At 45.2% G+C, this 288,358-nt stretch overlaps 4 protein-coding genes and 2 pseudogenes across 7 annotated transcripts in view; 3 read left to right on the plus strand and 3 right to left on the minus strand.

Annotated features, from left to right (window-relative positions):
- The first annotated feature begins 460 nt into the window (after positions 1 to 460).
- On the plus strand, positions 461 to 54,837 carry DAP (death associated protein). Its single transcript, XM_037165436.2, has 4 exons — positions 461 to 658; positions 10,403 to 10,499; positions 51,573 to 51,615; positions 52,955 to 54,837. Exons 1-4 carry the CDS (start codon positions 604 to 606, stop codon positions 53,066 to 53,068), a joined length of 309 nt encoding a protein of 102 aa, XP_037021331.1. The 5' UTR covers positions 461 to 603; the 3' UTR covers positions 53,069 to 54,837.
- A 12,910-nt stretch (positions 54,838 to 67,747) lies between these two features.
- Positions 67,748 to 132,847, minus strand: ANKRD33B (ankyrin repeat domain 33B). Of its 3 annotated transcripts, none has more exons than XM_037165427.2 (4): positions 132,300 to 132,847; positions 96,921 to 97,050; positions 82,576 to 82,716; positions 67,748 to 74,488 (listed from the first exon to the last, which is right to left on the minus strand). In XM_037165427.2, exons 1-4 carry the CDS (start codon positions 132,663 to 132,665, stop codon positions 73,656 to 73,658), a joined length of 1,470 nt encoding a protein of 489 aa, XP_037021322.2. In that variant the 5' UTR covers positions 132,666 to 132,847; the 3' UTR covers positions 67,748 to 73,655. The 3 variants fall into 3 exon arrangements, with proteins under 3 accessions (XP_037021322.2, XP_037021324.2, XP_037021323.2); XM_037165429.2 differs by lacking the exon at positions 132,300 to 132,847 and adding an exon at positions 129,913 to 130,282; XM_037165428.2 differs by lacking the exon at positions 82,576 to 82,716.
- LOC128626169 (proteasome subunit beta type-5-like) lies at positions 116,592 to 118,180 on the plus strand (annotated as a pseudogene).
- Positions 132,848 to 202,719: 69,872 nt separating the features above from the next.
- LOC119063867 (40S ribosomal protein S15a-like) lies at positions 202,720 to 203,191 on the plus strand (annotated as a pseudogene).
- Positions 203,192 to 206,998: 3,807 nt separating this feature from the next.
- Positions 206,999 to 227,065, minus strand: ROPN1L (rhophilin associated tail protein 1 like). 2 transcript variants are annotated; one of them, XM_037165439.2, is made up of 6 exons: positions 226,980 to 227,065; positions 226,631 to 226,804; positions 223,337 to 223,460; positions 221,960 to 222,121; positions 213,532 to 213,707; positions 206,999 to 207,158 (listed from the first exon to the last, which is right to left on the minus strand). In XM_037165439.2, the coding sequence occupies exons 2-6, from the start codon at positions 226,759 to 226,761 to the stop codon at positions 207,098 to 207,100; spliced, it is 654 nt and encodes a 217-aa protein (XP_037021334.2). In that variant the 5' UTR covers positions 226,762 to 226,804; positions 226,980 to 227,065; the 3' UTR covers positions 206,999 to 207,097. The 2 variants fall into 2 exon arrangements, with proteins under 2 accessions (XP_037021334.2, XP_037021335.2); XM_037165440.2 differs by having other exon boundaries at positions 226,631 to 226,785; positions 226,980 to 227,058.
- A 5,816-nt stretch (positions 227,066 to 232,881) lies between these two features.
- MARCHF6 (membrane associated ring-CH-type finger 6) overlaps positions 232,882 to 288,358 on the minus strand; it is a 66,000-nt gene continuing 10,523 nt past the window's right edge. Inside the window, exons 2-26 of the mRNA XM_037165438.2 lie at positions 285,422 to 285,518; positions 284,363 to 284,436; positions 281,768 to 281,911; positions 274,269 to 274,341; positions 269,996 to 270,164; positions 268,105 to 268,294; positions 266,406 to 266,467; positions 265,586 to 265,618; positions 263,407 to 263,458; positions 259,696 to 259,754; positions 258,363 to 258,443; positions 258,052 to 258,120; positions 257,898 to 257,972; positions 256,910 to 257,044; positions 254,740 to 254,859; positions 253,160 to 253,260; positions 251,990 to 252,127; positions 250,800 to 251,004; positions 250,171 to 250,240; positions 247,285 to 247,466; positions 245,519 to 245,653; positions 241,898 to 241,987; positions 239,378 to 239,510; positions 238,183 to 238,318; positions 232,882 to 235,765 (exon numbers count right to left, since the gene is read on the minus strand). Of these exons, the coding sequence (XP_037021333.2) occupies positions 235,675 to 235,765; positions 238,183 to 238,318; positions 239,378 to 239,510; positions 241,898 to 241,987; positions 245,519 to 245,653; positions 247,285 to 247,466; positions 250,171 to 250,240; positions 250,800 to 251,004; positions 251,990 to 252,127; positions 253,160 to 253,260; positions 254,740 to 254,859; positions 256,910 to 257,044; positions 257,898 to 257,972; positions 258,052 to 258,120; positions 258,363 to 258,443; positions 259,696 to 259,754; positions 263,407 to 263,458; positions 265,586 to 265,618; positions 266,406 to 266,467; positions 268,105 to 268,294; positions 269,996 to 270,164; positions 274,269 to 274,341; positions 281,768 to 281,911; positions 284,363 to 284,436; positions 285,422 to 285,518 (2,714 nt within the window). The 3' untranslated portion in view covers positions 232,882 to 235,674. The remainder of the gene's footprint in view (positions 235,766 to 238,182; positions 238,319 to 239,377; positions 239,511 to 241,897; positions 241,988 to 245,518; positions 245,654 to 247,284; positions 247,467 to 250,170; positions 250,241 to 250,799; positions 251,005 to 251,989; positions 252,128 to 253,159; positions 253,261 to 254,739; positions 254,860 to 256,909; positions 257,045 to 257,897; positions 257,973 to 258,051; positions 258,121 to 258,362; positions 258,444 to 259,695; positions 259,755 to 263,406; positions 263,459 to 265,585; positions 265,619 to 266,405; positions 266,468 to 268,104; positions 268,295 to 269,995; positions 270,165 to 274,268; positions 274,342 to 281,767; positions 281,912 to 284,362; positions 284,437 to 285,421; positions 285,519 to 288,358) is intronic.

Consider the following 288,358-nt stretch of genomic DNA (forward strand, 5'->3'; position numbering starts at 1 on the left):
CTCAACTCTAACAAATCCCCGCCATCCTCAGGCCCCTGGTCGGTCCCACCTAGGGTTGGGTCTTATTTCCGCATTTAATTAGTCACTCCAAGTGCGAGCTGGGCGAGGACAACTGGCAGACGGTTCCCTGACCCCATTCATCAGCCCCCTGGGGGGCCCTCTACAGCGGCTCAGCTTCCCAACCGCTGTCACCACCTAACTGGCAGGGTTGGAGGAGCGCGGCCCACAGAGCAGCCAGCCTCCCGCTGGGTGTTTTTCCACTTCCTGCCCCTGCGCTTGCCAGCCTGGACACCCACCGATTCTAACCGCAAACGCCCCACCCTCGCCAAGGTTTCCGACGTGGCGCTGCTGAATGCGCAGGCTCAGTACCAGTGGCTGGTGGAGACCTGACAAACGGGCGAGGGCGGTGACGTCAACGCGCAGGCGCGCGCGGGCAGGGCCGCGCCACGTAGGTGCGCAGCGGCCGCGCCCCCTCCCGGTGGCCGCGGCCCCAACTGGCTGCTTGACTTTGTGGCGCTCGCACTCGCGCGCACAGCTCTCCGGGCCCGCGAGTCCGCCGCCACCGCCGCTGCCGTCCGGTCCCCTGCGAAACGTGGTTGCATCATGTCTTCGCCTCCCGAGGGGAAACAAGAGACGAAAGCTGGACACCCGCCCGCTGGTACTGACTCGTTTCCACTTTCTCTCCTCTAGCGGGTCCCGAGGGCGGGCTCGAACTGGTGGGCGCGGGGCGCCGGGCGGGGAGGCCCGGGCTCATCGCCCGGGCGCAAGGCGCTGGAGCTCGCCAACCAGCCCGAGACCTGTCCACGCGTCGGGTTTTCAGTTAAACTGACGTCCGCGTTAGGCGAAACCCATTTCTTTAAAGTATGTGAAACATCCGAAGCCTGTGGCAGTTGCATGCAAATTAGGATGACTTGAATAAGAAAAGTTGCAAAACTTCCAAAAAAAGAAATGGGGGCGGTGAACACTTTCTTAGAATGTACAGATGTTTTGGAAAAACGAGTAGCCACCACAATTAAACGACAGGGTGCTGATTACATGTACGTTGACGGCATAATGGAAAAAGAACCAAAAGAGTGGAAATAATTTTTATCATTAATCTATATGACTTTTTCCCGTTTCTTTCACATCCAGCTTTTTCTCAAAAGTGGAGTTTTTGTGTGTGTGTTTTGGGTTGTGTTTTTTTTCCTCCCAAATTCTAATTTCTGAGCCAAGGAAGTTTAAATCCAGGAAAGAGTTGCCTTTCTTAGAAAATCTGTGAGTAGCCCTCTGTCCATTCCACCTCTTCCCCTTTCTGAGAACAGTCCCTTCAAGGCAGCTCCTTTGCTCCGTTCCAGCCGCCGACTTCCATTCTGCTCACCTTTGGAAAGACAGTGATACCCGGGGAAAGGACACTGGGTGAGAACAGAAGATACCTGGGTCCCAGAAGCCAGGTCACTTCAACGTGGGGGGCTCCTTAGGGTCTTCATTGCACACATTAGTATTATAAACTCAGTCTTCTAGTGACAGAAACCTTTGAATGACACAACCTGGCTGCTTTGTGTGGCATGGTCGTGCCCCCTTCTAGTTACAGGAAAGATTCCCATAATCTCCATCTGCTGTCTTGTCCCCCCACAATAGGGCACTCATGCTCTGCTCCAATGGGATGAACAGAGCTGCTCTTTGTGGTGCATTCCAAAGTAGTACCTTTCACTGGTAAAAGAATCTCTGAGCAAGAAAACTAGCCCGGACTAGGGAAGGAAAATGGCTGATGCCCGAGGACTTAGGAGGCATGGGATTTTAGAAAATAGTTCCGCTGTGGTAGAAAATAGGCTTTGGGGGCCTGTGTATTGCATTAGTTTAAAAAAAAAAAAAAAAGTACCTCAAAGAGATTGTCTGTAAAGATAACCTGACCTTTTTAGTTCCTACCTCAACGGGGTAGTAGTGCTCTCCTCCAGCTGTCCGGAGCACCTTCCTTTACACTTCCTCCTCCCCAGGGCATTGAGTGGCAGGCAGTAAAGCGTATATGTAGGGGTCATGCCAGATCAAAGTAGTAGTAGTAAGTAAATTGCATATGGAGACATATCCTTATGGAGATTGTTAAGATCACAGACATGCATTTTACTTCCCTGGGAGAAAGTCCATGGAGGACTTTGGTTTTCTTTGAATTGTAAACAGCTGGGGTGTGTGAATTACAAATTAAATAGCTTACTGATGCCAGAGGAGAAAGGAATAAACTTATTTGTGCTGATTGTAGCAGTGAATTTGGGTTCTAAGTTTTGAGACCCAGCGCTTCTCCAGGGCTTAGTTTTCCTGATCTGCGAAATGGGAGTTTGGGGCCAGATGATCTGGGAGAGTCGCAGAGCAGGACTGCCTTTGCCACTGTGACCTTCACTGGAGCTCTGTCCCTTCCACCTATCAGGATCTGAGTCCAAGGGCAGTGAATCCCATGGACACACTCTAAAGTGACTTCAAGGCAGGTCCATTAGCCCATGAATCCCAATCTGCTTAAGAAGCTGTCACCGTCGTCCCCCCTTTTCCAAGGCCGGTCATGTTTGGCTGGAGTTGGAGGTGGAACCTGGCACACTGGCCCAGAGGTACAGGTTAGAGAAGACCTTTGGTCAGCTGCAGTATTTTGCCTCAGATCCACTTTCCCCTGTGGAACAGAGGCCCATGTGGGAAAGCTTTTTTTGGCAAAAAGCAGAGTGTATTAGGGTATTCCTATTTATTCTGGCGTGGCTGGAGAGTAGGCAGTGCTGCAGAGTTGATGTCTAAAAAATAATAAAGGCAACCCACTATAATAAAGGATGATCATCAAGGATAGCCAAGAACACAGTTCATAAATCAAAATTACAGCCTTGAAAACTTTGGGTACACCTTCATTAAGTGCTTAAATTGGATGACACAGACTTGTGCTTAAATCCTCAATCGGAAACAATAAAATTCTCTTTCACGACTATCTTCAGCTCTTTTGTGTTTTCTCGTTACTGCTGTCTGAACCAGGTAGCCTCCTGTGCGTTCATTCCCACAACGTCACGTTTCCCTCCACCTGTCTCTCTTCTAGCTTCTGATGGTGGGTCATACCACTGTCTTCATCCCCGGGCACAAAGTGTTTGATATGTAGCTCCTGAATGAGTTTTCTTAGAGCCTCTCAGCAGCTCTCACTTCCCGGTAGCTGGTGGGGCCTGCAGTGTTCTCTACTGGGCTGACTCCAGTGTACAGTTTAGGCAGCATTATAATAGTGCAAATAGTAACTAACGTTTGCTGAGGGTTAGATACAGTGTCCCTGGTATAGGAGAGGAAAAATAATTTTCCCTTTACCCTTATAGGTTCTTGGCTGAAACAACCCTCTCCAAACTGCAAAGACAGAATAATAAGAGAAAAACAAAAAAGTTTAGTAACAGGGATACTTCCTCCATACAAGAGAGAGACCAGGAAAACAGTAACTCCCTGAAATGGCCACCACCTTAAATACTTCAATTGAAGACAAGAGAAAAACACGGGGTTGGGGGGGGGGGGCGGCAGTTATGGGAGGTTTCCAGGAAAACCAGGGCAAGGTGGTTGTGCAGATTTAAGGTTCTCTTGTGATCTAGTCCTCCTTCCGGTTCTAGTACAGAGAAGGAGACGCTGACAAGATTTCCATTACAAATGTAAATGTTCTTTACAAAAGGGTAGCTCTTCAGTTTTCTGAGCTTTTCCTTCTTTGCTGTTGTTAATCAGCTCACAATAACCTTTATACCAAAAAGGCATGTTTAAGGGTTGGCATATTCTGCTTCCTTTCACTGGCCCTGTCCTAAGCCCTTTCACTCACTTAATTAGCAGTCACCTTGCAGTTGGCGTAAAGAGAACAAGTCTGTTTTAAAAACTGACCAAACCAGAGTGTCTCCTTTCTGAGCCAGTAAGTTCAAGGGCAGCAGCCTGTAGGTCCTTTGCCTCTTGGAACCTCAGCAGCCCTTCTCGACAACGTTCTCCATCCCTTGCCATGTGTCTCCCCCGTTGTGTGAGATTAATGAGGCTGTTCGCAGAGGCTTCTGCAGAGTGTGGAGGAAGAGTGCTGTGCAGATACAGAGCACGTTACTGATGAGCGGGGGCAGCATGCCGCACCACATCCTGGCCCTGTGCTCCCTCAGCCAGTCCAGTGCTCTGTGAAAGTAATTAAGTCTGAATGATTGCAGACTTCCCCACTGCCCTGGACTACAAAATATCTGCGGAGAAATGGCGTGAGGCTGCTTGTTCTATGAGACTCACTGCAAGTGCAGATCAGCAAAGGCAGAATCGGCGAGGCTCTGTCCCATCTAATCGTGCTAGGATGCCTCGGAAGAAGGAGGACGCAACTATAAGCCACGCGATCACTCATTTCTGCCACTCTTCTTCAGTTGGTGGCAGCCATGTGGCCAACCTGTCTTTGTTAAATACATTTCGCTGGCCCTGGTCTCCCCCACTTCCCAGGGAAGCCAAAGCCCTATGTCAGTAAAGTTCTCATCAACCTAATAAGTGATATTGCTGCGCATTAGTAGTTTTATGTATGGTTATGAACCGTATGCACAAACCATCTCTCCTCGAACTGAGTCAAATGGAAATATAAAACTATTTATTGAAAGTTAAAGGAGAAATAGACCGCTTCACCTTTTTTAGTAATTTCAAAATCAGTTTTTTTGCTATATGAAGCAGTCAGACTCAAGGATGCATTTGACAGGTTGTGGGTGATAAATCTCCCCAAATTATCTTCTGCAGGAAGGTTTTTATATTCTCTAGGCCACTCTATTGCTAGAAATGGAAGACTAATTAGTTTTTATTGCAGCAACCCTATAGTCGAGGCTTGCTCAGCACGCCCTGCTGCCCTCAGCCCTCCGGGATCAGTGCCTGCAGATACAGGAAGGAGGTCCGTCTGCCTTCGCCCCGGCCACGCCAAGAAGAGAGGCCCTTTTAGTCACTGCCTTTTTTTCAGAAGCTTCCCGTCAGAGTGGACGGCAGCATTTCTAAGGCTGTCTGAGACCCCCTCTGTCCTCCAGCGCCCATCCTTCTGCGCATGTCCTTTTCAGACAGTGCCTGGTGCACTCTTACTCGGTCTTGTGAACCTTTCCCCTTCCCCACTTCAGAAATCTTTCTGAGTGCAAAGGGAATATCCATTTTTTTATAAAATACTGTACATTACTTACAGTTACATTGTACTCGCTCTTCTCACAAACAACCCAGAATGGCAGTGGCTGAACAAGCCAAGGTGTATTTCTCAGGCGGCACCTTCCGTAAGACCGTGGGCAGAGGCGCAGGCCCCTGCTGGCGCTCGGCTCTGCCGTCTCAATGCCTGGCCTCTGCGGAGGGGACAGCAGGTGTCGAACGCAGTGCAGGGGCCTCACCAGGGTGGTGTGCTGATGCCGCCCTGGTGAGGGTCAGCTGCCCACGTCCGAGGAGAGCCACGCGGGGAGCAGTCTGTGGGGAGCACTCTGTGGGGTGTCACTTATTCTTCCACAACCCCAGGAGTCTGCAGTGCCACCCACATTTCACATGTGAGAAAACAAGTGAGGAGCCTTCCATGCAGCAAGGACTCGAAGACTGAAGGTCTCCCTGAGCACTGGGTGCCAGTCGTCAAAGCCCGTGCAATGAGTGGATGCAGGTGGAGCCTTTGCCGTGGGCCAGGTCCCACTGGAGGTGCTGCACGCGTGCCGTCTCTTAGTCCTCCGAGAACCTCCGAGGGGCGGGGGGCATTGTCGCCTAGAGGCAGTTAGCACCTCACCCAGACACACACACACACATGCATGTGAGCACACAGGCAGAGCTGGGATTTGAACCCAGGAGTCTGGCTCAACCGGGGAGATCATTGAACCCGGGAGATCATTGCCTTTAACCTCCGAGTGGCACTTCTGCTTGAAGGAAGCTTGAAATTCTTTAAATCTGAAGCTCTTGTTTGAATAACAACTACAACAAAAGTCCAAGATTTTTTTTCTAATGTCTCTCATAAAATACTTACATTTTCAGATATTCCACAAAGATTTCTGCAAAGTAATTCTGCCTTCACATTTCCACAAATGGAGAGTTCTAGTGACAATGACGAAAACCCAATCAATACTGGCTGTCATATTTTTTGGCAGGACTGGCATTTAAAATAAATCTGTCTCAGCCTTGAGTTATTATTATTATTGCCACTTTTCATTGCTGTATTAATCCCTGTGCATACTGTGCGGGTGAATGAAGGGAATGGGTTCCGTCCACTGAGTTAAGGAAGCACTAGGCAGAGCGGCCGAGCTCCGCCCTGTGCACGCGCGTCAGCAGAGGCGCGGACAGGCCTCCGCGAGCCTCAGATGACAGTAACTTCACACGTCACCTCGAGTGGTTTTCTTTGCAGTTACTTGCACGGTGCTTATTACTTTTAGTTTTAGGAAATACCTGTGAGTTGTAGTTTTAAAGATTTATGTCTGCCAAGTTGAAATGATTCAGAGATTACTTTTAAATGGGCAGCTGTATTAGTTTTTTCAGGCTACTATAACAAAATACCACAGACTGGGTAAGTTAAGCAACAGAAATTTATTTTTTCAGCAGTTCTGGAGGCTGGAAGTCCAAGATCAAGGTGCTGGCAGGTCTGGTTTCTCCTGAGGCCTCTCCTTGGCTTGCAGACGGCTACCTCCTCACTGTGTCCTCATGTGGCCTTTCCTCTGTGCACCTGCATCCCTGTCTTTTCTCCTTGTTATAAGGATGCCAGTCCATTGGATTAGGGCCCCACCTGGCAGCCTCTTTTTAAGCTGCTCACCTCTTTCTGAAGCCCTATCTCCAAATACATTGACATTCTGGGGTTATTGGGATTAGAACCTCAACATAAGACTTTGGAGAGACCACAGTTCAGCCCATAATAGCACTCCTAATCAACTTCTAATGGACATGCGATGGGGGTGGGATACCTGGGGGAGGAAAATGAATGGGGAAAAAAATTCAGTGGGACAATTCTTCCTGCCTCATTTGTCAAAGAAAAATCATTTCAATAGAGTGGTAAATTATCTTAAACCTGCTACGGAATTTTATTTAGTCTCTATTTCTTAAGGCTTGGCATACTGCATAACTGGGAAATTTTGATGAGCCACCTGCAGATTTTTTGTTCGTTTTTTTTTTTTAAATCTGAGCCCGAAGTGAGGGACATCCTGGAAGTGAGGGAGCCAAACTAGAGAGGAAACTGAAATCTGTAACAGTATGATCTTTGAGCCCACACAAGGCAGAGAGTGACCTGATATCCCTGCCTTTTCTTATAAAGACACTGGTCATACTGTTGTGCCTTAGAGCCCACCCGAACAGCCTCACTTAACCCAAGACCACTGCAGGAAGTGGGGTGCTCAGAGGGCAAGTCCATGAAGAAAGGGCGGAGGAAAGAACTGGCCGGTGGGATGGTGGGAAAGCTGTTCTGGCTCAGCCGGTGTTCCTTGAGGATTTGTGAACGCAGGCCTGCCTTGGGCTGCGGGTTCAAGTTCACACTGTCTAGCAGTTCCTGAGAAATCTGACTAGAAAGGGCTCCCAGGCGCCTGTACTCCTGGTCTCACAGAGCACCTCTAGCGTCTCTCCAAAAGGACGCCACCCACGTGCCAAGCCCCGGAGCATCTCCACAGACAAAGCCCCACTGAGAACAAACCCCCACCCCACAGTCACTGCAACAACAGCAAGAGGCAGCAGACAGACAGCTCATGGGACTCCCGAGGACCTCAGATAATAAAACAAGTGGATAGAGACCTGTAAGACAAGTATGTCTACAGTGATTAAACGTTTAAAAGAAGTAAAAGTATGAGGAATGAATGAAACCCTGCTTTGCCTTTTTCCAGTGGACACCACCAGGTACTACTGGCCATGAAGTGGGCATTGTGGGCTCCCTGAAGCCACAGGCCGGCACACGCTCCCAGGGACATTGAAAACAAAGAACCTCGAAGTGTGGGAGCCCAGGAGGCATTTCACATTTTTTTTCCTGTTCTTCGGGATCATAAAGACTTGTTCTGGACTTCCCTGATTCAGCAGGGTCCAAGCAAATCTGAAATGCCAGAGGCCATGGCCTGATAAGTTGTCTGTGTTGTGTGAGGGGCACTGAGCTGTGGCAGAACGCTGGGAGTGGCCGTCCTGAGGAGGGAGGGCGAGGCGTGGTGAGCCTGGGGCCCCCTGAGTGCTTTCTGCAGGTACTCCCCTGTGCGAGACTACCAGCACCTCTGACTTCACCCATCTCGGCTGCTGTAACAGACTGCCGCAGACTGGTGGCTTATAAACACAGTTGTTAGGCTGGGAGTCCGAGGTCAGGGTGCCAGCAGATTCAGTGTCTGATGAGGGGCCATTTCCTAGTTCTTAGACAACTGTCTTTTCTGGGTCCTTATGTGGTGGAAGGGGAAAGGAAGCTCTCTGGAGTCTCCGTATAGGGGCTCTAATCCATTTTGGAGGGCTCTCCCCTCATGACCTAAACACTTCCCAAAGGCCCCACCTCTAAACACCATTACACTGGGGGCTTAGGATATCAACAGCCTCTTCTCATTTAAACTTCTAGATCTTACAGTGCTGCTTCTGTCCCCTTCTTGCAGATGAAACAGTGAGGCTTTGAGGGGCTGAGTCAGCAACCATATAGCTGAGGGCATGGAGGAGCTTGCCAATCCCAAAGCATGTGCTAGTGACCACATAAGGCTGGCTTTTGGGTATAGGGCCAGCGTTTTCAAACTCCATTCTATGGAATACTCTAGTCCTGCGGATGATAGCCTGAATTACTGGGACGGGAGGGGGGCTAAAAGTTTGGTGGTATGTTTAGGGAAGGTAGCATACTCTGCCCTTACAAGGCTTCCTAACACACACTAAAGGGTGAGAAAATCTGGCTTGAAGAAGCCCCTTTCATTTTGTTCACCTAGCATTTCCCACACTTAATAGACCCCAGAATTGGCTTTTTTCCTTGCAAAACAATCTTAATATATTAGCCAGTAAGGAAAAAGAAATCTAACTACAGTAAGATAGCACTTTAGACCCTCTAGGTTGGTTATGATTTAAAAGATAGATAACAAGTGTTGGTGAGCATGTGAAGAACTGGAACCCCCAGACTGGTTGGAACAGAAAATGGTGCTGTGACTTGGGAATTCCTCAAAATGGCAAATAGAGAGTAACTGTGTGACCCAGCTATTCTACTGCTAGGTGTGTACCCAAGAAAATGAAGGTTTGTGTTCACCTATCCACACAGAAACTCGTACACAAGTTGTCCATGGCTGCATTATTGAGTGAAGTACTGACACATGCTACAACAAGGATAAACCTTGAAAGCATTATGTGACGTGAACGGAGCCAGGCACCACGGCCACATGTTCTATGATTTCATTTATGTCCAGAACAGGCAAATCCAGGTGACTGGTTGCTGGGAAGGAGGGACTGGGGAGTGACCATTCGTGATTTGGGGATTCCACGCAGGACGATGAAAATGCCCTCGAGTTGATTGTGGTGGTTGCACAGCTCCACAGACACGCAGAAACCACTGAATTGTACACTCTCAGTGGGTGAACTGCACTGTCTGTGAAGTATGTGGCCCAGGGATTTTAAAAACTAAAATGACATCTGCCAAGACTCACATTCACAACACAGTTTGGGGTCTTAGCTGCCACCTGAGTAGCCCCTGTGACTGGCACAGCAGCATCACCAGGGACTGTGTCACCCCATCAGAAGCAGCGCTGGAGGTAAATACCATATGAGTTCACTTCCATGTGGAATCTCAAAAACAAACAAAATGAAGACAGACAAACTCAGAGAACAAAATGATGGTTGCCAAAGGGGAGAGGGTGGGGGTGGGCAGAAAAGGGCAAAGGGATTAGAAGTACGAACTTCCAGTTATGAAATAAATCACAGGGGTGTAAAGTATAGCATAGGGAATAGAGGCAATAATAGTGTAATAACTGTACAGTGACAGACGTAACTAGATTTATCGTGGTGATCACTTTGTCTCAGGCATATTGAGTCACTATGTTGTACACCTGAAAATAATATAATACTGTGTGTCGACACTAATTGAGAAATAGAAAATAATGCAGAACTATTCAGATTTTAAAAATCGTCAGTGTTTGAGAACATATCACAGGCAGGGATTCCGTGGGACCTCGTTGCACTGAGGAGATGTACAGAACCTAAAGCAAGCAGCCACTTCACCCACGTGGTTGGTACTCCAGCTACACTGCTGCTTCTATGAAATGCTGTGAGACCAAAAATTAACAAGAGCCCTGCGGAATTTCTAAGTGCGTCCGGAGGGAAAAGAGCTCTGAGTGCCACATCACACTGACTCTTCTGCAGCAACACTAACCTATCAGTCCTTGTCGGCGCCAGGTCATCTGGACTAACTATGGCCACAGGGCAACCCAGAACTTTCGAGCCAGCTCCCTGGGTCCTCTGGTAGTTCCATTTCCACGCTGATCACACCTCCCCCGTTGTTGTTGTTTTTTTCTAGTGAAAGCTGGCGGAATGCGAATTGTGCAGAAACACCCACATTCTGGAGACACCAGAGAAGAGAGGGACAAGGACGACCAGGAATGGGAGAGCCCCAGGTGGGAGAGCGTGGCTCAGTCTCGAGCACGTGTCACGAATAATCGTTTTGAGTTAAACATTAATGTTTGTTCTCTGCTGTGTACTCTGCTCCTGATAACTTCTGGGCAGTTTGGGCCCCTCCTGTGTACTTTCCATTTCCTAATCAGTGAGGTGCGGGTCCTGTCCTCAGACTGGAGACAAGTGGGGAACCGAGAACGCACCCTCTTTCCTGCCTGTATCTGAGCACATGCTGTCAGTCTGTGGGCAGCACCCGGAGACCTTTGAAAAGGCCAGACTAGTTGAATCTTTGGGGTGTGTCTGGCCTTCTGCACAGTCAGGGTAGAGAATTGATGAGGGGTTTTTTTTTATTATTATTTTATTGTTGTTCAATTATAGTTGTCTGCATTTTCTCCCACATTTGGGCTTTCCCAGTTCTTCAACCAAATTGAGAATCGGCGTAGCCACTCCCTGGTGTCCTTAAATGACATCTCTGTCCCCAGCCCTCTGGGTCCCAGACACCTCATCTCCCTGCATTCCCCATCTCTGTTTATTGTTTTCCTTAGAGGTTCTAATGTCAGGTTTGGTTCAGGGACCTCGGTACCGATCCATTTCCTCCCAGCTTGTAATACACAAACATGCACCACTGATGCATCGCCTCTCTGAGCTTGTGCACATGGGAGAAAGTGGACACCAAGCTTTCTGCCTTACAGCTTGTCCTGGAGGATGTCTCCATAAAAGGAAGAAGCAAAGTGTGAAAGGGTGTGGAGAGCAGCCAGCCTATATTTCTGTAGATCAGACACATTATTTAATTTCAGTCCAGTGGTCCCGAATGGGAGGTGATATTCTCCTGACTTACATGTAGGAAACTCAAGTCCAGAGAGGTGCACCTTGCAAGTTAACAAGGCAAGAGTTTAAACCCTACCCGGGTCCAGAGCAGGCCAGGTTTCCAACTGACTTGCTTCCATAAGCTCATGCCCCCTGAAAACGGTGCACAGGTTCCCGGTGGCCCCGTGTAGGCACCATGTGTCTGTTTGTATGTGTGCCGAACACTCTGTGGGTCTTCAGATAGCATGAGTTACCCTGCAGGCACCCGAGGGGCGGGCAAAATTCGGGGTGAAGTTTCTGAGTGATTCTGGCCCATTTTCATGAGATCAGCAACATAAAGGTTCAGGCTAAGTTCTGGTTTTAAAAGAAGTGGTATAAAGAAAATTCTTTCTCACTGACCACTTTCTCAAAGCTGTGTTCAGAATATAATATCACCAGTAACTCTTAAAGGGCCATGGTCCTCTATCTGAAGACCTTGGGCCCTGCTTTATTTCAGAACTGAGAAATTCTGCTTTTCTGTGTGTGTTTCAGCGGTAAGGTGCAAAGAGCTTTTTCCTGCGTAACACAGTGTCAATACAGTGAGAGATAATAATTTACTAGCATTTTTAGAAATAAAGACAGAACAGCCCATTCATTTTCTTCCTATTGATTTTTTTCATGAGGGAAAATACAGCTTTTATGACAGATGCGCCATTTAAATAAATTTGCCAGGGAATGAACAACTGCAAGAGAAAGGAGCAGGTGCCCACGACTCTAGAGTTCAGCATCTCTTTGTTAAGGTTCGAGTTCTCTACAGAACTGAGTACTGTGGAGCAGACTGACCGCGGAGCAGGGTCTGCATAAGACATGAGCAAGGGTCTTTTGTCCCCTGCAACCAAAAGGCTATAATGTTCCCTGCGGGTGTGTTAGCGCTTATCCTCCGGACTTCAGCTTCACTCCTGACCACTGAGGTGAAGCCACTTGACACACCATGGACGGATGGGTCAGCTCTGTGGAGTCAGGCTGCTGACCTCTGCTGCCAGCACAGCTCCTTCCCACCCTGCACCGGGCCTGCTGCTCTGCGTGATGGTTTACCTCCACCGCTAGGCTCTCCTCACCTTCTCGTGAGCCGACTGAATAACTGTAGTCAGTCGTCATCCCTGTATTTTCGAGTGCAGTGAGTCTGGCCCTGTTCCAAATGCTCTGCGAGTATTAATCTCCTGGGTCTTTGTAAGGACTCTACTGTCATCCCTATTCCAAAGTTGGTTATTGATTATTGTCCCCATCCCAGATTACTACTCCCACTTCAGCAGCTCAGGGAGGTCAAGTGACTTGTCCAAGGTCACACAACGAATGAGTGGCAGAGCCAGCATCAGCGCTGGCAGCTGCATTTGGAGGCCTCGCTGTTGGCTGCTAAGCTGTGCTGACCAGCGGTGTGCCTGTTTTGTGCAGGGCACTACTAAGTGCTTTACATCAAGTTCAAAGTGCAGCCCACCTGTGTGTTGATGTGATCATGAGAGAGGTGAAGAAGCCAAGGCTTAGGGAGGCCATCCGGCCCAGTGATACGTAGCTAGTCAGCAGCTCAGCCAGGAGTCAACCCTGAGTCTGTCTTGACTTGGACTCCTGTGCTTCTAATATGCTGCACAATTCCCTGGATTTGCCAGAATATTTCTACAATCAGCATAGACTGTCAATCTGGATCCCCTTAGAAAACCAGGCAGTTGATTCTGGCATTGCCCAAACCTTTTCCACATCTCTTGAGCCTATATTCCTACCCATGCAACCTCACCATCAGGAGATGGTCTAATCATCAGTTTAAAACAAGGTTCAGGTGACTGGAAATACTTCACGTGTGGAAAGGCCTTTTTTTTTGTTTTTTTTGCAGAATTTGTCAAACATTTAGTTGTTCTCTTGGAAATGTCCTGGCATGTGACTTCAACATCCCCATTACCCTAATCCTGAAGCTTCATGTTTTCATGTTTGGGTTCAAAGTGTTCTCTGCAAATGAAAATAAGCAAATAGTCTCAGGTGCCAGTTTCCTTCTTTGCAAAACATTTTACTTTCTTTTCCGAAGTTTTTTAAACTGGCTCTGTGTTTACCATCTCTCCTGTGGTGGCTTCCTTCCTCATTAATCTGATCATCAAACAATGATTACAGGCAGGAAAAACTGGAGCATTAAAGAGGTTATTATGTGACCAAACGTACCAAAACCACAGCTCTTCCTCATCATTATTGTTATTGCAAATATTTATACTATTCTTAATCCCTTTAATCTTATCACTTTCCAGCAATTTACGAATAATTTCCTGTTGTCAAATTGTTTTTGAGGTGCTACATTTTTTAAAAGGGCAAGGGGAGGGCACAGCAGAAATTTGAAAAGATGGCCCAAGTATTAATGTCCAGCTGACATGGCTGCCTGTGGCTCTTCATGTCCAAGAAGAGTGATAGCATTTCCTGTTATTAGCTAATGCTCTCCTGAATGGCTGCCAGTTTCTACCTGAGAAGCTACCCAGTTAAGGAAAGCCGTGATTCTCCTCAAAGCCCTTTGTTGAACGAGTTGTGTTGTGTAAAGAAGTTGCGGGCATAGAATGGGCATCAGGAGTCAGTAGGAGCCGCTAAAGAAAGCAGTTTCATGTCGAATGTGCACTGAGGTCCTACCACAAGTCTGGCTTGGTACAAGATAACAAGCAGGGTGGATAGGTGGCAGGAAGCATACGCTAGAAGTGCAAGAGGTCAGGTGTGGACTGGAGATGGGCAGGGATGTGGTGAAAGTCAGGGGACATCCGGACAGGTAATAAGGCTGAGGAGGGGGCAGCCCTTCTCTCTGAGCTCAGCTCTTTATAGGTCTAATTAGGACCATGGCCCTCTCTCACATACCCAAAAAATAAGCATACGGTTAAACCACCCAGCATGTGGGACAGACCTATTGTGGAATGCAAATAGTAACAGATGAATCTAACTGTAATACAAATGGTTACTATAACCAATTGAAAGGAGTGGAAGAAAAGACCTAACTAACCTAAGTAACTTTGGAAAACAGTATTTTGGCTGGATGCTGTAAGGCTAAGAATAAAAACCCTCAAACAAAAAATACACGAAAATTGTATACTCCAATAAGGAAATGTGTTTCTTACAGGAGTTATGTATGTATGGGCTTAGGAATTCTGAAATTGCTTTATGTGTGTACTAAGACTGAACAAATAAGTAAATAGGCTGTGGGTACTGCGAGCCAACTTGCTTACTCTCAGAGTAAGGTTCCTACAAATAGGAAAGAAAAAGACTAAAATGAGCTTCAGGGTGTGGACTCGGAATTGGAAGGAATAGTTGAACTCATAGATTTGGATGGATGGGTAGGTGGGCAGGTGGATAGTAGATACCTACAGGTACACACCTACATGCAGAAGTAGCTCGAGATGGGGTACATGTACATGTACATGTCTAGATTTGTACATGTCTGCATTTCCTAGCTGTATTCACTGAGAAGACCTAAAAAAAACTGATCCCCATGTAGCCATGAGCATCCTAAGGGCCCAGATCTGGGTTTCTAAACCCATTCCCCAGTCAAGGGAACCAGGGTTTCCTGGAGAAGTGGTTAGTCCAGGGTCAGAGGAGGAAGAGTAGCACACGAGCCTGGGACAATTTGTGGTGCCGGAGCATGAGGAATCACACCAAACAGGACAGGGCTTGTCAGAAGCACTCGGGCGCCAGCCTGCAAGAGCTCCTGATGGCCCAAACTGGGACGATCTAACACAACAAAATTAATAATGGCAGTATTGGGCTCTAACCCACAGAGTAAAGATAAACATCCATCAGTCAACCCTGAGATAAATAAGAAGGGACAGCTCTTTGTAGAAGAATTTTCAGTTAATAAATGTAAAAGGAAGGAGGGAACCAGACCATCACCAACAGGCAAACAGCACAGTAATGGTGTCCCTAATGGTGTCCCACAGTAGACAAGGTCCACCGATGGGTGCTGTGATTAGTAGGTGAAAGTTTGAGAAAAGATGGGCTAGTTGCAGAGTCTCATAGAATCTCTCCCAATGCATTTATTAATTATACAACGGAGAGTGTTGTTTCTATGGAAACTACCAAACGAATGCCTGTTTCACTGGCAAAGCTGAAATAAGAAGGCAGAGCATCATGTTCGACCTCCTGGGGAAACCAGGCTGCTTGTCGGCTGCCTTTTAAAGGAGCGGTATCCTTTTCCCCATGGTGCACGCAGAGGCCAGTGCACTGGGGATGCTGAATGCCACCAGCTACCAAGCCCTGTGCTATTTTGGGTGCCCTCTGTCGGCAGACAGGCCCATGGCAAGGCAGCAACAGCCGACCCATTGCTGTAGCACAGCAAGCCACGCACCCCTGCCCCGGGCCCAAAGCACAGCCTCAGTGGGCAGGGCACCGAGTGACACGGAATGTCCTTGGGAAGGGGATAACTAGCTGCCACTTGCCTGTGGACTGAGATGCCTGTTCCGGGGAGAGGCTGTCCTGATGACACAGCAAGATCCTCAGAACAGATGCCACTGAGGCATGCTTTCCTGGCAGCAGCTTCCACTGCCTTGGTAAGAGGACTGACTGGAGGACTCCAGCCGCCGTGCGGCAGCTCTTCCTGTTGGGTTTGCCAAGCTGAGACACAGATCACTGTTCCAAGTCTGCAGGCAGCATGGGCACTGATGAAGTGTTACAGCTGTATACCAGCAAGGGAGTGGTGAAAGTCCTTGTTTTGCCCAGGGCACCTCGGGCAGCAGAAAGCAGATAGCTGGCTCCGGCCCTCATGTTCTCTGTGGCAGCCGGAGTCAGCTGGGAGCGTGTAAGATGGCACCGGGAGAGGCTACTGGGGCAGGCAGGGATGGGGGCAAGTGTCCGTCTGCACTTACAGAGCCTGCAGTCCTTCCTAAGGGCAGCACTGTGGTCTCCTGCTGTGGTCACCCGCCGCACCCCGTTGTCATGGGCAGGACTTCCTACTAGGCTGGCTGCCCTCCCTCTAGAATCACTGTGTCCGTTTCCTAGGGCTGCCATGACAAGGGACCAAAAACTGGGTGGTTCAAACTACAGAAATGTATCCTCTTCCAGTCCGGAGGCCTGAAGTTCGAGATCAAGGTGTCTGCAGAGCCATGCGCCCTCTGAAGCAAGAGGGAGGGGTGTGTTCGAGGCCTGTCCTGTAGCTTCCAGTAGCTCCCTGGCTGTAATCTTCACACTGTGTTCTCCTGTGCACGTGTCTGTGTCCAGTGTCCCTTCTGAAAACAACCGCATCTTAACTAGTTACATCTGCTACAACTGAATTATTTCCAAACAGGGCTACATTTTGAGGGGCTGGGGTTTGGATGTTGCCATAGGAATCGGGGACAAGCAGGCAGCTCCTTGTGCCAGCAGGCATCGGTCGGCAGTGCCAACAGCAGTGGCTGTATAACAATTTACGTACGGCGAGGCTCACGTGGGGAGTGGCTCTTACCCCCGTGCCCGCTGACAGCGGCCCAAGGGGAGCTCTGCGGCAGCCTGCCTTCCCAGCCAGGTGGCTGCCCCGTGCCCGGGGGTGTGGCCCAGACTTGGTCATGCAACCCATCGACTTAAAAACTGTTTTGTGCCTGCACCCCCAATGTAGGCATATTCATTTTTTAATTATACATGCATACTGTCCTACCATTACATAAATTATAAAATGGATACAAAGTAGATGTTAATGTATAAAATAAAGTTGAAATAAGCAATATTTCAGTGCCTTGCTGATCATTATGACTTTGTACTCTCAGTAACTAGTATCTCAAGGTCCCTTGAGGTGAGGGTTCTCATGAATGATTTAGCTTTAAATCTAAATTTCTAATGACCTGCTTGGTGATTTCAGGGTTTGTAGGAGAGGTAGCTTCTTGTCAAATGTGATTAGGTGTGTAATGTAGCTCATGAAGTGCTTAGACTAGGAGAAGTACAACTTTTCTCTTTCATCGTTGTTCACTGGGGCTCATACTCGTGTTCACTTCAGCCTCCGCAGTTCATTGTGCAGGGGCATTTTTTAAGTCACTTGTCCATTTTGTAAAAGTTAGTTAAATTCATTCATAATACATTAGAGTACAGTTCTAGGTGCTTGGGGTAGATCTAGGTGCAAGGACAGAACTAGACAGTTTAATCCACTGCTCCATTAGTCAGTCAGTGTCATAGGTATGTTGCAAGACACTGGAAGACACTGAAGGGGCGCAGGGACCTGTAGGTGGCGACCCCACTCCTTCCTCCGGATTGTTCCTCCCCTGAGGACCGTGAGGGCAGTGATGTTCTTGTCTGTCTGCAGATGAGTGCAACAGTCCACATAGTAGGTAGTGGGGAGACTTAATTCATTTTCTTTTGTTTTGTTTTGTTTTGTTAGGTAAAAAAATGCAAAAAGAATAGATTTGCATGTATATCCCCTTTGCCCTCTCCAGCACAAAGAACTACCAGTGGTGGCTCCAGTGGCAGTTTTCCTGTTGTGTGTGGTGTTGCATGTCCTCTGAAACCTGTGGCCATGTGTCTGTTAGGATGACCAGTAAGAACACAGCCACACAGTTCCCATTGGCCCAGAACCGCCCGATGCGCACAGAGCATGATGTGTGGGACCCACACACTTTGTGGCCCAGAGGTTGAGGGCGTGGACGTTGTCAGGAACTCAGTCTCCGAGTTTCCTTTATAAAGACGGGCACCAGAAGAAGGCACAAGTCTGGCAGGTTGCGAAGCAAAGGCTCGCCGCTCCACCAAGGGAGGGAGCATATGGGCATCCATATGTCACAGGATCCAGGCTGGACTCCTTCAGCTGGGGACAAGAAGGGGGTGAGAAGGAAGGTGCTGAGGGCCCGGCTTTTCTCCAGTGGGCACAACATCTGGTTCCAGAATGGACGTGGAAACCAGGTGTGATTGATGAGCTGAACACCCTGGTCCTGCCCCTCCCCCTTCCCTGGCCTCCAGCCTCCTAACAAGACCTCACGCTCCCCGCACGTGGGGAGAGCTCCTGTTATCAGATGGAAGGAGGGGAGGAAGGGAATGGAGCTAACAGTTTTCCCCTCCCGACACTGCTGTGCGTCTGCTCCGGAGGAAGCCTCTTGGAACGGATGACTCTTTTGTTTTTATGGTGTTACTCAAAGCGTTGCACTGTTTATCAGCAGTGTTTTCTTATTACATAAACGTGTGAACTGAATTTAAATCGACTCTCCAGTGGTTAGATTTTATACAATGAGATATGTAATAATAACTTCATAGAATAATGCTACATATAAGAATAACTACATAGAAACAAGAGCCCTTTATTGAGTTTATTGCATTACAGTTACTCTGCCTGAAATTTTTTAACTCTCTATTTAAATAAACTCCACTGACTGCAGCTGTCTCAGAGTGTGGAACACTCAGAAAATACAGTGCTAATCCTGCCTTATCCATAAGGGGTGCGTTTCAAGACCCCTAGTAGATGCCTAAAACTGAAGATAGTACTGAACCCTATAGATACTATGTTTTTTTGTCTATATACGGACTTAGTTTATAAATTGGGTACAGTAAAGGATTAGCAATAATAACTAATAAGCTAATAATAAAATAGAACAATTGTAATGTAATCAAATTTATCTGAGCAGCTTTGGGGCCATCATTAAGAAAATAAGGGTCACTTGCTCTGACCTGTGTGGCTTAGGGGGTTGGGTGTTTTCTCACAAAGTGAAAGGTTACCAGTTCCGTTCCTGGTCAGGGCACAAGCCTGGGTTGCGGGCTCAGTCCCCCGTAGGGGCTTGTACAAGAGGCAGCCAATCAATGTTTCTCTCTCACATCCATGTTTCTCACCTTCTCTTTCTCCTTCCCTTCCTCTGTCTCTAAAATAAATAAAAATAAAATCTTAAAACAGTAAGGGTCACTTGCACACCAGCACTGTGGCACCACGGCAGTCAGTCTGATATCCAGGGTGGCCCCTGAGTGACGGACAGGTGGGACACGCACACAGCTTGGAGACGCTGGATGTAGGGATAATTCGTGACCCAGAGGCACACGGATGGGGCAGAATGTTTAGTCAGTAGAGATCCACCAAGTTTTTTTGTGTTAAAAAGAAGTCTTTGTCCCCTTCTGGGTATATCTCCAAAGGAAGTGAAAGAGAGGTCTCAAAGAGATATTTGCATACCCATGTTCACAGCAGCACCCTTCACCATATCCGAGAGGCGGAAACTACCCACGTGTCTATTGCGGATGCTTGGATAAACAAAACATGGTACATCCATACAGCAGAATACTGTGTGACCTCAAAAAGGAGAGAACTCCTGTCCCATGCTACGAGGTGGATGCCAAGTGAAATAAGCCAGTCACAAAGGGACAAAACCACGTGGTTCCACTTACATGCAGTATCTCAAGTAGTTGAATTCACAGAGACAGGAAGTACAATGACAGTTGCCAGAGGCACTGGGGAGGGGCAAGAGGGAGCTATTGTTTGATAGGCCTGGAGTTTCAGTTCTGCAAGATGAAAAGGCTCTGGAGATCTGTTTCACAGCAGTGTGAATGTACTTGACACTCCACGAAACTATATGCTTAAAAATGGTTCAGATGGCAAATTTGATGTTATATGGTTTTTTTAACACATTAAACAATTATTTTTGAAGAAGCAAAAAAAGAAGCCCATACTGTTGTGGATGGCAGTTTGGTGGTTCCTTAGAAAGTTAGGCGTGGCTTCACCATATGACCCAATATTCCACTCCTGGGTGTACATCCAGGCGAACTGAAACAGGTGTTTAAACAAAAACTTATACAGGAGTGTTTATCACATCATCATTCACAATAGTAAAAAAGTGGGAACAGCCCAGACATCCACCAAATGATGACTGGATAAACAAAAGATGGTCTCCCCCTATAGTGGAATATTATTCAGCCGTGAAAAAGAATAAAGTACTAATACATGTTACGGCATTGGATGAACCTGGAAAGCATTATGCTAAGTGAGAAGCCAGACACAAAAGGTCACATATTATATAATTCCACTTATATAAAATGTCCAGAATAAGCAAATCCAAAGAGAGAGAAGCAGATTCCTTGCAGGAGAGGGAAGGGGGCATGACTGCTTAACGCTTTCTTTCAGGGATGATGAAAATGTGCTGAAATTAGATAGGGGTGACAGTGGCATGACAGCCAATGTATTAAAAGAGCCACTGAATTGTTCTTTTAAATTATTTAAATGGTAAATTATATGACATGGGAATATTACTTCACTTAAAGAAAGAAGTCTCCGTGCATGAAAAGTTGGGAACCAGGGCTGTAATCCAACCCCCACATTTTCTTAGCTGGGAGAGTGAGAGTGAACATTTATGAAATGACTCTGGAAGACCATGGTTACAATACTCAAGGGACACCAGGACCCTCACCCAGAAGTGGGGAAAGGCACACTCTCCAAATCCCCGATTTGCTGGGTCAGGCAGCGAGGACACATGCTTCCTCCTGTGGAAGAGGCCCAGGGTAGCATGGTTACAGGTGAGTGGGTCCCTCAGGCCAGTCTGGGCCCGCGTCTGCACCGCTGGGAGCTCCGCCCTGCTCCGGAGCAGCCTCCTCCCCAGGTGGGTGGTGGGTCAGCCGCAGCAGGTCCAGCATTCACATCCAAGCCTGTGGTACCCAGAGGAAGATATGAGCATCTCTTCCTCAGTCTTTTCTGGAACAAGAAAAGCTTTGCCAGAAGCCATCTAACAAACTCACTGGGCAGAATTGGGTCATGGGACTCTAACGCAGACATTGCTGAGAGGGTCTCAGACCTATGGTTTGCAGTGGTGTGGATGTGGAGAAATCAGGCTCCAGTACTGTAGGCCATGTGGGCCATGTGGAGGCCAGTCCAGAGAAGTTGTCTGGAGCTGGGGGAAGAGCAGGTGCCCAGGCCTACACAGAAAAGGAGTGGAGACCAGGGAGGGCAGCAGAGCCAGAGGTCAGAACCTCAGCCTAGGGCCTGGAGAGCAGGGTCTGTGAACTGTCACGGCACAGGGCTCAGGATCCCAGACCAATGAGGCCGACAACAAGAGGTTGGAGCCGAGGCCCAGGGTCTGAGTAAGGACTGGTACCCAGCCACGGTCGCAGAACGATTCCCTCTCCCCAAGGGCTGTCATAGAGAACCCGCTTAAAGCCATACTTGGTCTCCAGACCATGCATGTTTGTGCCCAGATATGGACATGGTAGTGGCCATACATGTTCTGCATGAAAAACTGAAGACTTTTTAAGACCAGATCTTAAAGGTTAGTCACTATAGGCACCATCAGAACTAACCAAAGAGCACTGGTTATGTTACTAGAATTGCATTGCCCCCATTCTTCTAGCAGATTTTTTTTAAAGACTTTATTTATTTATTTTTAGAAAGGAGAAGGGAGGGAGAGAAACATCAACATAGTAGACGTTTATAGAACAGGGAGTGTTTGTGCCCCAGTAATTGTTGGAATGGCAGCGTTTAGCTGATTTCCCAGGGCCCACACATCCAAGGGTTCCACTTCCTTGTTCATTGCCATTTATTTATTCATCCCATACCTGAAAGCACCTACTATGTTCCCAGCACCCTGCACCCCAGTTGGGACACAGTGAACAAACGAAATCCCCCTTCCCACAGAACTTACTGTCAAGTGAGGGCACCGGATGACGCACGTATTGACAACTGTGTGTATGGGCTGCCCATGTAGAGATCGCAGTGCTGTGAGGAAAAACAGAACAGGAAAAGGGCCTCGCGTGTTCCTCGTCTTCCAGGAACACCACCTGGGAGCACAGCCCGACAGTGTTCTTACCCACCGGGGGTGGTCTCCAAGGCCCTCTGCAGACTGAGTTGGCCTGAGGCATCCACAGCGGGGCAGAGAGGAAATGAAGAAGCATGCCAGGGCTGCTGCCGTGGGGCACGCCTGTCAGGCAGTGTCCTCACGAGCCCATGAGTCTGTTCAAGCTCGTGCAGTCACACTCGTGCTTGATCGCCAGGATAACCGAGCCCTTTTGCTCCCCTGTTGACGTGGGGTCACTGGAAAGATGAGTTTTCTGCTGAGAGCAAGTCAGAATCAGATCTGTGCGGCAACAGCTTCAAGAACCGTGGTCACGCCTGAAACTAAGGCTTTGCAGATCAGGCACAGTCATTACGGGCTGTCTGCTGTGCTGGTCGGAAGGTGGTGGGCTGTGGCCTCCCTGGCGTCCCACCAAGCAGGACCTCTGTGGGGGGGACCGTGGGCACTAGGGAAAAGTGTTTCGTGGGTCTTACAAGAATTTGGTCTAAAGGTCGACTGCCACCACTAACTTCTTATTCTGGAGAATTTTGGATTTATATCTCAGGACTAAAGATTAAAAGTGGCAGAGAGAAGATTATAAATGACATCTGTTAGTTCCTTTGTAGTAGGTTCTCTCAACATAATGATGAAATGCAGAGCCTCTTGGCCAGTCTAACGGAATGTAGAGAAATAATGGCTGTTAACTCCTTTTGCGGGGGGGGTGGGGGGGCATCGTGGGAGGTGGGAGATGCAGGGAGGGAGTGCTCAAATGATAGAATAGAAATACACAAGTTTGGATGTGGGCACCTAGTTTCGAAAACAGCAGTTGTGTGTAGTTTGTTTATCATAGGAGTTCCCCTCGGTTCCATTTGTTTAACCACATGCCTCCCCACAGAGTAGCTTGGCCTCCTCAGCAAAGGGTAACTTTTGCTACATATGGAACCAGTACAGCAGACACTGTTAGGGAAAGTGCTGTCAATGGCCTGCACTATTGGTAAGTTCTGTGAGTTGGGGGTGGGAGGAGTTGTACAATTAACAACATGACGTTGTTAATTAACATGGGAAAGTTGAGACCGCCCTGTAGGCAGACACATAAGGAGACTGGACTGGTTGGGGAATGATGTAAATGCACATTTTGGAAAAGACAGAGCAAGTCACATGCTGATGCTGGAGGGAGGGAGGGTTGGCTGTGCCCCTCCCCCTGCTCTCCCTGTCTCCCCCTCTCCTCACTCAGTGTGACATGAGGGCTCCACATGCAGGGAGAGCTGTCCATGTGGGTCCTGGCCAAAAACTCCTGTCTTCAGGCAACATATGTTCCTCCCGGTTTGCAATTAATTTGAGCCTAGGAGTTTGATGAGTATATCCATTTACCTGGACTTACCTGCAGGTCAGGTTTCTAAATAACATGCACGGGCCAATCAGATTATAAATCAGTAAGACTGCTTTAACTTCTTGAACCCAGAATCTACCACTCTATACATCAATTTATATCTCATTTCCCTGAAACTCTAAAAAAATAAGGCAAAGAAATTGAGTGTTGATCCATCAAAGGTCTCCACTGTAGGTCTTTTTTTGCCTATCCCTTGTTCTAAGATTGAATCTTTTCTCCAACATTTCAGATGATTCTATATATATGTTTTAAAAAACATCAGTGACAATTAAAAACCTAATACAGACTGTGGACATCAATGAAGAGCATACAAATGATAAAAATGTCGGATTCCTGGAAAGCACAGCATAAAGTATATAGTCGATAGCAATGTACTGACTCTGTGTGGTGCCAGGTGGGTCCTGCAAATGTCAGGGGGACTACTGTGTGAAGTACACAGTTGTTCAGCCCCTGTGCCGTGCACCTGAAACCAATACAAAGTACTATGGAATGTAAACTGCAATCAAAAAAAGAAACTTGAGAAACAAATAAGAACAAATAACTGAAAGAAAAGAAAAATGTCAAATTCCCAATAAAAAGAACATGAACAAACAATTCACAAAAGAGTGAATATTTATAAACAATATTGTTAGTAAACAAATACAAAATAAAAGTTTACTTTCTGGTGTCCAAAATAAAGTAAACTAAAATTGCCTCAATGTTTTGTTTATTGCCTATTAATTATATATAAACATCTCAATTTATGTTTTTTAAAATGTTTCAAATTGCCTATAAATTTGAACATATTTTCCTCCCAAACTTCAATCTCCTGATTTTCCAAATTTATTATTTTCTCCCAGCTTTATTGAGCTATTATTGAAATTAAAACATATGTAAGCTTAAGGTGTACAGCATGATTCGATACACATACATACTGAGAAACGGTCACCACCTTTGATGACTCTGATGAGGTGTTAACTGATTTAACAAGGTCAGTTAACATCTCCATCCCCCCACGTAATTACTGGTAACATTTTTTAATGATGGTAGCATAGAAGGTTCGCTCTCTTGACAGCTTCCAAGTATCTAAAACAGTCATGTTGATAGTAGTCACTGTGCTGTACATTGGATCTCTAGAACTGACTCCTCTTACAGCAGGAAGTTTCTACCCATTGGCCAACCTCTCCCCATTTTCCCCACCCTCCAGCCACAGTCAACCACTGTTCCACAGAGTTTCTGTGAGTTCAGCATTTTTAGATTCCACACATTGTATGTGAGAATTTACAGTATTCGTCTTTCACTGTTTGACTGACTTCGTTTAGCATCACTCCCTCAAGGTCCATTGCTGTGGTCACAAAGTCAAATTTTCTATCTTCATGGCTGAACGGTGTCCCACTGTGTATAAGCACCACGTTTTCTCTATCCATTCATCCCCGATAGACACTTCAGTTGTTTCTATGCCCTGCCAATGGTGGGTGATGCTGCAGTGACGTGGGGGTGCAGATAGCTCTTCAGGACAGTGATTTCGTTTCTTCTGATATGATGCAGAAGGGGGATGGCTAGAAACGTGCTAGTTCCGTTTTATTTGAGGACCCTCCTACTGTTTTCCACAGTGGCTGAACCAGGTCACATCCCCACCAACAGTGTGCAAGGAATCCCTTTTTCCACATCCTTGCCAACACATAGCTTGTCTTTTTGATAGTAGCCGTTCTAACAAGTATGAGGTCATATCTCATTGTGATTTTGATTTGTATTTCCCTCATGATGTTGCTGAGCACCTTTCCATGTACCTGTTGGTTATTTGTATTGGTTTTGTTGTTGTTGTTTAGTTGTATGAGTCCTTTATATTTGGATACTAACCTCTTACCAACCACATGATTTACAAATATTTTCTCCCATAAGTTGCTTTTCCACTTCGTTGTTGTTTGTTTTGCTGTACAGAAGCTTTTTAGTTTGATGTGGTTCCACTTGTTTTATTTTTGTTTTGCTTGCTTTTGCTTTTGGTGTCGTATCCAAAAAAATTGTTGCCAAGACCAATGTCAAGGAGCTTTTTTTCCCCTGTGTTTTCTTCTAGGGGTTTTACAGTTTGGGTCTTACATTTAAGTCTTTGATCCATTTTGAATTAATTTTTGTGAGTGGTATAAGATAGGGGTACAAGTCCATTCTTTTGCATGCAAATATCCAATTTTTCCAGCACCCTCTATTGAAGAGACTGTTTTTTCCCTATTGAGTGTTCTTGGCTCCTTGTCAAAGAACACTTGACCACATATGCGGGAATTTATTTCTGGGCTGTCTGTTCTGTTCCATTGGTCTATGTTTTTACGTCAGTGCTGTGCTCTTTTGATTATAACAGCTTTATGCCATAGCTTGAGATCAGGACGTGTGATGCCTCCGGCTTTGTTTTTGTTCCTCAGAACTGCTGTGGCTATTTGGGGTCTTTTGTGGTTCTATTCCAATTTTAGGAATTTTTTTCTATTTCTGTAAAAAAATGTCATTGTAATTTTGATGAGGATGTCTTTGAATCTGTGGATTGCTTTGGGTAGTATGAACATTTTAGCAGTATTAATTCTTCTGATCCATGAACTTGAGGCATCTTTTTAACTGTCTGTGCCGCTCTCTTCAGTTTCATTCATCAGTGTTTTATTGTTTTCATTGTACAGATCTTTCACCTCCCAAACTGATTTCTAAATATTTTATTATTTCTGATGCTGTTGTAAATGCAATTTTTAAATTTTCTTTTTCATATACTTTGTTGTTATTGTATAGAAATGTAACTGACGTCCGTATGTTGATTTTATATCCTCCATTTTTCCTGAATCCATTTATCAGTTCTGCTTTTTGGTGGAGCCTTTAGGATTTTCTAAGATCATATCATCTACACACAGAGACAGTTTTTCTTTTTCCTTTCCCAGTTAGATCCCTATTGTTTCTCTTTCTTGCCTGATTGTTCCAGCTAGGACTTGCAGTGCTACGTTGAATAGGAGTTTTGAGAAGAACATCCTTGTCTTGTTCCTGATCTTACTGGAAAAGCTTTCAACTTTTCGCCAAGTATTACATTAGCTATGGGTTTGTCCCAGAGGTCTTGTGTCTTCTGCACACACACACGCACTACACAGTGACAAGCTCCCTGGTTAGCTGCCAAGTAAGGTAAAGCCTCAGATCCTTCGCAGTTTCCACTTTTACAGGGGGCACGAAGGGAAGAAGGTGGACAGTGATGTGCTCGGCTAAGCAGAAGTAGCTGGGCAGCCACCAGGAGAATCTTGGTCTCCTGAGTCCTGGGACACCACCCTTACCATCCCATGGCCCCTCTCAGCTCAGTGACTGGGGAGAATACAGAGCCTCTCAAGTTTCAGTCCTTTTGCAAACTGCCCCAGGGAAAATTGTCAAAATGCAGGTTTGCGTCATTAGATCTGGGGTGGGGGCTGAGACTGCATTTCTCAAGGCACCAAAGGGGTGTGGTACTGCTCGTTCCTACCCCACTTTGAGTAGCAAGACTCCACCCCAGTCTCTGCAATGTTAATAAAGTCTATCTGCTTTTCCAAAATGGGTCAACACCATGCAAAAGGTAGAAAACATTGCATAGATAATTTAGGCTTTAGCTGTTGGTAAGTAATTAAAACTTCTTATAGTCAATTTTATACACACACACACACACACACACACACTCCAGAGGAAAGAGGAGGGACAGTGTAAGTGAGAACTGACCACAGGGCAGGTGTGAACATGGCACTTTTCTCCTGGGCACTTTAGTCTGCTTTGAAAGTGTCTGTTATTCAGTCTGTTGAGTTTATGATCTGTCTCATCTTGATTGAGCTGTGGGAGTGAGAAGTTTGGAAAATTGTCCCTGCTATCAAACAAGCAATTCAGCACCATTCAGAAAGTCTAGCAGCCAAATAATAACAAACACAAGCCACCATTAGACCAGCTGCTTTATATATAGTCTAATTTTGCCTTCACAGCCTACAGGGAGGCTAAGGATTCCATGGATGAGGAAATCTGCTGAGAAAGGCTATTGACATGCCCAAGGTCATTCTGCGAGGAACTGACAGAGACAGGCTTTGGACCTTAATCTGATTCTGAAGACTCTTGCCTCTCTGCTGCCCGCTGCTTGTATTCTGGCAACCAGCTCCTTTTTCGAAGGAGCTGGGAAGAAATTATTGGAAAGAGAGCCTTACATTCTATTTTGAATTTTAAAGTTCAGAGGCATATTTTCTGCACTAGGGTTTTATTACCTCTCATAGACACTGGTTTCCCTCCAAGCTCATTTAAAACGCAAAAGTTTCTGTGAGTATCTTTCTACTCCAACTGTCGACTGGAGCCTTGTGGTCTTACACGGCCTGGTGTTGGAGTAGCCCTGCCGTGGCACAGGCCTCCCCCCACCACCACTACCCCCAGCATCCTAAATCATGGCAGCCACTGCTCCAGCAAGTCCTCAATCTCTATGTCAGGAGCCACAGAGCCAAGAACATGACTGTCCACTTGGGAACCTCCAAGCCCAGTGAGTGGGAGACGTGAAGGGCAAAGACAGGGTCCAGTTCAATTTCAGAAGCCATAGATTCGAGAGTCCCAAAATCAGCTGCGAAGGAAGGAAATCAGCCCAGAAAAGTATAATAAGAGGAAGTTGGCATCAGTATAAAACCAGTGACTCATGGCTACTAAATTCATTATGACTTTAAGTGGAAAAAAGAACTAATAAGTCTTAAATAGGAAGGGTGGTGCCTCATGGGTGCAAAACAAATAAGTGTTAAAGAATGGAAGAGTCCGCTGCCATTTTGTGGTAGCGGTTCCACACCAGAGGTTCCAGGTGTGACTACAGACAGAGAAATAAAAGCAACCCCTTCCGGCTCTGGCAAGGTTGGACCTACAGGGTGGATTTTTATGAGAAATGCTTTTGTTGCCTTTGTTGGGTCAGAGGGGTCCTGAGGGGAAAGAGGCTCAGGTCAGCAAGTGTCCACTGAACACCCCCTCCTGGGAGGATGAGAGAATTCCACCCGAACATCTTCCAGGCCTGCAGAGCTCGAGGCTCTGTGCCCAGATGGCTGTCATCCCGACGAGAGGCTTCAGGAGTCCAGGCCCAGGGGTGAGCATGAGGGCTCCTTTCTCTGAGCCACTGAGTCAATGTCCCTTAGGGGACTAGAAACCAAAAAAGAGAAGTGTTTTCCCTTAAAGCTTGAGTGCACGTCCACTCAATCCAGGCCTTTTGTCTGTTAGTTTTTCTGTTAATCTTCTTAGCTTTCTTCTTCATCCCAGACCACGTGTGTGACAACAAAATTAAGCAATTTAGGTAGCATCGTCCCCAGGGAACAGCCTTCCACTGTCTGCCTGAAGTGTGGGTAAAGCAGCTGCGCGTGGGAGAGCCGCACACTGTAGAGCAGAGCGGGTCCTCCCCGGGTCCGGGCCCTGAGCTCCTGGGGGTCCCAGGTGAGGGACCAACCAGCCTGCAGGCCTGTCTCCTCATCTGTAACATGACATTTGTAGACAAGGCTGTTTCTCTGCAGGGACTTTCATGGTAAATACAGAAGGAGGAAAAATGAACACCTACGGGCTTTGAAGAGATGTAAAATCACACTTGAGTTCGTAACAGTCACACGTTTACAGAGTTCCTGTTATGTGGCTGGAACATTGCTGGACTCCAGAGGCGCTGATGAAACTGGGCTGAGTCCCGGGGCGGTGGCCCCCCTCACTGAGGCCGCCTGCATTCCGTGGTGGTAGCACGGTGACAAGTCATCTCGGGCGTAAATGGGATCGAAGATGCTTTCCTTTTAAATCTTTTTAAGGTTTTTACTAGAAATTATTGTGTGGTATTTTAGGATAGCACAAGGCAGTTCACTGCTCTGCTCTGTGATGTGTATTTCCTCGTCTTTCAAATCCCTTTGAAATTTTTTCTTTATATTTTCCCGATTTTACTTTTGTGGACTCATATTACAGATTTCTCGCCATAGGGAGTATGAAATCCAGTTATCAAAATGTTAAGTTATGAGATATTTACTTCTCTAACGATGTAATAACAAGACTCCATGATCGGTCTAGTCACTGCTGTCACTTTGAAGCAGTGACGAGTGTAAACAGTGTTCCCAGATACCTGCAGTGACGGCCACGTGCTGTGGCAGTCACGGCGACGCGCTGTGGCAGTCACAGGCACCGCTGCTGGGGCCTGGGGCCTGAATCCCTGCGCAAAGACCATGCTGAACACCAGTTAGACGTGAATGAAAACAAAGTCGCAGGCTTGGTTTGCTTGTTTTTCCTTTGCCTCACTCACGGATGCCCTGATTTCTGTTTCAGCGTCCCTTGGGTTGAGAATCCTCGTCTTGTTCCTCTTAAAGCCACGTGATATCAAACATACAAGGGGAGGACCCCCAAAGTGGAATTGATTTGTAAAACTTTGTGTATTAGTTCTTACATGTTTGAACTTCAGTCACCTTCAAAGCACTCTCCATACAATGCAATACACCTGTCCCGACGTTTTTCCACTGCTCAGAACAGTTTTTGAACTCGTCAGATTTGGTGCCTTTCAGTGCTTTGCCCTTTTTTGTTTCACCTCTTCCACATCAGCAAAACATTTCCTTTTGAGGCCCTTTCTCATCCAGGGAAACAACAAAAAGTCACTCAGGGTGAGACGGCAAAAAGGGACGGTGAGGCACAGGGGTCATGCCATTTCCGGTCCAGAATTGCTGACCACTCAGCACGGTGTGGACAGGCGCACGCATATAAATCACCCGTCATGAAACGGACAAACATGTTGAAAGAGTCTCCAGAAGAAACTCCCTGGAGCCAAAGGCAGCCTCTCACACGCCAGCCGGTGCACTGATACAGCCGTGTTCCTAGAGCACTCAGCTAGCTGGGAAAGCCTGTGCTCCAAAGGACCTGCCCTCCAGAAGATAGTTCTGGTTTTGGGGGGTCCCCCCATACATGTCTAACTGTGTATGTCAGTTTTACTCTGGTTTTCCATTAATCCAGTTTCGTCTTGAGAGTCTGGGTTCCATTGTGACTGTCATGCTTCCGCACGCCACATGTACCTCCATGCATGGGGAGAGAACACACAGGTTATTGGGAGTGATTGGACCGCACGTCTGTGTGGTTGCCAGTCCTGATTCCCCTTCTCATTTGTCAAATGTAACAGAGAACGTGCACGGGCAGAGGAGCCGATTTCCCTCCCAGGACGACTGTTCCCTGATGCTGGGCCCTCGGTGGCCCTCCCTGTGCTTTTGCACCCTCCCTCCAGCAGAGGCTCCGCACACCCTCCTCCGCAGTCCTCGGCCCAGGGGGGCTCTGCAGCTCGCCAGAGCCCAGCACAGCGGCCTGCTGGCTTCGCCCCACCTCAGTCCCAGCCTTGTGACCTGCTGCCTGTGTGATCAGGGGAAAAACATTCTTAGAGCCCAGGCTCCTCGCCATAAAATGGGGGTAAAAATATCCCTCACAGGGTGAAAAGACACTGACTGTTCACAAGGTTAGGCCCAGAGCCACTCTGGATTTGGCCACATACCTGCAACACCGTGAGCCGCAGTCTCCCATCTGGGCGATGGGGCAGGAATCCCTGGTCCAGAGGGTCCAGTGTGCTAAAGGCTGGTCGAGGCTCCTGCGTGGTGCTTTTCCAGTAGCAGGCTCTCGGGGATACCCACTCACTCTGCCCGCCTGGGGCCTCAGGACTCGGTCGGTTCAGGTGGGCACGGGGAGAGGAAGGAAGACGGTCTCTACGGTGAGTGAGAGAGAGAGTGTGTGTGTGTGTGAGAGGCGACTGGACCCCAGGTTCGGGGGCTGCCCTGCTCCCCGAGAACACTGTGACCTTAGAGCACAGCCTGTTCTCAGTCGTGATCATCACATCAGCATCTCCCCGGGAATTGGGTGAAACACAGGCGGCAGCCGGGCCCCAGGGTTTCTGGTTGAATTGGTCTGGGTGGGCCCAAGAATGTGCATTTCCAGCCAGTTCCCAGGTGAGCTGCCATGTGGGGACCACACATGGAGCCGGTGTCTACCGGAGACATTGATAAATCCTGCTGGGCACAGACAACCACCTTCCCCTTTGAGGGCCTCCCCTGAGACATGTTACAAGTAGCTAAATGTCAGCTTATTTTACATTGGCCGCATTTTCAGTGCCACTGTGAGATGTGGGAGCACTTTTTAAAGCCTGCCTCCTTAGCATGCAGGTCCTATGAAGTACTCTCTAATTTTTAAAAAAGTTCCCTGGTCAGAGAAGTCAGGTAAGGGTCCTTCTGCTGTCCTCTTTGGGGAGTTCCCAGTGCAGCCTGTCACCTGGCCAGGGAGGCTGTGCCTCAGAGAAAGCCACACAACCCCTGGTCACCCAGCATCTGCCAAACCCACGTCTGCACAGTGCAGCGGGACATTCACGAGCACACTGGGCGAGGAGGGGCATTTGACACCTCCGGTGGTGGGACACCTTTGGCACATGACCTTCCCACGTCAGTCCTCTCCGGGAGTGCGTTCTCTCTGGGCCTTGTACGCTGGGCAGCAGTGACACCGTCTGAACCAGACTGTCGTGGAACCCTGTGAAATTGGACTTGTCCTGTTACCTGCTACCCCAAGTTAAGGATTGGCCCAGCTTGTTAATAGGAATGTGTGTATATATTATGAATAGCAATCCTAAAAGCACTTACAAAGTATAAACTCGTGCAGTAAAACTTCAACTTGTCTTCATTCTAGTGAATGGTGGTGTGTTATACTTTTTGAAATTCCAAGTCATAGAACATTTATAAAGAAATGTGGGATTGTTGCTTTCGTGACCACACTGCAACCCAGACTTGTCTAATTACAGTGTTGCCAGTAAAACTCCTCAAAGAGAAGACCCAATTTAATGCATACGTTAAAATTATCTGTAATAAACATATCAATTATTTGTGTAATATTTTCATTGTAGGGGGTTTTGGGTTTCTTCCCAAAAGTTTGTCTTCTTAAGGAATTTTTAAATATATCTCCTACTATATTTATATTGCTTATTTTCTCCTTTCTCCTAATGAACATAAACTTTAAATTAGTGGAATCTTCCTAAAAAAGGTCTTAGTCCTTTGGAAAAAATTATTCACTCAATAACAGACACAGGCCACCCTCCAGGGCACCGCCATGCCTGCCCAGAGGACATTTCATCAGGTCAGGGCTTAGCTGTTTGTCTCCAAGCTCCTCCTGTGACTGACCTGCAGGGGAGGAGGGTCACTTTTGTGCCTTATTTACGAGTTTGAAGAGAAATGGAGCCTCAGGAAAGTTTCTTGTTCAGTGTGGTTCCTCGGAATGAGCTGTTCTCCAAACTGTACATCGTGGCCCATTGGCTGGTCATAAAGCAGGTTCATTGGGTGGAGACCAGTTGTTTTCTTAATGGAATAGGATCAAGCAGAAAACAATAGTGTGTCCCCCAAGTGTGAGATTCCGAACTGTTTGTTCTAGGAGTGTCCGTGCATGTCCGTGCATGGGCACTGAGTCACTGTGCTAAATGACCCAAGTTTTTATTGTGAATCATGATCAAAATGTGGGAAAGCCATTGGGCAGGAAAAGTTTTAAGCCATTTTAGAGTACAGAGGAATTAATGAGTTAAGATTAAACTTTTCCTTTTTGAAGTTGTAACTTGTCTTACCCGCCCCTGCGGCACTTCTGTGCTCTGGCAGCGGCCTGTGTAATCTGCCTGCTGCCTGTAGTGAGGGGCAGTGACGCTGCAGCTGGCATCGCCGTGGGATTCCCTCGCCTTGTTCCAGGACTGCTCGGCTCCTCGGGCAGTGTCCCGCTCTAGGACCTGACAAGTGTTGGCAGTCTCTTGGAGGTAGTGATGCTCAAGATGGCAGCAGTGCCAGACCAGTGCCATTCGTGGAGAATTTACTCCAAGAGAGAATGGACTATGAGTGGGGCTGGGGCCACCAGCTGGCACCGTGTTAGCTATTTTGAACAGTACACTTGAAGTTGTTCAGGTGCAACCCAGTGCGCCTTACTGAGAGGAGACTGCCCCAGTCCCTTCTCTGCTGTGTGTCTGGTGCACGTCTGCTTCTGAAACTCCCTGCTCACATGCCCGTCTACGCTCAGCTAACTGCTCATCTCCTAGAGCTCAGCCAGAGCCTCACTGGTCCTGCCAGTGTCCCTGCTGAACATCCTCCTGCAGCGCCCTGTCCTTCCTGGGAACAGCTCTTTGCCTAAACGTAGGTCTTCGGTGAATTTCTCATCACTTGCTTCACATTGGGCCCTGCTGCCTCAGACACGCGCAGACTGGCCAGCTGCCTCAGAGACAGACCGTTGGCTTCTCCTTAAAGCCAATGCCTGCTGACTTTTCCATGTGGGTTTTGGACTTAGCCTGCCCTCGCTGCATCTTAGAGTTGTAGGGATCCAGATCGGGACAGGAGAACTCACTTGGCCAAGGTTATGTGGTTAGGGGAAGAGGGGTGGTTTGCATCATCCCCGAAGAAGAACCAGAAGACTCCGTGCGCATCAGGGTTCCCTGGTGCTCCGACCTCTCCGCAGTCTGGGCCTTGCCTGCTCTCCCCACTTACCTGTCCTGTGACCTACAGCACAGGTTTATGTTCACACTCCCGTCAGCCTCTTAGGTGTAACTTATTGTATTAAATTCAGGGAAGCATTTCATGGCCCCAGGTACTGTTTTTAAGTTAGTGAAAGTGTGTCTTTGATAAAAATCCCCTCATAATTTTGTCTCACACATTGTTATGAGAAATTCGTCCTAGTAAAATGTTTCACAACTACCTTGTCATTGATGAGTAAAGTGAGTTCATCTTAACAAGTCTGCCTCTTTGTGCCTGCTTTTCTTATAAATCAAATATTTGGTAAATTCACAAAATTGTGCCTTAGCCACAAAAGATTGAATTTGAAAAGCATCAGCTATTGTTAGGGGCCCGGGCATGGGAGTTTGGATCCTGGCTCTCCCCTTACTTGCTGTGTAGCCTTGGGCAGCTCACTAAACCTCTCTGTGCCTGAGTGTCCTCATCTGTATGTTGTGATTGTTGGCGGTACTTACCTGATCGGGCTGCCATGAAAGTTACATGAATTAATGTGTCTACAGCCACATTAGTGGCTGAATAGTTCCTGGCACAGAATAAAAGAAAAATACTAGCTCTTATTAGCACATGTTTTTTATTACTTTATTTGTAAAGATTTTATTTATTTACTTTTAGAAAGAGAGGAAGGGAGAGAGAAAGAGGGGAGGAGAAACATCAGTGTGAGAGAGAAACATCGATTGGCTGCATCCCGTCCACACCCCAGCTGGGGACCAAACCTGCAACCCAGACATGCGCCCTGACCAGAAATTGAACCAGTGACCTTTCACTTTGCAGGACAATCGCAACCAACTCGGCCATGCCAGTCAGTGCTGTTGTCACCCTTTATCACCACTGTTTTACAGTCACAATCTAGAACTGAAAGGAACCTAAAACTCTCTAAGTGGATATCCCTGGTTGTCATTGAATAGTGCAGAGTCTGGAGGTTACTGTGGTGACTTTCCCATCCCACCTAATAACGCATGCTTGAGAAATGCTTCATTTCTAGGACTCTCACAGGACTTCAAGGGCAGTAATTGCCCAGGTGAATGTCACTGTATTACGGCTCGTGGAACTAATGTTCCATCAAGGACACTTGGTTCAGCTCTCCCACCTAACCGAGGATTTCATGATTTCTAGAACTTCCTGTGGAATTATTTCCCATCAGGTAATTCCACAGGAAATCAGAGCCCAAAGGCATGAGTTCACTTGACTTGTAAAGCCACTGCTGTCTTGTCATGACCTTCCTCTCGAAAGGTTATCCTGAGTTGGTGTTGGAGACTTGGACTGAAGTTGAGTTCCTCTTCCTCTGTCAGAAATGCCCATGGCCCACCAGGCTTTGCACAGGTAGTACATGCAGATGAGGGCATTCAGCCCTTGGTGGGTGGTCCCTCCTTACTATCAGTGACAAGGCAGCTAAAGGTGTGAGCCTGGTACACAGCCTTGCTCAGGAGCAGCAGTGAGGTGAGTGCAGGCTGCAGGATGACTGGTGGAGGTAGAGGAGAAGGATGAGGATGCAAACGGATTACCTAGACCTAGCTCTCCTGATAGTTCATTGGGACTTCTCCGTCAGCCTTTGAGGTACAATGCTGTCCAAATGGATAAGCTGCCTTCAACTCCACATAAAATCTGGAGCACAGTTGAAACTGCTTTTAATCAGTGTCCCAGAATGTGTCGATGCCAACGGAATTCTAGCCAAAAGGGTTCCATATGCAAATGCATCTAGGGAACATGCGTTAAATGAAGTTAACCTGGTTTCCTTAAGACATCTCAGGGCCCTAATGCACTAAGGGGCAGTGAAATCTCCAGGCAGAGGATATAGGAAGCAGTGTTTCCAAAACTCAGTTGACAGAGGTTACCCAAATGATGCTGCATGGCCTTCTCTACCACTGAGGTGCTGCCTCAGCTGTGTAAGAGGAGGCCAGAGCGACCAGTGGACTGCCCGCCCCACACGCCTCATGGAGAAGGTCGCCGGGCCCTGGACAGACGAGCTCTGAGATCAGGGAAACGTCTGTCTGCAAATACAAGACACACCATTGGTGCACAGTTCTCTCAACCCAGAAAAGGTTGGGGGGGGGCCAGCCGGTGGGAAGAAATCCCCTCTTTGCCTGTGTTTTATTTTGTCTTGCCAGAGGTTTTGCCTAAATGCATGAATGAAATTCTGTGTATAGATAAATGTATAGAGCTGATCGTAGCTTCTCCATGTAATCCCGTAGTAATGCCCAGGATTTTTTTTTTTTTTTTGCCCCTTGACAGCTATACCCGCCTGTTTAGTCTAAATCCACATCTCTTTTGGTGGCAGATGAAGCATTATTCAAAGCCTCAGAGGAGGCAGGAGGCACAAAGTGTCCAAGTGTCCCCAGGGCAAGCCAAGCCCAGCCCAGAGGGCTCAGAAAACTGCAAAGGTTTTCATATTTTCACACTAACTCCTATATGCTGGCAAAAACTGAACTGATGTGAGGCTATTTATAGTCTCTATTTATCCTGCTTAGTGTAATCTCCATACACTTTTCTGTAGAAAATATTAATGGGTTCGAATATGGACTGCTGCCCCACAACCCACCCCCCCAATCCAGGGTGTCAGTTAGACACGATTTACGCAATGTGGTGCCTTTGTAAAATTTGAGAAAATCTGAATTCAGAAACCTTTCTGACCCCAAGGGATCTGAGTAAGAGATCGGGGGCTCTCATGGAAACTCTGAGGCACAGAGGCGCATGTGAGGCTGGCTTCAGGTGAGAGGTTCTGCACCCCCGGGGCTGCTAATCACTGTCCTGGCACCTGCGGAGGAGCCTCACAGGTGCCGCCGCACCCCCGTCCCGTCTCCTCCCTCCCACAGGCAAGCCGGTGCCTGGCCCGTCACAGCACAGGGCCCTCCTCTCTCTTCCACCGGGGCTCCCAGAGGCTCCTAGTACCGCCACACCTGGCTGCTTGAGAAAGAAGTAGTCAGCATCTGCCCTGACTGGCGTAGCTCAGTGGATTGGGCCTTGTCCTGCAGACCAAAAGGTTGCCAGTTCAATTCCCAGTCAGGGCACATGCCTGGGCTACAGGCCAGGTCCCCAGGGCCTACGAGAAGCAACCAATCTATGTTTCTCTGACATGTCAATGTTTCCCTCCCTCTCCTTCTCCTTCTCTTCCCTTCTCTCTAAAAATAAGCAAATAAAATCTCTAAATATATACATAAATAAATAAATAAGAAGCAGTTGGCATGCACCCCAGAAGCTAACTACCTCCAAAAGCCAGCTGTATTTTATGAGCCTTAGAAATTTTGTTGTACCAGTCCATTATAAATTATTGAATTAACACTGTATATTTATAGCAACATCTTAACAGTTTAATAATTTACTCATTCCTTAGGGATCCTTTGGGATATTTCTTTTAATTGTTAGGGGAAAGAGTCCTTTTAGAGCCAAGTTCACTGGGCTGCTCCCTCCACGATGCTCCCTGAATTCTAAGACGGAATCCCACACAACTGTTCCTAGGGGTGAAGTGCCTGACACACTGCAGACTGACCACGCCCCCAGGAAGCCAGTGCCTGTTCCCTGCCTGTGCCCCAGGGCCACCAAGGCTGTGGGAACCAGCCAGCCCCGGGACTCAGGACACTGGCAGTTGGTGTCCTGCACTGGGTTGCATGGGTTATGAGATGGTACAGGGACCTAAGCACCATTAATACTGTTTCTAAGGGGAAATAACTTCGAAGGCCAGACAAGTGACCGCCCTGCTTTAGGAGCACTCTTCTCTGCGAGTCGCGGTGGTGGCCCGCTGCCCTAGGTGCGTCATCTCCACCCAGCCCTGTTCTTCACTCGTGCTCTTGTGCACGTGTGTTGAAGGGAAGTGAATGGAAGCAGCCGCTGCTTCCGAATACTCAATAGCAAATGACTAAGCCCAGGAATCAGGGACGGCCTCAGGTGAGGAGGAGAAAGGTTTTAAGTGAAGACCCGGATCCTTCAGGTATTTGAGAATCCAAATGGTGAAAAGGCCAAGTCTGGTAAAGTCGTGTTGGGGTTAGGCACAGCAGCTGCATGATCTTCACCATCTCTCAGCTCCAGAGGAAATGCCTTGGACATTAAGGTCCCTTTTGCTTGGAGTTGATTGTCCTGTCATGAGTGAAGTCACACTGCATAAAAAGAGGACACTAGCTTCTTCACCAGTTTGGCTGTCTTGGAGCCTGGGTTTCCATCTGGTCACCTTTACTTTTGAACCATTCCAGATTTTTAAGGAAATATGGCCAGAGTTCTGCAAAGAAATTCAGCTCTTACCAGTAGCTTCCAGGAATTGCCAGGAATTAAAGAAGATTGATGGGTTTTTCTGTTAAATTTAATTCAGACTCTCAAAAGTAGTTTTAATAGGGCACGCCTCCCTTTCTTCTTTATCATTTAGAATTCAATGCATGGTTTCATCACCACTCTCAAGTTTGACTTGAGAGGAGCTGAAGCAGTACCTCTTAGCCTGACCTCTCTCTTAATTGGGAGAAAAACAGTTCACTAGTCTTCAAGGTCAGTCTGGCTAACCCTGGAGGAAGAGCCCCTGTGCTGGGGAACTCCAGGTTGTCTCCGTATCGCCCGCAGATCCACCCCAGCCAGATGGGTAGGTAACAAAAATGAAGCCACACGGCTCTGATCTCTTTTGCAAGCCTTTGGGGCTCTCCGTGCCCAAGGAGATCGGTGCCTTTCAAAGATGTGAGCACTAGTTCATCACCCAGCTAATTCACTTTCTGTACAGACCGTGCTAGTGACACTCATTCGGTGCCGATGGCATTTGTTGAGCCTTTCTGTGCACCTGACACTATGCCAGGTGCTAGGGACGCAACAAACCCAACCCTTGTCCTTAACCTTGAAGGCGTGCAAGAGCCTGCACTGTAGTGCCATTAAGTGGGAAGTTCTTGTGAAAACGCAGCTGGGAAAAGGGTCACAGTGTCAGGGAAAGCAATGGAAAGATAACACATGAGCTCTCTCTGAGCTAGTGTTTGCCGACTGGCTAAGTTTAAGGCCATACAGGCTTAGAGAGCACCAGCATTTCTTCTGTGCGAGAGATGCAATTCCCTAGAGCCCTACAGTGACAGTCAGGACCATCCCAGAGTTCTGTGTCTCAGCTTGGAGTGGCTGTGTGGTGCCTTGAGGCTGGTGTGGTTTGGGGAATGAAAGGAGGCACTATTAGTGATTACAGAGGCCGGGACCTAAACTCGGTCCCCAAGGAGTCAGGGACACATGGCCATCCCAGGGTAACTGGGCAGAGAAGGGGCAGCAGGGGCAGCGTCCCAGGTAAGGATAGGAAGTCAAATACAATGCCATCTGCTGTCACAGTGAATTTTGGGGACTGCAGTGCAGAAATGGCATGGTTACATCACCGATCCTCATTTCAGGCCCCTCACTGACCTATCACCAAACTGCGAAGAGGCTGGTTTTTCTTTATGTTCAAATCAGCATGGTTTTGAGTCAGATGCCAAGAAAAACCAACAAATTGCATCTTGATTTTAAGCAGAGCTCCTCTCTGGGGTTCTTCGTACTTGATCGAACTTCATTTAAGGCAGTGTTCTGAGTCAGTACTCCCATCCCCTCTCCGCCTGCCTTGCTGAAACAAGCAGCACAGCTGCAAAGGAAGTTTTTAAAGATTTTATTTATTTATTTTTAGAGAAAGGGGAAGGGAGGGAGAAAGAGAGGGAGAGAAACAATGTGTGAAAGAAGTATCAGTTGGTTGCCTCCCGCTCACCCCCAACTGGGGACTTTGCCCGCAACCCAGGCATGTGCCCTAACTGGGAATTGAACCTGCAGTCTTTTGGTTCACAGGCTGGCACCCAGTCCCCTGAGCCGCACCAGCCAAGGTGCAAACGATTTTTGTCTGGGTGCCTCATACACAATCTCACTGGGGACGCTGCAGCGTTCGGTCCCTTGCGAAAGCCTCCTTGCAGAGGGAGACCGTGCAACTACTTGCCCCAGGCAGACTCCGTGCCCCACACCTTCACAGCTTTCCTCCTGGTGTCACTGTCCCCGAGGGCCCTTTCCTCTGGTCCCCAAGGTGGTAGCTCAGTCATCAGATGGTTTAACCCAGGTGATGGAACAGTGCAAGCACAGGCCATGGGCACCTGCTCCTCCACAGCCGGGGCCACATGCTGCGGATTTTCTGGAATAGTTCTGGTTTCAACTATTCTGTCCCCTTGTCCACCCAAGGACTTCTGTTTGTCAGGCAGTATGTTCTGGTTCTTGATAACAAAGAGCAAAACAATAGGATCGTCTTACCTATAGCATGTGACCTGGAGAAACAAGGGCCCTGGATCCATTAGCAAGGATGTCAAGCCTGTCTTGTGTCCCAGTCCACCCTGCAGAGCCCAGCCCCTCGTGCCCTTAGGCTCCAGGGGGGCATATCCTTCTGTGCTGGTCACACCGTGTCTCAAGGACCCAGCCCAGTTGGTGGCTGGCACCCGTGGCTGCTCAGTGAGTATTTATCTGAGGCACAGGCACGGGCACGGTGTTGACGTGCCGAGATCCACACCTGCAGACCCGCCAGGCCGCAGGCACTCCTGCTGCCCCGGTCTCAGCTGCGCCAGGATGAGCTGCCCAACCCGAATAAGCTCTTCAACTGAGATGTTTTCCTCTTGCAATCTAACAGAGCTCCACTCCCTGCAGGGCCAGCCGGGAAAGGCCCCCAGTTCCTCTTTCCCCAGCCTTGGCTGACCTTCTAAATACTTACACCCGTTGTGGTGCTTCACCACTGCCACCAACCCTGGAGGTTTTGATGCTCCTCCGAAATGTGGCCGTGCTGTTCTTACACACTCTCCATCACCCTCTCGGCCTTAGGTGTGGATGTATTCTCCCACCCGGGGGGGAAGAAGGGAGGCTCTGGGGTGGGGGGTTGTTCATGCGTGCCATCGCAAACTGAGCATTATAAAATATCGGTTGTGCCTTGATTTCTTAAACACTAAGTTTATGTTTACCCCTAACATTCCTCAAAACATGACATGTCCAGCCAGCTGAGAGGTCAGCCCAGATGTCTCAACCTGGTCACCCTCTTTGGGACCGTCTCTCCAGGAACACCTTGGCTTGGTAGGGAAAGCCCAGGTGGCTGCTTGTCACTCCTTTCCTGCAGCACTGGCAAGGTCCCCGTGGTCCACGGGTGTTGCCCCCGGTTACGGACTGAAGCCGTCCTCCAGACACAGGGATGTGCCTCTCTGCTCTCATTTTTACAAGCACAGTAACGACCATCCAGTGAATGTGGGTGTGGCTTGGATCAGTTTGCTTCAGTTTACATGCTAACCTCCGGGGAGTTCTCTCCTGGAATCACACCTCGCATGTGCTGTGTGCCTAACACACGGAGCTCACCTGATCCTCCTCCGGTTCCTGTGAGCTCTGGAGCGGTAACTAGCTCCTCGTCTCGGATGAGGACACTGAGGTTCAGAGCCCAACTCCAGTGCCCAGGGCCAGCTGGCTCTCAGAAGGCGTGTTCTTTCTGTTCTCTTATGGCCCCACGAAACTGCCTTGCTGCCATTGATTTATCTGTCTAGCTTTTTAATAACATTAGTTGTTATTAAAGGCAGATTATCTGGCTGTCCCCATGGCCAGCAAAGGAAAGGGCCCTAAGGAAGCAGACCTCCAAAGGAAACGTTTGGCAGCAGGGAGTGGCCGTGAGAGCATTGGGCGTGAGGTGCAGGGCAGCCGGTGTGGGGTGTGCGCTTTATCTCTGCTCCTGCTCTGCTGTTCTTCACTTGAAAACTGTATTTGCCAAGTTCAGAGAGAGTCTCAGGTTCTCCGCATGGTGTCAGGGGAAGACCTGGGAGAATTCACACCACTCAAGGAAGGTCGGCCCATGGAATTTCTTCCTGTCCATAAGGACACACTTGGTTTTTTATCAGTTGCCGCAAACGCCGGCCACATTGAAACTGTGATGGCTTCTCTTTTTTCCATGTTAGCTTCTGGTAAAGCCGGTTGGCCTCTGGGACCAGCTCTCCGACACCTTTTGTCTTCACCCAGCCCCTAACCCAGAGCCCTGTTCAGGGGAAGAATGCTGAGTGCTTGTTTGTTGGCAGGAAGGAGAGGATGACCGTGATGAGGAGTGGGGACAGGTGTCCCGGCAGCCGCTGGACAGGCAGAAAACAGGAGGCCCTCCGGACGTAATGCTTTCTAATGTTGAGACAAGCTTGGCATTTAAAGCTATTGACTGATGGTGAATACAGAAATGAAACCGACTAATAAACAAGTAAACCCTAAGGCCCTGCATACTAATATATCGGGAAGTGGGCTGGTCCCTGGAGACGATCAGAGCATCTGGATATTCAGTAGTCAGTGGATGAAGGCCTTCCCCAGTGCGCAGAGTGCGCTTCTCACCACCTCCAGTGACAGACATTCTCTGCAGCCCAGTCCATCCTGATTGTTCCTGTGCTATTGCAATATCCTGGAGTGCTGGCTCTAAATGGGGGGGGGGGGGGGGGGGGGCTCTTGGGCTGAATGGAAGTCAGCATCCTAACTCACTCTCAGGTTTAAAAAGTAAGCAGAATTGGCAGTGGGTTTAGTTTTCTACATACTCGACTTGGCTTCTCTTTTCCTATTAATTCCTGAAAAGGCTTGAGGGCATGGTGTGGTCTGAGGGGAGTCTGCAGAGCCAGGCAGCAGCCAAGTGTAGATCTGGAGACCCCTGAAGAGGACAGCTTGGGGACAGCCTGGCAGGTCCGGCTGGCTGTCAGGGGAGGGGCCGGCTATCAGCTCACCAGACCCCTCACTGCCGTGGGTTTGGAGGGTGGATTAAGAATATAATTACTGGTGACTCCAGCAACAGAGAAACCAGGTGCTCTTATCAGTCATTCCAGGTACTTGACTTTCACCTAAGCTGGGTTTAGTCCTCCCAGGACTTTTGACTTTTGCTCCCTAAGAGACCTCACTGAGCATCCTCAAGAGCCAGTTAGTTCTGGCATCTCTCCTCTTTTGTTGCTGGATTCTCCACAAAGCCATCCCAGTGACAGCTGGTCCCACTTGAGGCCAGCCACCGGGACTTCCAGAGAGAGGAATAGAGCCAGACCAGATAAGTGTTGGGTGTCTGTAATTTGATTTAACATCACTATGTACTTCTTTGTAATAAGAATTCTTCTGTTAGCACTTGTCTTGTCAGGTTTTTTCCACTTACACAATCATTTTCCATTTTGTAAAGCTGTACTGCATGTCCTCTAGAAAATACGTCCTTTGTACGCTGAGCCGTGGGCACGTTTCTCCCAAATCACCCCACTGCAAGACAGGATTCTTAGCCCTTGGGACAGCCGGCCAGCTCTGGCTTCACCATGTAGATAACAGCACTCTGATGTTTTGACCTGTCGGATCAGCACTGGCACTTTCATCTGGTTGGAATTCGAAAGGAAGACACTGGCGCAAATGTGTTCGGAGACAAAGATGTGTTACTTACGGAAGTGAAATAACATTTAGAGTTTCTAGTACATATATGATAGTTACACGGGCTCCACAGGAAAACAGAGGGTTTCTCTGCGTAAGGAGCTGACCGAAGAAGCAGGCGCTTCCTCGGCAGGACCGAGGTGCCTCTCCAGATGCCCCCAGCATCATCTGATGGAGCGTATTCAGAGCCGGTCCACCCAGAGCCAGTGTCTCCCACAGCACAGCTTTGGACCTAACTGGCAGGCAGGGTTTCTTGTTCTTTTTCCAGCCTCTTGGACAACCCATGTGGTGAAACACATATATATATATTTTTTTTAAGGCTTAGTCCTTCCCTGTGATGATAATCTACATTCCTCCTAGGAGGTATCTTTTCATTTAGCAACATAAAGGAAGCGGTCCATTTTCTTGCCCTGCACAGTTTTCTGGGAGTGAGGTGGGCATGGGTTCAGATGCTTTGGTGCTGGGACGACCTTTTCTCTCGGGAGCACCCTTGAATTCTGCCCATGGCACCATATGGAGTTAGAACAGGAATGAGGAAACTTAAAGTGGACACCCTTGTCATTCCTCCAAGATGCTCTATGAAGCCCTAGAATTCTCTAGTCTTTAAAAAAAAAGAAAGAATTCTTAAACTATACTTTAGAAGACAAAATAGCAGCTTCTGCACTGTCCTTATACAGGCAATTAATTCAGTACTTATCACAATTAAACGTGACCATGTCTATGGAGGCCGTATTCTAAGCACAGTGCCTGCCGTTTAGTCTCACTAAGCTCCCAACTCTTCTGCAAACTAGGGATTGTTCCCATTTTACAGACGGACGGTAAGGTTCAGAGAAGCTACTCAGTCAAACTGAGATGTGAGCTCAGAGCCATTTGTCTCCAAAGCCAGTCCTCAGTTGCTTGGTTGCATGGCTTCTCTCTGTGCTGCAGAATGAGGTGAATTTTCTAAACCATGCAGGTGCCCAGCCCACCCACACACTGTCAGGAAGGGTGGCCTGGGTCTCTCTCATCACGGACTGTGACACTCTCTATTGTGATGAATAGGGGCACTCCCCCACCCAGCCCAGAACAACCTCTGTGTATTAAATCCGTAAGACACAAGCTAAGTAATTAGAACACTTAACTGTGTTTACCATCTTTGCATCCAGGGAAAGAGGGAGAACACAGTAAGGACAGAAGGAGAAGGAGCAGGCAAAAGCCACAAGTCGCATGATGAAATCTTCCTGCGGATAGAGTACTAAGGATAGTCTTCCAGAAATGGGTCTAGAGGGAAGGTGCAGATGCCCGGGCCTTGCCGGAACAGGCCATAGATTTTGTTATACATTCCCAGTGTCTATGGGACTCACCGTTCATGCGCAGGCCATACTCACCCTTCCTGCACACTCAGGACTTGGTGTCAGTCCTCTCTGCCTACATAAGTGGGTGAGTGAAGTGTTCACATCTGGAGCAACAGTAGTCAGATGTCTGTGGGTAGAATGTCATCTAGAGAAAAGTGTTTTTAGAAAATAAGAACATCCTCCCACACGAAGACCCGGAGCCCCACTCATCTCTGGAAAAGTCTCAGAGCAGTGTGGACTAAGGTCTGGTCCTGGAGTCACGGTCCCCTCAGGTCATCAGGGCTGAGTAAGGGAGCAGAAACAGTTCCCTGGCCCAGAATGACTGAGGTCCATTCCTCTTGTTCCAAGGTCAATCTGAACACAAGCTAATCTGCTCTCCCTTGGAAGAGTGCCTTTGCCTTTAAAAAAATACAAACTCCATGCATCAACTCTAGAAGGAATTGGGGTCCGGATTATTTTCTCTAAGACTTACAGTGTAAAGCACTTGGGTTGTGTTTTATTTACCTTAAGTTAGACTCACTAGACAGCCGCATATTACTCAGGGAATGGGGGACACATGTGTCCTGTCTGTGGGGGACCTCTGCTCTCAGTGTTCCTCGGCATGGCCCAGCTGGCCAAAGCTTCGCCAGCCCGAGAGCTACAAGGACCAGCAGTGCCATCTTGTGGGAGAGCTCTCAGCTTCTGGAGTCAGCTGCAGAAGAGACACAACCTTGACTGTCTAACTTTGAAGAATGACATTGCAAAGAAATGTCTGGACGCAGTCAAGTGCGATGTTCCCCTCTAGTCACCAACTATGCTAATTATTACTTTGGTGTCTAGAAAATTAATAACCCAAATAAATGAACAGCAACCCAGACAGCTATTCCTACTATAACAGCTAGAAAGGATTTGGGGTGTTTTTTTTATCTATTTACTAGAAAATGTATTTAAAATCACCCCAGGTAGGAATATATTTTTTTGTGAATTCTGTGAAAATACAAAGCCACCGGTTTAGGACAAAGTCAAAAAATCAGTAGCAGAATCTGTTTTTAGTTGCCGTCCTAATGGCAGCGTCTCTCTAAGAGACCCCACTCTGTCCTTTAAAAGCAAATTACATCACACGGCTTCCTTTTGTGCACTGTGCCCTAGCATTGGGTCCCTCTTCCTGTCACACTTGTGTGTACACAAGTGTGCCCATGCACACATAGATCTCAGCTAATATCATCTTTCCAAGATCTATGTTGACCCCCTCTATGTTTTAGTTTCTCCAAGTATGTGTTAGCAAAGCACTCTGCTCATTTCATTCCTGGCTCCAATCCCCATTCAAAACTTTACACGTCAGCACCCGACTCCTGCGCTGGCGTGAGCTGCTGAGGACAGTGGCTGTGCTGCTCCTCCCACTCTCTCTGGCTACGGGAGGGGTTCCGTCAGCACTGGCAAGCCCTGTAGGTGACACTGTAGCTCCTCCGGGCACAGGGGAGCCCTTCACCAGCAGCCCATCAGCAGGCGGGTGGATTTGGGGAACCAGCGTGCCCCCCGACCCCCTGGTGGCCACACAGACCCCCTGAAGGCCGTGAGGCCCCGGGAGCAGGCTGCAGGTTCAGTGCAGTGCCTCTGTCACTGGGCTTCAAAAAACCAGGCGCCTTCTCACAGAAATGGGAGCTGCCCATTGAAAAATGACATAGAGACTCTGACTCAGCTCTCTGGGCCTGTGTATGAGAGAGCTGCTCCATGACTCATGGGCAACTTGGACTTTCAGGGAGATTTTTAGGGGAAAATCCCTTTCTGAGCACTCACATGCCTTCTTACCAGAAGTGGAGGGGGTATTACATGACAACCAGCTCCCAGGTCCTATTTTCTGGATGACTAAGTGCTACTGATGACCACGTGGGAGGGGCCTGGGCTAGCCAAGGTCAGTTAGACTGCTCAGGGCTGGGCAGGAAACGCCTCACTTCTGCTCTCTGACAGTCCGGGTCGTGAAGTCTAGGACACACACAAGTGTCAATTACTGTGTCCTCAGTCACTTTCCCGTTGATTACATGTTGAACTGGTAGTAGTTTAGATGTATTGAGTTGAATAAAATCCATCGACATATATTTCAATAACTGCTGTTTTAGAGTTCAGGGGAGTTTTATAGATATGAATTCCTTTTCTCAACCTTGAGGACTTCCACTGAAAAACGAGATCGTCACACTGGTCCTGGGGGCATCTGCATTCCCCAGGGTCACGCGTTCATGAAGCATTTACTGTCATTTCGATCCTGCCTGGCTAGAATGCCGATAAGGCATAAATGCCACTTATCAAGGAAACATAAATAACAGGAAACTTTTGTCCAGGACAGATGACCCTGGTGAGACTCTGATGAGGAGGTCTTTACCAGGTGAACGCCGGAAACCTATGTGCTTCAGCCACTCAGGGCCGCGTACACCACGTGTGACAAAGCTGCAGTTTCTGCTGACATGCAGGAGGGGTTACCCAGGTTCTGAGCCCTACTCATTATGCCTCACTTGCAGATCCTCTCATTTTAAATAAGTGTGGTTTTTAAAAACTGGAGAGGCCTAAGGGTATGGGGCAGGCAGGAGTGATATTTTTCACTGTCTCTGTTTCCTGAGAAAAAGGAATGTTGCATCTTCAAAACAACAGCTGTCAGAATGATTTTCATCAGATTAAATAAATCCTCAAAGCCGCGATTACAGTTTCTAGAATCTTGGAAATGTAGGTTATGCTTTGCATGGAACCCTAATGGAATTTAAAATACACATGTTTTTGCAAACACAGCTTCACGAGCAGACTCTTTACCTGGTTTTCTCATTTGTGAACTTTGGTTTAAGCTCAAGGAAGTCAGAAAGAGTTTTTACTGTATGAATGGACTAAAAAAACATTGACCGATTTGAGATGCTGTTTGCCGCAGATGGAAAAGGGCGGTGACCCGGGGCCCCATTGGCCGCGCCCGAAGGGAACCCGCCCTGCAGCTCACACCCGCCCAGGCACGGGCCGTGTGAAACTGTCCATCAGACATCACGCCAGAGGCCAGCCTCTTGTCGTCTTCTCACGGGGGCCACCTTTGTCCTCACTAGGGGTTACATCCTTACCAGTGACTATGGCCTTTTCAGTTTTAGAAAAGAGAAGAAGACTTTGGGCAGGGTTGGGGAGAGTCTGTCATAAAGACCTTGAAGGAATAATCAACACAGGTTGATATTGTTTCTTGATGCAAAGAAGCATATTCTTAAAATCATTTGCCGAATCTAAACCACAGTGAGATGCCACTGCACGCTCACTAGATAGTAACAAGCATCAGTGAGAATGTGAGGCGCTGAAACCCTGTGCGTTGCTGGTGGGGATCGGAAATGGCAGGACTTATGTGGGCGTCAGTATGGCGGCTCCTCGGGTTAAAGACAGAATCAACACACGGCCCAACAAGTCCACCTCTGAGTGTCCACACAGACAAATTGAAGGCAGGGTCTCAAACAGAATGGGGTACTCCCACGTTCATAGCATCATTAATCACCACAGTCCAAAAGGCGGAAACAACTCAAGCGTCCATCAGCAGAGGAGTGGATAAGCCAAATGTGCTGTAGCCACACAGTGCTGTATCACTCAGCCTTTAAAAAGCAGGGAAATTCTGACACCTGCTACCACATGGATGAACCTTGAAGACATTATGCTCAGTGAAATAAGCCAGACACAAGAGGAAAACCTCCATGAGGTACTAGACCATTGAACTGTCAGGACAGATAATGGAACGGCATCACTAGGGCTCAAGGGAAGGGAGAATAGGGGTCTTCATCTGTTAGGGTTCCTGTTGAGGTGATGAGAACTCCTGCTGGTGGTGGCTGTATAACTGTGCGTGCACTTAATGGCACTGGACTGTACAATTAAAAATGGCTTAAAGGCACATGTTTAAAAGTGTTCATTTGTCACTGAACTAGCTGGGGCTTTGAAGCAAACCTGGACTCTGGAGGAGGGCTGCTTACCAAAACTGACACAGGCTGGAGTCCCCCCTCCAGCCGTGGTAGGACTTGGCGGGCACAGCACAATTCTTTGATGTTTTAAAAACAGAACAAACAAAAAAAGTGCACTCTCGCAGCAAGAGCCTCTTCTCTGGATCCACGGGGTATTTTCCTTTGCTCTGAGCCCAGCGGGCTTTCCTCGGGTGCACTACTCCTTGATGAGCAGAATCCAAAACACCCTCACAACTCAACAGCCTAAGTACTGGTGAGGCAGAGCGTGGGCGCCTCTATAAGAATGGGGTTAGTGAGGAGAATCATCTTCATAGGGCATGTGGACCCTTAGGTCTGCACCCCCAGCCTCTGACCCCCCTTTGGGGATGAGCTGCGATGGGAGGGGGGTGTCTCCTGTAGCCCCAGAATCCAGAGTGCCCAGAGCTGTTTAGCAGTCATGCTGTGACAGTCTCCTTGAGAGGCTTGTTTGAGGGGAGACGCTAAAATAGGTGCCAGGAAAATAAAAAAGACACCCACCACTGGACATCAGACAGCAGAAGTGAGGCTGCAGCCTCCACCCATACTTTCTGATGTCCAGGCCAGAGCAGGGTCCCTATGACCTCTTATCATAACCATCCACCCATGCACTTCCCAAGACACACTCAAGTCAAGGCCTAGAACCCACCCTCAAGTTGTTGAATGTAGCAGACACCCAGGGCCAGAGTGCAAAGGGTCCCCTGTGAGGCCAGGGAGGCCATCGAGGGAAGTGTGGGACCCATGACAGGGCTCTGAGGTCTGGAGACCCTTCCTCCACACACACAGAGGGGAACAGGTGCAGGAAACAGACCAATGGGGTGGCCGCTGCAGGCTGTCATTCTGCCTGTGACGGAGCCACCTCCACGGCCACCTCCTCGGAGCAGTATCTGCTGATTCGGTTACAATTTTTTACAGTTCTGTTCGGTGCATAAATGTGTGTGTGTGTTATACACATAATAATATAGAAGTGATTTTAACTTCTTTTTGCTTGTCTGCTTGTCAGCAATACATTGGTGTATATGTAGAGACAGAAAGGATTATATATATACACGTATACATGTATATATAAAGTGTGTGTGTGTGTGTGTGTGTGTGTGTGTGTGTGTAAAACGACCCAAGCTTCCTCGGCTGCCCTTTGGGGCTCCCTGGGCAGAGGAGCTCATCTCCCTGACCGTGTAGCTCTGTCTTCTGACCAGAGTCACTCCCCATGGTGACTTCCTCATCAGGTTCTTGCAGGGAGGACCTTCTGCTTTTACCTTCAGAGCCTGGACTCGGGTCACAGACCAGTAAAAAGAGTGGAGACGAGGGCAGCTGTCACGCACTGCACTCCTGGTACTTGCAAGTGGCCAGGCCCTCCTGGACGGCGGCGCTGCAAAATTAGTTATCAGAACAAACCATCCCCATCTCAAGCACCTCCTCGATTTTTAAAGGAACACTCAACGGTTAAGAAACTTCTGTGCTGCCATTTCCATATCTCTTTCCAAAAAAGTGAGAATCCAGAGCACGATTTCCAAGCTTTGCACGCAGACCCCTCAGCCGTGAGTCCTGGGCGGACCCCCCAGGGCGGAGTGAGCGGTCACTGCAGCTGTGTTTGAATTCACACAGACCCAAACACACCACAGACGGGCTTACGCTTGAGCTGAGCTTACTCATCTCTGCCTAGCTATTGATCCTGTGGCCAATCTACCTTTGTGATAAAAGGGGAACAAATCCAGGCCAGTAAACCACACAACTAAAGCTAAGTAAAGCCACGGTCATGAGGGGGCATTTCCGTACTGATTAGTAAGACTTGAAGTTTCTTAATCTCTTGGAGTAACAGAAATTAGTTGGGGGAATTTTGGGTGTTTGCGCTAAACTCTTTGGGATTTGAACAGTGAACTTTCTGAACACGGGGACTTTTGCCTGAAGCAACACAAAGCTAAGACAAGGGGTTTCCTCCAAAGGACCCAGCAGCAGAGCTGGTGGGGGGCAAGCCGGGCAGCTCACGATGGATTCTGCTGTCTGCCCAGCAAGACTGGCCTGGAGCGAATCTGTCCACCTCCTCGAGCTGCCCCCGCCACACTCGCCGCATCGTCACATATTGTTCCCGGGTCTCTCTGTCCCTGCTCAAGCCATTTTGGAGGTGTGTGCACCTGTGTGCTGCCTGGAACTGTGTTCTGATATGTTAAAACTGTGACACGTGCAGCCATTTGAAAATGTGTAGAAGAGCAAATAATAACATGCACATCTGCTCACTGTCTCCTAAGTAGAGAAAGCAGATTACTAAACAATAGGACTCTTTTTGTAAGAAAAGCAAAAGAAAATAAGGACACAAGAGTGTCTGCTTATCCATAGAAAGACTAGAAGGGTGCCCACTGTGTTAACAGTGATTGTCTCCAGGTGGTAGAATTATAAGTGATTCTAACATGTCTTAGTTTGTCTGCTTCTCAACGATAAATGTGTATTACTTTGGTCCTATAATCCATCCCCTCAGTTTTGGTGATAGTGGGTGAGCTCAGTATGATAAAAGACATTAAAAATGACAATAGCTTTTCAGAAGGACCTTTCATTTCTACCACTTGGGGTTGCATAGGGGCCAGGAGCTTTGCATTGGCTCTGAATCGCACCCACTAGAAGCTGCTGAAAGTCACAGGCTCCATAGGACTGTGGAAGGGGACCCTCGGCCTACAGGACAGGGAGCTCCTTAGAGTCTCTGAGTTCGTCTAGTGTGACTTTGTTCTCCTGCTTCAACAAGCAACTATGCCTATAATCCCCTGAAACCCAAACCACTGGGCTTGCCCATAGTTACACACTGAGGGTGAACCAAAGAACAAGAATAAAAAGGAAGTGTGTTCAGGCAGCTCATCTGCTATTTGCTACAATCCATTGCCTGAGCTCACCTTGAGAGGAGGACTCCAAGGTGTCCTGAGCCCAGGTGGTGGTTGTGACGGAAAAATACAGAGGAAGAGGTTTGTTTCCTGCTTCTGCCTCCCTCTTCATTTCCCTCCCTTAAAAGTAGCCTCGTTCACCTTCTTGTCACCTGCCACAGTCCAGTCCCCTTTTGTGAGTTGTTCTGCTAAATTGCCTTTTCCCTTCTTGTCTTGCAGTCCTCCTAAACCCACTGTGTTCATCTCCGGCGTGATCGCCCGGGTAAGCACCTTCCTCAACCCTGGCCTCAGCATGGGCTCTTTCAGTTCCGTCCGTCTTGGTTAAACGCTGCTCTTCTGTCTGGTCCAGTGGTGCTTTGTCATCTCCCGTCCCTGGAAGCACAGTGAGGAATGGCACAAGTGACAACATGGAGCTCCCACGGGGAAGGGGCGCAGCTGCCTCCCCCTCCCCCACCTGTCTCCCTTCCCTTCAGTCACAGCTACCCCCAGCCAAGTGCTGCCGGGAGACCTGTGAGCTGAGAATGCTTTTACAGTGTCAAATGGTTGAAAAAATCGAAATAAGAATTCTACGTAGTGGTGCTTGAAAATGGTATGCAATTCAGGTTTCCATGTCCATGGATAAAGTTTTCATGGCACACAGCTGTACCCGTCACACATGCACTGTCCATGGCTCAGCCGAATACCTGAGGCAGGAAATACGACTCAAAGAACGTAAAATATTTACTACCTGACATGGTACAGAAAATGTTCGCCAACCCCAGGACTGAACTCACAGCTTTTGGTCACACCCATGACGTTTCAAGAGCACCCTCTTCGGGTGGACCCAGCAATTTGTGACTGCGGGCCTCCCGCCAGCCAGCTCCCACTTTGAGGAGGATGCGGTAACCCCATCCGCAGTTCTGTGGCTCACAGTGCATCTGGGCACTTAGCGTATGACATGTAACGAAAATCCGTTGCCAGGGACAGCTCACCATAGCCATCCAGAGACTCTGGGACAGACAAGTGACACATCCACTACATGTGAAAAAATTAAATGCAGACACCAGTTCAAGGTCAAACATGGTCCATTGTCTCAGCCAGAGCAGCCGCTGCTCCGCCTGCCCCGGCCACACAGGCACTGCTGGGCAGGAGAGGGGGAGTCCTCCCTTAAAAGCAGCCGGGCACCTTCTCCAGGATTCGGCAGATTCGCTGAGAGTCAGGAGCCACCGCACACTTTTCAGCCCTGCCCTGTGTGTTTCCTTCTTGACTTGCAGTTATGGTGGCAAATCTGCATTTAAGACCCTGAATTCAGTTCTATCTGGCCCCCAGTTGAAAAGATTACAAGAACAGTTCTAGCAGAAGCAAGACATCTGAACAGAGTTCCTCATGAGAGACAGCGAGCATTCTCACATTCCAGGTGCTGTGTGGGCCTCAGTGACCCTTCAGCTCACCCGAGAGTCTCAGGACCCCTGCAGCCCAGGAGGCAGGCTTCTGCCTGCCACAGGTCCCCCTTCCATCACCTGTGCTGCAGGGACACAGTGGGCACAGGGTTGGGACTTCGCTCCTGCACAAGCCTGCTATTTGGTGTTGATGAACCCATGCGTTTGTTCTTTCTCCTACAGGGCGACAAAGACTTCCCCCCAGCGGCTGCCCAGGTGGCTCACCAGAAGCCCCACGCCTCCATAGACAAGCACGTGTCCCCGAGAACCCAGAACATCCAGCAGCCCCGCAAGTGACCTGCAGGGATGCAGCGCCCTCTGCAGCCATGCCTGGTTTCCCGACATTTGGTATTTCCCCGGCAAAGAGAACTGCATCTTCGAAACGCGGCTCCACTGGGAAATCTAAGGCAAAGCAAAGCGCCCTTTCTTTGCCTTACATTTCTATATCAAAAACGAGAAACAGACCCAAACCTCATTTCCAGGGAGTCCTGGTTGCTATCTGAGGACCACAGTGCCATTAGCAGAACTTGCCAAGTCCTGAGCAAAATGAAGTTGTTCAGAGTTTAGCTTCAGTTCTATTTCAGCAATTGACTAGAATTTTTGTGGGTGTTCTCAAAAACAAAAAGAGACAAATATGGGAGGATTGCATTAGGATTAAGGGAAAAGCTCAATTATTTCATCATTTTCAGTATTAGGACAATTCAGTCTTAGCATTAAGAGAGTATAAGAAATGCAGGTGTTGATTATGGAGGTGGGATTCAAAAGGCAAAGCTAGGAAAATTGAAAACAGCAACCCTGAATACCCCTCCCCGTGTGACAAGGGATCCCTGTGCAGGGCAGCGCCAGGCAGTCCCAGGAGAACCAAAGAAAAGCTTGAATCATTGAAATGGCCCATTTATCCCACAAGTCATCTGGCTGAAAAATTGGAATGGAGGTAGTTTGCCCAAAGGCAGCACTCTTAGGGTGAGGTCTCAGCACAGGTCCCCCACTGCCTCTTCGGCAGAAGAGGCTTCACCAGGGTAACGAGGCAAACCTGTGCTTTTCAGTGTGTGCCTCTAGAGCTGTTTTGAGTTCTGGAAGTGATTACTGACCAGGTGGGGGAACAGACGCATAGCTAATTCTGGAACACTACAGCAAGAGCATAGAATGCATAGAAAGAGAATTGAATGCATAGACAAGCAGACAAAAACCTGCCCTTTGTCTCTAAAGGGAGAAATAGCAACCGTGCATTCCATTTGAGCTAGAAAAACCTGTTTGTCAGTCAGTCCAACTGCCCAGAATTCCTTTGGCCTGAGTGCATGTTTGCCTGGACCCACATTCACCGGGGCACGTCAGAGGGCCCGGCTTTTCTGAAAAGCCAAAGGGCTCCTTTACTCAGATGTTCAAATCTTCCAAGCATATGCTTCTGGAGAGGGTGTGGCCCAACTGCCCACAGTGGCATCTGCTGCAAGCCAGCAGCGTGTGGTGAGCAGGTTGCCCACCAGCCTCTCTGATACCATTATCAAATCCACGGCTGCCAGCTGGTAAAAGCAATGCAGACCTAATCAGATACCCTTCCCCTCCTTGAGAATGCACTTGGCATTCTAAAAGCAACGTTTGGTTTCCTACCCCATTGACTTGCAGAAGCTGGAGTCTAACCTTAAAGGTATCGAATCATCGCGTCTGGTATTTCTGCATCTCTGAAATTCTGGCATACACTGAGTCTGCTTTGGAAATTGCAGATTCAATGGATAGCCCTGTGGTGAAGCACACCAAGTAAAGAGCTCTCCCCTCCCCCGCCAGCTCCTAGAGCCGCGTCTCAGAAGGCTGCTGAGAGAAGGCAGCTCTAGGTCTGGCCTATTAGACCATTGCACCCTTCACTGCAGAAATTCAGACGCGTCACTGACACTTCCTGATTTTGCAGCCAGGGGTGCTGTGCTGTTTCTGGGGTGCGTCCTTCATGTACTTCAGCTGCCATGCATCTGAGGCTCCGGATCTTTGAAGGCAAAATGTTTTCCTCAATGAGTTTATCAATTGTTAACTTCAAGCATCATACTGATTATAATAAAGCCCCTGCATTTCTTCTCCTGGTTTGATTTTCCTTATTTTTAGGGGATTTTTCTTTTACATTTTACTGGAGTTGTTAGGTGGTTTCTATAGAAATAAGAACATTCGTGTGTGATGAGTATTTTCACAAATTGTTTCCCAGATACAGAGTCGAAGTTGGACATGTGGCACTTCAAGTCCAATCACCCACTTTCAAATGTCCTAAAATGGAAAAGCTTCAGGCAGTTGATTAAAATGTCTTACTTGGGCCTAGCAGCTGGCCCTGTGCTAGTCGTCCTTTGGGAACAGACTTACGAAGGAATTATAAGCAGGAATCCCAGGGGTGGCTGTGAGCAGCTTTTGACAAACAAGGCATCTGCCTTTCTTCAAAGGTCTCCTGTAACCTGTATGAATAGGATACAAAAATAATCACAACTATTCAGCCTCAAGATCCAGAATCAGGTCACAGATCTGCACTGGGTTGGGGAGAGGCGGGAGAGGGAACTCCTGGCATTTTCTCACCCAGTACCCTATTTTCTCACCCAGCGAGGACCTGGGGTGACTTCCAACCTGGAGTGCTGGCTCACATGCACACAAGCACACGCCTGAAGCAGAGGAAAACTGTTGCCCATCCTCAGTCCAGGTTCTTTCACAAGCTAGGTGTGGACGCATGTGAGCCTGCGTGTGCTTTGGGGAGCAGAACTTCAGGGTGTGACAAGCCCCCAACTTGAACAAGAACCAGCCAGCTGTAGAAACGCCACACCTAGGCACCTTGAGAGGGGGCAGGGCTGCAGGGAGGGGCGGGAGTGGAGAGGCAGTGCCAGCCCCAGCAGGTTTTTAATTGATAAATTATTTTTGAAACATCTGCCGCCTGCCTCAGTGGCTCGGGTGCTCTCCTACAGTTCTGCAGCGTTTCCTAACTTCACAGTTGCTATGCTGCTTACACGCTTCTTACAAACCAGAGTGAACCTTTTTCTCCAAGACCTGGCATCCTGCTGGCCTTTGCAGTATGAAAAAAACAACCACCAAGGCATTGCATAACCCTCCCAGGAGGCAGCTACAGCCATGTGCTCCTGAAAGACAGAGGCGGGTGTGGGTGGTGACAGTTAACCAGGAGACTCTGAGTACTTGCAATTTCCTCCACAGTTGTATGAGCCCGGATTCTCTGGAGAAACAACCGGCAGGATGTGAATAGTAGGTAGGTAGGTAGGTAATTAGTTCTAAGGCATTGGCTCAAATGATTTAGGAGGCCAGCAGGCAAGTCCCAAATCTACAGGATGGGCCCGCAGCCTGGAGACCCAGAGAAGAGCCAGTGTTGCAGTTCAAGTCCAAAGGCATCTGCTGGCAGCATTTTCTTCTTACTCAGGAACTGGGGCAGGGAGAGGTCAGTCTCTGTTCTATTAAAGGCCACCAACTGGTTTGATGGGGTCCACCCACATTATGGAGGGCATTGTATTTCACTCAGAGTTCATTAATTTAAATATAAATGTCAACCAAAAACACCCTCACAGAAACACTTAGAATAATATTGGACCACCTGTCCGGGAACAATGGCCTAGCCGAGCTGACATGTGACATGAACCCTCATCACACGAGTTGCCTGCAGCTTGTGTTCTTCAGACCCTCGGGGCACCTGGAATCTTTTTTTACTTTGACCACATTGAAGCATCTATACATCTCACCACATTTTGTCCAACGTTTAAGTTCCTCTTCCCCAAACAGACTTTCTATAATTCGATTAAGGGCACTTAGAACAAGAAAATTAATTTTTTAAATATTTTTCATCCTCCCCTACAACCCTAGATATTATTATAAATTCAACTGCCATGCCTTCAAAAACATCCAATTTGTCAGCTGGAAAAGTCCCAATGTGATATAATCTGGAAGATTTGGAACTCTACCCAGAAGCCCTGAATGAGCTTTTTGATTACATTTCAGCATTGGCATTCTGTGCTGTTGAGGGTCACCTAAAAGAGCCCAACATTTTGTAACACAAAAGCTCAGTTTTTGCCCAATTTGCCAGAAACCCACTTGTGTCGTTCTTCATGTAGCGATAGTTAGAGAATAAGGAATGTGCTTGGAGTTCTAATAACAGTCATTATCTCTAGGGCAGTGCCTTCCACCTGGGGGCGATGTGACCCCCAGGGAACATCTAGCAATGTCTGGAGACAGCTGAGGACTGGGGACAGATGCTAGTGGGCAGCGTCTACTGAGCAGAGGCCAGGGTTGCTGCTAAAAATCTTACAATCCACAGGACAGCCGCCACCACGAAGAATTATCCACACCAAAATGTTGACAGTGTCAAGGCTCAAAAACCTTAATGGTCCTGTTCTAGAAGTCCATGACATGCAATGATACACTAAACAATTAAAAGGCCAATTCCCCTCATCCTGGAATCTTGTGGGGGAAATAATATGTGTGTTCAGTGGCAAGGACACTGAAGTGGAAGCAGCTAAAGAAACTCAAGCTGTGTCTGCATTTCAGTCCCTGGAGCAGAAAATAGCAAATTGCTATGATGCAGATTTGGTCCCCAATGCAATGGAAATTTTTAGACAAAGCGAATCTTTTCCTTCAGGGAGGCATGCAGCAGTTCTACGGCATCAGGGCCGTTTTCCCAGCCACCAACACAAAGAAAAACAGAGATACATGTGCCTCGGTGGCCTCCCCAGCACACTTACCTCAACAGCCACCACAGACACACGGGCTTTTGTCTCAGCGCCCTAACTGTTCTCAAAAGAAGGTCTAGAAATCTCGGTCCAAAAGATACAGCCTATTTTCCAAGATGGACCGCGAGTGTCTCAAGCCAATTAACCTCAGGATTATCAGTAGATAATTCTGTTTTCAGTATTACTTTGTAATTAGTTTTGGTTTGGTTTTTTTGTTTGTTGTTAACAGATCAGTTATTTAATTAGTTTTTTCCAAAGAAATTTAGAACTACATCTTGTGAGGCTAAAGCCCATTTGTAAGAGCAAACACAGAGCGGAGGTAGCCCTGGGGCTGAGGAGCAGCTTTGGGTTTTGGCAGAATTTCCGCATCCCCGGTTTTCTGATCGACATTGCGTTGCTCTGTAATCTCATATTTCTCTTTCCCGGTGTCGAAGATTCTCCCCCTCCTGTTGTCTGGGCTTGCAAAGCTTCTTCGTCTTGAAATAAGTGTCAGTGAGATGCTTGTAATTAGTTTTGTAAGTGAAGAACAAAGGAGAAAAATTGGTGTCTCTCTGCAGCTAAGCATGGGGTGAAGGGCAATGAAACAGGTATAGCTAAAGTTTTTCAGACCAGAGAGTCAGCTCACCTTGCATCCACGTCCCCCCCCACCCCCCAGCACCCCTCCACAAATCCTTGACTCCACCACAGAAGGAGGAATAAAAGGCTAGCTGTGAACTCTTGAAGAATGGGGTCATTTCCTAAACTCCTGGCACTTCCCCATCACCCGACTACCTAGACTGTAGACTTGGGACACTAACATCCTTTCTATCCCTTGGACACTGAAGATGTTCAGTGCAGCTTTTAGCTGCAACATGTACAACAAAGATGACATCATACGGGACCAGAAACGAACAAACAAATACATTTCACAGCATGAGATGAAACAAAAGTTTGCGGAAGCCACATGCTTTATCATAAAAATCTCTGCCTTGGGTGCCAATGATGCCTGTGCCTCAGTACGTCAGTTGCCTAGAAACTTTCAGGTTCAGTCACTTCCGAAAAGCACTATTTCAGGGTGCCGTCGCTAACTGGAGAAGCCGTGTGACTACAGAAGTCACTCGGTGTAAATGAGCCCCACTTTCAATAGGTTCAGACTCATCCTAATTCTGATCACCAAAAATAAAGAGTATGAGATGCCGTATCATAGCAGAACCGGAAAGCAAAGTAGAAGCCAGAGCACTGTGAGTGAGCCTCCATCCTCACCCAATGGGACCAGTGCGAGAAACCCACATCCTGACACGTGCCTCTTCTCAGACAAGTAAATGTAAAACGGGGCTTAAGAAGACAGATGTAGGAGTAGAAAGGCTCTCTGAACAAAAATAACAGTAACCGCCTCCGTCCAAAAAAAGCTTAAAAAACAAACCCCAAGAAACAGAGTTTGGAGTAGCCACAGTCAGTTTTACATAAAGACAAAAAGAAACTCCCTCAGATGATGTGTGAGGCCAAGTCACAGACGGTTAACCGCCCTGGGATGATGCTAAGCCCATCGCGACAGTTAAAACAACTAATGAAATCCCTCATACATTTACTGTTTGGGCTTCACAGCTAAAGCTTTTCTCATGCCTTGATGCTATTTTTCTTTCAACTTAGTAGGTTACGTTATTTAACGACCCTTATAGAGGCTCTGGGCATGTCAAAAGGATCCCCAAGGGAAAGTTGCCCTGGGAAACACCAAAGCCAGGAGGTCCTGACTTGGAGGCACAAAGCTGTGCAGTGTCTAAAGAGAGTGGGCATGGATTTGATAAGCAGGTATTTTCCTCAGGAACAATTAGATAACCTCAATGTAAGACGATGGTAAAGAGGCATCCATTAATTAATACTGTGTTTAAACTATATAAATTTCACCAGAGTTACACAATTTTTCATGAATTGCAAAGGCATCGAAGTATACAGATTACCCTCAGGAGTAGATTCTGGACCTGAGTCACCATGACCACCACCACCACCACCACCACCACCATCACTATCCTCAGTCACCATCACCACTACCACTTGTAGGAGACCAGCCCCCCTCAATGGCAAACATTTACTGCAAAATAACTTCCTAAAATCCATGCTAAACCTTCCAAGGATGAGTGTAAACAGTTCAAACACGTTTGCCTTTTCACTTGTAAATATCTCTCTTCTGTGATGTGATTAGCAGCATTGGCTCCTTTGTTTTCTGTAAAAAGTAACACCTGAAGCAACCTGTGCATAGTAAATGAGGACCATCAGTTAATGTGCCGAGAAACCCAATAAAGGCCGCAGCTTTTGCCCCCCCTTGAGAGAAAAGCCATGCTGTCCCTTTTCCTCCACAGGACTCGGTAGTCTGCGTGAATGTCTCATTTCCTCCATAATGACACAGACACTGCGGGCTAGTGTCCACATCAATCACTTTAACCACCACCACCATCACCACCATCATCATTTTCCACCTTATATTTAATAAGCAATTACTATATGCCAGTCACTCACAGCCATTCTACCTGGTAGACATTGTTATGGCTGTTATACAGATGAAGAAAGAGGATTAATGTGGTAAAATAATTTACACAGCCAGTAGGTGGCCCTTTATTGTCATTTCCACACTCAATTCATTACCATCCATCTAATTCCCATCCCTACTCGGACCAATCAGGCCATCTCTGGTGTCCTCCGTCTTTCAGAGCTCAGATATTCTTCAGCCTACATGGCTCTCATCAACCAGCAGAAGTTATCCCAGGTGGCGGTAGGGCCCTGGAGGTAAAGAAGAGAAGAGTCCTCAGGTTGCCAATTAGATTTGGAGACGGTTGGGTCCTGCTTATGTAATGGAGCCCAGTGAACTCTGAACAGTGATGCTCAAGTGAGCTATCCCGATTGGCAGCACTCCACAGACATCGTCACATACGGATGGCAGGGGACAACGCATCCTCAGGACAATGGGAGTTCCACATTGGGGACCCTCCTAGACTGCCCCCATACATCTTCTCCTTTGGCTGATCTTAGTGTGAATCCCTTCCCTGTAATAAATGAGTAAAGTAGCCTTCCATGAGTTCTGTGAATCCTTTTAGGAAATAATTAAACCTAGGTGTAGTTTTGGAAATCCAGTCCCCCCAACCTTGAGGTTGGTGTCAGAAGTGAGAAGTCTTGGGACCTGTGCCACCATACCTCACAGTTCAGCCCTGGGTACCAGTTGTACCCATAAACCTCTTGGGAGACAGAGATGAGGACCCAAGCACCAAATGACCACCCTGGACCATCTTGATCCCCAATTTGTTACGGAGCTGCCTATGACCAAAGCCCCTTTCACAGGGGAACAGATGAGCCCTGAGGATCAACAGGCCATTACTCTCTAGATGCTTGGTCTAGAAAGAGACCCAGATAAGACTCTCTTGTGCACTCCTTAGTTGGGAAGGAAGCAGGGAAAGAAACCATGGCCATGGGCTGGGCCTGGGGAGCAGGCCATGTGCATTTCTCGCCCCAATTTCCTGAACCACCCTCTGTCCACGCCTTCTTAAGAAAGCAGCCTGATTTCTATGCATTAATAGTAGAGAGAAGAGAAAGTCAAAGTAATTGAATGCTTTGTTGCTTCTATTCCTCGATTTCTCAAGGTAGTGCCATGCTCCACCTTCCTGACCTCTCACCCTGAGAGCACCGGCATGGACCAGGGGTCAGGACTACCAGGTTACTGTGCTAAGTAACACTTTCAGCATCACAGGCTGACACTCAAGGCTCTCACTGCTTCATGGAAGGTCTACTTTCCCTCTTTGCCTGCTCTTGTAAGTGTTTGATGTCCAGAGAACAAGCTAGCAGCTACCATCCACCTCACTAGTGCTCCCCCCCCCCCACTTCCCGCTTAGAAGGTCAGGGAACAGGCCTTTTAGGTAGGCTTCATACTCAACTCTGGGAAGAAATGATGGGCTTCTCCTAGGGGCTGTTCTTCTTCCTTCCCATTGTAGTTAGAAAGACCTTGACCCAGTCAGTCTGGGTGCTGCTCCTGGCACTGAGGCCACCCCAGCATCTAAGCCACACACAGATGACGCAGTCCATAAACCGTGACTGCAGTACAGCCCTGGGCAAGGAGCAGGGACACCCCTATACCTGCTGCAAGACCATGTGTGGGCCGAGGCAAATCACTAGAAATGGGGCTCCCACAGGGCCTGGGGCTAACAGGCTCTGCCTGACTCTCCTGGGGGAAGACTTCTAATGGAGGCTGTTAGAACCCAGAAGGCCGCTGAAACACGTCTGTCCTCATCCCCACTGCAAGCCGTATTGTGCTGACCCATCTCCCCTGAGGATCACTGGGGTTCCTGAGGGGCATTCCCAGCCCCTTGGAGGGTATGGAGGAAAGAAGAGCTGGAGAACCCCTGAGGACTGTCAGTCAAGGGAGTGAGCACGGAGTCTGTGCTCACCGTGGCCCCCAGCGTCTCTCTGGCCGGGACTGGCACCAGGCACCAGTACAGCTTTCATTCAGAGATTGATTCTTCAAGAAAATGTGTAACGTTGCCAGGATCACAAAGAAAGCATGCAGCAAAGCCAGGACTGGACACCGTCTGTCTGTCCCCAAACACCTTTCCCCACACAGCTCAGAATATGTGTATTGTCGTTTGGTTTAATTAAGCCAGCCAAGCATCTTCTTCCCCGTATGCTTTTCTGGGAGAACAGCCAGGCTGAGTCTAATAAAGCAGAGTATCTTCCACATTTCTACCAAGCTGCTTTAGCTGGCTTCCATTGTCATTTAACGTCCTCCTAGCCAAACACCTTCATCAACATGGCCTAGTAAGCCATGTCCCAAGAGGCATCTGGTAGCAGGACAGCCACTACTGTCTCAGCCAGTGGGAGCAGCTGATGGCGGCTCAGTTTTCTGACTCCTAGGCAGACGGACTGAGGAGGTTGGTGGCAGCCCAGGTGTGCTTTGGACCTCTCCGCCAACTCCTGTTTGTCTCCAGGAACAGAGTGGGCCCCTGGGAATGACCTCTAGACATCTTGATTGTCCAGTGTGGGACGTTCAGCCACTCCCCTAACCTTAGGGCAAGAATCCTCCCTCCCCAATGAAGTAAGAGGCTATCAAAACAATGCAATCAGATTGCAGTAGATGGGGTGGTGGGGGTAAGAACAGGAAGGAGGAAGTGTCATAAAAGCCGGTTTTGGCTTCAGCACCTGAATAGTGTTGGAGCCACGCACTCGATGAAGAAGCTGAAAAAGAAACAGTTGAGGAGGAAATCATGGGCTGCCTGGAAAACAGTATGGCGGCGCCTCAAGAAATGAAAAATAGAACTACCGTATGATCCAGCAATTCCACTTCTGGGTGTTTAACCAAAGAAAATGAAAACACTAACTCAGAAAGGTATATGCACTCCCATGCACATTGCAGTGTTATTTACAACTTCCACGACATGAAAACAATCGAAGTGTCCATCGATAGACGAATGGATAGGGAAGACGTGGTGTGTGCATATACAATGAAGTGTTATTCCGCCATAAAAAGGAAATATTACTGTTTGTAACAACATGGATGGCTCTTGAGGGCATTATGCTAAGTGAAATAAGTCAGACCGAGAAAAGACAAGCACAGTATGACCTCACTGATATGTGGAATCTTAAAATAAAACTCACAGATACAGAGAACAGATTGCTGGGGGATAGAGGTAGGGGGTGGATGGCGAGAGAAATGAGGTCAGAGGGTACAAAGTTCGAGTAATAAAATAATAAGTCATGGGGATGTAATGTGCAGCATGGTGACCACAGCTAATAATACTGTCGTGTGCATTTGAAAGTTGCTAAGAGAGTAAATCTCAGAAGTTCTCATCACACGAAAAATTGTAGCTCTGTGTGGTGATGGATGTTAAATGAACTTATTGGGGTGATCATTTCACTATATATACAATATCTAGTCATTATGTTGTTCCCATGAAACCAATATTATGTTTTATGCAATTAAAACGAAAAGAGCTGCCTTTGGCTCGTGCTAGCTTTGCAATACCCACTCCACACCCTGATGGGAATATTCACCACCTGTGTGAGCGGCCTAGCAGGGTCAGCAAGCTTTCTCTGTAAAGGGCCAGAGAGCAAATATTTCAGGTTCTGTGGGCATACAGCCTCTGTCACAACTACTGAACTGTGACCTCGGAGAGTAGAAACCGCCATAAACAATATGTCGACCAGTCATTCCCAATATAACTGCATTTATAGAAAGGGAGTAGCTGGATTTGAACTAGTGGGCTGTAGGCACCTGGCCTAGAGGAGCACGTGGGCACAGTCACAGCTGAATACCCAAACTGGTTCAACAACCTCTAGCTGGTATTTAAAGCCAAAGGCTATTGAGATGGCCCAGGCGAGGATACAAAAAGAAGATAAAACTGGCTTCTAGCCGTCAGGGGTCAGGTAGAGGAGGGACTAGTAACCGCCGGGTGGCCAGCAAGTGGGAGAGCACTAGAGAGTGAGGGTGAGGAAGAGGGCCTGGGGGGGCACAGAGTTTAGGAAGCACGCAGTCCCGGGCTCCCAGTGTTTCCAACGGGGTTGGCGGGGGCGGCGTTGCAGGTTGAGTGTGTTCCCAAAGAGATATGTTGAAGTCCCTTGTGATTGTGACTTCTTTTGGAAATAGGTTCTTTGCACATGTAATTAAGTTAAGACAAGTTCATACTGGATTAGAGTGAGCACTAATTCTTAGACAAAGAGGAAAAGGTGGGCACAAACACACACGCAGAGGGAAGATGGCCACGTGGTGACGAACGCAGACAGAAGCTGCCACGAGCCAAGGGATGCTGGCAACTACCAGGAGCCTGGGAGAGGCGAGGAGAGGTCCTCCCTGGGGCCTTCACGGGGAGCATGGCTCTGCCCACCCCTGATTCGGACTTCCGGCCTCCAGAACCACGAGGGGGTACTTCTGTTTCTGTGGTTTGAAGCCATCTGAGTTTGAAGGAATTTGTTGTAGCAATCACAGGAAACCAACACAGGTGAGTGTATTTCTGACATTTTCCAGGTTGCTCATGCAGGGAAAACACTGGCGCTTAGAAAACCAGCGGTTTCTGTACCTGCAGAGGTGAATCTGTCGGCTCGAGGAGATTATGGAAGTTGTCACATTATCTCAGGGCCTGAGACCAGGACTAAAATCAGTGTGTAGAATTAGAGAAACACAGGCTGGCACGGGCGGGGGGGGGGGGACGGTGGGCCCAGCACCTGCACAGCAGTGGGAGGGAAAGGAGGGTTGCTTTTGCCAACCCAACCTATGACCTCTCACCCCTCAAAGAGCATCATGCACTTCAACAAGGGAGGAGGAGGAGGAAGCAGGAGGTCCATTCCAGTGAGGTTTGGCCAGGAAGGAGGTCAAGTCCGCACCTTTCAGTGAGCCCTCGGGACAGTTGGCAGGTGAAGCTGGTCCCTTCTGGGGCAGCCCAGGCACAGGGGGTGAAAAGGCAGTGGAATGACTCTAGGCCCCAGTCCAAGGGACTCCTTTGCCCAGGTGATATGGGAAGCTTTGAAGAACCTTTGTTTACCCAAACCCCAAACACCCCAGAAAGAGCAATAGGGCCATTTGGGAAAGCCAACGGCAAGATATTCACAAGGGCTAGGACTAGCACCCCCGCAGTTAGAACTAATTTCCGCATTTAGCCTTTGTCCTCTGCTTCTGCCACGTAGGTATAGGGAGCCTTATAGCTAGAACTAACTTCCGCATTCCGCTTCTGTATCCCGCTTTGCCACATAGACAGGAAGACCCCGTAGACTATATAAACCCCAAGAATCCTTTGTTCAGGGCTCAGAATTTGGAGACTGACTCCTCTGCGCCCATGCATGTTCATAAACCTCGTACTCCAGAATCCCTCAGTGTCTGGTTGCTTCATTTTCCTGTAACACAGGAATGAGGACATTTTGCAACCTCTTGCACTGCCGGGTGACAACCTCCCCACCACAATCCAGGTGCCTTGAAACTTCTTGTTTCTGGTGGCCCAGAGTGTGGCCCTGACTGTGGCCCTATACAGCTTCCCAGCTAGGCTCTTGGCACTGATAAAGCCTCTCCTTTCAATAAGAGTTAATGAAAAGTTGGAATCATATCCTTACAGCTGACTTCTTGATTTTCTCCTTTTTTAAATGTTTTTGAAGTACCAAGACAGATTTGAGTTTGAGGGTTTTGTTTTATTTTATTTTATTTTAGCCAGGAAAACATAAGGGAGAGCAGTGATCTGTGGGACCTGTGATCTGGTGACTTTGCTGCAGGGGCAGTGTGACCGGGGTGGGAAGGGACGCTGCAGGCAGCTGACAATTTACCTGAACAATTTGCATATCAATGTGTTTTGTCAGCAAGACTGGAGGTTGCCAGGCCACTTTTAATGTCCCCACTGCTGGAAGCCAGCCCAGTCACCATCAAGGGAGATAGCAGGAATGGCCTGCTAGGGGCAGTGACCATGTGAGGAGCCTCAGTGAGGGGCAAGGGCTACTGCAGAAGCTCTTGCAAGGGTGACGTTCTTGGTCACGTGACTGTCCGAGAAGGGCAGACGTTGCTCTAGAGTGGGGGTGCCACCAGGGGCACAATTTAGGCCTCCCCCACGGCACTCCTAGCTTCCATGATAGGGAACTTTGAGTTTCAGGGTTGTGCGGTATCAGTAGGGAAAATGAAGGAGACGGACCACCTTTGCCTCCCCCACTCACTTTTCCGGTCCCAGTTCTCAGACGTTTTGGACACATCTGTCCCTTGTACGTTACCTTCCTATTTACCAGTGTTTCCACCATAACGCACACACATCCTCTGCTCTTTACAAACAACAGATACAAATAATCTCCAGTAGCAACTGTGACCTAGAACAAAGTTTTATTTAAAATTGTACTTTTTATTTAGGGCCTTCTTTAAAGGTAATTATAATGTTTGATAAGTAGGATTAAGATTTTTAATGCCTCAGACATTTCAGATGCAGAAGTAGAATTTTCCAAGTAATAGGAGCTGTTTCTGTTTTCAGTCCCATCAAACAAAACTTAAGTGATGAATTGTGTGTGAACATAATTTTTAGGGATAGAAAGAGAAAAACAAAGTTCCTATAAATCAGAAGAAAAATATAAAAGAAAAATAGCTAATTTGGGGGTAGGAAAAGTCTTAAAAAACACAAACTGCAAACATTTCTTAAAAATACTTTGACAAGTTTGACTAAATCATAATTTTAAACTTTCATATGAGATACCTGAAAGAGAAGTGGTAAGATGGGAGAAAATAAACACAATATGTCATAGAATGATGATCCAAAATTTGTAGCAAACTCTACAGATCGGTAAAAATAACACCAAAAAACAAAAGAAAAATTGAAAAACAAATATAACTTAGAAATTTTTATAGCAGGACACATGAAAAGATGCTCAACTTTGCCAATAATTGGGAAAATAAAAATTGAAATGAGATAGTTATGTAACTCTCAGATTGGCAAACATCAGGAAGTCTGATGAACAGCATGTTGCTGCAGGTGCCAAACAACCTCTTTTGTCCGTGGCCTTCGGGCAAGTACTCAGCAGCCTTTGAAAAGGTCGACAGAGCAGTGACTATTGAAATTAAACTGTCTTCCCTTCTACCTGGCAAACCCCTTTTACACTCCGGTCTTAGAAAAAGAGTCAATTGTGTATACCAATAGGAAAGTTTGAGGCTCTTCATTACTTGTAAGAGGTAAGAACTAAAAATGCTGTAACAATCCAACATGAGGCAACGGTCAATGAACCATGGTGCACCGCTACTGAGGGATACCATGCAGCGACCAGCAAGATCCAAGGGCCTAACTCACGCTCTCCCCAGCACGAGTGAAAGCAACTGTACTTACAACAGGGTCTGGTTGGTATGATACCTGAAGGGAAGAAAACACTAAAAATGTATTTCTAGGAGGATGCACAAGTAATTGGCCCCAGGGTCTGTGTCCGGGGAGGATAAGTCACTTTTGAGACCTTATTGTAGTGGTTGGTTGATTTATCCTGTGTTTGAGCATTACTATTTTAGCTGTTAAGAGAAATATAATATTAATTTTTAAATTCTTTAAAACGCTTTCCAGAGACAAGTTTTAAGTAAAGAAAATAAACTAAACAACATTTGCATTATACCATTTTGGTAAAAGAATACTCATAAAAAACTGAACTACATTTTTGTTTCGACTTATGTGTGTAAACACTTGGAACCATGACGGGAAGCTGCCTGTCACCAGTGTGGACATCTGAGAAGAGCTGGGAGGCAAAAAGATTACAATACTGTGTGAGAAAGTATTCATCAGTAACTGGAAAACATTTTTAAAATGCTACCTTTGAAAAATAAAGTGAAACTGAGTCAGAAGAAAGTGCACATTTATTTGAATCAAAATAAGTGACATTAAAAAGATTGGTTTTTTCATTCTTTCATTTTCTAATTTATACATACTTAGGCTTATCTGAATAAAATATTATTTGAATAACATATCACATTATTGTAGCATGAGAATGTTTATTTCACAAATGATTTTTAACTTTGTGGCCACAATTTCCCCATATGTTTATATGATCATGTCTTTTTCTCTATACTTTCTAAACATTAAGTACAGAATTCGTTAGAAGTTAAAAAAAGACTTTTTTCTGCTGAATAATATATCATATTTAACTTAAAATTATTAAGCTTTTGGATATCAAAAACTGAAGCCATCGGGGTCACCTTGATTTGTTGGCCCCAAAATAGCCCTGAGGTCTAAATAGGAAAATACCTTTTAGAAACTAACAAAAAACTCTCCCTTCAAAATAAAGCACTACGATATTTACAGAATTGTATCTGGACTAAATGTTTTTACAATTTCCAGAAACCTGCCAGATTTTCAGAAATGACAATGAAAATCACTTTGCACTCAGAAAACAGAGCTTATATCAAGATCAAACACCCCTGGAAACCAGGCGCCCCGAGCAGAAGTCTGCACACACACCCTCGGACACCAGACAACACCAGGCAGGATGATGTGAGTGAAGAGAATTTTAATGGGATTAGCTTTTCCTGTTTACTTGAATGGGGTGTATTATTCAAATTCCTTAGGATGTTCCAAAGCTTCAAGGGGCTGCTGGGAGCATTTATGGGTATACAGCTTCCTTGTATGGTTTTCATCAAACTTAACAGAGCCGTGCAGCTCCAAACCAGCTTCCAGAACTTCTGCTCCCCCTGCTGTTAAAGTGCTTCCACGTGACTCCCCAGAACTTGACCAACAGCAGGTCAACACCTGCCAGGCTCCACCTGGGAGGGCGGTTCCAGTTTGGTTTCCCTTCTACATTGTCCTTAAAAACAATAGAAAGGGGTCACGTGGTGATGAAACAATGTCTCCCCAAACTCAAACAATGTTATTACCTTTGACTAGAGTATCTAACACTCAGGCAGACTTGGGGAAATCTTAGCACTTCTTAAGGGTGGTTTCTATGGTTAACCTGGTGCCAGTCTTCAGAGCAGTCGGTCCCCACCCATTGGCCACGGCTGAATGCCTAGCAGGGCTCTCCAGGCAGAGTCCTCTCCCGCCTGGGGCCTCTCCATGTCAAGGATGTATCTCAAGGGCAGAGAGACCCAGACCTGGTGAGAGGACCTCACCAAAAAGCTCCAGTATTAGTCACCTGGACAAACACCACCTCTCAAATAAGAGACCTGCATTATGGCATGCTGTGTCGCGTCACATTGGCCAGAGCCCTCACAGTGGCCTTGGGCTTGCAGTCCTCCTGAATACACACCACCCTAGCAGGTCACACCTGACATTCCCTGGGGGCCACAGTGAAGCCACAGCAGCAGTCACCTTTGTGAGCAGAAAGTCAGGTCTCGTTTCAGGTCTTGTGTGGGTGCGTGCGTGCACACTGACCCCTCACCACGCACTGTCCACTCTGACACAGCTCGCCGCTGAGGGCTGTCAGGAAGCTGCAGGGGCCACGCCTTTCACACAAGTCTTACTTCGGACTGGGACAGAGCCAGGGAGTTGCAGCTCGGCATTCACCTGAGCCACTCAAAAGTCAGTTAGCCAATCCAGGTAGTGGTCAGGCTTTCTACTTCTTTCAAAAATCCTCCAGAGGTAGATCTTTAGCCACTTGTTTTAAATGTTAATGAAGGAATGTGAATTCAAGGGCACAGACGGGAGCAGCTGGCTCAAGAGTCACGCACAGGAGCCCAAAACAAGTTCTAGGTGCATCAGGGTGCGTTTCAGGAAGAACCGTTCTCGTTGATAGAGCCTTGTGGCCAGCAGCAGCTTGGCTGTGATGATGTTCTATCCAACTCCAGTCGTTGTCACAAATGTGACTTTGTTGGTTAATAAGGAGTGATTGTGCTCCACCGTCATCCTTTCTTTCCCCAGAAGACCCTGGCCCTCCCAGCAGCTGCCCAATGTGACGGCTAAGTCAAGCCAGCTGCGGGGAAAACCGAGGTCCGGGCCCAGGGGAACAGGCCCTGAGGGTTTCGGTGCAGAATCTAGCACCGAACAGCTAGCTCCCCGCCACGGAACAGAAAGGGTCCCGAGCACTTGCCCAATATTGTAAACAAGAAAAAGTGCTAGCATTTTATCACCTAAAGGACTGGTTGTGACTTGGCGCTTCCAATAGTTTGTAATAAATCTTAATTCTGTCAGCAACAACCATATTGTAATAGAATGGAAAAATGAGCAAGCGTGAATCTCCAGGTGAACCCAGAGGAAAAAATAACACCTAACAGCAGGGCTGTAACTCATTTCACAGAGCAAACTTAGCAAAATTATGAAAAGATGGTCTTCTCTCTTCATGTAGTGTGGACAGGGGGGAAATACAGTGCTCCTGCCAGAGGCTGCAAGAGACAAATCATAGCTCCTTATTAGTCTTGGCTCATTTATTCACCTCTCAGGGATGCTTTTCTTCATAACTTGGTGCCCATGCTTCTTCCCTGGGGACAGCAGGCTTCACATCCACCGGAGGACTAGGGTCGGGCCCCACCTCATGGGATTCAGTTTCACAGATAAGGGCCTTGTCTCCACTCATACTGGACTTCCAGAGACCTGGTCACTCATGACAGCAGGAGGAAGTGGACAGGGGCAGCCTGGAAGGGTCCTTCTGCACCCTTCCCACAGGACTTCCCACGAGTCCCATTTTCCGCCTGACATCATGAAATCTATCCTCTTAGGCAGAATGATTGCGGTTTCCCATCTTCGTGTTCCTGAGGTGGCTCACGCAGCCTGTTGGGAGGAGTGTCAGAAAAGCAGAAGTCCATACTGTCACGTGCTGCATTTCCCTAGCGTAGCTCAAGACAGGACACCCACGTCACTCCAGACGGGCTCTCCCAGTCCTCGCCTCCTCCTTCCCGGCGCTGAGCTCGGTCCTGGTCTGGCCGTGGCACACTTGATCCGCACGAGCAAGTAGAAAACAGTCATTTATTTCACCACACACTCCAGTATCAGATGGGAGGGCGGTATAAGCAGCGAATAGCCCACCTGTGTGATCACAAAGACCACTAGTCCCAGAGGGGGTGAACTTTTTAAAAATAAATACAAGGGTTCCCACCCACAAGAGGCAACTGAGAGGCACTGGAGTGACTCTGCATCCACCCCAGAGCCATTTCAGCTGCCAGGGTCGCTGGTGTCCAAGAACCAGGAAGCCTCAACTGAGGGCGGTCCCCGAATGTCACCCTCAGTGACAGCAGCACTGGTGAGGCCAGAGACATTTCTTTTGTCTAGTTTAATTCTAATTCACACAAACACTAAAAAATATTAAAATATACTTCAACTTTGCTCCTAACTACGTTTATGTATAAATCCCTGAGAAGGTACCTGTCAACTTGAAATTTACTATTTATAGTTAATCAACATCAGAGTACATGCAGACACCATACTCTGCTCTCTGTACATGGGGTAGGGAGTGTCGTCATCTGTCGGGAGAGAAACCTAGGACTCCCTGCCTAGAACAGGGTGGGGACTAAATTCTAAAGCAAGTGCACAGACGCTGGAGAATCTGCTCCTCATTTACTGTTGGGTGTTTGGAGGTCACGACATGATTATTTAACAGGGACGCCATGTGCCTCTCATTACGGCCTTGCTTTTCTGGCCTATTTAGACCTCAGAGTAGTGGGGCTAGGGATGAGCTAGGCACTTAGCCAAATCTGAGGAGAATGGGCAGAGGAAGAAAAGACAAGTGAGGCAACAAAGAGGAGGCAGAGTGGGTGGCAAAGAAAAAAAATGTGACAAAGCCACAAAGACATGAAAATCTGAGGGGGCCCATCAGCGCCCCTGCCCCTGACGCTGGAGGGCAGGGGCAGGGAATGACCCTGAGAGAGACAAGGCAGCCAGCCATTCAAAGCAACAAAAATACATAAACACAAAAAAGTGGTCTTAAACAAAACGCCAGATAGGACCAGCAGGGAGACTGCAGATGCTTTCACCTTGAGAACCAGCCCTCATCTCATCCAAGGGGACTTGGCCAATCCAACTATTGGCCACCAGGGTCACCTGCAGCCAACTACTACCAGTGATGCTTAAGGGGGTCCAGACCTCTGAGCCATTCTTCTCGTGCCTTTCTGGGATGAGGGAGAACTCACTACAATCTGGATTTAAAAGCTGAATTATCACTACAACTATTCCCCATCAGTTCAGGTGCACTGTGCAATATTGAGGGTTTGGGGGAGGTAAGTATGAGATCCCTGATGGCTCATTGCCTGATGGTGCTGATTGGGAAGGGACAGAGAGAGGCCAGTACCACTCCCACTCACAGCACGAGACAGCTGGGCATTGGCCCCAAAGTAGCAGGGAGCACAGTTTGACCTGCGAATCCAGGAATATTATAAAGGCCTTCTAAATCCACCAGTAATACTTTAAATCTAGAGCTTCTCAGCAGGATACTATTTAAATAAAGTGCTGTCAGTAGTGCATATGTGACATTCTCTACAACCTACATGGCCAGTAGAATTTTTCAGTGCTTTATAGATTTAGGGGAAAAAAAAAAGTGTGGACAGGAAGCTCCCACCGAGAGCTTGGGGCCGGGGGCAAATCCTATCCGTGCTCTGCCCAAGTCCCCACAGCCTGGAAACCCTACAAAGTCAGCGTGAGGAATAACTGAGCCTCGGGACAGTTACCAAAGGAAAAAGGAAAGTTCGCACCGGGAAATCTTTGGAACTGCGTCTGGAGTGGCGAGCCACCCAGCCCACTCAAGGAGAGTTCGCCTAAATCAAGTCTGCTCAGAGTCAGCTCTCATCCCTGTTCCTCTAGAAGGTACTGCCCCCCAACTCAGTAGTTTTCACTCTGGGTCCCTTCTTCTTTTTGCATTGTTTCATATTTTAAGAACATCTGAATTCAATTTATCAAAGAGCACATGACTTGATTTTGTATTTCTAGTAATAATTTATTAGATTTGCCCCTGTTTTGTTAAGAAGGTTTTCCTCTTTTATCTGTTTTTGAATATGGTAAAGATTTAGTATCCAGCTTATCTAAAATCCCTTGCTTAAAATGAGCTTAGTTCTAGCAATAAATACGTTTCTCTATGCACCATTTCATGCTTTGGCAATAGGTTTTTCTTCATTATTATTAGTGTATAAATAAGAGCTCGAAAAATAAGATACAAGGCAATCTGATTCCTGTCTCACTAGATCATTTTGCTGTAAAAATGCCTCCACCAACAAATATTTGGTGTCACGTAATGAAATTAACAAGAACTGACAGGGCTATGTGCACCCAGAATGAACAGAAAAGGCAAGGTCGAAAACAAAGAGCAAAATGGGGGAGAACACCACAAGTTCTGTATGAAATCATAGTGATATCACAAATGATTATTGCTAGAAACAGTATTTTAAACAAACGCTCTTCAGAAAAATGCATTAAAACTGTCTTAAATACGAACAGTCCCACCATCGGTAAAATGTTGCAAATTTTATCACGATTTAAAATACAAAATTATACAGAAAATGCCCTTTGATAAATTGCTTTTAAAATTTTTTTCTTGAGGTTCTAAATGTAGACTCTTAGGCAAACTGCCCACTAGGTGTACTGATTGCTAGGGGAACTGGTTTTAGGCAAAGCGATTTTTGCTATGCCCACCTCACTCTCGGATGCAGCCTGAACAAACGGACAGCTCTCTGGCCTCGCAGAGGATACTGTCCCGGAGGGCCCTGAGCAGCGAGGGTGGGCGGGAGGTGCACCCTTGCTGGTGCTGAGCCACGCAGCCTCCCCACGGCCCCCTCAGCCCCCTCGGCCCCCTCTTGGGGCTCCGGGTAGCACAGCATCCAGACCCAGCTCCCCTCACGTCCTTTTCCTCCAGGGCGCCACCCTCCGCTCCTTCTCTGCTGCCGCCACCCGCTGCTTCTCCGCTTCTTCCGCCTTCCTCCTTTCCTCTTTGGCCTCCTTGTACCTCCACTTGGGGAGCTGCAGGTGGGAGCTGTCCTTGGTGCTGCCCTTCACGGGCACCCGCTCGGGCTGGAAGGTGGGCGCAGGCGCCTTGGTGATGCGCACCCTGGGGATGACCATGCCCGACCGCATGCTGTTCCTCCTCGGCAGATGTAGGGGCAGGAGACTGGCCTTCCGTGGGGCACCTGGCTGCTGCAGAGACCGGGGGCTGGCTCTCTGGGCCCCCTCTCTGGAGACGCCCCCAGAGTGGGAGGTCCGGATTGGCTCCCCGGTGGCCTCCGCTTTGTCCCTCTCCTGGGTGTATGTGTCCAGGGCCCCAGGAGCCCCCAGGATTTCCTGCACTGCTAGCCGCCTTTTTCCCACACAGGGGGGGTTCTCAGGGCACACGGTCTGGCAGGCAATGGCCACAGCAGGACTGTAGAGACTCGTGGTCATCCTGACCATGTGGTCCAGGACCCCTCCATCCTCCAGGCCCTGGCGTGAGCGGGGAGTCAGCGTGGACCGCACAAACTTGGTGAACTTCTGCAAGCAGTTTTTGGAGTCTGCAGACTTCGAAGGCCCCTCGAGGGGCAGCGGCAGCTCTGGTTTGTAGCTTTCCCCAAACTGCTCCGGGAAGGGTCGCTCCAGCAGCCTCTGGATGAGGTGCACCGCCTCCACCCGCCCCGTGTACATGGCCCACTCCCGCGGCGACATCCCGCGGCGGGGGTCCCTAGCGTGGACATCTGCCCCTGAAAAACACAAAACACAAACTGTTATGAGTGGAGGCAACAAGGGCTTTTCCCTTCCACAGACAAGAAAAAAATCACTGGAATGAAAACAAAGGTCAAACTTCCAAATAACAGAATCTACTCTAGCCAGGTGGATGAACCTGCCTCTGACCGGTACCTGCTGCATTTACCATTATAATACAAGGGCACCATTACGTGCACCATTTAATGGCTTGTCTTTCCTAAATGAAACTACCTGAAGTCAGCACCTCGGTCTTGGAATTTTTTTAAAAATGAGATTTCATGGCTTTCCATCAATGGCGAGATGACGACAACAAAGGTGCTGTGTGAACATGGGGCGGATGCTGCTAGAAGGTTCTGAAACGTCTAACAGTCACAGTCACCGGCATTCATTTACCACCTCGCCTTTCCCTCCCAGACCCTGTGAGGGTGGCTGTGGTCATTGTCACAGAACTGTGAGGCCGTTCACGTCTCTGGTGCGGAGGCACCTCTCACTTGTTTTTGTTTCCTCAACACACAACGTCCCGGCTAGTAGGCAGCATACATTTAGTAAAGGGTTGTTACGGAACAGATGGTGGTCGCAGTGGGCGGGGGGCCAGCTTGAGGCCTCGGAGCTGGTGAGAGAGCAGGTCTCCTGACCCTCCGCCCCATGCTCTTCCCCCACCGCACAGGGGGCGGTCCCTTCCTGGGGGACGGTGTTCTGAGTCAGCCTGGCCATGCTCTAGTTCAGGGATTTAATCAAACAGAAATCTAGGTGTGTTGTGAGGGTAGTTGGTAGATGTGGTTAATGTCCACGCGCAGTTGACTTGTAGTCAGGCAGACTACATGAAATAATGTGGGCGGGCCTTGTCCAATCCATTAAAGGCCTTAAAAACAAAAGCTGAGTTTTCTGGAGAAGAGGGACTTTGGCTTCAAGACTTCAGCGGCAGCTCCTAAACCCGTGTCTAGTCCCCTGGCCTGCCTATGGACGTCGAGCTTGTCAGCTTTCCAAACCACATAAGCCAATTCCTTAAAACAAACCTCTTAATAAAAGAAACCTCTTAAAATATATCCCCCATCAGTTCCGTTGTCCTGGAGAATGCTGACTCCTCCGTCTCCATAGCCTCACTTACACCGGGCACTTCCTTAATAAATCTCCCCCATACCACTCACTGCCCCTTCTAATATTTTATAAACTTCAGCTTGGTAGTAAAATAAGAATTAATAAGGAGTCGCTGTTCAATTCATCATGGTCCAATCTCAGCCCCATATACAGTTAAAAATCATTCAGGATTTCAAGCCCCATTAGTCATGTTTCCACTGGCAGCAATGTGGAGAAGTGGGGCAATGATCCAGCCTGCGAGGTCCCTGGGACCAGGCCAGGCAGAGGCTTCTACCCCACGCAGACCCAGGCGTCTGCCCTGTGGGGACTGCTCGGTAGGTGCTGAACTGAGAACAGCAGGGGACCCCGGCACCCCCTAGTGGCCCCGCGCCCCAGGCAGATCCAGCTCACCTGATTGCACCGGGTGATGCCTTAACTCTGCGACACATTAAGGAATGGCCGTATTAGAAGAGTGGTAATTATTTAGAACTGGAAATCAGGATGGAACTCATTAGCTAGAGTACAATTTATAAACGGACTGAAATGAAAGGGGGCAGTAAAAATGTCATTGCAAAAAATAGATGACACATTAAACTTTAATTAATTGCATGTCACTTAAAAAAGGAACAAACTGCAAAATTAAAATCTTAATGAACACTGCTTGAAAGAGACATTTTTCAAATGCTAATGGAGAACTGAAGGAGCAGCTGTCCCGAGCTGATCACACCTCTTCCTGTTCCTCCTGCCCCTTTCCAAGATGATCTTGGAAATCATAAACATTCTAAAGAACAAAGGCCATTCGAACTGTAACACAGCCCAGGAACCTTATTCATGTAATAAGTCAGGGATTCACTTCCTTAAGAAACAAGTAGGAAGGGTAATACTAACGGCCTGATTGTAGTGATCAAGTCGTGAGAGACAAGTACTGATGATTAATGCTGTCCGTACAGGATGGGGCAAAAGCAGGTTTACAGTTGTGAGTATGCAAAACACAGTTTATTCTTGTGTTATTATTTATTAATTATCGTATTATTTTTCCATACACACAAATGTAAACCTATTTTTGCCCCACCCTGTATAGCTTTTAGAGACTATGGAAAACTTCCAAAACACTACTGCATCCGTCTTCTCCCTGTGAGACTATCACACGGCCTCCTCCCCTCCGACCCAACACTGTTTCACCAAGGGCGTCAGCCGTACGGACGAGAGTTGGGCTCCTGCCAGTGGGTCCATTTGCTGCTGTGCTGAGTGCCGCAAGTCGTCTACACAAAATCCTGTATTATATTCAAGGGAGCTATGTACTCAGTTCTAGGCAATGCACCATGAACGGTCTAGCCCAGGGTTTCACAACCTTGGCATTATCAACTGACATTTCCGGGCACATGGTTTTGTTGTGAGGGTGGTCCTGTGCATTGCAGGGCCTTTAACAGAATCTCTGGTCTCTACCCACTAGATGCCAGCAGCACTCCACCAGTTGTGAAAACCAAAAATGTCCCAGACCTTGCCAAACGCAATTCTGTTCCCCACTGGAGCCCCACAGAGAAGGCCGTTGCATCCTGCTGAGAGGGACAAATAGGACAGGGGCTGCTGCTTCCTGTCTGAAGCATGAATCTGCAGCCTGGAGCTATGAGGACCATCTTGCAATCACCAGGTGAGCAGCAACCAAACTGAGGTGGGGTGGGGCACGAAGTGGACAAGAGGAAGGAACCTCGGTCTATGATGTCCTCATGGCCCAGGACAAGCTCTGCATAGTGACTGCCTACCTCAAAATTTCTAGTGAGGTCTGAAAAACACATGCCTATCTTCCTTAAAGCACCATCAAGTCAGACTGTTGGGAACCTTACATCTGGCTTCTAGCTAAAAACATTGCATTGATTACAGGAACCTGTGCGCTCCACAAGCCAATCGGCTACAGGCACATGAGGTGTCCACGAGTACCAGTTGCACCCAAGTAATCAATAAGTGGGCCCTTCTTTGTCTCGAGCTAGCCAATAGCAAGCAACCTAATCTCCTTCCTCTCCCTCCCCCCCCATATATATACCCAGTTTGGAAAAATAAAGTTTGCAGCTTGATCAGAATCTTTTGTCTTGCTGCCATTCTTCACGCCTCTTGTCCCCCCAACTCATTTGTTCTAGGTAGGTGGTCGAGCCCCAGTTGATTGCTCCGCGGGCCGGAGCATCAGACTGCTGTTCCTCACAGCAGAAAGCACTTTAAACAGGTCCTAAAGGAAAACAAGCTACCCCCCCCCACTCGTTCTCAGGCTGCTTCTCCCAGAGAGTCTTGGCCAGATCCATGGAAACAGCTAGAGACAAGCAGAGACTGAGACGCATCACTTCCTTCCCAGTTTCTCCACCAGCAACCATCCCGCATTATCTGTCCTCCCAAGCCCGGTTGTGTCTCCCTCCCGCACAGAAGCCTTTCCAGTCACATGGGATCACTGTGGACCAGTCTCTGAAAGCCTCTCCCTGTGACACCTCTGGCCTGTATCTTGGGTACTTGGGATATAGTAGGTATGACAAGTCAGGACACAGGGTCGCAGGGTTACCCCAGATGGGCATCAGGCCATCTACACTCCAGCCCACTGCACAGAGGGGAACTGCCACACGTGCCCAGGAGTCCCCAGCCCCAAAGGACCCGAGTTGGAGGACAAAGACCCCAGCTGCCCGGTGGACCCCCACAAGTCATTCCTGAGATGTCCTGTAGTGGTCTTTTCCAGGTTCCAGGAAAGGCTGACTGCTGGCTGCCCACAGGGGTCACCAGCTCATCAGCACGATTTATTGGCTTTCCTGTCATCCTGGTCTCACTCCCCTATCCTTCGCACCACTTTCCAAGGTCACCTTCCAGAAGAACTGCTTGCCCTCAAGTCCTTGCCCGGGATTTGCTTTCATGGGTACCCAAGCTAACACACGGTCCTACATGATACAGAATGCCTAGTTTTTAGACCTTGTTCTGCTTAACAACTTAAAACTATTCCAGCTGGGCAAATTCTTCATTCATAGGAAATTCATGTTTTTCTTATAAACAGAGAGAGACCTTTGGGTGGCATCATACCCTTTGGCTTTCCAGGAGCCCACAGTCAGGGCTAGCCCAGGACAGAATGGCCACCCGGTCAATGCCATTCGTGGTGCTCCCAGTTCCTCAGCAAACAAGCGTCCCACACCTGCTGCTTTTTTCCACGGAACCACAAATGACTTTGCAGTTTTTTGTTTGCTTGGTTTTGCTTCCCAGGTGCTGCAGCAATTATACCGCCCCCCGGGGGGCGGGGGGTGGCGAGCCACTCTCTCAAACAAGCCTGGAACCTGCCAGCCTCCACCGAGTTCCGTCTGCCTTCAGAGACGACCTACTGCATCCGCCCAGAGCCACTTATTTAAATAGACCTGTCACTTTGGGGCATTAATATTCATTCCATCGAATTAACAAGGTCCCACAGCCTTCCTTGTGATTCTCATCAGCAGAGCCGACAGGATTCCTTGGGAAGCCAAAAGCCAAAGAGCCAATAAACCAGCTTTTCAGAACCCGGTTATATTTTTAGTAAAATCCAAAGTCCTGATAATTCTGACATTATTTTGTTCTGCCTGACAAGGTAAAATAAGAGCTGTTATGTGCCTGTAGGTTCTCGACTATTGGAGAAGGCAAACAGTTTAGGGGAGCATCCAGTTCAATGACTCACCACTTCTTAAACGAAATGGTTCTTATTGAATACAATGAAACTGCAGCTTGGAATTCAAACTCAGGAGCAGAAACACACTCGGTTACAGAAGAATTCTGCACTGGACAAAATGAGAAGGAGAGACACACTCGTACCCCGACCATTAATATGTGGTAATGTTAACAAACACCTTTTGCTTTTGAAGTAACCACCCGGTCACCATCCTGTGCTGGCCCCCAAGGTCCCTTTCACAGCTGCACAGAAATGCCAATCCAGAAGAAATACTCAGGTATCCGTACCTTTAAAAGCTTTAACTTTTCTTAATATGGATAAGACAAAAATACTTGTGCAAGTTTTTAAAAATATCTTCACAAGTGTCTGACTGTTGCCCACCAAACCCTGGGAAGACATTCAAGCACATTTTTTTCCTTTTAAAACACATACACGTCTACTATCAAAGGAAAATGAAACTCGCTTTCCTGGGAGAAAGAACCATAAACTAACATAGTAGTAACAGTAGAAAATGAAATCATTCTAGAAGTTTAGACTCTATAACCAAAGCCTTAGAGGGTGGGGCAAAAGCTCCCTGAAAAAGACGTCAGGTTTTTATTTTAAGAAGGAATATAGGGCAAGTTGAAAAGAAGAAAGAAAAGTGTACAAGAGGGGAAAAATTCTCTTTCCATGTTTTCCCTCTTTTCACAGGTACACCAGTGACATCAGTGGCTCTCGTTAGGGATCAACTATACCCCCCAGGGACGTCCAACCAAGTCTGGAGACGATTTTGGTCGCCAAACCTGGAGGATGCTGTAGTCACCTGCTGTCAGAGGCCAGGGATGCTGCTGTGCACCCATCTATTCCCAGGACAGCCCCAACCAGAGAGAATTACATGGGCCCAAAGGCCAACAGTGCCAAGATGGAGAAAGCCTCAGTTAATGCTTGTTGCCCTCAAAAAAGAAGTCTCAAGTATAGCAGCACAAGGATATTTTTCAAAGGGAAAAATAGACCATATTTTTTCATTCATTTTAACAGAAATTATTGAACACAAAAATTCACCAAAAACAAGAACAACAACAATAATAACCAAAGCTGACTGAAGGCTTCCTTCATTCCAAGTCCAAGTCCAAGGGCTTTCCACATGTGGACCCATTCAGTCCCCATCACATCTTCCTGCAGTAGCCCCTGTCATTTGCCCCATTTTACAGAAGGGGAAACTGAGGCTCAGAACATACGGTTCGGGGATGAACACAGTCAAGGCCTGTACTCAGGCAGAGTCTAGACTTTAATGGGACTGGGCTCACAGTGGAGGAGACAGGAAAAAGAGAGCATGTTAATGCCCAGTTTGTTATCCAAATAGCTGTGTAGGCAAAAAAAAAAAAAAAAAAAAAAATTTAGCAAGAACACGCTGCCTGTAGGCAGACCCACCTCTCGAGAGACCAAAAAGGTGTTTCTGGAATCCTGTGAATGCATAGCCAGTGCCTGCGACCTCCACCAGACCCGGAGGAAAGTGGAAAAGCAGCAGAACCTGGGCCTTTGCCAGAGTGACTAGAAGACAATCAACGTAAGACAAAAGGGTTTGTGGTTCAAATTAATTCACTGGGGGAACCGCACAGATGTGACCAACACCGTGCGTTTTTGGTTGAAAGAGTAAGTTACTAAGGATCTACACTCAGCTGTAACTAGATCCAGAGTAAAAGCAGATGAAGCTTCCTCCCAACACATGGCAGCCACCGTTTAATCGGGACTAGCATCTCCCCCCAACACAGAGCAGGCAAAGTGTAAACTGTTGAAACCAATGTCTCACTTCTGAAACTGTCAGTGAATCCAAAGCATAGTCAGTGGGATTAATTTTAAGTATGATCTTTTTTATTTCCAAGAAAGTTTTCATCTTCGAAGCCTCTGTCTTCATTCACTGAATTTATTTTCCTTACAGCGTCCCCTGAAACACTCAGGTTAGAGCAGGAGGAAAAGAAAAAAAAACTAAAGCAAGTTGTGAATCGTCTAACCCATCTTGTCACAAGGAAGCAAGAGGCAGGCGTAGCCTGGAGGACACTGTGGCAGCCAGCATGGAGACGGTCGAGTCACAGACAAGGAGGTGAGACTGGGAAACTGTCTCGGACCCCAGGAGACTGGGGACAGGACAACTAAGTGTGGGAGGCCTGGGTGGGCCCTGAGACAGTCAATAGAAGACTGGTAAAAGCTGATAAAGTCTGGAGTTTACTGAATAAAAATGCACCCATGTCAGTAAGATGTTAACAGGGGCGACAAGGGAGCGCTGTGTGGGGACTCTCTGTCCTATCTTGGTCACTTTAGCATACATCTGAAATGGTTCCAAAATAAATGTTGTCTAATCAGTGCTACTAGCCTGGGGTGATGACTGGGAGGACTTTGTCACTGTCCTCAGGACACTACAATGGGAGGGGAGACGCCACCTCTCTGGGAACTCATGGCACCACTCGGGGTTGTCTGAACCCAGGGCCAAAACAAAGTAAGAACAAAACAGGAAGTTAAAATAATGAAATTAAATAATGTCGACAGCAGCACCTCGCAGTGATTGAGATGTTAGAGGCTCACCCTGTGCTGGATCCTGGGTTCATACTTTACACACATTTTCTTATTTAATTCTCAAAATAACCCAGTGAGGTTATTTTGATCAAGACTCCATTTTAGTCAGGGAAAGAGCTAGAGATTAGTCACATGGAATTTAGCACAGCAGTTCATGAAATCTGTGTAGCTCTTGAGAATTTACAAAGTACTGTCATACCTCATCCTCAGGGGGGTGAAAAAAGCCACCCCCCCCATTTCAAAGACAGAGATGGGGACTCAGAGACAGAAGTGCTTCCTCCAAGACGATGATGTCATAAAGGGCAAGGGGTTGATCCAAGGCTACAGACAGACCTTTTCATTCTGTGACACATCATAGAAAAGGAAGCTGCCACACACATCACATGACTCCGCCCACAGCAGGCGGGGACTTATAGGATGACAACTTGGCTGACGCTGCCGTCCCTGTGCCCACCGTCAACAGGACAGATGAGCAGCTCAGAGCCAAGACCAGAACACACATTCCAGAAAAAGAACATGGGCAGGACTAGGCTAAGGGGCGAGGGAAGAGCTCATCGGGGAGCAACGAGGGGCAACCAGTGCCATGACCTTCGACTCCACCCTGAAGTTGGCTGCCTGCATTGTTTGTTTCACCTCGAATGATGACAGCCACATACTTCAAAGAAACTGTTCTTTGTTGCAACCTCTAGTCTTAGTTTCCACAAGACTGATTCATCCCTTCAACACATACTCCTCAAGGAAGCAAAATCCACCTTCCCCAGGTCCCCAGGACCGCACAGGATGGGGCAGACATACCTGCTAGCATCAGGGCTCGGATGCACTCCGTCCGGCCCTGCATGGCAGCTTTCATCAGGGCTGTGAACCCAAATGCGTTCCTCTTTTCAAGGTCAAGACCAGGGAAGTAGTTCAACAAGTAGTTGGTGATGGTGGCGTGCCCTGCAAAAAGATTTGCACATGTGAACAGACCACACTCCACAGAGTGCTCTTTCCAGGGAGGTCTTCCTAGAGGGAGGGAGACACAGTGGCGTTGACCTCCTGGGCCAGCCCGTCTGCAAGATGTGAGTTTGCCACTGAGACCACGAGAAAGAATTCTCAGAGTCCAGGAAACGGGACAACACTGGATGCCACCCTGACCACAGCGGTGCTGTCTCTGTGAGTTCTTTCTTGTTCCCTTTGCCCACCCACCTGGGAGCTCAGCTGTCCTGTCACGCTGTTAAGGAGGGGACGTGAGCAGCCAGATGCTGGGGGTGGCCTGTGGAAGTGCTGAGCCAGCCTCAGCAGACACGGCTGGTCAGGGGAAGGTCCTGGATGCTGTCAGCTCCCAGCAGGAGACACCAGTGCACAGACGCAAGACCGAAAACAAGCCTCTGGGCCATTTCCCAGGGCTCCCGGGCTCCAGGCGGGAGGAAGTCATCATCACAGCAAGAGGATACGCCAGTGCACACTGCCACCCTCTGTCACTGCTCAAAAGTGTCTGCCTCTGTCTCTCTTTGCACACACATGCGTGCAAGCACACACAGAGACACACAGAAACATACATACACACATGGTAACACAGGCCACGTTGCTACCAAGATCCTTAGCCAGAAACCTCAGCAGGTAAAAATACTCATTTGAGAATATAGATTTCTCTCCTTTATCATCTTCCTCTTCCAAAAGAAACCTGGTTTTCTGCTGTTCTTACCCTCCTTAACTGGGGTGAAAAAGGAGAGTATCATATAAAAAGCAGTATTCCCAGGGTTCTCCAGCCTCCACCCCCGGCCCTCCCAGAAAACCGAAAGGCAGTGGGAGCATCCCGCAAATGGTGCCACCTGTGCCACAAAGACAGGCTTTAGGTCAAATGTCCATGGAGCCTAATGCCCACCAGCCATACTTCTGACGCCAGTGTGTGAAACAAAACGCCACCGACCCCTACTTCTGTGTCCTCAAGCAGAGCACCGGCCTGGCACTAGTGATACTCGGGGCTGGATTATCCTCAGTGGCAGGGTTGTCTGCGCACAGTAGGCCCCTTGTCTCCACCTCTGGGGTGTGACAACCTCCTCCCCTCTGGGGTGTGACAACCAAAAATGTTTGCAGACATTGCCAAATGCCCCTGTGGAAGCAAATTTGCCCCATTGGGAAGCACTGTCCTAAAGGCTCAGCCTGCATTGTTTCAGGACCCACCACACCCAGGTGGAACACGGCTTCCTCTGCTCCTCGCCTTCACCCTGCACCCTGCCCCCCACCCCCCAGACCCCCTTGCAGCTGCCATCTCCATTCTGGCCCTGCTGGTGATGGCCCACATACTCTGGGGAGTATGGGCAGAAAGCAGAAACCCTCTCCTGGGCCTGGGGGGCCTTGCTGGTGCCCAGTCTGCATTCGTACACACTGAGGAGGGTCCAGCTCCCCAAATACCCCCGCTTGTCCCCACCACACTCACATGCCTTTGGAACTGCCACAGTCAGATTGCCAGTAAGCGGGTTCGTGGGCATTTTGGCGCATCTCCATCCTTAATGGGGCACCACTCCTGCCTTCCAGGGAAGCCTCTGCACCAGGGCCAAGCCAGGACCCGTGAAACTCCTCCCCAGCTGACTTAGGAAAGGGCACTGGGTGAGATCTGGGACGTGGCAGGAGGGAAGGCCTCCTCCCAGGGATGGGCAGCCTGGGGACACGGGCTCCCCCAACTGCCCTGCAGGCGAGAAGGCCACACCCCGCGCTACTCAACATTGTCTCAGCCACAGCAGCACACAGGTGCTGCTCTCCCATCCTACACCACCACCCGCCACCACCTCGGACAGAGGCTGGGACCCAGTTTTCTTCCTTGAGGCTGCTGCCCAAACTGTATCAAATCCTCATCAACTTCCAAGTTAAAAACAACAAAGCAACAAAAATTATAGTGCAGACTCTTCTAGAAACATTGCTGTCTGCTTATTGTTGAACTCAGCCCATTTTCTGAACTCAATGCAAAAATTAAAAGATGAAACATACAGCTTTTCTGGGAGGGAAACACTAATACAACTGCATTGTGGGTTAGCAAGCCAGGAACAGATGTGTGCCACCCTCCAGCTCTGTGACTCCCAGGTCCCCACCAGCATCTGACGCTTTTGACTCATTTCAGCCACTGGCCCTCCAGCATCAGTTACAGGGGAGGGGTGATGCTCAGAGTCAGGTGCCCAAACCAACTGAATTGCTATAAACTGGAACGGGGCGGGGGGGTGGGGTCCTTCAGTCTCAGTTAGGTTGGCCATCCAGTTACACGCTCTGTGGCACCTGTCAGTTACATTTAGCCAGTTCGTCGTAGCGAGACGAACTGCAATTGGTTTAAAGCCATTTCTTTGAAGACGGGAAAGGGTGTATCTGTTGCAGTTTTCAGCAGGATGTCTTCTGCACTGATATATTCTAAACACTTTGAACAAGCGAGGAGAGGAAAAATTGAAAATTCACAAAGCAAATAGCCCATTATACAGGTCTGTTCTCAGTATTATGTTGTGCTCAGAAAAGCCAACACATGGCCAACTTATGCTGACCACAGGTGTGAACTTTCAACCACCCATGAAATCCCCTCTCTTTCCCAGAATAGCAGAACAGTACCTCCTACCACACAGATGACCTCATTCAAAGAAATCAGGGTAGACCTGATGCTTTCAAGAATGTGTTGATATTATTAACCTTTCTTCTTAAAAACCATGATAATTAACCAAAGGGAGCTTTCCTCTTCTTTCGTAAGAAAGGAAAGTAGACAGACAAATAGATAGAACACAGCCTTCCTTGCATAACAAAACCCAACCTTGTACCATACTGACATTTAGTCTGAGCCCAGTCCAACTTCGGCCTTACAGAACAGGATTTCCTAAAGTCCTCAGAGGAAGCCCTTTTAAAAGGTGGGCTTCACCTACAGACCCCGAGAACACTTGCCCCCATCGCCCTTACCCTGCCAAAAAGCAAGACACAAGTGATCCAAGAAATAAGTCCATGTGAAAAGCTTCAGTGGGTGAGTACACAACAGTGCAGACAGAGGGAGTTAGCTGAGAACACCCAAGTTCAAGTCCCTAGTCTGTCACTTCAAATCTGGGTGGCCCTGGGGAGGTGCGTCAACTTCACCCAGTCCCTGTTCTGGAAAATGGGAGATAACATCAACCTCACAACTGTGAAAATTACAGAGGTGATGTGTTGTACAAAAACTGCTTGATACAACAGACAAATTTCCAGGCAGAAAAACTTTCCAGGCAGAAAAACTCCTATAACTGATGCAGGGACCCCACCTGGAGGAGGGAGCGCACAATGACACGCTCCCTCACTGGTGGATTCTTTCCAGAGAGCAGAATGGGAAAGGGAGGGAGGGGTGAGAACCTCTCAACAGAGAAACCTGACAGACACAGCCTCAGCCGGGTGATCAAGGTCAACACCAACAGTGACAAGTCACACTGACAGCATGTACTGACTAACAGTTTTTGTTTGACCAAACTTTAGTCAGGCTCCTGAACCTTTTCCTAGGCCCATCTGTGCATCTCCTTGTAATATCTATTGATAGTTTTAGCAAAAAAAAAAAAACCCCACGTTTAATACCGAATCAAACTCCTCTGTCCCCACCGTCCCCAGGTGACGACCGGTCACCATGGTCTGTGTTAGGCAACAGCCCCTGTCCGATTGGTTTAGCTCCAATCTCTCACACTCCTGATGCTTCCTCTAAATTTTTTCTCCACCGACTTTCACCCTGCTCCTTGGCTGTAAGTCCCCGCTTTGCCTTGTTGTGCTTGAATTTGAACCCAATCTCTCTTTTCCCATTGCAAAATCCCAGTGCAGTGGACCCTACACCGATCAGGACGATCTTGAAAAGGGTCTGCCTTGCCATTTGTAACAAAAGGCATCTGATATTTTACGGAACTTTCCTCTGTGGTCCTTCTCCCCAAAATCCCTAACTCTGGTCTCATCATGAGAAAACCACCAGACAAATCCCAATCAAGAGACATTCTACTAACTACCAACAAGAACTCCCCAAACTATCAAAGTCATAAAGTCTGAGTTACTTCAGAGCCAAGAAAAACCTCAGGGGACATGACAATTAAATGTAGTATGTAATACTACATGGGATCCTGAAACAAACAAACAAAAACATTAGGAAAACACAAAGGAAATTAGAATAAAGAATGAACTCGAGTTAATAATAAAAATGCATCAATATTGATTCATTCACTGTGTCAAGTATACCATACTAATTAATGTCAGATCCTAATAGTAGGGGAAACCAGGTACAGGGTACACAAGAATTCTCCGTACAATCTATGTAGTTTTTCTGTAAGTCTAAACCATTCTAAAATCAAAGCATATTTTACAGAAGGGAGATCCTAGCATGAGGCTCCTTGACAAGAGTACAAGGTAGGGGCAATGACTCTTGGCCACCTACCAAACACGGCTCCCCCCTCCACGCCTCCTCCAAGCCTTACTGATAATGGGCGGAACTCAGTGGGAGGCTGTGATGAGCATGCAATGGACTAAAGCTAGAAGCTGGGTCCCTGGGAGGTCAGGAAGATGGGGAGAAGTGGTTGACTCAGAACGCTCCTCTAGTAGTGAATAGAGAGACCTTGGTTGTCCTTTGGCAGAGCCACTAAACAGAAAGAGAAAAGCCAAAGACGACACCTGGTCTACCACAGCCCTGGTCCCTGGCTCCACTCTGAATGGCCAATGGCGTCTCTGCTAAGAGCATTTGGGGTAGAAGCCCATGGTACCCAAACTTGACTGGATTCTCAAACAGGCTCAACAACACCGCTGGGTTTTCCCTTGACTCTACCCCCACGTGGGAAATTTTAAACTTCCCCACTCTTAAGTCACCGCCCTCAGAGCAAACCCCTTTCCCAGGGGATGACACACCTTCTCCTTCAAAGAGGGAACAGAAACCGTGTAAGAAGGGAACTCCCTCCATCGCCCCCATCACACCGCCAACACCACACATCCACAAGCAGTCTCTCCTTCCCTCCCACTGAAAAGGGAGGGCGACGCTTCCCCTAAAGATGCCGATGTCCTCTTCCCTCCAGGCCTTGTGCTAGCAATTACCTCCTCTTCCTCTTCAACCTCTCCTTCCTTGCAAATCCATTAAATTGCATTCATGGCCCAAATTCTTCACCTTGCTCTTTTACATGTGACTTCAAAATTTCTCTGTCAAGAACTGGTACATTCGCCAGTGTGACAGAAGCAGAACCTTGAGGCACACTTACTTGTTGGACTCCCTGACACGCTTGTGCCTCAGCCATCTCCCTAAGAAGAACATGCTGAAGCTAACTTGATGGTGTCCAGAAAAGGATGAGAACTGCTTGGGGCAAAGCTGCCCAGATAAAGTCCCCAAGCACACCCCAGACCAGGGAGCATCTCACAGCAGACACACAGCAAAGGCAGTCAAGATCCGCAGGTCCCCAGCCCATACACAGGTGCATGAACAATAAGTTGTTATGCAGCATATGCCAACAGACAAGCTCAAGCGTCTGCCATCATATATACGTATATGACTGTCTTAGTCCATTCAGGCTGCTATTACAAACTACCATAGACTGAGTGGCGTGAACAACGAACATTTCTCACAGCTCTGGAGGCTGGGAAGTCTATGCCAGCAGATTCAGCGAGGGTCCGCCTCCTGGTTCATAAATAGCCATCTTCTTGCTTGTCTTCACATGGCAAAAAAGATGCTCTTATAAGTGAATTAATTCTATTTAGCAGGGCTCCAGCCTCATGACACAATCGCTGCCTGATACCCTCACTTAAGGATTTGGATAGAGCAGGCGAATTTGGAGGGAGGCACAAACATCCAGTCTGTTACGACGACCAACCACAATCCCTGCAGACCTGTCTCTGCCTTCAGCCACCCACCATCAATCATCTGACTCCTTTTCAGGGTAAATCCCAGAGTCTTCTCTCTCATTCTCACCACTGACACTCCCCCACTTCTCCTGAAACGCCTTCAGGGACTGGAACTTCCCTGTCCCCAGGGACTGCCTTGTAGCAAAATCTAGTGGTTACTAGTCAGCCCTCATCTTACTTGACATCTTCACAGCTTCCATCCTTTTTAAACTCTCTTTCCGTGGAATCCTGAAAGCTGATGGGTCCAGTTTTCCTCCTGTCTCCCTGGCCTCCCCTCCTCAATATTCTTCCTGAGCAGCCTGTCCTCTCCTTCCTGAAATGCTGCTGTTTCTCAGCCTCATGACCCGGCTGATCACCCCCCGTACCTCTCCTGGTGGTCCTGTCCACTCCCATGGATCCGGACCACTCACCTCTAGCTCAGTCTCTCTTCCTGGCTTTCCTGCCTATGTATCTGTCTGCTGGATATTTGATCTTAGGCAGCCCATGAACTCAACACATGCTTCTTCCAAACCCTCTCCCTTCTCCCATGTTCCTTACTCAGTGATGAACACCACCCACCACCTAGGTGCTCCAGCCAGAAATCTGGGCTCCGTCTTCAGCCCTCCTTTCACACTTTCCCCATCCAAGCCATCATGGAGTTTTGCCAAACCCACCTGCTAAATGTCTTCCAAACCTGTCTCGTTTCTCCACTTCTACCCTTGATCTGGGCCACCACAGCCCACCTGGGATGCAACCCAACTGTTCCCCCTGGTCCCCTTGCTGCCCCTCCATGCCACCTGCATGACAACTTACAGAAGAAATGCTTGACCAGACACAACTACCACTTAACACCCTCAATGGTTTCCAGTCTTTAGGTGACATCTTAACACTTGCACGAGCTAGCGCCTTTTTACCTGGCCCTGCTTTCTGAAGGGTAGCAGGGCATGCCACCCCAACAGGTGCCACTTTGGCAGAAGGATAGCTTTGACCCAAAGGCAACTGAGAAAAGCAGACACAAGAAAAGCTCCCTGCCCTCCCCCATCTGTCTAAAAGCAGGACAGAAATTTTTACTTTCCCCAGTTTTAATGAGATACAATTAACATATAGGTCTGTATATAAGTGTAGAGTGTACAGCACAGTGATCTGACTTACACGTGATATGAAATGATCCCCACAATAAGTCAGCATCCGTCATGTCACAGGGGCACAAAAAGCGGAGGAAAAGGGATGCTCGTTTTCAGACGCCATCAGCCTGGACACGCACCAGAGCGAACTCCATGACAAACTCTGCTCAGCAGCCCTTGTCTCCCACGAGTTTCCCTTACCATGGTTTGCTGCCCTCGGAAACCTCATACTGCTTTCCTTTATCCTGGGATTGCTCCACAAATTTATTGTTCTTTGGTGAAAATGCCACATAAGCTGGAGCTCTGAGCCACCTCCTCAAGCGACTCACTCTCCCTGGGGATTTCCCCTGTATACAAGTCTACGAAGGTCCGCTTCTCTCTTGTCAATCTGTCTTTCATTACAGGGGTCTGAGTCGAGAACTCAGAGGGGAGAGGAAAATTTTGTTCTCCCTTAAATTCCTTCTTCGCCCTCAGCTCTTGCACTGGCACCCTCCGCAGTCACTCAGCCCTCCTTCTAACTCACCCGTGTGCCATCTTTCTCCAATCTGGTGGTCTTCGCACACGCTAGCCTCTCGGCCTGGAATATCCTTCCTTCCCTGTTACCCAGCTACCCGATAAGCCACGTCTTCTGATACAAATTCTCGCCTGGTCTCCCAGGCACACATCAGGTAACTGAACCGTGATGTCACATGTTTCACATTCCCATGTGGCCACCACGGCCCTCGTGTCCCTGCTAATGAGCCCAAACCTTCCAATTCACTGCGAGTTTACTAAATATTTAGCAAATAAAAAGGCTGGAGGATTCCTACTTCTCCCGTGGAAGAAGTACACGTATCATAAAGGTTGCTCATTTTCAATCCATAACCCACATTATCTGAGCTTAAATGGCCATTGAAATGATTAATTATTGATTTATCACATATTTTATTGAGAACCAATTATAGGCTAAGAATCTCATTTACTGCTTTATTCAAGAAAAGGAAATGCCCTGGCTGGTGTAGCTCAGTGGATTGAGTGCAGGCCTGCAAACCAAAGAACTGCAGTTCAATTTGGGAATTGAAGGGCACATGCCTGGGTTGCAGGCCAGTTCCCAGAAGGGGATGCACGAGAGGCAACCATGCATTGATATTTCTTTCCCTCTCTCCTTCCCTTCCCCTCTAAAGATAAATAAATAAAATTTAAAAGAAAAAGAAAAGAGGAAATAGACAATAAACCTGCATGGCTTTAAAAATGAAAAAAAAATTGTTCCAGAATCTGCGTTGTCTGAAGACTTCACTGGTTTGATGCCAGGTACTCAAATCATTGGTCTGATGCCAGGTACTCAAAGTGTAGTTTTCCAAACCAGGCCAGCAGAGGGAAGTGTCGACTTTGGAAATGTCGCATCCCATCAGCACTGGAAGAAAACAGCCCGCCCGGCCCAGAGGAGGGAGGAAGCGGAAGGGCCTCTCGGAGAGGCCTCCCCGCTGCTCTGTGGGGCAGACGGGTGGGAAGTGGGGTGAGCTTCCAAGCCCCAAGCTCCACTGATTCCTGCCTGGCCGGTGGGCAGTGGGTGGCATTGCCGGGGTCAGTCAGAAAGGTTCCAAAAACTAGAGTTTACAGGGAAAGGCAAGGAAAAGCTAGGGACTTACCAAGTTCTAATTTCTTAAGTGACAGCATAGGAACCAAAGAAAACATTTCAAAAAACCATAAAAACCACAGTGAAGTCAGGCTGCGATCATGATCACGGGTGGTGATGACAAACAGGACAGGTAGAACGGGGCAGCAATCGGTCCTGCCTTCTGGCCATCTCGTCCATGCTGCTCTGACGTGAAACCCTCCCCAATCCAGGCGGTCTGAGCCCACCCCTGGCCACCCCTGAGAGCCTCGCCGTCCCTGTGTCCCCAGCAGCTGGACCTGAATGATGCCAACCGGGCTGGCTCTCAGTGCATTTCCTTCCGAATTTTGAAAATAAGTTCCTGAAGAATAATACAGTAAGTCCAAGAAGTGACAAGTGTCAAGGATGCACCAATGATTACTTACACCCAACCACCTGGATGTCACTGCCAGTTCCAAAGGAGCCGCCTGCTCTCTCCCGGCACCACACCCCTGCCATTTGTCAGGAAGGAGCAGGAAACACAGGAGGGAGACACGTCACCCCACCCCTGGGACCTAATGTCCGTTTCTTCGGTTATCTTAGTTTGTACTTTATTTGTGTCAGGGGAGGTATGGAAGAAATGGAAATCACTGGCTAAATGAGATTTAGGAATTATTGGAGGATTTATTGTCATACATTCTCTCCCTTATAAGGCCTGATACAGATTTGGCTGTATCTGTATTGTGCATTAAGTAGCCAAGGAGTTTTAGACTTTGTAGCGAACAGGAGACAGGTGGATCACAGCATTTGCATCCTAATTTATTCTTACAAATGCTAAGTCCTGCAGAAAGCCAGGGCTGCCAACTGTCAGACAGGCAACACAGTTGCAATAGCAAATAACAGTAACATGTGATTGGCTTTAAAGTTGTCGTTAACCACACAGATTCTGCTGGGGCCGGTGTTGACCAGAACCAGTCAGATGAGGTCATTCCACCTCCTTTGCCAGACACTCGTTTGGGCTCAGGCCATGTGATGTGACCTGGCCATGAGAAGAAACTGAAACTGCTGGAGGCTTCTGGAAATGTTTTCCCATCTTTGAGAACGAAACATGACAAGGATTAGCTCTTCCTTCTCCAGGCCTTTGTTGTGTGGCCACGGGAAGCCAAGGTGCTTGCAGCTGCCAGGGCTTTCTTGGGATCATGAGGGAAAGAAAAAAAGGTCAAGAGCATTTCTGAGAAGCTGGCCCCAGGTCCTGACGTCAAGGAGCCGCCCAATGACGCAACCCTCCAACCATCACCTTCAGAAATGTCATGGTACAAGACAAGGCAGTTTCCTCATTGTTGAGGGTACTCGGTACACTGCACCCAAAATGTCATACAGATCCTAGGCTCCGGGAGAATCAGGCAAACAACTACAAACAGTAAGAAAGTCTGTTTGGGACCAGCAAACACTGAAAAGTGATCAAGTCCACAGACGGCAGGACACCCTTAGGGACTCAGTGGAAAGTATGAATTGGTACAGCTTTTTCTAAAGGCCACTTGGCAACGGCCACATAAATGTGCACATTTTAAGATATGAATCCCTATGATGAAGCAATTGAGTTCTAAGAATCTATTGCGCAACTTTTGCTCTGCCTTGCTTTTGCAGGGAGGATGACCTCCAAAATCTGCCTGGTCCCTTAGCCCTGAAGTCTCCAGTGTGGCTCAGCAGGGGACCCAGTAGCAGGGAACAGAGCAGGATCCTTACCCCAGGGACTCTCCACCCACCTCCCACCCAAGGGGCCTGCTCACTCGGATGTCTCAGGTTATGGCTTCTGAGAGGCAGCCCTATTCCAGGGTCCCTATTCCAGGACTCATTCCAGGGTCCTGCCCCTTAACTCTGTGCCCCCCTCCACTAATAGTCCCCGATCATCTCCTCATTTTAGCCATCTGAGCCCCACCTGTTCCCAGGCAGGATCCTGTCAGATACACCTGTTGTGGACCACTCTGCCTGGTTTCAGGAATTGTAACTCTACTTCCCGTGGCCAAGAATGAGCGAGTGACCTCTGGAATACGAGTCACAGGAGACGAAGCTTGTCTCTGGTAGCAAATGCTGCCTCAGTTTCCTCCCTGCCCCCAAAGCATGGTTGGAAGTCCATGATCGGTAAGACCCCTCACAGTGGGGGGCAACCTAAGCCAGACTCGACCACTTGGGAGGCCTTCATGGAAGGACTGGGGGGAGGGGGGGCTGCAACAAAGAGCAAGCAGTAGACCCATGCCCCCCGGCTATGTGACATAGCCCAAGTTCCCAAGTTCTCTGGGAAAGGCACTTCCTGGCTCTAACCCACTTAAGCCTGAATACCTGATAAGCAGGAGTACAGCTCCTTGACTTACCAGAGTGAATCCCGGGGAAAATCTGGCATCACAAAGAATTCCTGATAAACCTTTGAAATCTGCTCTGCTAAGAGTACTTTCATTCATATGTTAAGGGTCCGAGCAGGAAACCCTAAAAGTTTCTGCAAAACTCTCTTCCTGACAGACTCTGACTCAGACTAAGCCCTCAGATTTTTTTGAAATGTTATCTATTGTTTGATCCTTGTCACCCTGTATTCCTGTGTATTACAACCCAATAAAAGCTCCTGGAGGAAGGGGCTCAAGGCCTTTTTCCCCTGAGAAACTGGCCACTGCTCACAGCCCTTCCCTTTTAAGTGACTGGCCACCTCTCCACAAGAAGACCATGTCATGTCTTGTTTACTTTCATCCATGGCAGACGGGGGGACTTGCAGGAAAAGTCACCCCACGTACATCCTCCTCCGAAACGCATCCCCAGACACAAAGGACTTCTCCTTCCCCACCTGCACGAGACATAAGCTGGGGAGGCAGGAATAGGTGTGTTTTTGTTCACCATGGCAGACCCAGCACTTAACATGAAACTGCTAAGTAAACATTTGTTTTCTAGAGGGATCTGGTATAGAATGGACGAGCCATGGTTTGCTGACTGTCTCAGAGTTATTGGACACAGGGACACAGCTGTGAACACACAGTCACGTTCAAGAATGTGTCCTGTAAAAACGAGGTAAATATTGTGTGTGTTGGTCAATGTACAAAGACATAGACCTTAGGTAAAAAAAAATTTAAATCACAGTCTACAGTATGAACCTCTTTGTATAAACAGAAGTGGAAGGACACCCTCGTGGTTGAAAAGACACAAGACTCCTGAAAGGGTGAGGAGCTGGGCCTTGGTCAGTTTGGGAGAGGGAGAATTTGGGAGAATGAAAAGGGGTCTTTTTTAAAAAAATAGCATTTCCACAATGATTTTTTTACTGTAAGCGTATATCACTAGACTTATTTGGGAATTAAGATATCACCAAATAAGTAAAACTGGGCACAGAATTGGATGAAATCACCTGATTCTCACTCTTCAGTAGAACAGCACATGAAAGCCAGGAACAGGGCCTCCAGCTGCTTTCCTCACTCTCACTTTGCTTTAGCGATGGCCCGGGGTCCCTCTGACATCTCATGTGGGTCTGCGACTCCCCCGGCCTTAGTGCCCACAAACAGGCTCCCCCGGAGACCATTTAAAGTGAGAACCCCTAAGGACAGGTCTCCAGACCAGTGGCATCAGTGCCACCTGAGAACTCGATGAAATGCCCCACAGTCCCACACGCCACTCAGCAAGACCACCTGCTGCTTTGCTGCCTGAGCGTTACAATGGCCTGAGCGAAATGGAGCCCATCCTTCGGCTCCGCTGCCCCTTTGCAGTCAGTGCCACGCCCCGTCCCAAGGGCTGAAAGCTGGGCTAGACCCAGGTGCCCGGCACTGCCCATGTCACAACATGAGCTTTCGGTCTCACTCCTCTCGTGCCTTCGGTGCCTCTGACAGGGCCCCTGGGCCCACCGGGATCATCTGGCACCAGCGCCTCACACCACGCCTCATGCCACTCAAGTGCACGCAGGCCCTCATATTCGATCTACACCCTTGATGAGCCGGCCCCTGCGTCTTCAAGGGCCCCTTCTCATCTGTCCTAGATACAAGTAGTCCTACAGCCACACTAACCTGAGCCAGTCCTAGGACTCACCAGCCTCCCCCCTGACCCTATGGCTTTGGGATGCACTGGCTGGGCCAGCCTGCCTCTGACTTCCTCGCCACCCAGCTCAAGTGCCCACCCTTTTTTACAGCCCCGGTCCTAAACCCCCAGGCTAGATGGGGCATTCTCACCCCATAGCACCAAGGGCAGCCTCCACCAGAGCACCTTCAGATGCCTATTTAACTGGAGAATTGCTCAAGGGCAGAAGGGCCCACAACTCCCACACCACTGTCCAGCCCAGTTCCTGGCATCACAGTGGGAGGCAATGATGACAGGCTGATGGTCACTGACCGCCTCTCAAAACCATTTACATTTCTGCAGCTCAGGGCGTTGTGCTCGCAGGCTTTTCAAGCCTGGTGAGCAGCACCTCTGTGGAGGTAAAGCTTCACACCCTGAACTTGATGAAGTCGTGTGTTAACACAGCCCCACCCCTGTACGTTGGGGCCTTTCTCCACCTTGTGCGTCCAGATTGAAAGGCAGGATGTGCACAGGCTGCTTCTTGCTACGGGCACTGAAATTGCTAGACGCTGGCCTTCCCACCCTCCCTGGGTTCCCTGCTCCGTCACCCACGCTGGCTTTGACATAGGAGCTGGTGATGCAAGATGGGACAGGCAGGTCTCTCTGGGGGATGCAGCAGATGTTTACTTCCCATAATCAGCGTGCAGCGTGGTTTGCCGCATTTTCTCCAGCTTCTCGGCCCTGACCGAGTCAGATTCCCAACAACTCCCCATGGTGAGTGTTCATTGTTCATACCTGTTCTGAGCTCAGCCAGCAACAGCTTCTTTGCAACAGAGAACCTGTGTGGTGCAATGGATGTCATCTTGGAAACCAAGAATTTTGAAAGTGGTCAGTTACCAAACTGGTTAATACCACAGTTACATATGAAGTGTCGCCCTGGAGTGGCAAGCATAGCTGCCCCGTCTCAAAAACTGTCTGCACATAGTTCTGGAAGAGGAGAGCCACGGCGCACTCAGCAATGTTGGCGTAAGTACGCCTCTTGACACAACACCTGGGTGGAAGGACACCTACTCCAATGCACATTCACCTGGGTATCTCACAAATAGTCCCACCTTGTTATACTGACACACTCCAGCAAGTAGCTTCTGGCAAAATGCAAGGTGACCTTGTAAACATGCCTACTTTTATACGTTAACTATCACTAACATGATTATGTCTCTTCTGCTAGTGAGCTCACCAGCATCTTCCTGTTCCCACGTCTCCAACTAGGGTGAGTGCAATGCTGTAGGTGAAGTGACGATGAGGCAGGACTTCCAGGGCACTTTCGGGGTTAGATCCACCCAGTTCTGAGTTCTGCACTGGTGGGTGACTCTGCACTGTCCCAAATGCACGGAAATGTGCACACACACTCACTGACGTTTCCTTGTACCTCTTAGCAGAACAGGATTTCTGCTCAATTTCCGTCTTTACAGAAATGTCACAAGCTGAGGTTGTGCACAGCCCCCTCCCCCCGCCTTCACACACACACACACACGAACACACACACACACACACACCCCATGGCAGCTGCTTTCCAGCATGGGCTCTGGGGTAAAAGGAAAATCCAGCCTTACCTGCTTGGGCAGCTGTGATCAGGGCCGTGTTCCCCTCGTTGTCCTGCCAGTTGACGTCAATGTGGGGACACTCTGCTAAGACCACCACAGTATCCACAAAGCCGTGGTAGCAGGCAACAATAAGGCCGGTCTAGAAATAAAGAGGCAAGTGGGTCAGAGGAGCAGATACCAAGCATCACCACCACAGAGCATGGAGTTCCCCCAACCCCCCAGGGGCTGGAGCAGGAGGACCCCGCGATTCCCAGTTCTCAGCTAGCAGTTTAGAGCAAGCCAGCAGTCTGTTCACTCTCAAATGTTCATTGACTGTGGACTACAAGCGCCTGGGAAACACCAGAGGACCAAGATCCCTGCCCACATGGGACCTGCCTTCTCTGGGGAGGGGATTAGACGTAAACTGCAGACCTACCCTGTGAGTGATAATGTGTTAGAAAGTGCACTAAGCCCAGGGAGGTGGCTGCGTGCAGGGGAGGGGCAGCTGGGTCTTAAAAGGAGTGCTGGGGTGGTCCCACGGGGGAGGCATTGAAAAGATGAGGAGCAAAGAAATATGCCCAGGGGACATGCGGGGAAAGGTCCAGGCAGGGGACATGCCTGGCCCTCCCAGAGACCAGCCAGGAGGCCTTCGGAGCAGAAGCGAGCAAGGAGGAAGTCAGGGGAGCAACAGGTCCTGGGAGGCCACAAAAGAGGTGGGGGAGGGGGTTGCGCGATTTGATAGGAGCATTCTGAGCAGTCAGGGCCAATTGTCTGCATGACTTGGGCTGCTGGGTGGAAGCAGGTAGACCAGATTGGGGGTGCAGGAGACAAGTTGGGGGTGCATATAATAAAAAGTATTTGGTCTTAGTCCCCAGTCCGGGCAATGAGCTCCTTGATCCCGCAGATTTCACTGTTTTTATATGCTAATAAGATGACTCGTGGTGGGGGGGTGCCTCAGGATGGGGGCTAGTCTCTAGAATACCGACAGCAAGATTGGAGGATTGGATCTTTCGGCCGCACTCCCCATGCCCCCTCGGAGAGGAGAGAGGGGCTGAGATGAAGTTCCATCACCCGTGGCCAATGATTTAAGAAAGCAAATCATGTCCACTTAGAGAAAGCTCCATAAAACCTCTAGTGGGGATTTTAGGCTGCCCACTGAGATGGACATGGTGATTAAAACCATTACCTTTACCCTACCTTCTGGGGGTCTGTTCTAAAAGTCTGACGTTCCCATGGGTCAGCGATTTTCGACCTTTTTTATCTCACGGCACAGACTATAAACTAGTTACTAAAATCTGTGGCAAACTAAAAAATACATTTTTTTACCTTTTTGACAAAAAAATAGGTATAATTTTGATTTATTCATACCAGAAGGCTATGTTTGTGTGGGCTGTTATCATTTTTTTACTTGACAATTTAAGGGAAAAGAGGCCAGTGACCCTGACTAAATGGTCAGTTCTTGCATGTTTTAAAAATACTGCGGCACTCCAGTTTGCTGCAGCACGCTAGCTGAAAATCCCTGCCATACTTCAAACTAGTGTTTAGCCATAGTTCCAATTTTCTGTTTTAACTGGTGCAGCTTGGTGCCCCCAACAGAAAGGTGCAAGAAGAGGTACAATCTTTGGCAACCCCCTGACTGTGGTCTCCCCAGAAAAACCGGAACAAGAGACTTATCACAAAGGCAAATACTGTCCACTTGCTGCATCCACAGAAACCCACCTGCAGAGGGCCCCCTTGCTGAAACCACAGGTATTTTTCCTTAAATTATAGGCAAAATGTTCGTAAAAATAAAATATTATTATTAAAAATACACATGTACGCTACTTACAGATGAAAGCCCCTATCAGAGGTCAGCTAGAAATTCTAGGCTCTCAAAACACAACCCCAGCCCAGACCCATGTGGCTCAACTGTTTGGGCGTCGCTGGTGAAGGGAAGGGTCACGGGTTCAATTCCTGTCAGGGCACATGCCTCGGCTGCAGGTTTGGTCTCCGTCAGGACACATACGAGAGGCAGCCTCCACAATTGCATGAATCAATTCCTTAAAATAAATCTGTGGCTGTATGTATCTACAGGTATCTATAAATACATACAGTTAGACACACACACATCTGATCAGTTCTGTTTCTCTGGAGACCCCTGATTAATACAGGGCACCTGTGGAAGGAACACTCTGGAAGAACTACTTTCATTTTTTATACTCTATGTTTCTGTACAGTTAGACTTCTTTAAAACAAAGCTTTATTTATAAGAAACTTACATGATTTTAATGCACAATGAAGAACGAGTAAGCAAACATGATGTTTACATTAATGATGTTCTCATTAGGAAATACCGTTCTACAACCACCACCTAAACCACTGTGAGGGGAGGAGGGGCGTCAGGCGGGAGAAACGGCCGCTGACAAACGGCCAAGGGAAGAAGCAGCACAAACCCACAGGCAGATGGCACCATAACAAGGTAATTAATCCCAAGCATCCAGAAGGAAAAGAATATTACTCATGTTCAAAGGTGGGAAAAAATTCCATCATTTGTAATAAATTTTTTTTAAGTTCAGAACCAAGAGAGTAAACGCCAGTTACTTGAAAACCCCTTCCTGTGAAACATCTTCCTCCATAATAAAACCACGGACGGGATGGGGGCTGTGTGTGCACCTTTATGGAAGAATTTAAGAAGTCCTGTCTGCCAGAGACGGAGTTCTAAAAGGAGGTTCTGCATTGCCGTCAGCCTGAGTGCAATTGGTTGAAGTGTGTTAGGTACAGTGTCAATGATCTTGTTTGTAACTAAGCACCATGATGAGAAAGTAAATTCCAGGACTGGAATTTATGTGATCGACGCTGATCACGCCCACGTGGCCGCCGCACAATGTAGCCACCAGTTCTCCCCAGCGCCAGTCCCAGGTTCGGTTTCCCACGCCTCCAGGCCCGCGCATGCGCAGTGGCCTCTGCCTAGACAGCCCTTCCTGCCACGCCACAGTCTTCACCTACAGTCTGCCTGGCACACATCAGACCCTCCGGAGAGTCTGGGTTCAAAACCCCTTCTCACCCAGTTTCTGATGCTCTCATTGGGCTGCCTCGCACACACCACTCCTTACCGGAAGATGAGCACATCCTCTTAACCTTGCTTCCCCAGTGCCTGACATCTACGAGACACTCCATAAGCATTCGGTGAATGAAGGAAACGTCCCTGAAATGGTTCAGTACCACCCACTTCTCACAGTCTCACTGTACTCGATTTACTCTAAACTGAGGAGCTGCCACAAGGTGACGTGAGTTTTGAGCTTGTTATCTGACTTCCACACTCAAGTTTGGAAATTATCTAGGGTCCCAGGGAAACCTCAAAGAGGAGAGCTGTCTTTCATGTGGTAAGGATCACTCTAGGCCGGCGCTGCCAGATCTGGGGCTGAACAATACAGATGTGAAAGCAACAGCCGAAAGCAAAGAAAGTGAAAGTGGGCTCATGGATTCGACCCTGAGGAATGGGGGAGGGGGGGGCGCGTGGGTAATAAGGGGACTAAATTGTCATGGAAAAAAAATATCTAAAAGATTACATTTAAAAAAATAAAAGGCAATAAAAAAAAGAATTCAACCCCAAGGAATTCATTTCAGGGACACTAAAAGTATGTCAAAAGATCTATATAAAGATCTGTAATTGCAAAAGCCTGAGAACAACCCAAATACACATCGAGATGATGGCTGGCTAACCATGTGTTAAGGGACCCTACGTCGTCCCCAACAGGAATGAGGCTGGAATGCAGGTATTGATGTGAAAAGATCTTTGATATGGGATATGAAGTAAAAATAATAATAATAACAACCACAGGTTGGAATGTGATATGATATCACCCCTTTTTGTGTGAACTTCTAAAATGTGTGCATGGCTCCTGCAATAGCCATGTTCATAAAAGATCTTTTATTTTTCTAAAGGGAGATGAAAAATTTTTAACTGGCTACACCAGTTACCAGTTTCAAGACACCTAACAGAGGATGTTTTTAGGCCTTATTTTATATTTTGGATCCAGCTCAATGTCCTTTCAAGGCACATACTTTTTTTCATTATATCAATAAAGTTATTTTGGAAATGGAGTTGCAAGTGATACTTAAAATTTTTATTCATGCTTTTCTGCTTCAAATAAAAAGATAGCTAATAAATTGTTCTACATTAAGAAAAAACATTACAGCCCTGGCTGCTGTAGCTCAGTGGACTGAGCACAGGCCTGTGAAGCAAAGGGTCACCAGCTTGAGTCCCAGTCAGGGCACATGCCTGGGTTGCAGGCCAGGTCCCCAGTAGGAACACATGAGAGGCAACCACACATTGATGTTTCTCTCCCCATCTTTCTCCTTCCCTTCACCTCTCTCTAAAAGTAAATAAATAAAATATTTTTAAAATATATTAAAAAAGAAAAAACATTACAAAAGATAAAGTGTATAAAATATATCAGGAGAATTCTTACGTAGAGGCAGGGCTCACCTAGCAAATTTTGGATAAGGAGTAGATAAATTCAAGGTTGTCATAATTCAGAACGACTTCACTTTAGACTATTGTGCACAAGACATGAATGTTATTATCACTGCAAACCCCTTGTTAGGATTTGTCACTTTAGACTGTCATTTTAGGAAACTACTTTGTTCAACTACAGTCTCTCTGCAAACCCAACGTGTGCGCATGCATGCACGTGTGTGTGTGTGTGTCAGAGGTGTGTCTAAATTTCCCAGCACTAGTAGTGGTTTCCACACAGCCACCCCACGAGTGCTCAGTGATGAAAAACCATGCCTGTTTAACACGTGACCTGAAGGCAGCAACTGTCAATAATGATGGCCTGTTCCTCTCGCTGTTTATTCACTTCATCTATCTGAAGTGAAACCTGGAATTTTCACAATGGATATACAGAGCTCAACAGAGAACTTTAAAGAGAAAAAAACAGAATGGAACAGAACCCCCTCCCCATGAGGAAGGGCTTGTGTAGGGTGTGCCACATGGCAAGGAGCTTGGTGAGGGTCTTCCCACCACAGACTCGGGTCCTGCGGTGCATTCAAGCCCTCAGACCACCGGCCCCGAGGAAATCTGATGGCAGCATCCTGAGAGACCCTGAGTCAGAACTGCCCAGCCAAGCTGCCCCTAAGTTCCTGAGCCAGAGGCTGAGAGAATAAAGGCAACATTAGGTGATACAAACTATGAGTCATAAAGATGGACGACTCTTGATGACACCCAATCGCAATCTTCTGAAACCACACATATTAACAAATTACATTTCTGTCCAAATAAGTGGATCCTCAGATTAAGGTTGAGTATATGCTTCTATAAAGAAATATGCAATGCAATAAAATGTTCTAGCATTTCATTAATAATCAAACACTATGATCTACTAGAAAATACGCTGGGCACAGTGAGATATAATTAGTGCCACAAACAGCTAAGAAAATTTCCCCTTTCAGCTTAAAGCAGGACTCACTATATTCTCAGAAGGCATGAGACCAATGCTATTTTTTTTATTTTTTAATAATCTTCTCTTGAAATTAGAAAAAAAAGTTAAAGAACATGTTCCACTATACAACCTTGTATGTGATCAAACAAGAGTAAAAAAGAGGTATATGAAGAATTTTAGTCAGGAGGAAAGGCTTAAATTATAACAAAATGAAGATATATATATTTACTTTAATAAACAAGTTTATAAAATTATCTACTGACAATGCATTAAAAAAAAAACACCTAGGAAGTTATGCATGATTTCAGTAATGACTGATTCTGAATGATGCCATAGGTGACTTCTTTATACTTTTCTGGAGTAAAAAGTCCCATTCTTTTCTTCTTATGAACACTTACTTCTAGTTAATAATCATAATTTTTTTTTAATTTCAAGGAAGAAAGATTCAGATACAGCTTCCCGGTCTCTTGCATGACCAGTAGGCCCCGAGTCTGTAGCCTGGGAGGAAACAATACAAAAGAGACGACGCTGTGTCTACTCTCCTTTCCGGGAGTTGGGGAGGGTATGAATTTCACAACCAAGTATGCAACCAATAAATGAAAAACAAACTGGACCTATGAAAATCTACAGATTATAATCAGCTTTATGAATTCCTTGCAAAAACACTCTGTAAAATTTCAAGAACGGCATCCAACTTGCCCACTTTGTCAGCATCTCAGGTTGAACCCTTGTGGGATGCTCCCACCCAGAGCTCCCACCCAGCTGGTCTGCTATTGGCTCTCAGACACAAGTGTTCCTCTGTATCAGTCAAACTCTACAACTGACTTCAGAACAATTTTTTCGTGAATCTTGGGTCTGTGCGGCACAGCTGCTGTTTCGTGTCATGTGGTGGGACATAATGTACCATCCGACCCAGTGGGTGGAGACTGGACATCCCAGCTAATAGTTCCCCCAATAACTTCATCATTGCGTTCCGACTGGTTCAGTTTGACTCTGGCCACTCAAAGTGGGGTCCATGTACCAAAAGTCCATTGTCTGAGAATATGTTAGGAATGTAGAAGCTGAGGCCCCAGGCCAGACCTAGTGAATCAGACTTTGCGTTTTCACCAGCCACAGCTGGTCTATAGGTGTGGGGCACGCCAACTAGCAGGGTGGGCTGTGAGGGGGACAGTGACAATCAGTGGCCATCACTGCACCTGGGCACCTCACAGTTTCTCTTCAGAGATGCTAGAAAAAGAGCTCAGCTTGCTTTTCCTGTTAACTTTTGCTTTCACTAGTTTTTCTTTTAATGGGGAGGTGCGTACTTTTCCTTGGCATGCTCAGTCACTGATCCTTCACCTTGAATCACCACGGGTCCCACTGGGAGGGGTCACAGAGAACAGGTGGGATTACAAGACTTTGTGGTTTGTATCTGCCTTACAGATTTAAGAATATTAGCCTACAATGCTCATGACAAAACAAACCCAATGGAAAGTAGGTTCCTGGGGCAAGAGAGTCACACGGCTTTCAGAACCCTGTCTTCACCAACCTGTAAGTATTCATCACCATCCAACTGGTACTGATGGTCAACAAGTACCTGAACTGGGCATTGAGAAGAAAAGGAAGACTGTGAAACCAGACAGTCCCTCCCCTTAGGACACTCAGTCTGGGGGAAGGAGACAGGGACGTAAACAAGGCAAGTAGCCCTTCCCCAGGAGGCTAGGGAGCATGTGAACTGGAAACTGGTCCAGGCTGCGGGCGGGGCTGGCAATGACCCAGCTGAGCCTCATTAGCCAAACCTTAGACAGGAGTCCCAGTGATACCAGGGAGGATGGGGACAGCGTTCCAAGCATCAGATGAGCATGTGTGAAGGCTGGGAGCTGGCACATGGGAAGTGGGTTCACTTGGCTGCTCACAGAGGGAAGGGACAGGTCATGAAGTCATGAAGTCATGAAGGGTTGACACAGAGGAGCTAAGGAGTCTGGGCTGTGTCTGAAGCTGGGAGAGAACCACTGAAGGTCTTTAACTGGATGCATCGTGATGGGGCTTTCCTTCTAAAAGCCTGCCTCTCAGATTAAATTCAAGTGAAAGGGGAGGGCCTTGCCATCTTCTCCTTTCTATTTTCAAAATAGTCATTAAATATTGGGCACCCCCACGCACACCCCACCCCTGCCCTATTTTAACTGATTTGGCAGCTCCTTTGTGATCTAAGATGAAAACTGAAACTGACATCTGTCTGTCTGACTCATAGTTGTCAGGGCGGATGGCTTCAACATAACATACTGGACTTCGCAATGTCTGTTCTCCAGGTGCTCATTAATGTCTTCTAACTTGATTTTTTTCTCATGTAAAAATTTAAATTATAACCTTTTCCAAATGTGAAGGTTCTTGATATTATTAGTCATCAGATAAAAGCAAATTAAACCCACACTGACATACCACCACACACCCACCAGAAAGACTAAAATTAAAAAGACTGACAACACCTATGGATGGTGAGGGTGCCCATGTGTGCCCAGCAGGCGGGCGTGTGAAATGGAACCGCCACACTGGAAAACTGCCAGTTTCTCATCCAGTTCAGCACACGCCTGTCTGTGACCCAGCGATTCCACTCACAGGTTACATTCAGGAGAGGAAAAGTCTCCATCCACATATAGCTGAGTACAAGAATGCTGAGGGCAGCTTTAGCCATAACAGCCAAAGGTTACAAAGCTTCATATATTCAGGGGGAGATGGGGTAAGCATGCTCTGCTCAACTCAAATTTGGGAACACTGTTCTTCAGCAGCCAAAGGCACCAAGTCCTGACACACGCAACAAGACTTACAGATCTCAAACACACTACATCAAACGGGATAAACCAGGCATAAAAAGTACAGGCTTTTTGATTCCATTTTATGAAAACCAAGGACAGGCAAAGTTAATCCACAGCGATTTAAAAAAAAAAGTGAACAGGATTATTGGAATAGGGTGTGAGAGAACTTTCTGAGTAATAGAAACACCATATGTCTCATCTGGGTGATATTTATATGCATATATTCATTCGTCAGAATTCATTGAGCCAGACTCTTAAGGAGGTATGCATTTCATCAAGTGTAAATTATATCTCATTGCAGTACTCCGAGCATAAAAAACTTAGCCAAAGACATACAAATGGCCGATAAGCATGTGGAGAGATGCTCAACATCATCAGTCGGGGGGAAATGCAAATCTGAACCACAGTGAGAAACTACTTCACACCTACTAGGATGTTTATTTTTCAAGGAAGAATTTGAAGTGTTGGCAAGGAAGTAGAGAAAGTGGAACCCTTGTGCACTGCTGGTGGGAATGTAAAATGGGGCAGCCACTGGGGAAAACTGTCCGGTGGTTCGTCAAAAAGAAAGCTCAACATCAACTTACCATATGACCCATTGATTCTGCTGGAAAGCACATGCCCAGAGCAGTTGAAAGCGGGGACTCACACAGACGCTTGTTCACCCATGTTCACAGCAGCATTATCCCTAACAGACCAAAGGTAGAGACAACCGAGTGTCCCTCAACAGGTAAAGGAATAAACAAAATGGGGGGGGGGGTGTACAATGGACCACTATTCCTTTAAATTAAAGAGTGCAATTCTGACACAAGAACCCTGAAGACACTATGCTCTGTGAGGAAGGCAGACACGAACCGACAAATACTGTGTGGTCCCACCTAGGTGACAAATCTAGAATAAGCAGACACATGGAGACAGAAAGTAGACTAGAGGTTACCGCGACCGAGGGGAGGAAGGAATGGGAGGTTACTGCTTAGTGGTTATAGGTTGTGTGAAGTGGTGAACCAGATTTAGAAGGAGACAGCAGTGACCTTCGTAATACACACCACTGCAGTATACAGTGGTTACAATGGGAAATTTTGTTATGTGAATTTTACCACATTTAAAACATTTCATAATGGAATATGCCAAAAACCATTTAGTACTACACCTCAAATGGATAGATTATATGATATCAGAATTATACCTCAAAAAAGATGTTAAAAGTGAGGAAAAAAAGCAACTTAGTGATACACACGGAACAGGAGTAAATCTCAAAACCATCACATCACATGCAAGAAGTCGGGTCTCAGAGCACTTGTGTGCCTCCACTGAAGTCCCAGTGCTGGGCAAACCGAGTTGCAGGGACGGAAATCTGAGCAGCTGCTACCTGTGCTGGGCAAGGACTCGGCAGAACGGAGTGGGAGGAGCCTCCCCGTGGAGACGCGCATGCTCTGTGTAGTTCCTGAGTGGGACCATTGCACAGGTGTATGGATTTCTCAAAAATCCCCCAGTGTTCGTTTAGAATTTATCCGCTTTCCCATATGTAAATTTGCTGCAATGAAGTGCTATTAAATACACTGTGGTTGAAGAGCAACAAGGCATCGACAGTGCTGTGGCACTACTGGGGAAAGAGCAGGGCCAGAGGTGGGAAACCGACCAGAAGTCTATGATCAAGGGCAGGACAAATGTCCAGGCGGGGTGCAGGGATGAACCCAGAGAGATGGCATCGCAGGCAACGAAGAGCCGTTAAGGATTAGTTTCATCCCTGAAAGCTGCTCAGGACGTTCCCTTGGCACACTCTGCCCCAACAGCCTTTGAGAAGAATCCCCTCCACTCAGGTGTCTCAGCCGCGACCCTCTCTCCCTCACCTATCCACTAACTGCCTGCTGTGGGTTGAACTGTGTCCCCCCAAAACAGTTATATCCAAGTCTTAATCCCTGGTACTTATGAATGTGACCTTATTTGGAAACAGTCTTTGCAGGTATAGTAAGTTGACGATCTTGAAATGAGGTCATCTTGGAGCTCTGTGACACAGACACACAGGAGGAGGAGGCCTCATACAGATGGGGACAGACACTGGAGCGGTGCAGCCACAAGCCAAGAACACCTGGGGCCGCCAGAGGCTGAAAGAGGCAGGACTCATCCTCCTCCAGGGCCCTCAGAGGGACACAAACCCGCTGTCACCTTGATTTTGAGTTTCTAACCTTCAGATATGTGAGAAGATAAATTTCTCTTGCTTAAGTCATCACATTTGTACTAATTTGTTACATCAGCCTTGGAAACTAACACATCCACATGTCAGCACCATACTCGGCCCCGCCTCTTCCAGGCATCTCCACTACCTGACCCTCTCCCTCCTCTCCTGCTCAGAATGTTACCCTTGAGTCTGGCCCTCACTAGCCTGCAACAGCAGAAAAGGCCCCCATTAGCTCACCAGCCTCCTGGTCTGACTCCCCTCCCATCCTCCACACACTCACTCATCATCAAGAATATCCGTTCCTGCCACTCCCTAGTTATTCTCAGGAAGAAAAGCCCAGAGCTGTCTCCTGTGCCCCTCCCCCCAACACCCCTCTTCCCCAAGTCCCCAGCCTCAGTGGACATCATGTCATTGACACCTGTTTTGCCCGCAGCAGGTACTGTTTGATGCATTTGCAAAAATAAGATCCAACCATGCCATGCACTACAATACTCAAAATGCTGCTAATTTGCTTACCTTTTACTCCGTCAGCCATCTACAAGCTCAACTTTTAATAAATGGAAAAATCTAGCTGATTAGGGAAATGAACAGAATGAATACTCCAACAGATCCCTGCAATGCAAACATTGTTCCTGCAAAATAACTAAATGCAAATGCAAAAGAAACAAACCATCTGGGCAATTAACACCATCAAAGAGCATCCATATTTGCAACAGAGAGAACCCATCCATCAGTCCCCTGAGCTTTCTGTTCTCTAAAACATTAGGTTTGAGCAAGGCCCATGAGCGCTCAGTCCACTCACCTACTCCCAGCCTCCAACTCTCAATTAAAGAGATTTCTATGTGCACAAAAACTGTTTACCCACAGGAAGATGTGCCAGGGCACGTACGACACTATAAGTCACGGGCTAGTGAACAGCTCCTGCTCTGTGCTGCCTCTAGCACGTTCTGGTTTCAGATGCGTTATTCAGAGAGAATGTGCCTCTTGGTCTTTCCAACATCAACAGCATGCAAGTGGATCAAAGGCTCTGAACAGCCATGTGCAAAATTGTGTTTCTGTTGTTGTTTTAATAAGACTGTATTTTTCAGAACAGGTTTAGGTTCACAGAAAAAAAAAAACTGAACAGAAAGTATAGCGATTTCCCCGCCTACAAAGTATTAACGCGTGCAATGATGTCCAGGGCAAAGTAAGGCCTACAACAATACCTTCGAATTTCAAGTTGAGCTATAGAAGCTAAGACCGGTCTTTTTTAAAAACAAAGAGCAGACTTCCGCCAAGATGGAGGTATAGGTGGATGTGCCGTGCCTTCTCACACAACCAAGTTTAGGGACAACTAAATATGAGCATCAGAAAACACAACCAGAACACGGAAAATTGAACTTTTCGGAAGTCCGGTAACAACAAATTCTTCAGCCCGACCGGTAAGGGGCGAAACCGGCGTCTCGTGAGGGGTTGCACAGGAGGACTGGGTCGGACCCGGGCGCGGAATCCAGACGCACGAATCCAGACGCACGGGTTCCAAACCCAGGATTGGACCTAGTGAGCGACCGAGCAACCCACCGGGTGAGCGACTGCTGAGGAGACAGTGGGGAGGCGGTGCTGCGTGTTGACTGCAGTTGCCTATCTGTGGGCGAGCGGACAGGCGAGGGAGTGGGCGCTTGGACTGGGCCCGGCGGTCCCCGGGGCTTGCGGCAGTAGAGGGCGCCGCCATATCCCCGCTCTGACCACGCCCCCACATACAGCGTCACAACCCAGCGACCTGGGACTCCAAGGCAACGCTTCTCACATTTAAAGGGCCAGAACAGACCAAAAATGTCGCAGGAAGACCTCAGAGCCCCAGAGATAAATCTAAGCGACGAAGAAATAGCAAAACTCTCAGACGCACAGTTTAAAACACTGGTCATCAGGTTCCTAATAGATCTGGTTGATTATAGCCACAAATTAGAGAAACATATGAAGGCTAAACTAAGGGAAATGAATGGAATTCCACAGAAAACCCATAGAGATGAAAAGGAAACTGGGACTCAAATCAATGAAGTGGCCCAGAAGAAAGCAAATAATGGCCAAACAGAAAAGAGTCAAGGAGCAAGAATTCAAAGAAATGAGGAGAGTCTTAGGAACTTCCAGGACATCTTTAAATGCTCCAATATCCGAATTATAGGGGTACCAGAAGGGGGAAAGACACAACCACCAGTGGAAAAATTATTTGAACAAATAATAAAAGAAAATTTCCCCAATCTGGCAAAGGAAATAGACTTCCAAGAAATCCAAGAAGCTCAGAGAGTACCAAAAAAGTTGGACTCAAAAAGAAACACACCAAGGCACATCATAATTACATTAGCCAAAATTAAAATGAAGGAGAGAATCCTAGAAGCAGCAAGAGCTAAGGGGACAATCACCTACAAAGGAGTCCCCATCAGACTGTCAGCAGATTTCTCAAAAGAGACCTTACAGGCAAGAAGGGGCTGGAAAGAAATATTCCAAGTCATGAAATCTAAAGACCTACAACCAAGATTGCTCTATCCAGCAAAACTTTCATTTAGAATGGAAGGACAGATAAGGTGCTTCTCAGATAAGATCAAATTCAAGGAGTTCATCATCACCAAGCCCTTATTATATGAAATGTTAAAGGGACTTATCTAAGAAAAAGAAGTTAAAGAAACATGAACAGTGAAAGGACAACAAACTCACAGTTATTAACAACCACACCTAAAACGAAAGCAAACTAAAAGGACAGCTAGATCAGGAGTGGAAACATAGAAATGAAGATCTCAAGGAGGGTTAGCAACAGGGGAGTGGGAGGAGGAGATGGGGGGAGAAGGTACAGAAAATAAGTAGCATAGACAGTAGATAGAAAATAGATGGGGGGGGGGGGCAAGAATAGCATGGGAAATATAGAACCTAAAGGACTTGAGACACATGGACATAAACTAAAGGGGGGTAATGGTGGGGTTGGGGGGGCAGGGTGGAGGGGAATGAAGGGGGGAATAGAACAACTGTAACAGCATAATCAATTTTAAAAAATAAATTTAAAAAAAATAATAAATAAAAAAACAAAAACAAACAAAGAGCATAATGGACTAACAGCTAAAGTTTTACACATACACAAAAAGGAAAATATAGAGTGAATATATGCCATAATATTTAAAAATGAGATATGGCAGGGAAAAAGGGAGGCCTAGCATACCGATTCTTCAATTAACATTCATTACATTGTGATCATAATATAAATGTGACTTGTTTTCGACTGTTAGAATCAAACAACAGATAAAGTCCAGATGTACATGTGCATAATTACAGAACTCCAGGCCCTCCCTCTCTCTCTCTCCCTTCCTCAACCCCTCCCTCCCTGTCCCCCTCCAACTTCAGCTGTGTAGCCCTAGGCATGTCATGTACACTCCAGAATCTGTGAGTAATAAATCCTGCTTTTGGATAGTTGCTGCCGAAGTGTATCTTGTAATCATAATAAGGACCATAAGGGCCAGCATGCCTGCAACACTGGATCTGTCCAGGATCGGCACAGGCAGTGCAGGCCCAGGTGAGTGCCCCAGGTGCTGCTAGTCGCTGGTGACACTATTGATATGGATCAATAAGGCACTGACACAACAGATGTGAAAAATTAATGGTGTATGTAGAATGATTTAAATGCCAACAGAAATGTTAAAGATCAGCATAAATATATAACTATAATTTTTAAATGGGTACAACACAGAAAAGTTAAAGAAGAAAAGCAAAGAATCAACAAGTATATATGAAATGTATATACCCTCACTAGTAAGTAAAGTAGTGAAAATTAAAATATTAATGAGATACCATATACTTAAAAAAAGATGATATTTCTGACAGTCACCAAAGATAGATCACTCAGTTACTGGTGTTGGACAAACGCCCTCACTGTGTGGAAGAAAACATGGTTGGATCTCTACCTCACGTCTCATGCCAAAATGGGTCATTAAACATACAGCCACAAAAACACTGGAAGGAAATTTAGATGACTATTTCTATAAACTTGGCTTTTAAAAAGAATTTTGAAGCCTGAGAGCAATGCTACAAACCATACAGAAAAAGTTAAGTCTGACGATCCAAAAATCTATCCCTTAGAAAAACAATACTATAAAACAAAGTAGAAAGACTGAAAGCAGCTTTCACTTTCAGCTATGAATAAACAAGCTTCAATCACATCTACTCTTCCACTGAGAACAAGTAAGACTGAATGACTTCTTATAAATCTATTTGGAGGCACCAGACCTCCAAGAAAACCAGGACTTGCAGGCCCAATATACAAAAAAGAAGGTAAAAGCCTCGAGGCGGGCCTCTAGTCTCACCACTTTCCTCCTGGTGGTATTTGCTGTTTCATAAGCTAAAAGTCTGGGGAAGCAAACAGAGCACAGTAGACAAAGGTCAGAAGTATTAGGCAGAGTCTATCACAGTCTCAAGGTTAAGGAGAAAAGATTGAAGTTCATGCCTGCTAAGGATGGCAGGCCTATTAACCATGCCACCTTTTCTGTAGGAAACTCCTATGAATAAGGCAGAAATAGACCAAAATTTACAGAGACTACAGCCTACCTACTATCATCTGCCCCACTGTCTGCCAGAGCAAATGAAATCCTCTCTGGAAGAAAATAGCACCATCTAGAGCTACTTTGATTTTTTTTGTATAAAATGTCTAGCACTCAAAAAAAAAAAAAATTACCAGACACATCAGGAGATGGGACCAAGAGAAAAACAGGCAATAGAAAACATTTCCAGGAGATACAGATACTGGAGTTATCAGACTTTATAATAACTTTGATTAATATGTGACAGAAAATAATGATAAATGGAGAATTTTGACAGAGAACTGGAATCTATAAGAAAGAATCAAAAATTTTAAAAATAAAATATGTAAAAACTGAAAGCAAGAATTTAAAAAGGCTGGGGGATGAGCTGGGATGGGAGTAAAAGACAGAAAACTGTACTTGAACAACAATTTAAATAAATAAATAAGAATTTAAAAAGGAGTTGAGAAGCAGACTAGGCTAAAAAGAGAACTGGTGAACTGGAAGATGAATGAAATAAAAATCTACAGGCAGGGGAAAAAATGATGAAAAATATAGGAAAAAATCCATAAAAGACAAATGGAGCATAGTAGAAAGGACCTAACATTTGTGAATTTGATGTCTCAGTATGGGAAAAAAAGAAAATGGAACAAAACAATATTTGACAAGATAGTGACAGAAAATTTTCCCAAACTGACTAAAGATATGAAGACATAAATTCAAGAACTTCTACAAACCCCAAATAAGATTTTTAAAAAATGAACACTGGAAAAAGAATACGGAAGGTATGCCAGATAAAGAATAGTATTGTTAGCATATTTCAAACATTCTTAAAACTCAAGAAGAAAATACAGATTAATAAAAAAAAAATGACCAAAGGATATGAAGAAGAAAATTGAAGAAAAAATCTAAATGGTTCATAAACCTGTTATATGAAACATATAATCTGAAACATCATTAATCAAAGTCCCATGTACTAAAGTGAGGTATCATTTTTTTTAGCCATGAATTAGAAAAGATCAAACAGAGTGAAAATAACTAGCACTGGCAAAGTGTAGTGGGAAAAGCTCTCTAACACCTTGTGAGTGAGCATATGTAGGTGCACTCTTTCTAGAGGGTTATTTGTTATGTGCTATGTCAGGCAGGATAAGTTAGTTCATGAAGCAGTAACAAGCAATCCACAATGGCTTTTGACAAACATCTACTTGCTCACAGGATGTGTGCACTCAGGTGGGCTGCAGGTCTTTTCCATGTTGTTTTCCCTCTGGAACTTGGGTTGATAGATGAACCTCCTCCTGGAATATTGTGAATCTCGTAGCAGAGGGAAAAGAGAGTTTGGCAAATCATATGCTCGGGCTTAAAACTGACAGCCAAAGTTATACAAATCATTTCTCATACTGAACTTGACAGAGAACGTAGCATGGCCAAGTGTGACGCTACAGAGAAAAAACCTACTCCTGCTCCAGGGAGAAGCAGAATTATCTGTGAAAATAACAGGACCCACCACATGGACCCACACTCAAGACCCAACAACTTCCTAATAATTAGATCCATATGCAAGGATATATGGAAACTGTTCCATTACCCATAAACTATAAATAACCTCAGTGCCTACCAAGAAGTCATAAGGTAAATAAATGAAAATATACAGAAAATAAAATGTATTGCAGTGATTAAAATAACAATATGTAGTTGTTGACATATAAAGATGTCCTCAATAAGCTGCAAAGGAAAAAAGCAAATCACATGAACCATATTACATTAAATGACTCTGATGTTATACCAAAAAAATTATCTCCAAGACAGGTGATTTTTATCTTAGGTGTTTTACCTTTCTAAGCTACCTGAGTATTTTGCTGTATGTATGGTTGACTTTTAATGTTTCAAAGACCAACAGAGCCATTTTTATATTTTCAATAATTAAAATGTACAATGTGGTGAAGATACAGCAAAACAGGCAATTTCACAGCCTACTGATGGGAGGAGAAATTAGTACAATCCTCCTGGAAAGCAAGATGGCCTTTAAGAGACTCATACTCTCAAATTCAATAATATACCTTCTAGGAATTAAACTAAAAGGGAATGTTCCAATAAACTAGGACACCCACTTATCAGGGCATTCTGTCTATAGCAAAATTTCAAAAACAACCAAAATGTCCAACAAATGATTAAATAAATGGTGACATAGGCAGAAATGGGTTTTTTTAAATTAAGATTTCTAAATATAAATGAGCTCAAAGTGTGCTTATAAGAAAAAAAGTCAGAATCCAAACTCTTATTACAGGATAAATTTTAGAAATAGGTAGACTGAGAGATCACATCAAATAACAACTTTTATTATCTCCAATAGTGTATAGTGTAGATCTCTAATTTTTATTTTCTTCTACTTGATTCTTTTTTTTAAATTTTTTTGACAAGTCAGGGCTACATGGGGCCATTTTATTGCAGTTAAATACCTTTCTCTCTACTTTTGTCCATTTTTCCATAAAAGAGCATACACATAAATATTTCTATTGGAAGCAAGAAAAAAAGCGTCTCCTAAATGTTAGTGTTCAATGTCAAAGGTAAAGGAGTACGGGTGGTGTGATCATTAGGGAAAATCAAGCTCTCTCCAGGAGGGTCTTCGCAAATCACTAAGATGAGAGACATTCTACTTCAATGAAAACTTCAAATGCCCAATTTCATTGCCTCTTGAAATTCAGCAAGAAAAGATTTTCCCAGCCTCTTCACACAGCACATACTGCTGCTCAGCCAGGAAACACATCAATAATGTCCTGATAATGGAAAGGCATCTCAATAGGCCCACATTTGCACTGCTGTTAAGTTAAAAGCTAAGAAGCAAATGAGTAATGACCTGGAACATGTAAATGTATTGGAAAAGGGCCACACTTGCACCGGAAAGGTCTTTCCCCATTTGAATCTGCTGACTACAGGAGACTCAAAACAATTTCCTAAATTATGAAATAAGATAACACACAGGAAAAATTATACATGAAAAGACTAAAGATGAGAACCATTCTGTTGGCCTGAATGTAATCATGAACTGCGTGGAAGGAAGAGAGAAGAATCTCTCCCCCCACCCCCACACACACACACCCTGAGTTACAGGGCCCCCATACACACCGTATGTTTAGTGCATCAGACTCAAACAGTGATTTCCAACCAGGTAAAGAGACACTGGCTGTGACACCAGCGCCAGCCCTTTCTTTCTCTCTCACAGAGGACCACATTTCTGTATTTCTTAATGTCATGTGCTAAAAAGAAAGAAGTACTACTCAACGTGGCACAGAGCGTGGCTGATGAAGAAACTCTCATGACCCACAATTCTGGGCTCTATCACAGACTATACCGCCATCTGTGAGTTCCGTGTGCACAGAGCCTCAGGGCTGGTCCCCCAGTGCTTCTCCCTCAGGAGCCTGGCATGGAGAAGCCATCAGTGAGGATCTGGGAAGTGTGATTGATGGGGGCATCTGCTCCAGGTGAGGAAGGAGGAGAGGGGCCCTAGGAGGGAGGCTCAGAGGTACAGCCCTAGGATTAGATAACCCTAGAACCACGGTTCTGATTTATTCATGCCCCATGTGGTATCAACACCACGTAGAAAACCATCAAACATCACAGGCTAGCACCTTCTCTTCCTCAGGTCACCTCAAACACCCACTAGGCAGGCCGCTTGCTGGTCAGCTGGACAACAGAGGCTGGCAGAAGAAGCCACGAGCTCCCCAGGAAGTGCTTTCTAGTTCTAGGGCTTCCTCTCCAGGTTTCCTTTCACAAGGGCAAAGCCTCATGCTCCACAAACCCACATAATCACATTCTTACATTTCCTGTGTCAAATGAAAATGACCACTCACGCTTGAAGTCAGAGCTAAAAAACCGATGTTTAAAGACACTAGAAGATGAAAAATAACTAAATAAAATTTTTTAAAAAAGGGAAAAATAGACAAACTGTACTTGAAAAATAACTAAATAAAATTTAAAAAAAAAAGACACTAGAAGAACAGCCCAAATATGGATTTGTCAACTAAAGACAATGTTTGTGAACCTCACTTTCCAACACTCTATACATCCATGAAATAGTTGATGGTTCAGTTACACAAATATTGAAAAGGTTAATCCAGTGATGCAGAAAGTGACAGATGAGGAATCTCACCACAACCAGTCATTCAGAACCTCTAGCCCAGCCCTGGCTGATGTAGCTTAGTGGACTGAACACAGGTCTCTGAACCAAAGGGTGGCTGGTTTGATTCCCATTCTAGAGCACATGGCCTGGGTTGCAGGCCAGGTCCCCAATAAGGGGTAAGCGAGAGACAACCAACCACACATTGACGTTTCTCTTCCTCTCTTTTTCCTTCACTTCTCCACTCTCTAAAAATAAAAAAAAACTTTTTAAACTTAGAAAAAAAAGAACCTCTGGCCTTAAACACCTGTCCCCTTGAAAGAGCACCAAATTTCAAAACATTACTAAAACTTGCACTTCTGAGTGGAATTAGGTCTTTTTTCTTCCCTCCTTATCCTCATTGCCCAAGTCTTCTTCTTTCTTTATGTTCCTGCCAGCTCCCTCCCTTCATTCTGCTCTAGCCCCTCTGGCCTTCCGGTTGTTCCAGAACATTCCAGGCATGTTCTGGAATGTTCTGGCACATTCATGGTCTTTTGTTCTTGATGCTTCCTCTGGACCACTCCTCCCCCAGACAGCCCTGACATAAGGCAAGACTTTCACTTCCTCCGAGTCTTCACACTGAGGCCCCCCTCAGCCAGGAGGGGGACGTCATCAGCCCATGACTGAGAAGGCCTACATGGTCTGCTTTTCCTTTTCTCCTCAGCACGGAACACTCCTTCACTTGCTAAGCACTTCACATGTGTCTTAACCATCTTGTTTCCCGTTTCTCTCCCCCCAAAGCACGTGAACTCCATCTGAGATGGAATGTCTGTCTTGTCCAGTGCTAGTGCGTGGTACAGGCCAGACATTCAATGAGTACGCGTATTTGTTAAACAAATGAACCCATTAAACGGGAAGGAAGGCAACTTCATGCAGAATCAAGAAGCATGCTTAATGCAAATTGTTTTCTGTGTTATTTCTTTTAAAAGGAAGAATTGCAGTGGGTTTTTAAATTTTTTTTAATGTTCCTAGTTAATATAACTCCCTTTGCAATCAAAAACGTATGTACAGTTTTTGGTAGACTATGCGTTGCTCTGTCTTGCTAGGCATGGAATGGGTCATCTGTGACTCCTCATCAGCTTCATTATCGATTAAACTTCCACTGAGCAGGTGGTGGTGGCCTCCACGTGTCCCCCTGGAGTGACAGTCATGAGAGGCAAACTGTGTGAAATGTGGAGAGAATGCATCATGCCATTAGGGTTAACCACATGTTACATTTTTAAAAGCACAGCTTGTCCTATTATGAGTATTTTCCCAGGGGAAAATATAGTCAAATGTTAAAATTCCAACAACAAACACTCCAAATGAGAAGTGTGGACTGTGCTGGGAGCTCTAATTAAGGGCTCTTCTCATTTGATGGAATAGGAGCGCCTCAGGGGAGCTGGTAGATAAAATTTCCTACTAAGCTGCACATTCTTCAACTTTAAAAAAAAACACCTGACAAGACATGGTGCCGGCCAGAGTGTCGTAGAACTCACTACTGATGAGGCAGCATGTGATTTTTAGCCTCGGAGGTTGTGTGCATCTGTTGGACTGGACCTGGGTCCAGGTAGTCCCGGTGATGGGCTGAGCCTGGCAGCACCCAGCGGGGTATCCCAAAGGGGCTGCGAATTTAAATGCTTCATGGAACCATCACCCTGGCCTTCAAGTTTCAACTGTGGAGTCATTGTTGCAGTGGATTCTCGGCCACAGCGGGTACCTACCTTGCCTCCCAGACAATAAAGAAGGTGATAGACATCAGCCCCTACCTACTGGGCTCCGTGGCTGAGGACGCAGCAGACTGTAGCTTCTGGGAATGGCTATTGGCTCAGCAACACCAAATCTGTGAGCTTCGAAACAAGGAACACATCTCAGTGGCAGCTGCCTCCAAGCTGCCCGCCGACATAGTCTATCAGTATAAAGGCATGGGGCTGTCCATGTGCTTCATGGTCTGTGGGTGGAGTAAGAGAGGCATCTACTACGTGGACAGTGAAAACCAAATCTCAGAGGCCGCCTTCTGTGCAGATTCTGGCTCTGTGGATGCACATGGGGTCATGGATCAGGGTCACAGATCAGGGTCACTCCTATGACCTCCGGGAGGAACAGCCTTCAGAGGCCTACTCAGGAGGTGCGGTCAACCGCCGCCATGTCTGGGAGGGTGGCTGGATCCAAGTCTCCAGTGATAAAGTAGCTGATCTACTTGACAAATTCGATGGATCTACCCCATGAAGGAGGGTGGAGGTAGCTGTCATGTTTCTTGGGATGACCACAGCAAAAATTATGCAGCCAACAACTGTGAGTATTGACAAGGTTGAGAAGTCTCAACACAATAAAGGCCATCAATGAGAAACCTACAGCTAACATCACAACCAGCAAGGAAACAGTGCAAGCCTCTTCTCTAGCATCTGGTACACAGCAAGGATGCCCACCCGCACCATTTCCAGTCAACAGTACTAGAAGTACCAGTCAGAGAAATCAGGCAAGAAAAAGAAGCAAAAGACATCCAAATCGAAAAGGGAGACATAAAATTATCTCTGTTTACAGATGGCATAATCTTATAGAGAGCCCTAAAGACTCCATCAAAAACACTCTCAGAACAAATACACAAGCTAGTGAAGTTGCAGGGTATGAAATCAACATGCAAAATCAGTTCCCTTTCTTTACACCAACCAAGCTCTGGGCACAAAGGAACTCAAGAAAATAATCCCATTTAAGATAGCATCAAAAAATAAATAACATACTCAGGAATAAATTTAACCAAGAAAGTGAAGATTTGTACACTGAAAACTATAAAAATTGATGAAATTGAAAAAGGCACAAATAAATGGAAAAAATATCTTCAATTCTTTCCAATCATAAATTGGAAGAATATTGTTAAAGTGTCTGCAATACCCAAAGCATATACTGATTCAACACACCCCTTATGAAAATTCTAATGGCTTTTTTTACATTAATAGAAAAAGCAGTTCTAAAATTTGTATGTAACCACAAAAGACCTGCAAATAGCCAAAACAATCTTGCGGAAGAAGACTCAAGTTGAAGGTATCATGATTTGTGATTTCAAATGATATTACAAAGCTACAGTACTCAAAACAGTGCAGCACTGACAAAAAAAAAAAAGAAAACATTATGACACACAGATCAATGGAACAGAATAGACAGCCCAGAAATAAACCCAAGCATGTATGGTCAATTAGTTTTAGACAAAGTCACCAAGAATACATAATGGGGAAAGGATAGTATCTTCAGTAAATGGTACTGTGAAAACTATATATCCGTATGCAAAAGAATGAAATTGGACCTGTATTTTACACTATCCACAAAAATCAACTCAAAGTTATCAAAAACTTAAATGTAAGACCTAAAACCGTGTTTTTAAGTATTTTTTAAAATCAAGAGTATAGAACTAGCAGCAAGAAACAGTATCCTACTTTTATCCAGCAAGCTCCTATGTGCAACAAACTCTGCTAGACTGAAGAGGATATAAACAGTGATGCTAAGGATCTTTGCTCATGGAGTTTATCAAGTTTAGAGAGAATATAAAATAATTATAAAAGGAAACAAAAGGAAAGGAGTTTCCTAAACAAGTTGCAAGTGGGAGTTCAAAGTCAGAGAAGCCATCCAAAAAAGGGGGGATGGGAGAAGTCCATGGGGAAGGTGACGTCTGAGACAGACTTGCAGTAGAGAGAGGGGGTGGGTATGTGTTACAGGGAGCATACCAATCTGCCAAGGCTGTGAGAGCCCAGCTTCTGCAACACAAACGGAGACAGTGGAACATCAGGCAAAGATGATACTGTGGTAACACAAGCCACACATATGAAAATAATTCAGAAGTGGCAGCAGAATAGAATGGAAAATGTTCAGATACAAGAAACCAGAAAGTACAGCATCTGTTTAAATGAGACATCTCAAAGCCCCAAATAAAAGAGGCAGTAAGACCCCAATGAAAAGTGATGGGCCATCACCAGGGACTGTGCAGTGCTTGGAAAGTGACCGGATGGGGGAGGTGAGGGAGGCTGGGCTGACTCCGAGGTTGCAAAGAGAGGCGACTACAGGCATGAAGGCACCCAGAGTCGGCTATGTGGTTTGCAGCCCCTGTGCGAAATGAGTGCAGGACCCCCGGTTCAAACTCATTAACGTCAAGGCGGCAACAGCAGAGCATCACACCAGTGACTGGGCACTTTTAGGCACAGGGCGCAGGACTGCACAGGTTGCCCCATCACAGAGCTGCCCTTGGAGGCAACAGAAACAATGCCACAAAGTGTGTGCAAAGATGTAGTGAGTTATGCTACTAACATGTAATGCATGGCATGCTGGAAGGTTAGCAGGAGAAATCCCACACTTGACCTCAAATGCAGGTTCAGGAAAGTGGTCCCGGGCCAAGAGCTGGCATCAGCTGTACAAGCTGGGGGGCTCTGCCAGCAGGTAATGTTCCCAAGGGATGTGTGAATCAAGGTTCTCCAGGGAGACAGAAACTGCAGGAGACACAGGCATACACCTTTACTGGGTATTTCCCAAGCCCCCTGCCAGGGAGCCAATCAAGGGCAAAACCAGTCAGGCCCTGCTCTCAACACAGCTACTCATCACAACCCCCCCAAAAAATACACACAGAGTATGGAGGAAGAACAGAGTGAGGGGTCAAGAGAGCTGGAGGACATCAACCTGCACCTTCCCCTCAAAACAGAAAGCCCGGACTCCTTAGGAGGAAGAGGAAAACCTCCAGGGCTGAGCTGAGCGGTTAGTCAGATGTAAATGCAATCCACAGGAGGTTCTCAAAGGTGAGCTGCATGGGAACCCCTGGAGGGTGTGCTGAGCAGAGTACTGGCCCCGCCCCAGGCTTTCGGATTCCAGGTCTGGGATGAGTTCCTAGGTGCCCTAGTGGAGATAAGAGAATCACAGGGCCCAGCGCTCAGAGTGCAATAGGTCAGGCTTGGGGCTTTGCACACTTTTTGAAAACTTAATTCCTTGTCATACATGGTAACTTATAGGAAATTTCTCATAAGATACTGGAAGGTGGAACCGGCACGTGTGATATTTGTCATCTTGGCTGGCACTGCAGGGGATGACACAAATGTTGCATTTATTCACTTACTGAGTAAATGTTGAGAGGTTGACATGAAGTTACAAAGATTGAGTTCCTGCATAAAAATCCTGTTATAAATCGTGTAAAGAAAGTAGAGCCGTGGTTGCTCAGGGTTGGAGGCACTGGGGGCGGGGGGATGGCTGAAGACTGCAAGGCTTCCTGGGGCCACGGAGATGTTCTAAAATTGTTCTGATCTTTGCATGTGGCTGTGAATATGCTACCAAAAAACCACTGAATTGTGCACTTTAGCTGGGTGAATTGTGTGGTATGTAAATTATATATCAAAACAGCTGTTTTTTAAATATTCATTTTTCTTTACTTTCCCTTTCAAATTATTTCCTTTCACTTTGCATTTGGTGCATTTTCTATCACTTAGAACTTTAAGGCCTTAAATTAGCTTCCTTTAAAAATATTTTTTCTATTTCTACACACCCTATGACTACTTCAATTATTTAATTATAGTCATTTAAGCATTTTTTTTAATCACAGAAGAGTATACTTCCATATTTTTAGAGATGGAGATCATCTACCTGTGAACCCACCCAATTTTCCAGGTAGAGATCCTGGGATATTGTTTTTAATCCTCCCCCAAGGGTATGCTCACTGATTTTAGGGAGAGAGGAATGAAGAGAAAAACGCGGATGTGGGAGAGACACGCCGATCAGTTGCTTCCCCTACTCAACCCGACCAGTTATCAAACCTGCAACACAGATGTTGCTATGCGCCCTGACCAGGAATCAAACCCCCAACATTTTGTGCATAAGACGACGCTCCAACCAACTGAGCCACACAGCCAGGGCAATCTTGGGCTTTTCTGAGTGCAAATCACACTCACATAGTTCTATTCAAATACTGAAAAATCACACGACTCTTTTGCAACTGGAAAAATGTTTCAAATGCATAATTTAATTATTCCTTCAGCACTTGATATTGTTTTGCTACAAACAGAATGTCTATGCACTCCTCCAAAATGCACACGTTGAAATTCTAACTCCCAGTGTGATGTTGTTAGGAGGTGGGCCTTTAGGGGTGTTTGGGTCATGGAGGGAGAGCCCCATCATGGGAATACTTTGCCTTTCACTTTGCATTTGGGGCATTTCCCATGACTTAGAATCTGAAAGTTTAACATGCTTCTGCCATGCGAAGACACTGAGAGAAGACGACCGTCGGTGAACCAGGAAGCCAACTCTCACCAGACAACGCATCGCCGGCACCCTTATCTTAGACTTCTCGACCTCGAATCCACGAGAAATAGATGTCTGATGTTTATAAGCCACCCAGTGTACGGTATTCTGCCATAGCCATCTGAAAGGGCTGAAATATGTTTTAAGAGCAAATATTCAGTAATATCTATTCGGGGGGGGGCGCCTTTTTCCTTTTTACAGAGACATTTTTCTAAAGTACTCATGTTATTGATAAGGAAACAGCCTCCATGAATTTGCTAAAAACTCTTATGTTGAAATCAAGCCCTGACCAGCTGGCTCAGTTTGCTGGGTGTCATCCTAAAATGTGAAAGGTCACAGGTTCGATTCCTGGTCAGGACATATGCCTGGGTTGCAGGTTTGGACCCCATCAGGGCACATGAGAGAAGCAATCAATCAATATTTCTCTCCCTCTTTCTCCCTCCCATCCCTACTCTCTAAAAATAAATAAATAAAATGCTGAAAGAAAGAATAGAAGAAAAAAAGTCAAGCCATCTACAAACTGGTAGATCAACTTGCCAGATGCAAACAAAAAGTTGATTTTTTTTTTAGTTATTTCCATTGAATTAACATTAGAAAAAATTTTAAGTTAATAGTATAATAAGTATTCCTGGATCCAATAAAATTATTAGTAGAGTTACTGTAAGTTGCTGCCTTTAACAAATGAGATAAGGTTTTTTAAAATTAACTCCATACACTTGTGCCTCATTCTAAACCAACCCAATGGATTTAGATTTGTTTACGCCCAGGAAAAATTTTAATGATTTCTATTAAAAACAAATTTTCCACAGCTTCCCTGGTGCATTTTAAGTAACTGAATTTTTCTAGAGAAATGTATTTACTCCCCTTTTTGTGTACAGCAGTGGAAACTTAACCCCCGACTCGGGACCCTGCCCCCAGGGGCCCTCCCTGATCAAGCGGTCCCCTGTCTCCCAAACCCTCCCCACCTGATGCGTCTGTCGTCTCTGCCTGATGGCTCTCCTGTGTGAGAGTCCACGCGAAGCAACAAAGGCAAATGCTGCTCTCCCAGTGGGTATGTCCCCAGATGGTACAACTTAATAGCTTTGCTCCAAAGTTGGGTTTCCAGATTCTGCTAAAGGAGGAATTCTGTGGTCTCTGTGTCTTTTGGCCACACTGATATGACACGTTTCTATGTTGGGACCTAAATAGGTAGGTTGAGCAACTACCCTGGTTTGTACAGGGGTTTCCCGGGATACGGGACTCTCAGTTCTGGGCAAGCTGGATGAGTTGATTTCCCTACAAAGCTAATACACACCTGTGGGAAAAGCCTTGCCATCCATGGTAGCGCATGGAGCATAAGCCTGGGGACCTCAGAGGTGGCCTGTTGCAGCCCAATCTTCATCAAAGGAGGATGTGTGGGTGACAAAACATGACAGAGTCACTTGTTCCCCTGCTCCTTGGTGCCTCTTTTGTCCCCTTTCACTGAGGATGGAACAGGTCCCCCAAACCACCTAGGTCCTCTGCAGCACAATGGTGAGAGCAGGGGGGTGCGTGTCCAGGTAACGAAAGGACGCCAGGATGCAGACACTGAGCTGCAGAGTCCCTCCAGCTGAGTCCCAGTGTACCCCGGTGCTGCTGCAAATGGATTCATTTCCCAGAAGCCCTCCCATTATCCATTATCTAACGCCTACGGAAAAAAAACCCAACTCACAGCGCCAGCAAAACTGACTCAGGAGCTCTGTCACCACCGCTATTTTTAGCCTATGACTCTGGCCCCTCGGGTTTAGAAATACAAAAGCTGGAGGGGCTAGAAGGAAGAGATGCAGACTGATCTTCCTGATATGAGCAGAGAGGCCAGGCCCTTTGGAATGCCTGGCTCCACAGTGTTAAACAGAAACAGAAAGTTGGGGAATCCACTGCACGGCTTATTTATAGCAGAGCAAGTGACCCAATCGGTCCCTGAGAGCCCCAGGCTGGACAAGGGCTCCAACTCCGGGGCTCTTTGCACTAAATTTTACCCATGGAAAATGCTGAAGAAAGAAGTAAGGCTTGTAAGAAAAATGGTTTGGGACCATCTCTGGCCTTATTGCCTTCCTTTGCCTCCAAATGCTCTCCCTCCTCATCATTCAAGAGTCTGGATCCTTCCCCTTCCCCTGAGCCACGGACGGCTTCCATTCCTAAGGCAGCATCCTGGCCTCCACCCACCGATCTCAAAGGTGCTCCAGAGAGACGCCAAGATGCGGCCCTAGCACACTTCTCTGCCCTTTCTCACCTCTCCTCACCCCTGGCCGCTTTCACTGTAGTCTGAACACTTAACGTGAGATCTGACCTCTCACCACATTTGCATGGTTACAAAGGGGCCCTCACCGAGTAGATGTGATATTTTCTTGATAGCTCCCCTTTGATTAAACATTGGCTTCCACCTTTTCCCTTGACTGGAATGGAAAACCATCTTGAGGTTAATTCACCCACAGACACAACAGCTCCATTCACTGAGCGCCTCTGCTGTGGCAGGCACTGTATATAAGTTACTAATTTATTCTACTGGACCTCTGTGAGGTATTGTTATCTCATAATCAGCGTCCCCATTTTCTAGATGGGAATTTAGAGAAAACTAAAGATCTTGTGACTTGTCCAGGATCATATAACCCACCTAAGCCTGCCATCTTGGGCACCAAACCTGTTTTCTATTCTGGGAAATGTGCTGGAGCCCTTCCAACAAGTGTACAAGCCAATCACCTCAAACCCGCGTTAAGGGCTGATTCTGGTCCAGTCTGTCTAGGGAGGGGCCTGGGATCCTGCATTTGGGAAAAGCCTTTTAGGTGATGCTTAGTAGCAATGGCTCAAACAGCCCATATTCCCAGCGCGTCCCAGCCTCACCTATTAACTGGGTCTGACCCTGCTTCAGTTTCCAAAAGAGGATCTACTCACAAAGGCAGGGATTACCTACCTTTGTGAAGGCAATACATGCCTTCTTTCATTGTTTTCCAATATTTTATTGTGGTAAAATACATACAACATACAATTTACTATCTTAACTGTTTTTAAGAGTTGCCTTCCTTCATTCTTATTAAACTTTTCATTTCAAAATAGTGCTGGACTCACAGGCAGTTGCCCCTTCTGTGATCTTCCCCAACACCAACCTCTTGCATAATTAACGGTCCAAGAGCACCGCCGCGAGATGGACATTCCTACGACCCACAGAGCTCATTCAGTTGTTACCGCATATCTGTGTGTCTGGGTCTGCGTCTGTGGTTCCGTGCCTGTTCAACCCAGGTAGAGCTTCCTGTAACCACAACCACAATCCAGAGGCAAGGCTGTTCCCTCACCACAAGGCCCTCTCCCCTCCTGCCATCCTATTAGAGTAACTAACACCTCCCCAAAGCCCTAAGCCAGGCACCTCCTAATCTGTTCTCCATCTCCATGTAAATGGAATCACACAGCATTAATCCTTTGAGATGGACTTTTTTCACTCAGCCTAATTTCCCTAACACTTTTTTAAATCAACTTCATGCATCCTCTCTTATCTCAGGAAATGTGCTATCATAAATTTATTTAATGCCCTTCACCGGGCAGCGCCCATGACCATGGCTCCCGCCCCTTCTCAGCCTCCCTCCCCACCACCCACCTGCACCTCTCAGCTGGGCTGTCCCTCGCCAGGGGTGATTTCTCACTCAAGACTTAAATCTCAGAAGCAGAAGCCAGGGACAAACGCTCTATTTATTCTCCAGCCCATCACATGCCTACTTGGGATCAGGATATTCACAGCTGACAGAAACATGCCTTTGGAAGCATCTGTTTTTATGCAACTTTGAAATTACTCTCCACCACTCCAACCCAATTTTGCTGCTAACCCAACAGTCACTCAGAATTTCACATTTACTTGATTTAGTAGAAGTAAATAAAATCCACCTTCGACTGTCTTTCAAGTTCAGGAACATCATTTAAAAATATTACCCCTTTCTGCCCTGGCTGGTATAGCTCAGTGGATTGAGCGCGGGCCTGCAAACCAGACAATTGCGGTTCGATTCCCAGTCAGGGCACATACCGGGGTTGCAGGCTGGTTCCCTGCAGGCCAGTTCCCAGCAGGGGACGCATGAAAGGCAACCATACATTGATGTTTCTCTCCCTCTCTCCTTCCCTTCCCCTCTAAAGATAAAGAAATAAAATCTTAAAAATATATATATTACCCCTTTCTAATTCTTTGACATACACACACACTGAATAACATAAATATTCTTAATGTCCTACTACCTGTTACGATCTAACCTCACCACACACATGCGCACACCCCCCATGGACCCCACCAGGTTGTCTAGAGGAACTACCTCCCAATCATCTTGAATAAACATATTTTCTTTGTTTACATATTTTAACAGCTTCTCTAAATCCTTCTTATTTCTCTTAATTAAAGGAAATCGTGTATAGTTTTTACATATGTAACTGTTTTGACTCAATTTATAGAAATCATAGAACATTACACAGTTCAGATTTAGAATCACTGGCCCAGGAGGTCATAAAGCCAGTCTCGAGAAATATCAAAGAAGTATCACACAGACCATACTCTCTGAATTATGTTTTAAAATTATTTTTAAAAAGCTTAAAAATGTATATTTTAAAAACTTTACATAATTCTAAATAAATTCTAGGTAAAAAGAGGAAGTCATAATGTAAATTAGAACAGAACAATAATAAAATACTACATATCAAAACTTGGGGGAAAGCCCAGGTTGGTGTGGCTCAGTGGTTGAGTGCCAGCCTGTGAATCAAAGGGTCGCCAATTCGATTCCCAGTCAGGGCACAAGCCTGGGTTGCGGGCCAGGTCCCCAGTGGGGGGTGCACAAGAGGCAACCACACATTGATGTTTCTCTCTTTTTCTTTCTCCTTTCCCCTCTGTTTGTAAATAAATAAAATCTTTAAAAAATACATTAAAAAAAACTTGTGGGAAAAACAAAAGTGATACTTTGAGAAGAAATTATAGGCAAAATTAACCTGAAAGAAAAAATAATAAAAAGAAAACCAAAAATTGATGGCATAGTGAAGAAACAGATCAAACGCAAAAGCTGAATAAAATAAATACTTTTGACAATATTTGTCACAAAAAGGAAACAGCACAATTTTAAAAATATAGAAAAACACCCTGGCTGGTGTGGCTCAGTGGATTGAGTGCCGGCCTGTGAACCAAAAAGTCACCAGCTAGATTCCCAGTCCAGAGCACATGTCTGGGTTTCGGGCCAGGTCCCCAGTAGTGGGCAAGGCAACCACACACTGATGTTTCTCTTCCTCTCTTTGTCTTTCCCTTCTCTCTAAAACTAAATAAATAAAATATTTTTTTTAATTTAACAAAGAGAAAAACAGGATGTAACACAATTATAGCAGAACTTAAAAAGAGACCTATAAAATGTCATAGATTTATTAACCTTTGGAACTTAGAAAAAAAATGGGACAGTTTCCTAGAAAAGTAAAGATTACCATAACAGATTCAGGAAGAAAGGGAAGAGCTGAGCAATTCTGTAACTATGAGAAAGCTACTGACCAAAGGCTCTGCTTAGGATGGCTTGAATTTTAGTAATTTACAATTAGTTAAATAATGCTTACAGCTTTTCCTGTAGTTATATCTATCAGAAGTTGTCATTCAAAATAGTTTTGAACTATAGTCTGCATGGTATATTAATATGAATGTGAGATGAATAAATGGGATTCCAAGAAGTTCATACACACTATTATTCTTTTAGATTTTTGTAACACCTTTCCCATTCTTTTACAAGTATAGGATGGAGAAGAAATCAGGTGTTCGAAATCACCCCAACCACCCCAAATTCCTAGCTGGCCCATTTCTCAGGTGTAGTCACGAGGCAAAGGTGGAAAGCTCAGAAGCCCCTTGGGGACGTGTGCTGGTTTAAAGGAGCATCACCAAGCTTCAGGGGCATTCTAGAACCTGATTCTCTGTTATTCTAGATGCCCTCTTCTCAGACCCCCACTTTCATCAACCAGTAACGATGTGGACCAATAACCCTAAAATCCCTTCTGGCCCAAATCCAGTGACAGTGGTCCTAAACTTCTAAAACCTTCATCCACACACATAAAAAGCAGCATTTAACGTAGCCCTTTCCATCAAAATTAAAGCAGGCCTTCAGGAGCAGATAGATGCTTATTGATGCTGGATGATTAGCACAGGAAGGATCTTGGTACCTGCTACTTGGTTACCTATCTAAAATTTCCCTTAATAAAAATAAATTTAAAATAAGTAAATAAACACTTGTGGTTAGTGAATAACATCCTATACAAACGAAAGCAAATTTACACTTCAGAGGGTAAATTTGCTTCAGCAGAAGTGACATTGAACTTTACTGGCTCTACTTGCTGTCTTGGAACCCTGCTCTGCCATGGAGAATGAGCCCAGGCCGGCCTGCTGGAAAAAGAGACCACATGGGGCAGGCACCCAGCCACGCCCTTCCCAGGTCTGCCATCCACAGATGACCCCTGTGAACGCAAATCCAGGATCAGCTGAGCTGGGCTGCGCTTAGCAGAATGTTTGCTGCTGTATACATTTGTGAGGTTTCAGTTATTTGTTAGGCAGCACTGCTGTGGCCATAGATAACTAATACACTTGTATGAAATCACATGGGATACTTTTTATGATAAAATGATGAATATAGATTAAACATTTGTCCAAACCCATGGCATGTACAGCAAGAATGAACCACAATGCAAACTATGGACTCTGAGCGATAATGATTATACATTCATTGATTGTAACAAATGTACCACTCTAAGGGGATGTTGATAATGGGAGAGGCTGCGCATTCGTGCAGATGGGGTATTTGGGAAATCTCTGTACTTTTCCCTCGATTTTGCTGCGAACCTAAAACTGCTCTAGAAAAATTAAGTCCCTTTAAAAAATAATAAAACAGCCCTGGCTGGTGTAGCTCAGTGGATTGAGCAGGGGTCTGTGAAGCAAAGGGTCACCAGTTCAATTCCCAGTCAGGGCACATGCCTAGGTTGCGGGCCAGGTCCCCAGTAGGGGGCGTGTGAGACTCTACCACACATTGATGTTTCTCTCCCTTTTTCCTTCCCCTGTCTCTAAACATAAATAAGTAAAATCTTAAAAAAAAAAAAAAACACACACACACATGGGCCTTTCCATGGCTACTAGGCCCAGAGCACCCCAGCCAGTGGAGGAGAAGAGGCTGACATTTGTCAGCCTGCCCATCAAAGGCCCAGGTTTTCCCAGGCTCACTTCAGCTGACACACTTCTCTGCACCAGCCTCTTGGGCCTCAGTCTCCCTCCTCACCCCCTTTCCCTGTGCTTGATGGCCCTCAATGCACATCTGGAGACATGAGAACAGAACTCACTTTCTATTCTAACCAGTGCCATCAATGCTGAGGCCTGGAAAATGCAGGACGGGATGTGAACTCCACACAACTTGCTTCTCATTTTAGGGAGAGCCAAGTCCAAACTTTATACATCTTCTGTAACCTTCGGAAAACCACCACCGACAACACAACTTTTCATGTATCTGTCAAGATAAAGGTCCCCATCAGAACTACACATCATTAAAACATGGAAGCCCCTCAGGTGTAAGGGGGGATACCCTCCCATACTGGGTGTGTGGTACAGACTTCACTAGCCAACAGAGAGAATGGGTGGAGGGGCCTGTGAAAAATTTCCCAGAGGCCCTGGAATTTAAACATGCCCGAGTAGAATTACGTACATCAAGAAAGGAGTACAATACTTTAAATAATCTGGGCTTAAAATCTGGCTCCAAAGCTGTCTGACATTCCAGCTGCCCTCTGAACAGTGAAGACAGCATGAACACTTCCTTCGGCTGCAGTGCCATCCCAGAGCTGCCAGCACCTTAGAGATAGTAGGTGGAAGAGAAGAGTTAAGAAAAAGAATTACGGCAGCTTTCACTGTCCTTAGTTCAGAGGGAAGGAAACAACCACAACCTAACAGACATCAGGAGCACACTTGGACGGCTACTGGAGAATTAGCTGGCACATTTACATGCTGCGTACTAGACTATGCAATCCTTTTAGAGGAATCAACAGTTTAGAAGAAAAAGTATGAGCTGAGCCACGGCTAACATTCTACCAATCTCAGGACCAGGAAAGAACGTATTTTCTTAAACAAAACACATCTGACCCTTAGTTACTCAAACACAATGAAACATCAGTCAGCTAGGGCAGGGGCCCTTCTTAACCGACCAGACACCAGCAGCTCGACAAATAAGGCTCAGAAAAGCTGTAACGCTTTTAGAGACATTTTTTTTCCAGGAAGGTGGACATGGGCTGCACCTGCGGGCTGTTCCTTTTGTAGTTGATGCAATGAACTATCTTTCTCCACCAAAGCTCTGCGGCAGGGGTGTCCAACCCTTTCAGGGGTGTCCAACCTTTCTGGCGTCTCTGGGCCAACCGGAAGAAGAGCTGTCTTGGGCCACACCTTAAATACACAGACACTAATGAAAACAAACCAAAAAAAAATCTCATAATGTTTTAGGTAAATTTACAATTTTGTGTTGGGCCGCATTCATAGCCATCCTGGGCTGCACACCGCCTGCGAGTCTCAGGTTGGACACCCCTGCTCTAGGGCTTTCTGTGAGGTTTTTACTGCCACAAATCATGGTAACGTGTAGGCCACCCAAAGGGCTCTTGTGCCTGCCACTCCCTATTCCTAGATGCTCTCCCCAGATATCCTCTCTATGTCTTTGCTCAAATACCACCCTCAATCCCTGAACTCCTGGATGGCCCTTACCCAGCTCCAGGTGCTGCTGGCTTAGACTGAAGAGGAGGAAAGATCTTCCTAAGAAGGTGTCCCTAAGAGCCCGCAGGCAGTGAGTGAGTGAGTTTTGTGGCCTCAAGGTTGGACAACAGCATGCTGGAACCAGTTTGCTCCCCAGTTCCCTAGTTCTCACTCAGCTACCCCCCCCACGGCCACTCATCAGCCTCTCCTGCTTCCCCACCACACCACAAACAACTACACTGCACCTGCCTGCACTGCCTCCAAAGGTCTTTGCTTTACCTGAGATAAACCAACGGCACAGGGTCCCACCAGTTCCCAAGCCAAAAAAAAGCACCTATCTTCTGTCAGCTGTGGGCTCCTGAGCAAAAGCACTTGTATTCCCCGATTTGAGCTATGCTGATACTGCAGATGTCCCTTGGGCCCGGGAAACGTGACAATCAGGTGAGACCACTGCTTGTTCCTGCAACACAGATCAAGGGGCACTTGGCCTCTGTGATCACTCTGTGATTTTTCCCTCCACGTGCGTAATGGCTTGTGTTCTGGGAGCCAGTCCTCAAGTCTTTGCAAGCCAACTTTTTCTTTCCTTTCCTAAACATTTATTGCTGTCTCTGAGTCTTGGCACAACTAACCTACAGATACCCCGCGCATCTCTGCCCACCCCCCCCCACCCCCGCCTGCCCCACGGACCCGGGCAGGGGAGAAGGCCAGAGAGTGCGGTGGCCCTGGGGACATCAAGTCGGAGATGACGCTGGCTGGCTGGCTGCCGCGCGGGTCACCCGATGAAGGGGGCGGGGGGCGGGTAGCGGGCGACAAGCGTGAGATCTGGGAAGAAACTCCGAACCTGGGTAGCCCAAAGGAGCCGCTTCGCTCTCGGGTGTGGAAGAGAACGGCAGGAGGGGCAGCAGCGAAGGGCTGAGCGGGGCGGGCGGTTGGAGAGCTGGGAGGAAGGGGTTGTCCCTTACAGGCGAGAAGGGTAATGGTGACAGGGGATCCGGGTTGGAAGCCTCTCATTGGGATATGTCAACCTGGAGCGTGAGCCCCAGAAATGATTCAGGGACCAGAAGGTTGGGGGGGGGGGGGGCGGGAAACCAGAAGGAAATGATGTGAGAACAAGGGACTAGCTGAGTCTTCCGCGGGGTTGTGACCTCAAACAAATCTAACTGGCCCCACCCCACCTCCGACTAGGAACTGGCAGGCCACCCAAGGCTTCACTTGCGCCTTACGCCCAAAGAGCGAGAAAAAGGCGCTCCTCGCAGTGGAAAAGTCCCCGAGGGACCTGGACGAAGTCGGGATTCGCCTGGTGCGGGGAGTGGAAGGGTCGGCGGAGGAGACCCGAACTCTGCGGAGACGCCTGCTTACCCGGCCATTAGGATCGGTCTCCTGCACCTCCTCGACGCGCGGTCCCCGCCGCACCAGCGCCTTCAGCAGCCCCACGTCGTTGGTGCAGGCGGCGCTCAGGAGAGTAGCCGCCTCCGGGAAGCCCTCTGGGACTCCCTCCGGGATGCTCTCCGCACTCCCGCCGCTGTACTCCTCCTCGCTTAGGGTTGGGTAGAAGGAGTCGTCCGAGGCGATGCTGCGGGTGTCGGGCACATGCGAGAAGTCCTCGTATTCCTCATAGCTGGTGGGGTCTTCGCTGGCCTTCGTTTCCCGAGGTGGGGACGGAGGCTGCGGAGACACGCAGCGCCCCCCGCCACCCTCCGGCCCGGGCCCCGCCAGCAGCACCATGCGGGCGGTCGGCTGGGGCGCGGGCCGGGGGCCAGGGCAAGAGCTAGGAGCCCGGAACTCGGAAAAACCTACCGAGGTCACCGGCCCGTGTCCCCTGCGACTCCGGGAGCGCAGAGCTCCGCACGGTCCAGGCGGTGAAACTGGCGCCGCGCGGCAGCGCGTGGCCGACCAGAGCGACTAGAGGCCGGAGCGACTCCTCGGGGTGGGAGGAGTCGCCGGCCCGGCCAATGGCTGCAGCGCGGTGGGCGGGGACCCGCGGGAGGCGGCGCGGGCGGGCGTCCGGGGTTCCCGGCCCGCAGGAGTCCACAGCTGCAAAAGTTGAGAACCAAGCAGCGGCTTCTCCGCACCGCAGGGACAGTGCAACGGCTTTTTTGGCCCAGAGCTAAGAAGTAGTAACTGAAGAACCCGAAGAACGCCAGGGCGGAGGGCGGAGGGCGGCAGGCGGCCCCGCCCTCCCCTCCCGCAGCCACTGGGATGAGGACCGAGGTGGAGGTCGAGGGACGCCTGCGGCAGAGCCCACGAAGCTGATGGAGAACATCCAAACTGTGGGGGCCCGGTGCGCCCTTGGTGTCTCGTCTCCAGCACTGGGTGGGAAAGTTTCTCAGCGGAGGCATCGAACCCATTTGTCTCCTCAGCAGGACTCTAGGCTCCTGGGCTAGTCTCACTCAGGGTTTAAGACCTGGGAATCCCGGGGAATAGCAAGGGCACACTGGACACGGAGGATGAGTCGTTGTTGTGTGTGTGTGTGGGGGGGGGGGGTGGCCAGGGCTGCATTGGGACCCTGCAACTCTGAACTGAGAATTCCGAGCCGCCACGGGGAGGTCTCAACTTGGAAGTGAAGATCCGCAGGCCCTCCCCTCTCAGGTCGCGCAGAACCCGGGCCACCAACTGTGGCTTGCATCTTGCGCCTAAAAGAGCGACTCTGGCACAGGGTTCACAAGCCTCAGGGGGAAAGTTTGGGTGGGAAGAGTCTGCTCCCGGCCAGAGCCGAAACGATTTCCCTTCCCCCACCCCTGCCCGACGTCAGATGTCACCGATCCTGGGACTGGAAGTCGGGAGGGATCACCGGATGAGCCTGGGGCAGGGCGCTGACTCCTCCGCTGGCTGCCAAATACACTGAGCAGGGCCAGGCCAAAGGCGACGGCCTGTGAGCCGGCCCAGCGCAGCCCTCCCGCGCTTAGCCTTGCGCCAGGAGCCCCTGACCTCCGTTCTGGATCTTCGCGGAAAGGCTGTGCCTGCGGGCGCGGTAGCAAGGGCACACCCCCAGCCTGGACAGGGTGTGCTGCCTGCAAAGAAACTTTGCGGGTGGGAACAATGAGGTCACAGAGGAAACACCACTCCTCTCATTGTCCCATCTCCCTCCTTTCCTTCCTTTTTTTAACCGCTCTTGATATCGCGCTCACTGAAAAGTTTTCTGAGGCTCTGCGGTAAAAAAAAAAAAAATGCCGATCAGCCACAAAGTTAGGCAATATAGAGCATTACTGGAGTTTGCGCATCCAGGCGAGGTTCCCCAGCCCACAGAGTGGGGCTGCAAGTCCCGCCCAAGCAGGGAATGTGAAGGGGGGGGGGGTATTTTCATTGGCTCTCTTCTGGGGAGCTGGGGATTGGTCCCCTTTGAACAAAGTGGCAATATATCATTGATGGTTCTCCTGCTCAGGTTGCTATGCAGATAAAGCCCGCCCTTTCATTCTCTGGGTTGACATCAGCCGACTTTTCTGGGCTGTAATTCAGCCGCCATTTTCTGTTGTAGTTCAGCCGCCACTGTGCCCTACCCCACCCATCCTAACACTCACCAGTTGCCAAATCTCCAGGCGCAAAGGTGAAAAGAACAGGTAGATGTACCAAGTAGGGACAAACCTGGGTGGGCAAGCTAAGGGCCACAGAGGGAACCATGGTCACAAACACCCCAGGTGGGAGTGAATTAGGAGGCCTATTGGGCCTCCGGTGTTACTCGGTGGCTGCGGCACTGCTCGCCCATGGGAGCCCCCCGTGTGCCTCCAGTGACCTCCACAGAGCCCAGGAGAACAGTGACTTCTGGTGAAGGCTACATGCCTGAGTGCACCCTGAGCTGCAAGTGACCTCAGAAGCACTGGCTTCCTCCCCTACTAGGGGCTTTCTTTCCAAAGCCAAAAATAGCCCAAACCATGGTTTGCTTTTTATACTTTTTTCTATAACTGGCCATATTTACATAAATTCCCACTGGGAATTTCCCCCCTTTCAAGGTTGACTGTTCTTCTGGTGTTTCCAGAAGCTTATGTGAAATCAGAGAATTTACAAGTTGCAATGCTCCCCTCCCAGAGCAAAGTTGGGTTTGCGAGCCCCCTCCTTGCCAGGGAGATACTGCTCTGTGCCTCTGTGTGGTATTAAAGTGACAAGGGTCAGGGACAGGGTCCCAGGTGGATGGGGCTGGGGGTCCTTTGGGCAGCTGCAGCCTTGGAGTGAAACACTGGCCAGCCCTTCGGCCCTCACCACCCAGTCACCAAGGCTCAGAATTCAGGCTCTGTCTTCAAATGCACCGTTTCCTCCTTTCCCTCTCAGAAAGTTGAGTCCAAATAGCACTCAAGAGGTTTTTCCCTTTAAAGATAAACTTCTAGGACAGACCTTTCCAAATAAGAGCTAATGGTTTGTGAGTGATGCAACTCCAAACCCAAGCCAGTCATTTTCCAGGTTTAGAAATGACCCCCCACCCACCACCCAGCACCTTGTGACACCAGAAGCTCCAGAGGCCTCGGAGGTCGTGCCTCCAGCCACCTTCTCAACCACCCTGGGTAATTTTACCACAGAAACAATTGATTTCCAACACTGCTACAAGAACACAAAATTCGGCACAGGTAGTAAAGTCCACATCTATTTATTATGTGCACAAAATCTACACAAGGGGAGAAAGCACTTAATCAAAATTGCCAAAGTACTCAGAATAACTTTTAAATCAATAACATTTTGAAAAATTGACTCCAAGAATTTATCATTTCAATGAACTATTTTAATTTATGATTTTAAAGTTCATTATGATTAATATATATCAATTACACAAATTGTTGGATTAGTTGAAAAACTTGTTCTTGGGCCATTAAAAAAAAATTAAGCGCTTCAATTATATTTCTGGAGCAAGCCATGTAACTGCACCACCTACAAGAGGAGAATCTTTCAAACCTGCAGGCAATGTGTTTGAGGACTGGAAAGGGGACACCCCTGGAGTGGCGCTCAGCCAAATTTTGTTTGGAAAGAGAAGTTGGGGAAGGGGTTCCTAATGGTGGAGTAAACCCAAGCCCACCCCACCATTCCTAAAATATTAGAGTCCCACCCCTAGGGCTAGAGTGACTTTAAACTTTGCATGTTTGGAATTCAGCACACCATACGTGTTAACTTCCATTACTACTAAAATTAAAGCACCCATCGCCCTGATAATATAACCTGCTTTGCAGAAGCTGCTTCTCCAAATTTGTTGCCCTATTTGCAGAGAGAACTAGCCTTTATGAATGAAAAAGGCCTTTTTTTTTTCCTGCATGGGAGGCAGCATGGCTTAGGCTAAAGAGCAGACTGGTCGTCAGACAGATTTCCAATTATGGCTCTACCACTGTTATGCTACAACCATAATAGTGATGTCTATTACTACAGGTTTCCCAGTGTTTATCTGACTGATCACCTACTCTTTTTCCCCCCACAATTTTTAAAGAAATCTTTTATTTGGAGATAATGCGACATATCCCTTGTGCCTTGCACCCTGCTTCTCTGGCACTAACATCTGCAGAGGCAGAGCCACAGCCACCATCAAGGGCAATTGGCCTTTTTAAAGATCAGAACCACACGCAAACACTCTGATTTGTTACAGTTAATGATACAAAATATGGAGGAACCAACTGTTACATTCTTTAAAGGCTAATTTCCCCCAACCTCTCTCACTCGGCCAAAACATTGGGCTAAACTAACAGGTGAGTGATAGATACATTGGCTGCTGCAGAATGGAACAATGGTAAACTTCCCCCCTTCCTGTTGTTTGCAGTACCCTGGTTAAAATGGGTATTTCAGAGAATTTGCACATCAACAATTCAGGAGGCTGCTGCTTTGATGGACCATATAAGCTCCTATGAAACCACAGTCATGCCCTGGCTGGCATGGCTCAGTGCACTGAGCACCAGACTGTGAACTGAGGGGTCGGGTCGCTGGTTCGATTCTCAATCTGGGCACGTGCCTGGGTTGCAGGCTGGGTCCCCCAGTTAGGGGCATTCAAGAGGCAACTTGTCACACGTTGGTTTCTCTAAGGCTATAAACACATGTTGGTTTCTCTAAGGCTGTAAAAACCATTCTCCCTCTCTTTCTCCCTCCCTTCCCCTCTCTCTAAAATATAAATAAATAAAATCTTTGAAAAAAACACAAACACACACAGCCACATGCCCATGAGTTGGGAGACTCCATGGAACATCGAGGGCTTTGCAGGGAGTGGGCACGTTGCGCCCAGGGGTCCTGGCCGGGGCTGGCACTGTCACTGATGCTGAGGCCGATGCCCAATCACCTGGTCTTCATATTTAGGGTATTTCCAGCATCTTCTGACTGTACATACTGTCCAGGTATTTCTAATGCAACCTTATTCAGGTATCCTAAGAATCACCCATATCAAATGGCCTGAACTTTTTTAACTCCAGCATTTTCTTTATTGCTGTATTCCAGTGGTAACCCAAAGTCTAGATGATGAACACCCCCCCCAAAAAATGTGTAAAAACTGTCCTAAGGGAAAGAGACATGAATCCATGGAGAGCCATACCACTGGTGTTCCATTTTCTCGCTCCTACTTTCCCTCAGAACTCATCTTCAGGGATGGAGATTGGAGGAGCTCATTACCTTCTGAGGTTTGCAGCAGGCTCCTCCAGCTCTCTTGGTCCCTATAAGAGAAATTAGATGTGATGGGAAGGGGGAGACATCTCTTAGTCACCCACTTTTTAATTTAAAATTAAAAAAGTTTTAAGTAAAACAAAATTATTTAGCTCGGAGTTTTTGCAAACTTTCCTGAGTTGACTGCTGAAAGTGGAAGCAGCCTAGAGTATCCTGAAGTCAATCTACAAAACTGCGAGCCAGTGAGCCAGTTTGCCTTTCTGTTCTGCTTAGAAATACAAAGACCAGTCTCTGTGTATATTTTTGGATCTCCCCATTAAAGAGGTTACCAGCTCTTTGGCCCTACCCCAATTCAATAGACAGAAACTAGATCAGTTCCAGTGTAATCTGAATATATGTAACCCTTTAAGAACCTCATTTTCTTTCAGGGAAGATTTCTGACTTCGTGGTTAAATATTTGGAAGGAAAATATGAATGTGTGCACCTACCTGCCAATTCTTCTGCCTTCTTCCTGCTTTTGACATTAATTAGCAATAATGGGTTATAACTAGAGAACTCATATTTACTCCAAGGACAAACGTCTTGGCTCCTCATCACCAACAAAGGTGGTTGGGAGTTCTGGTCGAGATAGAGGCGTAGGTAGATGTGCTTTACTTCCTCACACAACCAAAAGAAGGATAACAACCAATTTAATAACAAAAAACAACCAGAACTGCCAGAAAGTCAAGCTGCATGGAAGTCCAACAACCAAGGAGTTAAAGAAGAATCATTCTTCCAGACCAGTCAGAGGGGTGGAGATGGGAAGCTGTGGTGGAGAGGACACGCAGCGAGGTAGCAGCTGGTGGACTGAGTGGACCAGGCAGTGGCTGGCAGATGGGACTTCCAGCATTCACATCGGGATAGACCAGCAGGGACAACTAGGGAGTAAGAGGGACCACACAACCCAGGGTTCCGGCATGAGCAACTAAAGCCTCAAAACCGCTTTGACCTAAAGCTGTAAAACCTCAAACCTAAGGCTGTAAAAACCTGTGGGGATTGTGGCAGTGGAAGAAAATCCCATTCTCATAGGGGAGAGACCTACGGGATCCTAGAACCTACACAAGCACACCCACCCAGAAATCAGCACTTGAAAGGGAAAAATCTGCTTTTGGGAAGCAAGGGAGGAAATGGATAGTGGGGTGAGAGCCAAACAATCTAGCAAGTGCAGTAGTTCCCTCTCGGACCCCTCCCCTGTATACAGCAGCAAAACACAGGGACATGGGTTGTCCCACCCTGACCAGTACCTATGGCTCTGCCCCTTACCAGGTAACAGGCATGCTGAGGCAAAAATATATATATATGGCTCAAATAAAAGAACAGATCAAAATTCCAGAAAAAAACTAAGCAACAAGAAGATAGACAACCTATCAGATGCAGAGTTCAAAACACTGGTAATCAGGATGCTCACAGAATTTACTGAACTCAGTTGCAAAATGAAGAAAGAAATGAAGGTTATACAAAGTGAAATAAAGAAAAATATGCAGGGAATCAACAGTGAAGGGAAAGAAACCAGGACTCAAATCAACAATTTGGAACAAAATGAAGAAATAAACATCCAACTAGAACAGAACGAAGAAACAAGAATTCAAAAAACAAAAAAAAATGAGGAGAGACTGAGGAACCTGTGTGACAACTTTAAACATTCCAACATCCAAATCATAGGGGTGCCAGAAAAAGAAGAGGAAGAGCAAGAAACTGAAAACTTATTTGAAAATATAATGAAGGAAAAATTCCCCAGTCTAATGAAGAAAATAGACTTTCAGAAAGTCCCAAAGAAATTGGACCCAAGGAAGCACACACCCAAGGCACATCATAATTTACATTAACCAAGATTCAAGATATGGAGAGAATCTTAAAAGCAGCAAGAGAAAAGGAGACAGTTACCAAAAAAGGAGTTCCCATGAGACTATGAGCTGACCTCAAAAAAAGCCTTGAAGGCAAGAAGGGGATAGAAAGAAATATTCAAAATCATGGAAGACAAGGACCTATATCCAAGATTGCTCTGTGCAGCAAAGCTATCATTTAGAATGGAAGGACACATAAAGTGCTTCCCAGATAATGTCAAGTTAAAGGAGTTCATCATCATCAAGCCCTTATCATATGAAATATTAAAGGCACTTACCTAACAAAAATAAGATAAAAAACTATGAACAGGAAAATGACAACAAACTTGCAACTTCAACAACTGAACCTAAAACACACACACACATACACACACTAAGCAAGCAACTAGAACAGGAACAGAATGACAGAAATGAAGATCACGTGGTGGGTTATCAGCAAGGAGGAGATGGGAGGGGGGAAAATGGGGGAAAAGATACATAAAATAAGGAAGCATAAATAGTAGGTACAAAATAGACAAAGGGAGGTTAAAAATAGTATAGGAAATGGAGAAGCCAAAGAACTTATATGTACAACCCATGGACAAGAAACAAGGGGGGCAGGGAATATTGGAGGGAGGGGTATAAAGGGCAGAGGAGGAAAAGAGGGAGAAAAAAATGGGAGAACTGTAATAGCATAATCAATAAAATATACTTTAAAAAAAAGAATAAAGGTGGTTGGATTTTTCAGGCCAGTTTAGGGAATCATATGTAATGTGACAGACTACTAAAAGACCTACTCAACAGAAAGCTTCTTCATGACCTTGGTCTACCACCCCAAGAACAGAGACTGCCCCTTTGTTCACAGCCTTACAATAATTCTTATTGCCCAGTTTTCAAATAACGTTTTACAAAGGTATCTTTCTTCTTATAACCTCAGAATTCACCAATACAAAGACCAAGTGTTATTAAAGTTTCTTAATCCCCAGCATCTCAGAGGGTGGCTCATCATCTTGGCTGATCTTAAACAAATCCCTGTTTAAAGAAAGAAAAGGCATGTCCTGCTGGACCAAGGCTCCGCTGCCTTTTAGAACCTCTGATTCATACAAGATTGAGCACAGAGCAGAAACCTGAACTTTCTTCAGCTGTTTACATTTCAAGCCTGTGGATCTTCTGGAATTTTTTTTAAAGACACGCCACCAGAGGTAGGAAGACACTGGACCCCGAGGGACATCCAGATTTCTGCACCAGCTGGTGACCATGAATTGTTCCCTCCTGTGTGGTATGTAACCAGCACATTCGGACGCCGGGGGCATGACCCCAGGAGACTCTGGGGTCCACCCAGTGCTGGTGGTGCTGCTTCCAGAGGCACCTGCTGTGAGACAAGAAGTCTCACAGGACTCTGAGCCCAGAGCCACGCGTGCTTAGCCCTTCTCCCAGCAGCCCTGGCAGCTGCGAGCCCCTTGTCCTCTCCCCGCCCCAGCAACGTGGGTGTCCGCTGTGCTGCACCTACTATCACGTGCTTCTGCCAGGCCCCACAGCAGCCTTCTCCAGTCTGCTCACACTCCCTTCAAGCCCAACCCACCACCCTTCTCAAAAGCCCTCCTGACCTACTGCCTCTGAACATGCTGGACTCCCCCTCCCAGCCCCTCGCTGAGTGTCATTGGCATCCTGACTTCTGTTATGTCAGACTCCAGTGGGAGAGGCCCCTTCTCAACAGGTAAACCCGGAACCCTCCTCCCTGGGGACTCGGGGTCCTCATGGCATGTCTGGTATTGGTCCTCCGACATGAGCAACCCCACTAAGATCTTCACTTTAAAGCAGAGGCTGCTTGCCCGCCAAACCCTCTCCCATCTCCCTGCACCCCACCTTGCCTTCAGAGCAGAACCACCTGCAAGAAGGGTCTCCTTTAACAACTCCACCTTTCAGCCTCATTTACTCGCTTTTAAAAATATATGGGTTTTTTTCAGGTTACAAAAGTAGTACATACTCCCACAACCCCCAAGGCTGTAAAGTGAGAAGGCCACGCCTCCCCTGTTTTCCAGGTTCCTCTTGGAATCACTGTCATCCGCTTCTCCATACCCTTCCCACTGCCTCTTCAAGGGTCTTTGGATATTTCTTTTCTGTTCAATTCAATGGCCATCCCCAGCTCTGACCCAAATTCTCTGCCTGAACAGGAACTGTCTACAGGAGACACAGACACAGTCACTGGGACTCACTCTGGCTGCCCGTATTGTAGTCACCCAGCTCTCCAGGGCAGAGCTGGGAGGTGGCGATCCGTGTCCCCCACCCCACCCCACCCCACAGTCCATACCCGGCAGCTCTGTGGCTCCAGGAAAGGAAAGAGATGGGATTTCTGCCCACACAGACCACCGAGTGGCAAGGCTGAAGGCCTGTGACCTAGACTATGAATTTCAAGAGCAGAGACCATTCTGGACTGTACGCTACCACAGCACATAGTTGGGACTATGCTCAGGAAAGAATCCTGAATAAGTCAATGAAGGGGATCGCTGAACGATCCCAGATTTCTCACGATCCTGTCCCTAAAGCACCCTACCCATCCTACCCAACCTAGAAGTGATTGGCTCCCAAGTCTTGAAGACCAGCTCAACCTGAAACAGAGTTTTTTGGGAACGCTCTCCACCCCTTCACAACCTAAACTGAGATCAAGACAACAATTACTCTTTTTGCTGGCATGTTTTTCACACTTGAATATGACTGTCTCTGGTTCCAATTCACCAGAACATTTTGGCATTTATTTTTGGACCAAAAATACCCCAGATGCACAATCAATGTCTCAATATGCACATTTTATCACAGACATCCTCCACAGATTCCTCCCCTGCCCCCACCCCCACCCCCACCCCCAGTGACTCATGCCCACGTTCTCCGCAGTGGCAGCTGGCTTCTGAGTCCCCCTCACCAGACTGCAAGGAGGCTTCAGGCATCATCTTCCCTTTGAGACTTGGCCTCTGGCTCCTTCTTTCTCAGGACAGACCTCTTCCCCTCCCATCTCTCCCAGACATTCTGCTTCACAGTATTTTTGAATTAAGAATTGATTTCATGGAGGGAGAGAAAAGCGTTTCAGCATGGCCCTGCCCTGAAAGGCTGGCAATTACTCTCAACGATGAGCAGCCTGTGCCTGCTCAGCAGTGTCCCCTGAGAGCCACCAACCCCTGGGGCTACAGACCAAGCAAACTGGACGCCATGTCACCAAAGGCAGTAGGACTTTCAATAAAGTTCCCAGATTCAGACAGTGACACAGAAGGAGCATCTCTGCTAAGGGCAGCAGCCAACCAGAGTCTTAATGACCCTAAACACAAGGTATAAAAGCTAGACAGTGGCTGCTGCTGCTGGCTGGTTGAAGGTATTGGCAGTGGAACCCAGGAAAACATGTAAAAGGCGGTATTTCAACTCATTTCAGCTCTCAATGAAAACTAATAATGTGTGCGCACCAGGGTGCTGGAGTGCACTCAGGGTTACATGCGTCATTGTTGTCTTGTCACTGTGGGCCTGAAGAAAGGTTTACTTGATGCAAACCTGAGAAGGCATTTATCTGCTGGGAAGGAGTCCTGATGGTCAACCAGAGGCTGAAATTTCATAATAAGAGCCTTGTGGCAATTCGCTGACAGGGAGAACCCCCGACGGACCCTCGGCTGCCCTGCGCTTTGCCATGCTGCTTCCCTCCGCCTGAGTCAACCACTGCCGCGAAGTCCTGGTTTCGTCTTTCTCCCAACAACCCAGGGATCTGCCCCGTCCAATCAGAACTGCACTATTTACAGACTTCATTTTTATGAACAGGACCTCATTGGAAACCAAGTGGGAACTTTCACTGTACAAGGTGGCCTCCCCTTTGTCTCGGGAGAAACAGGTCAAGTTGCCACCTGAGTCTGTGACTCCGGGCTGCTGCTCCACATGCTCTAGTGTCGAACAGGCCGAAATGAGCTCTGCACCAAGAGGACTGAGGATCACAGCACTCGACTTACAATATTCCCTCGCTCTCCATGACACACAGTTTTCCACTGCTTGCCGTGTCACTTACTACTCTCTCTTTGAGCCTCAGATTCTTGAGCCCAAATAGCCCTTCTTCAGGTTTGCAGCTGCACAGGAACTTCAATTCCTTAACATGACTTTTTCCTTAATTCAAGCCAGCTTTGTCCAGGCACGGCACCATGACATACTGCACGTCCGCTCCCTTAATCATCAAGCCTTCGGGACATCAGATTCCGGTCAGAGTCAAACTGTCTCAAGAATGAAGCCTCAGGTGCATGATCGAAGGCACAGAGTTTCAGTCAAACTACGGATAATATCTCAGCCTCAGTAGTATTTCAGCCCCAGGCCCATGAGAGTGGAATGATCTTGTGACCACACCCTCAGGTAACTAGGCAAAAGGACAGCATAGGGGATAGCAGAACCGGAAACAGTGATGGACTACTCCCTACCTTCGTGCCTGCCTCTCAGCAGAACCCATGACCCCACCTCCATTAGTAACCACAGCTGACGGTTTTTACTATATGCAATCTGCCCCTGTGCAGGCCACCAAAAAGTCTGAAAGCACTAGCTTACCTGTGTCTCTGAGCTTGGCGCCACTGCCTTATATACACCTCTACTTTCTCCACTAAACTCCCCTTCCTGTTTTATTAGGCTCTGATGCATGCGGGCAAAGGGACCTCTTCAGTCCGACAACAGGCTGTCAGAGGAATGAGATCAAATCATTCTCCATCTGTCCCACATCATCTATTCTTGGAAGATTTCTGAACTGTATGAGTCTATTTTTTAAGAGGTTTCTCCTAAACCTCAAAAAAGTATCTCAAAATGAACTTAGATTCTCTTCTTCCCAAACCAGGCCTCTTGGGGCTCTTTGCATCGGGCGTTCTCTCAGCACCTCCTAACCTGCCTCCCATCCTTATTTCTCAGATCTCTGAGGCTCCAGGGTGGCCTCGTTGGGACACGGTTCATTGGGCATCCATTTAGTTTCACCACATGAACTAGGATCATTCTTAGTCGCAGAAAATATGACTACATCCCTATGCCATAAAATCATAAGTGCCCCATCCCCATCCAATGTCCTAGTGCACAGAGCTCTCAAATAGGGCACTAGCGTGTCTTTGAAAGGACTTGCAGTAATGTTTACTTACCACTCATTCTCCTACGGTCATCTGTGAACATTTACCCCACAACAGTGTTAAGCACTAATGGGCAAAGTAAGATGTTGGTGTAAATGACTCTTGAAATAGAGATGGCAGAATTCTACACAGCTGGCACTTTTCTGTGAATTTCGAAAAGATTGCCTTCATTTTGTTCTACCTGAAGGTGGTTCTGATAGCTTCCTGGACCACATATTGCCTACCACGAAGCAGACTCTTAGTGGATCTATGAGCATATTGGCCTTGCCTCTAAGCCTTGCCAAATCCCCTGACCCCACATCCCCTTCTTTATCACCCAGATCACAGCCTCATTTCTCCTTTCCTTCCCTTTCTTGGGGTAATTCGATGAGGTCTCATCTAAATTCCTCTCTGCCTCCGGGCCTTACCCCTGACCTCCAATCACCCACAAGGAGCTAACCTGTCCTCTGAGGTCATGCCTACAACCCTACTTCTGGTCATTATTACCCAGGCTACTGAGTACTGCCCCAGAAAGTCATGCTTGTTAAAAATAAACAAGAACAACAACAAAACTTGCTAAATATGTAGGTGTGGTCTCCACACTGGGGGTTTCCTAGACCCAGCCAGAAGTTCTGGTACCTGTTTCCTACTCTTGCCATTCCAGGTGCTCACCACATTCACCTCCTTCCACCTCGCTTGGGCTGAGCAGGCAACCTGACTCCAATGTCGGCAGTCACAAGGTCACTCTTCTGAGTCCGTCCTCCCCCTGCTATCTCACCTTACCACTGGCCTTCTCCACATGGAGGGTTCCTGAGTCAAGCCCTAAGGGGACAGCCCCAGAGCACCCTGGAGGATGTAGCCTGGAGGTCCTTTGTTTAAAAGATTGTAAAAGCTCAGCTCTTTTTAGCTTGGGTAAGATGAAACTGCTCTAGGGTTAACTATCCCTCACTAGAGACGGCAACATCAGCCTTAAAAAGTTGTAAGAGAAGACTGCAAAAAACAACACATGGGAAAATTTCAACATGGAACCTATAGTTGAATAAGCACTTGATTAATATTAGCTGTTATTATGAATTAGTGCTCAGCAAACATTTGTGGAAAGAAAGCTAAGCCCAGAGCCCCAGCTCCCTCCCTACCCCAGAAATTCCTTTAATCTCTGTATCTGGAGGCCCCTCCCCACCAGTAGCATCCGGGAACCCTCTGTGCCAGAGCTCAGCCCCTCTCCAACCACCCACTGGGAACGAATTCCTGCTTCCACCCACCCAGTGGTGTGAGGAGGGAGGGGCCCTTCTGGCTTCAGATCCTCTGGCGCTCTGGAATTCAGGACTGTTTCTGGTGCTCACAGTTCAGGCATTTCTTGTTGGCTCTGTTGCTTCATTACTCACTGTTGTTTACCCCAAACCTCCCTTGGCCAGGCCACCAACTGGGAAATGCCTATCCTGTGTGGCCCTCAGACTTATTACTGAACATTTTTAACCCTAAAGGTGATATTGCTGATGAAGAATGTGTCCAGGAGCTCAATCCCCAACAAGTCCCCTTCTCGGGAAGGGATTCCCTTTCTGGGGCATCCCCAGAAATCCCCTTCCTTAGGGGATTTACTAACCCTCACCCCCACCAGCTCCCACCTTCCACACCTGTTCACAGGACACATGGACTTTTTCTTGGCAAGTAGAACAGTGTTTCAACTACTGTTTAAACTTCTTATGTTCTCACTTCTCTGTAAAGATGGGAAGGATAATAGTGCCTTCTTTGTAGTTTGGTCAATGAGGATTAAATGAACTAATTTCTGTAAAGTGCTTAAAGTAGTGGCTGGCCCATAACAAGTATTGTGTAAGTGTTAGAAGGGCATAGCTGTTGTTATTCTTTAGAAAGCATCCTGATGGATGAGCTGTAGTCCTCCTTTGCTCTGGGTAGCCTGCAATTATACCAGATTCCTGAAGAAAGTACCAGTCCCTGCCACTCCGGTATCATTCTGGGAAGATTAAAGAGTGAAATGGTGAAAGACAATAAAGAGACTAGACAGGGATGTCATCATCATCCTCTTCCAGCCTCCAGTGCCACTAGGTGCCACCAAGTTGAGGCAGTAGTGGTCCCATCTCCGGCCATCTCCAGGATGCCCAGGGCCACTGCCCAGCCTGCCAGCCACTGTGGCAGCAACGCTACCTTCCTTGAGCAGGTGACACAACCTCTTTAACACAACCACTGCTCACCCTTCCACACCTGGGGCCCTTCCCCAGGTGTGCAGTGCGGCGCTGTCACCTCCCATCTGCCTGCCCTCTTCCCTGTGACCTGGGACAGGAGTGCAGGGATAACAAACATTAAAAAAAACTTCTAGAACCTTATGGATTTCTGCAGTTTCAGGCTTGATCTAAAGTTGCCAGCTCCCTTCCATCATGACAGGAGGAAAACCCACTGAATTCCTACCCTGGGCAATTAGTGGACCCAGTTGGTCTCCCACAACCTTCCTCCACCCCTGCCTGTCCCTTCCCGAAACAGGCCTAATCTTTCCTGCCAGAGGTTCTGCTGCCCATCGCTCAAGATGGAAGAGCCACTCACGGCATGACCATGGACATTCCCCGGTCTCAAGTGAGTATTTCTATCTTTGAAAGCTTCTAGATCCAAAGTCCGTTTACCTGCCTTCAACTCCTTTTAGGTGAGTGCCACGGGATGTTGAAAAACCTAACATAAAAAGGCTCCTCGGTCAGAACCAGTTCTTCTGGTTGTCCTGGGAAGGTCACACATGATGCCCCACCAATCCAAGGGGTTCCTCCAGACCTTCTCCCATAGTTAAATGAGATAGTATTATGCATACAATCTTATTAGCTTTTTCTACTTAAAAATGTGTTGTAGATATCTTCACATGCTGTTGTGGATTGAACCATGTCCCCTTAAAAGTCACATGTTTCAGGCCTACCTCCCAGTGCCGCAAAAAGTGACCCTATTTGGAAGCACATTTATTGTTGATGTAAATAGTTGTAATGAGCTCACACAGGAGTAGGTTAGACCTTAATCCATTATGACTGTGTCTTTTTAAGAGATGAAGAGAGGTGCTCAAGGAGAAGGCCACATGAAGACAGAGGAAGACACTGAAATGATTTTGCAAGCCAAGGAACTCCAGGGATTGCAGGCCACCGCCAGATGCCACAAGAGGCCTCGACTGATGCTCCCCAGCAGGTTTCAGAGACAGCGTGGCCTTGCAACACCTTGGTTTCAGACGTCCAGCCTCCAGAACTGGGAGAGAATACAGTTCTGTTGTTTGAAGCTACTTGGTTTGTAGAGCTTTGTCACAACAGTCCCAGAAACTAACACACATGTTAACAAATACAAACTACATCCTCCGTAGTGGTTGTCTAGTACCAAATTGTATAATCACACCATAGTTTATTTAAACAGTCCACTGTTCCTGAGTCCTTAGTTTCTACAAGTACCCTCTTTAGACCAAAGTGCAGTGCACATCCAGACACACACACACACATATAGATAGACGTGTGCATCAGTACATGGATGTACACATCCGGGTATATGGGAATATATCTGAACCCAACTTTCTCTTTATATCCTTGGACCTATTACTAGAAGTGAAATTAGTTATATACCTTTCAAGGCTTTTGAAAATTTAGACCAATTCACCAAAAATGGACATGTAAAAATTTATAAAAGAAAAATATTTTAACCAAATAAATTGCCTATTTCCAAAAAACAAGCAATTTAGGAATAAAAATACAACTTTTATCTGAAAACATCCCCAATTTATAAAATCTGACTTTCGAGCTATCTACACATTTCTATGCCATAGGAAGAAATGTATTTTATTTATTTTTATTTTTTATTTAATCTTTAGTGTATTTTTTACTTCCAGCCAAGATAGAGGCATGGGTAGGTACATTTTGCCTCCTTGCTCAACCAAAAGGAGGACAACAACAAATTTAAAAACAAAAGAATGACCAGAACTTTCAGAAAATCAAACTGTATGGAAGTCCGACAAACAAGGAGTTAAAGAAGAAACACTCATCCAGACCAGTAGGACAGGCAGAGAACAGCAGTCGAGGTGGAGAGGACTCTAAGCAAGGTGGCAGCTGGTGGAGCAGTCAGTCCCATATTTGCGTGCAGATATCCGAGAAGAAGAACTGGGGAGTGAGACAGACCACACAACCTGAGCTTCCAGTGTGGGGAAATCAAGCTTCAAAACCTCTAGCTGAAAAAACCTATGGGGGATGAGGCAGTAGGAGAAACTCTCAGACCTACAGGAGAGTTTGTTGGAGAGACCCACAGGATGGTAGAACACACACAAATCCACCCACCTGGGAATCAACACCAGAAGGGCCCAATTTGCTTGCAAAAAGTGAGGGAAGTGACTGAAAGCTGGCTGAAAGCTGAGCAAGTGGCATTGTTTCCTCTCTGACCCCTCCTCCAGTACAGTGCCTCCATGCAGCTATGTGGGTTACCCCACCCTGGCAAATACCTTAGGCCTCACCCCTTCCTACTTAACAGGTATGCCGAGACAAAAAAATATGGCCCAAATGAAAGAACAGATCGAAGCTCCAGAAGAAACAAAACTAAGCAATTGAGAGATAGCCAACATATCAGATGCAGAGTTCAAAACACTGGTAATCAGGATGATCACAGAAATGGTTAAGTATGATCAAAAAATAGAAAAAAAAGTGGAGGCTATGAAAAGTGAAATAAAGGAAATCAACAGTGATGGGAAGGAAAACAGGGACTCAAATCAATGGTTTGGAGCAGAAGGAAGAAATAAACGTTCAATCAGAACAGAATAAAGAAACAAGAATTCAAAAAAATGAGAACAGGCTTAGGAACCTCCAGGACAACTTTAAACATTCCAATATTCGAATCATAGGTGTGGCAGAAGGACAAGAGGAAGAGCAAGAAATTGAAAACTTATTTGAAAACACAATAAAGGAGAACTTCCCCAATCTGGCAAAGGAAATAGACTTCCAGGAAGTCCAGGAAGCTCAGAGTCCCAAAGAAGTTGGACCCAAGGAAGCACACACCAAGGCACATCATAATTACATTAACCAAAATTCAAGATAAGGAGAGAATCTTAAAAGCAGCAAGAGAAAAGGAGACAGTTACCAAAAAAGGAGTTCTCATAAGACTCTCAGCTGATTTCTCAAAAGAAATCTTGCAGGCAAGAAGGGGCTGGAAAGAAGTATTACAAGTCATGAAAGGCAAAGCCCCACACATGATTACCCTATCCAGCAGTTATCACTTAGAATGGAAGGGCAGATAAAGTGCTTCCCCGATAGGGTCAAGTTAAAGGAGTTCATCATCACCAAGCTCTCATTATATGAAATGTTAAAGGCACTTATCTAAGAAAAATAAGAAGATTAAAAATGCAAACAGTAAAATGACGACAAACTCGCAACTTCAACAACCAAACCTAAAAAAGCAAAAACAAAAATGAACTAAGCAAACAATAGAACAGGAACAGATGAACAGAAATGGAGTTCACCTGGACAGTTATCCGCAAAGAGGGGGAGGGAGAAGAATGGAGGAAGAGGTACAGGGAATAAGAAGCATAAGTGGTAGGTACAAAATAGATAGGAGGAGGTTAAGATTAGTATGGGAAATGGAGAAGCCAATGAATTTATATGTATGACCCATGGACATGAACCAAGGTGGCAGAATGATGGGGTGGGTACAGGGCAGAGGGGAATAAAGGGGAGAAAAAATGGGACAACTGTAATAGCATAATCAGTAAAATATATTTTTAAAAAATCTTTAGTGTATTTTTTCCATTATCATTTAGTCCCCTTGTATCTCCCTTCCCCGCAATTATTTCTGTCTTAAAAATTAGACCCTATGTGAATTCAGAGGTAAAAGAGGAAGAAACTGGGAAAAGGAGAAACAAAGTTTCAATTACATTACTGGGAATTATACTGAATAGTGAGTGGTTTAAGTGGGTCAGCAAGCACTGTCTTTTTCAAATGAAGAAGATAGTTGAGGTGTTTGGTGGGGAAGGGAGACAGTTTCCCCCAACTGTAGTTCGCATGGGAGCCATGAGGACGGTGGGCCTTTGGGTGGGGAAAGGTGGGTTGGATTCAGAAGGAAGCATTTGAATCAAGTGCTCAGGACCCAGGTGAGGGCCAACAATTCAAGGCGAAGGACAGAGTCCTGACCTCTCCTGAGGTTTGAGGCAGGTGATGAGTGGGAGCAGAGCTTGCTCAAGACAACTTTGACGCTTTAGTGGTTTGCTTGTGGCTGGCCCAAGGCTGACGGAAGGTGAAAGAAATTCCCTGGTGCATTTTTTCCGTCCATTTATTGTTAAAAGTTTTGTGTTTTTGGTTTTTTTTTTACAAAAGAAAAATCATGAGTCTCACAGATTTTAAAAGGATTTCATGTTAAGGATTTTATTCAACAAATGAAGGAACCAGGCAGCTATTTCCACTCATTTAAAAGAGAATTTTTTTCTTTTTCTTAACATATTTTACTGATTATGCTATTACAGTTGTCCCAACCAACTGTTGGTTTCCTTTATTTCACTTTTCATAGCCTCCACTTTTTTTTCTATTTTTTTATCATACTTAACCATTTCTGTGATCATCCTGATTACCAGTGTTTTGAACTCTGCATCTGATATGTTGGCTATCTCTCAATTGCTTAGTTTTGTTTCTTCTGGAGCTTCGATCTGTTCTTTCATTTGGGCCATATTTTTTTGTCTTGGCATACCTGTTAAGTAGGAAGGGGTGGGGCCTAAGGTATTTGCCAGGGTGGGGTAACCCACATAGCTGCATGGAGGCACTGTACTGGAGGAGGGGTCAGAGAGGAAACAATGCCACCTGCTCAGCTTTCAGCCAGCTTTCAGTCACTTCCCTCACTTTTTGCAAGCAAATTGGGCCCTTCTGGTGTTGATTCCCAGGTGGGTGGATTTGTGTGTGTTCTACAATCCTGTGGGTCTCTCCAACAAACTCTCCTGTAGGTCTGAGAGTTTCTCCTACTGCCTCATCCCCCATAGGTTTTTTCAGCTAGAGGTTTTGAAGCTTGATTTCCCCACACTGGAAGCTCGGTCTGTGTGGTCTGTCTCACTCTCCAGTTCTTCTTCTCGGATATCTGCACGCAAATATGGGACTGACTGCTCCATCAGCTGCCACCTTGCTTAGAGTCCTCTCCACCTCGACTGCTGTTCTCTGCCTGTTCTGCTGGTCTGGATGAGTGTTTCTTCTTTAACTCCTTGTTTGTCGGACTTCCATACAGTTTGATTTTCTGAAAGTTCTGGTCATTCTTTTGTTTTGTTGTTGTCATCCTTTTGGTTGTGTGAAGAGGCAAAATGTATCTACCTATGCATCCATCTTGGCAAGAATAAAAGAAAATCTTAAGAGCGGACGCACTTAGAGATCAAGAATATTGAAATGAATGTGCAAATGAAGACAATACTGTTTCTTTCTGGTGACAATAAGAAAAGTCAATTGAATCTTTTCTGAACAGGACAGAAATTGCATGTCTATAAACAAGAACTGGTTTGCATTGCTATCAGTAGTGTTCTGGGTTGGAGAGTGTCCACCAAAAATTCGTGTCCATCTGGGAACAGGACTTTGTTAGGAACTAGGGTCTTTGCAGATGTAATCAAGTTAAGATGATGTCATCCTGGATAAAGATGTGCCCTAAGGCCATTATGACTGCAATCCCTACAAGAGGGAAATTTAAACAGAAACAGAGAGGCAGAGATTGGGCAAATGTGTCTTTGAGGCTAAGAACACGAACCTTACCTGCAACTACCAGAAGCTGAAGGAGATGGGGAAGCATTCTCTCCTGGAGGCTTCAGAAAGGGAATGTTTCTGTTGACATCTTGATTTCAGACAGCCTCCAACTTTGAGAGACAATAAATTTCTGTTGTTCTAAGCCACTGAATTTGTGGCACTTAGTAATTGCAGCCCTAGAAACCCAAAGCAGTTACCTACAACTTACTGAGATAGAACTGGCTCGAAGAGAAGGAGAGGCTAGAATCAGACAACTAGAAGGCTTTGCCGAAGGTAAACAATGCAAAGCACAGACTTTTCCTGCATTGCATTAGACCATCCTATCTCCCTCATCCAGAGGATGGGCTGGTTTTCATCTACCGAGTTTGTATTGACACCTTATGTGTCATTTCATCACTGTAATTCAATTTACATGGATACAGGACCTCGATGAACCCCCATTTATAACATTTTGTTTAACAGGAACATGATTCTGTTCTAAACAACTGACAAACAGCATTTAATTTTATTTTTAAAAAATATTTATTTGGTCATAAACTAAAGGGGGGAATGGTGGGGGCAGGGTGGAGGGGAATGAAGGGGGGAAATAGAATAACTGTAATAGCATAATAAAATATATTTAAAAATATATATATATATATATATATATATATATATATATATTTTTTGTAGAGAGAGGGAAGGGAGGGAGAAAGAAGGAGAGAAACACCCATGTGAGAGAGAAACATCTACTGGTTGCCCCTCATATGTGACTCACTAGAGACCAAACCTGTAACCTAGGCAGGGGCCTTACGTGAAAATCGAACCAGTGACCTTTTGGTTTTTGGGACAGCACCCAAACAATGGAGCCACACCGGTCACAGTGACAAACAGCATTTCAACACACATTTCATTCATAACCTGAAGACTGCCTATTTTAATATTTGGGTTTTACATTCGAGAAAATCGGTGTAAACGAGATGCACAAAATAACTCTTGCTTCTCTGAGATTCATTGCTAGGTGATTTCATGTTAAGCACTTTTTCTAATGACTGTGTTTAAAGCTAGAGCTTTTTAAAAAAGATTTTATTTATTTATTCATTTATTTATTTTCAGAGAGGAGAGAGGGAGGAAGCAAGGGAAAGAAACATCAATGTGTGAGCGTCACATCAGTCAGTTGCCCCTTGCATGCCCCCAGCTGGGGACCTGGCCTGCAACCCAGGCATGTGCCCTACTGGGAATTGAACCAGGGACTCAGTTCACAGGCCGGCACTCAGTCCACTGAGCCACACCAGCCAGAGCATTAAGCGCTTCTTATGGAAGTATTTGGTGGGAGAGGATGGCAGAATACGATGACAAGTGTGTATAGTTTGGTGAAATGCCTGCGCCTTTTCCCTCCTCCCTTCCTTCCCCAGGTGCATCACCTTTGCCCTTCTCTCTCCTAAGCTCCGTGGGCCCATCTTCTGCCTCTGTAACTTGTTTCCTGAGCATACGAAGCCCAGCTGGCTCACTTCTGCTATCTCTGTAACATTCTAAAATAAATTTTATCTTATAATTTTTTTAAAATATATAAAAATAGACACCAGGGACCATCTTCTGTCTGTAGAGGTTAGTATTTGTCCTTGACTCTGTATGGGTGGCATTAAACTGTTGTCGGAAAAGAGGATTTAAATCTTCCCAGATGCCATGACGTGAAATGTGTTGGGGTTCAGCCGAACACACGATACTTGGAAATCAAAGGTGGCCTCTACCTTCTAAGTGCCAGGGACACCTGAGCGTGCACACCAGCCACCACGGCCTTCATCATTCTGCAAGTGAGGGACCAAGGGTGCGCGCTGAAACCTCTCATTTCGACCACCTTGGTTTTCACTCTGAGTAGTTCAAAATGGCCTCACATGTTTTCGGCAAAGTCACATATGGATCCATGCCAAAAAGATAGGTTTTTTTTCCCCAGTATATTGGAGTTCCAAAAATGTTGTGGAAGCATGACAGAAATCTTGATTTAAATGATGTTTTAGTCAAAATATTTTAAGAGCCCTTTTCATATTGCTTATATATTTGTATTTTTTCCTGCAAAGGAGAATTTTCTGTGGCAGACAGGATTGGACAGAATGTCAAGAATCTACAAAGTGCTGAAGGTTTTCTCCGATTCAGCTTTTTTTCATCAGCATGATTAAACACAACAAAAGCCAACCTTTCATGGGGGAGAAACTCCTGCGAAAATTTGCATTCTGCCAGCTGCCAAAGTTTCCTTTGGAGAAGAATCTAAGAAAAAATAATTAGGTTGTTGTTTTAAACCCGGGCCAGTTGTTCAATCAAAAAATGCTTAGCTGAATTAATTAGCTTAGGACACCAAATTTCAAGTTTCGCAAAAAAAATTTGATTTAACGCTACTCTTTTTTTTCTATGACTTATGATAAATAAACCAATGAAGAAAATCGAGCCTAGTAATCTGACTAAGCACAATGGCACAAGATACTGGTAGAAATGTGGTTTGCTCAGTTCTTGGAGACCATCATGAAAGCTGATGACAGGGAAGAAGCCGTGTGAAAATTCTTCAAAGTAAATTGGCTAAATAGGAGAAAAGTATTAATGGGGTTGTACCCTGTGCTAGTCCAAAAGCACTGGGCTTTCAGACATTGAGTGAAAAATCAAAGGGAAATACTCATTGCTGGAACTCACTTTGCCACGCCTCGTCAGCAGTACCTTTCAGAACTCTGCCTGAGAACTGATAAGAAGAACCTTAACTCATGGTAATCAATTATATGGAAGGCTATGCACCCACCCTCAGATGATTCCGCTTAGCTCTGCATGAAGATCTGAACGCCGATGAGAAGGTTCTGCTGCCCGGAGGTTTGTTGATTGGCAAAGGGAAATAAACATCTTCACCTGTGGCAAGAGGCCGGCATCCCATTTTTGGAAACTAGAAAAAGACATACAGCTGTAAACTTCTTCAAATGATCTCTTTCAGCAAAGTCTAACATATTCAACAAATTTACATTTGAAAGTTTAAATATATACTTCCCCTTATTAAAACATTGAGAGTCCAAATTAAGCCATGGATGCTGGGAATCCTTGCTCACATTGTCTTTTTATACATTTTTTAAAAATTAAAACTTTCAAAGACAAGGTTCTTGAAAAGAAATGTGTACATGGTATATGTATAGGCTGAATTTAGTAACTATTTTCTAGATGTCACGGCTGAAAAATCTCATTTCAGAGCTTATCAAGAAATTCCTTTCCCCCTAATATTCAATCTATGTGGAGAGAACATCTCCAAAAAGAAATTTTACAGTTCAGGCTTTTGCCGAAGAGACTTCCAGAAAATCATGCAGAAGCCCTTGTAGAAGGGCCTGCTGAGCATAGTAGCTGTTGATGCTTACGCCTTCCGTAAGGTAAGCAGGTTCTTCTTTTGGGTGCGCAGCCTCTGCCCTGGGGAAACCAGCATTGGAGGTGGGCTGCAATGGACTTCAGCTCATCAGCACAGCTCAAGGTCCCGGACACATCATTGGTCCAGGATACTATGATGGAAGCTGGCCGATCACGTGACCCTCAGAATTCTCAGAGAATGCAGACAAACCCACTCCTATTGGTTGTGAAGGAGGAAATACTAGATGATTTTGACTTCTGCAGGTTCTCAGGGGGGACTGGCCTCACGATAAAACTCTCCATAAAAAAGGTAGGCACAGCCAGGGTCTGTCTCTACATCTCTTAACTCAGTAATTGCACCAAGCTTCTGGGGAACCTGCCCACCTCCAGACTTCCGTCACAGTTGGATTTCTAATTACTTGCCATGTAAGGAATTTTTGCTGAATCTGAAATCGGTATCAGGAAGTGAGTGCAGCAAATCAAAAAACCCTAAAATGCTGACCTACCTGGAGAACAGTGAGGACAGTTTTAGCCCAGTTATGAAAGTGGCAATTCTTGCCACATGCTTGCAAAATGGTTAATTAAGCAATCTGCAATTACATCTTAGAAATTAGGCCACATATTCACCAAGATAGCATTAGGGGACTTGGTGGGAAATGTCTGAAATGTGCTGGCCAGTTTTTATAGTCTTTTCTAAGGTTTTAAAATAAAAAATAAAAATAAAGCTGTGTTGAAAGTGGCCCAAGAGGAATCAAGGCCAATGATCCTTGTTAATACAACAGTCTTAACAGACACAGTTACTTTAGAGACTTTCCAGGTAAAATATCTCACCTTAAAACAAAGGACAAAGCATTCTCATTGTTACCCCATGTTTACCCACATTTTTTCCTTACTGTGGACTTCCAAACCAAAACAGCCCAACAGCCCAGACGTTGAAAGGGTCAAAGGGTCAGGGTCGTGGTGAGCTCCACCATGCCTCCTCCTTGCAAGGGACCAATGTAAATTTCAAGCTCACTCGATGTATCAATGAGCTGACAGTTTTTTAATTGTTATTCTATTACTGTTGTCCTGATTTTCCCCTGTTGCTCTCCCCCTGCCTTGCCCCCACCACCCTTTACAGTCAATCCCCACCCTGTTGGCCAGGTCCAGGGGTCATTCATACATTTTCTTTAACTAGGCCCTTCCCCTTCCTTTCTCCCTTATCTCGCTCTCCCCTCCCCTTTGGTCCCAGTCAGTCTGTGTCTGTTTCCATGCCTCTGGTTCTATTTTGCTGGTTTGTTTGTTTTGTTCATTAGGTTCCACTTACAAGTGAGATGATACGATATTTGTCTTTTGCCGCCTGGCCTATTTCACTCAGCATAATGCTCTCCAGATCCATTCATGCTCTCACAAAAGGTAGAATCTCCTTCTTTCTTTCTGCTGCATAGTATTCCACTGTGTACATGTACCACTATTTTTAATCCAGTCATTTACTGATGGGCACTTAGGCTGTTTCCATCACAGCCTAAGTTATTTATTTGGCTATTGTAAATAATGTTGTTATGAACATTGGGGTGTATAGGTTCTTTTGAATTGGTGTTTCAGGGTTCTTGGGATGTAATCCCAGCAGTGGAATTGCCAGGTGAAAAGGCAGTTCCATTTTTAGTTTTCTGAGAATATCCCATACTGTTTTCCATAGTGGCCCCACCAGTCTGCATTCCCACCAACAGTGCATTAGGGTCCCCTTTTCTCCACACCCTCTCCAACACTTGTTTGTTGCTTTGTTTATGATGGCCATTCTGACCAGTGTGAAGTGGTATCTCACTGTGGTTTTAATTTGCATCTCTCTGATGGCTAGTGATGCTGAGCATCCTTTCATAAGCCTATGGGCCCTCTGTAGGTCCTCCTTGGAGAAGTTACAACTTTTTAAAATATTTCTAAATGTAACTTAAAAGTTGAAAATATAATTTTCTTCTATTATACCACTATAGTAATTTTTTATCATGTCATTTGTTTTGAAATTCCCAATAACATTAAAGAAAAACACATAATTTTTTTCTCAAAATGGGGATAGATTTTGAAGTTTGAGAATATGCCGTTGGAGAATCTGGAAGCTGCTGGGACATATTGTCAAAGGGTGTCCAACCAAAAATAATTGACAGACTATAGAACACTAATGTTTGACAGAGAAAGTAAGGATAGATTTAATTTGCAAAAAAAAAATCACTTTAACATTTATAGAACTTGTGTATTTTAAAAGGCAAGAGTAATTGAATTGATTTCCACTTACCATCCTCCTTCCTGCCAAAGTTTTCAAAGCGTGTTTTTTCTAACGATGATAATACGAGTCCCTTGCCTTCCAGGAGCCCCAGGGAGCTCAAAGCACACTCCACATCTTACCTCATTAGTCTCGACTTTATCCCCAGATGCTTTATGCACATATCCCGCATTTGTGAAATGCTTGGAACTCAAAATGGAAAATGACAATGATGCCAAATCCCCTGAAGTTGTTTTTTTTTTTTTAACTACTGTAGGTAAATGTGTTTATGGTGTATTAGTCTGGGTACTTGTTTGCAAACAACAGAACTCCCACTGTGGCTACTTTAAGCAGAAAAAGGATTTATTAAAAGACATAGAATAGCTCACCAAAATGCCTGGAGAGCCAGAGATTCTGGTTCACAGGCTGGCCAGTCCAAACCTCAGTGCTGCAGGGATTTTTTTAAATAGGTTTTATTTTTAGAAAACTTCAGATTTGTAGAAACACTGTGCAGATCATGCAAAGAGTTGCTGTGTGTCTGACACCCAGTTTCCCCTATTATTAATATCTAACATTAATACATTTGTTACAATAAACCGAAAGTGGTACATTTTTATTAACTTTATTTTTATCAAGTCCACAGATTATTCAGATTTCTTCAGTTTTTACCTGATATTCATTTTCTGTTGAAAGATCCCATCCAGGCTTCCAAGTCACATTTATTTGTCATGTGTCCTTGGCTTCTCTTGGTTGTGACAGTTTCTCAGACTCTCCTTGTTTCTAAATGACCTTGACAGTTTTACAAAAAATGTCTGGTATATTGTAAAATGCTCCTCTGTCAGAATTTGCCTGATTTGTTTTCTCATAATGAGATAAGGATGATGGGTTTTGGGTGGAAGACCGTAGAGGTAAATTCTATTTTCTTCACATTCTATCAAGGGACCACATGATCAACATGACTCACCCTTGTTGATGTTGACCTTGATCGTCTGGCAGAGGTAGCATTTGCGAGGGTTTTCCCACTGTATGGTACTCATCCCCATCCCTCTTTCCATCATGCACTGCCGGGTTTTATTTAGTTTATTTCCAAGGTGGCAAATCAGAGAATGGCAGGGATAGTATGTTGTGGTTGCTAACACAACTTTAGGGTCTCCTGATGGTCCCTGCTGCCTCCTTCCTATGCTTCTCCTGATGGAAGATGGGCCTTATATCTTCATCATCATGCACACTGCCCAGGCCCCCGCACAATGGCCTGCACGCAGCAGGCACTTGATAAGCTCTTAAGGACTTTGACTTAATTGGGTTTCACCTGATAGTTAATACAACCACCCATGGTATGCTGTCAGGCAGGTGAGGGTAAGAGTTATTGAAGGGGAGAGTGGCTTGGCTGGTGAACGCCCATCCACAGGAGTGGCCAGGCCCTACGGCTCTGATCTTGACCTTGTCCCATTCCAAATTTTAAAAACATACTTGGCAGAGACTGATTTGGTCACATGGGTTTGTTTGATTTTTCTCTAAATGGCAAAGGTTCTCCTAGGGCCTTCAACTTAGGGATAGAGTTTATTGTCACAGGAGTGTTATAGTGACAGAATCTCCTGGAATTTTAAGACCACGATGTACTGCTGGGCCAGGTCTTGGCAAAACTGGAACTGAATGTCCCATGGGTCTAAGCCCCATGATCTAGACTTGAGAGGTTGTCTGCTGAAAGCCAGGCCACCTCTGTCCAGTCTCTCGGTGGTGGTCCACTGCACTGGCTGCCTTACCCTCTATCCCATGTCCTTGATCTTGGTCACCACATCTTCCACCCACAGAACTCCAATAAGTCTGTAACCAACGTGGCCCCTGCTCCACCTGAAAATGATGTCTCTGACTTTACCTTTTGCTCCTACCTGATAAATTCTAGAAATCAGGATTAGCCCAGTCCTGTCCTTATTGGCCAAGACCCCCTGTGACAGTCCCTTTTGCAGGCCACTCTATGGATTTCTCTTGGATTGGGAGTCTAGCCACCTTTGGCCAATGGTTGGCCAACTCAGCTGAGGCCCAGAGGGCAGCCAGCAGGTCTGGGAGTGGGGCAAGTTCCAGAGATGGGGCAGTGGCTTGCCCAGAAGCAGGGGTCTGGAGTCAACCCAGAGATATGGAAATAGGCTTGCCTAATTTGCAGCTGAAACACAGCCAGAAAGAAATCCCCAAGGATGGTGGGACATGATGAGGTCCCGCCTGCAAACACCTCACCTCCAGTCACGTCCCCACTCTGTTCTTCTTGTGTAAAAGTTAAGCTTGGGTCAACCTGTTTCACTAGAAAAAGCTTTTATAAAATCAACCTATGCTAATTGTCAGCTGTGTCTTATTCCAGACTGTTGAGGGGGCGGGGGAACATGAAGCAATTCCAAAGCTAATGTTTACAGTGACTTCTTGGAAGTAGCACAGTATAGAAATTAATAAGTAGTACCGTTAATTAAATAACATGCTGTACAGTTGTGGATTTGGGCTTTTCAGCACCGCGTCTGAGCCCCATGCCTCAGCCTCAGCCTCATGGCCCCTTCCTTGCCAGAAGCCCCACAGCGCGGTGTGGGTGGCGGGGGAGCATCTATTTGTTCCTCTCCACCTTGCACAGCATGTTCTTCTGTCAAGCAATTTATTCCCGTCTTAGAACCAGGATCACTGTGGGTGCAGCAATGGAGTCAGTGTGCCCACCTCCTGCACCCTCCCTATAGGAGAGGGGCCTGGAAAGGGCTGCAGAACAGCCGACTCTCCCAAATTGGGAGGCAGACAGCTGAGCTCCTGACCCTGACCCAGGCACCAACAGCCCCAATGCTCACAATCTGTGGCGTCCCCGTGCACGCTCACACACATGCACACATGCACACATGCACGCGGCAGAGACCCTCTCACCCAGGGTCTTATATGCAGGGTCACAGGCAGTCACCAGGTGGCTTAAGGCTTCCTTCTTCTTCACTGATCCTTCTGGAACATTCTCAGGCCCACCACCTAGTCTGAGCCCTTCTGTACCAGACTTCCAGGGTGTGGGCTCTTCCCCTGTAACCCTTCCTTCCAACTCTTGAAATCATCATTAAGTTCATTAGATGGTGGAGAATAAAAGGAAGTCTCAGAAGTTGGGGACAAATGGTCTACACCCCAACCCTTCAGCCCACCACAGAGTTCCCTCTAACTTGGCCCAGCTCACAGCACTGGCCTCCTCTCCCGTCCCCTTACTTCCCTTCCTCCCTCCCCTCACCATGCTGCTTCCGCCCAACTTCCTGAGTCACAAGCATCTGAACACATTGTGTCTTTTCTCCTCCCACCTCTGTCTGCCACTCCCTCTACCTGGAAATGTCTCCTCCTAGGCTTCGCCACCCAAAATTCAACCTTCTTCTCAGCCCAGCTCAGGGCTCCAGGACATGGAGGGACAGGAGGAGGCTGAGCTCAGGTTTGTAAAGGACTGTAGAACCTCGGGGAAGGACTGCCAGCCAGGGGCAGACAGATGGGGTCTGGAGAAGTGTGGGAGGGGCTCAGGCTAGAATCCCGGATGCGGATGCGGTGTCCTCGCCACAAGCAGCAGCTTTCTGAGTACCCACAAACCCACCCCCAGGACCTCTCAGGCTGGCCCCTCCTTGAGGGGACGGACTTGGCTTCACCTTGTAACCAGCAATCCCCTCTCAGGCTTGCAGGCAGCAAGATTGGGGGCCTAGGGTGCCCAGGAGGAGACTTTGACTGGACCAGAAAAGAACTTCCCACTGGGACTGTTGTATGAGGCCACAGCAAACTCAGAACCAGGGGCTGTTTGCTTCCCTCTGCCCCTCCCAGAGCCCAGTGAGCAGCCACCCTCCTCCCCTGATGGGGATGCGTGAGTGAACTAAGAAAGGCTCAGAACAGGGCCGGGTGCAGAACAAGCTGCATTATGTAAGTGTTTGCTTTAAAAGGACCAGGCGGGGAGGATCAGCCAGGATGGGTGTGCCATGCCTTTCGGTTACAGTTTGGTGTGACATGAGGAATCTTTAATTAGCAGAAATGCAGCTCCCATCTTTTCCGGTCACCCGTGGGCACCACGAGGCCGAGGGCCCTTCTCCAGGAAGAAAGCGGTTCAGGGACGGTGGTGGTTACCAGGACAGACGTGCCCACCTGGTGGTGTCAGGTCTGGGGTGAGGAGATGATAGCCCACTCAGGCATTTGCTTATCGTGGCCTGATGTACATCTGGAAGTGGACTTCAGTGGGTTTTGTTCTGTTTTAATAACACCAGTCACAGGTAGGTCCTACAAAACACATTTCAGCAAACGGAAATGAATTCACAATTATTTAAGATCATCACCAGGTTATGACAAGTTATTGAACACGGCAACTTTCCCAGTTGACGGCTCGATAAGCTGAGAAGTATATTTAAAATATTATGACTACGTTTGCTTGCCTTAAAGCCTGGAAAATCAAATTAGAATAAAATCTTGTTTGGATATAAATAATATGCTTAAACTTAAAAAAACACAAGGGGAAGGACAGGCCCCCTGAGAAGGCCGCACCGGGGAAGCGGGGGAAGCACAGACCTGCACCAGCAGGGGCGAACCTCGCCCGCCTCTGGGGGGGAAGCCAGACTTGGGAGGGGGCCCTTATGGGGCAGAAAACAGAGCAAGGGTGTGAGGACTGGGAAAGAGAAGACCCTCCAACGGGGCCTAATTATATAGGAAATGATGGGGCTCTTCCATACCTTGATTGTGATTACATTATTGTATACATTTGTCAAAAATCATAGGCATAATAAATTACATAACACTATACATTCATTATGTTATATAATTATTAGATTCTATATTCTGTATAAAAATGATATTATGTCATTATTATACCATTTACAATACTATATTATACTATCACAATTCTGTAAAGAATAACTGTAAATTGAACTGCATTGAACTGACTTAGAAAAACGAGACATCGGAAGCTGAGGGTGGGTCATCACAGGGTGGCCCCTTTCCTGAGAGCCAAACGTCAGGCTTGGTTCCTGCCTTGGTTCCGTGGCCTCCTGTCCCCACCTGGAAGGGAAATTTCCAGGCCTTGTGTCAGAGAGGAAGAAGTGGCTTCACATGTCCAGCTGGGCAGGGGCGGGGCTGTCCTGGGGCTGCGCTTCCACCACAGTGACGTGTGTGCGCAAAGAGGCTCCCCTGCGCCCCAAGTCCCTGCTGTAGTTATGACTAAGCCTGGAAGACCTGTCACCGAGCCTGGGCCTCTGCTTCTCTCCTCACTCAGTCTTTGTTCCCCCTGCCCTGAGGGCTCTTCAGAATTTCTCTCCACAGCTACAGGGCAGAAATGAGGGCCCTGAAGAACTTCCTGGAATTTGTCACAAAGAAAACAGAGTCCTCTGCACAGCGACTGGATTTAACAAGGGCGTGGTTTGGCTTACATGTTAACTGTCTTGTGATGGGGCAGAAAAATAAATTCCAGGTGAATCTCAAAAATAAGAAGCAAAACAAAAATGACTACATATTTTCTGCCACCAAAGAGAAGATGAAATTGGTTCACTCAAGACTGTGGATTCTACCTAACTTGCTCACTTCGGAGCTGAGAAAACCACACATTTTCTCTTAGGGGTGTGTGCATCCATGAGTGTGTAGGTGCGCCGGGGTGTTCACGCAGCTGCCTTACTTGCTGACTTGCTCTCTAGTGGACACAGATAAGAAAGTCAGTAAAGTTCCTTTTCCTAACCAGACTCCACACTTTGAATTTCTGCAACATGGAGCTGCCTCCTCTTCAGATTTTAGTTTTGAGCAAAGTGAGGAAGGGTTCAGGATGCCTCCCAGGCCTCCCTCCCCCTGGCGTTGAGAGAGGCACAGACTCCCTGCATGTCCTAAGCAAGAATTTAGGGTGATTTCCACAAGCCTCTGCAGCATAACCAGAGAGATCCCAGGAAGGCCTCTCAACCCACAGGTTCCCCCCAGGCTGGGCTCAGGTTCCAACCCAAGCTGCTGATGCTGCAGGTTCTCCCTGCAGTGCCTTTCTGAAAGGCAGACGCCCCTGGAGGGGAAGTCCAACTCCCACAGGCCCCTGGGCTAATAACCTGCTCCACACGCCCCCTCTCTCACCATTGGCCCATCACTTCCAAAGCCCGGGGGCCATGCCCAGGTGAGCCCCCTCCTCCCATCTCCTCTTGGTCCCTAGACTCCTAGAAGGACGGGGTAATCTCTTTAAAGGCACTAACTGGGTTTCTCCAAAGAGGTCTGTAGGTGTCTCAGCTGTCCCCCGTGTACGGGACAGGAGCACTAGGGAAGGGGTGGGAGAGGAAGCTGAGAAAGAGGATTCACAAAAGAAGAAATGGGTGAGCAAAGCAGACGGATTCCACTGACTTCATCATTTCTGTGTAGGAAGAGTTTCTAAAATGGCTTACTTTTAAAAAACGAAACAGATCCCAAAGCCTTTGCTTTTTATAGAACATCAGTCCCTGGTTCCAAATTAGCAACCCTTAATCTTCTACCGGTCTAGTTCTGAAGTGACTATTAAGCTGCTGGGTTAGGACTTGATGTCAATGCCTGGATCATCCCTGACAAGCTGAGCCGGGGGAGTAGAAAGAAAGAGAACGGGGGCGTCAGCAAGAATGGCCACTGAGCCTCAGAGAGGCAGGTGGGAGGCAGAAAGGCCGAGTCCCAGGAGGACAGCCGTGGGGCCCTGGGCACTGCCAGCCTGGACTTCTCCCTCCCACTGTCCCAGGGAAAGACCTGCTGAGTCAGCAGCTTGCTTCTCACGTTAAGGCTCGGTTTCTTTCTCTTTCTCCATCCTTTGTGTGGTGAGTTGAGGGGATCACCTCGCATCGGGGTGCCCTACCACGTAGATTAGGAAGTTTGTGAAGAAACGAAACATGTTCTCAGAAACTCTGTTTCCTTCTGAGGCTGAGAGGAGGAATCTGTTCCATGTTCTTCCCTGGCTTTCTGGGGGTTTGTGACCATCTTTGATGTTCCCCAGCATGTGGACCCTTCACCCCAAAGTCTATCTGCATCTTCACACGACATTCTCCCTGTGTGTGGGTCAGTGTCCAACTGTCCCTCTTTTGTAAGGACATCAGTCTTACTGGGTGAGAGGTCAACCCTGCTCCAGTAGGACCTCATCTAAAGTAAGGACATCTGCAGAAGTTCCACCTCCAAATAAAGTCATATTCTGGGGTTAGTTACAGGGGGTTAAGAACTTCAACATATGAAGTTTAGGGAGACACAGCTCAACCCATAACATGGAGCATTCTAGTCTTATTTCTCCTGATGCTCTTCTGGAGCACGCCATTTGAGATGACAACACAAGATGACACCAGTTTAGACTTGCTTGGCTCTTATCCATCCACCAACTTTCCTACAAACACCCTAAATCCATTCACTTGGCCATAGTACAGCTTGTAGGATTTTTTTTTGTAGAAATGAAGCTAATTAAAAAGACTTGGGGTCATGGATATTTATATGTGGTACGTGAGATTCTGGCCTTCAGCCATCCCCCACATATTTGCTGTGAGAAAGACTGGGGTGGAACCGTCCTCGCGTGACTTCATCGAACTTCTGCTGTAGCCTCAAGAAGAGAGGAGGATTCAACAGATGGCCCTTCAGTCTGTTTCCTATGAACACAGCATTAGTTTAATCAGGATGAAAATTTCACGTCTATTAATGTCTCTTTCAACCATTCCTAATTCACAGCCTCCCAAATATTTCAGAGAGCAACACAGCAACTTCCTTAAATGAGTACATCAAGGAGAAATTCAGGAGCCTCTAAAGTTGTGAATTTTGCCTCTTGCTCTCCAAAAATGCTTCTAAGGTTGAGACTGGGCTCTTCTCTGATAGATTTCAATTGAGAAATTGTGACTCTCGTCTAGTCATTCAGGAGGCATGGGGTTGGGGCTGTGAGAGACATTTGCTCTACCTGCTGTGTGCCTTTGGGCAAATTACTCAACCTCTCTGAGGCTTGTGTTCAAAATATGTAAAAGAGAGAATAAGACCTCCCTTATCAAAGTGGATGTAGGAATTAAATGAAGTGACTTAGGTGGGGTCATTCATGCAGTGTGGGCACAAAGCAGGCACATGCCAAACACCAGGTTCCTTTCTCCCCTCTCCTGAGTAGGGTCTTAATAAGCATTCAATCCCCTCCCCCACCACCCATGAGGAGATGGTGGCCTCCTAGGACATGACTTATCTGCAAATTTAAACTATTAACATACAATCACTTTAGTATATTTTACATGAGAAACTAAAAATTGTTATAGTTATTGATTCCAGAATTCTGTCAAGACAAGAATTACCTGCCTCAAAGTTCCAGCCATGATTCTTCCTACTTGGACAACCTGCCACACAGCTGCTTGCCAAGTGCTTGTTAAGTAAAGGGATGCCCTGTGTGTTAGGTCAGGCTCTTGTCTGCTGCTAAGAGCAGACAGCCTGACTGCCATAGCAAATGGTCTTGGGTTCCTGTGTGCTAACAAGTCCAGAAGTCTGGGGTATCTGGCCTGCTTCGACAGCTGGATGATGCCATCAGGGCCCCAGGGTCATCCCTGTCCTTGTCAGGTTGGCTCTCCAGCCTGCCTTCTTCCCTCTGGTTTCAAAAGGGCTGCTGCAGTTCCAGACATCATGTTTTCCTTTAAGACAGCAAGAAGAGGGAGAAAAGGAGGCTGTGGCCACATCTGTGCCTTTTATCAGGAAAGCTAAAGGTTTTATAGTAGTCAGGTAGCTTCTGTTTTCATTGAGTGGGCCTCCAGCCACAAGGGTTGAATGGTGGGTCTCTGCTAATTGGGCAGAGGGGAGAGGCAGATGCTCAGTGGGTTGCTAATGGGTCTGCCATAGAAATGCAGTGACCTGAATACAGCCATTTAGGATAGAGGCTGGTGAAATAGTCTAGTTTGGTGTCTTGTGAAAGTGGGAAATAGGCATCATACACATAAAAAATACCTATTACTTTCTAAAGCAAAGACATTTTCACAAAATGGTCTGATGTCTTTGGGGGGATATTACCTTACTAATTCTGTCATATTTATATTTGTTTATTAAATAGTACTTGTAAAAATAAATAAGTTCAACTGGTTTTCCTAAAAAACAAAATGCCCAGATTTGCCCATTTAAATAAAGGTTGTCATGGCTGCCTTGAGAAAAAATACTTCCAAATCATCCAGCTACCTTTGCCTAAGATATCTATCAGGTGCTTACAAAATTCAGGTCAATATTCATATATAAAAACCAGTTTGATTGCTCTAAAGGCAGCTCTCATTTTTCACCTAAAACTGCCTTGTTTATCCAAATTTGCTCACTCACCCTGCTCTCCAGACTCAGCTCTGAATGACTCAGCTTTTTCTAGAATTCAAATCCACCCTAAGTTTGAAGGTGTTTTGTTATTTTTTAATGGAATATACTCAAAACAATTTGCCTCAAGATTTGCAAACAGTTTGTCAGGCACACTGAAATATGCGTCTTGCCTCACAAGGTGACTCCTTTCGGGGGCCTAGGTGTCCCGGAGGCGGGGACCATTGCATAACCAGGGTGCTTCTCAATTCTGGGGGAGGAGGCCCCCTTTGTCTGCTCAAGGCTGGCCCTGTGGGGAAGGCCCGCACTCCCTCAAGGGGAGCAGCTGGAGGGCGAATCAGTGCTTTGAGGCTCAAAATGATTTCCAAATAAAGCCTGAAAGAAGTGAGCATCCCTGTCAGCAGGTTGGGTCCAGACGGATGCCGAGATGGAAAATGATGAGCTGAACTCCTTCACCGCACAAGCAATGGGGCTGGGCAGTGCGGTCCACCTGGTGTTGGGCGCTGCCAGCGAGTGGGGTCAAGGACCAGGGAAGGTCAACCAGGGTAGGACTCCCGAGGGGCCATGTCTGCAGTCTGGGGCTGTTTCCAGGTACATGGTTCCTTCTGTTATTCCACAGTCACCTTCTGAGACCATCAGAACTGTTGGCCCGCACATGGAGACCTGCCAATAACAATGGTAAGATGGTAAGGGTGGTGGTGACCGGCCAGAACGGGCTGTTATAGGTGCTAAGCGGGGCCCACAGCATTCCTCTGTCCCTTGTTCTTATCTTTTTCCTCATTTTTAGAAAAATCTGGATAGTGAGCAAGCATGCGCCTTGCTTGGGTGCGTTGGAAGTCACAGCTGCTCCTGGCTTGGGGACTCAAATTAGAAAGATTTTAATTAGTCATCTTGCTGCCAGTGCCTCTTATTCAGTTACTTATTCACTTTCATCCCACAAACATTTAATAAGTACCCACTATATGCCAACCATTAGGACAAAGATGCTTAACCATTTGGGAACCAAAGGGATTGTAACTTGAATCTCCTTTTTGGCTGAGCCAGTGAGTCTGCCTGGGGACCTTCATGGAAATACCGTCAAACCCCTGCCGTTAACCAAGGCAGATGACTCCTCCAGATTGGCAGCCCAGTACAAATTTACGATAAGCAGCACTTTCATCAAAGGATTTTCAAAGTCTTTAAAACTGTTAATAACAGCCCCCAGGTTCAGCGGCTCGTGTGCCTGAATAACACTTGCTTAGCACCCAGTGCAGTCAGCCATGAGCAGGTATCGAAGGGACCCCGGTTACGAGGGACTGTTGTGAGTCAGTAACCAGGGGACAGTGAAACCAGCTCACTCACCCAGGAACATGGAGGCCAAGAGAAAATTTAACCTGAGACCTGAGTCGCATGCCCATGTATATTCATGTACAGAGAACTGAATTTCGTCCTTCCATCTTGCAAGAGGTGGAGAGGGTTCTCCAGGTGTGGGTGGAGAACCTGGAAGCCACCACGCTCCTGGGAAGCATCCTGGTTTTCCTGCCTTTGCTTCACCCTGTGCCTTCCCCATGCCCCCTCCATCTGCTGCCGGAAACCCCTTTGAGATGAATGTTTAGCCACAATCCCCGCCCCAGCCTTGCTCCAACCCCTTACTGATGAGCTTTAGGGGACACCGCTGACACCTAGCTTGCCCTTTATGGTCTAAACCTGCTCACTTCCTCAAAGGAATCTCCCCACCTCTGCACACACATACACTCACACTCACACACACATACCACTAAAACAACACCAAACACTGGCCCCGGCCAGGCTCTCTTCCTCTCCGACTTCACCTGCTTCTGTCCTGCCTGACTTTATTCTCAAGTTCTCCAGCATGCTTTTCCCGAGGAAGCCTCCAGCTCCTCCCAGCCAACAACACGACATCTTCCTTTATGTCCCAAGTTCCCAACCCACAGACAGTAGGAGACAGTACCCTGTCTTTCTTGCCCCCCAAGGCACTGTGACAAAGTAAGAGGATTGCTTTCCAAGTACGAGTGCCCTCTAGACCGGAACTAAATCCTCTGTGATTGGGCAAAGGCCTGTGCAAATCAGAAATGATCTAAACAACGTGGAGTGCTCCAGTGAGCCAGGGGTCGTTCGTACATTAGCTCACTTAATCCCCATAACAACTCCCTCAAGTGGGTACTATTATCTCCGCTACAGAGAGGAAGAACTGAGTGGCACAGAGAGGTTAAGGAACTTTCCTGAGGTCACAGAGCTGGTGGCGGAAACTGGATTGAAATCCAGGCATCTCTAGAGCTTAGTCTCTTAGCCAGATCCCAGAGGGCCTTGCCTCACAGAGCCCCCCTCCCTAGGCCTGCATCACCCAACAAACATCGTGACACTGGGTATGCCCTGCTGTTCCAGTTATCCACGCTGGCTAACAGCAGTCCCCATTTTAACAGTGTCAGACGAGAACCACGTATCATGCCCAGGGATTCTGTGGGTCAGTCCTCTGAGCAGAGCAGAGTGGAGATGGTTTGAAGCCTCAGCTGGGAAGACACGAGTGGCTTGGACTGGGGTCCTATGGAAACTTCTCTACTGTCAGGACCTGTGCGGGGATGACTGGGAAGCCGGGTTCAGCTGCATGGGGAGCACCTACCCGCACACGGCTTGGGCTTCTGCCAGCATGGCAGCTGGGGTCTGAGCCGGAGCATCCTGAGAGGAGACATTTCAGGAGAACCAGGCAGAAGCTTCAGACCTGCTCTGACCTAGTCTCAGAGGTCAGGCAGCTTCACTTCTGTCACATGCTCTTAGTCACAAGCCAGCCACAGGCAGCCCAGTTTCCAGGGGATGGAGAAGGGACTCCACTTCCCAACAGGGGAGCGACAAGGTCAGGTTGCAGAAGAGCATGAGGGAAGGGAGGGAGCATGGTGTCCATCTCATCTTTGGAAAACACAACCTGTCCCACAACTGCCTGACTATAGTTCACCCTCAGGTCCCAAGTCATTCATTTCTCACTTCTATTATCTACAGCAAACCACCACGGATGGGTAACATACAAGCATTTTCGGGTGGGTCCTAATCAGAGAAGGCCCAGCTGCTTCTGACAGGGCCTCTTTTGTGTTGTCCTAGAGTCTTTCCCGGCAGTTGGATGGTAGGAGACATCGATGCCACTGCCTTTCATCAACTCTGGTTTCTGACCCAAGTCCATTCTCCAATCGCCATTGCTTGGGAAGCTGGTTGAGAACATGGGCTCCAGGGCCCTACCCACGTAGTCCAGTTGAATTGGCCTGAGGTGGGCAGCACTAGCGTTTTTCACAGGTCCCCAGGTATTGTGGCTCTGAGATTGAGGACACCTGTATTAGATGAAGACCTTTGTGACCACTGGGATAGACTACCGTCCATCTCCAGGAGCCAAGCAGACGAGTGATGCTTTCACTGGCTCCTGGATGCAGCATGCTCCTTCTAAAGAACTTGGGCATCCAGGTTGTCACTCACCCGTTGACCAAGCTGTTTGTGTTAGAAAAAGTGCACATTTAACTTATTTAGGTACTAGGTTCCTTTGTGATGGCGAGTAGGAGATGGGCCAAAATGCTGAATCATTATGTGGTTATAACTTTTTATAGTAACTGAAGAAAAGGGGTCAGAGCATTTCCCAAGGACTATTTGCCTTCTGATGACCCTCCAGCAGGGGACAGAAGGAAGCTCCCTCTAAGTGCCTCTTCCTGGCCTTTGACAGTGTGGGCGGGGCAATTTGTCCTCACAGAGGGTGCTCAAAGTGTGTTTGGCAGCACCCCCTTTTTTAATGGGAATGCACAAAAACTTAAGCTAGTACATCTAAATATTTTAGATATTCCTAAAATGCCACCTGGCAACGGGTTCACAGGCCAGTACTCAACCCACTGAGCCACACCACTCAGGGCTGTAGCAGTTTATTTATAACCGAGCAATAAACCACAATGAGAGAAGACCACCGCACGAGAAGGATTGGGCCATAATTCATGTGTATAAACGTGTCACATTGTTGTAAAACTAGTGGCTTGTTGCCTAGCCAGATAAGACACCCTCAGCGTTTTCTTAGAATTGCTGCCTGTGGGTGACTCAACTTATGTTCCAGGAGAAGATTAAAGAGTTGTGTCTTCAAGTCACTAGGCAGGCCACCTCAGCTTTGACCAATAGTCTCAGTTCTCAGTTGCAGCTGTCCCTGGCTGTGTGGCCTTGGGCAACTTACGTCACCTTCTCTGTAAAATAGGAGACTGCAGAGATTCTTATCCCTGAATCCTTGTCAGGGTTACCTGTCAATGTGGGTGAAATTAACTCCGTGGTTGCCTGTGCTTTTGGTGTCATATCTAAAAACACATGGCAAACTCAATATCATGAAGGTTTCCCATGTTTTCTTCCACAAGTTTCATAGTGGTAGCTCTTACATTTGGATCTTTGATCCAGTCTAAGTTACTTTTCGTACAGGTAAGGGTGAAAGTGTATGGAACTCTTAGTCGCGTAGGACAAAGTTCTATGTGACTATTCATTTGTTTCAACACCATTTGTTGAAAAGACATTCCTTTTCCCATTGAATGCTCTTGAAGATCAGTTGACATAGACACAGGGGTTTATTTCTAGGCTCTCAATTCTATTCTCCTGATTTACATGTTTATCCTATGCAAGAACTGCACTCTATTGATTACTGTTCTTTATTGTATGTTTTGAAGTAGGAAAGTGTGAGCCCTCCTATTTTGATCTTTTTCAGGATTATTTTGACTATTCTGGATCAGTTATTTATTTATTCATATTTTAATATTCACCCAAGGATATGTGTGTTTTTTTTTAATTTTAGAGGGAAAGGAAAGGAGAAGGAGAGAGAAACAGAGAGACAGACAGAGAGAAAAGGCATCCATGCGAGAAAGAAGCATCAGTCCGTTGTTACCCGTATGTGCACCAGCCAGGGACTGAACCCACTACCGAGGTATGTGCCCTAATTTGACCAGGGATCAAATTCCCAACCCTTTGGTACAGGGGCCAACACTCCAACCAACTGAGCAACCTGGCCAGGGCAGCTGTTTATTTTTTAATGCTAAACAAATGCTGGGATTTTCTTTGAATAGCAAGTGTATGTCTAATTGTTCAGTCCTTTTACTGTTTAATAGTTTGATTGGTATTTGTGTCTATGAGTGTACTCATCAGTTTATACGTATAATTATCTTCGGATAGACAGGTGATAGATAATTTGCTTCTGGACTGTGAAACAGAGATGTGCATACATGGAGGGAGTTTACAGGACTGGAAGATGCTTTGACCCAAACTGCTTGCCTGGCTGAGCTAGTAATGAGTAACAGAGGTCTAGGGAAGCCCTGTGGCTTTGACTCCAATTATGCAAATTAACCAGAATGCACACGTCCCAGAGATTCCAAAAGGCAATCAACCCTAAAATTTGCCCTGCAGGGAACCTCACTCTCCCTGCCCCCTTCTGTCCAGGACTCACGCTTCCCTGCCACCTATTCCAAGTGAGTGGACCCCCCTCCGAAGGGGATTATAACTCAATCCCCTGGCTTGCCTGTAGCTCTTCTAACCCTTGTTTCTCAAAGCTGTCATTCTAACCTAGAAGACGTTTGGCTGGGCAAGAGCGTGATGGTCTGCATCTCAAGACTGGGCAGCAGCCAGTAGAATTAAAGAGGAACTAGTCTTCATCATTTCCTTTTGTGTGTTGGGCCCACATCTCTGAATTTTCATCATTTGCTAGAATGATTGACAAGACACCACAGTGAGTTGTACTCAGGGCTAAGATTTATGACAGCAAGAGATGCAGCAAAAGTGGCAGGAAAATGTCTGTGTCGGCGCAACTCAAGGTGGCCCAGCACAGTCCCCCCTGCCATGCCCCCTCATCTGAATCCACTGAGGTGTGCTTTTTTCTGGCAGAGAACTACAGGGTCACACGTGGAAGGCTTCTGCCCACGGAAACTCATACAAGTCTCAGAAGCCAGGGCGTTTATGGAGAGTTGGTCACATAGACACATCCTGTTATCAATCAATGATGGCAACCAAAATTCAAGTCCCCAACAATGAAACCAGATGTACATTCTCAGTCTTGCTGTTTGCACTAAGCCATCCTGGCAAGCTGGTAGGGCATGGTCCATTGCCCAGGTGTACACAACAAAATCACTGACATCACAAACCTTCCTTGAGCCTCATTGCCAGGGGTTGGCCAGGGGTTGGTCATGCCTCCAGGTTCCCTTGGAGACATGCAAGGAGCAAGCAACCAGACCTTTACACGTATTTAACATTGTCTAAGTGGTCATCGGCCTACAGCTGCTGATGCCTTCGGATGGCTCAGAGAGCCTCGGGAAACTACTGACTGCGCATTGGGCTTCACTGCTGTGGCCCCGGTCGGTGCAAAATGGGAGGAACAGAAAAACAAGCAAACAAACACAAAGATGGCCTGGTTTCAAATTCGTCCTTTGTGTGTGTCCTTAAGAAGGTTAGGTCACCTCTCCAAGCCTACAGTCATAGGCATCCCAGTCAAGGGACTGTTTGTGAGATTGCTGTTAAGTGACATGCCACGTAAGTCCTTACCTTTACTAATTGTCACATTTGTCTAGCATCTGTCTTTTCTGCTGGCCCCTCACATCTGAGAGGATCTGGAAATCCATAATCCCTACTTCAGACTGACTCAAAAAACAGTACCAAACCCTCTGAGGCCACTTGCCGATCTTTTTGGGGGATTTATCTTGGCTAAACTTACCCTACTTGACACTTTCTACTTGCACAAAAATCCTTATTTCTTTTTGGAATAATCTGTAAAGTCATTAATAAATGAGTCATACATTATGATATTGAAAACAATTTATTTCCTGGCTGGGGGTCATTTATTCAGCAAATATTTATGGAGCATTTCTGGTAATAATCACAATTAATGTTTGACAGATATTTGTTAAACACATATCTGTGCAAGGCACTGTGTGTGAGTAGGAACAGGCGAGATAACTAAGGACAGATGCAAGGGTCCTTCCATGGAGACAGCTATCTGTCTGCTAAGTAGGGTGACCAACACTCTTGGTTTGCCTGGGACTGAGGGGTTCCTGGGATGAAATATTTTCAGTGATAAAATTGGGGAAATCCTGGACAAACTAGACAGGTTGGTCGCAGACAGCTGGCCACCCTATTCCTAAGAAAGATCCTAATCAACAAACTTTACAGTTAATTGCTCAATTGAATTGTCGTCAGTGCTGTGAGGGAGAAATACAGGGTGCTTTGGGACTTCTAACAGAGGGCCGTATACTCAGCCACAAGACCCCATCCAAGCTACTGTTTCTCGTATCCCCATAGAACCACCACTGGGACAGACACTGCCTTCTAGAGCCACCAGAGCCTAGGACCCCAAGGTCCTGTTGCTGCTGGAACCTAAGCCTTACCAGGCTAAACCTGGGTGATTATCTAAACCAGCGGCACCCCAGGTCTCTCCTCTAAGGCCACTGCCACCTGGGGTGCTGCTCTGACTCCCACTGAAGCGGAGTAAGGTCTCCTGGGACCACACCCCACCAGTGGAACTGGAGTCCCCTTCCCATGACGGTGTTTTGCTGCTCTCTGTTCTACAGACTCATGGGTGTTTCACTGATGCTCCACTGACAGAGAAGTTAGGGCCAGGCTTTTGTGCTGGGCCCCCTTCCCTGGGAGCCCCCACCCTCCTGACCACTCTGCCTGGCCCGGTGGATGCACCGTTACAGGGGTGAGGGTGAGCCGTGTCTAACCACCACCCTTCTCCCGCCCTCACCCTCTTCACATGCCCCAGCCCTGGATGCTTTGTATGTTTCCGTATTTTACACATTTTCCATAAATGGACTCCTATGTTTTATAATCAGGAAAGAAATTATTTTAAATGAAACAACAACAGATTCTAATTTTGCTAAAGTCTACACCAGTTGCCTATTTCTACCCCTAGTGTGGTTGTAGCTATGGAGTAAGAGAAACATTGTTGTCCAACCATTTATTCTGTCACAAATTATTTATCATTTTTAAGATAAGCTGAGATACGAAAATTAAGATCAGCTTGGGAAATAAAATCTGGACTTCTTTTTCTTTTTTTTTTTTTTTTTTTTTTCAGTTTTTCCACTTGGAGCTGTGTTCTAGCTGACTTTCCTGGACCCGGGCTGTGCTGAGCCGAGCAATCTGCTCACAGCTGCAAGAACCCCCATGCCCTGCTTACACCAGCTTTTCCTCCTTAATCCCCTAGTTCAGGATGGCAAACACGGCTGTTCTGATTTCATTAGGCCAGCAGACTGTTTTTGCAAATCTCCGAGACAGTCTCTTCAAGGTTCCTGCTCAAATGTCATTCAACATGTTTGAGAAGACCCACAAGGAAGAAACTGTGATTGGGTGCTGGTCTTCCCAGTTCCACGCACGGGAGTATAAAGGCAGGAATGGCCCTGAGAAAACGTGTGATGGTCCCAATGCATCTCTTAGAACTCTTCTTCTTCATCCATTCAATAATCACATGAGATGTAACGTGTGCCCAACCTTTTGCCACCAGTTGGAGATGCAGAGAGGATGAAATACGGTGTTCACATCAATAAAGGTGTTGGGCTGACTGTAAAAGAAACCTAAGGGAAGGCGAATAGCACCCAGGAAGGGTATGGGGGCATGGCTAGTCCTCCCAGGCACCTAGGACTAAGCTGAGACTCTCTCTCCAGGGTTAATCTCAGCCTGAGTTCACCCTCCTACCCCAGGCCAAGCTCTTCCACCAGCGAGGACTCTGGGTGCTGGCCACCTGGGGGCAACTGAAACCTGCTGCTCACTCCCAGGGAAGGGCTCTGATTGGACTAGTTGGGGTCAAGTGTTCAATTCTGACCAATGAGGGGTGGTCACATGGGAGGAGTCTGTAAGACCCTGGTAACTCTCGCTCTTGCTTACGGTAGATAGAAGGCATATTGTTCAGAGAGTAGATATTATCCTCAGACAAAGAGCCAATGCCCACCACAGCCCTGCTCCAGCAACTTCCCCGCCCACTAAGTGGGGTAGGGGGAAGCGAAGACCATAACAGAAGGTACTTTGTTAACCAGAATTGTGCCTACTTCTCTGTACCACGTGGCTACCAGGAACATTTCATTGGCTCTTAACAGCCCAGATGAGTGGTGAAGACAGAGATGAGGAACTGGCTCGCAAGAGGGGCCAGGGAAGTGGAGGTTTCTAGTTCATAGGGAGATTTGGTGTGTGTGAGAGGGGTGGGGCAGGGGACTAAAGACCCTTGTATCCTGGTCAAGGGCCAGTCCTTTCTCTGGAATATGCTGGACTTGAACCCCTTCAAGCCTGCTGAGTTAACCCCCTACTGCACAGCGGGGAAAACGGGTAAAATTCAAACAAGTCTGCAGCTTAGTTAATAGTCTTATACCAAGGTTGATTTCTTGGGTATGAGCATTGTGCCATACAAATCGATTATATTACATGAAGTGGCAAAGGATAGACAAACTCCCACCCAAGGGTGGATGAGGCTGAGCTGACTGTCACAGCCAGAATGGAGATACCACCCTTTGGGAGCCCACAAGGACCGCTTCTTTTCCTGCCACCTCAGCTGGTCCTGGGTCCCTTTGACCTCCAAGGAATCTGTCCATTCCTCTCAGCGACAAAAGTGTTCAGCATCATTCCAGAGTCTAAGAACCCCGGGCCCTGAACTCTGGAGCCTGTGGACCTGTTGCAGCTACGGTGCACCTAGGTCCTCTGGGCTGGGAAAGAAATCTCTTCTCCATTGGGGTCAGGGAAGGGTCATGGGCCTCAGGGCCAGAACCCCTGCTCCTCTCTTCCCTGAGACAGACTCAGGATGCACACCCAAGGCTCCTTAGATTTCCTTCCCCACCCAGCCTCCGCTTCCCCCTGCCCTGAGGTCCAGAGTGCAGTATTTGCAGTGATGCTCTTTCCCGGTCACCTGGGGAGGCAGCCCTCTCCCGACAACATGGGGATGTGCCCACTGGCACGACAGGAGGCAGAAGAATGTGCCGCAGCCAGTTGGCTTTGATTTTATCATTATCTTTATATAGTGACGCATATTATTATAGTTATCATCACTTTTCATATTCATTTCATGCCCACTATGTGCCAGGCACTGAGCAAGGTGAATTACTGAGTGTTGCTGATGAAGTCAAACCAAGGCATGAGTTGTATTAAAACATACTATGAAAATATGGCCTAAAGTACCTTCTGTAATTGAATGGTATAGAAAGACTATTTGGAAGAAGCCAGTGTTGGAACAGGGCAAGGAGGAACCTCCTCGAGTGGAAGCGTCTCCCTCAGAGAGATTTCTTCTGAGGCCTCCAGTAGCTGCTGATGAAACGTTTCCACGGTCCCACAGGGGTTTAAGTACAACTCAGCTGCGGCTTTCAGAGCAAATGTCCCAGTGCCCCTGAGACACTGTGATGCAAACTCTCTTTGCTCTTTGTTTATAATTTCTGAGAAACAAAGACGTAATTGGCTCTTGCAGTTTGGTATAATTATTCATCTGATGCCCTCAGCGGGAGCCTGACTCTGTTGTCCCCTGGAGGGGCTGCCGGCTCTCCAGGAGGACCTGGGGGTGACCACTGTGAGCAGAGAGGCAAGGAGCCTCTGAAGCTGTGTGGGTATGGCAAGCTTTTTCTTAAAGGCAGTGTTGCATCCTTAGAGGTGGCGCTGATTTGGGGGGCTTGGGGTACAGAGTGGCAGTGAGTGTCTAACCGTATAAACCTGTGATAAACCAGTGCAGTGACAGCCATGCCCACCTTGTCTCTCCCTCCGGTACTTCTGACTCTTCCACTGAGGGCCAGATGGCAGGGTCCCCGCCTCCCTGTTCTCCACAGGGTTTCTCAGATGCTGAAAATCAGGATTCTCCCACGGGGCAGAGGGACCCTCTGCCCTCCTGCTGTGAGCAGACCTTGTTTCAAAGGGGGGGGGGGCGAGATCTGCCTCACACCTCCAGGACCCTCTTAAAGCCACTTTCTGGCAGTTTGCCTGCCAACATCTCACACTGTCATCCGCCAACTTATTCACCTGCCTATATTTAAGGATACTTTAAAGGATTCGAAACAAAATTAATAGTAAGGGAGTTAAAATTTGTTCAGTACTACATGTAAGCACTGTATCAGGAATTTTCTTTCTTTTCTTTTTCTAAGATTTTATTTATTTATTTTCAACAAAGGGGAGGGAAAAGAGAGGGAAAGAAACATCAGTGTGTGGTTGCCCCTCGTGCACTCCTCCCCACTGGGGACCTGACCTGGCCCACCACCCAGGCACCTGCCCCAGACTGGGAATAAAACTAGTGACCCTTTGGTTCACAGGCTGGTGCTCAATCCACTGAGCCACACCAACCAGGGCATTTTCTTTTCTTTTCTTTTCTTTTCTTTTCTTTTCTTTTCTTTTCTTTTCTTTTCTTTTTTCTTTTCTTTTTTCTTTTCTTTCTTTCTTTCTTTCTTTCTTTCTTTCTTTCTTTCTTACTCTCTTTCTTTCTCTCTTTCTTTCTTTCTCTCTTTCAAGATTTTATTTACTTTAGACAGAGAGGAAGGGAGGGAGAAGAAGAGGGACTATACGAGGCATTTTCCTATACAGTAGTTCACTTCGGCAAGTTACCAGGCCTCTCTGTACCTTGGTTTCCTTGTCTGTAAAAAAAAAAAGCAGTGACACTAGTCCTTACTCAGAGGGATCCTTTAAAGAGGCACCGAGGTGACACACACAGATGCTCAGAACAAGGCCTGGAATGGGAAGCACTCAACAAACACGAGTAGCCATTTTAGCCTCCTCCTCTTCCTCCACAAGAGAGTGCGTTAGCCCATTTCACAGACAAGAAAATGGGAGCTCAGGGAAATGAAGTAAGCGTGTTCCTCCTTTGTACTACAAAGTAGGGAGATTAGAACGTCTGACTACAAACTGGCCAGTGCTTAGCAAGATGGAGAAAAGAACAAGGGGAAGAAGTTAAAGAAAAATTCCTTCTCAGCCACCATCTTGAACTGCCTGGCCAGCCACGGTTCTTCCCCAGCCCCCCTCTTCTTCCTCCCAGCCAGTAGCCACCCTGCACTTTCCAGCTTCCGTTGCCATTTGGTGTGACCTGTGCCCGAGTTCTGGCCTGGAGGAAATTTGTGGACGTGATGGGCAAAGCTTTCAAGGCATGGCCTGGTAGAACTGCCCACATGATTTCCATACTTTTCCCCTCTGTGGACGATGCAGATGAGCTCAGGGACCTTGCAGGGACCGTGGGTCCCCAAATCACTGATCAAGTGAATACAACCTGCTGGTCCAGATCACTGACGTTAAACTTCACGAGTGAGAAATCAACTTACATTCTGTAAAGCCAGTAAAACACAGAGATTACCCTAACTAAGCTATACATGTTCCCTGAATTTCCATACTATCCAGTCAAGACAGTGGAGCCAGAGATTCTTAAATGTGACAAAATTAATTGAGAAAAAAATACTTCAAAACAGGGAATACTCTGTGTATTGTGTTGAATAGTGTCTCCCAAAGGTCATGCCCACCTGGCACCTCAGAATAAGACTTTCTCTGGAAGGAGGGTCTTTGCAGCTGTAACCAAGTCAAGATGGGCCCATGGTGGATGGGAACAGGCCCTGACGCTAACATGACTGATGTCCATGTGAAAAGACAGAAATCTGGACACAGACACACAGACACTCACAGGAGAAGGCTGTGGGGAGACAGAGGCAGAGACTAGTGTGATGCAGTTGAAATCAAAGAACACGGAGGACTGCTGAGGCCACCAGAATAAGAAAAGGGACAGGAGGACCTGTCCAAGAGCCCTCAGAATTTGGAGGGAGTGGGGCCTGGGGCCCTGCTAACACCTCGATTTGGGACATCTCACCTCCAGAACTGGGCCAGCACAGATTTCTGTTCTTTTAGGCCCTCGGCCTGTGGTACTTCGTTACAGCAGCCACAGTAAACTAATATACTCTGGAATCAAAGCTTCATGTAATTTCAACAAGCTGTACTATTTTTAGCCCATTTCTGGGTCACGTGCTCTTCCTGGGAAGAGCCATCATCCTGAGTTTATGCTTCCAGCCAAAGGATGTGCACATCGACTCCTCCTCCTCTGCACCTTCCAGGGAAATTCCCTTGGGTTGGGCTGCCTGGAAACTCCAGGGCAGACACGTTCTGCACCAAAGAAAATAGGGTGGGTCTTCCGGCTGCCAGCCGAGGCCTATTGGCCCCTGAAGGTGGTTCAGCTGCCCTCTGTGGCGGTCTGTGTGAAAGGGTGAGACACAGAGGCGGCCTGGCAGATGGGCTTCATGAAACTCACGCTCACTGGCCACTTCTCACTGTAGCTGCTCCTGGAACCCAACCCAAAGGGCGGGTGCCCATCTGGAACACAGTTCATCATCTAGAATTCAGATTTAACTGGGTGTCCTGCAGTCCATCTGGCAACCCTCCGGCGGGGGGTGTTTCCAAGCCTGGGTGACAGTGAAGATTATACAGTCAGTATAATCCATACCAACCTGCTTCACGAGGAAGGGAGAATAACTGCATGGAGAAGGATGCAGAGCCATCTCCAGACCTGAATGGTTGGGCTAGGAAATAGTGGCCCCCCAACAGTGAAGGCATCTCCCAGTGTGTGTTTCTCCCCACCCCCACCCCCTGCACCCCACACACACACTCTGAGTGCAGATTCCTACCTCTGCTTCTTGCCCACCCGCTACCTTGTTTCAAAACCCCTCTCCTGATTCCAGAGTCAACTGCCATCCCCCTCCCCCCCAGTCTCACAACATCCCCAAAAGGAAATTCTCTGCGTCCTACTCTGGGGCAGCCCTCCCACACACCGTCCTGCCCCTTGGATCTCATCAACACACCTTGAAGTTTCTCTGAGTTGGGCCAAATGGAGCAGCCTCCTCCTTCTGAATGCTGCAGGGGGGTGGCGTCGGGCAAGGGGGTGGTGGGAGAGCCTGGGGATTGTTTGAACCCTTATTAGGGGAGGCTCTAATACCTCCCTTCTGTGCAGGAACTGAGTATCTCCCAGACTCCGGAGCGTGCACACTCCCCTCTGAAGCTGTTAGCCTCCCAGGTGCCTGTGGAGTCTCCAGATCCCTCCTGGTTGAATAATGCTCAGTTCATTGGGCCATCACTCAAGCTGTTAATTTCTTGTTTGAACATCCAGGAAAGCAGATATAAACAAAAATAATACAATCACTCTTGCCTCGGTGTCTCAGGAAGTGCTCAGCACTACTGACCCTTTGGACTGGATAACCCTTGGCAGCAGCGCCTGTCCTGTGCATTGTAAGATACGTAGCAGCATCCCTGGCCTCCACCCAGCAGATGCCAATAACTGTTCCCTACCCGACTTCCGGCAACCAGAATGTCTCCAGACAAGGCCCGAACCACCTGGGCTGAGAACCACTGCTCTCACAGCTCCTAAAGCCACCTGATTCCTTAGGCCTGTAACAGAGTAAGCAAATGATTCCCTTTGGCCACTGAAGGTTTTGCCTGGACACAGTAGTTACACCACCAGGAATAAAACTCTTCAAAGATAAAAGGTACTCTCTAGGCTGGGGCAGTCTCCTGAATCATGACATTCCCACCTCCAGTGTTCATTCCCCTAACAAGGTTCAATGTTAACATGTTTGCTATTGGGAATCAATGAAGCCTTTGTTCCTCTCTTAGAAAAATGGTTTCGGCGGTCCCCCTGTCCTTCCAGGACGCTGGCCTCTGGGATCTGAAGCCAGAACGAGTCTAAGCCGTGATGGGGGCTGAATAAAGCCGGTAAGACTGAAGGCCTACTCTCCGTTCAACCTCCCCACAGCCCGGAGGCCGGCATCACTCTCTCACGAGAGCGTCCCGTCGATGTGACACACTCAGGGCTGCACAGCTCGTCATCATCCAAACTGGAAATCCAGCCTGGCAGATTCCAGAGCCCACTTGCTTCCCACTCTGCCCTGTTTAATTCTACAATCAGAGACAATGAAATATGGACCCCGTCCCAAAGGAGGAAAACCCACTGACTTTAATTTTCATTACTGTGCGCATGGATGACACGAGACCCTCTCCTGCTACAGGGTCTCCTGAGGTCAGGCCGAGCAGTGAGCAGGGGCCACAGGATCCCTGAAGGTTGAAAGGAGCCACAGACAGAGGCAATGGGGGGCAGTGCGTGTGTATTGTGTGACATTGCCAGGAGCTGGCGCTGTACTTGCTGTGAGCCAGGTTGATTTTGAGGGCACTGGGACAGCTCAGCAGCGACATTCCACAGACACCTCTGTATTGCTCAAGTGCCTTTCCTGGCCCGTTTTGGCAGAATCCTCTTAGCAAAATCAATAGCATCATGGCCTGAAGCCCAAGGATCTTCCAATTCTGTGGTCCTTACACTCTGTTGCCCACTTCGGTCACCTTGGAGCTGGGACAATCCCTGATGCCCAAGCCACTCCTCCCTGATTAAATTAGGACCCCAGTGGTGAGACCCAGGCATCAGTGCCTTCAAATCCCCCAGTGATGCCAACATGCGGAGGTCTCCTTCCTCTGTGGTCTAGCACTGAGCCCCACATTCTAATGTGCGTTCAGATGACCCAGGGTCAAGAGGCTGGGGCAGGCCTGAGATTCTACCTGTTGGGCAAGCTCCCAGGCTTAGAACAAAGGGAAATGCTTGGATTGGATAGTTGTCCCCTGAGAGCCGGTTAACTGGCAGAATCTCAGGCCCCGCCCAGGACCTACCTACGAATCAGAACCTGCATTTTAACCTGGCACAAGTGAGTCTCGTGCATGCTCAGGTCTGAAACGCTCTACTCCAACCCAAAGCTTTTCTTTGCTAATGAGGAGAGGACAAGAGCAGGGCCCAGCTCCCCTGAGCCACTCAGAGCAAGGAGTTCTGGGAACTGGTGTTTGCCGGCTGTCCCACCATGTGACGGTCTCACAAAGGAGCATTTATTTTCCTGATATCTTGATTTCAGGCAATCTATAAAAATTCCCCCTGCTATCACATTTAATTCAGGCACAAAACCAAACAAAATCCAAAAATGTAGGAAGGACAGGGTAGAAACAGGGTGGAGATAGAAAGATAGGACAGAAGCAAGGTGTATTTTTCACCTGTCTTTGATTACAAACCGCCGTTACTGGAAGCCTGCAGGTGGGGGGCTGAAGAAACGCAGGGGGGGGTCTCAGTGGGGATCTCAGTGGGAAGTTCTGGTCACTCCCGGTGAAGGCGGGTGAGGAAGTTGGCCTCACCCAGGGAAAAACGTGTGAGCTTTCGTTGCCTCCCTCACGGTGGACGAGTTTCAGCCCTGGAGAGAAAGGCCTTAACCCAACGGAAATGGCCGTTTCCTTTCTTTCCAAGGCCACAAAGAGGTGCAGAAGCAGCTGAAGCTGATTAGTCAGAGGCCGATTAGCCAGAGGTGGTAGCCCAGAGGGGAGCAGCCAAAAACACTTGATGACTTTTTAATGGCTCTTAAAGGGCAGCCCTTCACCTTGTCAGCTGGAGCTGATGTTTGAAAGTGCTCAAAAGTTACTCAGCATCAAATCAGGTGACTGAAGTGGGGAACCAAACGCAGTTCCAGTTTAGGAAACAAATTCAAAATGTGGCCCTAACTCGACGTTGCTGGTTTTCTCGTGCAGGTTGTCACCCGGTTCTAAAGGCGGCTCCTCACAAACCCCCCCCCTGCCCCCCGTGGGGACTGGGGTGGAGGAAGCAGCCCTGGGGAGAGCAAAGCGTTTCTGTCCAAAAGCCCCTGATGGCCATGTTTCCTTTGTCTAACTCCCCCGCTACCCCGCTCCTTGGTTTGCTCGAGGTGGTCACCCATTTTCAGGCACAGCACAGGGGGCTGTTGTGGGTGCCAAGGAGGGAGAGAGGGTCGCCCCCGGGGTGCTGTCTATGGCAGGTGGTGGAGGGCCAGCAAAGAAGGGGTTGACCCCCTCCCATGCATCTTTTTCCTGTGGTTGCCATAACAAAGTGCCACAGATTGGGCGGCTTAAAACAACAGAGAGAGTCTCTCACGGGTCCGGAGGCCGGCGATCTGAAGTGAAGCGTCAGGTGGCCACACTCCCTCCAGAGGCTCTGGGGGAGAACCTGCCTGCTGCTCGCCTCCTCCAGCTCTGGGTGGCTGCCTGCATTCCTGGGCCTTCGGCCACATCACTCTGATCTCTGTCTCCGTGGTCACATCACCTTCTCCTCCTCTGTGCCAGCGTTCCCTGTTTCCCCCTTATAAGAATACACATGATGGAATTCAGAGTCCACCTGGGTAATTCAGGACAATCTCCTCATCTCAAGATCCTTAATTTAACTGTATCTGCAAAGACTTTGCCCTGTACAGTCACATTCACATGTTCTAGCAATTAAAACCTGACGACTCTGGGGGTCATTACTCACCCTCCCGCAGCAGTATTGGGGTACTCATCCTTGTTGCCAGGAAGAGCTGACAGGTAGTAGCTCCGGCTGCTCTGTCCCTCCTTCTTTCACCCCCCACAGGCAACAAAGGGGGACCTCACTGAGGCTGTAATCTGAGAGTGAGGGTAGACCACCTCCCTTCCCCACTGGCTCTCCAGAAGTTCTCCGTGGGTGGGGGGGGGGGGGGGGGCGGGGTCTGAGCGGCCCAGAGAGCTCAACCTGGCACGGTCTCCGGTGAAGGCCATCCATCTGCCTGGCCCAGCACTACCATCTCCACCTGTCTCAGGTGAACCACGAGCTGGTCAGGTGGGTGGCGCCCATGGCTGCCAGCTTGGAGCTCCATCCGACTCTCATGCAGTCCTGTGACTCTACACTCTTCAATCCTCAGGCTCACAGCTAGGCGTGGGGCCCATCACCTGGGAGCTTTGGGAAAGGCAGAGTCTCAGGCCCTGCCCCCGACCTCCTGAATCAGAATCTGCCATTTAACAGGATCCCCACAGGGGTCCTGAGCCAGCTGCAGGGAGATGAGCACTGGTCTAAACCCTGGGACCGGTTCCTTCTCCCAGTACAACCGCTCACTCCGTCCAAGTTCCCGTCTACTCTCCCAGCAGGAGGGTGTGGCCTGCTGAAGGGGCGCGGGCCTGGAAGCAAAGCAGCGCTCCTCGCTTGGTTTCTCTTCCTGACTCGTAATCTACTTTGAATTTCGAATAACATTTTAAAACTTAGCTTGGGTTGTTATTCTCATGGAGGAGTGAGGAAGGAAAGCTCGTGTTTAACACAGTTGAGAGGTGTTTGTCCTGACTGAGTTCACGCAGGCTCTCCAGCAGCAGACTCAGCCTCCCCGGCAGCCTGCCCAGTAACCTCTAAGGCCAATCTGATTCCTGCCCTGCCTGTGGGAACATCTGTTGTTTATCCACCAGTATCTCTCTTTCCTTTCTCTCGTCTCCCAGCTGGGAGAGAGCTGCCAATTACAACAGGCTCACCTTCCTCCTTCACCTGTCACGTGACCCAGGTCACAGGGTTGTCACAAGACTCAGGCCTGCCTATGTAAAGTACTCTGTGCCCCTGGCCACAGTGATTGGTGCAGCATTGGTCATGTGACTGGAACTAGACCAAAGTCCTTCCCTGGGTCTTTTCATACTGAATCTGGGAAAGAATTCCTCTCTGTTCTTCAGGGATCTTTAAACTGGAATGCCAGTCAGCACTGTTACACCAGGTGTACCCTCTCGTGGCAGCCTGCCATGTGGAGGTATCTGTCCCGTGGACCCCAGAGGGTCCCACCACGTGGAGAATGCCCACCTGCAGTGGGAGGAATTGGGACAGGCACAGAGAAGCCCAGATCAGAGTCAGAACGGAGCGGGGATTGCTGGCCCCGCTCCAGGCCCCCTGCTAGTCCTGACGGCATTGGAGCCACTTCCCCGGAGTCCTGCTACCACGTTCATTTTCCTGTCTAAACTGCTTTGAATTTGCCCTCTATTATTTGTAATGAAAAAGACCTAACACATTCCTGTCTTAAAACTTCTTTTTTTAAAGATTTTATTTATTTATTTATTTATTTATTTATTTATTTATTTATTTTTAGAAAGGGGAAAAGGGGGAGAAAAAGAGGAAGAGAAACATCAATGTGTGGTTTCCCCTTGTGTGACCCCTACTGGGGACCTGGCCCAAAACTCAGGGATGTGCCCTGACTGGGAATTGAACCAGTGACCCTTTGGTTCACAGGCCGGCGCTCAATCCACTGAGCCACACCAGCCAGGGCCCATCTTGAAACCTCTTAACAGCTGCCATGCTGGGGGACAGGGTCACACGCCTTGTGTTGGCATTCAGAGACCCTGCCATCTAACTCCAAGTCCCTTACTTCCTCCCATGGAAGTGAAGCTCCTGCACTCAGAGCTCTCCCAACGTTTAGGCCTCTGGTGGGAAACCGCAGGCCCTCTTTTTCCTCCCAATATTTCAGTGTCTGCACCTGGACGACAGTGCTGCAATAATTTGCATCTGTGTTTCCCTTTCCTGGGCTGTGAGCGTCACGGAGGGACAGTAGGCCTTGTAGCCCTGGGGGCCAGTGGACTTTGGAATCACCCAACATGCTTAGCAAATATTGTGGGTGGAGCATCCAGACTCCATGCGTGGCTTTTGAACTCCATGTCTGTGAACACACTGCGCTTCAGCAAACATTCATGAAAGCTCTCAGGAAGGCACACACTGCCTCTGTGCCTCCGTGTCGGTATCTAAGAAGGAGGACCTCGTGGGTTTCACATCACGAGCCGGTCCAGAGCTATCTCTGTGCCCACAAAGCCTTTAGGACGGTGTCTAGCATCCACTGTGAGCCTCTCCAGGGATCCGCTTGGTTATTTGTGTTTTCTCTCCTCCCTCCACCCCGAACTTCTCTTCCTTTTTCTCATTTCTCCTGTTATTTCTTTACACCTCTTCCCTGTCTCTCAGTGGAGGAGGTTACTAGACACCACCGGCACCCACGCCTGCCGTGGGAGAAACGCTGGGGGCTGCCTGTTTGGTAGCTGAGGTCTGCTGAGATACCCCCCAAATAGAAAAAAGCACCCCCACAACTCTGTCCATTCTGCTTGCTTCAGTCCACCCTCACCCGGCCACCTCCCAGTTTAGAGCCTATTTCCAGCCTGGTGACCCGGGGCGCTGATGCTCTTATCCCCTAGACATAATCCACGGTTTATCCCCTGGGATCCGCAAGCCTCAGACCCCGTGGCAGAAGCTCGGCAGCTGTGCTGTCTGAGGGAGTTGGCCCAGGATTCCGTCCTGGCCCCCAAGGAAGATCTTTCCCTGGAAGGTAAAGAGACGTGTTTCTCCTTGGTGCAATGTTTTTGCTCTGACTACTGTATCCCCGCAGTCAGATACACTTAGTAAATATTAACATACAAGTAGTCACTGCTACCATCCGGATTTACTCTCTGAGAGGACCGGTGGCTCAGTAAATTGTCCCCAAGTGGGCAGCACTGGGACCCCCAAGTCAGGGCACTGGTCCGGGCAGGGTCCTTCCTGCTGGACCCCCAAAGTCAGCAGTAGACAACACATCTAGAATGTGGCTTTTTCACAGTTGGGTCATCCTGCTGAATCTCACCACACTGAGCATTCAAAATGAAACTCACTGCCATCACTCCGGCGTGGGGGGACTGCCATTGTGTGTGGGGGGGGGTGGCAGACGGCAGAGATGTAGAGTAGCTCCTCGTCACAACCTTCTGGTATTTGCCTGCCCTTATTTCTGTCTGCTTCTCTTAATCACAGCATCCTAATTTTCCTTAGGAAGAACCTCATCCTTGTGCCCATTCAAGGGTGTGAGTGAATCCAGGTCTGGCCACTCAAAAGGCTCCATCTCCCACCAGCTGTGATTGCCCTGGATGGGCAGGTCCCCAAAGCCAGGCTACAGAGTGGCCCCAGACCTTACCAGAATCTCAAGTTGAGCCAAGACATGGAGAAAGGAAGGTTCTAGATGACTTTTTCTGAATGACCAGATCCAGCCACTTCTGAAACTGATAGCTGCGGACCAGTCCAGACCAAGAACCAACAAATTCTCTGTGCTGCACAATGGGCTAGGCCAGGATTCCTGACCCTGCAACAAGGAGACCTGACTAATTCCCTCCCCTTTTTCTGGTCTTCCTGGATTCCGGGATCCCAGCACCTGATCCTTTGCCCACTTGCATGTATTAGTCTCCTAGGGCCACCTTAGCAAATTACCACAGTCTTGGAGGCAGGGCTTAAAACAGCAGAAATGTGTTCTTCTACAGTGAGGAGGCCAGAAATCCCAGATCCGGGGTCAGCAGAGCTGCGCTCTCCCCGCAAGCTCCAGGGGAGGAGCCATCCCACCTCTGCCAGCTCCGGTGGCTCCAGGTGTTCCTTGGCTTGCGGCCACATCACTCTGATCTCGGCCTCCATCTTCATCAGGACCTCTCCCCATCAGGTGTGTGTCTGTCTCCTCTCCTCTTCTTGTAAGGACATGATTTTAAATAGAGGTCCTTCACTAATGACATCTGCAAAACCCCCATTCCCAAATAAGGTCACGGTCACAGTTTCCACGTGGACACAATTTTGAGAGCAAACTATCCAACCCTCTGTCATGTCCCATGCTATACTCCCAGGGTCCTGGTCCTGTGACCCCCCACTTTGCCTTCATGACCGCTGAGGTCCCCGACACTCACGCCCATTTGGTTCAGGGTCCTCAACCCCCCAAAATCGAATCTTCCATTCCGAGGACTCCCATATACCACTTTAAAATCCCCAGAATGTATGGGAAAGAAATGTATGTAATACTGATGTTACCAAAAGGTCATAAAGTGACACCCACTTCTCTACCTGCCCCCACCTCTGGGGCAAGTCTGCAATAAACTGGAAGGGCCTGAGGAGAATAATAGAAGGGAATAACAGAAACAATAAAAAAGATCTTTTAGAAAATTTTTGGTTTTGTTTTGTCTTTCTTTTGAATGGTGGTAAAATACTTATAAAATTTACCGTTTTGGCCACTTACAAGTGCACACAGTTCATGCAGTGGCATTAAGTCCATTCACGTGGTTGTCCAGCCCTCACCGTCATTCATCTCCGGAGCTCATTCACCCTCCCCAGACGAAATCCTGCACCCATTACATACAAACTCCACATGTCCCCCAACCCCTGGCAGCCCCCATTCTGCTATCTGTTTCTGTGAACTGACGCTCTAAGTACCTTTGTGAGTGTAATCATATATTTGTCTTTTTGTGACCGGTCTCTTTCACTGAGCATAATGTCCTCAAGGTTCATCCATGTTGTGGCAGGTGTCAGAATGTCCTTTTTCAGGCTGAACAACATTCAGCGTTGTGTGGACAGACCACATATTGCTTGTCCATTCATCTTCCGATGGACACTTGGGTTGCTTCCACCTGTTGTCTATTGTGAATAATACTTCAAAGAATGGCGTGTACAAATATCTCTTTCAGACTCTGCTTTTAATTGAGATTCTATGTATATACCCCAGAGTGGAACTGCTGGATCATACGGTAATTCTATGTTTAATGTTTTGAGAAATGACCAAAATGTTTTCCACAGCGGCTGCACCGCTTTCTACTCCTACCAGCTGTGCCCATGGCTCCAATTTCCTCACATCCACACTAACACCTGCTATCTTTGCTTTTTTCACTAGGGCTGTCCTAATAGGTGTGGGGGACGCCCACTTCTGTGTGCCTGGTGAAAGGGTCAGGCCAGTGTCCCAGCCTGCCAGACTGCTCACGACCCAGTCGGGCCAGTTATCCAACTCACTGGACTGCCCACGACTCAATGACTCAGTTATCCTGACTCACTCCATAGCCCGAGGCCCCATTGAAACTTTCCCACCACACGTAATAGACCTCTGGCACTAGCCACCAAGGCCGGTGGGCAGACTGACCCTCCTGCACCTGGGAACAGCCCAGACCTTTACCTGACCGGTTTCCAGGCTTACATCCTGAGGCACCGGCCTAGAAGAACAAGAAACTAACCCCTCGCCTATCCCCTCGCAAACTCTGTGCTTGTTTTAAAAACCCCATCCCTGCCTCTCCCAGGGGCTGCAGTGGACCCCAGCTCAGCCTCCAGTAAGCACCCCATCAAATAAAGGCACTTGGATCAGATCATCTGGTTCCTCCCTCCTCTGTTTCTCATGCATTTCTAAACCTGGCTCTCCGGGAATGCCAGCATCATGGGTCAGTCCTGCACCCCGAGCTCCAGGTCCACGCAGGACAGCCTGCACCAAGAACAAGCAGTCTGGTGAGGCTCTGAGGAGCCAGGCGTCTGGTGGACGTGGCATTTCAGTGGAACCCGCAGAGAACAGAGTGTCTGGACGTGCAGCATGGTATTTCAGTGGAACTTGCAGGGAACAGAGTGTCTGGACATGCAACGTGGTATTTCAGCGAAACCCGCAGAGAACAGAGTGTCTGGACATGCAACGTGGTATTTCAGCGAAACCCGCAGAGAACAGAGGGTCTGGACATGCAACGTGGCATTTCAGTGGAACCCGCAGAGAACAGAGTGTCTGGACGTGCAGCATGGTATTTCAGTGGAACTTGCAGAGAACAGAGTGTCTGGACATGCAACGTGGTATTTCAGTGGAACCCGCAGAGAACAGAGTGTCTGGACATGCAACGTGGTATTTCAGCGAAACCCGCAGAGAACAGAGGGTCTGGACGTGCAGAGACACAAGAGAACATTTCCTCCAGGCAGGGGTGGTGAGTCTCAGCAGCCTCCGGAAAGGTCAGGGTTGCCAGGCTGAGGCAGAAGGATGGATGTGAAGCCAGAAGACCAGTGATGTGGCCATGATGTTGGACATGGGAGCTGGGGTGAAACCATAGCTCCTGTTAACCAGCCAGCACTGTGTGGCAAGTTCTGCCCTGCCCACGCCACCTTGTCTGTCCTCACGGACCCCACAGGCAAGTGTTCTATTCTTCCTTTTATGGATACAGGTCCGAACCCTCACAGAATTGAACAGTGGGTTCAGGCAGCAGCCTGGATTCACACCCAGCTCTCTCTAAAACCTGTGCTTTTGGCTCTAAGACCAGCCGACCTCTCTGAGCAGAGACTCCTAGAACTTATTTTTTAGTAATTCATGAAAGGCAATGTGAAGCATCAGTTTCAAATCTTACCAGAGGGAAAAAAGCTCACATTGCCCATGTACAGTTTACAGAATTACCAGCAAAAGCAAGCAAGGAGACGCCGAAAATACAAAACTTCGATTCACTTCAGGCTGAGCTGAAACCCTTCAGGGAGCTGCTAAGCCTCTGCTGCTGGGGGACGGCTGGCGCTGGGGGGCAGCACTGGTGGACCCCTAAGCGGTGTCCCAGAATTGCTGAGTTAGGAGACAAAACATCTTCAGCAGCCAAGTTTTTCAGAACTGTACGAATGTTGAGCAGAATTTCGTTCGGCGGCAGGTTACCACAAGAACGAATCAGGGCTCCTAGCACAACTCTTCCGTTCCCCTTGCACCCAGTACCCTGCACTCCTGAAGGTTCTTGGTGACCCTGTTCGTTGCTCTGAGTCTCGGCTTCTTCACCTTTAAAGCCAGAGGTGGGCTGGTTGGCTCGAAACCCATCCATGTAGCTCTGAGGGAAGTCACAGCAGGTGTGTCCCTCTGTGGGGAGAGTGGCGACTGTCCAGCAGAAGGCACAGAGTGTCTGGGGCAGAGGCGGGGCATGTTTGCTAACTGTCCATTAGAAACATGTGTGACCCCTGAACTCAGGGCTCCCTGCTGTGGTGCAAACCCCATGTGGCAGCCACCCCTGAGCCCTGCATGACAGCCCCGTGGGACTTGGGGACGTGAGAACTAGTGCAATCGCTAAGCTTCTCTTCACCACGTCTTGTATTTTTACGATTCTGATGCTGTGACATCTGGAGGCTTGCTAACCCTGGAGGGACCACCCCGCCAGGGCTGGCCAATTTCTAGACATAATAAATGTCTCTCCTACGAGTGTGCTTTTCAAATACAAACCAACCAACCCAGAACTGACTCCCCAAATACCTCTTTTATGGCGGTCCCACACTCCAGGCCACTATCTGTCTGCCCTGGTCTCCCATGGCCAGGTAGCAGATGACTGGGGACACCTCTGTGGCCCAGAGCACCAAAGCAGCCAGTCCTAAACCTGCCTACCCCACCTTGTTCCTTCCCATGCAAACCACCAAAAAACTGCTCTCGTCACCCTTTTCCGTGGTCACCTCTGCCCTGACCTACCCTGGCACTTCCCTGTGCGGTCCCTGTGACGTGGCACCCTCCCCACCCCTTGGGAACTGTGAATGACTACCTCTCCGATCTGTTAGCCTTCCTTCTCTGTCCCCTGCCCAGGAGTCCTGGGTCATTTGGGAGCATCCATGGTACTGACAGACCAGGCTACCTTGTGAGCCTGGAGGCAGAAAAAAAAGTCAGAGTCTTCACAGTTCTGACAATTCCCGAGCCTGATACACAGTGGCTCACAGGAGCTGTGCTGTTTGAGGGAAGAAAGAAGATCTGAGAGCAAACACATGAGGACCATTTACACATGAGGACATGTACCCCAACCTTGTGGTCAAATTGGATGAGAGAACAAAGATCCTCTTGAAAGATCAATGGTCAGAGAGCAGGGTTCTCCGGCTTCTCCAAAAGGCAGAGGGAACTTTGAGGTCGGAGGGGGTTTGACAGTCCCAGCTGTGGCCATTCTATACAGGGCCGGTCCTCCCAGCCTTTGAAGCGCGCACACAACCCCCCTGGGGGCCTGTGGAAAGGCATTTCTGATTCAAGAGGCCTGGGCTGGGGCCTGAGACACTGCGTTTCTCACAAGCTCCCGAGCTGTTGGTCCACGGACCGCGCTTGGTGCAGGGACCTTGGGGAACAGTCAACACAAGTCTCACATTTACCGCAGTGCCTGGGGGGTGGGGTGGGCGCTTCCTGAGGCCTGCGCCGGTACCACCCGTCCCATACAAACCCACTGCCCCCCACCTACTCAGGGCACCCTCAGCCTCTTTTCCAAAGTGTGGATTAATTCAGCAACCAAAATAGGATGCTGGAGCCCAGGAGTCCCAGGGGACCTCAGCAGTTTTCCGGAACGGAAGACGGGGTTCCCACAATGGCCTTCACCTCCATTCCCAGGAGGGCTTGTCTCCAGCGACCGCCCATGTCGCAGAAATCAGGCTGCCGCACCAACCAGCCTGACCACAGACTGGGTCTAAGAAATGATTTTCGAATTAGTAAAAAACCTGTCATCCTGTATTTGTGTATTCTGTAGCTCCAGGGCACAAGTGAAGGACGACTCCCAACAGACCACACTTGTTCACGTCCTAATGACCACATTTGTTCATTTAGCTGCCCTTCTGGAAGCTGAGATGTTCCTGTGTTTAGCACCGCCCACACTCAAGCATGGATTTTTTTCCCTTCGAGTTCCCTTCAAAAGTTGGCACTCACACAATGGAATACTACTCTCTGTGAAAAAGAAGGACATCTTCCCTTGTGTGACAGCATGGACGGACCTGGAGAGTGTTGCACTAAGTGAAATGAGCCAGTCAGAGAAAGACAAGTACCATATGATTTCACTCATATGTGGAATCTAATGAACAAAGTAAACTGACAAAATAGAAACAGACTCATAGATACAGAGAAGAGAGTGACAGGTGTCAGAGGGGAGAGGGGTTGGGGGACTGGCTGAAAAAGGTAAAGGGACTAAAAAACCCTCATGACAAAGAACAGTATGATGATTACCACAAGGGAAGGGGGGTTTGGGGGGAGGCAGAAGAAGCCAAAGAGAGGATAAAAGGCGATGGAAGGAGACTTGACTTGGGGTGATGAACACACAGTGTACAGATGGTGTGTTATAAAATTATACACCTGAAACCTACATAATTTTATTAACTAGTGTCACATCAATAAACTCAATTAAAATTTTTTCAAAAACACCTTTCAAGTTTAAAAGAAATTGGCATTTCTACCCTGGTGGTTGTGGCTCACTGGACTGAGCACTGGCCTGCCAACTGAAAGGTCGCTCATTCGATTCCCAATCAGGGCACATGCCTGGGTGGCTGGCCAGGTCCCCAGCTGAGGGCATGCGGAGACAACTGTGTTCCTCTCGCATCGATGTTTCTCTCCCTCTCTTTCTCCTTCCCTTCCCCTCTCTCTAAAAATAAATAAATGTATATTTTTAATTGGCATTTTCTACCTTTAAACTGCAAACTCATGTCATACCATGTCATACATTCAACAAGAGGAGACAGTGCGGGCAGCAGCTTAAGGTAGAGCCTTCCTTCCCACAGCCCCCAGGAAATATTTGCAAGGCAGAAAGGGGACAGGAGCAGCCCTGAAGTCAGCAAGCCTGCTGCAGAAGCAGCCACCCAGCAGAAGTCCCAACGCTTTCATCTGGGGGGCCAGAAAGAAGTGCCCCACGTCCACACACCCTGCTTTTTTTCCACTCCCAGAGCGAGCATGTGGGTGTTAAAGTAGAGTGTCCTCCCTGGCCTTGCACTTCTGCCAAGTGAACTTGAGCAAATGCTAGTTTATAGCCCACTCACTAAAAAAATGTGGGGCATGTGAGCTGAGCACCAACCTGCATTGTACTCCTGTAAAAAGATTTGAAAGAGGATGCTGTCCCCACTGGGGTCCGGGCTTAAGAATTTTCTAGCCCTAACTGACTGGAAGAACATGGGCAGGTCTGAATTCTCCAGGTCTTCATTTCTCCGTGAAGGACGTGGGAACCATAAGTGCATCACACATGCTCCTGGAACTTGGAAGAACCATTGCACACTCCAAGTGACTAATTTGTAGCTTAATCATTTGTGAAATCTAATGTATCCGTACAAGTTACCATAATTATAGCAGCTCCCTCAGAAATGAGAACACCGGGGTAATCATCATAATAACAATAATAATGCAACACTAGAATATAGAAGTTTTCCAAGGCATTAATCTTCTTAATGCCTCTGTGAGGACTGGAGGTGTAAATATTAGTGTAAATGTAAATATAATCATGTATCTTTAATATACACTGTGCATGCAGTCTTTACAAAATTGAAAATATCATTTTACCATCTTTTCTCCCTCCTGAAAGAAGGAGAAAAACTGTTCTTTTTTTTTTTCTCCCAATGAGTACATTTTTAGCTATGAAAACCTAGCAATATCTGGGTGGGGAGGTCTAGTGAGTTGAACAGTGTCCCGCCACCCCAAGCGCCCAGCCTTCCAGGACCTCCGAAGGTGCCCGTATTTGGAAACAGGGCCTCTGCGGATGTAATGAGTTCAGACGAGGTCATCCTGGAGTAGGGTTCTAAATCCAGTGACGGGTTTCCTTGTAAGAAGAGGAGAGGACACACCAGTACACACACAGAGGCACAGACTCTAGAGCCACGTGATCTGACGTCACATCCTAGGTGCACCACTTACTAGCTGTGTGACTTGGGGCAAGTCATTTCTCCTTCTCCTGCCACCATTTTCACATCTTTGAAATGGGTATAATAGTCCTTATTTCTAAATATACTTGTAAGAATTAGGTGAATTACCATTTTTGAGGCTCGGACTAGTGGCTGGCACATAGAAGCACTACAGACGAGTTCAGTTATTTTCAGGCCTTTATTTTAATCCTCAATCTCCCTAAATCCTTAAACAGCCTGCCCTACGTCAGAGTAAGCTAGATAAAAACTCACAAGCCTTTTTGTCTTGCTTGACACACAAGAGTTCTTTAAACTTAGCATTTTCTTCCCTTTTCATTATTGCTTCACAGGCAAACAGATCCAGGAAACCTTAGCTCAGGCTTCTCAAACCTCAGATGGCTTCCAATTTGCTACGTTGGAGAAGAGAATCGCGTCCCCGGCAGATGCTCAAGGACCAAGTCGTTAGTCACAGCTGCCATCTCCTCACTTTTTGGCTCTGAAAGATGTTTTTTGCAAGCACTAAGAATCTTGACTCTAAAAGCAAAAGCAGAACAGTGAAGCCCGGATCTCCCGTGGACAAGGACATTTCCCTTCTTTAACTGCCGGCAGCTGGGGTGACGTGCAGAGAAGCCTGGTAGAGCTGGAACAGGCGCGGCGGGCATTGATTGTGATCCCCCACCATCTTCTCCCTTCTTCCATGTAACCAGCTGTGGCTGGGCATGACTCCACATGCCGGCCTCCCGTGCACCCTGGTGTGGTCATGTGACTGAGTGCACCTGGCTGGAATGCAAATGCAGGTGACAGGCACCACTCCTCAGTCTGTGCCTGAAGGTGTTGGGTGATGCTCCTCCATACCTCCACCTCCTCGTGAACTGCAACCACGCGGATGAGGGTGATACCCTAAGTCATGGCGAAGCCACAATGTGAACAGAACCTGGGCCCCTGAATGACCGTGAGGGGCACAGCAGCCTGTCACCTTGGACCCCTTATGAAAGATCCCTTACTTGATAAACAGTTGTGTTCTATAAGTCACTTTGTCACAGCAGCTTAGCTTGTACCCTAATTAACACAAGGCCGTGCAGCCCACTACCTTCACGTAACAGATGAGGGAACTGAGTTTCGGGACAATCCCCCAGTCCCTTACCTGCAGAGCCAAGTCTAGAGACAGCCTCTCACCTCAGAGTCCTGTGCTCTGTCCACTTCACATGGCATCATGTTTGCTCTTTGGACACAGGCCCGTGTCATCTCAGGACTCTGCAGTTACCCACTCAGTGCTTAGCATCTGGTGCCCATGTGCCGCTGGGAACAGTACCTACGTCTGCTTCCAGTTGCAAGGGAGAAACCACACTGTAAGTCCCACAGGGAAGTTTAATGCAGGAATCAGTAACTATAACAGGATTGGGGTACGAGGAACTGGCTGGTAAGAAGTAAAGAGAACACTAAAGAATACGTAACAGATATATATAAGGAGCAGCCACGCCCCCAAGGACTGGGCAGCGCCCCCCCCCACCCCAGTGCTGAGATCCGGGTCGCACCTGGGTGTGGCCATGGTTAATGAAGGGCAAGGAAGTGGCTGTGCTGCTGGGAAGCCCTGCTCGTGCAGACAGCTCACTGGACAGACTCTGCAGAAACCAGTGAGGGGCTAATGAGAGAAGCTGCCGGCCACACAAAGAACAGTGAGCAGGCGACTGCCAAGGACATTTAGGGCACATTTATGGATACACAATAATAAGCTCTTGCTCATCTTTCAAAGTTTTTGTAAACTAATTATGTGATTCATCTAAAAATGCAACTAAAAAATACACATCCATTTTTAACATAGGATCATAAGAAACATAAAATCAAGACTCAAGTTCAGTGGTGTCTGTTCATTTACAACTTTGAGAGAAACTTTGGTCAGAAACTGCCGCATAACATTATCACAAACTCAGTGGCTCAAAACAGCCCACGTTAATTACCTCAAAGTCTCTGGGTCGGGCATCCAAGGTGAGTCCTTTGCGCCCAGGGTGGAAACACCTCAGGGAGGTGTGGGCTGAGGCTGCGGTCTCATCTGACGCTCAGGGTTCACTTCCAAGTCATCCAGGTTGTTGGCAGAACTCAGTTCCTTGCATCATAAAGCTGAGGTTCTCATTTCTTTGCTGGCTGTCAGCTGGAGGTGACTCTCAGTGCTCAGAGGCCACCCACGTGTCCTCAACACCTGGCCCTCTCACGATGACAGCTAAGTTCTTCAAAGCCAGCAAAAAAATCTTTCTTTAGTCTGCCACTGCTGTGTCTTATATAACGCAATGCAAACAAAGGTATGACTATCCCACTACACCCCAGGTCTACCCGCCCTCAAGGGCAGGAGATTCTACAGGGTGGACACAGCAGGGAGCAGAACTTGGAAGCCATCTCAGATTTCTTGTTTTAAATTCATTGGAGTTACATTGCTTAATACAATCATATAAGTTAAAGGTGTGCAGTGCTATAATACATCATTTGTGTATTATATTGTGTGTTTACCACCCCAAGTCATGTCTCTTTCCAAACCCACTTATCTCCCCTTTACCCCTTAGTTTATTTTGTTCATTAGATTTCACATATTAGTGAAATCATATGGTATCTATATTTCTTTGACTGGCTTATTTCATTCAGTATAATAGTCTCCGTGTCCATCCATGCTGTTGCAAAAGATAATATTCCCTTCTTTTTAGGGCTGAGTAGTGTTCCATTGTGTAACTGGAACAGCTTTTTCATCTCAGAATGCTGCCTGCCGCAGAAACTCAGAAAGTCTGTGAAAATTGGAAAATTTATTGAGAGCGAGTCTATCTTCTTCCTATTCTAGAAATCTCTCTGATCTTTTGAATGAGCCAAGATTCCCTCACTGCCCTTCCACTTCCACCATCCTCAAACCCTCCCTCCTCACTTCTGGAATCTCTAAAGGGCTTTCTTCTTTAAGATAAACAGAAAACCAGTCTAGATCTTGCTTTGGATCAGACCAGAGTTGTGCTCCACTTTTGATGCTGCTTTGTACTCAGGGAAATAGGGTGTATTAGTCTCCAAGGTGGCTTAGAATAACAATTGATTCTCGCACAGTTCTGGAGGCCAGAAGTCCAAAATCAACGCATCATCCAGGCCACACTTCCTCTACGGGCTCGAGTTTAGGATCCGTCCGGGCCTCTTCCAGCTCTAGTGGTTGCCAGCGGTTTCCTTGGCTTGTGGCTGCACCGCTCCACTCTCCGCCTCCATCTTCATATGACCTTTTCCCCGGTGTTCCTATCTACGTCTCAAATCTCCCTCTGTCCTTCTCTTTTAAGGACACCAGCCATTGGATTTAGGGCCCACCATAAATCCAAGATGATTTTATATCAAGATACTTAATTACACCTACAAAGGCCCTTTGTCCAAACATAGCCACATTCACAGGTTCCAAGATTAAGACTTGGACATATCTTTTGATGGGCCACTTACACGGGTGAAAGTATAGATGTAGAAGTCCAATTATATCATTGCGAAGACCAGATATTCTCCTTGACCTTGAAAAAGCATGGCAGGTCCTTGACTGCTGAGTAGAACTAATGTGACAGCCTAACCGAGGCAGGTGGTGCTGCCTTTACAGCCCGGATCCTGACCCCTCAGGCCCCTGCTGCTCGGTCTCTCCTCTGCACACCCCCACCCCAGGGTAGTGAGGGTGCTCCACACTGGGGTGCACAGAAAAGCGGAGCTCGGGTGCACACTGGTGGCCTCTGCAGCCCACTCTGCAAGGTCGGCCAGGTTACTTAACTTCCCTCTTCCTCACTTGTCACATTTATAGTACAGGTTAATAACAATAACACACACTTTATGGGGTTGCTGTGAAGATAAGTCAAGTTAACGTACATAAGGTAGGCAGAATTCTAAGACAGTGCCCGAATTCCCACCTCACTGGTGAACATGCCTGCATAAACCCCTCTCCCTGAGAGCCCAGCATGCGTAGGTTGACCTAAATCAAATTTCCTCCGGGGGATGAAAAATGGAGTCTATCAGTAACTTATGTGTTTAACAGAATATAAGTTATCATATAATTGTTAACTAGTATTGTCAATAATAGCTACTAGACCCACATCCTGATGGCTCCTCAACCGTAGGAAGGGAAAAGGACCTCCCTTCCTCCCAGCTCGAGGCTGGGCTGACAAGCTCAGAAAAGTCTCCATTGGCTGAGTGTGGGTCACGTGCCAACCACCCTTTGACAAATCACTGTGGCCAGGAGGGGGAGCGCTATGATTGGTCTAGCTTAGATCACATGCATGCCTCTATTGGATGGATGGATCGAATGTAAAATAAGTGCACAAGGTAAAGCTCAAACAAGAGATAAAATTGCACAATGGAAAGTAGGCCACTTCTCAGAAGTTTCTACCAGTTTCTTTTGTGTGCATATCATTCCAGAAATACTCATAAGTTATGCATCTATAAGGGTGCAGATGAATATGTAGAGATACAGATATGAATCTCCCCACCTGTTTCCACACAAATGATTGTGTCCTGAATATTTTCCACTTCTCTGTTCCGAGCACTCCTCTCCTCGCTCCACCCCACTCCAAGCCTGAGGCAGCTGACTTCTGTATCACGAGGCTGCCTTCCCCTTGGCCTCTGGTTGTGCTTGGCCAACAGGAGACCCTGGCAGAAACTCAGAGGGTGGGAGGCAAATGAGAGGAGCTTGCATTTATCCCCCAACCTGCCTACACGTGGGGTTCTGGAGGGTGTCCACCCTTCTACCAAGTCCATAGCTGCCATCTTTCTGGACCCCAGTGACAACCCCCCTACACTTTATGGCCTAGGGCTATAAAGCTCCAAGCAACTGGCCCACAGTCCTGCACCCTCCCTCTCGGGTTTCCTTTAGCCCTCCCCCCACTTGGGCAGAATCTTCTATGAAGCCTTCCTCTCAAACTCTGTTCGAGTGGCCCACTCTATACACTTTTCACTTGAAAATCAAGAAACGGACTCTCCCTCTCTACCAAGAGCCACATTCCTCTTTGCCTTTTATTCATGCAGAGGCTTCCCAGGCTCTAAAGTCCAACTGCCAGGGTCCAGTCACAGCCCCGCCACTTTCTACCTGACCAACTTCGGGCAAGGCGCTGTGCCATCACAGGTGAAAGGCAGGTAGTGGTGGTGCCCTGGGTGTGGTCAGTGTGAGAATCAGATGAGCTGCACAGCCCTCACCAAAGGCCCAGGCTTAACAGCTGCTGGATAAATGCATTTTCATCTGAGCTGGAATGTTATCCCAACCCAAATGGACTCGAGGCCCCATGAACTGCATTTGCCAGGGCATTTTGTGTCCACTGTCTTGCTGTCTTAGTCATGTCTCTGGAACTGCACCTCAGGTTAGGTTTGAGCACGGGGTTCAGGTCTGGGGTGGTGACTAAGTGGAACACGTGCCCAGAAGGGAGTCACCATCCTCTATCCCAGGCCAACTGGCTCCATCTCAGCACAGCGAAGTAAGGGACCCCTGCTCCATCTTAGTGGGGTCACGTAACAAGAATCCGTGAGGCTTCTGGAAAAACCCAGACATTCCAGGAAAGATTGCACACCAACACATCAACACCCGTTCAGTTTACTTCATGTGCTGGTTCTTCTGACCTCATGAAAAGCCAGCACTTGGAAAATGGGGCAGATACTGGAATTGTTTGATGTGAAGAGAGTCCAGAGGGGCAGAAATGTGAGGTTAGGTGGGAAGGCCTGAGCTCTGGGGCAGGACGGGGACCCAAGATGCCCCTGCCCTCTTCGTTCTGATTTAGTCCCCTAGGAAAAGGGATTAGTTACGCTTCCATAGCCCACCTCTTGGGCCTTAGGTGAGAATCCCCTTTGATAACCACGGGGAATGAATTCTGCAAAGCAACATAATAGAGAGGCTTTTCCTTAGGGAGTATCTGAATGCCTTTCCTTTTTTAATTTTTTAATTGTTGTTAAGTTACAGTTACCCCCCCCCCACTGCTTTCCCCTGCCCCATCCGGCCCCCACTCCCAAGGACGACCCCCACCCCGTCGTCCTTGTCCGTGGTACAGATCTGCAGGCCCACCTAGTGTTTCAAGAACCTATAAAAATGTTTAAGGCTTGAAAAAAAAAAACCATAGGCTGCAAATTATAGAAACAGAAAAATCAAAACCAATGATTAACCTAAATGTTTATTCTTATTAATTGTTAAATTGAGTATGCATAAAAATCTCACTGCATTTAAAAACCATTTGTAAAGTGAGATCTCACATCACGGAAGTTCACAAGTATGCCGGAGATTGCCAGGAAGTAACAGCTAATAGTAAATGAAATAAACGACTTACAGCCAACTCATCTCAAGTACGAGATCATCGGCCCCACCCCGCCCTGAGAGCCCCATCATGCCAGGTAATTACAGGTCTCCAGTATCACCTGCATTTCTGCCCTTTCTTCTTACATATGATGAATGCCAAGCAAAACAAAGCAACCACTTTATTTAAAGGTGAAAAATACAGAAGGTGACAAATAAGAGTTAGGTTAAAAACTAAATAATTCACTGGTTGCTGCTGCAGGGACCAGGCCTTCAGACATGGACTTTGATGGGACAGACAGTGCCTGAAGTCATAAGGCCAAAGTCACCGTTGGCTGCTTTGCATCTTATGGCTTTTGCAATCCCATTTCCTCCCAACTCACTCGCCTGCATCAAGAGAAAGCAGGTATCTTCCAAACCCACACCTCACAAATACCAGGGGTTTTTTTAATGCTCAGTCTCCATCACTGTCAAAGTCTATTTTTTAAGTCATGTTAATCAGGAAAATCTTGCCTCTTGCGGCGCTGAACCCATCTGGTCCATCTGCCTCCCCTTCGTGTGAGTGCAGAACAGAGCCTGGTCCCTCGTGCCTGAGCCCCTAACAGTCCTGTCCAGTCCTCATCCACCCGACCCCGTCCCAGCAGCAAAGGAGTGTTTTTGCTGGTCTCTCTTTCAAGCTCCTTTGTTCAAACATTCCAGTCACGTGGTTTATTTTATCCAACACTTTGATTACTTAATGATACTTGCCACAAGGCTTGTGGTTATTATTTAAACCATTTGAGTGAGTTTCCCAAAGATAGTTAACAATTCAATTGGAAGTCGAATTTCCTATGGCTCTTTGTAAAAGGAATAACTGGGTCTGAAGGAGAATGCAGATGATTTGACTATGTGACAGGAAGAGTCCAACTCAGCATGAGAAGGAAAACGTGTTCTCTTTGATGAGATGAGGCCCTGTGTCTGAATATTAAACACCTAGTTGATGGAGAGGAAGCCACCGGGTTTGGGCCCAGAGCCTCAAACTGGATGTGAGAACAAGATACCGGAGGCTCCCTGACACAAATGGGACAGAAAAGCCTCCCCTTTTCATGCTGGGTTAACTACAAAACTGGTTCACTTGCCTCCTCTTCAGAGCCCAGCCTCTCAGGGGACCCCAGTGGTGGCAGTCAACAGAAAGGCACAGCCTTGGGGCTGCAGCGGAGCTGGGTGACCCGGAGGAAGACTCCACACTGTGTTGTGGCAGCAACTGCAGGGACAGACCACCAAGATCTCAGTGTGGGGCCAGACCTAAGGGGCTGCCTCCATATCCCTGGCTGGTATCGATCAAGTGTAGATGAACCAGGAGGCTTTTCGAAACTCGAAACTGGAAACAAGACCTTCTCTCTTTCCACCATCTTTTTGTGCCGCCAAACTGGTGTGCGTGAATGTGCTGGCTGGTGCTCTCAAGAGTATCAACCAGTATCAATGCCAAAAAGAGACAAACACCAGGCTCTTATTAGGCTGTGATCCAAAGTCACCTTCTGTCTTGAACTGCGATGATGAAACATGGTAACATTGGTGAACTTGAAATTACTGATGACCACAGAGCTGGGAAAATTGTAAATCTCACAGACAGATTAAATAAGTGTGGAGTAATCAGCCCCAGGTTTGAAATACAACTCAAAGAGCTGGGAAAATGGCAGAACCACCTGCTTCTGTCCCGTCAGTTTGGTTTCATTGTACTGACCACCTCAGCGGGCATCATGGACCATGAGGACGCAAGATGAGAACACACAGGAGGGAAAATCCTGGGATTCTTTTCCTAGGGATATAATACACATGTGCAAATAAAATGCCTCAATGGACCAAAAAGAATGACAGTTTTATTCAAAGGTCTTAGGACTTGCAAATCAAAAATGCTACCAGGTAACACCCAGAGTGGTCTGAAGAAAAAAGCTGAGGGTTCTTATGGTAAACAGCACATTATTGAGAAGAGCTTGTCCTGCATGCTTAGCTTCTGGGTTGGTCTGAGATAATGACATTCCAGATGTCAGGTCGTCTGGGCACATGAACAGTCTTTCCTAAGCCCTACAGAAGGTAATCTGGAGGTATTTGTATATCTCTGGGCAGTGCTGCACAGCTGAAAAGTTCAGATTTGTAAATTCACAGGCTAAATTAAGATCGAAATTTTTCCTTCTGCTTCAGCCCATCTGGTCTGAACCTTGACTACACAGACTCCATTGTAATTCAGCTTAGTGCTACTGACTCCATCTTGTTTTCTTCACAGGGACAGCCAGTGAGCCAGCATTAAGGGGACAGGATTGGGGTGGACACCTACCTCCAACTCTGCTGATTTGGGGTTGAATCTAATAGTATTCTGGAGACCTAGTTTGGCACTGGCTGTCGAGATGTGTGTTCGCCCTCAGAAAAAGAATTTATTTTGGTTCCCTCCCTGACACACCACACAGGGATGATATCTTATGTTCAGGTGGCATCAGCTAAACAAAGGCAGGTCTCTGTTTCTGTGTCAAGTTCCTTTTGAATTTTAGGTCCCTCACAGGACTTAGACCAAAACAGTTTGGGGACTGCAAGGTTTTCAAGGAAATTCCACCTCCAATTCTATGGCAAACACTCTCCAGAAAGACCCACCTTCTGAGACCAGGGACAAACACCAGCAGGCCCGGCTTGTAGAACATTCCCTCATTCTGTTCCCCTGCATAGACACTTGTGCAGCCTCCCCCACAACCATGCTCCCCACCAGAGTGGGGAATTGGTGACAACTGATGAACCTACATTGGCACAGCATTAGCCAGAGTGCACAGTTTAGGGTTCCCCTTGGTGTTTTGCATTGTGCAGGTTCATACGACTGTATAATGGTATGCACCCACCATTCTAATATTACACGGAGTACTTCTTCACTGTCCTAAAACCTCTGTGATCTGCCTTTTCATCCCTACCCACTCCCTGTAGCCACTCCTTCTTTTATTATCACCATGGTTTGCCATTTCCAGAGGGTTATGTAGTTATGTAGTAGGAATCAAACAGTATGTAGTCTTTCCAAATGGTGTGGGTGGAGAGGACCTGTAGTCAGGCTGTAGCTGGTGGAAGGGATTTCCTACATTCACAGGCAGATAAGCCAGGAGGAACTGGGGAGCGAGACAGAACACACAACCCAGGGTTCCAGCATGGAGAAACTAAAGCCTCAAAACATCTGGCCATAAAAACCTGTGGGGGTTGCAGCTGTCAGAGAAATTCGCAGTCTCATAGGAGAGTCCACTGGAGAGGCCCACAGGGCCCTAGAATGTACACAAGCCCACCCCCCTGGGAATCAGCAGCTGAAAGGACACAATCTGCTTGTGGGAAGCAAGGGAAGTGACAGAAAGTGGGGCAAGAACCGAGCAAATGGTATTGTTTCCTCTCTGACCCCTCTTCCACATACAGCACCACAACACAGCGGCCTGGGTTGCTCCACCCTGTTGAATACCTAAGGCCCACCCCTTACAATGTAAGAGGTGCACTGAGACAAAGAAATACAGCCCAAATTAAAGACCTAAACTCCAAAAAAAGAACTAAGTGACAAGGATATAGACAGCCTATCAGATGCAGAGTTCAAAACACTGGTAATCAGGATGCTCGCAGAAATTATTGAGTTTGGTCACAAAATGAAATGAAGACTACACAAAGTGAAATAAAGAAAAATATACAGAGAACCAACAGTGAAGGAAAGGAAACCAGGACTCAAATCAATGATTTGGAAAAAAAAGGAAGAAATAAATATTCAACCAGAACAGAATGAAGAAGCAAGAATTTTTTTTTTAAATGAAAAGAGTCTGAGGAACATCTGGGACAACTTTAAACACTCCAACAACTAAATCATAGGGGTGCTGGAAGGAGAAGAGGAAGAGCAAGAAATTGAAAACATAATGTAGGAAAACTGCCCCAATCTGGCAAAAAAAAAAAAATTAGACATGCAAGTTCAGGAAGCTCGTAGAGTCCCAAAGAAGTTGGATCCAAGAAGAAACACACCAAGACACATCAGCACTACATTCCCCAAGATTCAAGATAAGGAGAGAATCTTAAAAGTATCAAGAGGAAAGGGAGTGCTACCTACAAATGAGTTCTCATAGGACTATGAGCTGACTTCTCAAAAGAAACCCTGCAGGCAAGAAGGGGCTGGAAAGAAGTATTCAGAGTCATGAAAGGCAGGGACCTACATCTAAGATTACTCTATCCAGCAAAGCTATCCATCATTTAGAATGGAAGAGCAGATAAAGTGCTTCCCAGATAAGTTAGAGTTAAAGAAGTTCATCATCACCAAGCCCTTATTATATGAAGTGTTAAAGGGACTTATATAAGAAAAAGAAGATCGAAAACTATGAACAGTAAAATGACAACAAACTTACAACTATCAACAACTGAACCTAAAAAACAAAAATGAAAACTAAGCAAGCAACTGAAACAGGAACAGAATCACAGAAATAGAGATCACATGGAGGGTTATCAGTGGGGAGGGAGAGAATGGGGGGAAAAGGTATAGGTAATAAGAAGTATAATTGGTAGGCATAAAATAGACAGGGGCAGATTAAGAACAGTATAGGAAATGGAGAAGCCAAAGAACGTATATGTACAACCCATGGATATGAACTAAGGGGTGGGGAATGCTGGAGGGTGGGGAGGTGCAGGGTGGAGAGGGATAAAGGAGGGAAAAAATTGGGACAACTGTGATAGCATAATCAATAAAATACACTTCAAAAAGAAAAAAAGGCAATCACTAACTATTAAAAGTTTTAAGCAGGAAAAATTGTAAAAACTTTTGAAAACTCTAAAAGCTACTTGTAAATTTATGAATAATCTCGATGTGTTGTCTGTTTACTGGATGGCCAAAGTCTAGACAAATGAGCATCTCAAATAAAGCCATTTAGTATTGAGATGAAAATATCCTTTAAACATCTCAGTGCAAAAACCAACTCTTTCAGATAATAGGAAAATATTTCTCCTGACTTTGGGTTTTCACAAGTCTTAGAACACTGATAACATTGACTGGCATGGTGGCCAATGTTCAGAGAAGCAACAAGCCAAACCATTCCCAAGTTCTCAGAAAAATTACCCAAGATGCATGTATTTCCTTACATTGAGTGCTCTACTGGTTTAATGTTGTGTATAAGACTGTACATAAGGAATGCAAGTAAAGGGTTTGGATGCTTACTCCTATTCAGTGGACCAACAGTTCGTCTAGTTTGCTTCATGGCCATGGCTGCCCTTTGAGCAAGCACGAGTTCCTAGGTCCACCTTTCCCAGAGAAGACCTAGATTCACCCAAGATGTTCTTCCTGGCCAGTCTTAGGTGCACCCTCCAAGAAGTAAAGAGCATCTTCGTCCTGCTGGTCAAGTTTCCAGTGAAGGAAAAGGACAGCCATTTTTAAACTGCCCATCCCCCTCTGTACTCTGTGGCTTCCAAAGAGATGGCCTTACTCAACTAGATCATGTTACTAATGAAAATGATTTGCCTTTAAGGTTCTTACAAGAACATAGTGAAAAGTAATCATTAAATAGACCCTGCCCCTCCAGATGCACTGGTCACATTTCATTACCACAAAAACTCACACAACGTATGTATGTGGTTAATGACAAGTTGTAATTGGTGCCAAGTTTTTAAAAAGCACTCTTTTGACATTAAAATGTGTTCTTCTCTGTACTAATGGCATGTCTTCTGAGTTTTCTGTTTGAGGTTTTTTAAATTTTCCTCTGTGGAATTAAGAAATCCACAAGTCCTATCATGCCATTCTTTCTAGATCTAAAATAGAAACAGATAAAGACATGTATTAGTAATTTCTCACAATACAATACTAATTTTATGAAACAATATGATTTAGTATAATTTAAATGCAATATAATTTTAAATTTTTACCTTAAAACGATTAATGGTCTCTAATCAATAATTCTTACCTCAAAAATTAAAGCATTCTATTTTTCTTTCTAAAAATGGGTATTTATTTCTAGGTTAAAAAAAATGGTACTAGTTCTAGCCACAACAATCAGACAAGAAAAAGAAATAAAAGGCATCCAAATTGGAAAGGAGGAAGCAAAACTGTCATTGTTCGTAGATGGCATGATAGTGTACAAAGAAAATCCTATGGACTCCACTAAAAACTACTCGACCTAATAAGTAAATTTGGCAAAACAGGAGGATACAAAATCAATATTCAGAAATTGAAGGCATTTTTATATACCAACAATGAAATATCAGCAACAGAAATCAGGAAAAAATCCCATTTGATATAGCAGCAATTAAAATAAAGGACCTAGGAATAAACCTAACCAAGGAGGTAAAAGAACTATACTCAGAAAACTATACAATTATGAAGAAAGACATTAAGGAAGACACAAACAAATGGAAGCATGTGTCATGTTCATGGATTGAGAGAATTAACATCATCAAAATGTCCATACTACCCAAAGCAATTTATAGCTTCAGTGCAATCCTTATTAAAATACCAATGAAATATTTGACAGATAAAAAACAAACATTTCAAAAATTTGTATGGAACCATACATGACCCCAAATAGCAACAGTAATTTTGAGAAAGAAGAACAAAGGAGGAGGGATCACAATACCTGATATCAAACTGTATCACAAGGCCACTGTAATCCAAACAGCCTGGCACTGGCATAAGAATAGATGCACAGATCAATGGAAGAGAATAGAGAGCCCAGAAATAAACCCGTCTCTCTGTGGTCAATTAATATTTGACAAAGGAGGAAGAAGCATAAAATGGAGTAAAAATAGCCTCTTCAACAAATGATATTGAGAGATCTAGACAATTACATACAAAAAAAAAAAAAAGAAACTCGACCACCAACTTACATCAGATACAAAAATAAACTCAAGATGGATAAAAGACTTAAATCTAAGTTGTGACACCATAAAAGTCCTAGAGGAGAACATAGGCAGGAAAATCTCAGATATTCCACACAGCAATATTTTCACCAATATGCCTCCTAGCGCTAGGGATATAAAGGAAAGAATAAACAAATGGGAGCTCATCAAAATAAAGCTTCTGCATGGCTAAAGAAAACATCAGCAACATGAAGAGGGAACCAACCATATGGGAAAATATATTTGCCAATGATACCTCAGACAAGGGTTTGAGCTCCAAAATATATAAAGAACTCACATGACTCCACTCCAGGAAGACAAGCAACCCAATTAAAAAAATGGGGGGCAAAGGACCTGAACAGACACTCCTCTGAGGAGGACATACAGAGGGTCCAGAGACACATGAAAAGATGCTCAGCATCACTCAGCAGAGGTGCAAATTAAAACCGCAATGAGACACCACTTCACACAAGTCAGAATGGCCATCATAACCAAATCAGCAAACAAGTGCTGATGAGGTTGTGCAGGAAAAGGAACCCTACTACATTGTTGATGGGAATGCAGACTAGTACAGCCACTGTGGAAAACAGTATGGAATTTCCTCAGAAAACTGAAAATGGAACTGCCTTTTGACCCAGCAATTCCACTGCTTATACCCTAAGAATCCTGAAACACCAGTTCAAAAGAACCTATGCCACCCCAATGTTCATAGCAGCACAATTTACAATAGCCAAGAGTTGGAAGCAGCCTAGGTGCCCATAAGTAAATGAATGGATCAAAAAACTGTGGTGCATTTACACAATGGAATTCTGTGCAGCAGAAAGAAAGAAGGAGCTCCTACCCTTTTCGACAGCACAAATGGAACTGGAGAGCATTATGCTGAGTGAAATAAGCCAGGAGGTGAAGGAGAAATACCATACAATCTCACCTATAAGTGGGACCTAAACAAAACAAGCAAGCAAGCAAAATATAACCAGAGACATTGAAATTAACAAACTGACAGTAAACAGAGGGGAAGTGGAAGGGAATAATGGGGGGAAAGGGGGAAGAGTTGTCGGGAACATGTATAAAGTACACATGGACAAAGCCAAAGGGGGGTAGGAATGAGGGTGGAGAAAAAAACACAAATAAAAACTGGAAAAAAGAAAGTAGAAAAACATTTTTCTTAATGTAATTTCATCATAGTTTTCTATTTCTTGGTGCTCCCACTGACTTGAATTTCATCTTTTTCTTTACTTAACAAGGTACTAAAATGGCATTTTTTCCCTTCCCTTTATTAATCTCTCCCTTGTCTCAGTCACAGTGAAATCCTTTGCTTAAAGAGCTCCATGGAATTGGCTGAAAAGTAGTTGTCTCTGGACTGGCCATGGTCGACTTGTGTGTCTTTGAGGTTTTGAGCTTTACCTGGCACAGAGATCATCCTGTTCATCTCTATTTTTGAAGATACTTATTTTTTTATTTTTGGTATTTAAAGTTTGCACTCTCATTTTAATATGTTAAAAAAATATAGAAAAGCAGTCCTGGCTGGTGTAGCTCAGTGGATTGAGCGCGGGCCTGTGAACCAGACAATCGCGGTTCAATTCCCAGTCAGGGCACATACTGGGGTTGCAGGCCGGTTCCCTGCAAGCCAGTTCCCAGCAGGGGATGCACAAAAGGCAACCACACATTGATGTTTCTCTCCCTCTCTCCTTCCTTTCGCCTCTAAAGATAAATAAATAAAATCTTTAAAAAATATATATATATATATAAAAGCATTAAAAATGTTAAAGTAAGCCACAAGCCTGTTATCTGGCGATAGGCAGGTTAACCTTCCAGTGTTTGTGCTCAACTTTTACATGTGTCAGCTGGGCATAACTGAAATCGGGAGGCTTCGGTTGGAAAGAAATGACAAAGATTTCTTCAAGGGCCTTAGGGTTTGCAGACCAGAAAAACAATTAGGCAATGCACAGTGTACCAAAGAAGAAAGAGCAACCAAGAGTTCTTATTGTGAAATGTACATTCTTGAGAAGAACCAGTTCTGAATTCTTGGTCTCTGGATTGGTCTGAGATGGCAATCACCTAAATGACTGGTGGCCTGCGTGATGGATTTCAGGCAGTCTAGGTATGAGAACATCCTGCAGGGGCAATCAGAGGTTTGTCCGGAGGTTTCGTGTATATGCAGGCATTGGTGAAGGACTGGCAAGGTCAACATTGAAGTTCCCAGGCTCGTTAAAACAGGGATAGAATAGTTTCTTCATGCCCCAACCTACTTGGTGTTAGTTAATTTAGCAGCCTGACTATAGTAACGCTATTTTACTTCTATTCTTCATACGTCAGACATTTATCTATAAATAATCATCATGTAAATGTTACTTTACCCCTTGCTTCTGAGCATTTTTCCCTGTTACTAGCCATGCATTGAAAGTACTGAAATGTTTACCTTTAAAATCAATATAAATCATACATTTGTACAAACACAGCATAGAAAGGTATAAAATGTAAATTAATCTTCTTAACCATGAAGATTATCACCATTAAAAATTGTTTGCTACTCTTCAGATAAAAGTGTTTCTAACTACACAAATGAGCTATTCTACTGTTCTGTAACATGCATTTTATATTTACAGCTGTGTCTTGAAGCTGTAAATCTTCAGCTCTACAAATTTGTTGTCTTCAGAAGACAACAAATCTGCCTCATTTTAACAACCTTATGGAATTCCTGTGTATGGACATACCATATTTCACATGTATCCTTCTGACAAATATTTCTCACCTGTCTTTCGTTATTGTTATTTCAAGCAATACTGCAATAAACTTTATTTTTAATGCCAAAAATCAGCACTATATTTAACAATTTTTCTTTACTGACAACTCAAATTTTAATCACTAATTAACAAAGGTACCCTTCCATTTCAAAAGTTGGTTCAGTGAAATTTAAAGAACTGTCTTAAGCCTATGAAGCTCTGGATTGGCAATTGTATCTTTCGATTTTTCTATTTTTAGGTATTTTATTTCTTGACAGTAGACATGAGTAAACTTCTACTGTGGACATCAGTAGATACACTGTAAAAATACTGAACTACAACAATGTTGATGTTCAGTGTCAATGGGGAAAAGGAGATCTGTCTTTAAGGCTCTCACTTTAAAAGTAAAAGGGGCACAGTTAGGAGCGGTTCTAAATCATATTTTACTGTAAAAAGCAGCCATCTCCTACAGGCCCAGGGTCACAGCGGAGCAGTCTCCTGTGGCTGCCAAGAGAAGAGCGCGGAGCATTGGAGAATGACACCTGTCATGCTGACCACTTACCACCCTTCTCCTCAAGCCACAGAGAATGGTGGCCAACTGGAGCTCCTGTCCACAGCTGGGGAAGCACCATTAACCAAGTGATGAGAGAAAATCACGGAGTGGAATTTTATGTGGACTTACACCTTAGGCAGAACACACCAGGCCAGGGTCCTGGCAACAAGAGGCTGCTCTAAACTTCCGGTGGCCTCCAGAGCCTCCCGGGCTAGGTCCTGGCAGTGCTGCCCCACAGCCGTACCCCCACCCACCCCAGGCATCTCCTCAGCCCGTGTTCCTGGTTTTCCAGCCCAGCCAGGAGTGAGGAGGACACTGGTGGTGTCCCACGGCAGGCACAATGGGGGCAGCTCTCTTCCAGGGCAAAGACTGCCCCCCACCACCTGAGAGGAGGGAAGTGGGCGGAGGGGATGGACCCCGAGTCAGATGCGGGAGGCCAGTAGGTCTGGTGGTAGGATGACACTAATCCTCCTCCTCTGTCACTCCTCCTCCTCCACAGGGCTTGTTAGTGGTGTGAAGGGCAGGCTGGGGGAAGCTGCTGACGTGCTGGGCAGGGTGCAGGTCGCCCTGTGCGGAGGGCCTGGGGGTGGCCGCAGGAAGGCAGGAGGGGCTGTGGCACAGGTGTGGGAGGAGGCGGCCCAGGAGGGACTGGGGGGAGGGTGGCTGCAGAGGAGGAGACCGTGTGAGCCAAGATAGAGATTCGAGAAGGCAGAGTGTTGGGCCACCAAGGGCCTGCTGGTGTCCGGAGTGACAGGGAGGGGAAGAAATAACCGAGGAGCCACAAGGGAGTGCTTACGAAATTGGCAGATGACAGAGGAGAGATAAAACAGTGAACTATGGAGTCTGGAGGTGCAGTCAGCTGCCAGGGGCCTCAGAGGGGATATGATTTTGAAGGAGGGAGGAGAGGAAATTGGAAGGGACAAAGAGCGAGGGCTGTGGGGCAGCCAGGGTTCTGTCGGCAGGAAGTGAGGGAGGAGTTGGCCCAGGGCTCACTGGGGCATCCCAGACGTGGAAGGTTCCGGGGGAGTAAGAGGGGATGTGCGTCCTCCTGGTCCAGCCCCCTTCCCTGGGCTCTCTGGTCCTCACCGCCCTAGAGCCCACCTGCTGCTCTCTGGGGATCTGTGCATCTGGTGTCCCCAGGATTGCAGCCCCGCGGGCCCCAAGTGACCTGATCCATGGACTGCATCCCTGGCACAGAGTAGGCACTCTGAAAACATGTGCTGGGGCCCACAGCTCCTGATGGAAGGTGTGAGGCTTGGGCACTTGGGGGCAGTGGCCCAGGAGGTCCCAGAAGGCCTTGGATCATAGCCTCCCTCCCTCTGTCTCTCTCCTCCCACCCCTCCCTCCCTCCCTCCCTCCTGCAGCCTGAGGGAGCTGGTCTGTCCTGCTTCACCTAGAGCCTCCTCCCCTGTAATCAATGGGCTTCCTGGGTTTCAGCCCATGAGGGCACCACCCCCATCCTCAGGGAGCATCTTCTGTGGGGCCACGGCCCCCAATACCTGGGGCAAACAGGTAGTTACCACTGCCCTACCTGCCCTCCAGGCTGTTCTTCCTCTGCACACCCCTCACCAACCAGCACAATATGGGGCACACAGTCAGCACCCCAGAAATGTTGCCGGCACAGAGGACGAAGCTGTGTCAATGGGCCCAGCCATGCCCTCCACACGCAGTGATCCATTTCTGCGTTTCGTCGTTGAGAAATGAATTCTTTTCAATATGCAATGGTTTTAACCCACTTGACACACTACACTTAAGACTCAAGATAAATTTAGAGAAACTTTTCTTAAAGACGGGACGAATTTTCTCCCTCTGAAGCCTGAAGGGAACTGGACTCCCGACTGCCCCGAATCCCGTGGGAAGAAAGCCGCCTCCTGTCACAGCTTCCTCAGCCCCACGTGGTGACATCTCGTGTGGGCGCCTTTCCTTCCCATCACGTCACGGCACGATTAGCGGGGACCCAGGCACCTGCCAGAGATAAGACGTGCAGTCCCGCACACCCCGGAGGGCTACTTACATGTTTTCCTTTAGAGAGGTGAGGTAGACCTCGGTTTCCACGGCGGAGGCGTCAGGGTCCAGTCCCGACAGGTAACGGTAGACGTAACAGAAAGTCTCAAAGGAGATGCGTGCGGGCCCCCCCTCCTCGTCTTTGGTCAGGATCTCACACAAGTGCTTCATTGCACTATTCAAGGACTGGAAACATCACAAACAGGGGGGAGGGTGGCAGAGGGTGTCAATTAATGCTTGGATTTCCTAAAACTGTCAGCAAAGACACCAGCAGAATACATAATTATATTTTACAGAAAGTCTCCCAAAGTACACTATGTCCTTGATCTAAATTAAGGACCAGGTGAGTGTATACTTGCCATAAAGAAAGAAATAAAAAGGAAAGGTTTCGTCAGGATGCAACTGGTCTGAACATTTTTAATCCACCGATTTTATATTAAAATAGGAGTAAGTTTTAAACTGGGAATACTGATCTCCTCAAAGATACACCTCCCACACCGCTGTCCACGTCCACGGGTGATGCATATATGTTCTTTGTCTAGTCCCTTCACCTTCTTTCAAGATGTCCCACCCTCTCCCTCCCCCTTTTACAGCTACCAGTCTGTTCCTTGTTTCTGCGCCCCTGGCTCTGTTTTGCTCATTAGTTTATTTTGTTCTTTAGATTCCAGTTATAAGTGAGATCATGTGGTATTTTTCTATCACTGCCTGGCTTATTTCATTTAGCATGATAATCTCCAGGTCCAACCACGCTATCACCACAGTTCTGGAAGAAGAGGTGCAGTATCATCATCATCACTATCTTCTTCAAAATCTTCATCTTCCTCATCTGTTAGAGGATCGAGGTTCAAAAGCTGGCTGAGCCACTGTCAGCTTTCACGACCAGCTGACGACGGATTCAGCAGCCTCTACAGATCACAGACACTGCGATGCCCCTAGGCTCCCAAAATCCTCGCATCTTAGTTTCTAAAGACGGGTCCAGGCTGGGCGTGGCAGCTGTGTGCGAGGGAGAGGAAGGAGCCTGCTTTCACCTTGGGAGGCGCTATGCTGTGGCTTCACGTGTACAAACACATTATTATTCCATAAACCAGAGTGACCGCTGCAGGGGGAACTGCAGGTATTATGGACTCTGTGCTGCCGGGCTGATGACCCGACCCTGGAGGAAGTTTAAGTGATAACTGTGTAAGAGAATCTGTGATAGAAGTACTAGAATACATACCACTCCAAAAGCAAAAACAGACTCGATTGTTTTTTAATACACCTAAGCCACCTTGATTAATGCTCTCGTCTTACAGGAAAAATGACCCACCTCTCAGTGTCCACATCTTGGCTACTTCAAAGTCAAGGAGCAAACAGTTAAGGTGCCAGCACCACAGAACAGGCTGTGAGCACCATCTTCTGGCAAAGCTGAGGGTGCACAGTGCCTGCGTTGTGAAGAGGTTAACAGACAGCGATGTAGTGGTCACAGGCCATTAGGGCTCGGAGGAGACATACTGTGACTCCCAGGTCAAGGGCAAAGAGGTACCACTGGAGCACATACCCTCAGTATGAAATAGACTGTTTGGATCCCATTTATTTACCTAGCATCTGGGGGACCTTGCTAGTTACCTAACAAAGGTCCAAAAAAGACAAACTGGATAAGAAATACATGGGAGCATGGAGTTGGGTGTCTAGGTAGGATACAAGAATGATGGTCGTGTTCCCTGCCAGAGTCACGGTATAGTCACAGAGATGACGCCCTCTAACCAGGTCTGACGGGAAAACCCCCGGGAGGGTGGCGTCTGCTCCCGAAGGCCAGCTGCCTGTCTCCGCTGCTCCTCACGAGGGCCGGGAGACCACGCCTCAGTAACGAAACAGTGCCCACCTTCAGCAGAACTGAAAATCTCTGAAGTTTGCCAAGGGTGTTCCAAACTGACTTACTTGCATGGTTTCTCCCATTTGGAACATCTGTTAACATCTCCCCTGTGTTCAGTGCCCAAAGCTTCTCCATATCTAATCATATCCAAGGTGGTTCCAAAAATAATGTTAAAGCCAATCACAGTGAATTTTAAATCATTGAAAAACTTATGATGCTATGCTACATACGGTTCTATATATTTTCATTAATAAATTCATAAAGTTGACTACATAAAGATACACCTCCTAAGCTAATGCACAACATACCTGGGGACGAAGCACACTGTTACCAATTCGAGGGGGCACCCGCCCACTGCACTCTGTGCAGGGTCTGCCCTTGCTCTGAGCCTTGTCTCAGTTCTGTAAAGCACCAAGCCTGCCTCCCCTGCACAGTGGGTACCTCACTCACGCTCTGTCCCTCTGCCTGCACCATGCACCCTCACCCCAGCATGGCCAACATCCTCCACTTCCAGCCCAGATGTCCATCTTCAGGGAAGCCTTCCACCCCACACCACCAAGCCTCCAGAGCAGGTGACCCATCCCAGCTTCCCCTTCAAGCCATTCAAGCCACGAGGGCCTGAGGAGATGCATTCGGGGTGGGGGAGCCATCGCCTGTGTCAAAGACAGTGCCAGGTTTCCAGGAATTTAGTGAGATGGCTGGCCATCTGTGGGCAGGTTGAAACCAGCTACGGTGGGAGCAGTTCTACCACACGCGTGGGCAAGCACTGCAGATGAGGGGAGCAGTTCTACCACACGCGTGGGCAAGCGCTGCAGATGAGGGGAGCAGTTCTACCACACGCGTGGGCAAGCGCTGCAGATGAGGGGAGCAGTTCTACCACACGCGTGGGCAAGCGCTGCAGATGAGGGTCTTCCTCCCAGAGGAAAGCAGAGGCTGCAGGGAAAGTCTGGGACCCGCCTGCCTGCATCAGTGACGGTGTGGGAAGAGCACTCTGACCCCCTCAGGGGCATGCAAATGGCTGAGCCAGGGCTGCCTTCCTGCCTTCCTTCCATCCTTCCATTTCTTTCTGTCTTGCTTTTTTTTAAACAACACACCTTTGTTATCTGGCAGTTTCTGGGGGTCGGGAGTCTGGGCACAGCTTAGCTGGTCCCCTTGTCAGGCTCAGTCCAGGTGTGAGCCAGGGCCTGGTTTCCATGCGGAGGCTCAGTGCTGAGGGAACCAGTGGCAGCCTCACCCTGGTCGTTGGTGGAACTCATTTCCTTGTTGCTAGAAGCTCATCTTGCTGAGATGGGCTGGTGGCTGCCCTCAGCTCCGACAAGTGAGGTCCTGGACATGTGACCCTCTCCCAACGTGGCAGCTTGTTTCCCCAGTGCTCCAGGAGCCCCACCAGGTCCTCCCAGTGCATATGTGAGAAAAATCTCCTTGTGCTTCCAGCAGGGGGAGGGGAAAAGGCAGCGGGACAGAAAGGAGGTTCTTGCACAGGATGAAGCGTCTAGTGCTTGACAGGGCATCCCCGTCCTCCTCACAGTAACCATGTGAGGTGAGGACAGTGGGGCCCAGAGAGGCAACGTTACTTGCTCAAGGTAAACCAGCCGGCCGCAAAGGCAGGCACTGCTGAGCACCAAACTCCCCCGCGCAAACAGCCGCTGGGCTGGCTCAGGGAGGGAAGGGTGGGGCAGACACTGGGCCGCATTCCCAGGATTTAAGGCACTGGGCTGCAGGAGGTGAGGGCTGAGCAGAACTGCCGCCTGTCACTGACAGCTGGGACTCGGGGCTGGGTGGAGAGCAGTCCCCACCGCGCTCCCTGGGAAGCGCCACTTGCCCACTGCACTTCCGTAAGGCACGGCAAAGCCGCCCTCTAAAAGGCTGTGCTGGAGAGAAGACTCGCTGAAATTGAAGCTGTGTGTTTCACAACACATGTTTCTTGCTTGAAGTTTTGCAAAGACATGCTGTTACGTTGGATTTTACTTTCGCATCTGACACAAGTGGAAGGGGGCCCAACGGCTGGTGAGGAGCAGGCAGACGGGATCTGCGTGAGGGCAGGTTCCAACACTCCTGAGAGGAGGTATTTAAGGAAAGAAATACATCCAGCATCCTAGCATCACTGCCTTCTGCAAAGGCACGATGACATTACCAGTGTTAACATTTCTGACAGCAAGACTTGCAGTAATTTTTATATCCAAAAGAAATCATAAAGCAACCTGCTTGGTTTTGCACTAAGAGCTGTTTCTTATAAACAGGTTGTGACTCCAAAGGGCGGTAGGTAGTCAGGCTTCTTGCTCACAGCCTTGGCAGGTGGCCTGCCTCTCACCTCCTGCCATTGTGGGTACTCGCAGGTACCTAAGACCTCCCAGGGAGGGGTGACTGACCCCCCCTTGCTTTGTTCTTAGCCACCATCTGAAACTGAAGTGCAGACGTGTGAGAAACACAGGCGCAGAGGCACCTGTGGTTCCTGAGCCTCTTCCACATGCCGTTCTGTGGCATTTCTCAGTTTCAGGGTTTTAGCTGCCATCAGGATGACACGCAGAAGCACCTCACCCAACCCCCCCAAAGTGTCCCATTTAGCAAGCATGGAAGTGGAGACGAGAACAATGTCTTGACTGACCCTTCAGATAAAACAGGAACAAAGAAGGCCGTGCTCCCTAAGGTGCAGCCTGACTGTGCTCAGGAGGCAGACAGATTTAGTGTCAAACTGGGGTGTTCACCCCAACTCTCGTTTTTAGAAAGCCCGTGAGCCTCTTCATTCCATTTTCTTATCCTCACAGGATTCTCGTTTAAAAAGCTGTTCTGGGGCTCGTGGCAGGTCAGGGTGGGAGACCCACTTTCTCTGAGGGGCTGGGACGTGGTCCCAGAGTGAAGCCAAACCTGTTCAGGCTGGACGCTGCCCTTGGCCTTGTCCAGGAAAGGGACGGAGGGACCACCACGTCCGGGACCCACTGTCATGGGTGGATTAGATGGGAGCACAGCGACAGCACCGTGGAAAGCGCACCCCACCTCTCCTCTTCCCCACCGAGGGAGAGACTTGGGCCTGGTAATGGGCTAAGTGGCACTGGGGACAGGTGAGCCCAGAAACCCCAGTGTGGCCCCCTCTTCTCAGTCACCGAACAGGCCTGGGCCGGAGCCCTCACTTACGGAGGGCGCTGTACACAGAGCGGGCTTCAGAGGCTGACCGGGCAGCACCGAACGGAGGGCGGTGGGGAGTAAAGAGACGCCCCCTCTACCCCTGGGACAGGCCCCACCAGCGATATTCTCAAGCATTAAAGCGGTGCATGGAAATTTTTTGTTTTGTTTTTTTAAGCATGGGGATCAGTTTTGGAGCACCAAAAACTTGTGAACCGAGACCCCCATTCCCTACACACACTGACTGAGAAAGTGTAATGACATTCTAGGACCACCGATGGTGCTGGTGCGGCAGGAATGTGAGGACACAGGTCACCTACCTCGGGCGGCCCGCGGGGCCCCGACCCCCACCTGCAGCTCCCCACACAACCACCAGAGCCGAGCTCACACTGGGAGCGAGACAGGACGGCAGCTCCGTGGGCCCAGGGGTGCCGGCCTCTCGCGCTCACTCTGGAATCTCGGCACAAACCAGTTCTCGGTCCACGGCTGTGACAGCGCGAAGGAGTGGGCTCTGGTCTCGGTGGAGGCCTCAGACGTGACTCATCTGACTAGAGTGGCTTTTCAGAGAAATTCTCGGGCACGGGGACAGTATCTGCCACAAGCCAGGCAGGTGACAAGGAGGTGGCGGCAGGACCAGCGCGTGCCATGGAAGCACAGAGACGAGGCTCCAATTTCACAGAAATCCGAGATAAAAAAGGAAGCAGTGGCCCGTTCTGAATTATTCCTCATCATCTTGCTTCAACGTCTTCATCTCCTACTTTTTGAAGGTCTTTTTTTTAAAGCATAAAGATACATGTTAAGACCCCAAACTACACCAAGAATCATCTTCTAGAAGTCACAGCTTCAAGTCAGTGCACTTCCAAGCTACCGTGCCAACGTGGGTATACAGTGGCATCAATAAGCCAAATCCCTGCATCCGCATCCCAGCCTGCTTCGGGGGGGTCTCCCTGCCCCTGCAGCCCCTGCAGCCCCTGCTGCCAACAGCTGTTTGAACTCATCTCTGCACTGCGTAGGGCGGGGCAGGCCCAGGTGAGCCAGCACCCCACCACCACCACCACCCCCGGAGTCTTTCACACTTGAACTTCATCCCTGACGGCAGGGAGGGGCCATGACTTTCCACAGCAGGAAGGGGCTCTAGGAGAGAGGTAGGGCAAGGGCCAACGGTGAGCACAGCCTCTGCAATGGCCCAGTTAGGGGAGGGAGCTGGACTCACATAACCTGTTCCAGGAAGAAGAGAGGCCTGCTTGCTGTTTTCCACTCCCTTCCCCAGGACACAGTGCAGAAGATAAAGCTCCGTCCTTGACGAGATGTCTCCATCTAGTGTCACGCACTGTACATGGACGAGAGACCCAATCTGCCAAACCAGATCCCTTGCGGTTTTAAATCTGAGGCTTCGTTTTCACAATCAGGGAGATAGAAATTACAAAGATGGATCCCCAAATATGAAATATTCTGCTTTCTCATCAAAACTAAGAGGCACAAACCCATAAACATTAATTCATATGTTCAACACTAATTTCATGTTACTAAAATCTTGCTTTCACAGAGTTCCAGAGAAACCAAGCAACATGAAATTTTTAAATACTTCAACGTACTTGTCTGTGCTTCCCTGTAACACCTCACTGAGATCCTACTCACTGGTGTCCCCGCTGCTGTCTTTCCTACTGGTCAGCCAGTGTCCAGCCCTCAGCACAATTAGCCCAGGGCCGATGGCCCTCTCTGTGGCTGAGCGGGGACCCCGCCTCTGGGCAGTTACACAGCAAAACTGAGCAACATCAGGCAGCCACCGGCCCGAGCCCTGACCTGACGGGGCTTTCAGGGTTTCTCAGCTGGAGCCATTGAAAGGCAGCGAATTGCAGTTCCCACAGAGGGCGTGCTGCACAGCACAGGAGATGATCTACACCCACCGGTAATGACACGGGTGGGTAAACGTAGAAACCTGACTGGGAATGAAACAGTCCCAGGAGATTACTACAGCATAATTATCTTTTCATAAATATAAACAGAACTATAATAAGGTATGTCTCGGGGTATATACGAGGTCTGTCCAGAAAGTACTAGCCATGCACTAGGAAAAATAGAGACATTAATTGAAGAAGATACGAGAAACACTGCACACAGGACACTGACGCTTGAGTCCCCTTCAGAGTAGGCACCTTGGGACCTCACACGGTTCTTCCATTTGCCACCAGCTGCCCCATCATATTTTCCTAAATCTCATCGATGATCTGAAATCTCTTGCCTTGCAAAGGTGATTTTCGTTTTGAGAAAAGCCAGAAGTTGCAGGGCGCCAAATCTGGGCTGTAGGGGGGCTGAGTCACCTGGGTGATTTGATGTTTGACCAAAAACCTCTGCACGAGATGCGATGCCTGAGCCGGCACAGTGTAGTGATGAAGCTGCGATCTCCAGTTGCCCCCAGCTGCAGCCTTGTACATCATCCAAATAGTTTCCACAGAGGAATGTTCAAGCTTAATGCAAAATTTGACACGGATTCATTGCTCTACTCGCTCAGTCATTTTGAATGTGACAGCCACACAGTACACATGCTCACTCAAGGGCATCTGGCCCCCACCCCACTGACTAGTACAGTGAAGTCGTCATTGTTCACACATGCACATTCCAGTCCACTCTCCTCGGCTCCAGATTACATCAGTGTCACACAAACTGTTCTTGGTATATTAACAATGGCTGGACTTCTTCTGGACAAACCTCACACGTGTGATAATAACAGGGAAGTGTGAGAGTCAGGAGAGCCTGGCTTTGGGCGGGGTGCTGGGTTATTGTCAGTGCTACTGATCATGTCAGGTGGTATTGCATAAAGAAATTTTTTTTAAAGTAAAACTGAATCAAAGAGTCTCACGCATGGGCCTGAGATGAGTGTGAACCACGAAGAGATGGACCTCCTAGGCTCCCAGACCCCTCGCCTCAGAAACAGTGGGGTCACCTGGGTGTCCACTCTGAAGCCCCTGGGTCAAACTTCAGCATCAGCAGAGCTGCACTGTGTCTGTTAGTTACTAATAACAGGTTTTAACGAAGGTATAAAACAATTCTGAGCTTCTCTCCACAGATTAGGAAAACAGATGTTATCTCTGCCAGATGATGTGTAGTTTAATAAAAAGTCACTGATGCATTCTTTTCTAGAACCTAAATACAGTTTAACGGTATCCATATGTTTTATCTACTGTCGACATCTTCTGGTGTATCGGGAACAAAGTGTGAATGGACTGAGCTACCTGTCCGGAGCTACTGTTACTATCTTTTAAATTGAGATAGTCATAAGCATTTAACTTCTGTAGATTAAAACAACCATAATCCTGAAAACACACTAGGTATCTGGAAGACACCGCTTTTATGAGACACAGTTACTGAAGTAATGTGTTTCCTTCAGTCACTGAAACACCCGAGTTATTTTTCAGTCAGACCCTGCTTCCAGAGAATTATTGATGTGCTATTTCTAAGTACATACCCCACCAAGCGTGCTACATCCAAGGGCTAAAAACTTCATCCACTCAATTTTGTGTTCACAAGGATCCAACTGCAAGATAGCTCTGAATTTTTCAACTGGCAGGCACAAGTTTTTCCATTTCTGCTCAAGGTCAGCTAATTCCACATATTGCTTGTGGCTACACTGTTTAGAAAACACAGTATCATTTATATAAGCTTTAAAATCCACAAAATAATATAATGCTATGAATACCTGAACATACCCCAAGTAGCCAACCCCACAGAGGGACAGGGGAACTCTGAATTCACGACCCGGTTAGCCCTGGGGAAAGAAGGGGGGTGTGTGCGGTGGGGGAGATGCCCGTGCGGAGACAGGGACAGCGAACTCCACGAGAGTTTACTTCTTCAACAAGGGCCGTGAAGCAAAGACAGCACAGCGCTGTGGCTTAATAAAGTGGGCGGGCTGACAGTGGGTGTGTGACTCGCAATCTATCCAGATACTTCACAATGAACATGAACTTCGGTAAATAAAAATGTTTAAAACCCACCCCCATAAACATGGTAACAGTTAATTAAAGAAATCTTAAAACTGAAAATAAATTTATACCCCCTACTACTTTAAAACAATCTATAAAAATGGGTCACTTCAGTGACCTGCTAGTACTGTTCTGTGGCTACTCATCTTTCCTCACCTCAAAATCTACAATGAGCACTGTGCTGTACACCTAAAACTAACCTAATATTGTGTGTCACCTGTAATTTAAAAATACAAAATTATCTTAAAAAAATGTGTAACGGGGACCAGTCACTTTAAAAATCAAGGTTCTATCCTTGGTGTCGTTTTTTAGCAACACGACCCAAGCACTATGAACACTGAGCCCCAAAGCTGGCGGGGTTCCCGTGAACTCGTTCCTTTGCTAAGGAGCAGGTGGGCAGGTGGGCGCACCAAGGGCTGCGGGGGCAGGGCCCGGCCCAGGCTGTCTGGAGGGTGGGATACCAGCCCTCCCTGCAACCCCCTCCCCAGGGCAGCTGTCCCCACACATGATCGCTTCAGCACACACACAGCTTTCATGCACACACGTTGGCACTGCGGCTCCCATGTCTCGAATGCCATACTTTCACATTTTTAGACTTTTATTTTAGTCTTGTAGCATCTAAGCATCTTAGTCTGGTATTTAAAAGAAATGACACTGCACTTTTCTACAATCTAATCCTGAATAACTATTTTGGGTTCTTTCGACTAGAGACAGGCACTGAATACCACAGAGTCAAATGAAACTCGGAGTTACGGTGGGGAAAGCCCCGGGGAGGATGAGAGCAGTGGTGGCTTCCGCCAGGCACTGGGGGCAGCAGGGCTTTTGCCCAAGTTAAGCTGACTGGCACGACAAACCCCGGATACCTGCTTGTGCAAAACTTTCAGCAGCCCTTGAGTCAGGCCGGTGTCTGTTTTCTGCGTGGCCACGGGCATTTCAATTCTGTCCTTCACAGGAAGTGGATCTCCTCTTGACAAAGCTGAAAAATACCTAAGAAACAACAGGCATCTCTGAAGACTCAGCAATACCCAAAAAGCAAATCAATTAACAATTCCCGCACTTTCTTAAATGAACCCCCCCGCCCTGTACCCAGCGGTGATCAGGGAGGAAAGCGCTGGAGGCTGAAGGTGCAGGTCAGTCCCCACCCCTCCACTCAGCTCCCCTACTTCCCCCTCCCTGCTGCCTGTCTGTCTGTCTGCAAGCCCGGGACGGTGACAGACCCTCCTGGGCCTTGCTATTCTTCCAGGGGCTGGAGTGCAGCCATCGCTGCCTATTCAACTCAGGCAGGCAGATCGGGGCTGCCCTCTATTTGAGCCACCAGGAAGGGGCTGAGCCACTATGCTAAGTCAGAGGCTGCCCCTCCCCTCTTCACTCTTCCTGCCTGGTTTGTTTTTTGTTTATTTTTCTAGTACTTTTCCCCTAACCAGTCCTTTCTGGACCCCAGATATTGCTGCTTACATGGGCGACAAAAGAGGATAGAAATGTTTGGGGCAAGAAGTCAGGAGAGGGCACACACCCAGCCTCTGGCTGGTGGGGGGGGGGAGGAGTACCAGGCAGGTTTTTCTGCAAAACTTACTCCCCTTTGGGCCAGCGTGCAGGAGGTGGCCACAGGTAGTAATCTAAAAGGTATGAATAATTAGAAGTATCTCTGAATATGTAACAAAATGTAGTTAAAAAGACAGTTGATAGGCTAAAACAAATTTTACCCCTTTTCCCCCACCCCTCAAATTCAACTTTGCTTTCATGCTTTTACGACAACTCCAGTCATCTCTCATTTATTTAATGGTTTGAGGGAGAATCAAAACAAGGCAGCAGCAAGTCAGACAAATGGGGACCTTGAGACCTAAGGTGCCAGGCTGATGGATGTTCCTAATTAGCTTTGTTCCTAATTAGGTTTTCACCCACCTCATGGACTTTATTCTTCACAGCCTACCAAATCTGACCTGAGCTGGATGGAGCCTGTAGAATACTGGTTCTCAAAAGGGGGCCACTCGGGGCCTCCCCCTTCCTGAGAAGGCACTGACAGTTCCCAGGGATATTTTGGCTGTCTCCACGGGTGGAGGATGGTGTTACCGCCCTCTAGTGGATACACACTAGGATGCAGCTAAGGATCCTATACCCCCTCCTCTCTAAACCCCCAAACGGTCTCCACGATAGTGTCAAATGAGCCAAGACTGAGAAAGCCTGCCTTAGTGACAAGACCAGCTTGTGTTAAGCTCTGCTAGTGCCCTGGAGGTGCGTGTGAGTGAAAAAGTAGCCTTTTAGCGCTCAACCAATTCTGGCTTCCATCCTACTTCATAATGCACAACTACTTAATGACACAATAAGGCACAGCCGACTAGCTGTGCCATCACAGCGAAGTACACCGGCTGGGGGGCAAGGCTGTCCTACCTTTGCCGCTGGTAAATCTCATTTGAAAGGAATGCTAACTCGAACATGTACTTGAGTGCCCCACAGCAGTTACTTCCACATATACCCTGGTTTTCCGCTCTCTTTTTATCTTTTATTTTGTTCTTCTTGACGCAGACCTTTTGTTCATATGCTGTGTCCTCACCTTGGAATACCAATCTCTGCCTATGAAATCTTTCAAGACCAATTCATCTTCTTCTGAACAACATCCTAACAGATTCTGTTCTGAGAGACCTGGAACACCTCCCAGTCCATTACACACACATTGCTTAATGAGTAATACTTGTTTTTTCTCCTGAATTCTGAAATTAGTTCCATGGAACATTCAGAAAGTTCTCAAATAAGTCTTTTAAAGTGAAGCTTAAAGAATTAGTTGTCTTGAAAGCATTACCAAAGATAATTTAATGTTCCAAGAAAATTATTAAATCCTAGAATGTAGTAGAGTACAAATAAATCTTATGAGTCTCAACTACCTTTTATTCAGGCCATGATTTTTCTGGGCAAATACCTTCAGAGAATATTTCAGAAACAATTGACAGAAGTGTTTGTCAGAAAGCAAAGCACCAGATATCTGAGTAGGAGCCTCGTATGGAAGGTTCAGTAAGGGCCCCAGTGATAGCTCGTCCTAATCAGGGAAACTGCGGGTCTTATTTTGCATGGTAAAAGGGACTGTGCCTGTTATGTAAGAATTTGGAGGTGGAAAAATTATAGTGGGTCTTCTGGATGGGTCCTAAATGCAATTCCTAGTATCCTTAGAAGAAGCAGACTTGAAGATGCCACACTACTGGCTTTAAAGACAGAGAAAGGGGCATGAGCCAAAGAATCCAAGGAATGAAGCTCTAGAAGCTGGGGAATCCAAAAGACAGCTTCTCCCTTCAACCTCCAGACAGAGCAAGGCCTTGCCAACATCTTGACTTTAGCGTGGGAAAACTGATTTTGGACTTTGGGCCACCAGACCTTTAAGAGAATCAATGTGTAGTTTTAAGCCATCAAATTTTCTGCACTAGTCATAGGAAACAAATTCACCTTGGTTATATAGTTTAGAGGTCAGCAAAACTTGATATGCTAGTTACTGAAACATTTTAGTTGCACTTATACTGATTCTTATGATAAAACTAAGTTTCTAAATCTGTTGAAAAAGGGCAAAGAGTTTTTCTGTAAAATCAAAAGGCTTTATTTTAATGGTTCCAAGGTCTGTTGATTTGTAATTTTAAAACTGGGAATGGCTGTTTCTGGAAATAGTTAGAAAGCTTGCCACAAAAAAACTTTGAAAGCTCAGTTGCTGTGAACTAATCTGGACAGAGTCGAGCCTTATCGCAGCCTCGGGCTGAGAACCCCAACATGACCTCAGTCCTCCGAGTCAGCCAGTACCTAGCACAAGGAGGATTCTTGAACATGGCCATAAGATTCCCGTCTGTAATTGTTGTATAACACAATTAAGAAACTTTATACCCGAAGCAAATGCTTTCTAAATTTTAGTCTATCTGCGTAAAAATCACTCTCCAACAATGGAACTGTTATTACTCTTTAGATAAGTGAGCACTGTGCAGTAATTTCTGGCCCCATGGTCGATAAGCTACGATGCTTCCTAGATAGATACTTAGGTGTAGGTACCACCGATGCCAAAGTGAAGTCTTGCCGATACTCTAAGCGTTCTGGGCATTGGACCACCGCTCCTGAAAGGAGGATTCACTAGCGCGTCTGGGCACGCGGACCGCGGGCTTTTCCAGGCACTGGTCCCGGGCACTTACCCCGCGGACCACTGCAGCACGTCCGCGGGCTGGGTGCGGATCGCTGCCTTGGTAAATTGCTTCAGGATGTCCGGTAGTTCCGGGGGGATGTGGATCTGCTGAGCGCAGAACATGGTGTCGGGAAGCGGCATCGCTCTCCAAAGATCAGGATGAGGCTGGAAAGATCAAGGTGTGCTGTGGCAGAGGAAAGGCTGTGAGTTGGCCGTCTGCCCTCCCCCAGGTTTGGGCCCAGGCCAGGATACGGGGTTTGGGGCAGGACCGGAGTCCGGAATCCGGGTCCGGGCCGAGGTCCTGGATAGGCGGTTAGCCAACAGACCGGTTTCGCAGGGCCGGGACCCCGGAGACTCACCCGCTAGTCCTCTGTCTCCTCGAAAAATGATGGCCAACCGCCCCCTCTAGCGGCCAAGACTCAGTGCTCCGGAGCGCAAGCCGGCGCTATTGTTGCGCTGCAGTAACCAAGCAACCGGGAGGCGTGCGCGGGCCCCGCCCTCTAGCACTGCGCACGCGCACGCGCACAAGTCCCTTGCTGAGGGTGGGTTGTTGTTACCAGTGGGTTGTTTGGAAGGTAATGCGCGTGCGCACTCCGGCCACGGACCCACTGCAGGAGCTGTTCATTTCAATTAGGAGAGAAGAGTCTTTTGATCGCTTTCCCGCTGCTGACAGCGAGAAGCGAATTCACAGAGGCCACCCCCACTTCTCCTTGTCTAGCAACGGGAAACTTAGGGACAGGGTGACTCGGGTTCTCCTTTTTTGGAAGCCGTTAAAGTCACTAGGGGTGATCCCTGCAGTCCGCGTGAGCCTCCCTGAAGGAATCTGGCCCTTGCCTTCCTCAACTGCCTCATTCATCCTGCAACGTACCCCTGGCAGCTTGTCCAAAAAACGTCCAAGTGTCGGCGCCCTGAAGCGCTTGCTGTTACCATTGTCCAGTTGTTTCCCCTTAGTGAGCTCTTTCTTCAGATCTCAGTTTATAAGCTATTGAAGAGTTTAGACGATGGGTAGTTTCTAGCCATAAGATTCTGTTTAACTTAGCTTCCCAGGGTAGGGTGGCTGAGCCACTCCAGGTGTAGTCACCTCTGATAGAGCCGCTTTAAGTGGAAGAATAGAAGAAATTGTTCCGTTCTGGCGGGTGCTGATCAGGGCAGCATGCAAGGTGTGAACCCTGGTTTAGGGACATCCTGGCTGGCTGCTGCAACTGCCCCTGACACCCACACTGAATGAAAGAGGCCCCAGGACCCACCTCCCCTTGCTCACCTCTGGACAGGAAGATGGAGAACTAGGGTAAGCTATTTCCAGGAGACCAGTGACAAACTCTCCTTCCTTCCCTATAGTCATGAAGCCCCAACCATGACTCCTACCTGGCCAACGTATTCACCAGATAGATACACGTTTTCAAATTAACAGCTTTAGCAAAAACTGAAAATAGTCACTAATTTTGAGGACGATATGGGAAAATAAGGTATCTTATACAACAATTGACGAGAGAAGTGCAAATTTGGGGGGCAATTTGGCACTTGGAAATTTTTTGATGACTTAGCAATCTTCTACAAATTTATCCTACAGAAATTCCAGCCTAAATATATGAATAGGGACAAAAGTGTTTACCACAGCATATAATAAAATGGGTTAACTAATTCTTTCAGAAACATTAAACCATAGTCTTAGCTACACAATAGAATAGTAAAATTTTTTCAATGGGTAGCTACTTAAGTGCTGATATGTTTGTAAAATATACAGTGAAAGAAAGCACTGTACAGAGCAATCTGTGGAGCACGTCTCCTGTACTGTGTGTGACTGAAAGGTCTGTGGGTGTGTTGTTTATGTACAGAGTACGGTCTGGAAGCATATGCTAAACTACGGACAGTGGTTACCTCATGGCATAAGGCTTTCCGGTTTCGTTTTAATTATAATACACTATTTTAATTCTGATTTATTGATTTATTTAACAACATTGAACAAACATGTCCCAAGGACTGTTCTAGAATACAGTAGTGATTCCCAGCTAGTTGTTTTTTTTTTAAGATTTTATTTATTTAGTTTTAGAGAGGGGGAGGGCAAAAGAGAGGGAAAGAAACATCGTTGTGTTGTTGCCTCTCATGTGCCCCCTACTGGGGACCTGGCCTGCAACCAAGGCATGTGCCCTGGCTGGGAATCAAACCAGTGACCCTTTGGTTCACAGGTTGGCACTCAATCCACTGAGCAACACCAGCCAGGGCCAACTAGTTTTATTTTTGCTTCTAATCTCTGGCACTTACATCCAAGTGAGGGAAAATGTACAATATCAACAAAATAAACCCTATAGTATTTTAATATGAAATTAAAAATACAGAAGAGACAGAATGCCTCACTAAAAATGATTCTTCAGTTAAAAAAAAACGAGGAGGTTCAGGAGAGCCTGGATAAAGAACATTAGAGTATGGCAAACCACAAGGGCAAAAGGTCCTGAGGTTTGACCTGTTCTGGAAAAAGGAGGCTTGAGCAGTAAACATGGGGTGTGGTATGTCAGAAAGGGTGTGAAGTTATGAAAAGTTCTGTTCTGACTGATTCTACTCAGTGAAACAGGAATAAAAGTCATCAGGTAAAAATGAGAAAGAAGAAAGCAGCACTTTGAGGAAAGAAGGTATGAAACAGTCCAATAGAGAGCTGATATGATGAACACAGTATTACTTTTTTGAAATTGAGGTGTATTTAACATGCAATAAATTACATACAATTTGTTGTTTTGACATATGCAGATATAGTCATACCAGGATCCCATCGAGATAGGGTCCATCACCCCCATTTCATCATGCCCCTTGGAAACCCCTCCAAGTTCCTCCTCACCACCCCCACTGATCTGTGGATTTCTGTTGGTTACTTTGCATTTTCTAGAATTTTACATAAATGGAAGTATTCAGTGCCTTTTGGTCTACTTTCACTTAGCACAGTTATTTGAGATTTGTGCATGTTGTGTATATCAATAGTTGCTTTTCATTGTATGAATAATTGTTTACCCATTCACCTGTTAATGAGCATGTGGATTGTTTCCAGCTTTAGGCCATTATGAGTAAGAGTACTATGAACACTAGTGTACAAGTATTCATATGGACTTAACGTTCCCTTCCCTCGGTAAATAACTAGGAGTGGTAAGTACATATTTTAACCTTTAAGAGATGCCCTACTGTTTTCCACATTAGTTGTATCACTTTCTATTCCCTCCAGAGAGTATGAGAATGCCAGTTCTTCCATATTCTCACCAGCACATGGCACCATTAGTTTTAATTTTAGCCTAATAGATATGTGGTGGTATCACACTGTGATTTTAACATGCATTTTCTTAATGTCTAATGATGTTGAACAGCTTTGCATGTGTTTATTTCCCATCTGTATACCATCTTTAGTCTTTTTAAATATTCTGCCCATTTTTTAAATCAGCAAATAGGTTTTCTTACTATAGAATTTTGAGATTTCTTTATTCTGAATTCACATCCTTCATCAAATGTTTGGCAAATATTTCCTGCCACTCCATGGCTTGTCTTTTTGTTCTCTCAACAGTATGTTTCAAAAAACAGACATTTTTAATTTTGATAAAGTCCATTCAATTTTTTCTTCTATGGATTATGCTTTTGGGGTTGTATCTAAATCCATGACTAACCCAAGGCTGAACATTTTTCTTTTTCTTCTTCTAGAAGTTTATAGTTTGGAGTGAAATATAGTCCTATATTTAGGACTATAATTCATTTTAATTATTACACTGAGATATAATTTTTAATTTTGCACCTGGATGTCCAATTACTCCATCACCATTTGTTTGGCTTTTGTACCTTTGACAAAATCAGCCATCCATATACATGCAGGTGTGGGTCTCTTTCTAGACTCTATTCTGCTCCATCAGACCAATGATTTGTGCAATGAGCAGGGGTTCATCCCTTTAGGCAAAAAACCAAAGTGAATGAATGAATGGGCTTTGTGAACAAGCTTGTATCACATTAGTTACTGAACAAACAAGAAAAACACAGCAATTACCTGTTACCTATGTAACATTTCAGAAAGATGATTAAACAATGTAAAGTGCAAGGGACCTCCACCCCAGCTGCCGGCTGTCGCCTGAGGAGGGCAAAGTGTGGAACTGAGTGAAGGAGACTGCAGAAGGTTGAAAGAGGGATCACGGGGGGGGGGGGGGGGGGGGGGGGGGAGAAGTGCCTAGATACACAAAGTAATGATTAAGGACACACCTAGGTCATCACAGAATCCCCTCCAGGCAGATCCTGTGTGTCTCCTGTGGCATTTTATTACTTTCTCTAATACAGCCTTTGATCCTTTTTCTGTTATTTTCCACTCTAAGTGGGCTCGTTGAAGGCAGACCCCATGGTTCATTCAACTATGGTGTTAAGTACAGTGAGGGGAACAAAACACACACACCAGAAAAGCACGAGGTGGGGGCAGGGAGAATGGTTAAGAGGAGAAAATGTTACCTCCTCAGACCCTTAATCCACTTCTGGTATGGGTTCTGTTTTCGACGAGTCAGGCTGCAAACTGTGGGTGGGAAGTGGGATTAATGGTCACTTTCTGAGACTCACCATGCAATTTCCTGTGTGTAAAATTTCAGCTTCATAGATTAAAGATGCTCTGTGGTTCAAACAGCATTTTGCCTACCACCACCACATTTAAAATAAATATGTATGTACTTGATTTTAAAAAGTCATTGAAAAAAAAATGAACCTAAAAACAAATAAAAATTAGAAATAAAAAGATCTCTTCATACAGGACACTCAGCAGGGAAAAAGACCCACGTAGAGCCCTCTCCTTTTCCTCTGAGCCTTATGGGCAACTATGTAAAATGGATTTGATTGGTGTTACTCCATCCAAGTATCCACCTAAAAGAGGCAACCTGGTGAAGCTTCCACGTTTGGATCTTGTAGTTGAGGCACAGAGGCGGGTGGCACAGGACAGAGGGGCTTTCCACCTTCACGGTGCCGATGGTCTGTAGTTACCATGAGGGGCAGAGGACAGGTGTGTCCTCTGCAACTGCCACTTTAAATTTATACTTAGAACAAAGGGGCTACGACCACAGGTAACTTCAGTGAATTCTTCTTCTTCCACAATTATGTTAAGAGATCTTGGATAATCTACTTATGCTAATAATACACATTTCTGTGATTCTGAAGCAATCTTGCAATAAAGCAAAAACCAACCAAAAAACTAGGCTACAACTAACATTCACTTTATTCGGTTTTGTTCTGTCAACTTAGAAGACAACAAATGACCACATAAAAAGGGGAGCATTTTAGAATATATACATAAAATCAGTCTGGGTATCTAAGGTGTTTGCTTTAATAGAAAACTGGCATTCCAGTTTTCTAACACAAATAACTAAGTGTTCTATTTAGTTTCTACAGCAGTCCATGTCTAGGCCTTACGGTCATTATATATTCACTTAAGGTACTATATTACTGTCATGACTAAAAAATGAGGCACTGTAAAAAACAGATGGGAATAAAAACAAATATATACTGTCTTATCTTTATCCTGTACTAATGCTGAGATATAGTCAGAGACTATTTGAAAGTAGCCCTTGCTCATGCTGGCTGTTAAAAAACAAAACAAAACAAAACAAAACAAAACAAAACCCTGGCCAATGTGGCTCAGTTGGTTGGAGCATCCTCCCATAAACCAAAACGTTACAGGTTCAATTTCCAGTCAGGGCACACCCGTAAATTACGGGTTCGGTCCCCAGTTGGGGTGCATATGAGGCCACTGATGGGATGTCTGTCTCTCACATCAATGTTTCTCTCCCTCTCTCTCCTCCTCCCCCTAAAATCAATAAGCATGTCCTCAGGTGAGGATTAAAAAAATTTTTTTAAAGACACAGAGTAGTAAGTGGGCTGAAAACATGTGACTGAGAGAGCAAATTAAGTAAAAGGATACAAGACAGCGCCAGCAAGTAAATCAGAGAATCTCCACAAATAAGGCTTTCAATAACACTTTAGTAGTAAGGCATTTCACTTTTGTCTTTTCTTGATTGTGACTCATTAGGTATCATTCTACAGGAGAATTTTTAACATAATTATTTAATTTTACAATGTAAAAAATAGGTCACAGTAGAGGACTTAAAATACTCAATCCCGAAAATAAGTAGTTAACTTGCCAAGTTTTAAAAAGTGCCAGTGTTCACATACTGGTGCTACAGTTTCGTGTGAGGGTGAATGCAATACCATGTAGAAATGTCCACTGTTTCTTTGTATTGTTTTTAAAAGTCATCAATTCAACCTAAATTCAAGAATTACACTTTAATAATAACATTTTGCCAATAAAGAAATTACATATCTGAGATCAAATCATTTGACAAAAAGTTATTCTCTATTTCTTAAATAAGGGCAAGAAAAAAACACAAAACAAAAATCCACAGTAATAACAGCTCTATTAAATGTTGAAATAAAAATTACTTTTGTTTTCATTTGGAGTTGAGATGTCCGATACCCACTGTTTCTCTGCAGAACAGGAAAAGATCACCTAAAACATGGAGCTCTTTAAAGCTAGCCTCCTAACACAAACTTCACGTTGGCATTTCTCTTCAGTTTTCATTTCAACTATTAGTACTTAGTAGTTTAAAAATCAAACATAATTTGCTAATAATGAACAACAGTATACCTCATACTATGACCATTTGGTAACTGGTCATGAAAAACTAACCCTAAATGTTGACTTGTCTTCACTTTATAAAGGTAAAGCAAAAAGGTCTTCTTTGCTAATTAACCTCCTTGAAGAATATTTTAGCCCAATGTAAAATGAAGCAAAACTACACTATTTTTAAAAATAAATTCTACATGAAGAAGGGCAGCAATACTAACAGTTCCTAAACTAAAGATTTCAAACATCTGTAAGACTGGTCAGTCAAATCTTGGTGCTACCCACATAAACAGTATGACAAGAGATGCTTTTCTATGAAAGTATTCATCTTTTTGAAAACAGGACAAATCACAACGGAAAAACTAAAGGAAAATCATTAAATAAGACAAGATAAAGTTATCTGAAAGTGAAACGCAGGGCAACCTTTTGGCCATTCATATATATATATATATATATATTTTACAAAATATCTGGTAAGATTCATTTAAAATTTTGTAGAATAACAATTTTTAAACTGTTGTGGTATCTGCCTATATCTTTGTGGTAAAACAGATAAATATGTTTCAATGACTTTATATCAAGATCTACAAAGTCTCTGAAAAATTAAAAAAGAAACCTAAGTTAATATAATCAAATTATATACCAAATTTTGTAGCGTATTTCTCTATTGTATAGACATTAACCATGGCAGGTGACATTTTAAAATGCTCCTTATTTTTCACAGTAGGACTAAATTTCTAAGTGAAGGCAGGAATCGCAAAGACCTTACTTTAAATACAAGAGAAAAGGCCTACTGCAGACTGCCAAAAAAGTGTAACACTGAATCCTATGTCAAGCTTTGTTTTTTGATACTGATATTTTAAAATATATTTTAAAGTAATTGCTTACCACTTTGGGAAAAATTGTTCAACTATAAAACCACCAGAATACATTTCTTTTGATTTCAGTAGCTTATGTTTGGCTGACTTTCAAATTTTAAAAATCCTCAGATTTGAGTCTATGGCCTTTAATACTATATGGAACTTCTTGTATGGTTTCTGAAGAACTATGCTTTTCATTTTCTCTGAGAGCTTTAGTTATCATTAGAGAACAGACACTATCCACACAAGAAACCATGATCATCAAATATCTGGATCATGTGCCCAACTGTTCTATTTCCCTAAACTTCTACCTGAAGCTTTGGTTATAAGGGAAAACCATGTTTGTGTTCAGTTTTCAGATTTCACAGCACATTTCCAATAAAATACATTCTGTACTCCTCTGTTAAACAGCCAGCTCAGCCGTGTTCCTTCTGGACAAATAAAATCACCTTGGTTTTGTTTGTGGTTTTATTCTGTAAACAAAAAGCTCTGGAAACCTCAGGATTTACTCACAGAAAACAAGAAATGTACTCCCTAATCCTCACCCAGCAATGCACCAGCCAGTAGGACTAAGTGTCCTAACAGTCTTCTGATGCTGTTGATCTCAGACCAGAAACCTTGTCTACATCTAAGGGACATGAGTATGTTGTGATTTCAGTCAGATGCAGTGCAGTGTCCTAGGTGATGTTATTTTGTAAGACTTATGAACTTGCATGACGTATACCACTGCTGCCAAAAAAAAAAAAAGACACGTGTATGGGGAAAAGTGGGGGTGAAGGGACTAATGAAAATCTTTTGGACTTTTTCCCCCCTCTAAGTATAGTCATGCCCCTAACAAGCACAAAAACCCAACTCCCAATGCTAATCACTATGAATATTAAATTATCAAAATTAAAAACCATTTCCCCACCGAGCACAAGATACTATACAATATTACAAACACAGACACATGAAAAAAATCAGGCAGTAGAAAATGTACAACAGCTTTGGTGTTATACAAAGTAACTTCCAAAAACGACTGACAGTGAAGCACGAAGTTCATGTTTCCTTACCGCAGACGCTCCACTGCTGATTTCCGTTTGTCTTTTATGTTCTTGGTAAGGTGTCAATAGCCAAGACAGACTGAACGTACAGTTTACTTAATGAGAACTGATAGGAACACATGACACTGTGCTCCAGGAGATGTCATTAGTACGTCCTGCCTCTGCACTGTGGCTCTGTGGCACGTTTCCTGTCAAGATCACAGCAGGTCCAAAATAAAGTGACAACTAGATTTAATAAATTAATATACATTTGTTTAAAGATGTACAATGCACATTCTGTTTAATCCAAGGTTTGGGGTATCCAGGAACTTCTATTTACACATGTACAGATCTCAAACAGCAGTGATGTCAGAAGACGCAGAAAGGCAGCGGAGCCTTAAGCTGCGGCTCTCTCCAAATGCTGAGAACACAAGTCGAATACATTTAACTTAAAAACAATGCTGAGAGATCACTGGGAAAAATCTCCAAAAAGAGAAGTCCACAGAAAAGGACATGTAAAGGCAAGGGGAAGGTCAAGGTAGTTGAGACAACCATTTTATTCTTGGGATGACTGTGGAGGTGGCGAAGATGTGCCTTGTTTGCCAGATTTCCGTTCGTAGTTTACAAGGCGTTGGCCCACAAGGTACCTTAAATGTAAAAAACAGGGTGGTTACTCTATGATCTTACATATTAAAACATTCTTCCAAAAAGCAGTCAGTGATACTTTTTAAAAATGCAAATCAGATCACTTCACTCCTACTTCCGTGACTAGGTAGGTAGAAGGAGAATCTGGATGAATACTTGCTAAAAGCACAAAAGCAAGCCCCGAATAGCAAAGAGCAGAAGGCCTCAGATGTGTACAATGGAGCACATGCCCCAGTCCACCGGTTGGGGCTTCTCATGAACTCAAACACTCAAGAGGCCAGAGGAGTAAATAAGGCAGAGTAAACTTATGCAGGGGATTTATCTATATGGATAGTATTTTATGAAACACCTTAGTGGACTGATCCGAAGAAACGTACCGGAAATACAATAATCAGAAAGGTTGCCTCTCGCGTACCCTCTGCTAGGGACCTGGCCCACAACGCAGGCATGCGCCCTAGACTGGGAATCAAACTAGCGACCCTCTGGTGCACAGGCCAGCACTCAATTCACTGAGCCACACCAGCCAGACCCCTTTTCAGTGGACCTGAACACCTCTAGTTCTAAAGAATAGGATAAATTAAAGGACAAAGATTTCAGCGATGTCAAAGGGGAGACAACAGAGAAGTGAGTGTATGTGAGTGACAGAAGGTAGGAGGCTATGGTGCAAGGGAAGAACATGACATGTTCCTAACTCCTGTGACATGATGACAGGGAGATTATGGTCAAGAGAGCAGGAAGGCAGAAAAAGAGAAAGAAGTAACTGGCTGCAATCTGACAACACCGGAAGTCCTCCACCAGGACACTGCATGCCCATGACAATGGCAGGCACTGCGATATGCCTTACTGTTGAATGACCTGCAGCCTGAGCCCTGGAAACCGGTGGGTGACAAAACTGTGGCCATGAGCTAGAGGGGCCTAGAGCACAAGTGTGCCAGTGCCCATTTGGGAGCATGAGTGCAGATCAAGCAGTGCCCAGGAAGACTTCGGCAAGACAAGAGAAGTGAGAAAATGGACTTCCATTACTGAAGCCCCCCTCCCCCTTCTTTCATGTTTGATGGAACTTTGTACTCTGACCACCACCTAAAAGTGTACTGGTGTTTTCAACGGTCAGTAAATGCTTTGGGGAAGCCTTGGGCACTCTGAAATTTCATTCCTAAAAATACTACTCTTACAAGTCCTTAGAGGAAATAAGGTGAGCACATAATGTGCTGTCTAAACTGGGGAACCCCTGAGTCCAAAGGGTGCTGTGAATGATGACATGAAGGCGCCATGTGTGAACTGGGGCTCTCCCAGGCAAGCCCGGAAGGACGCTTACAACTCACCTTCTTTGCCAGACACCACTGAAGCAGAGCAGAACTCAGCCTTCCATAAGGAAATGGAAGGTCAAATGGCTATTCTCCCCAAAAGCTATTGTCTGTCTCTAGCTGTCCTCAATCTCTCGCTGCGGTCAGGTCACCATTTCCTCCAAAGAGAAGGCTCCACACTTTTGTAGTAAGCCTTGCCACCTCTCTCAGCAGTGGTCAAAGTAACCTACTGACTCTTGATTACAAAAATGGCTTAGGAAGGTATTGCTAATTCGTAACACAGGCTTCTTTTTATCTCAAACTATTTAATATATTGTCAGATCAAAGAATTTGACTGAAAACTATGTGAAATAGGCATTAAAAAAAAATGTTCCACCCTGGCTGGTGTAGCTCAGTGGATTGAGCGCGAGCCTGCGAACCAAACAACCATGGTTCGGTTCCCAGTCAGGGCACATGCCTGGGTTGCAGGCCAGTTCCCAGCAGGGGACACACAAAAGGAAACCACACATTGATATTTTTCTCCCTCTCTCTCCTTCTCTTCCCCTCTCTCTAAAAATAAATAAATAAAATCTTAAAAAAAAAAATGTTCCTCCCCAAACCAGTTTCTCCCAGTCTTTTCATACACACCAGCAATTTTCAACCTATTTCATCTCATGGCACACATAAACTAATTAATAAAATTCTGCAGCACACCAAAAATATACAGGTTTTTATGATCTAACAAAGAAAATGGGTATAATTTCGATTTATTCATACCAGATGACTATTGTTTTATTGGCTGTTGTCATTTTTTTATTTGACAATCTAAGGAAATAGAGGTCAGTGCCCCTGACTAAACAGTCAGGTGTTGCATGGTTTAAAAACTCCTGTGGAACAAGTTGAAAACCTGATCTACATACATGACAACTCCATACTGCCAGGAGCTCAGCCCAGCAGAGTTTCTGGTAACTCTCTCTTTCACATCCTCGCACAATCTGTCACCAAATCCTATTCCACCTCAATGTACATACAGAATCTAAGCAATTTTTCCTCCTATGACTTATCACATTAGACACAAAAATTAAGGGATGAGAAATCTTATCAAGAGTGGCAGATGAATGGAAGTCTAGACTTACTTGTCATTTTTAATATGTTCATAAAGGCGCTTAAACTGGCGGACCTGGAAGGACAAGATGCCCATCAATACCACAACCATCAATAAGAATGGGTAAATCCTCCGGTGGACCAAGTTTTGCATTTCTTCAGTAACACCTGTAAAACCAAAAAAGAGGAAAGCTATTAAGTGTACATGGAATGACAGTGAAATGAAAATCTGTCCTTTCACTAAGAACAGGGGACTGGATGGTGGTGCTTAACTGAAACTTGTTGCATGTGAAATGAAGTAAGGCAACCATCGAGGTCAGACTGGAGCTGGTCATAGCACAAAGGGGGAGCCTTTGAACTAAGCGTAGGAGCTGAGTTATATTCTAAAGGCCATGGAGGAACCAAAGAAGAATGTTTACCAAAGAGAAACAATGAGATTTGGTCTTCTGAAAGGTCACCGATGCAGCAGTATAAAAAATCAATTAGTTGTCAAAGCAGGGAAACCAGACAGGAGGCTGCTGGCATTAAAGTGAGAGGTAACGTACACCTCAATGAATAACAGGTGAGGGCACCAGAAATGAGAGAATGGATTCCAACCGCTGGATCAGTGAGACTTGAAGACCGTTTGAGTAGGGAGAGCAGAAGAGCCTCAGGGGATATGAATGACCTTCATGGTTTCTTACTCATGCAACTTGTTGAACGGTAACACTAATCATTGAGAAGGGAATTCAGAAGAAAAATATTTGGAGGGGAAAACTTTGTGCTTATAACTAAATATATGTGGGGTTTAAGATCCTGTGAAGGTTCTTCGGTATAAAATTGATCTGGTTGACTCAGTATCACAAATTAGCATCTTCTCTTTGGTTTTCTTTTTATGCTAAAGACCATTTTTAGAATTAATTATAACGTGATCACAGCACTTCTAGTCAAGAGAAGACAACATGTAGGAAATCTATTCCTGCCTATTTTGGGGACAGTGTAAATGTAAATACTTTCTCACTGGCCTAGAGAAAAAAAAAAACTGTACCAAAAGGCTTTATGATCCTTTTCATTTTGTCATGAATAATCAAATCTAAGATAAATGATTTTTTAAAATCATTGTTTTAGCTGAATTTGTTTTTATAAATAAAGCATTTGGTGCCAGCCAGCCTATGGTACAAGAAGTGATAACAGTATAACAATGTTCAAAAACATGCCCTCCCCAGACCCCCAGCCAGCGCTCCTCACCTAATAAAGGAACAACGCCAGCCGCGATGACGTAAGGGACACACAGGGACAGTAAGAGCACAGAAATCACAGGTGCTGCCAGTTTACGAATGATATAGTGAAGATCAATGTTTCGGATACCATTTGCATAAACCTGGAAAATGGGGAAACGTGTCGGAACAAGGATACAAAACAATTCTCCCAGGTTAACAGAACAATCTCTACTGAATCCATGCTGCAGGGAGTCGAGTCTTCCAGACCCAAAGGATTCAAACTGGTTATTTTTTCCATCCAAAGTCAAGACAAATTCTGAAACACAAACATAAGCGTGGGACCCACAAGTTTTTAACTCCTTACACTTTGTAGTTAACTCTGCTAAGAAATGAAATAATAAAACACTAATCTAGAATTATAACTATACTAACCTTGAGCTATATAATACCAGATGGCATCTAATAACATTAGTTTAAGACCACATTAACTTGAGATAACTTCATAAATCATCTATTACTACTCAATACTGCATTCATTTTATCTGAATATTAAAAACATTAACCCTGGCCTGAAGTGGCTCAGTCAATTGAGTGCCGGCCTGCAAATCAAAAGGTCACCAGTTCAATTCCCAGTCAGAGCACATGTCTGGGTGTGGTTGGGGGTCTAGCAAGAGGCATCCAATAGATGTACCTCTCACACATCAATGTTTCTCTTGCTCTTTTTCCCTCCCTTCCCCCTCTCTAAAAATAAATAAATAAAATCTAAAAAAAGTTCAAAAAATACATTATAAACAAAGAACATATTTCTGAAAAACTTGTATAAATCAAATTTTAACCAAAAGGTATTTTATAGAAAACTTCAGTATAAGTGAATTCTGCAGTGAATACATTTTTTAATTCAAAAATTTCTTAGCCCTGGCTGGTGTAGCTCAGTGGATTGAGCACGGGCCTGTGAACCAAAAGATCACGGTTCGATTCCCCGTCAGGGCACATGCCTGGGTTGCAGGCCAGTTCCCAGCAGGGGCCAGTTCCCAGCAGGGGACGCACCAGAAGCAACCATACATTGATATTTCTCTCCTTCCCTTCCCTTCTAAAGATAAATAAATAAAAATTTTTTAAATTTTCTAGAGCATTTCCGTAATCTTACCCAGAAAGTTCTAGTGGCTAGCACCACAGAGATAAGAATGAATGAAAGGGAGAAGACCTTGGGAATAATGGAAAATAAAGATGGCATGCAGACGGGCAAACTGGCTGTGTTATTCTTATTTTTCTCCAGCACTTTGACCTTGCTTGCCCACAGTCACGCCTCATGGTACAACTCACCCTATCCCTGAGGAGAGGGCCAGAGACAATGACAACCTGGCTTCATCCCCTAAGGGCAGCTTCTGATCCCAAAGAAATCTACTTAACCCAGATGCATTTACACTCATGCAGCAAGGCGTCCCAGTGTTTCTCAACCACTTTAAACTTACACATATGTCTGAGAAAAGAACGCATCAGAGAGCAAAACGTTCAGTGTTACAAAGATCAACAATGTCTCACAGCTGCCAGCTGTGATTAAACCCTTATTCTCCATACTCCTTTGCAAGGGCAAAGGTGTCTTACCTGGCAACTCTACAGTGAAGTGGCTCATCCTCCTACCATGAGTGGACATGCTGCCGTGCACCCACAGTGCACTTCACTTCCGGGCACTCACAGAGAAAGGCCGCACTTGAGAGACGCGTGCACAGGCAGAGCCATGCCCTGGCCCTCCCCACCCTCACAAATCTCCACATACAGGAGTTTTTTTTTACAATTTTTCTTGTGCAGACTGGGCTGAAAACTACTGCCTTTATTTTCTATACATCAAAATGAGATGTTCCTTTTACTGCTACAGAACTACAACCCCTTATTTATTTGGCACTGGATAAGGATAAGAGGATTGCCCCACAAGAACACTTTCTAGATATAAGTAAAACTTAAGTAATTCCCAAATTCTGTTATGTTGGCTATTTTGGACAGAAATCTTCCTAAAATAAACTGCATACTTCTTAGCCTTATTATCAGAATACAGAAGCACATTTATCTTTTTCAAGGTTATGATCACAATGACCAAATTATCTAATGGTTCCATAATACAAAAATACTCTTAGGTGCAACATAGCTAAAATACTGCCAAACAACTCTGCTTTTTTAATCTATTATTTTTTTTCCTTTTATTCACTGCCTTGAATAGCTTTTTTCCCCTACAACAAGTTTAAGGAACCTAAACAACAAGCTTCCATCAGAACTCCTGCCCCACCAAAAGCACATATGCTAATTTTTGCCTTTACTTTGTATAAAGTTCTAGGTACTGTAAGCTACTGGTTAACCTTCAGATAAGGTAAGTCTTAAGAGTGATTGATACAAATTCATGGTGATAAAGGAGCAAATTAACTTAAAAAAAAGAGTTATATATGCTCATAAAAGAAGATACAGAAAACTTGGAAAAGTTAAAAAATGAAAAATAGGTCCCATCAATGGAATCAGTATTACTCCCAGTCTTTTTCAGAAAAGTGATTCTGTTTACCTGCTCAATCACAGTTTTCAACCACCACTGAGGACCCATCAATGTTATAGCTGCAATGATTTTGGCGTGCAAGACTCCAAGTGCCCAGTCCTAGGTTAATAAAAAAACATTTAACAAATTTGTATTATTCTTTTTAGCAATAAACCCAACAAAGAGGCTATATAATTTTCTTAATTATTTCATTTCAAAACTCAAGCCCTACAGGATGACTGAGACTTACATAAGACTAACATATGCTGGAAAATACAGGAAATATTTTCCCTCAGCGGTTCAAGTTCAACATTTCTATCAAAAATCATTCTTGTATCTTTCAGAAATCTGCATCATTTTAGGAAAAGAGAACTAGGAAAATTAGGAACATTGACGGAGATCTCATAGAACAAATATAAAATAGTGCCATGATTTTATTTCATCAAACCATCTTATTAGACTGTAGCTCAGCTGATCATAACAAAGTAAGATTGTGGAGGCATGTTTGGCCTAAAGAAACCACCCCGATGCTCACAGAGTGCTTCTAACCCAGTGAATTCATAGTTCTGCTGAACTGCTACTAGAGCCTCCACTGCTACACCAGGCTCCTCAATGTGGGAGATGCCTGAGGGGATCACTGAGGTTCAAGCTCCTTCAAGATCCATTCTTTCCAGTCTTTTCCCATAGCGAGGACACAGCACACTAGTTCCTCTGCTGAAATCCCTCAGATTCCCACAGATCTGCAGCCGGATGAGGCAAGAAAGGCAAGTAGCATAAAGTCAGAAATCAAGAAAAAAACAGCTGTTCTGTTTTCAAAGTTTGGGGTTTCACTATTAGGAACATCATGCTGCACATATCTGTCTACAACTTGTGTTTATCCCTTACTCAAAAACATACCTGAGGGATACCTATAAGAAGATATACAGCTCTACTTTATTAACTGCTGCACTGAATTCCAAATCGAATCAAAGGCCTACGACATTTTATTTAGTCACTCTACTGGTGGATATCTAGGTTGCTTTTAATTTTTTTGACATTATAAAAAAGTGATATAATAGCAGAAACAGCCTTGTTCTTGCCTCCTTCTACATTCACATGTGTAAATGTCTTTGTAGCAGATTCTGAAGAGCAAAACTGCTAGGTCACAATATATAATCATTCTTAAAATGAATAGGTTCAAATAATTCTCCAAAATAACAATGTTGGGTACTGTCAAGACCACCAAGAAAACACATGTAACTAGGTAAGTTGCATTCAGTCCTCACTGAGGTGAGGGAGAACACAGCATGGGGAACTGGGGGTACTTAGTAACAGCATGTTAGAAAGGGGTTGATACAGGATTTTGGCTTATGGGAGGGGACTTAAGGAAGCAAAGCTTTGCTCTGTGTCAGATGTTATTAGAAGGCAGAGAATCTATAATTGGGTATCTTATTAAATCAGACTGAGGGACAGACTGAAGCTAAAACTATATATTGGTAATAAAGCAGCACCCAATCATATTTGCCAGGACAGGGGATATTTGGTCATTATTGTGGTTTGGACAATACTTATGTTTTACCTGTGTTCAGACATGACTATGGCAGGAGTCTTATTTTTGTCTTGATCCATCATGGTCAGAGTGATCTTATGTAATGCCGATGTTCTGTGAAATTGTTTACACCCAACAAAACACCAAGGCCTAGCTGATAGTGCCAGGGCAGCTCCTGGATGCCAGGGCTACCTCGCTTTTTCAGTGCAGCACCCTGCATATCTGGAGGCACATACCATCTGTTTAATGCATCTGCAGCAATCACTGGGTTAAGGTAACATTCACCTGACCCCTCCACTATAAAGATTTGTTTCTCTGTGAGACTATGAAGTAATCTCTAAGGTATCACTTTGCCACCGTGCACTGTCGTATCAAAGCATGCCAGCAAATTCTTTTCCCATTGAGGGGTAGAGGTCTACTTCCCCTTCCCTTGAATCTGGACCAACCTCTGTGACTTGTTCCCAGTAGAATATAATGAAAAATGAAGCTGGACTACTGAGATATGGTCCTAAAAGGAGATGCAGCTTCTATCTTACTGGTTGGGACACTGGTAGCCCAACTTTCTTGAGGCTACCAAGTTGCAAGGAAGCCGGGGTACATCCAGTGGCTCCAGCCAACAGCCCAGATTGGGTGTAACCAACAACTAGCATTGACCCTCAGTGATGATGCCTCCAAATGACTCCAGCCCCAGCTGTCAAATCACACTCAGCCGTGGAGTGTTTCTAAGATAACATGGAGCAGAGACAAGCTGAAGCCTCAACTAGTCTTAATTTCTTACCCACAGACTCTTTGGACAATATAAATCATTGTTTTAAGCCACTAAGTGTGAGGTAACTGATTATGCAGAAATAGTAACTCAAGACCCATCAACCCTCACCAGATGGGTTCAACATTCACTAACAATTCTTGCTGGAATCAATTTTTTGTTAACTAGCACAAAACAGTGATTTTCTAATCTGTTAATCCCTCTATCTTTATCAGCTGGTGTTGTTCTTCAAAAATGTTTCCCCTCAATCACCGATTCAGTTTGACTACACTGCAACACAGCTCCCACAGGCATTACATAAGCCTTATTACTTTACTCTCACTTTTCTCTCCCATTCTAACTTATCAGCACACTGGCTTAGAGGCAGTTAACTACATATTCATCCTCTTGCTCACTCTGTGGTCTGCCCACTCACTCCCTCCTAGAACACACTTCTTGATTGTTTACCCACTTCTCTCTACTACATTGTCTTAGACACTACCTCCTAGAGAAAAATCATTATTGGAAACTCCCAAAGCTGGTTAAATACCTCTCCTATGTGATACCATAGCTCCTTGTGCTTGTATCAATCACTGCACAGTTTACATGGGTACCTGTCTATCTTTCCCACCAGCATGAGGTCCTCAAAAAACTCCTGCATTAGCCCCATTTCATTTCCACCTGAGTTATGCAGTACAGGGTTTGGGCACACATTAAAGCACTCAATTATATGTTTGCTGTTAGATGAAGTTTGTAGTCTGGAAAGCATAGAAGAAGGGAAGTATGTACCAAATAATGTTCATTTTCAGAAAATCCATCGTAATATATTATGAGGAGGTAAAAACAAGGCTGAAATAGCCTTTGAATGACTGAAGTCAATGCCTAGCTCTCTCCTCTAACATCTCTTAGAAACTTGAGGTCCATGACATTAACTTCAGGCTCTAAGTACTACAGTTAAGTTAAATTTTTCCCCAGAAGCTTTAAGATTTTTGCTGTGACCTACATAGGTTTCTCCAAAATGCTCTAGCCCCATAAGTTCTATGACACTGTGAGATAAATGCTATAATTATTCAAAAGTATAAGTTATTGCTTAGTCTCAAAGCCAAAGAAGCTGGATGTCCTGCCCTAACTAAAAGGTAAAAAGATCAACACATGTTAGTTTGTATCATCAAACATTAGTGAAGCCTAAATGAATAATCACATTTTAACCTATAAAATAAGGTCTAAAGGACTTACATAACCTGCATACCTGGAAAGCCATAGATTGAAATACATTATTTAATGTTACAAAGGTCTTCCCTGAAATAGAATTAAGGAGTCTTCCCAAACAAACTGCTTAAAATCAAAAGTAGTATCAAGTGCAAAAGATCGCACTTACCTGCCACGGGTAAAACAGAGGAGTCTGATCCAAGGGAACCCTCAGAGGAGCAACAATAACCAGCTCAAAAAGGAGCCCCAGAAGGAGCGGGACGACTCCAGCCAGCAGCACCGCAACTATCAAAGTCTTCATTATCTAATTAAGAAATGAGAGGCCATGTCATTAATGAAAGACTTTCTGACTTTTAGCCCAGCTCTTCATTCCATTGGGAAGTTAATTTTTCTTCATTGACCTTATGTCTAAGAGAATGAATATATTACCATAAACAACGTAAATATATATTATGCTACATGTTTAAGTGAAATTTGAATATATAACTATAAAAGCTTAAGCTATAATGAAAACATGATATTACTATGCTTTGCTGCTACAAAGTTATAAAAACTTCATTTTATTACATATATTAACCAGGTGGCTGTGCTGCTTTTCTCAATCTCATTCTCAGTAGTCGGCTTTCATTTGTCCAAGAAAAGCTACTGATCCAATGGTGACCGACCCACAAGCTGACCTGTGACCCCTGGGATGAACTGGTATTGAAGGGCTCTGCATAGCCCTAATTAAGGTAATTAATCAAGCTGATCAAAGTGGAGCCCTCTAAAACAGTGTGGTCCAACAGAACTTACTATGCTAACAGAAATGACTGTATCTGTATTACCCAATATGGTAGTCATTAGCCACATGGCTACTGTGTTAGACAGTGCAGGTCTAGAATTCAGACACACTGGCCACTATGAAATCCTAACAAAGAAATCAGTCTTTATAGCAGCCTTAACGTCTGATGATCTCACTATTCTTAAGACAGCCTCAGTGAGTACATTTGTTTCAATAAGAGAGTAATCTGGTATGCATGAAGACACAGTCAGTACACTGTTACTTTAAATGGCAAACTGATGATACGGAAGAACATCAAATGAAAACTAGAATTAGCTGATTTCTTTCTTTATTTTAAAATATAGTTAGATGTCTCATTATCCTATGGATTAGATTTATCCCTCTTCTTACAATATACAATAAATCCCTTGTGGTTTTTTTTTCAACTTTATTATTAAATCAATATAAAACTTTCAATAAAACCAAAACATAAATTTAGATACAAAACAAGAGTTGGTTACACAAATGAAAAGGCATAAGCAATTACCTAACTACACTTTACAAGTCATGGCTAACATTAAAATCAATCAATAAATTGTCACACTTGGACCATCTTAGAGTGACATTTTCCCACCACCTTTGTGGCAGTTAAATTCTTTATTGAAAGTAAAAATTTCCATTATTTACTACACTTTCATGTTAGCCAAGACATTCCTGAATAAGCAATATATTGTGTGATTAAAGGACTCCCAATTACATGAAAAACACTGACTCAATCCTTAAGTCAAGATTTTATATATTCAAATACATCAAAAAATCTAATTTTAGAAAAAAAATTGTTAAAAAAATTTCTATTAAACAAACTGATTTTAAATTCTACAGAATACTTTACTCCTTAAAAATGTAATCAATCTCCAAAATAAGTTTCTATTATATTATTTACTCAAGACATTACTGGCTCACTTAATAACATAATTTTCTCTTACCTCTCACATACATTTAACTGTGCTTTTTAGAATGAACCAGAAAGCTACTGTCTTAAAGGACTATCCCTTCTGATTCAAGAAAATCAACTCTTGACACTATCCAGATAATGAAGAAACATTTAAAGAAATTATTGAAAAAATATCCACTACTCCTATTAGACAAGATCAGTCTTCACTAGAAAAACCTACCATGAGGGACCACTCTTTAACCTTCTGAAAGATCACCCTGCGTCCCTGGGGCATCCATGCCACCAGCACTGTCACCGCCCTTATAGTCAGCCAGCAGACGTAGAGACCACAAGCAGCTGTGTAGAGCTCATGAATTTTGGCAGTCCCCGTCCAAAATGACATTAACCAGCGGCCAGCAAATACTGAAAATAGAAAGACTGATAAATGAGACATTGGCTACAAAAAAAGAACTATAATCTTGATGTTAATATTGTTCTATTGGTATTTTCAACCATTTTAAGTAATTAGTCAAAAAACAGCACATTTTGATATATCAGTATCTTTATTAAAAGCAATAAACCAAAAACAAAATAACAAAAAACAAACCCCCCAAACTTCAAAGAACATGATTATCTGATTAAAATGCAACCAAAACACAGCTAATCCCTGGGAACTAGCCCTCCTAAACTAGCCATGCCCATTACTTGTTCTTTTGGGTCTGAAAAAACTTGAGAGGGTGGTTGTTTTCACTGTTTTTTATCACCAAATGAAATCATTAAGCACATTATAAGACAAAAGTTAGAGAATTTATTTTCTATTATTTGTATACATACTTTTAATATTTAGAAGTATTACAAATAATTAGAATAGTTTTCTTTCAATGACTTTTTTGTCTAGACAGAAAACTAAGCTTACTTTAATAAGTGGACACAATTACCAAAGAATAGCATATTCATATTCTTGGAAAAATTAGGGTCTAAATATACTGACACTTATTTTAAACATATTTGAAAGTTGTCTAAGGAACATTCTCAAGGAGTTATTACAAATAAAGTCTACACTGTAATCACAAAAAATCTAACTCCTACGTAAGATCCTTTATTTAGTGACATTCTTTACATGGTTACTTCTTAATAAGACTAGAGAGAATAGCAAGACCCAAATTTACAAGTGCATTTGTCTATGAACCAATTTCTCCTTAATGTAGAACTTGTCTTTACTTTTGAATACCTGAAAGAAGCTAGTAGCTATCCTAAGCACTTTCTACCTATTATCTCATTAATCCTCCCTACTACCCCTGCAAAGTAACTACCACTTCCGTTTTGAAGAGTAAGGAACCTAGGCTCAGCAACAGAAGCTTGACTAATTAAGGTCACACAAGGGTGGAGACTGAATTTGAACTCATGCCTACATGACAAAAGCTCATGCTCTTGACTACTGAAACCACAGTCCCCAGTCAAACTGAACCAGAGCAACTGTCAAGTCTTACAAGACATAACACTGATAAGCAGACTTCTTTGAAGCCTTACAGAATGGCTTGGATGGGAAGATAATTTCATTTTTTTTATTTTTAAACAAGCTTTTATTTACTTATTTTCAGAGGGAGAGAAGCATTGATGTGAGAGAGGTATATCCATCAGGTGCCTCTTGCATGCCCAGAGGGAACCGGTCCACAACCCAGGCAAGTGTCCTGACTGGGAATGGAACCAGTGTCCTTTCGGTTCACAGGCTGGCACTGATTCCACTAAGCCATACCAGCTAGGCAAGATAATTTCATTTTTAAAGACAAGTACATGTAAATGTTACAATACATGAACACATACATGTGTTAATTTGAAGTTATAATAATCATCACTGACAATCCTGTAGTAATTTTAGTGTTTGTGTGTATGTGTATGCATATATGTATATCTATTTCTACTCCAAGGTATTTGTTTCATTTTAAAAAATTTAAAGACTACTTTCCATTCCATACTTCATATACTTCTAAACAAAAGTATTTTTAAGAGGAAAGAGTTAGGTTTTAGTTTGCAGTTATCACCAATTAAATTGTAGCTACAGAAAAAGTAACCTATATGGGGGTGGGGAGAGCATCCTCACCACCTTAAACGTGTACTATGACACTAAGCATTTCTATGATTAAACACAACTGAATTCTCTCTAGATCGTGGGACCAGATTAACAGGGAAATATTTAGTTAACAATCTTCAATGCAATTAAAAGTATTTTTACTGCCAAATTTAAGCACTAAAACTATTTCCTTCTTTTGTTAAACTTTTTCTTAATATTTCTGATAAAAACATGAAAATGGAACATAAAAACCTAAGTGCAAAACTGTCCAAAGTTAAACAACTAAGTTTTCTCAGCAATACATTTACTACATTATACCTCATAGTTAATTAACCTTTGTCATTTTAATAGCTGTGATGAATATTGAGTTTAAGAGCAGAGTTCTAAAGGTTGAAAGTTATTATGCAGAGACAGTTTAAGGTAAACCACAATTCCTACAGATTAGAAAATATATATATAATTTAGAAACCTCCCTTGAAATTAAAATGTCCTACTTGCTCCTTCCTGGCCTTAGCCCTCATGGGAACATTCAAGTACTTATTAATACAAATTTGACTTATAAAATTATATTGAGTATTATAATCAATCAAGACACTAACTTAATATACATTTATATGTTTTGCTAAGAGCTCAAAACAGTAACTGGGGAGGGTGGGGACAGCAAGCTGTTCCTGCCACTTTGTAACTGGCCAAACTACTTAAGTAGAACCTTAAGTAGATCAATATCCTATCTTCAATCAGAAATGAGGGAAAAACTATTTCAATTTTATATCTGATGAATGGTCACACCCCAGCAAGATATATGCTTTAAAAAAAATTTTTTTTTGAGTTGAGAAAGGGAGGAAAGAAGGGAGAGAGGGAAGGAAGGAAAGAAAGAGAAACATCATTTGTTGTTCTACTTATTTATGCACTCACTGGTTGATTCTTGCATGTGCCCTGATCAAGGACTCAACCTGCAACCTTGGCATATCAGGGCCTAAAATATGCCATTTTAAAACACAGCACCTTTTCGTGATGTCACAATGTCATCAGTGGAGAACTAGCATAAGTTCATACCTGGTAGAGTAAGACAGATGAGGCTGGCGATCAGTAAAGTTATGCACATGAAGACGATCAACAAAAATATCTGCAAGGAAAAACACTGAGAGTGCATAAATGGCTCCTATCAGCTCCATGCATTTTATAACACCCTCATACAATCAAAACAATTTTCCCAGTAAAAACAAATAGTTTGTATTGGTTATTTCTAGGTTTCCTTCTATTTTATATAAAAAAGACATTTTATTTTAGGTAAAATTACCTACAGTGCTTTGAAGTATTTGGATGAGAATTAAATGGGAGAAAAACATTAGACCCCCTAACTCCAGTTCCTGATACACAGTTGAAATGAATCAATAATCTTAATTTCTTATTTGTTCTAGAAGTCTTTTATATCCTTCCTTGCAAACAGCATGGAGCAAGAGCACAAGGAATCCCAACTCTGTGATTCAATTTCATAAACTGATCTAACATTAACATGCATTATGCTGCATAATGAAAGGTCTAAAAACATGAGTTCTTGTCATGAGACTGTAAGACATATTTATACAGAGGACCATAGGCTAACAACAACAAAAACAGCATGAATAGTTCTCAATAAAAATATGAAAAACCTTGACTTTCAGTTAAGTCTGTAGAGTACCTACCCTGAGTGGAAAATTTAAAGGCCGGCGATAAGGCTGAAAACCAACAGGCCCTCCCTGCTGGAGTATGGCTTGGTGGGCTGCGTGCAGACCTTCTCCCACCACAGGAATAGCATTGTTATTTCGAGCATGCTGGTTATTGTTAACTTGCTGGTTTGCACTGTTCTCATTTTCTTCCTGGTCTCCCAATAAATAGGAATGAAGATCCCTAAGTAAAAATTACATCAGTGAAAAATTCTCACTTAAAGATCAGCATAAACAGCAGATATGACATTTACTTTCTTAATAATTATTACTTAGGATAGAAAATGTACAAGTAGAATCTGTACATACCACTATTACCTCAATCTGGTCTAAATGTTGGTGCTCACTTTAAATTAAACCTTTCCAAATGTAATGTTAATTAACATACAGAGTATCCCATAAATTCAATTTTTTAATGTTTTCTTTAGTCAGTATCTGAGAAGAAATCAGTAACTGGGAAAAAAGTACAATGTACAAGATATTCTATGTGAAGATCTTAAGGAAAAATAACAACTTCTTTTCCTACCTACAGGTGGCTACTATGTCTGCTGTGACATGTATTTCCAACTAAAACCTCCAATCCACAGATCACTTAAGGCAAAAATGAGTTGTATGGAAGAGCTCAGGGCAAGGCTCAGGGCAAGGCACAGGGCCATTAGAAAAAGATAAATGATCAAATACAACTAAATAAATACGTTGCATTAAGATAGCTACAGAATGCCACTTATTTTCTGAAAAAAAGTTTAATTCACAAAGTAAGTATATAACAAATACAGCTTGAAAAAAATTAATGCAACATGCTGACTAAATAAATGACTGAAAAACTAAATCTGAGAAGAGCTCATATCAGGTTTAAGACTTTTAAAACAAGGGTAGGTTGGTTTGTTTTTAATGAATTAATTTTTTTCTACCCTGTATAATAAAAGAACCTGGGCCAGCAGCAAACCCCTATAAGAGGATAAATACATGCATACATTCTCCACAGAAGGATGTACAATGATTTATTTTTTAATTAAAAAATTTTAGAAATAAGTATTATACAAACCTGCAGACATTACTAAATTGTCTCTTATTAAAACTAATTTCTCCTAAGGGAGGCAAGGAACATACGTTTCCAGAAAGGTGATTACACTGACACACACACCTGTGAGTAGCCTGCCTGTACTTACAGCAAGTATCCAGCAGTAACAGTCCATGCTCGCACAAGCCCCTTCAGCCACTGCCGCGTGTGTCCCTGTTCCAGTAATGCTGGCAAGACAACCTGAAGCAGAAGCAGCTCAAGGGACAGTTCACTCACTGGAGCATCACTAAGACAATTATAAAGAGCCATAATTTATAATGTGTACTGTTTTACAGTATAAGTATACTGGGAATATTTAAAGAGATGACAGCAGAATTCCTTAAAGAGTCAGATGAACCCACTCCACTGTCTTTACCACCTCTCTCTCCTCCACTCTTAAGGCCAAAAAGGCTTACCACTCAAGCTGCACAAAACTGTTCCTTACAAGGGTTACCAATGACCTTCCTGTGGTTAAATCTGATGGTCAGGTCTTATCTTCACCTCACTTGCTATATTAGTATCATGTTACATGATTAGTCACTCCTTACTCAACACACCTTCCTCCCTTTCATCATCCCAACCTGGATCATTATTAGGTAGATTATAGAGGAAGGAGGAGAGTGTAAGTGATGGATTATTAACAAGAGGAAGGACTAAAATAAGGTCGTAAATCGTAAATTGAGTTGGACTAGATAAGATTTTAAGTCTAATCAGAAGTAAAATTGAGAAAGAAATCCAATTTGCCTGGCATATTTTTTACTTTAGGTGACTGAAAAGGCAATGCAAATCACTGAAAAGGGGAATGTAGGAGGAGTGAGAAACTAGGTTTCTAGATGACTTAAAGGTGTCAGGATAGCCGAGTGGTCTAAGGCACTAGACTCAAGCTTTGCTTCCAGGTGACTTAAGTTTTTAAATCAAAAAAAAGTTTCCATCTATAAGACTTATATCCTAGTTTTAATCCATAACTAAATGTGCAGCTATGGCTACATTCCTTATGATATGCTTTTCACAAAGATCATGCTACTAACGCACTCTCATTAGATATGGCAAACATTTCGATGCTAAACAAAGGCAAACTTCATTTGCAGAAAAATAAGTCTGTCTTCCTTTGGAAAATGTAACTGTTAAACTAATGTTTATGTGATCTCGAACATGGCAAAATTAACTATCAGATAATTTTCAGTATCTGTAAAAAATGTATGTTTTAAAGGTAGGTACTCTGGATATCAAATCCTTAACAGAGCTAAATTAGTAAAGCTTCCAAATTTCAAAAATTTACCTGTAGAGCATGACATTGTATGGTAGGAAATGAGGCAGCAGGCTCTTAATTATACGTATAGGAAGCCAAAGCATCAGGAGGACAATGGAGCCGAAGACAATCTGCAGTAAGAAAAAGGGCATACTTCATTGTAAATCGTTTCTGTAAGAATTTCTGAACATACTCAAACAATATGCAATCCAAGTCTATACCCACCCAGGGCCTACAGTGTTCTCACTCAACACACTCACTATACTTGATCACTGTGTAAAGAATGCATTCCTGAATGAGATGGCTACCCCTCTGTCTGTCTATCTGTCTGTCTGTCTCTACTAATCACTGCATGGGTATGTGAGGGGAGAGCTAGAAACTCACCATGAAGGATCAGAATTGTCTGCAACTTAATAAATCATCTGTAATCATTAGAATATGTAATCCATATTAATGGCTAAAAAGTTTCCAAGAGAGTAATACTGCTCTTAGAATTTTATTTTGGAAAAACTTAGATTTGACTAGCTAATTTCTTCTTCTAGATGGGAAAGAAACTTAGACCCTCTGTTAAGAGTTTTGGTTTTTTTTAATCCTCACCCAAGGACGTTTTTTAGTTGCTTTTAGAGAGAGAGAAACATCAACTGGTTGCCTCCTGTATGTACCAGGGATCCAACCCACAACCTTTCAGTTATGAGACAATGCTTCAACTAAGCCACACACACTGACCAGTACAAGAGTTTAATTTAGAAGCTATTAACAAGTCTCCATTGCTTTAATGCAAATTAATTTTAATTCAGAAACTCATAATTTGGTAATTAAGTATACTACTAAAGTAACAGAAAGTCTTTTTGTTTTAGTAAACATTTTATTAAATTTATCAAAGAAACCAGTAAAACTGCTATTTTATCTTCGTTTTCTTAGATAAGTTCCTTTAACATTTCATATAGTAAGGGCTTGGTGATGATGAACTCTTTTTAACTTGACCTTAAGTAAAATGACAGCAAACTCACAATTATTAACAACCACATCTATAACAAAAACAAACTAAGCAAACAACTAAAACAGGAACAGAATCACAGAAGCGGAGATCACATGGAAGGTTAACAACAGGGGAGTGGGAGGAAGAGAGAGGGGGAAAAGGTACAGAGAATAAGTAGCATAGATGGTAGGTAGAAAATAGACAGGGGAAGCTATGGTAGCTTGGCGAAGCGGTCTAAGGTGCTGGATTAAGGCTCCAGTCTCGGAGGGGACGTGGGTTCGTATCCCACCACTGCCAGAAAATAGACAGGGGGAGAGTAAGAATAGTATGGGAAATGTGGAAGGTAAAGAACTTATAAGTATGACATATGGACATGAACTAAAGGGGGGGAATGTGGGTGGAAGGAGGTGTGCAGGGTGGAGGGGAGTGAGGGGGGAAAATGGGACAACTACAATAGCAAAATCAATAAAATATATACATATAAATCAAAAACTGCTATTTAAGAACTGCTATGTTTGAGCCTATGTTTCATAGGTTACTTCAATCTACTGTACCAGTCCCCTGATCCCCCACTAAAAAAGTCTAAAGGGTAGCACACTTTATTTCAAAAACAATAAAAAGGCATACTTACCACTGACAAAATAAATCTTCGGAGATGCCTATAAATGGGCAAATGTATCATTTCCTGTACTGGATTAAAATCTGGGTCATTCAAATTCCTTAGAAACCATAAGACGCCAGGTCGAAGTACCTGCAAACATATTTTAAACACTATAAATACTCAGCAATGTCTTCAAGGTTCTGTATATGAGCTAAAGCATTAACAGAAAAATAAGATCTTAAAATTACTTTGGCATCTTAAAAAAATAGGACCCAGAAAATTCATATGGCTTTCCTGGGAAAAAATAAGTTCCTAAATCAGAATCTTTAATAAAAATTATTTTGTGTTTGACATCCTATAATGCTTTTAATTATTTAATGAAAAATACATGTTTTAAAGGGCAGTTTGTCAAATTTAGATCTCCTAGATTAAAAAAAAACCTATTTATTTATTTAGATTTTATTTATTTACCTTTAGAGGTGGAGGGGAAGGAGAGAGGGAGAGAAATATCAATGTATAGTTGCTTCTGGTGCATCCCCTGCTGGGGACTGGCCTGCAACCCAGGCATGTGCCCTGACGGAATCAAACCGCAATCCTTTGGTTTACAGGCCTGTGCTCAATCCACTGAGCTACACCAGCCAGGGCGAAAAATAAATATATTTTTTTAAACTGTCACTATATTGTATCATTAGGTTGCAATTTTAAAATGTCCTAAATAGAAGATTTGATTTGTCTTACACTTTCTGGGAAGAGTCATTTTAATTAAGAAGCCTACCACTTCTCACTATACATCTAGATTTTACTACCTCCATCTTTTCCCTTCTCTCAGTGGAAATCATCCACTCAACAGTCTGTGGGTAATGGGGCAATGAATGGATAAGTCTGGGTATTAGTCCTGGGTGGTCGAAACTCACTGAGTTATGCTATATAAAGCCTCTCATATGCCCAAACTCTATTTCTCCAGCTTCTAAACAATGGGGTTATAATGTATGACCTCTAAGGTTTCACCTAACTTCCAAATATTAGGATTCTGTGTCAACAAAAAGACACATAGATAAATTGAAAAAAATTCGGTTTATACATTTTATCACTTAACAACGTAATTTAGAGAGCATGTATAATTACAATTTTTTAAAATTATTAATTTAGTCTCAATCACTTGTTTCAAAGAAAGAATACAAGCTTAATATGAAAACAGAATTTACTAAACTTATAAACTTACACTATATAATTCAGGAGAACATGCTGGCCCCCAGATCCCCCCCTCAACTCTTCAAAACTTTCAACTAGCAAAATACACCAAGAATAGCATTAAGCCTCTATGCTATTAAATTCCATTCAAACTGGATTAGTCAGCCTGCTCCTTCAGGCCCTTCCTTGTACATCTCCATTGCCACTCTCAAAGCTCTCACTAAAGGGTAAGCTGACTGGTTCTACAGTTGTATTCAACCCCAGGATATAAAATCAAGGAGAATGGGGATCGTCTCTTTGCTTTCACTATTACCCCAGCAGACAGCACAGTGACTAACACAGAGCAAGTATGCGGTAATATTGAGGAAAGGAATGCATAGCAACCAGTACACTAGTCAGTTTCATACTTCTTATTGCACCAAAATGACTGAGTATGCAATGTATACTAATCAAATACTGACCTCACTGTCACTGTCTTCAAACCAGTAAAGACTGTATTCCAAAAACACATTAGTAAGGTACCCATCTAGCAAGTGAACTGGAAAAATAAAGGACTTTCACTCCAATTCTACACTTAAAGTGCCCGCTTCAAGACCATTTTACATATCTGATCCTATATAAAACCATAACCTTTGGGTATTTCCAGCACTATATTTCCTTGGAGGAAGTCCAAGACAGGCTCAGACCTTATAAAATTCCAGGAATTTGTACTAGAGGATGGCTAAAAGTAAAATGTGTGTTTTTGTTTAACTTTTTCTCCTCAGTCTACTCATCTGTCAAATTTGTAACTAATTATAGGCAGAAATACTAAAATATGTCAATTTTTTCAGACAAATGACTGAAAACAATTCAAAGCAATTAAGCCAAACTCATCTATCGGTTATTACATCTGAGAATAAAACAGAGAAAATTATTTAGTTAGAAAATCATAGCCTCTGAGGCACGACTTGTGGTTAAGCAAAGTCCTTTTCGTGAATGTATGGCACCGGCACTTTCCTGCAGAACTCACCTCTCTCAGTAGGAGAATGAAGGAGGCAAAGTAGAACACGTACACCATCCCCACTAGCCAGTGCAGAAACATGGTAGTGCCTGGTGCTGACTGAAAGCTCAGTTCTCGATCTTTCAGAGTAGCATCAAACATTTCCTAAATCAAAACAGGACAGGTAAGCAAGAGTTGTAGCACCTACATTTGCCAAATTAACACCTCCATTTTCTAGGAAGTGAATAAAAATTACTATGCATATAGTTTTTGTGTTCTGGGGCCACAGTTCTCTTAAGACCACTTCAAGGTATCACAAAAGATAAATGATATAAGGTTAAATACTACTTCAAAATGTATATGACACTTCAAAATTTTTAAATATAAATATCAAGACTGAAAAACCAATTGCTAAGTAAAAACCATACTAATACTACCACTGTAAAAAAATAATTTTTGGTTAACATAGTATCTTCTTTGCTTAGTTACAGGTCTGCATTCATGACAAGTTTTAATAGTAAACTATGGAAGAAAATGTTATCCCAGAACCAAAGGTAGCTTTTCTACATATAAAATATTTTTGAAAAGTCAGTAATTGATTATCACTGATGGCCACTAAAGATTATATAATAAAAAATGAGCATCTTAGTTAAAACAAATGGCTAGGGTTGAATTTACCAATACAAAGACTGTCTTTTTATCAGATTGCTCTTTTTATGTATGTCTTGGCATTAGTGTAACATTCAGAACAGTGAAATAAGAAAATTCTCCATCAATTATTAGTAAGGTTCCAGCGTAAGGTTTTGATACGCTGACATCAAAAATCTGCACAAAGTCTCAAAAAAATCAGGTACTCAAGGAAAATTAGCTTGAAGACTCCACCATGATACATTCTCAGAAAAAAAATAACCCAATTATTATTAAATAGTGGCTTTCCTTTAAAAGAAACCCATTCTATAGATGTCTTTTCTGAAGCCTTTAAATGATTTGATTATAAGATAATAAATAATAAACTCACCAGGGAACAGATATCCAGCCACCAGCCACAAATGAGAGGGAACACTCCAATTTCTACCACCACTAGCAAAGAGACCTTAAGCAGAAACAAAAGTCATCAATATCGCCCAAATGGGGATAAATCATTTCCAGCTTTAACTTATAACAACAATTACCTTAACAACAATATAGCAGACTCCCAGCAAGCGACGAGACCTATGAAATTTAACAAGAGTTGCCAAGCCCTACAGGATCTAGTCAAGGAAAAACGAAGCATTTCAAGTTACACCAAAACATAATAATTTAGGTAATGGTTAATATTACTTAGCAGACAGAATTTATTTCATATTTTGTCTTCCCTTATCCTCACTACAAATACCTTTTACTAAGAGGATTAAGGGAAAACAAATAGTTTTGTCAGTAACAAGACTAACTCTTTGGTATGAATAATATCACTAAACACCCAAGTTGGTTCATTAAAGGATACGTGACAAATTATCAGTGTTATTGCTAATAGTATATACCCAACTATGGTTGTGATTAGGCCTTCGAAATGAGATGCTTGAACCTGGAAATAAGAAAAATAAATCATTTTCAACTGCACCATATGGCCTCCACCCCAGTTTAAGAATACATTGAACAATTCTAGTAGACTAGAAGTGAACCACCTAGGCAATTTACAACTAGAAAACAACCAGGAAATCCCCTTTGGAAACCAGATTCTCCCACTGATTGTTATGCAGTATAAAAAGATAAGGAAAAAATTAAAGAATAATACTTTATTCAAGCAGACAAAATAGAGTGAATTAAATTTTACAAAAATGAAGAAGAAGCTGTAATGCTCTAAAGTGAACTTGCTAAGAGCTGAGCACTAAAAGCAACAGCACATTGCCCAAGCCGTCCCCCTGTCCAGTGCATCACAGCCATCTCACTTCCTACCACCGGAAGGCACTATTTAAATTTCCCTTGCTCTTCTAATCTGTCCCATTCTCGATTTACAGAACCAAGAATTTGGAAAGTGACAAGTATTGCACATATTTTTGGTTCCTGAATTTCAGATAGCAAGTGGCAATAGTTTGGAAAGTCAAAATTTATCAAAGAATTCATCCTAACTTTTCAAGTCTTTGCATTCAACTAGTGAGAATTTGGAGAGCTGTTATCAAATATTGAAAACACCTTTGCCCTTTCGGAACACTTCAAAATGTGCTCTCTCTCAGGATTCCTGTACACAAACTGAACAGCGTAGCTAACTAGGTCAGCTCTTCCTTAAAAAGCTAAGTCCTTCTGTACCCCTACCAAAACAGTTGTCCATCAATATCTGGATAGTTGTCCATCATCCAGATATTTATCCACCTCTGACAATGATAAACTGTCAAAAATAAAGCAAATTCTTTAGAAAACTCTACAGCCCATCATTCCAATATTGACTAACCTTTAAAAAAAATCAACTGACGTACTATTATTTATCTAAATTCACTAGGGTGAAAAGGGAGGGAAGGGTACAGAGGTTCATTGGAATGGGTCATAAATCAGCCGGCAAGAAAATTTCCCCATGAATGCCTCTGGTCCACCCAACAAGAAAGAAGACAGTGCAGCATGGGATCTGAGAGCACATCTTCCTTAGCTGGCAACATAACCTCCTGTGTCTTGATTCATTATCAATTTTTAAAGAAAAGAATAAGACAGTGCTGGGTAACTATTCCTTTGTATAAGGCAGATTAAGAAATAAATGAACTCTTCACAATATTATTAATTGCTCAGTAAATATCAAATTTGGGGGGTTATCAATGAAAGTAAGTTTACAAAAGTATTATACTCACGTGTTCTTCAAATCCCAAACCAACAAGGGAGAAATGACCAATGTGGTAAGGGCAAAATGCTACAAGGGAGGAAAAACAATGAAAACTTCAAAATCAAAACAATGAACACTCATATTACCAATCTCCCACTAAAAGGAACCAAGGCTTTTTTAAAAAATGGACCATTCCAGAACTGGAGCTAAAAACAAGTATTTCCTGGGACAGTCTTTATAACCAAAGAACAACAAAGTTATCAAGGTCTAATAGCCTTACAGCAAAGGATCCAGGAACCACTTTGCCTAAAAAGAAGGTTTCACAGGCAAATAAAAAGACATGACCATCAAAAACAGTGACCCAAACCAATGAAAACACACTTAATACATAGAAATCCATTAAGTTCATTACACTCAACAAGTGGGAGGCCAAACAAAAACAAAAAGGAAAAAAACAACATCACAGAAAACACTTTTATCACCTATGGAAGTAGTTAGCTCATCAATTCCTTACCCTGAAAACTGACATTTAAAGGGAAAGAACTGCTCACCTGTCCTGCTGCTTCTGAACAGTTCAGGTTACTAAACAGCTCTAGCTAATAATAAGTTCTTCTTTATAGAAAAGCCAGTCCATAAATGTGAAAAATGACAATTTAAAAAGAACCATTTTGAACTGCCTAATAAATTATTTCAGGCAAGTATCATCAAGGGATAATAAAATCAATAGGTCAAATGTTGATGAAACACTAGATGTTTTCATGATACGAAAATTCCCTGCCCTGGCCAGTGTGGCTCAGTTGGTTGGAATTTTGTCCCATGGACCAAAAGGTCAAAGGTTCAATTCCCAGTCAGGGAACCTACTCAGGTTGCCCAGTCAGGGCATGTACAAGAAGACAACCAACTGATGTTTCCTTCTCTCTCTCTCTAAGCAATGAAAATGAAATGTCCTTGAGTGAGGATTTTAAAAAATGTTTAATAAATAAATAACATGAGGCCAGCATTAAAAAAAATACTACCCCCACACATTACTTTCTGATGGTAAATTGAAAAACGAAGCCTACTAACAGAGGCTTCATGATGCTATCATGGGAACCGATGAGAAAGGTGGAGAACCAGACACCACAGGTCGCCTAATACGTTGTTACTACTAGGCAAAGCACCACCAGCTGAAAGATTTGTCCCAAACATGTTGAACCTGAATCTATTCAGGCCCTTGGACACAACAGAAGCAAGGTAACAAACATCATCAGGAAGCATCTGGACAAATACAGAACGTGAGGCACTTAGAGGGCAGCTGACCTAAGTCCCTTGAACAAATCAATGGCAAAAATGGGGGAGGGGTAGAAGAATATTCTAGACCAAAAGGATTAAGAGCCAAAAGTAATGTCTAGACCTTATCTGGATCTTCAGTCAAACAAACCAACTATAAAATGACATTTAAAGGACAATCTAGGGAATTTCAATATGTTAAATTGCTAGGAATATTAAATTTTGGTGGTTTTTCTAAAGTGCGGTGATGATATTATGGTTAAATAAGAAAATATCCTTAAAATTTTCATAGCAAGAATTTTTATAGTCTCTTTTCCCTGTCTTTCTTGCTGTATTAATAAAAATTTTAATTTGTTCTTAATAATAAAATTTAATTATCTTTTAATTACACCAAAAAATGAACAGTGTAGATTAGAGAAGTAGAGAAGGGAACTCGACCAATAAAAAAAAAAAAAAAACATTAGAGTGAATCTGTAGAATCTGTCTGCCGAACAGTTTTGGTCAAGTAATCTAAGGGTAGAAATTTATTTATGGGTCTAAGATCTATTTTGAATTTATTTACAAATTAGACATGTATATTATTTTACTGATATATTGTATATATTATAAAGCACAAGAAACTTTTAAAAAGAAAAAACGTATACAGAATTTTTCCCATTTTGTTCTCATACCCAACTCTAAGGATGACTTAAGAAGGTCCCTGAGAAAGGCAAACTTTCAAGTTTCATCTCTATTTGTGTATATAAATGTTAACCTATCAATTGTAACAATTAATTTCTATCCTATTCCACACAATTACAGATAAAGGTCAGTTTCTCAGAATCATTCCCTTCTATTAGGACACAGCAGTGCTATAAGGTGATACTTCTGCAAATACATGACCACAAGAGTTAAAATGCCGGAGGACAACTGCAGTAGAGCAACCAAAGTAGGAAAAAAACATATGTGTTTAATCCCAATGACCTAAAAGGAGAAATACAGTATATTCCTAAAAAAAAAAAAAACTGTTTCATTTCAAGAGATCCCTAAGTATAATGTATTTTAGTGTACTAAGACAGAATTTTTCTTTATAAAAGCTTATATAGGCTTAGGAGATTGGATTAGAAAAATATTTATTTAATAATATTTCCTTTATGTAAATAGTTATTTCTATAAATCAGGTTTTCAAGGTGACTTGTTCCTCCAAACATTAATTTAGCATTAATCTTTTCTTACAAGAGCAAAGACAATTCTACTGGTCATTTTTTTCTCAAGTAAAATTTGGTCAAAATCAAAACAGTTTCAATTATTTACACTCTACATATCAATTATTTTACATATGAAAAATAAACACAGAATAATCTACAGATACATTTTTACCCCATATACAAGGGGAATAACAAAGAATGAGCTTCCTATTAATTTGCATCATCTTTTTTGCACCATATTTTGTTTCAACTAGTTACCTATAATTATATTTTACTCTTTACCAATAATATTCAGAAATCATTTTTGTTTCATCCTCAATTTACTATTGAGTGTCTTTGTGACCACATGGCTTCCGTCCTGTTGAAAACAACTGCTTTCTGGGTCACAACATGGTCCCCAACACTAAACAAATAACTTGGAATTCAGTGGAAGAGCCTTTGGGAAATCTACTCCTCCCTCCTCAGTCCATCTGAGGAGTAACTCACCTGCATTAAAGGAAGGAGTTTCTCAAAAATCATCTGTGGAGAGATCTGTAGTCGGAGGGCCCTCCAAGGAGATACAAGTCATAGCACAGCCCAATAATAACCTGATTTTATCAGACTCCACCTTCTCTCCTTTGAGAAACACAGGGATGGAATTCTAAAGTCTTGGTTTACTTGATTTAGTTAACCTTTCCCAAAGCAGAAAACCTGTCAACTGCATTTCCTTAATCTTGTCTTCCTTTCTCTAATTACTCCAACACACATGGGGAACTCATGTGTGTTGTTACAGAATCCTCACAGCTGTAGTCATGAAAGTATCTGGAAGTGACTTTACATTTACTTGAATTAGTTCTAAAGGAAATTCACACTTGGAAAAGGGTTACTGTCTTCCCTCAAGCCTACATCCACCTCTGGTGACAGCTCCCAAGCTAGGGTCTCTGGTAAGACCTCGGTCAGGATTTTGAAACATGGCACCAAAATCTTCTACCATAGGGAAGGGACACAGATAATCAGCACAAAATTAATTCCAGAGACGGAATATTGTATATTCTCAAGTCAGTCAAACTAGCTTCTACAAAGAGACAGAAATGCCCAACAGAAGCAGAGATGGCAAGTAACCACAGGTTACTAAAGTCAGTGTTGCTTAGGAAAGAAAGTATCTGTACAGAATTCCTATACAGGATACTATCTAAAACTGTTCCATATATTCCTGTTAAAAAACTAAACAAAAACCTATACAAGAAGGCTCCTAGAAACTAAATGACCATAATACAATAAATAAAAGCATAAACACCACTTACCAAAAACAAGAATGAACAGTGTATTTAATGACACCACCCAGAAGACATGTTCCTAAGGAAAAGAACATTAATAAAACACATTCAATTCCTATTTGATATATGTTTAGTCTCCTCTACTTCTTCAATTAGAAGACTGAAATTTTCACTCTATAATTGAGACTTAATTCCAAAAATTATGTGCAACTTTAAATTTTTCATTAGATAAGTCATAGAAATAAATAATACAATTCAAAGTTCGTAATGTTACATGTAGGAAAAAAAATCAAAGAAATTAATCCATAAACATTTTCTCTTCAGAAATTAATAACCCACCACAAACTATATTGAGTTGCATAAATAAATGCCAGACTGCATTAAGTCAAACGACACTGAAAAATTCCACGGAAGATTTGAAAACCACAATAAATTCCCAACAACATATTAATGTAAAAATGCACAGTGCTTCTTTCAGTGTCTATTTTGTTCTCATGACTTCTGCAAGGTCTTCTCTGGTCCCTTTTCTCCCTATGGTATCCTGGCTTTCTTTGCTCCTGCTTTAGAATACTCATTCTCACTGGGCCACTGATCCACTTCCACAGTCATGTATTTTCACCTCCAAGATGACTGCCACCATCTATTCCTCCAGCTATGTCACATATACTTTAGTCACATTCTGTGCTGACACCATAAAATCCAAGCCTATCTGTCTAGGCCTACCACCTACTGCCCCAACAAGTTAATGATTCTTCCATAAGGGCCAACACTCTTAAGATTTTCTTTTTAGGAAAATTATTCTAATCAAGTCCCCAATCTGGTACAAATCCTTCTTCTGGTAAGAAGAGTGAGTTTTCTAAGAGATGACTGTTATATTCTTACCATGCCAGCTCAAGTCCCTTGATTATTTTCAGTTTCTCTGCCTTAAGAGCTCCCAAACTGTTCATATCCCCTAACATCCTTTGTGCCTCAATCTCTAAGTTATCTTATCTAAATTATTCCTGCTGACAAACTCCACTAAGAAACACCTAACCAAGCCCTCTTCTGTAGCACTGTGTCCTATGTGCACTTTCTGTCACTGAGTCTTTAACACATAGTGCCTCTGAATTGCCTTGTTCACATGGTCATTTCTCTCTACTAAACTATAAAGCATCTTTGAGTATAAGGTCCTAATTTCATTAATCTCTGAATCTCCCAGTATCTACCACAATAGCTGGCACACAGTAGATACTAAAAATATTTTTCCATAAATGAAGACATCCTATAAATGGTTTTTTTCCATAAATTAGAATGGGCTTGAGTCAACACCACTGCCTCAATGACTTCTGTCACTCACCTATGAGGGACTGACAAGGTAAGAGATATAAATGAGTATGTAGCCAAATAACATACCTTCTATACTGACTGTTCAAACTTTGAATAGGAGCTCATTAACATCACATTCTCACTCATCTATGAATTACCATCAGGTACATTCCTCAGTATAACTACTAACTTCAACTTCCTATTGAGGAAGAAGCCAACTCGGTGGACAGCAGAGCAAACAGACTTATTTGGGTCTTTGATGACACTGTTGGGCTTCTGGATCAAGCCCATCCTTCTTCTGGACTCACGTTATGGTTTTGGTCACTGGGGGTTCTCCTACCTGCAGCCAAAGTCATCTTGGTGCCCAAAACCACTCAAAATCCCAAAACCAAGTGATTTTGTATTACAGAATCTTTAAAAAGTTTTATTTCCCCTTTAAAGAATAGGTTTATTAAAGAACTGTTCTGCACCTTGAGCTGTACTCTTTATTAACAACATAAAGATGGGTAGGATTCAGCAAAAGGTGAAAACCTATGATAAGCCTGGGGCTCTCCTTGTGAATATTGCAAAACTGCTCCATTTTCACCAGCGCGAGCATTTAAACATCATAAGACAGAACTTTAAAAGACCAAGTTCTTAACTTCTATTCATTTTGTATTTCCTTTTCTTTTCTAAAAGTCAAATATTTAATAATTTCCTTTAAATAGTATTACTTTTATGCTTTGCCAATATTTTCAGTGCACATAACAAACTTACTTCAACATACCCAGTAGTCAAAAATCAAGGGCATTTTGATCTTTAGTATAAAAAAGCCAATGCATATTGTAATTTGAAACATTTGATCATTAACACAAATGATTAAGTCACAATTCTATTATTAAAAAATATTAGCTTTACTTACTAGAAAAACTAGTGATCCATCAAGTCCTAGCATCTAAAATAGACAATAATATGCATTAATTCAAGATAAAACAGGATTTTTTTTCTATTTATCAAAACAGCTCATTTTCCTTTTAATATCTTTAATGTAATCCTTACCCACTGCTTTCTAGCCTATAATTTTCAGAGAGTAAAAAATTCCTGTACATGGGAGTTTTATACAGGGTCCAGCAGAAGTAAGGCCTACCTGAGTGTGGTTGGTATGGTAATAACATGGGTGTAATTTATAGTTTTAATTTGAACATTTCACCTAAAATGTCATACGGTGCGCTTGAGTGTGATATTGTCCTGTTACAGAATTACATGCTTATGATTTTGTAATAAGAAGGGAACTTCGCTTGTGCCAGACTCTGTATTTTGGGTCTCCTTTTAATTCAAATCATGGTTTTCAAGTCAAAAAATTCTACCTGGGGTTTCACTCTTACATTAGTTATGAAACCAGTCAAGATCTCATGATACAATTCTATATTGTCAACTGAAGCACCAGAATGAGACTTAAAACTGTTACTTCATTTTTTGAAAGTCAACAATTTCAGGTTTAACTTTCCCTAAGTATAGCAAAGTTTATTTTAAACACAAGAAGATAGAAAAACAGTTATCAGTAGATCTGTATCATGTTTCTAGTATTTATGATACAAAAATATCACTTAATTTTCTCTAGAAATTAAAAGTTCTATTGTAAGTAGAACATCAAATGTAAGTACAAAATTGGCATATAAATCTAAATATGCCCAACTTTAGAATTAAAACACTGATGCTTGACAGAAAAAAGTCTTACTCACTCTTTCCCACGTAAGCTCTTCTGCAGCTCGGTCCCACTCTAAAGCATTCCAGTTCATGTCGTCTGGAAGTAAAATTGAGTTTAAAGATTACTGACAGGACTTGATCTATAAATAATAAAATGCACCCTCTAATTCAGTTTTGTAAGCTGTTGTTGAGAAGCTAAACCACATTTAAAAAATTTTCCATATGAGTATTTGCTTGTTAGGCAATAAATAAGAATACATATACATAAATACAACATATAAAATAATTAAGGTGATTCTAGTACATGGTAAGTACTAGAAAGGAAATAAATAGGATTACGTGAAAGAGAAGAATTCAACACCTCTGAATCAGGAATGACTCTAGAAGATTTGTGAAAAGAAGCCAGGAGACTAGAATTCTCTGGGCAAGGAGAAGGCAGAGATATAGTATGAAAGTCAGACAAGGATTAGATCATGTGAAAGGAATGTGAAGCCTAGATTTTATTTATTTATTTTTTTTAGTATCTTGGAAAACCACTGAATATTTTTAAAGACAGGAGAGCAATCTGACTCTGTGTGGGGCAAGAATGAAAGAAGGAAGACCAGTCAGGAGGTAATATATTAGCCTGAGACAGAAATGGTAAGAAAGGACTAGGGTAGCAGTAGGCTGCATTCTCAGTCTTTGAACTGATACTGGCCTCTCCCTGGCAAAGGCCCCATTGCACAGCGCACTTCTCTTCCTTCAGGTCACTGCTCAAATAAGAGTTACTGTGAGCTACTGGGACATCTTGTCTAAAGAAGTCTCCCCCCAGTAGCATCCTCAGAGCAACCTGCACAATGTTCATCACAATGTGTAATGATAAATTTGCTCACTTGGATATTCACTGCTAGCCCAGAAAAACTCCACAAAGGCAGGCCCCAGTGTTTGAGTGCCTGGCACACAGGAACACTCAGATATTAGCAATATCAAGTGGGCCAAGAGACAATGCAGTGCTTTACAGGAAGACTCTGGCTAGAAATAGAAAAAAGGAGGCACTGAGCTACTAACAGCCAACTGAGGGAGGGGCCTAGTCTCAGACCTCCTTTTACACTGTAGTTACACTGCTGGAAAAGGAGAGACTGGTTTCTTAAGATTGCATCTAACCTACAGCGTACACTTCAAATTCTTCTATGATACTAAAAGTACTGAATAGAATGGTAAAAGAATAAGATGAATCTGTTATCAAATTCCTTCTTAAAAAAAACTAGGAACTGTACCAACTTACAAATACTTTCTTCCTATCCATTCTATACAAGTTCTGCTGAAGTAAGATTTTCTTTCGAGATTTTATATATTTATTTTTAGAGAGATGGGAAGGGAAGGAGAAAGGAAGGAAGAGAAACATCAATGTGTGGTTGCCTCTCACACAATTCCAACTGGGGACCCAGCCTTTAACCCAGGCATGTGCCCTGACTGGGAATCAAACCAGCGACTCTTTGATTCACAGGTCCACGCTCAATCCACTGAGCTACACTAGGCAGGGCTGAAGTAATATTTTAAAACACAAAATGAACCCTGCTTCATAGGAAAAAAAGCATATCCATACACAAAAGTTTGCCAAAATAAAGTAAAAACAGGTTAAAACACAATTTTAAACCCACTAAATTTTGAAAAGTCCAATCCTTCTCCCCGTGACAGTCTGGGAATGGACTCATGGTAGAGAAAGAGGGTTAAGAACAATCCAGCAGCCATTACCCTGGGCCCCATTGTTGGCTTCTGCTGCATCTTCCCCGCCTGCCTCATCTTCCTCCTCATTCTCTTCCTCCTCCTCTTCTGCCTGATCATCCTGGGCATCCGGGTTTTCCCCCACCACCACATTCTCAGCTGGTGGGTTGGCTGGCTGGTCAGGGGCAGCATTTTCAGCACCATTTCCTCCGGCTGGAGCCTAAAATGACAAGAGCCCAGACATTTAGCTAACTTGTCTCAGTTTTGCTTTATTTCCAAATCAAGCTCTCTCTTCTAAAAAAATCAAACTATCAAACAAACACAAACTATTAAAATTCAAAAAAAAAAACCCACCTACCAAAGTCATTTTTTCTAAATGTATCTTATTTTGGATCAACTTGATAGAGAAGGACATAAACTCACTTAACAGTATATATATCCACTCAGTATAATTTAGGGAGTACCATTTCATAAAGCATCACAAATAATGAGTTAAACATCTGACTACTGTGAATATATCATTCCATACATAATACTTCTTTAGAAGATAACTCCTATCTTTAATGATCACCTCAAGGATAAAAACATATATATTTATGGATCTATTTGTTTCTTTATACACATAGAGATATAAAACTTCATTCTCAGTTAACAGTTAAACACTTGAAAAAACATAGCTCTGTAGGTAAAGCTGTCCATACAGACTTTATCAGTTCCCATATGCAACTCCCTCTGGCTCTTCCTGAGTGCAACTACCTACCAAACAAAGACATAGTTATAGTTAATTAAGACACTCAACTCCCATTAAATTAATGGAGATTTAAGAAGAACATTAAATGCTTCAAAACATGAGGTCCAATAATAAAAGTATTAACGGTAGATAAGAACAGTGTCCTTTCTTTATAACCCCGTTTTCATATGTATGATTTTCCAAGGAGAAGTTGCACTCTTACCTAATTCTGTAGAGAAAACAACATGGCAGAATTTGATGAAATCAATCTGCACACTGACAAAAGCAGGTCATTTCATGAAAAATTAAATTGTTAATTTTCATTCCAAGTATCTTACAATTTTTGTGTAACAAAATTTTATGAAGTATAGATTGTTTTCATATGTAAGTACTTAATTTTTTTACATTTTTAACCCCATCATTTCTCAGTGAGCAAAATACTAAAAATAATTTGTTCTCCTTCTCTTTCTTTCTTTTTTTAAAGACAGGGAAGGAAACATAAGTGTGTGGTTGCCTCTTACATACTCCCCAATGGGGACCTAGCCTGCAACCCAAGTATGTGCCCTGACTGGGAATCGAAGCAGTGACCCTGTGGTTCACAGACCAGTGCTCAATCCACTGAGCTATACCAGCCAGGGCTCTCCTTCTCTTCTTAATGCCTCTAAGCAAGTGCTCTAGCATCTAAGATTGTCATCTCTCATAAAGAAAAAGTAAAACTGAACATCATTGTTATAGTGTCCCAATGTTTTTACTTTTGGTAATGTTCCAGCTAGAAACAGCAAAGACAAGGCATTTTATATACAAAGAAACTGATGAACAAAGAGGGTAAGCTGCCTCCTTACTGTTACATAGCATGTCAGAAGCATGCAGAAGTTTGTGTCTTAACTTCCAGGCCAGCATTAAGCAGTTAAACTAGGCAAAGGCCATGAAAGAGTACTTTAGTACACCTCTGATGTGCTCCCAATCTTGCTAGAAATTTATGAGGCCAAATCGCAGCAGCTTTCTTCTTTTTTCACATCTCCCTTCACCTTCTCACAAACTTCACTATTCTGCCTTGCAATGAGGGACGTAGGACCATTTCACTATTCTCCTTCACAATGAGGGACATAGGAGTCAAGGATGTGGGTCTTAGAAGGTGACAATCCTCATATCTTGCCCCAATAAAATGAACTCAAGGGTGAGGGGAGTTACCTCATTTTGGTGGTGTCCAGCAGCATTGAAGGGTGGAGCGGCATGTTCCAACCAAATCGGTGCTCCCCCGTGGACAATCTGCTCTCGCAACCACACCAGGCTGATGAATGCACACAATGTGCACGTCACCACAAAACAACCCTGCAAACAATCTGCCAATAAATTGTCCCTAGTAAAAAATAAAAAAATTATATGAAATTACTGCAAAGAACACCTAAGAAAACCAAACAAACTAAAGCTAGTTTCATTAGCTAAAACATTTCATTTTACACTAAAATCTCAGAAAAATATCCAGAAAACTCATGATTTTCTGGGTGAAAATCAGTTTCTCAAAAAAATTTTATTTTTGAGGATGATGAAAATCTATCTTATAAGCTGGCCAAATATACTTATTTATATATATATTTTTAATATATGTGTATATACTATAGCAGGCAAAGAATAATATCAGAACCAAACAGACATGAGCTATCCACTGACTGAACATGGCTTAGAAGCAGGAAAGTGGCAAGCAAAAACCCAAAAGCACCCAAAACTAGACAAAGTCCAAGAATGTAATTTACTAAAGATTAATGTCTGTTCAACCCTAAAAATTTCTTCGTCCTTATTTTATACACAAAATTTAACAAATGTGGTTAGCTGACACCTGAGCCTACACAAATGAAGAAAATCAGCAAATCAGAAAGGTGGAAAAGCACCCCCAGAAAGGCCTAATGACAACACAAAGAAAGGAGGCTAAAAACTATTCAGTATGCACATGTAAGACAAAGAAGTCTGTAACACACTTAGAAATCTGTCACTTAGAAAGCAGATTGGATTTTGATCTAACTGCCAAGTACAGCAAAAGTATATTGGGTCTAGTAGAAGTAATACATGCTTGAGTGTGGTTGGTAGGGTAATCAATCATACTGGTGTAATAATTTATAGTTTTAATTTCAACACTTCACCTTAAGTGTCATATGGTGTGCCCGAGTGTGATACTGTTATATTATAGAATTACATGCCTATGATTTTCTAATAAAAAATTTATAATAAAAACAGGGGCATTATTTGTGCTGGACCCTGTATTATAGTAGTTCAACAAATTCAGATACACAAAGTTTGGTTCCCTTGTAATCATACGTGAAAATATATGGAGTATTATGATACTCTTTCTTTTTTCTTTTCCTCTCTGAAGGGGCTTATTCTTCCCTAGTCTATGCCTGATTTCAGAATAATTCAAGAATAACTCAAGAATCTTGGTAGACTTTGGAAATCCATTGTCATAAAGGAATGACTTTCTGCCTCTACAGAAAACCTAAGGAAGGGTCAATTTGGGAGACCTTGGAGTAGCAGCTCCAAATTTAACTGATGCAGTCATTATTATCTGGAATCTTCAGAACAATCAAAAGAGTAATCTTAGTATTCTCCTTCTAAAGAACCCCCCAAACCATTAAAACTTTCACAGGCTGGACTAAATTACCCCTTTCTGTACTCCTTCCCTATCCACAGCAATAAGAATAACAACTGCCGTTGATTTTAAATGACACACTTTGTTGAGTCCTTTTCCCTCACAACTTGAGTCTGGGCTGGTTTTGTGAACTGCCTAGACAAAAGGTGATGTTCGAGAGCCTGGAAGAGAACTTGCTAACTTCCACTCTCACCCTTTTGGAGTGCTGCCCTGAGACATGACATAAAAAAGCGGCACTAGCCTTCTGGAATAAGAGACTACATGAAAGAGAACCAAGGCACCCCAGCTAGGGCCATATTAGATGTCCAACCCTAGTGAAACACATGAGTACCTAAGGCAAACCCAAAAGATGAACTGATCAGCTGAGCCCAGCCCAATATGCTGACCACCAGAATCATGAGCAAATAAAATGGCTATTGTTTTAAGCCACTAAGTTTTAGAGATGGTATACCTTAAACCATCCCTAAGTTCCATCCCTAACCACTAAGTTTAGGGATGGAAACTTAACCATTATGCTGTGCTCTGAGATGACCTGAAGAACTGGGCTACAGAATATGTAGCAGCTGCTATGTTATTAAGAAATTTTTTTAATAATTTAAAAATTTTTAAGAAATTTAAAGTAAAATTTCAAAAGTAAAATTAATACTATAGAGAAAATAAAACAGTTACTCAGGAAAAAAGTAATTCAGTTACAAATGTTTTCAGGAAAAAACTGGTTCAATTCTTCAAATTATAAAAGGCAACATGGATTATAAAATCAAACTATGTTTACAATTTCTTTTGACTATTCTCACCATGCCTCCAGCATTCCTCCCATGGGAATGAGTAGTATCATAAAAGCAATGCAGGGGGCCCACTAATCAACCAGGTCAGAGAAAAAAGGGGCATCTGCCAACATAAGGCAAGCAATAGTGAGCTTCTAATTTTACTATACATTAACCTAGTGCTCAAAATTTGCATAGTGTTTACATATACACACGTACCTCTGTTTATTAAGCAACACAGAGGGAAACTCAAGTCACCGTTTCTAGACAACTGAGATACTGACTTGGTATTACACTATATTCTCAAAACTACAATGATATTTGGATATTTAGCCGTGAACAAAATGGATCAAGACTGCCCTATCTGAAATGGTTTATAGATGTTAAAATACAACTTCCATCACTTTCAGCAGTCACCATTGCTTTTTTCTAACCACCCTTTGCTACTTCTGATATGCATCTTTGTTTTTTTATACACAACTCCTAGATGAAAGCCAGAGATGAACTATGTCATATACACAGCGATTCAATGATAACAGCTGAACCACTAAAGACTGATTTTTCTGCCTTCTAAAGACTGTGTACAGCTGAGATAAAAAAATATAATGTCTAGAAATAGGAATGTTGTCCAATTTGTTTCTATTGCGTCACTTCATAGAAGGTCTATATTTTTATGCAAAGGGTTGTCTTCTAACAATTTCTAACCTTTAAAGTGTGTCAAATTACTGATTCTCCTTTTTGTCATAGCCAATTAGTGCCCTCATTTCAAGGCCCCTGTCCACTTCTAAATATTACTTAATCAAAGCTGTTCTTCAATAATGAAAACAAAAAACAATTCTAATGTAAATAAGGTTGAAGTGAAAAACCTTTTATGTTGTCTGCTCCCTACACTGTCATAGAAACGAATGTAACAAGACTCACCCATTCTATCCAAAAAGAGATATAAGCAGCTGGTAGATGTCTTGCAGATACAGATAATGTTTCTAAGTATTTTCCACAATGATTAAAATAACGCAGACACAAAAGACTAAAAAGACGTCCTCCTCAATTTCTGTCCTGCGAGAAATGTAACAGACTCTCCTGTCTCTTCAGCTGCCACGTGGCTGGCTTACTTTGATGGTGCTATACTCTGAATGCTTCTGATCCACAGAAGTCCCACCACTGCTCTTTGCCTTTACTGACATAAGGATCAGAACACTAAGTAAGGACAGCTGGGCACAAAAGATTTAGCAAATCTGGTATAATCTTTTGTAGGCTCAATAATCTAATGATCTTGATACAGTCAATCATTTACAGCATTTCTAATTCTGACATCCATAATAAATAAAGCACACCTGATTGGTGTGGCTAAGTGGAATAAGTGCCAGCCTAAGAACCAAAGGGTTGGTGGTTCAATTCCCAGTCAGGGCACATGCCTGTGTGGCAGGCCAAGTCCCCAGTATGGGGCAGTGCATGAGAGGCAACCACACATTGATGTTTCTCTCCTCTTTCTCCCTCCTTTCCTCTCTCTAAAATTAAATTTTAAAAATTTTGTAAAAAAACTAGATTGTTTAAAAACAAATAAACATATATCTCTTTCCCAAGAAGTGCAATTACAATGTTTAATGTCTACGTAAGATACAGAAAAAAACAAGTGAACAAGTTTTTAGAGTTCATACTCAAATAATCACAAGGAATATTTTAAAAATAAATTTGAATTCAAATGTCTATACAGTTAAAAACACATTTAAATTAACTCTCCCCATGTGAATATAGTAGCATGTATACCACGTTACACAACAGCCTATAACAAGTTGTCTCTCTATTATAAAACAGTCCTTTAACACAGGTATGTTTTAAAACTAATAGCATTTGTGTGTGTGTGTGTGTGTGCACACACACAAATGTGAGAGAGAGGAGGAATTTCTACTGTACCTATCACTGTTAAAATAAGATATAAATATTGTATTTTTTTACCTCAGAACAGAATAACTTCTCCAATTATAACAAATACAGAGGAAAAACAAGCACAATCTACATACATCATGCAGCCTTCCACCATCACACGGTTCACACTTACGTGGACAGCATATCCAGAGGCAGTGTCAGTAGTGAGCTCACGGAGCCAGTAAACAAGCACTTGTAGATACGGCCTACCAAAAAAGGGCACAACAGTACACAGTCACAACTCCTGTCATGAATCACATAGTTAGCTGCTTATAGAGAACCTATCCACGTGGCAGTGATGAATGTAGCCCAGCCCAATTTGGAAAAATGATGGGGAGCAAGTCGGCACAGAGGAACCGGGCCCACAGATCAGTTTTCCCATGGGGAATCAGGCCTGCATTGTATCTAGGCTGTTTTGAGGCTTGCTTTTTGCTAAAACTCCCTCACTCTGAATTGAGGCAGCAAAGGTTTACTCCACATCTTTAAAGTAACTCCCTAAAGTCTGTGCTAACCTCCCAAATATGGGGTGTAACCAGTTCAACCACTTTTTTCCCTTGCATCTGCAACATTCCCTTCTTTGAAGTAATTAGCAACATTCTTTCCCCTGTTATATGTAAAAGGTCATCACCTAAAGCGAACCTGTGCATTGTAAATGAGGACCATCCTAGATACAATGTACCTAGAAAAGCAATAAAAGCTTGTCTAGGCAGAGGTAAGGGCCCTCTCTCACTTAGAGAGCAGCCATGCCAGCCCTTTCCTCCATAGGCTTCTGTAGTCTGTGTGAATTTGTCTGTCTGAGCCGTAACACAGACCCTGCTGGCTGAAGTCCGCATCAGTTGCTCATCTAAACAGAGGTGAAGTAACACCATGAATGCCACTGAAATAAACATTTAGTCTTTGCAAGGCTGAGTCTCAAAATACTAAACTTTTAAAAAAATAGTCAAGCATAAATATACTAACAGTGAAGATAAGTTACACAAATATGTTTAAAGTTTAGATTGTAGATTCCCTTGCTTGTTTTTATTGAAAGCTTACATTTCTGAAAAGACAAAAAAATCTAAGGTACAAATATCGCCGAAAACGATACGGAGAATTTTTTTAACCTAGAATTCTAAAACTCCTTAAATCTGGCTCATGAAATTAAAGGGTTTTGGTTTTGGAAGTACAGATTTTCTTTTAATTAAGAGGACTTCTCAACAGAGTATATGCTCCAATGCGGTGAACAGGAAACTAACAACTATTTTTTAAAAACATAGACTCAAGGGTCCTCGAAAAGAGAAAATCTTAAATCTGGCTATGAAGGGAAAAGACAAGGTATGGGTGAATGCACAGCCATCATCCCCCTACCCTCTCAGTCAGAAAAGGCAGGAATAGATTTGAAAGTGGGGGCAAAGAGGAAACAGTTGAAATTTCCTGTAAAACCAGAACCTGTATATTAGTTTAAACCTTCCCTGTAGCCTTGTATCAGAAATTTTCAGTGACTTGAATGGCACTTTTCAAAAGCCAAGTCAAAATTTTCTGTAACAGATATAATTCACATGTGTATATAAATATTCAAAGCAAGTACACTTGTAACAAAGTAAAACTTATGACAAACTACATGTCTGCAGATAGGAAAATGAACTCATAAATGATACACTTCCTTATTACAGATTTCTATGCATTCACTAAAAAATAAGGTAGCTCAACATGTACCTACATGGAAAGACAGCCAGGATACATTGCTAACTTAAAGAAAAAAAATGTGACAGAATATGTACTTGTGTCCTATAATTTAGATTTTGATTGTGTATCTATAAACAAGTCACAACAAAACAAAAATCGAGGTTCTTAACTGTGTTACTCAAATCCTCTTAAGTCCTAACTTAATTTTTGATTACTTGATCTACTGATTTCAGAGGTGTTGAGTCTTCCATTATGACTGTGGAATGTTTTACATGTTTATATATACACATGTATATATGTGTATAGATATATACACATATATACTTATATATAAATGTGTGATATATCTATAATTGATTTTGCTACCTATATATATAACTGATTATGCTATTACAGTTTTCCCAATTTTCCCTCCTTTGCCCCCCTCTACCCAGCATCTTCCACTCCCTTGGCAACCCAACCCCCTAAGTTCATGTCCATGGGTCATGCATGTAAGTTCTTTGGCTACTCCATTTCATGTACTCTTCTTAACATCCCCTCCTGCCTATTCTGTTACAACCAATTTGTGCTTCTTAATCCCTGCACCTTTTCCTCCATTCATCCCCTCTCCCCTCCCAACTGGTAACTATCCAAATGATCTCCTTATCTATGATTCTGTTTCTGTTCTGCTCGTTTGCTTAGTTTGTTTTTTAGATTCAATTGTTGATAGTTGTGATTTTATTGCCATTTTAATACCCATATTTTTAATCACTTTTTGTTAAATAAGTCCCTTTAACATTTCATATAATAATGGCTTGGTGATGATGAACTCCTTTAGTTTTACCTTGTCTGGGAAGCACTTTATCTATCCTTCCATTCTAAATGATAGCTTTGCTGGATAGAATTATCTAGGTTGTAGGTCCTTGCTTTTCATCACTTTGAATACTTCTTGCCAGTCCCTTCTAGCTTGCAAAGTTTCTCTTGAAAAATCAGCTGACAGTCTTATGGGAATTCCTTTGTAGGTAACTCTCTGCTTTTCTCTTGCTGCTTTTAATATTCTCTCATTATCTTTAACCTATGGCATTTTTAATTATGATGTGTCATCGTGTGGTCCAATTTGGATCCACTTTATTCAGAACTCTGTGCTTCCTGGACTTATATGTCTATTTCCTTCACCAAATTATGAAAGTTTTCTTTCATTATTTTTTCAAAGAAGTTTTCAATTTCTTGCTCTTTCTATTCCCCTTCTAGCACCCCTATGATGTGAATGTTGGTATGTTTGAAGTTACCCCACAGGCTCCTTACCCTATTCTTGTTTTTTTGGATTCTTTTTTCTTCTTGCTGTCCTGATTGTTTTTTTTTTTCTTCCTTATGTTCCAAATCATTGATCTGATTCTCAGCTTCATCCACTCCATTAGAGTCCCTGTAAATTTTTCTTTATTTCACTTAGTGTGATCTTCCTTTCTGATAGGATCATTTTTATGCTGTTGAAGTATCCACTGAGTTCCTTGACCATACTAATTAACCAGGGTTTTGAACTCTGCATCTGATAGATTGCCGATCTTCATTTATTTTTTTTTCTGGAGTTTTGTTCTTTCATTTGGGCCATATTTCTTGGTCTCCTCATTTTGGCAGCCTCCATGTGTTTGTTTCTATATAGTAGGTAGAAGTGCTCTGACTCTGTCTTAGTAGCATGGCCTAATGTAGATAAGCCACTCTTAACCACTTGGGCAGGCCTATAAGTTGGATGTGGCAGAGCCTTAGTAGTTCATCACCTGGGTAGGGCAACTCCTTTCAACCAGGTTGATGGAGTCTTGGATATGGTACCACTGCTGTGTGTGGGAGGGCTGAGAAAAGGAACAATGACTGCTACCTGAACTCTGGGTTTTGTCTGGGAGAAAGCTATCACCTAGTCTCTCAGACTGATGCCAGACACTGCAGTTCCTCCTCATATGCCACTGGTGCCCTTCCAGCTACTGCCTCGGTGCTAGAGCCTAGAAGTAGCGAGTCTGAGTAAGTCTATGCAGGCCCTTTAAGAAGAGATGGCTGAGAATCCCAGTTTCTTCCACTGCCCCAATCCGCACTGGTTTTTACAGCCAGAAGTTATGGAGACTTATCTTCCTGGCACCAGAACCCTGGGCGGGTGGTCTGGTGTGGGGCTGGGATCCCTTGCTCCCAAGATATTCCTCCCAATTTTTATCCACCACATCTGAGTGTGGGACCAGCTAGTTCCATGTCTCCAAGGCTCTCTGCCCCCACTACCCATCTGAATGAATGTGACTTCTTTAATTCCTTGTTTGACTTTCATATAGCTCCATTTTCTGGTGGTTCTGAGTGACAGTGGTTTTATAGTTTAGTGGTAATTTTTGCTGTTATTATGTAAGGAAGTGAGCCATGTTTACCTACACCTCCATCTTGAGCAGAAGTTCTGCTCTACATGTTAAGTTCTGTTTTCTGGTACATAAAAGTTCTTAAGTTTTAATGTATTAGTGAACTATACCTTTTATTTATATGAAATATAAGGCTTTTCCCTATTTAAAGCTTTTCATTTTAAATGTATCTAGCTAACTAATACTCTCCCTGCCTTTTGTTAGCATTTGCTAACAAATCCCTCTAGCATTAATCTGGGCTGACCTGTACATAATTATCACTTGTAGTGGAACACTTTTAAATGTATACAATTGTGAGGTGCTATCCCACATAAGAGAAATCTAAACTCTTATAATTACAAATGTTGCAATCTTATCCTTTCCTCTCTTTTACTCCCTCCCTCTGTCCTCTCTTCCTGTCTTTGCTGTCTTTTGTTGGACTTTACATATTTTACTTATTGTTTCCTACTCCCACTCTGGAGAATAAAAACTGATCTTATTTCTATTTTTCTAGCAGTTACCTTTAAGTTTTGTTTTGGTATTATTACAGTAAAATTTACATAAACCTGAAGTATATGTTTGGGTAAATTCTTATATACTCTGTTTTGCTGGGTATAATGCACACTTTTTTGCCCAATTTTTTTAGGCAAAATAAGGATAGTGCACTACATATGTGTAATACTCCATATCTATATAGATGATTTTCATTATTTTATTTATGCTTATGCGTTAAAAGTGTGACTCTAAAAAGCAATAACGATATCCGTATGCAAAATAATACCCTGGAATAGGAGACTCAGTTTTGTTTCTAAATATAAATAAATAATTAAATAAATAAATTAAAACACAAGATTTTTTCCTAAACATTTGGGCCAAGAACATGGGTGCACATTATACTCAGGAGAACATTATACACAGCAAAATACAGTAGGTACATATCTAGATAACTGACACCCAGATCGAGATATTCAAGATTTCTAGCTCCCCAGAAGGCTCCCTCAAGTCCCTTCCCAGTCATTATCTCTGGCAAGAGATAACTTGATCTCTATTACCATAAACCAATTTGGCCTATTTTTAAATTTCACATAAATGCAATCATACACTCCATACTCTTTTTGTGCCTGGCTTCTTTTTCTCAAAGAAGTAAAATTCACCCATGCTATTTCATGTCACAATACTCAGCTGTTTTTTCACTGCTATGTAGTATTCCACTGTATTGGATAAATCACAATGTATCCATTCTACTATTGTTGGTAGGCATTTGGGCGGTCCCAGTTTAAAACTACTATTACCAAAGCTGCTGTGATAATTCTTATACATGTGTCTTTTACCAGATACAAAGCTCTCAGTTCTGTTAGCTATATTCCCAGGAATGGGTGCATCATAAGGTAGTTGTAATATTTACCATGGATAGATACCACCAGTTTTCCAAAGCAATTATATCATATATACTCCCACCATCAGTGTACACATGTTCCAGATGCTCCACATTCTAAGAACCACTTGGCATTGTCTTGTCTTTTAATTTCAGTAATTCCTGCTGAGTACATACCAATTTTGTGCATCTCCCTGATGACCAACAATGATTAGCACCTTTCCTTGTGTTTATTGGCTTTTAGATAGTTTTTCCAGAAACACCTACTCAAATCTTCTGTCCACTTTTTAACTGGGTAGTCTTTTTTCTTACTGATTTACAAGAGTTCTTTATGAACTCTAGATACAAGTCCTTTATCAGATATGTGTAATGTAAATATTTTCTCTCGGTGGCATGCCTTTCTCTCATAAGAGTATTTGAGCATGAAGAAAGTTCTTAATTTTAATTAAAGTCTAATTTATCAGTATTTTCTTTTATGGTAATTCTATATTGTTTTAAAAGATTTTGGTTTTACACATTTAGGCTAATGATGCATCTCAAATTAATTTTTGTGTGAGGTATAATATAACAATACGGTTCATTTCCCCCTATAGGGCCATCCAAATGGTGCTATATCATTTACTGAAAACATCATCTTTTCCACTGAACAGTGGTAGCACCTACTATTAATCAAGTAACAGTGCAGGTGTGGATCTAGTTCTGGACTCTATTTGGTTACCTCTATATTTGTAATGCATAGTTACACTACATTTTTCCTATCTAAATCTAGCCCATCTCCCACAAATAAGACAACTCAAAAAATTCTCATTTTTATCCTGCCCTCACAATTTTTACCATGTTAAGATAATCTAGAATTTTAGTTACAGGCTGTTCCCTAAAAATTATTGATTATTATAGATTAATAATAACTATAATTTAGCTATAAGATACACTTGTTTCTTTTTCTTTATAGTTCACATTTTTCACTTTTTGACTCCTTGCTCATTTAAGAAAAGTATATATTCTCTTACACATTTTTCATAAGTAGTTTGAGATGATAAACTTTCTAAGCCCATGCATCTATTGAAATTTCTGTATATAGCCCTTCCATCTGAAAATTTGTGGATAGAAGATTTTAGGTTCAAAAATTTTCACAAATTTTGAATTTTGTCTTCTAGCATTCAATTTGAAGTTTATGCTTTCTTCTGCTTTCAGAAAAAACATTCACTGATTTAAGCCTGACATCAACCTGATTTTCATTAATTTGTGGGATAATTTGGAAGTAAAACATCTATTCACCACCTTACTCAGAACTGAAAAACTTTAAAAGGTATTCAGGATTTTGAGTCTCTTTCTTTTATCATGATCAGCTCTCTATCAATTGGCAAGACATCTATCATTTCTTCATCTCCATTATCTCTTTTATTCTGGAACTACTTATCAGACAGATACTAAAAAAAACTTGATGTAACCTCCATCTCTCAGTTTTTCCCTCATACTTTCGACTTCTTGTCTCTTTGAATTACATCTTAGAGAGCTCCTTGCTCAGTCTTCTAGTTCGCTAATCTCTTATAAATAAAATAGTACCTACTCAGCTATTTGGTTTATCTCCCAAGATTTTCATTTTCATAAATTATCAAGTTTATTTTATTTTAAGGAGACATGAAAATATTAATCATATTTATTCAAATATCTCATTTGTACTTAACTCAAAAGAATCATATCTATATACTCTGGTATCATACATCCCTCTCCATGTCCTCAAGAACAACAAAGAACTAAAAAAGTACCAATTAAGGGTTAGTGTATGAGCCTTCCTGAAAGCTTCCTGTATTTAAAAGATAAGTCTCCCAATTATTCAAGACCATTTGATACAAGTGACTTTTAAAAGCAAGGGAAAATCTCAAAAGAACCCATTTTTGGCAATCCCTGAAAGCTCTAACAAAGTCCAAGGGGTAAAATTTAAGTTCCTTCCAACTACGATTTGATTTTGCTTTTTCAATTCTTTCATGAACTTTTATTGTCAACCTCTATATGGTATAGTTTTATTTCCCACATTCATTCAAGAAACTGACCTATTAAAAAATACTTCTTAATTCAGGTGAATAATGTTTTTTTCCTAAGTGAGGCTTTCCTAATATATAATATTATAACATCAAATAATTAAATATCATTTGAACAAAAATATGATGCAATATTACTCTACATTATTAAGTAGTTACGCAATGTTGAACAACCTCCAACCACAGAGGAACGAATACTCACATGCTGTAAGAGGAACGACTCCCAACCATGCGAAGGCCACAAGTGTATAATGAAACCAGTATCGTATTGCAGTGCCAATACTTGTAACCAGTCCAGCAAATATGTCTTGGATTGGAAGCCGTGAAGGCATATCTGGGGAATAAACTATTATAGGAAAAAAAGTACATATAATTTCACAAAGATTGAAAAATAATTTAATTCATAAATATAAAATAGGCATGTAAAGTTATCTTAAAATTTTTAATGATTTTACTTATTCATTTTTAGAGAGAGGGGAAGGGAGGAAGAGCAATATCGATGTACCAGAGAAACACCAATTGATTGCCTCCTCCAGACTCCCAACCAGGAACCTGGCCCTCAACCCAGGCACGTGCCAGGACTGGGAATCGAGCCAGCAACCTTAAGCTTCACAGTAGGACACCCACCCCACTCAGCCATACCAGTCAGGGCTTAACTTTCAATATGTGTATTATACTTAGTATTTTTTCCTATAAAAAAATGAACATATACTTGTAATAATACCACATTCGTATAGAAACCAACAAAAAAGACCTCTGAGCAGGGGGAAAGAAATTCAAGAGAAGTCTGCATCCCTCACTCATCGCTATGAACTTCATGAAAAGCTAATTTACACATATTTTAACATTCAAACAATGTAATTATCTGGTTTCCCAAATAATAAAAAATCAGATAAAGTAGACATGAATAAAAGGTGAAGCTGATGACAAGTCATCAAGAATAAACTTTCCTTCCAATTACAAGCCTTAGACATAGTACTCAAAAGCACAACAATCTGCAGGAGATTCATTTTATGTGAAGCAAACAGACAACTGGCATTTGTTAGCTACCTACTCCTCAATTTTAGCACAATTAACACTGCAAATGTAAATTCAGGTCTTCCCAACTTTCTGTAAGGTACTGTTCAATACACTGAGAGAAAGTGGTTTTGCCATATTTTAGAAAGATTTTGTTTTTAACGGCCAAATGTAAACCACTGCTCAAACACAGTTATCTGCAAAAGAACATAAAAGAATACCCCTTTCTCCAGTGAGGCCAAAATAAGAATTATGATATGCAGAATTTTTAAATCAATGTCTAAGATTTATGAGCATACTATCATAATACTGTTCCCAACTACAAACATTAAGGAATAAACAATCAACAAACAGCAACTTTTTACAATATACCCACAAAGATCAATTACTTTAAGAAGATATCTGATAAACATAATAAGACATTAACCCAGAGAGTTTTTGAGAAAACAAAGAATACAGCATATGATTGTCAAATGAAAATTAAAATTTACTGGCCTCAAAGTAAAAAAGCTCACAAGTATTTCTAATGAAACTTCATAAAGATATTCAATTATTTAGTCTTACAGTTTGCTATAAAATTAAGCTATAAATTCTTTATGCCCTACCAAAAAAGGCTATGAAACAACAGAACTGATATTTGATGGTGAATATTAAGCTCCAAAAGTGAAACTGTAATGACTTTAGTAAACTGTGCTCACCACAAAAAAACAAAGTAAAACTAATACTAATTAATATTCAGCAACTCAAGATACTAAAAACAAACAAACAAACAAATAAAAAAAGTTTGGGGGAAGAGGGCAATGTACAGAGATCCAGAATAAAAATTATGCTTCAAATTCTTCATACTTTGCCAGTTATAATCCTTTAACTGTTTACTATGAATATTAAATATAATCAACGGGTACAGGAATTATAAAATATAGTTGAAATTTTAAAGACCTGCAAAATATTTACTATATGCTTAAAAAATATTGAGGTTAAAAAGTCTCATTTTAAAATGTGAGTTAAGTCCTGGCTGTTATGGCTCAGTGGACTGTGTGCTGGCCTGAACTCAAAGGGTTGCAGGTTTGATTCCCAGTCAGGGCACATGCCTGAGTTGCAGGCCAGGTCCCCAGTAGGGCGCACGTGAGAGGCAACCACACACTGATGTATCTCTTCCTCTCTTTTTCCCTCCCTTCCCCTATCTCTAAAAATAAATAAATAATATCTTTTTTAAGAGTAAAAACTTTGTCTTTATTATTATTACTATTTCAACCTACACACTTTTAACTCAAAAGATACCCCAAATTTGAACAGTGATATATTTGATAATATTAAGGCATTATTAATTTTCATAAACATAATAGCTAATGTTTTTCAAAAAGAGCCCTTACTTTCTAGAGATACATACAAAAATATGTACCAATAAAATTATAAATAATGGCATTTGCTCTAAAAAACCAGAGAGGTGGAGAATAAGAGCATAAGTAATGCCATGTAAAGGCCATGAGATGGAAACAGGTCAAACTGAGTGATGTGTACATGCGGGCTCGTTACGGCTTTACATACATTTGAACCTGTCCATAATAAAAAGAAAAAAGAAACATCAATCTCTCTTTCTCTCTCAATATGTAAGAGCTGATACGTATTTCTGAAAATATTTTCTACAACACTACAGCAATACTTTCCATTACTACCACAGACAAACTAATTGAAAACAGGAGTTGTTACATACTCATTAAATACCCTCATACAACCAGTTATAACCCAAAAAAGCAGTGTAAACTTCTAAAGAACTTACTTGGTGTGAAAGCAAATCTGTGCTTGCATAATTCACAGTATTCTTTTCGACTGTGCTTCAGCCACTGAACTAAGCTGCAATTACAAATACACTCATAAGTACAATATTTATTACAAGGAAATGTGAAGATTTCATTGAAAATGAACATATTTTTGCCATGTATAATGTGCACTCACGTTTTTGTGGTCATTATACATGGGATTATTATACCCACGTATAATGCACATCCTTATTTTTCCCTAAAAAATTTGGGCAAAAAAGTGTACATTATACATGGCAAAATACGGTAATGTTCTGTTTTATTAATATGTTACATTTCATAGAGCTTTTACACTTTAAAATATTCCAAAATGTTTTAATAACAGATGCCTGCTAAGGTACAAAGCACTAACAGTAAAGATAAAAACAGTATGTACTACAGTAAAAGACAGAAAACTGTACTTGAACAACAATTAAATAAAAAAACAAAACAAAACAATATGTACTCCTACTATCAAAACAGTTCAACTGATTTAAATTGAAATCTCAAAGCTAATTGAATATGAAAGAATCTCCAAACATCAACAAGAGTTCTGGTCTGGTAATACCCTAGGGCATAGGTCTGAATTCTAGTTCTGTCACTAACTTGCTGGCTACGTCGTGACCTAGCACAAGTTAGTTAACCTTTCTATGCTTCAGTTTCCTCATCTACATAATAACTACTCTACCTCACATTTTTGTTGTAGGATTAATGAGTAAAGGTATGTAAAAGCACTGAGCACTACCTGGCACAAAGCATTTCACAATGTAAGTAAACTATTATCATGCCAAGCAAAACTAGAAGACCATTTCCAATGAACAAAATCTTTCCACGGCAGAAATAAATGAACAGTAGTCACATACGCCTAGAAAATATACCAAATGACACAGCACAGCAATAAGGAATATGGGTAATTTACAAATTTCACAACAAAAATTTCTTAATAACTAATTATAGAAAAAGTTCATTGAAACAATCCCTCTTATATAGATGACAAAAACTAAAGATCAGACATAAAATTTTCTAAAAGGATGACTCACCATTCCTGATGGATGAACTTAATACTGCCAGTACAAACACAGGGATGATAAAGAGGTTTCTCAGGTGTTCCTTCTGACCGACACACTCTACATATGTCTGTTAATGAAAAACAAAATTTGTATTATCTTTGGTTATAATTTTTAAAAATAACAGACCACCAAAAATTAAAATATTTCATATTAAAGCAAGAGCCTATCACTTGGTAAAACATCAATCAAAAGCACGGAAAACCAAAAAAAAAAAAAACTGTCATTAGGAGGATAATCAAGTATATATGTGAAACTAAAAAATTTCCTAATATATAAAAAAGGTCAATTGTTCCTTGTATGAGCTCTGTGAGGATATCAAAGTTGACAATGAGTTCTTACTTAAAACTGCACTCTTCATAACTAACAAATACTAAGTACAAATATGCAAAATCAAGTCACATTAGTATCCTAATAGTTCAGGGCCTAAATCCAGTCCTAACACTTAACACTGTATAGAAACACATTTAAGGACTTCTTAACACAGTAACAGCAGTGGGCAGTACCAGGGATTTTCCTTTAGCTTTACCTCACTCCACCAGAGGGACAGCTAGAAGGACACAGGAGCACACATGATTGGGAGGCAGAGAGGAGCATTACCCCAAGATCAGGAAGATGCCAGGCCAGGGAGAGAAAAGCTGGAGGTCACTTTAAGCAGAAGCTACCCCAGCTCAGGGCTACCGAGTCAGGAGCCAGGGGGCAGCAGCTCATCCCTCACCCTCCTAACCACTGCCCTAAGTAGCTCTTGGACACATCTGTGCGTCTTCTCACCAAGGTAGCCGGGAGTGTCCTGATAAGCACAGCGGAGTAAATCACGGGGAAGGAATCGCAACAGATTCACCACATTCACTCGCTCCTTAATATTCCTCCTGCAGGACCACCTACCAAACTTTCAACCATTTTCTCTGCGATCTGCCAGGGTCAAGTGCCAACCCCAAGTGGGCAATCTGAGGGGTGATGGACAGTGTGTAGAAGGGGCATGGACTTAAGGCAATCTTTGATCTATTCTCCTACAGGGAACTCCCCTTAATGCAGAATAACTGCAATCCATACTCATTACTAACGGATTTAATGGGCCCCAGCACCCGCTGAGCAGTGTGGCATGCAGTCCCAGACATGTTAAGGGCATCACAGACTTATGACTGCTCAATCTCGGGCAGCTGAATGGAACCTGTCGAAGTTGAGGAACACCAAGCACTCAGCATAGCCTAAATTGTAAGCAGGCAAGTCCTCCTGGTTATAAATATACCAGACAAATCACGCTGCAAAGGAAACCCCACACACAGCCACCCATGAAAGAGCAATCCATGTGCCAATCACATTCCTGCCAGAGTGGGATGAGGGTTGTCTAGACTATGTCAAATTAAGCTCAGACTCCATTGTCGTGCCTTTCAGCAACCACCAACCAAAGGACATTGTGGCAGGTCACGGGAATAATGTGTGCGGTTTGCATGGTTTATACTGAGAACTACACTAGATCTGCATGTCTTCAAACCTCCCACTTTCACTTTCATCCTTGATTAATTAAAGCATTCTTGGCAAAAAGCCAAGATTCTGGTCCATTTTGCATTGATCCAAGACTCTGAACTCCAGTGGTACAAATAGGAACCAGAACTCCAGCCATCCAGCCTAATCTACTTCCGAGAAGTTCTGACACAGAAAAAAATAGAATCACACTTGCATTGCATGATACCTAGCACCAGCATCCAGGCTTGCATGTGCTTTGAGCACTCTAATTTTCCCCAAGTGCATACTTCAGCCCATGGAAACTCAGCTAAGAGCCAGGAGAGCACAGAGGCAGGGGGCAGGGATGGGGACCAAGGTTCCCCTACCATGGACCAGCGCCAGAGATCCAAACACGGCAATTTAATTGCACCAAATTCAATACCCTGCACTGAAGCCAGGATTACCCCAGCTACCAGCATCATATTTGCCATGCAATGGATCATCCTTGAAAGAGTTAAAGTGGATTCATTTCAATTTCAGGATCTCAAAGAAGTCCAGTACCGTTTTTCACCACTGCTCTCCTGAGTCGTGAATAGGTAATTTGCGCCTCTGCTGCCTTCCCTGGTTAGGATAGTTGATTATAAAGCTCTCTCCATGGAACCAAACCCGATTTCCAATCACCAGAATTCCCGAATACCACAGTCACCACCATAAGGCACTATGACTTCCACCTAAAACAGCTTATAAGACCATGGGACTCTCGATCGCTCTTATTATCTCGGACAGCAGCAGTCCCCAACCTTTTTGGCACCAGGAACCTGTTTCGCTGAAAACAATTTTTCATGGATGGGGTTTGGGGAATACGGGTAGGCAGAACTCAGGCAATAATGCAAGCATAACTTCACTCGCCCACCACTCACTTCCTGCTGCGCAGCCGGGTTCCTAACAGGTCATGGACCCGTGCCTGACCACGGCCCAGGGTTGGGGACCCCTGATCTAGAATTACCAGAGCCACTGGTACCCGAGAGCATGGGCTTGTTCTAACATTACCACAATTATCCAGGTAGGAGTGGAACAAGTGCTCAAAGCCATTCGCAACATCACCCAACCAACCACAAGTATTTGGATGGCCGGAGTTAACTTGAGCAATAGGCACTTGCTACTACTACAAGATCGGCCATGCAGGATGAATTGGGTACAAATGTAGGTAAGCAGGTCAAACATGGAGTGAAGCGGTCTCACCTTGCCTGTTTCCCCAGCCAACTCTCAGGGCAGCTGTGGATGTGGGTAGAGCACAGCAAGGATAGCATGGTAGGGGGTGTCCCTAGGCAGAACAGTGCAGAGGAAGAAGGCAGTGGGACACTGCGATCACACAAATTAGAATTGCCATTGTAGTCCTCCATAAACATGGTAACTGAGGCCACCACAAATGAAGCAATGGACTGGGGTAGGGCAGGGATTTTT

This window comes from Artibeus jamaicensis, unplaced genomic scaffold, assembly GCF_021234435.1.
Source record: "Artibeus jamaicensis isolate MK-2021 breed Jamaican fruit bat unplaced genomic scaffold, CSHL_Jam_final scaffold_369, whole genome shotgun sequence".
In the NCBI taxonomy this organism is placed as follows: domain Eukaryota; kingdom Metazoa; phylum Chordata; class Mammalia; order Chiroptera; family Phyllostomidae; genus Artibeus; species Artibeus jamaicensis.

Bases quoted from the DNA above. Each gene is read 5' to 3' on its own strand.
- ROPN1L (XM_037165439.2), bottom strand. From the start codon at position 226,761: ATGCCGCTTCCCGACACCATGTTCTGCGCTCAGCAGATCCACATCCCC. The intron at 222,122-223,336 runs GTATCCGGGGTT...TTTTCTAAACAG, and splicing joins TGAAAGTTTTGCACAAGCAG to TGTAGCCACAAGCAATATGT. The intron at 213,708-221,959 runs GTATGTACTTAG...TGATGTTTCCAG, and splicing joins GATGTAGCACGCTTGGTGGG to TCCTTGAATAGTGCAATGAA.
- ANKRD33B (XM_037165427.2), bottom strand. From the start codon at position 132,665: ATGGTGCTGCTGGCGGGGCCCGGGCCGGAGGGTGGCGGGGGGCGCTGC. The intron at 82,717-96,920 runs GTAAGGCTGGAT...ATCTTTTTGCAG, and splicing joins GATCACAGCTGCCCAAGCAG to GGCACGCCACCATCACCAAC. The intron at 74,489-82,575 runs GTATGTCTGCCC...TGTGTTTTTCAG, and splicing joins CCGAGCCCTGATGCTAGCAG to GGGCAGATGTCCACGCTAGG.
- DAP (XM_037165436.2), top strand. From the start codon at position 604: ATGTCTTCGCCTCCCGAGGGGAAACAAGAGACGAAAGCTGGACACCCG. The intron at 659-10,402 runs GTACTGACTCGT...GTTTTTTTCTAG, and splicing joins AGCTGGACACCCGCCCGCTG to TGAAAGCTGGCGGAATGCGA. The intron at 10,500-51,572 runs GTGGGAGAGCGT...CTTGTCTTGCAG, and splicing joins CAGGAATGGGAGAGCCCCAG to TCCTCCTAAACCCACTGTGT.